Genomic DNA, 279,205 nt, shown 5'->3' with positions numbered 1-279,205 from the left:
TCAAAAAATGTTGGGCAAACCAGCAGTTGAGGCATGGTTACTTAGTTAAATTAGGGTAAAATATACGTCTAAGGTGGAGTCGACCTCCACAGGGCAAGGACATAGAAAGATAAACTTGTACGTATGTGCTGTCATCTGTCATAAAAACCTTTAAACCTCTACTCAGGGTTTACCAAGGGCAGACTTCTCAGTCCACCTGTTTTAGCTCAGTTTTTTTAACCATTGATCCCTAAGGACGTGATTTTAATCCATAATCTTGTGTTTTGTTGACTGTGCTTTGTCTCTTTTTGAGCTTCCTGTCTTTAACTTTGTGTTTTTACTGCTGTCTGTCTTGGCCAGGTCTCCCTTAGAAAAGAGGTTTTTAATATCAATAGGATCATCCTGGTTAAATAAAGGTTAAATTAATATTCTAATAGATGTTATGGGGTAACTATTATAATTTTTTTTGCAGAAATGTATAATCTGCATTACTTATGACTAAAGAGACACAGGGACTGGGGCCCAACTGATATATAAATTGGCTTATTTTGGGGTTTAGATGCATGGATGTGTGAGTTTTGGAGTAAACGTTTTCGAATATGTACCAATGGTAATTTTCTTGTGTCATCATAGACTTGTTTTGCCCAGTAAACTATTATGTGAAGGCTATTCTACAGAAGTATTATCTATAACCAAAGGATAGATAACAACACATGCTTTGAAGAAGAAAATTTAAAAAGTTTATTGAAAGTTTTTGACTGTTATGTCTCATTTTTATGTTTCTTTGTTAAAGCAAAGCTGAGCCATGGCCACTATCCAGATCCGAAAGTACCAGGAGGATGATGCTGAGGTAGTGAAGGAGATTTTCACCCTGGGGATGAGCGAGCACGTACCTTCGACCTTCGTGCACATCCTCAAACAGCCGCCGACCCAGATGGTGCTCATGTGCACGTTCTGCGCTCTCATTGCCAGCTCCAAGTCCATCCTGCTGCCTGTCCTTGCCGTCACCCTCCTCCTGGCTGGTGCCCGGCAGTTCGTCGTCTACTCCTTCAACAAATACATAGAAGCCTCCCTTAAACTGGACCTTAACAACATCACTGAGACCTATATGAAGCACAAGGACGCTTGTTTTTGGGTGGCCGAGTGCGACGGTCGAGTAGTCGGCATGGTGGCTTGCCTCCCTAATAAGGAAACCCCGGGATGTTTAGAGCTGAAACGTGCATCTGTACGCCGCAGTCATCGCAGGATGGGCATCGCCAAAGCTCTGTGTCAGACAGTCGCTGATTTTACCCGTGAGAGGGGGTATGCAGCAGTGCTTCTGACCACCTCAGTGGTGCAGACAGATGCTCAGAAACTGTACGAACAAATGGGCTACGAGAAGATCAGAGAGTTTCTCGTACCTGAGCTTGTCGCCAAAATCATGAACTTCACTGCAATAGAATACAGACTGGATGTACAGAAAGACAGAAACTAGGACTGATTGTGGTTAAAATGACACACAAAGACTCTTTAGAATTTCAGGGCAACAGTTACCGTCCATTTAGACAGTTTTTTAGCCCTCTGTTTACCCAGCATGCATTGCAGTTTAGAAAGAACACTCAGGACAGGTCAAGTGACATCCACATGAGACGATGTTTACTCAAAATACTTGCAGTGAAGGCCAAACTGGTGGCTGCTGTAACACATTTACACACACACACGCACACACGCACATGTCCATGCTCATATAAAAGCAAGCTTTTGATCGACCAAATCTACATGGACTGCATTAACACACTTACAGTCTATTACTGTTTTTCAAATGGTGAATTTATTTTCCATTTAGGAACTAATAAAAAAATCTCATAATCAGCCCAACATTCTTTTTTTTCACTACTTGAATACTTGGTATGACTAAGCATGTTTTTGTTTACATGTATAAACCCTATGTAACAGATGCCTTTGCTTAATCAAACAGTTTGAGTGCCTAAGTCTCCTCTCGTATAATTTAGTTTAATGGATTTTATGCAAGGTGCCCAAAAGACATCTTCAGTTCCTTTTTTGTCTTATTTATGTTCAAGAGATTTCCTCCCAGAAAGTGTTAGTGTTAGTTATTTTTCATAACAGAACTTTTATATTTTCATCCTTTTTCTTGATCATCATTGTACAGCTGGTGCACGGCCCAAAAGACAAATAAACACACACTCATACAGGAAGAACGAGTCTACTGTGACAGGAAGGTTGTGGTTACAGGGAGGAGATCCTGCTGGGAACTAAATCTGGTGTTTGTGTTACACTGAGGTTTCCCCTCTGGGGTTTGTCTGGATTTCAGATTTCAGATGCTGACTTTAGGTTAACAGTATTAGGTTGTTTTTTTTTTTTTTTTACCTCAAGCCAACTAGGATTTATCCGTGTTTGTAGAATCTTATTTTCTAAGAGATAAAGACAATAAGAACACATAATTCTAAAAACCATAAATTAAATGCATGAAAATTGTCAGTAAAGTATGAAAATTTGCTCTAATGACAAATAATACTTGAGAATAGCTGGAATATAAAAATTAAACCATTTTTCATAATAAGAATTTGGCAAGAAAACACCTTCACCTGGTCGTTTTTGACCCATTTATGCATCTCAGGGGTCGGATACACTCTCCTTGATATCACCAGGCCCCTGTGTCCGCGTGAGGCGGGCCGAGTCAGGCAGCAGCCCGGACACCTCAGAGTGTCTCATCCCGGTCAGAGCTCCATGGATGGATGTAGCCTGTCAGGACGAAGCTGAGCCGTTAGCCGGATTTTAGGACACTAACAGGTAAGATTCAGGATGTTTTGTGCTTTGTTCAAATGAATATACATTCATTTCACATAAACACAACTGTGTGAATACAAATATGCTTAGAATTTAATCGTTAAAAACGTTTGTTAACAGAAACCGAACCGAAGCTAACAGCTAACTGTGCTAGCAGCTGGTCAGGGAGTGTCCCAGTCCTACTGACAGTTGACAGCTCCAAATACCAGCTCCAGAAGTGAGGGTTTTAATCACATTTACAGCCATAAAAATGCAAATCTTTACACTTAAAATGACAAAAAATAAGTCAGAATCATTCGACATGTTTATTTCTCTTTGTGTAGCGACAATAAAAGCGATGTGGATCCAAATATCCATCTGTAATGGGATGACGAGGCGAATTATTCTCCTTTTAATAAATTAAGCTCAAATCCACATCAACCCTTTCTCATGGTGTATCTCATTTTGTTAATTTATTGAAAGAAAATGTCATGTCAAACGGCAGCCACACCCATGCTGTGATTATAATTCTTCACACAGCTATATCAAGCAAAACATTGATAAAAATCCACCTTAATTCATAAATTCAGCCCCTAATGTAAAATAAACGACTATCAAATTACATTATTCCTGCCAATGAGGCACTTGGACCTTTTTGGTCAGTGGTCTCTGGTTTTTGAACTCACTAGATGGCACCAAATTACAGATAAAGCTTGTATATGTAGCAGTAAAGATATAATCAAGATTTTATAATGCAGTTCCTGTGAGATCTGTGTTTTTTTGTGCACATTTGTCCCACATTTGATTTGATGCACAGTGAAGTGAGCTATATTAATGAACATAATTTGTCCCAGTTTTCTATGGATGACCTATTTTCCAGGATGAGATCAGACTGAATATCATTAACATGCGTAGAGAGAAGAGAAAGAACCAACAGAGAGAGCAAACATAAAGTAATGTAGACAGAAGGATTCTTGACTATGGGCTCATCTTATGATGACTTTCACTTCATGATTGTGAAAAAAATGAATTGTTGGTCCTCATATGTATCTATATTTAATGATTCGTCTAAGTCTAAGAGGTTAAAATCAGTGAGTAGCTTCTGAAAGAATATCTGATCACACTAGTATTGCGCAATAGTTTTCTAATTAGTTATCAAAATTAATGTTATTTTCAAGAAACAAGTTCATTTTTTAGGCTGTGCTTAATACTTGTGCATAAACAATAAATTAATTGACCGAAATGTTAAGGTATTCATAATCTAAATGATTTTTTTTTAACAAAAAAAACCCCTGAAATACAGTGTTTTCTGGCTGTGTTATCCAGACTCTATATCCTGTGTCTTAGCTTGTTGGATAGAGTTGTTGGAAAGCGGCCGATTTCTTTGCCTTCTAGACAGAATTTTTAATTTAAAGTAGTTTAGAAAACACTCAGAAAATAGTCAAAACTGAGCTCAATTGATTTAATTTAACTGAACATTGGATCACAAGTCCATGGGTAAATTTTGCACAGTGGCTATGGATAGCAGAGCTAGCATCCCCCTTTTCATCAGCCCTTGACTTTCTTTATTTTTGCATTTAAGCCACAACTCAGACACAAGATACATGGTTGGCATTTCAGACTTAAAATGATCAACATATTACCAATATAATTAGGGATGGGTACCTTTCACATTTTGCAAGATATGGTACCAATACCCGGTACCTGGCAATTGGTACTGGTACTCAACAGTACCAATTTTCAGTACATTTTTGTTTTCATGTGGTAAAAAATATCAATTTGTTTGATAAAAAATATACATATTTTTTAATTTAACACATTTATCACCCAATATATAACCATTCAATGCTGTGTTCATGTCCAGCATGGAAAATTTCCCACTCTCCCTCACAGGTACAAGGATGCATTTAGGCACCTAAACATGGTACCTTTTGATTTTATGTGAAATGGTACCCAATACTTTTGACAGAATTCGGTGGGACTCAGTACTTGTAAAAATACCTCACTCGGTACCCATCCCTAAATATAATAGACCATCAGTATTAGGGATGGGTACCGAATTAGGTACTTTTATAGGTACCGAGTCTGACAGAATTCTGTCCAAAGTATCGGGTGCCGATTCACGTAAAACCAAAAGGTACCATGATTAGGTACCTAAATGCATCCTTGTGACTGTCAGAGAGTGGAAGAGTAGGTGATTTTCCACACTGGACATAAACATGGCATTACAAGGTTGTATATTGAAGAATAAATATGCTCAGTTGAACAATTTTTATGTTTTATTATTAAACAAATTAATATTTTTTACCACATAAACACAAAAAAGTACCGAAAATTGGTAGCCTTGAGTACCGGTACCGATTGCCAGGTACCGCGCATTGGAACCGTATCGTTTCACATGTGAAAGGTACCCATCCCTAATCAGTATTATCTGTTTTGATGTTTTTGCTTGGTTTATAAGGTCATCAAAACACTTTAACTCCTCACAGAAGCTTCAACAATGTTCAAAAGCTGCTTGTTTTCTAGTATATCAATTCCTCATCCTGAAACATGACATTTCAATCAATTTTTGGTTAAAATGCACTATTATCCAACATGGTGAGCTTTATTAAAAGAAAATTAACCCTATGGACAGATTAATTTTTAATGACCCTGTGTTATTTCTGACCCTAACTGAAGCTCTCTGCTTCTTGTGACGTATCTCTGATTCCTGTACTCCTGACGCAGCAGTTTCTGCCCATGACTCATCTATTTATAAACTTTTTCCTATCAAACCTGGCTGAATGCAAGTGTTAAGAACAAAGAGGTGTTCGTCTTTACCTTAGACGTGCTGTAGTTTGCCCTTCCTCGTCCTGCAGACCGGCTGAGGTGTAGGCAGCGTGGTCGAACCTCTCCGTGTGTCACCTCTGCGTTGAAGTGCTCCTGTGCTCTCGCAGCAGCAGACAGTGTTTAGTCGAGCTGGTGGTGACGCCTCTTTTTCTCCCATTGTTCCCATTTGCTGTACGCAGACAGCTCTTTGATTATATTGTGGCTGTCTGCTGGCTGTCTCCTCACTGTATTTTTCGGAGAGATAAGGGCTCCCTCTTTCTTTTTTTCTTAAAGCACCCCCTCTTTTGCTTCTGCGCTTGTCATTTGCATAAAAGACTCCAGAAGACTGCAGAGGTTTATTTTGTGTCTCTGGCGATCCTCAGCTATGTTCAGCTTTCTCATGTCGGCTGTTTTATGAACTGAAAGTGCAGCCTGGGTGTTTTGTGTCCTGGTTTTTGTTTGTTTCCTGAAGTTTTCTGAGTGATTAATTATTTGGTAGAGGAGAATATATACCTCCCTGTCCTGAGGCCGAGTTTCTTTTGTTGCAGATGCTGAAATGCACACTCTAACAGCATCTCTGAAAGCTACTGAAGGCTTTTCCACAGAAGCCCTGCAGCATTTGCTCCCATTGCAAAAAGATGACAACACAGAAATAGAGTGAGAGTTAGAAAAAAAGGCCCAGCCATGCAGTTAGCTGATAAAAGCTGATAAAGGAGGGTTAATCCTTGCTCTGTGATGGGACACAGCATCAGGCTGGGCTCAAATTCAATCTGCTGGCTCCTGCTTACAGTGCGTACTGCATTATCGAGCATCACCTGGGCCTTTTGTGTTCACTAACAATGACACAGATTGGGTTGAACTGGCTCTCCACCCCCTCTGGTTCAGAAAAAGCTTTCTGCCTGTGCTTTCTGTTTTAATTTTGAGGCTGAATAGATTGTTTTTCTCACTTCTTTCAAGCTTTTTTTGGCACAAGGACCAAGTTGAATTCGTCAGATTTCTGACACAGACTGCAGCATTCAGGACACCTCAGGACTTTCGTTTGTATTTTTCTTTGCCACATGAGAAAATTATCTTTACAACAGTTAAATTCAAAGCAGTATCTGGAGAGAAGTACTGAAGATTGTGTTGATATGGATGTTTAACTTAACAATCTGGTTGCAATTCTGACAGAGATGTTTTTTTTACTTACTCTCTAGTCATTCTTTGTGTCTGTTTTCAAAACAAAACATGAGATTCAATGCCAGATTTATGTGGCTTAAGCTTAATTTTAAAATTTTAAGATTTATTCAACCTGCTATTTCACTTTCGAAGTAGGGTTGTCAAAATTAAAGCATTAATCAGATTAATCCCATCATCATGATTAATCTGATTAAAAATTTTAGAAAAGCACTCAGGGAGCACAGACCTTTACCAAGCATATTGTGATTGTCACCAACACTTTAGTCCTACTTTAATGTTATACTCCCTTTCAGCAGACTGTCTGCTACAATTTGGTGTTAGTTGCAGGTTTGTACAATAATTTGTTTCCTGACAGTGTTGAAAATTATGATGACCCAGGACATATTTCATATTCAGGATCTTAGTATCCAGAATATTGCCAGGATCTGGATTGTACTTTTACATCTGTCAGAAATTATGGTGACCTTGTTTTGTATGGTTTTACAAAGCAATCTGACCATTTATTGTGGAGTTATATACACATATGGTGAAAACGGCCCTATCTTACAATGATAAAGAATCCTTAAAAAAATCCTAGCTCCAGACGGTGATCAGGATCACCTCCAAAATTGAATCACTTCTTCCTTATCCCAATTTGATCATTTCCTGAAAATTTCATCCAGATCCGTTCATTAGTTTTTGAGTTATGTTGTTCACAGACAAACAGACAAACTCTCCCAAAAACATAACCTCTTTGGCGGAGGTAAAAAAAAAAAAAAAGAAGAGTAGTCAACCAACAGGAAGGGGTTTTCTTTTCTGCTTTGGCTTCAGTTAGTCTGCCTTGGACAAACTGACACAATTACAAAGAGGATTGCAACAAACTCAAGACCCATAAATATCCTCAAGGACGTGGTTTTTATAAAGGTTTTGCAAGTTGCTTCTCAAGATGCACTGTACAAGGCTGCATCAAGAAGTACAAAGGTTTTTTTGTGAGCATGCACTGTTAAAGGTGTTAAAGTACACGTTAAGTGCAAAAACATTTCCTTTTTCTTGAGTCTGTTTGCTCCTGCAAAATTTAACTTGATTAATATCCACAGCACCTGTAAGTAATCTGATTCAATATTTTATTCGTTTGACAGCACCACTAAAACTTAGTTCAAGTTAAAATCAGGATTCTTTATCAATTTTTTTTTTCTAATTCAAATACTTCATTTCAGTCTTTTTTTATAAACTGGGTTGGAAAAAAGTTACCACTTTTCTCCAGTAGAGGGCGAAATGTTTCTCTCTGACTACCGTGATGTGCATTTTATGGGAGAATATGGCTCCTGATGTAGTCTGTAGGCATTATCATTTAACTTTTTCACATGGTCTGGTGTTAAAAAAGCAAACTAAAAATAAAAAAAGTCATAAATATTGAAGAATCGGAATTTAAATCAAATTGGCACCCCAAAAATCGTAAAACAATTGAATCACAAGAATAGCATATTATCACAGCTCTGATAGATTGTATCTAGAGACTTTTGGGAAATGGGTGATTAATCATGATTAATCACAGAATAGACGTGATTAATCATGATTGATTTTTTTTGAATCGCCTGAACAGTAATATTTTAAAGCCATGAAACGACAGTGCTTTTCAAGAAACATTGGCTCATGAGAGGCAGAAGCAAAGCTGCTGTTAACACGAACTTAGCCGCCTGTCAACATAATCCTCACTTTGAAGAACAGGATTTTATTTCCTCATCCCTTTGGTGTTCCTTTCCTCTGCTTATTTCCCGTAACTCAATAGGCATTAACTTTGAAGTGCAGCAGAAACAGCAGACTATCTGGCTCTAATTATTTATTTTTCTTTAATTCAATAGGCTGTTATGTTAGTGCATACCAATTAAAATGTTTTTATTATAGATATCATCCTGTTTTTGCTATCTTTTAGCCCTGGTGGTTATGAAAACTGGATTGTTGTGCTTTATTTGTCTTATGTGGACCTAAACAAGCCCTGAAGCAGTTTCTCGATGAAGCCAAAACCAACTCTTGAAATCTCCATGAGGTCTAAAGTTGTAGACATGCATGGGAACCATGAGTGTGAAGCTGAGTTTGTGCAGAGCTGTATATTTGCAGGCTTTAGGACCCAGCACCTCAGTGAGTCAGGGCCTAGACCTCCCTCCTTCCTGCAGGATCCAGCTCAGACTCTCACTCTGCAGCAGCCTGGCAGCGCCGCCGCTCAGCTGATGCACTCGCAGCAGAGCGAGCGAACCTTCTCCTCCTGAGCTCCTCTGTTTGCTTTATCATTCAGAGGACTCCGATCAGGAATATCTGCGTCTCAAACTTTTTCTTTGAACCAAAAATCAGTTTGTCGGCTCCTGTTTGGGAGCAGCGTCAGAGAGGAGGGACGGGGAGTTTGTCGGAGCTGGAGCCCTGTTCGTAGGACCAGGAGAGGGATGGTGTGATTCAGTGAGGAGACAGAGAGGAAGAGGGAGACGCTCCAGCAGCATCACTGTCCTCCCCCGCCTCCTCACCTCTCTTTTAAACCCTCTTCTGTCTGGCCAACGCTCTCTCCATTATAACACACTCCTTCGCTGAAACATGTCACAGACCAGGAGGAGCACATACACCAGGGTGAGTGTGCACAAGGTGTTTACATCCTGGGTGGTGTTTTCAATGGGCCAGACTGTGGGGCTTAAGTTAGTCCTGATCTCTGCGCTATTGTTCCTCCTCCTCTGTCTGATCGATTGGTTTCACTCTGTCATCTTCTCCTTGTTGAATTTACTTTGAAGAGAGGGGTTTCAAATCCTTTTCCTGCTGCATTGCTCGGTCTGAGTTTTCGTCTCTTTGTTTGCCTCATTTGCCCCTCAGGGTTGAATTATCCTGCTCTGATGTTCAGGTTCAGACCCCTGAGAAGATGACTCAACTCGACTACAGATAACCCACAGTTTATCTCTGGGAAAACTGTTTTATTTACATCTTGATTTTATTCACATCACTTTGGTTTTATTGCGTTTATAAATTAATGATACTGTGGAGGCAGCTGAATGTGCAGCACTTGAATCCAGCACAGTTTCCCCCAAGGAAGCAAAAACTTGGATTGTGTCGTGTTGCGTGGTATCACTTTGTATTGAACCAAACATATTGAACCATGTTGTATCATATTGTACTAAATCCTGCCATGTTGTGTCATGTCGTGGTATGGTGAAACATGACATGTCAGTGTTCTCAAATAGGGGTACATGAACCCCTGGGGCTACGCAAGGGCTCTCCAAGATTCAGAAATGTATATTCAAAAAATAGCTGAGCAAAACTCCTTCACAACTATGTATTCAATCAATATTTGAATCCAATATAAGTTTAAGTTCACAAACTGAATATTACATCCAATAGTAGAGTTTTACGTCTTTTTTTCATCCAAAACTACTTTGTGCTTGTCCAGACACGTTATACCTCATATTGTTGTGTCATGTAATTTGCATCGACTCTCATGTCTTGTACATAGACTGTAAAAAAAAATGGACGTCCGCTTACTTGGCTCGAAGTGAGGTCTCCACAATAACTGCTCCCCCTGGTGGCTGGCTGCAGTATAGGTAAAAAAAATCCATCTCCCCAGTCTTTCCAAATGGGCTGTTATCAAACTTTAAAAAATTAATACTCCTCGTAGAAATGTTTCTCACATCTGATTGTTGTGGTGGTTTGAAGATTTCATTTGGCTGCCTTGTATTCAAGTCCCCTTTTTTCTGAAAAGTTTCTTTTTTATTAGTTATAAGAGGTTAAAAACGAGGCTTTGTGTAATGTTTAACGATGACTGACAGCTGCCGTTCTCCTGTATTTTTTTTCGGGGATTGTAAAATATGTCGGGAGGTAGAGTCAAGAAATGTTAGACTCTCTAAAGAAAAAAAAAAATTATTACTTTTGTCACCCAACTCCACTCAGATTCTCCCAGAATCCCTCACAGTCTCTACTGCGCAGACTCTGGCTGCACAATTGCTGCTAATGGCTGCGCCTGTGACGGGGGTATTTTGGCTTCAAAACCATACAATGATAAATGGCAAAGCCACACTGTCCACTATACAGTCTATGGTATATTGTTTCTTAGAAGCCTGTGTAGTACCATATTTTGTTTTTCGTTTGTGGTATCGTATCCTATTGTATCCTGTCATGTCATGTCCTGTTCTGTTGTATCCTGTGGTGATTAGGGATGGGAATCGAAAAAAAGGTTCCTGTTAAGAATTGATAAAAAAAAAAATGTTCAAATCCATCGATATTGTTAGCCTTTGTGCTTATCAATTCCCTTATTGATTCAGGATTTTCAGCTTGAAGTTTTACTGAAGAACTGACATCATAAAGAAATGTACATCACTCTCTCTCAGGAGATTCATATTCAGTACATTCCAAATGGTATAAATCACCTTATTTACCAAAACAACAAAATAGCGCAAGCTTGATGCTAACCTATATGGGGAACTGCATTGATATGCTAGCAGTTAGCATACATCAGTATAACTTCAGCTTCAGAATAGAATTTCAACCTTCATCACAGAAACATATCACATCAACTCTTTGTAAAAAATACTGAGAATTTTAAATGTCAAAAGCTAACAGGCTAATGAAAGGCTCATGGCTGACTTCATAACTACGGAAAGCTTCCAAACAACTTAAACCATTGCTATAACCACTTCGAGACACTAGATGGCATACTTGAATTATTAATATATTACAACACAGTACATCAACGTCACATTGTGTGCAATTTTTTTACCTGTTTCTGTATAATTATGCCCAGAAATATCCAGACTCAGGGACCAATTCCTTTTTTTTCACTTGCAGTATAAACTCAATTAAATGTTGTTGACACAGAAAACCTGTAAAGCTACTTTTTGTACAACAGGAATCGATAAAGGTATTCAAGGTATCGTTGAAGGATGCAGATACCAGCAGCAGATACTCTGGGCAAGTCCTCCTCACCACTAGTTGGTGCCAATTTCTATGGTTTAACACCACAGCAAATGTGCGCCAGGTCCTGTTCAGACAACATGAATGAACCAGGGAGGGTTAACAGTTAAACTGTTTAATTTTGCACTTTAGTTTACTTAAAAAGATACTTAACTTCCAACAGTTGCTAGTTTTATTGTGCACGTTAATTTTTTTTTTTTATTAATACATATGAATAAAATATTAAACTCAGAGTTGTTTTTGTTTTATTTGGACTTAATGGCAGAGCGACTGTGCTGTCTTTGATCAAAATGATCTGTCACTGTTAATTCAAATTTTATGTATCAGAAGTACTAGTAGTATCAGTACTCAGTATCGATGAGTACTTGTACTGGTATCAGTCTGCATAAAAAGTGGTATTGAACATCCCTAGTCGTGGTGATTGTATCATACAGTGTCGTACAACATCACAACATATGACATCATGCAGCATAGTATGATGTTGTGTTGTATCATATTGTGTAATGTAGTGTCGTATTGTGTCATGTCGTTTTATTTTGGTAGTCTCATGTCGTGTTTTGTGTTGTATCCAAGAGGAAACGTCCAGTTTAGAAACATGAAGTTCAGAAAGCTGCAGTTCATTGTACCCTTTGCTGTCATATCATATCTTATTTTGACCTAATGTATTGAATTGTGTAGATTGTAATATGTATTGTGTGGTAAGTATTTTGTTATCTGGGCACATGAGACCTGATGTTCATGGTCTGACTCTGAGTCAGTTAGCTTCCCGCTCAGCAGGACGGATGACATCACCGTTTCCAGCTTTTCCTTTCTTTTCCTCTGATAACTACATCTGCTGCTCCTCCAGCGCCTCCATCCATGCATCACGGTGCAGTAAATGAGGCCATATCACTGTTTATATCTTCTTCTAGTTTTGTCGTCTGCGTGAGCCCGCGTGTGTGTTAAGAGTAGAGTGGCACTGAATAATTCAACACGTCCTCCTCGGGTCCACTGTCTGCAGCACATGGCAAACAGGTCGGAGCAGCAGTAACCCAACAACTGAGCAGACTCTGTGTACAGTCTGTTTGCTGGAGTGAAGCGGCTTTTAATGACTGTGTAAGCTTTGACGAAGATACAACCAGGAGGTGATGGTAGAAAGTTGACAGGTGCATCTGAGCCGAGTGCTTCAGCTTCTGCATGAAATCAAAGTGATTCGAGGGCTTTAAATAGACTTAAAGGCTCCAAAACAAGATATGAGGAGGTGATTTTGTTGAAGAGAAAAAAACTTTGCAAAGAGACAAAAAGACTCAAGGCATTTACTGCACATTAGCAGTTAAAGATGTCCTCTGTCTACGACGATCATGAATTATAAGGGAGGTTAATTAGATTTTAAGTAATCAGGGGAATTCAGAGATGGCATTGCAGCTGCTATGTTCTGAATATCTCATCAGGGATGTTCACAAAAGAGCATCGTCTGAAGTCATTTTAATGCTGTCTGGTTTTTAATGTGAGCAGTAAGAAAGTGGAGATGAATGCCTCCATCTTCATCTGCTCACTCTGATATTTTTATGGCACTGCAGTAGAGTGAAATACTGAAGGAAAGTTGATGCTTTCTTCTGCAAACACATGGAGAGTCTACCTCCTCAAACTGCGTTGGGTTTTTTTTTCGTTGTGTAAACCGCTCAAAGCGCCCCTTAAGAAGTCACAGCATCTTTAAGCTTAAGTTTTTCCACAGCGTGCGTGGATCTCTCGCCGTTAAGATTCTTGAAGTGATTTTGCACGGGGCCGTGATGACACGAGAGTGGGTCGGGAAACAAAACAGTCTTTATAGAAACACATTCCAACCTGTACTATGCTTTAAGCCCTGGAGAAGCTGACAGTTGAGACCTCTAGGAAACCTGTAGGAAATCTGTTTCTCTAAGATGTGTTATCTCACTAAAGCATGAAGACTTTACAGACAGGGCATTCATTAGGAACATGTGATGTTTCCTTACGGCTTCTTCTTTAGGTTCATTTTGTGAAGCTGGGGGCTGACATGGACTTCTTGCAGATCTGTGTGTTAAGTTTCTCGGGGGTTGTATCGTAGTATCAGGATTTTTTGTTTCACAATTTTTTTTTACTTTATTTTTATTGAGTTTTGCAAAAATTTTTTGAAAACAGACGAACAAAGACAAAGGTCTGTAAAAGAAAAATAACAAGGTCAATAGACTGTGTTTACATTAGTTATATAAGTGGAGAGATGCCTAACACAGGACTGGTATCAACAGATTGAATAGCAACAGAAATAGTGATTCACAAGTCACCAGCCAACATACTTTGCAATCACTAGGGGGAGCTATTACACTTTAAGGGCACAAGTGTTCAATTTTTATTACACATACATTCACACACATATAGATTATATATATATGTACATACACACACATTCATGAACACACACGTGCACACTATGTAATCACCAAAAGACTTTTTTTTTCCTTAGAAGTTTTTCTGTTTGGAGGTAGATGTAAGTTTAACAATTTGAAATTGTTATTTTTGGTTCAAAAGAAAATTGTTTTTGTTTTTCAAATTTAAGTCATTCATTTTAGTCTTTGTTTATAAGCTGGGTAGGAAAAAGTTGAGATATCAGATCCCCTAAACCAGGGATTTCCAAAGTGTGAGCTGCCACTAGGGGGTACGTGACGTTAGTGTGATGGCGGCTAAGCACTTAATATTTGATATTGATATTGTTTCAATAAATAAATAAATAAATAAATAAATAATTTAACACTTTTTAATGGTGGTTAACAGTTTAAATATTAAAATGTTGAATTTTTTATATATAGTAATGGCTGCTATTCATAGCATGGTGACCATACATGACTTTCAAATATTATTATTGTCATAATTTTATTGTTACTTACTGTTATTCTCCAAACTGTTTCTAAAGTCAGGGATGATTACATGACAGTAGCCTATTTTAATAAGCTTGATAGCGTATGTGGCTATAGAGACCACGCTTTTTTCATGTTTTGGGGAATTGGGGGTGCGTCAGCTAAGTCCGGAGGTAAAATGGGATGGGTGGTCTGAAAAGTTGCACCTGATGTGCATTTTTTGGGAAATATGATATAGTCTGAAGACATCGTCATCATTAGTCAACTTTTTCACATGATCTGGTGGCAAATCGCAAATCTCGGGTATATCGAAGGATTGCAATTTAAACTGGATTGGCATGCCAAAAAACGTGAAATAATTAAATGAGGAGAAAAGCATATTGTCCCAGCGCCAATAGTCTCCTAAGTTACGGCTGAAAAAACTTTTGTCTACATATCATTATACAGAAATTCACAGAAGTACAGTTTACATTGCAAACAAGATTACAATAAGAATAAAATGAAGTGTAAACTGGGACGATATTATCTACTAAAGGTAATATGCACAATCAAAATAAACTATGTGCACAAACTGATGACACAACAGAGGTAAAAACTTTATTCAGAGCAATAACACAAGTTGACATTGCACTAATTAGAAATGGGTACCAGTAACACAAACAGGTTAATGCAAATTTTTAAGATAGGTTTTCAGTATCAACAGGACTGAAAGTATTACTGGTGATCATACCATCTGTGTAACATAACAAAATATTTATTAAAATTATTATTATTTATTAAAACTTTTAGGACAGCTTGCCCTTGAAATTTTAGATACATGAGGCTAGAGATTTCCTGACACAGATTTTTTTACTTCTAATCGATTTTTTCATGATATGTTTTGCCGATACCGATCTGATACTGATCCCTTTCTCTCTCGATCCTGTTGCGAATGACAAATAATATTTGTTGTAGGAAAGTGAGCCCTGTTGGTACGCTGTTTTACTATCACTGATTTCCAAAGAGAAGTAGTCCCACTCAGTGAACATGTTTGCAACGTGGTTTGATTTACAGCAGCCGTAAAGCGTGATGATGCTAAAAACACATAAAAACTGTATTGTGTCTCAATCACGTGACGAAATCTGATGCTGTCCAACCCTCCAAAAATAGTCATATTGGGTGCCGATATGGATCAGTGGATCCGATCGGGACATCCTTACATGGGGCGTCTACTCACCTGTTTTTATTGTGGGGTTTCATATAAGAGCAGCTGTTTAAATTTGCACAGTCATTCCTGTTTGTCCTTTGATTAATTACCTAAATTACAGAATTGATTTGCGAAGCAGGCTGAAGTGTCCCTGGGGGAATGTTTGTGTGTTTATCTAGTTTTAAAACTCAAAGATCAAAACAAAGATATTCAAAAGTGGACTCTGTGAAGTCTATTTTAGGAGTTTATTTTTAGCAGTCCTGAGTTTGAGTCTGAGTCGACAGGTTTACTTCCAGAGATCCAGAAATAAAGGACTTGGATCTTTATTGTTAGCGTGTTTGCAGAGCCCTGCAGTCGTAGGAGGATGGATACACACTCTTTATGTTGCCTTTACGTTGCTGCTGTGCATCTGTTTGGGCTCTGCGGAGGTTTTCAGTGTTGTTGAACTTAAACAGCAGCTCATCCACGCTGTGTGTTTACAGTGAGCTGAAGGAGAGTCAGGGAGCTCTCTCCCAGCGTAATAATACCTGCCCTCTCCCTCCCTCTCTGCTCGTCTGCTGAGTCACCATCAGTTCTAGGACATCACACTGTAAATTGGGTTATGCAGGATTATTTGATTATGAAATATTGCAGCTTCACTGTGCTACTGGACCATTTCATTCTCCCCACATCACATCAGTCGTTTCAAATCTCAGCTGATTGTTGTTGCTGAGGAATCACAAACATTTGACTGCTGCTCATTGACATTTAGAGGGAGCCGGACCGGGCCTTTCTTTCTTACTTTGTGTGGTCCTGCACAGCTCAGCGGGTCAGAAAGCCGACTCTGGCAACGAGTCTCCAACATCTATCAATGCAGACGGTCAAACTCTTCTACACTGCAAAATATCAAGTTGTTTTGTCCCATTTTCAGTGGAAAATATTTTCTCAGACTAAATGAGTGATTCTATAATTAGGGGTACATTTCATGTCCATGGGGTATACTTATTCATTTTACTTAATATTAATTTCAAGCAATGACCATTTTTACAGTGGGCCATATGGCTGAAATTTCACTTCCATTCGTTCCATCATTTATTTAGCTAAAAATGCAAATCGTGTGTTGGGATTTGCAGTTTTTGTGCTGTCCAATTTCTCAAATGTCATGTTTGCTCTTCAGAATTAAACGTCACATATTTTGCTCCTTTTCTGCAGTTTAAAATGTTGAATAACTCTAAATTCAGTATAATTTGGATTAATGTTAAAAAAGTAGTCACAACTTCTGTCCATAATACAGCTGATAAAGTTATGCTCCAATTTTTATTGTTACTAAAATATTTAGAAAAATGTAAAGCTTGGGCTTGCCATCTTACAAAATGAATAACAAAAAGCACTTTAAAAAAAAACTTTTTTGTGTACCTGAAATGTTTCCTTAATTGTAGAATCACTCAAATAAGAGCCACATTCACCTGACCAGTTCAGAAAAAATGTCCTGTTTCAAGTTATTTATAAACAAAAATGAGGTCTGAATTGCTTTTAACAAGTAAAAAAAATCTGCCAATGTAACTAGAAAAAAGTTACTTGTATTAAGAAAGTATTCTAGTTTCAAGCAAATTTTCAAGTAATTTTTCTCTTTTTCCTTTGGCAGATTTTTTTAACTTGTTACAAGCAATTCAGACCTCATTTTTGTCTTTACACTCCTTGACATAAGAAATTTTTCTGGACTTGTCATGTGAATGTGGCTCATTTCCAGCATAATAAGACAAGTTTTACTTAGAATAAGACAGAAACACTTGATAAGATTTCAGTTTTTTGAAGTGTAGAGGAGATTAAAAACCAATTTATTGGAAAAGTGTTGTGTTGAATTTTCTACCACAGAGTCCAAAGCGTAGTTTATGTCCACAGAAAGCATTTAACAGCTGTTTCAGTAGCAGCACATGAACTCCTTACATCTGGTTTGTTTTTAACACCGACTCTCCTCCGTTTCCTCAGACCACCAGCAGCGGCAGCAGCAGGATGAGCTCAGACGGGGGCGGGCGGCCCGTCAAAGTGGGCTCCCTGGTGGAGGTGATCGGGAAAGGTCAGAAAGGCACGGTCGCCTACATCGGGAACACGCTGTTTGCCTCGGGGAAATGGGTGGGAGTCATCCTGGACGAGGCCAAGGGAAAGAACGATGGCACCGTGCAGGGCAAGCGCTACTTCACCTGCGAGGAGAACCATGGGATATTTGTGAGACAGTCACAGGTGAGTATTTATTAAACATGCGCTTTGACGTCCTGTCCTGTACAAATACAGCACGATGCTTCAACATCCCCCATCTTTCTGTTCTTTGGTTTCTGGTTTTATAAGATGTTTGAGGTTTATGTGACGCTTGTGTGGGGGCTGATATTTTCCTCTGCTGTCCTCTGGGTGCCAGACTCTTTCTGCCTCAGGCTGCATTCTGGGTTGTTTTCTGATAAAACAAGAAAAAAAAACAGCAGCTTTATTCTTTCTTCACAGAAATAACACTGCAAAGCGCCTCACACTGCTGCAACCACAGATACTTAAAAGTACGGTGGCCTTGAGGGGAAAGTCAAACACTTCTTAGTCATTTCCTCTTAATGCTAGAGCTTATTTCATGGTTGTTTCATAAATGTTGATTAGCTCTGCTTGAAATAGCAAAGACCTACAATGGATGACAGGAAATCTTCTTTAGGGCAAACATGCTGCACATCAACAATAATGCAAATCCAAAAACAAAAGCAAAAAAGTGTTGCAGGAACGCTAACGACTGTTGTTGGACCACAATAACTGATTCTTGTTAGTACAACACTATTTTGAGTCACATTATTTATCATGCAATTTGCTGAGTCATCTGTTTAATTATTTGAAATTTAGAGGAAGGATAAATAATATCAGCATGTATCACCATGGTTTGGTTTACACAGGTTGAATTTTACGAGTGTGCACTTCAAAGCCACTGATGTTAAGTCCAAATTAGGTTAAACCACAAAATAAAAGATAGTTATTTAACATTAAAAGTTATCATTTGTTGCCACTGTAGCGGTCCAGAGTTTCTGTCATAAGTGCAATGTGACAGCCTCATTCTGTGAATAGTTATCCTGATCAAGTAATGCTAAATAGTCATTAAATGAAAAAAATATTAATCAAAAAAGATTAATCCAAAAGTAGTTGTTATTTTGAACAGTTCTCGTGAGGATTTCTTCTGTTAAATGGGAGGTGGAAACTCTGACTCACTTGTAGAGTGCTGTATCTAAATAAATAATCTAGTTTTGTTGTCTTCCTTTAATGCATGTGTCTTCCTCTTATCCAGCTCTGTTAGTGGAAAGATGTTTGTGATATTCTGGCAGACACGATGACTAACTGTCTCCCTCTGTCTCAGATCCAGCTGGTTGATGATGGGGCTGACACAACGTCTCCAGAAACACCTGAGCCCGGCACCGGCAAAGTCCCCAAACGAGGTAAAGTCACGATCACATCAGTTTCAGTGCCCTGTGAATGTTTTGCCAGTGAAAATATGTTTCTTCCTAATACTGTGTTGATCCTGACCTTTATTTAAAACACAAGTCATCCAGTCAACATGTAATCACAGGGCGTTAAGCATTCAGTGGTGTTGTGAAGTCTGCCGTGTGGAGACAAGCTGGTGAATGAATCATGAACTGGAGTGATTCACAAAGGTCCAGCAGACACTAACTGCCAGGTAGGGAAACCTGTCCTCACCCAGCGCCAGGACGAACCAGTTATAAGGCCTAACTGAGTTGTTCATGTTTAAAGCAGCCACAACCCTGATGATAATCATTAAAAACAGTGAGGAGAAGGGCCTGTCTCTTAAAACCAGCTAACTCAAACACAGCCAGGCCAAGTTAAGGGTTTCTTCTGTCAGTGTCAGCTTCAGAGCTCCAAAACAACATATTGGTTCGATTATACAGTCTGAGGTAAGGGCCACGCAGAGTGCTAGACAGAGACCAGTTAAGGGCCACACAGCAGACCAGAAAGAGGGCCACATAGAGGGGCACATGGAGGGACATGGAGGGGCACATGGAGGGGCACATGGAGGGGCACATGAAGGGCCACATAGAGGGGCACATGAAGGGCCACATAGAGGGGTCCATGGAGGGCCACATTAAGGGACACATAGAGGGGCACATAGAGGGACACATAGGCTGCCATGTAGAGGGGCACCTAGAGGGGCACATGGAGGGGCACATAAAGGGCCACATAGAGGGGTCCATGGAGGGCCACATGAAGCGACACATAGAGGGACACATAGGCTGTCATATAGAGGGACACATAGAGGGGCACATGGAGGGCCACATAGAGCGGCACATAGACTGCCACATAGAGGGACACATTGAGGGGCACATGGAGGGACACAAAGAGGGGCACATGGAGGGGCACATAGAGAGGCACATAGAGGGACACATATACTGCAACATAAAGGGACACATGGAGGGACACATAGAGAGGAAAATAGACTGCCACATAGAGGGACACAGAGAGTGTCACATAGACTGCCACATAGAGGGACACATTGAGGGGCACATGGAGGGCCACATAGAGCGGCACATAGACTGCCACATAGAGGGACACATTGAGGGGCACATGGAGGGACACAAAGAGGGACACATGGAGGGACACATAGAAAGGAAAATAGGCTGCCACATAGAGGGACACAGAGAGTGTCACATAGACTGCCACATTGAGGGACACATAGAGGGGCACATAGAGGGACACATAAAGGGGCACATGGAGGGCCACGTAGAGGGGCACATGGAGAGGCACATAGACTGCCGCAGAGAGGGACACAAAGATGGGAACATAGACTGCCACATTGAGGGACACATAGAGGGCCACATAGACTGCCACATAGAGGGGCACATGGAGGGCCACATAGACTGCCGCAGAGAGGGACACAAAGAGGGGAACATAGACTGCCACATGGAGGGCCACATAGAGCGGCACATGGAGGGGCACATGGAGGGGCACATGGAGGGGCACATGGAGGGGCACATAGAGAGGCACATAGACTGCCACATAGAGGGACACATATACTGCCACATAAAGGGACACATGGAGGGACACATAGAGAGGAAAATAGACTGCCACATAGAGGGACACATAGAGAGGCACATAGACTGCCACATAGAGGGCCACATGGAGGGGCACATAGAGGGCCACACAGTGGGCCACATAGAGGAACATGTAGAGTGCCACACAGAGGGCCAGATCGAGGTCTACACAGAGGGCTTCTAGCACCCGACCTTGGAGTTGCTGTCTGTGCTTATGAATTATTGGCTGCATACACAACATCGCTTTCGGGGTGAAACACAAAAGTATTGTTGCAGCCTTGCGTCTACACAGAAACAGCGTTTGAGCCAATCTAAAACGCAAACATTAAGCTGGCGTTTTCAGCTAAAACACTGACATCACAGCTCTGTGCATACAACAGTCCAACAGTACTTTTGTCACAAATGTCTAATTTTGTCACTTCTTAACAAATCAGTCATAGCGCCAACTACAGGCCTGGCATGCCCACAGTAGCTTTTACAGTCTCTCAGTGTTTCCTTGCAAACACAGATTTTTTTATTGCATTTTAGTGTTTTTAGATTAAACATTATCATGAACAGGGCTGAACTGGTCTCTGGGTGCTTCTGGGCTGTTTTCATGGGAACCACTGGTCTGGGTATTAACGTTAATACTCCAGACCAGTGGTTCTCTAAGTGGGGGTCAGGACTGAATGAGGCCAAATCAGCTTAAAAGTGATGTTGGTCTTTCACATGTTGACAACCAACCTCCGTCTACAAATGCTCCTCTAAATCCTTTGCCTAATTTTGACCAAATTAAAACCTTCCCACAGAGTTTCTACCCCACAGTGACTCAAATGTTTTACCACTGTCTTCTTGTTCTTCCCACTCCTGCAGGGTTTCTCATTAGTTTTCCCTGCAATCCAACACTGGGAACTTGGATTTTCTTGTATAGTAGATGAAAATGTACATGATTCAATGTTTCTTTGTTGTTTCCTGTTGTTGCCTCTCTTATTTCATATCTGAGAACTGAGTGGTATTAAACCATAAAGTTTAGGGAGGTGTTTGTTGTCTTTCTGCCTCTGACTGAGTCTCTGCTCAGCGTCCACCATCTGCTGAAAGCACATAAATCATGTTGCTCTGCTCCAGGATCTGTGTTGGACTTTCTACCTTGTAAAAAAAAGAGTAAACATTAATGATCATATAAAAGTTTGAGTCTCACTTTCTTTATTTGTCTTTTTTATCTGCAGAGATCCTGGAGACGTCCAAGTCATCTAAACTGGTGAGTCAGAAACACGGTGATAACAAAGTTCCTCTGCAGGAAACCAGGAGCTGATATGAAGACACACTCCTGAGCTTTTACACACTCCACAACCAAACACACACAAAGGCACACACACAGACATCAGAAGTAAACTATCGCTACACCTCATCTTCCTGTCTCCAACAGTAGCACTCTTACAGGAGCATTTAGTCTTTATGAATTGGAGTTATTTTTTTCCATCAGTAGCATGTTGAACATCAGTCCCCCAAAAAACTGGTATATTTACCTTTAAATGAATATAAATGAATAACTGTTTTATGCCTGCCTGTAAAATTTCTAATGAGTAATATAAAATAATCCCTGAGTTTGGGATTGTCTTCTGAATCATTTTTATATTAAACCAGCAGAGGGCGATGTTCACCATTAAAAACACAGACAGCTGCATGTGATGATGCACCATTAAATATCTAAAGTCCAAATGAGTTTAACCTCAAAACCAAAGTAATGGCCACAATTTTTGTTTCCAAGAAGTTTTTAATCTATGGATAAGGATATGTAGAAGCGATTTCTTTGACCACAGAGTTTAACCACTGCAGCAGAAAAGAGTGTTAAACGTAACAGTGTGAGAAGCCCAAATAATAAAACTATTAACAGGTTAACTATTTAGTATTTGAATTGATTGTTCAACTGATATTTAGTGGAGCCAAATGGTCGACACATCTAGGGGTGACCAAAGTTATTCAAACACTTTGCATATTTAAGAGAAGGGTCTGCAACCTTTACTTTCAAAGGAGCCATTTTACCTCAGCTCATCTGGATTAAAGTCATTCTAGAGCCACGAAATCTACTTTATCTTCTCAATAAAGACAAAAAAAAGTTGATAAAATTCTATGCATAATTAATTAATGATAATTGTCTAAATCAGATTGTTTTTATTCATAAAATCATACATGTTGTCTCTTTTTTTTTTAATTTTCCCAAAATTTCTCAAAAAAAAATTGTACTGAAAAAATGTTTCAAAAGATGCAAAAATTTCAAAAAATAAATGTAATTCAAAGAATATGAAAAAATAAAAAAGTGAAGTTTAAAAAAATTTCAACAATTTAAAAAATAAAATTGTGAAAGCAGTTGAAAAAATTTGAAAAATGAATGGAAGTTCAAGAATTTGCAATAAAAAAAAAATAAAAGCAATTATGTTATGAAGAAAATTTACATTTATTAATATTTTTATTGTGATGCCAAAATAAAAAAAAAAAGAATTCACAAAAAGGCTTTTTTTAAAACCTGCCAAAATATATTGATTTTTTGTATTTAAAAAAAACATTAAAAAATGAAAAAAAAAAAAAAAAAAATCAAAAATCTTTGAAAATGTTAAGCATTTCAAAAAATTGTTAAATTCAAAAAATTTGCCAAAATTGCTTGAAATTTTGGGGGATTTCAAAATTTGACTTCTAAAAGAAACTGAAATATCAAATTTTGCAAAAATTATAAATAATTTTGAAAGTCACTTTACTTTACTCTTACCAAGGTGTTAAACTCGAGCTCAGCTACAGCCACATGGAAAGTTGGTGGGCTGTTGATGTAAAAGGAGGTGAAGTAGAGCAGTGGCAGGCTTTATAGACAGATGGGATGAAGATTTAGTTAAACGAAATGTTTAAGAGTGATTTTATTTAGTGTCAGTGTCTTTAATCATCGATACCCTCTGTAAGAAAAATACAAATTCTTTATTTCAATATTTTTTAAAGCTTCAAGGAGCCACTGCAAATGAGTCAAAGAGCTGCAGGTTGCAGACCCTTGTCTTAGATATGGCCCCCGTCTGTGGAACAGCCTGCCAGAGGACCTCAGGGCTGCAGAGAATGTTCATATTTTTAAAAGTAGACTCAAGACCCACCTTTTTAATTTAGCATTTAATTAATCCCATAATTTTATCTGTTATTATTTATTTTTTTTTATTTTATTTATTTATATAATCTCGCCTTTTTACTTGTTACTCTTATTCTATTACTATTTATTTCATTTACTAGTGTTTTATTTATTTATTTATTTTATTCATTTTATGATTCTTAGCATATGTAGTTTTATGTTTCTACTCCATATCTCCAGTGTTTCCTCAGCAGGGGGCTGCCTGCACTGGGGGCCGCTGTTGGCTCTGGCTGGGATGTCTCTGTCTGTGGCGGGCGTCGTCTTGGCCAGGTGGGGGTCTGCAGCAGCGTGTTGCTGCAGTGGGCCCCTTGCTGGTCCTGTAGCGAGGCATGCCCGGGTGGAGGCGTCCTGGCTTTAGACTGTGGACGCCGCCCGGTGCAGTCGGCCTCCTGGCGTTTCCTGACCTGGCTCCTCTGTACTCAGCCACACGATTTTTTATCTACACATTTAAAATCATGTATTGTGTGTGCATATGTATGTGTGTGTGTGTGTGTGTGTGTGTGTGTGTGTGTGTGTGTGTGTGTGTGTGTATATGTGTGTGTGTGGGTGGGTGGGTGGGTGGTGCTCTGGGGTGGAGTTTGAATGGGGGGGCGGGGACTGTTTTTAACATGTATAGCACTTTGTGCTGCATTTCTTTTAATGTATGAAAAGTGCTTTATAAATAAACTTGATTTGATTTGATTTGATTTAGAGCAAACATCTATGTTTCATCATCAGGATTTAGAGACAAAAATGTTAAATACTTTCAGATCTGCCTGGTGTTTGGCCACCACTGTATGTGACAATAGGAAAACAGATACAGAGAGTGGGTGAAACAGAAAAAAATTCAAACTAAATTTAATCTGAATAAGCAATGAATCTGGCCTGAGCAGCTGCATAAATCTACACTACAATAATTAGTTCTTTACACAGCTTTGATATCGTTCCTCTTCAGTAAATATTTCATTGCAGACGAGTGGTTTGTATGTTTTATTCATAAGAGCTCAGTCTGCATGCTAACTAGATGATCCTGTAGGTGTAAAACCCCATTATTCAGCTTTTTTAATGAGATCACATCCATGAAATCAGAGGCTGAGAGGCTGTAACGTCATGTTCTCCTGGAAAATATTGAAATAACACATTGAACACATTTCAATGAGGTGTAAAACCCGCAGTGTGTGTGAAGATGAACAGAGTGAGAGTGAAGACGTGTGTGAAATGTATGCAGTGTGCAGTTTATTTGACTGAAGTCTTCAATCCCCGAAACGAAGACCGGCACAGTCCCCGTCACTTCCAGCACGCCTCTGTCAAACTCGACCTTTAACCTCCACCCTCCCTTCCCTCCTCTCCCTCCTCACCTCCTCCCCTTCTTTCCTCCGACCACGCAGCGAGGAGTGAAGCCTAAAAAGGTGTTGCATGTTTCTCTAAGCTCGGTACAGTGGTAATGTTCTGTTGATGACCGTAGTAACTGTGGTAACTCTGAATGGCCTCGCTGCTGCATGGCAACCGGGCCCTCATCCCCCTCATGTTCCCATGATTCCCTGCTCCTCACCTCATCGCCATCATTGAAACTGAAGGAACTGTACTGAAGCAGGTTAAAGAGGGAGAGGTGCCTTCTGTCTGTCATGAAGCCACGCCCACTTCTTGTCTGTCACATGACCTCGCCATGCTCTGTGCTCTGGTCTTGTCTCTGCTCTGTGGCTCATGATATATGTGTGTGTGTTTGTCTTCTCTCTAAAGCATGTTAGAGTCGCATTGAAACCATGTGTGATATCTGTCTCTGCCAGGAAACGAAAAGATTTAAAGATTTTAGGAGAGTGTCTAGGGCAAGAAAATGCAGGAAGTGCACTTCATGGTCAGATGCTCCTCGGCTGAGTCATACATTCAGATGTTTCTCTGCCGCTTTTCTAAATGTCAGACTGTGACTTTGAGGTGAAACTGACCTCCCTCCTGCAGAGATCAAACCTGCAGAGTATGGATTTCCTGTCAGCTCGGGTCTTCTTTATCGTCTCCTGTTCTGCTTCTACTGCTCAGCAGGTGGACTTCAAGGATCAGGAGCTCAGTTCGCTTTCAAGCCAGGCATCTCTGTTTATCCTCCAAACTTTTTCAAAGAGGGCCAGGATTTTGTTTTTTGACCCTGAAAGCATTTGTTAACTATTTCTTGAAGGGATTTCTCTGAAGATTCAGTCACTAATGCGGGTGATACATCAGATGCGTCTCCGGTCCAGCTCCACTTTGTTGCGTGGTCACTGCGTGCTCCCTCAACCAGCAACACGCAACGGCTGCATGTTCAGTCTGTCATACGTCAAGACCTCCAGCGCCAACTTGCCAGTGCGGGCCCACTGTGAGTTGACACACTGACTTGAGTAGAAACCTGTCTGTTCTGGGGCAGAGCCGGACCGGAGACGCATCTGGTGTGTTGTGGCCGTAAGTGTGCTCAAATACCCTTGGTCCATCATCACACTGCAAAAAAAAAAAATCTTATCAAATGTTTTTACCTTAATTCAAGTAAAAATTGTCTTTTTATTCTTGATATGAGTCACATTCACCTGACCAGTCCAGAAAATGTCTTATTTTAAGTTATTTAAAGATAAAAATGAGGTCTGAATTGCTTGAAAAAAATTGCCTGAAACTAGAATAATGTCTTAATACAAGTAGATTTTCTCTTGTTCTGTTGGCAGAAGTTTTCTTCTTGTCTCAAGCGACTCAGACCTCATTTTTGTCTATAAATAATATGAAACAAGACATTTTTCTGGACTGGTCAGGTGAATGTGGCTCATACTAAGTCTAAAAAGACATTTTCTTTTGAAAATAAGACAAAAACACTTGATAAGATTTTAGTTTTTCGCAGTGTTACAGACTGATGAAATCACAGCTCACCTGTCCCTCAGGTGTCTCTGATCCCAGTCGATCAGTGGTCAGTTTTCTGCAGTGCTACGTGCTGCGTAAACATCAGTAAACTCTGCTTCTGACCAAAGAACATATTCTCCATTAGGGGGCGATATGGGGAAAATATGTCAGGATGTTTTTATGGCAGGATCTGGATTTTATCAGGATTTTATTTTTTATATCAAGACTTTTTATATATATATTTATTATTTGCAACTTTTTTGCAGTAAAGACCATGGACTGTATATAGAGTGGACAGCGTGGCTCTGCCATTTATCATTGTACGGTTTTAAAGCCAAAATTCCCCTGTCACAGGCGCAGCCATTGGTAGCAATTACAGCCAGACTCTGCGCAGTAGAGACGATGAGGGATTCTGGGAGAATCTGAGTGGAGCTGGGTGACAAAAATAATATATATTTTTTTTCTTTTGAGAGTCTAATCACTGCTTGACTCTACCTCCTGACATATTTTACAATCCCTGGAAAAATAACACAAGAATGGCAGCTGTCAGTCATCGTTAAAGGTGACGTTAAGCCTCATTTTTAACCTCCTTTGACTACTGAAAATGAAACTTATCAGAAAAAAAAGACTTGAATACAAGACAGCCAAATGATATCTCCAAATCACCACAACAATCGGACGTGAGAAACATTTCTACGAGGAGTATACATTTTTTAAAGTTTGACCACAGCCCATCTGGAATGGCTGGAAAGCCGGATTTCTTAACCTATGCTGCAGCCAGCCACCAGGGGGAGCAGTTTTTGTGGAGACCTCACTCTGAGCCGAGCAACGTCAATTTTTTTTACAGTGTATGGTAAAGACATGCAAGAAACACAAAAACACTCAGCAGTGTCACACAAATTGATAAAGAAAGAAGCAAGCATTAATTCAAAAACAAAAAGTGCCCATCTTTTTCCTTTTTTTGGAACACCCTTATTAGTCCAAAAAAACTAATAAAACACACACACACACACACACACACACACACACACACACACACACACACACACACACACACACACACACACACACACACACACAAAGAAAATAAATTAAAAAAAACACATGGAAGGGTGTCCATCATTCTCATCACAGTTTTGCAGGTAGGATAGACATATCATAGCAGCTCAGACGACAATGTGTATATTAGGCTTTATCAAACAGTATCAGAAAATTTTTCTACACCTTAGTGAAAAGACCATCCTAGAGCTGAAAAGCATTTCATTGAGCCACCCTCAAAAACACGGAGGAGTTGTAGACCTCCAGTTTAGCAGCATCAGTTTTTAGCTGCAAACACGCCTGAATTGAGAGCGTGTTTTTGGTGGGAGGGAAGCGGCCTCGTCTGGTCTGAGCTGCCAAAGATTGCCAGGTTGAAGTCTGGGTAAATATTTCTTACATATTGTTTGGAAAACCAGTGGAAAGTTTCACTCCAGAAGTTATTTAACACTGAACAATACCAAAACAAGTGTGATAATGTGCCTTCTGCAATATTGACACTTTTTATGGCCTGCAAACAACATTTTTAGCCCCAGGAGGCTTGAGCTTGTTTTTGGCACTACAAGTTAAAATCAGGACGGATTCAAGATTCCTTCCAGGGATCATAAACTCCTAAGCTGGTCATAGCTACATGTCTTGAATTATTTTGTGTGATTTGGGGGTTTTTCCTGCCGTGCCATGCGATGAAGCCCCTCCACCGATCACAGTGACACTGCAGTACAAGCCTGGTGTGTTGTGTTCTGCTGTGTTAACGCTTCTCGGACAGTAATTTTATCCCCCATCTCTCTGCTGGAGGCTGCACAGACAGCAAACCTCCTCTTACGGGAGTGCTGCTGGAAGCAGGAACTTGATACGTCTCCTCCCATCCCATCATCCTCCCTGTCTGTCTGTCTCTGTCTTTCTCTCTGTCTCTCTGCTCTTACTTCAGCGGTGGATGTCCTCTCAGAGCAGCAGCTGCACTTACTCGTGTGTGCGGTGGGAAAATGAAGGCTTTACAGAAAGAGATATTTAATATTTTAAAAGGACAGATTTCCCTCGGCTGCTCTGTAATGGATACACTTAAACAGATTTTCTCTCTGCTCCACAAACCCAGACTCACAAGACCTTTTATCTCTTTGTCATAACACACTTTTTCACCAACAATCAAACCCTCACGACCATTCCCTCCTACAAATCGACGGTAAACAGCTTCTATTTACTGCAGCCATGTTGTTTTTTCCTCGACTGTCTCTGCCAGTTCTCGTGCCCACAATGTGGAAGTATTTCAGGTTAAAGCTCGCAGCTAATCACAGTGTATCCCCATTGAATTAATCCTCTTACACTCCTCTCTCCTCCTGCTGAGCTGATGGTGCAGAGAGAAAGATTAGTGAAGCTGAGGAAGATACCACCATTCCCCCTGAAAAGGCTCGAGGCTGTTATAGGAGGAATCAACCCACTGAATCACTTTTTACTCTAAAAACCTTTTTTTAAAACCAGCAGAATTACATCTTTTTTGTTTTGATTCTCAAGACTTGCTGTAGGATATTTTTAACACATTTTGTGAGGATTTGTCTCTGCTCGTGCTTTCCTTTAACAGAACAGTGGAGCAGCAAAAACCTTGACTGTAGTTAAAAGGAGAAATTAGGCTTTTTGAGCCACATATCAGAGAATTTTAGACCCTTTATGTCAACATTAGCTTAAACTGCTGCCTGTGTGTAGATTATTTTTCCAGTAAAGTGAAATAAAGCAGTACTCTATCCTGATAATCAGGCCAAAACCAGGCGAGTGATACCTGAAGTTCCCCTGGTTGTAATCCCCATCAGTGCTTCATGCCAGTATTGGCTTTAAAGGGGCATGCCACTGATTAACAAGGAGTGAAACAGTTATATCATGCTGTTTGGCCCTGTTATTCCCTGAGTCTTTTCCAGGAACAGATCGTCTGCTCACCTCCTGAACACTGAACTACAAAGTGACTTATAAAGTTGCTTGTCGTTACGTTTCAAAGAGTAGCGCTACGTAACTACAAATAAATTCATTACACTGTGGCTTTGGGTTAACAAGAAGATCTGCTCTCCATTTATTTGCTTCCAAAACAAATGTATGCCTTGGCAAGAGTCACATCTTTACAACAATAGATGATAGGGCTCATGGGAAGTGGAGTCTTTAGCCGCGTTTCCAGCAAGCAGACCGGTTCGTCTCGGTACGGCGCGCATTTTGTGGCGTTTCCACAAGGGATGTCCCGATATTACATTTTCACTTCCGATATGATACTGCAGCATTGAGTATTGGCCGATACAGATATTAATCCAATACGATATCAGCATTAAACATGCATACTTTTATCACTTATTTTGTAGTATGTCTGTCATGTTAGAAAAGGCTTGACTAAGTGATATTATTCAAACAAAGAACAGTAGTCAAAAACAGTAGGTATGAGGAAAAACTGACCCATTTATTATTAACCAATGGGTAACAGAAATTTTATCATTAAACATAAGTATATACTAGTAATTGAATAAAATAAAGAATGTCCATGTCATTTTATCACAACATTACACCCATTTTAGTGAAAAAAAATCCCAACATATTTAAGTTAAATAACTCTACTAACAAACAACAAATAGAGATCAAACTTTGTGTACAATGACCAAATTTAGTTATTATACTTATTAGGTCTTACTTATCCCAAGCAACAAAAGGTGAATTACAAAAAGCACACCAGACAAAAGCTCAGGTATTAAGCTTTTTATCAATTCATGCACTGTCCTTGGATTTTTTGCACCGGAGTCTGAAAAAAAATCTTCTCATTTATCTGAGGAGCACATGAAGGCATCATGAGACCAAACTGGGTTTATTTTTGATCTGGTTTTGCTGCAGCCATCCATTCACAGTCTTCACTAGAGACACCCACACAGTTATCACAACACTTACTGCAAAATCTGGAATAGAAATCACACCAATATGTTCTGAAGACTCGGAAAAAAAGGCAACTGGGCTGTGTAGGGTTGGCAAGATGTTTCGCTTCTTCAGTTTCATCAGATGAGCAGTGAAATATTTTCCCATATGCCACATGGACACAACAGTATAGTCATTTTAAGGAAGCTTCTAGAGGAAAAAAATGATTCAACTAAAATCCTGCATGAAGACTTTCGTCGTGTTCAGCAATGTGGAGTTTCTGTGCAGATGTGTAGCACGATGCAAAACCCTAGCTGCTATCCAGACAGCTACTTTCACAGTCGGTGAGCTAGTTGTTGGGTAGAATAGACAAAACTGTCACCAGAAACCCAATGCAGCTTTCACAGCCCAACTTATCCCATCATCCTTTGCAAGGTGGTGGACTCTTCCAATACTCAAATAACCTGTTGAATGATAATAGGTAGACACCTTGAAACACAAAATTCATTCATTCATTCATTTTCTGAACCGCTTATCTTGTTCAGGGTCACGGGTGGCTGGAGCCCATCCCAGCTGTCATTGGGCGAAGGGCGGGGTACACCCTGGACTGGTCGCCAGCCAATCACAGGGCTGACACAGAGACAGACAACCATTCACTGACACACTCACATCTACGGACAGTTTAGAGTGCTCAATTTTTTTGGACTGTGGGAGGAAGTCAAAGGACCCGGAGAGAACGTGGTGCTAGCTTTGTTAGCTAGTAAGCCAGTTAGCTATCCATGTGGATGGGAACAGTTGGTTAAAAAAAATAGGAAGCTTTTTGGTGACTGCACTGTCTCATTTTCTTTAAAAGTCGGACTGGGACGATATGTTTTTCTTGCATTTTGATGTAATTACGATTTTTGGGGTGCAATTTAAATTGCGATTCTTTGATGTCAACGATTTTTTGCTAATTTTGGGTTTGTTTTTTTAACACCATACCATGTGAAAAAAGTTAAATGACTTTAAACATGTCTACAAACTATATCAGTAGCTGTCTTTTCCCATGAAATGCACGTCACGTGAGTCAGAGAGAAACATTTCACCCTCTGCTGGAGAAAAGTGGAAACTTTTTTCCAATCCAGTTTATAAACAAAGACTGAGATCCCTTCTTGAAAGGATCTGGCTTCTGAACATGGGATGCAGTCTGTGGCATGTTGCATGAGCACCTGCAAGATTAGATTATAGGAAACACTTGTCCTTCAAAAGAAAGATGGTGCAAAGATTTCCCTGAGGAACAGATGTACTCGTGGTGTTTCCTGGGGGGACAAAGGAAGTGACAGTCACATGAATCTTGAATCTTAAATCTCACAAACACCTGAAAAAGACTGAAAAAGATCAGTGTGTGATGCATTGATGTGTAATTCTTGTTAGAGTTTAGAAAATACTCAACATTTAGCAGCAAAGATCTTCCTCTAAAGGAACATTTCTTCTGTTTTTTTTGTCTGGGACAAAGAGAAAGCAGCTCTGAATAATCTAGGTATAAAAACATCAGGATTGACACAATATCTTTAATTTGCGATGCAGATCAGGTGCAGGTCTCCTCTCTCCTCTCACTGTTATTGTCTCCTTTCTAATGAGCCCATATGATGGCTTAGGGAGTGTTGCTAGGAGACAAGAGAGGCTGCATCAATGCCGCTGCTGCTCATTTTCCCCTCTCACCTCCGTTTACGCCTCCCCTCTGTCTCCACACCCACAGTCTCCCTCCCCTCCCCTCCCTGGTTGCCTGTCTGTCTGTGGTGGAGGTGCTGATGAGTGGGTGGGCAGCATGGGGAGGACAGGAGAGGGATGGAGAGATGGAGGGAGGGAGGAGGGTTGCACAGTGATGTAATGCAGGAGCAGGGCATTGGCTGGGCTGACAAAACAGTGAGACAGAGGAAAGGGGGAAATGGGAGGGAGAGGGAGGAGACGAAGGTTAGAGGAGGCGAGGCGTCTCCTCTGAGCAGTAGCAGGTTGGAGGCTGGCGGCAGCAGGATGTCAGAGCGCTAATCCAAGCAGAACGGGAAAGGGAGGCACCGACAGAGAGGGGCTCTGGGACGAATGGATTATGAGAGGAGCTGAGAAGGAGGACATAAAGGAGGACATAAAGGAGGACAGAGGCGGGGAGGGGGGAGAAAATATCGCTGCGGCCATTTGCACCACTGCGGCTTCCCGGCCTGAGCAGCTGCTTGTCTGACTGTTTGTCCTGCTGTACCCGGCGTCTGTGAATCCGGCACCTCCGCCTGTTTTACCACCTCCTGTGTGTGTTTGTGTGTTTCTTTGTGACTGTGTTGTGTGTCTTCTTCTCTTGCAAATATGATGAGACAGACTCCTGCACCCCGGAAGGTACAGAACTCCACATGATCGTCTTTACCTGTTGGGATTTTGTTGCTGTTGTTGTTGTCTCCATGCTTTTGTTGTTGTTTTTCAGCTGCTTGAAGTTTCCTCCTTTTGCTTTCCTGGGAATCGCCCTATTTTTCCCTCTCAAGTGATATCGATATTCCCAGAGTGGAAGTATGAGCGTACCTGCAGCTTGTTTGATCCTTTTGCAGTTGATTTCACTTCAGTAACATGTTTTTTTTTTTCTTTTTTGCAAACTCACAGTGCCTTCTGTTTTTTGCAGATTTGTTTGATTCCTTTATTTTTGTGCAGAAGCTTTGGTTGGATTTCTCTGCCATCATTTAATTTGGCTTCATTGCGCTGAAACATTTATACTAGATCAATTATTGGTTTCTATCAGGGGAGGTTAAAATGATTTCACTCCCGGTTGTGGAGGGTAGTGATTCCAGTACAGCTTGTTCTGTTACCTCCAGCACGACACGGTGGCTTAAGGAGGCTGTCAGCTCTTATTTTGGTACAGCTGTTAGCTCGGGCTAATTTCTGCTGAATGGTCCGGCTTTAATCCAATAAAGGAACGATAACTAGCCAAAGCTATGGCAGTGCTAAAGCTGAGGCAGAGAGGAAGAGACAGTTAGTAATGGATAGAAGGAGGCAGAGGGAGTGACAGATTTATATTTTAGTAATTATAGTATGAAAATAAATGTCAGGTTTTTTTTTATTTCCATGCTTAAAGAGGCTGTGAGGAGTTAGAAAGTGATCTTGAAAAAGTCTCCCTTCTAGATATATGTCTGATCGTAATCCACACTTTAAAATGAGATTATCAGCGCCAATGTAGGTTATTTCGAAATGTTACTTTAGGAGTTAGTTAGTTTAGTAGTGAGTAAAGAGATCTAATTTTTCTCTGCTAAAAATAATTTCTGTGATTAATTTTGTAGTGATGGTGGACACTGGAGCCTAACTGTCAGACAGAAAAAGGACAGAAGAGCAGAAGAAAGATAAATGAGAGAGGGATAGACCACAAGCTAAAGGCTAAAACACGAGCTAAGCTGTTAGCGACAATGTTGATTCCAACCCACAGTCAGCAGTTATTCTGCAGTGGTCTGTTCAAACTTGAGAGTCTATCAAGAAAATGAAGAGTGAGGTTACGTTAGCTTAGCTTGGTAGATGACTAGCAGGACATAACCAAGATTAACCAACGTTACACATTACAGACACGTCTCAGAGCACCGGGCTGCCAGTGTTATGTATAGGCGGCTACTCAACTACTGTAGGAACTGTCAGTTTGCTTTTTGACTCGTTAGCCTACATATATGTCATAGCATCGGACTGCTATCAGCGCTAGCCTGCTACTGACGTACATTTTCTTGTTGTCAAACAACAGCGCTACGTAACTGTACTGATAAATACCTTACCTCGTATCTGGTAAAAAGTTGACTTGAAAAAGAGAAAAATTTGTTCCAAAACAAACACGCCTGGTTAAAAGTCACATCTTTACAACAGTGTGCGTGAGACTCCAGGCCAGAAGGTGGCGATGCAATCCAGTTAAAATAGATCCTCCTCATAGCATCTTGAATGTTGCTCCAAAAAGTGTTATCTTTACTTGAAGCGCTGTTTTGAAGGGTCTGAGTCATCTTAAACTAACCCTTAATTTTCAATAAGAGACAAAGTTATCACACCAAAAATCAAAAGAAAATAATGAAGACTGGTTGATGTTAAATACTGGACTTTTGTTTCTTAGTAAAACTTGCGAACAATAAGGAATATCTGAGTGAGTTGTGTTAGAGATAATGTATAGGGAGTGGGTGTCAATGTGCTGTTGAGATTCTGTTTCTTTCATTTTTTGCCAAAGTGCTGTTCATAGTCCACATTTAAAATTAGATTATCAACACCAAAATCAGTTTTTCTCTCAGTATTCAGGAATCCATTTACAGCTCAAAGGCTGGCAAAGTTTAGCAGTGAGAAGAAGGAAGTATCCTTGTTCTCTGCTGAAAATGATTTCTATGATTTATTCTGTAGTGATGGTGGATACTGGAGCTGGACTGTGAAAAAGGAAACTGTCAGAGCAGAAGAAAGCTAAAGAGGAGAGTGATAGAACACGAGCTAAAGGCCAAAACATGGGTCAATTTGTTTGTGTTTAGTTTGTTTTTTTAACTCTAGACCATGTGAAAAAGTTAAATGATAATGATATTGTCTACATTATCCAGTCTTTAAATAACCTGGAAAAAAATCTCTTTTTTTTTGACAAAGAATCTGAATTTTGATATTGTCAAACAAAAAAGTCCTAATATATCGTTTTTCGATTTTTTTTCACCCACCCCTTTACTCTACGTTGTCGCTTTGCATCTTGGGAAAAGTTGTTTTAAACAAAGAAAAGAAAAACAAAATTTCGCTGCAAAGGGGGGCATGTCTTTATGACAGTAGGTGATGGTGCTCATGGGAAACAGAGTCGTTATCGCAGAAAAACGTTACCCAATCAGAATAGTCCTCACAGCGCCTTTAAATCTAAATATGAGCTAACATAAACACAGAAACAGGACATCAGCTAAAGTCTAAACATAATCCAAAGTCTTCAACTAAAAATATCAGCAACTGATTTCTAACGTTAACAACAATGTCTCCTCTAGTTGATCAATCAGGATCAGGTGTTTAAGACAGTCAGGTGATAAGAATCTTCAAAACATGAAGCGTAACAAGTGAACGCATGTTATCAGAGAGCCAGTCAGCCTGCAGGGTCATCGCCCAGTTTTTAGGACATGGTTGCAGCAAAGCCACACGCTCTGCTGGTCAGTCTATAGAAATGAGATCAGAACTAAGCGAGGATGTTTCTCAGCCCTCCTCACTGGATATCCTGTCATCCGTCCAGCTGTGCCGCACGTCCAAAGCACTCTATGTATCCAGATAACAAGCTATTATTCCTGAGCTGTGCAGAGAGCGACGGAGCGGTGCAACAGCACCGGGCTCCTGTTCGTCCCCTGAGACACAATGCAGTCATTCAGGCCACAGCGGCCGTACCAGCCACAGTGTCTGAGGCTTTCACCATCACGTGTGTGGGAGAGATGAGGCCCCTGAGAGTGGGTAGGACAGGAGGGAGCAGAAAGGAAACACCGAGCTGGAGCTGAGAAACTTTTCAGATCAGAAAAACTTTCCTCAGAGCAGCTGAAATCACACCATCCTCCAGTTTTTCCTTTTGTCTGTGATTTCCTGATAAATGTGCCTTGAATCTGACTAACCCTGCCTGTTTGTTTCCTTCTTCCTTCCTTCCTCTCCCTCTGTCTTCCCTCTTCCTCTCCTCCTCTTCCTCAGACCACGGCCAGAAGGCCCAAGGTGAGCCCACTCCTCGAAGTCTTAAGGGCTTCACATTTCTGTCACATGGACTCACTAAGTGTGTGTGTGTGTGTTTGTGAGTGTGTGTGCAGACAGTAGAGACCAAACATCACCACACATGATTCACGTCTCATTTTGCTTTTTTTTTTATTAGAGTTTATTTTCACCTTCTTCACATTTAAAGCACAACTGTTCACGTGGTGTCTTCACTGTTTCCAGCTTCATGTGTTTTTTCTGCTCGGGCGGTGTCAGTTCATGCTTCTGCTTTTAAGTTTCACAGCTTTTCAAATCATATTGATTGTTTAATGATTTTAATCGGTACTTCATCGTAGGCTGCACTTTTCTTATGTCATCATGGAGGTCCTCTTAAAAACATCCAAGTCACAAAATACTTCGCTTATAGTCTCAGATCTACGTTTTATGAGTCGAACGACAGTTTGACCTGACAGATATGTGGGCGTGGCTTTCTAATCCCTCCTAATGAATCTGTTTAGCAGCAGTTTAAGGAGATTTGGAGCGTCAAATTGCATCAAAAATGGAGCCGGTGCAAACAACGTAAAACTCAAAACAGGCTCCTAAGCAGCTCCAGGTTTTTTTTTTTTTCAGTTCTCTAAATCTTGACAGTCAAATCCTCACTTTCCAATTCTTCAAGCTGTTGAATTAAATGTGGAAACACAGGAGGTAAAACTAAAATAGTATTTAATCAATTAAAAATAAATGAATAGATAAAAAAAAAAAAAAAAAAAACTTGAAAATACTAGAGGGTAAGATAAGTAAATGTGTAAATACATAAATAAATCAAATTATATATATATATATATCTATATATATATATATATATATATATATATATATATATATATATATATATATATATATATATGTTTATATATATATATATATATATATATATATATATATATAGTATATATATATCTATATATATATATATATATATATATATATATAGTATATATATATATATATATATATATATATATATATATATATATATATATATATATATAGATATATAGATATAGATATAGATATATATATAAACTATATATAGTATAAAATAAAAGTTGCATAAATAACATAAAATGAGAAAGTGTATAGTAAAATAGGTGAATAGTAAAATAAGCTAAAATAGGATAATAAAAAGGAAAGCATTAAACAAAGAATAAAATTCCAATTAAAAAAATATTTCTGAACTGAAATGTACAAATAAAACAAAATAAAAAGGTTAAAATAAGTTTAAAAAATAACATGGAATAATACTAAACGCATTTAGCTAAAAGCCAGATTAAAAAGCTAGGTCTTGAGTTTTTGTTCAATCATAGAATAAATGAAATTAACTCAACAATTTTTCTGGCCTCAACATATCGCTGTGTGCACGCATGTTTGTTTTCGTCGTCTCTCACCCCCAAACCGGCTGGCTGTAGTAAAAAAGATGATTGTCAAGCCAAATGCCACAGCCCAAGCGTAGAAATATCTCAGCTTCAAAAAGAATGAGCAAGGTGAGCCCATCAACACTGACGAGCCAGTGTGCAGCAACAAAAAAAGGCAACACAACAAGCTTGCATGCCCAACTCCACTGCAAAAAACTGAAATCTTATCAAGTGTTTTTGTCTTATTTTCAGTAGAAAATGTCTTTTTAGACTCAATATGAGCCACATTCACCTGTCTAGTTCAGATAAATGTCTTGTTTCAAGTTATTTAAAGACAGAAATGAGGTCTGAAGTGCTTGTAACAAGTAAAAAAAATCTGCTAATGGAACAAGAGAAAAATAACTTGTATCAAGACATTTTTCTAGTTTCAAGCAAATTTTTGAGCTTTTTTTTCTGTTCCATTAGCAGATTTTTTTAACTTGTTACAAGTAATTCAGACCTCATCTTTAAAAAACTTGAAACTAGAAATGTTTCTGGGCTGGTCAGGTGAATGTGGCTCATTTCAAGTATAACAAGACAATTTTTACTTAAAATCAGACAAAAACACTTGATGAGATTTCAGTTTTTTGCCGTGTAAAGCCCAACCACCTGACCCAGTTTCCCCAGCTGGAGAAGTAACAGCAGATGCAGATGCAGAAAAGTTTGGGATGAAGCTGATGAAGCCTCGTGGATGAGGGGAGAAACTTCTTAAATATTTAAACTTCTATAAAACGTATGTAAATATTTATACAAGTAGTTAATTTGGTCTAAAAAATAATATTATCAATAATATTGTTTACTGTCAATAATAGTGGGACAATATAGCGTCCTGCAAAATTGTGAAGGTGTGAAGAGGTCAGTCAGACTTTGTCAAAACAATTTGTGAACTATTATGAAAATTTAAAAAAACAAAACAGAAAAAGATAAATGAGCGCCAATATCAGTGAGTTAAAAAAACAACAATTTTTCAGCATTTCTGCCTTTTTTTCCACTAACCAAGCCACAGCAGCTTCACCCCAATCACTGGAAATATGACGCTCTTAAAACCAGAACCTGTTGATCTTTGGGACCTCCATTTTGGCCGCTGTCACAGCTTCAGTCAGACTTTGAACAGACTTGTTTGATTGTTTTCCTCACTTCCTTTTCCTCACGGTTTCAACAGCAGCCAAGCCGAACTGCAGGCACAGGAGGAAAGGGGGCCGCGTCCGGCTCAGCCTCAGCTTCTGCCGGCGAGATGAGCAGCAGCGAGCCCAGCACGCCAGCCCAGACCCCTCTGGCTGCTCCGGTCATCCCAACCCTCCACTCCCCTGGAAATCTCCCAGCCCCAGGCCCCACAAAGGTCGGTGCACGTCTGCATTCCCATACGTTTAATTTCAAAGAGACATTTCATTGGTTTTACATCATGGAAAACGTGGCTAACACGAGGGGGAGTCATTGTTTTATTCCTCTTTGCTGGGTTAGCTTGGATGGCACACGACTTCTGTAAAACAGTGGATGACGTGCCAACAAGATTAAAGCCATCTCACGGCCCTTTAAGGCGCTTTAAGCCCTCACAGCAGAAGTGTGGGAGGGAAACCAGATGTGACATTTTCTCCTATAAATATACAGATCTTTTCACACTGCTGTCACTTTGTGTCACTGTCATATTCATCCTGGAGCTACAGAGATGAAACTCAGAAGAATCAAAGGCCCAAACTGTGATTTTACACCAAATATCAGAGCATCATCTGCATAAGTGTGGATATGTATATTTCTTAGCCTTTGCAGCAGGTTGACTGCGGGGTTTTACAAAGTATTGAAAAGTTGATAAATAAATTGTTGAAAAATTAAGGCCCTTAAAAAGTCTTTAAAAGTCTTAATTGTGGTTTTATAAGGTGTTAATTTTTATTGCTATTCAAGCTTTGACTGTCCCCTGATTGGGCTGTTAAGCATCCTTCAGTTTCATTTATTGTTTCCTCATTTCTGTTAAAATGCAACAGCTTAAAGTTACAATGAGGTCTTAAAACTTTTTGAAAAGGTTTTTTTAAAAGTCTTAAAAGGATTTTAGCATATCTGTGTAAACCTAACCTGTAATGAAACAGAAGAGGATCCAGGATCGAGCCCTGAGGGACGCCACACTCAAAATCAGATGTACTCACGTGTTACTAGGGATACACAATATTATCGGCACGTTATCGGTAGATATTGGCTTAAAATTAAAATATCAGATATCAGCCAACACACCAAATTCCCTCAGTATAATAAATCGGTAAAATAATGGGATGAAGTTGCGGATATTTTCTGCACTTTTTGTGATTTTGTTTGCACGGTGAAGATTGAGTAGTCCCATATTTGGCTCCGATTTTAAGTTAAAGTTGAATTTGAGCAGCATTCTGCAAGGAACATGTATCTGACTCATTTAGGTACATCAGTTATAAAATTGGCCAAACTTGCCCTGGTTGTGGGTAATGTTAGGATTTTTCAGGGAGGGCATCATCCAGCTTTCAATTAGGATTTATCTTTTGGTATTTTTTTGTGTGAAAGCAACTGTCATAAATAAATCTACAGTTTCAAGTAGGGGTGAGTAAAAATATTGATGAATCAATGCATCAAAATATTGCCTCACCCGATTCAATATCAGGAGTGTGCATGTTATTCCCGTCGTGTAGATGAGGGCCACGAGAGACCAAACAACAAAAAATGGCAGCCAAAGCAGCAGCAGAAGCATAAAACCGGATCCTTCAGCTTTAAAGTGTGACGTTTGGGTTGTTTTATTGCTCCATAAGGTGAGGTGACATACCACATATGTTCACATGGGGCGTAAGATCAATAATCGAAGCATTTAAATTGGTATCCATCGAATCGCAACCCAAAGAATCAAAATTGGATCGAATCGAATCGTGAGGTTCTTAGCAATACCAAACCCTAGTTTCAAGTCAATATTTTTATTGTTTTGCCAAGAAATGAACATTGCAAAACAAATGTGATGGGAGTATGCACCAAAATACAAAATGCTACTTCCAATACAGACGAGAGATGATGATCTGCGCAGTTAGCTGCACAGAAAAAGTAGTGGTATCTGCTAAATTAGTTTTTTTTATGTTTGTGTGTTTTTGTTTTTTTTGTATTTTTTTTTCTCATACACATTCAGCACATTTCAGCAAGGCAATTAAAAGTGTTTTACAGAGAAAAATATTAAAAGAAAACAATTTAAATTTAAATAAAAAGTTGATAAAAACAATAAGATAAAAAAAATCAATCAATCAAAAAAGAAAAAAGTTAAGACAGATTTTGAGATATAAGCATACAAGTTGCAGTGCAGACTTGCAGAGTTGTGTGGTTAAAAAGATATGAAAATGATTATTAAAAATTCTCTAATAGTTGTTAAATATAAGATATCGGCAAAAAATCTAATATCGTGCATTCTTATGTGTTACACATTTTCACTAATCATACACTGCAAAAAAACCCCAAAATCTTATCAAGTGTTTTTGTCTCGTTTTGAGTAAAAATTGTCTTATTATATTAGACTGGATATGAGCAATGTTCACTTGACCAGTCCAGAAAAAACTCTTATTTCAAGTTATTTTAAGTCAAAAATGAGGTCTGACCTGCTTGTAAAAAGTAAAAAAACAATCTGCCCATGGAACAAGAAATTTCTTTTACTTTTTCAATTTTTTTACATGTAATCGAAACCTCATTTTTGTCTTTAAATAATTTGAAATACTAAATGTTTCTGAACTTGTCAGGGGAATGTGGCTCATATTAAGTATAAGAAGACATTTTGTACTGAAAATAAGACAAAAACACTGGATAAGAATTAAGTTTTTTGCAGCGTAGAGTCCTATACAGTTAAATCTCAGCAAATAAATAAGAGATCTGGAGCATATGGTTGAAGTGATGATTGTTTTGAATCTCGTCTTGGAGCGCCTCTCAAACCGTGGACTTGGTAAAGGTTAAATCTCTTTTTTCATTTGACTCAGAGATAAAAAGCAGCAACAAGTGTTTAATCGGTTTGTAAAGGTAAATGTCAGGAGTGTTACCTTTAACATTTTGAAAAAGTCAGCAGCCATCTGATCGTTCTCCATCCCCTCAGGAGGACGCGGCTCTGGAAGCACAGGTGCAGTAGCGTGGCTTGGTTTGATGTGATGGTTTCTGGCTCTTTCTCTGAAGTGTTGCCTGTCTCTCACTAACACGTTGACGAGCTGTCAGAGGTGTGAGTGTTCGTCTTTAATTAGTGATGGAGGAGGCTCTGCTCGGAGATCCTGTGCTGTGCAGTGACGTGTGTTCAGATACAAACTGTACCATAAACACATGTTGAGGTGATGAGGCATGAGAGCGTCTCGACCTTCTTCTCTCCACGGGGAGGAGTCACTGCATGACGAGTGAGCCTTAAAGCTGCCACCTCAGAGAGAAATCTTACACCTGATGCTTTGCTGAATGATTCACTGAAAATAAAACAAATGAATGATGCCAGTGATAGAGAGGAGTGTAGCAGTATGAAACAAATTTCTGTTTTAACTTCTTCTTTCCAGGAGGAGGAGGCTCTGCGCGCTCAGCTGAAGGACCTGGAGGAGAAGCTGGAGACGTTGAAGATGAAGCGGACGGAGGACAAGGCCAAACTGAAGGAGCTGGAGAAGCACAAGATCCAGCTGGAGCAGCTCCAGGAGTGGAAGACGAAGATGCAGGAGCAGCAGGCCGAGATCCAGAAGCAGCTAAAGGAGGCCAAGAGGGTGAGGAGCAGCTAAGTGGCTCAGTTTGTCAAGATACTTCCATAGATTCTTCAATTTAGGGAGTTTTTCTGTCCCCAGGGTAGATTTCCAAGAAGAAAAACACATTTTGTTAGAGTTAGGTTGAAGAAGTTATGAAAAAAGTAACTGTGTCTCAATATTTAAATAATTTTTCTGTGCTTTGAAAATTCAAATGTGAAAGATTGTCACTGTTTTGGGCTGTTAACTGTGTGATGCTAATGACTAATTTCACTTTTCACAGAAAATGATGGTTAATTTTAGACTTGCTAAGCTAACAGGCTACAGCAGAACTTTATTAGTCTGTAAAATATTGATTGTGATGGTAATGACAGAAGTATAAGGGACAGCAAAATTTAACTACACATACCGGCCACTTTATTAGGCACACCTGTCCAACTGCTGGTTAGAACAAATTTCTAATCAGCCAATCACATGGCAGCAACTCAATGCATTTAAGCATGTAGACATGGTCAAGACGATCTGCTGCAGTTCAAACAGAGCATCAGGATGGAGAAGAAAGGTGATTTAAGTGACTTTAAACATGGCATGGTTGTTGGTCTGAGTATTTCATAAACTGCTGATCTACTGGGATTTTAACCCACAACCATCTCTAGGGTTTACAGAGAATGGTCCCTAAAAGAGAAAATATCCAGTGAGCAGCAGTTCTGTGGGACAAAATGCCTCGTTGATGCCAGAGGTCAGAGGAGAATGGACAGACTGGTTGGAGCTGATAGAAAGGCAACAGTAACTCAAATAACCACTGGTTACAACCGAGGTCTGCAGAAGAGCATCTCTGAACACACAACACATCCAACCTTGAGGCAGATGGGCTACAGCAGCAGAAGACCACACCGGGTGACCCTCCTGTCAGCTAAGAACAGGAAACTGAGGCTACAATTCACACAGCAACACCAAAACTGGACAATAGAAGATTGGAAAAACGTTGCCTGGTCTGATGAGTCTGGATTTCTGCTCCACATTCAGATGGTAGGGTCAGAATTTGGCCTCAACAACATGAAAGCATGGATCCATCCTGCCTTGTATCAACGGTTCAGGCTGCTGCTGGTGTAATGGTGTGGGGGATATTTTCTTGGCTCACTTTGGGCCCCTTAGTACCAACTGAACATGGTTTAAAGTCCACAGCCTTCCTGAGTATTGTTGCTGACCATGTCCATCCCTTTATGAGCACAGTGTACCCATCTTCTGATGGCTACTTCCAGCAGGATAACGCTCCATGTCATAGAGCTGGAATCATCTCAGACTGCTTTCTTCAACATGACAATGAGTTCCCTGTACTCAAATGTCCTCCACAGTCCCCAGATCTCAATCCAATAGAGCTCCTTTGGGATGTGGTGGAACGGGAGATTCTCATCATGGATGTTCAGCCGACAAATCTGTAGCAACTGTGTGATGCTATCATGTCAACATGGACCAAGCTAACTGAGGAATGTTTCCAGTAAAGGGGGTCCAACCTGGTTCTAGCAAGGTGTACTTAATAAAGTGGCCGGTGGGTGTATACATATATTGAAAATTGAACAAATATAAACTACATGATTTTAAAAATTGTCTTTTTAAGTTGTGATGAGGAAATTTACAGTGAAGATTTGAATTAATTTAGCATTTTTATTGCTTTATTATAAAAAGGATGTTAAAATACCTGGAATGGGAACAAGCACAAAACATTGAAAACCTTGCTTGATAAGTATCATCATTGAGACCGTTATTTTTTTCATAGCTTCTTCAACCTAACTTCCAAAAGTTGTTTTTTGTAAAAAACATTTTTTTCTTGAAATTCTACCCTGGTGACAGAAAGAATCACCCTTTCATTTAAATTCTTTGAAGTGATTTTAAACCTTGATTTTATGTCGTGTAGGAGGCGAAGGAAGCCCTGGAGGCAAAGGAGCGATACATGGAGGAGATGTCGGACACGGCGGACGCGATAGAGATGGCCACACTGGATAAGGAGATGGCCGAGGAGAGGGCGGAGTCTCTGCAGCTGGAGGTCGACTCCCTGAAGGAGAAGGTGGACGAGCTCACCATGGACCTGGAGATCCTGAAGCACGAGATCGAGGAGAAAGGTAAGCTACCTTATTTTAAAGACCTCAAGACAAAATCCTCCAAAAATACCAGAATTAATCACTCAGGCTTTTAGGAAACTGGTGGTGGAAATTCATTTTACCAGCTGCAGACAACAAGGTCACATAAACATAAATGAGTTTCTGGCCGGAGAAGCTCAGGAGCAGAAATAACAAGCGCTGGCTGAAACTGAGTCCATCAGTGACCTCTGGATGGATGCAGACTGATTCATCCAGCGTCTTCTTTTCCTTAATCCTGGAAAGTTTCTTTTAACGACCGAAGAAAGCGAAGCTCCCAGAGATCAGAGCCAGCTCTAAAGGAAATTGAAACTCTTCTGGCAAACACATGCAGCAGCAAAATGAATCACCTTGAAGTGTTGAAATTAAAAGTAAAGTCTGTGTCCTCTCACAGGTTCGGATGGTGCCGCCTCCAGTTATCACGTGAAGCAGCTGGAGGAGCAGAACGGCAGACTGAAGGAAGCTCTGGTGAGGTGAGCTGACACAGATGTAGAAAGGTTGTTTCTCAGATCCTTGTGAACTGAAATGACCCACATCCTGGGTCCAGGTCAGAAAAGGTTAAAAGAAAAGGGAAAGAAATCCAACTAAGCTCTTGATCCATTTGGTTAATTTGGTCTTTTTTTATGTTGTGTCAGGATGCGTGACCTGTCGGCGTCAGAGAAGCAGGAACACGTGAAGTTGCAGAAACAGATGGAGAAGAAGAACGTGGAGCTGGACGCTCTGAGGGGTCAGAAGGAAAAACTGCAGGAGGAGATGTCTGTGGCTGAGAAGACCATCGACGAGCTGAAGGAGCAGGTCAGAGCCTCTTTATTCTAAACGATGACGCCTTCTGTGATTATTTTTACAACACTGATGTAAAGGATGTGGATTGTTTCAGGTGGATGCAGCTTTGGGAGCAGAGGAGATGGTGGAGACTCTGACGGAGAGGAACCTGGACCTGGAGGAGAAAGTCCGCGAGCTGAGAGAGACGGTCACCGACCTGGTGAGTGAAACATTAGATCAGACTGAGGACTTCATGCTCTGCTCCTCCGTGGTGGAAATGAAGGCGTCACACTTTGCTGACTCACTTCATGATATACATGCTTCATTAATGTCTCTGTGCTACCCTCTAGTGGTTGGTGTCTCTGCAGCTATTAATCTGTCAAAGTCGATCTCTATGAAGTTTAATCTTCATGCAGATAAATGAGCCTCAGTCGCTGGTCTTTGTTTCTGGTTTATTGGATTTGAACATTATTTTTTCAGGTTTAATGTGTCTTTGAATCTTTCCTGCTTTCACAAAATCCAGGACAGTTGATGTGACAGATAGGATGGCCTCAATCTGCTTAGCCTCACCATGACTTAGGGCTAGAGTAAACTTTTACCAAAGTCGAAGAGCGTATCTTCACATCTTTACATGAGTTATTTTCTGCATTAAACTTTTGCTTCACATCGATACGACCCTTAATTCCAAACTTTAATAAAATGCATAGACTTATCTCCAGATTTATGGAGGTCCAAAACAAAGGGGAAACAAAGTGAAAATGAAAACAAATATAAAAAATAAACCTCAAAATTTAAATATAAAAAGATTAATAGAAATAGAAATAAAAACAAAAATAGAAAATATCCATCAATAAATAAATACAAGTAAAAATAAATACAAAAATAAAAAAAAGTGTGGGGATAAATACAAAAATAAATCTTTAAATATAATTAAATATCAAAAATAAATAAAAACACTCTGCCTTTTTATTTTTTATTTTTATATTTATGGTCTGCTGCAGACTCTGTCTGCATGAAATACAGAAGGAAATGTAATTCAAATGGGGGGAGGCCCTAAGTGTATCACAAGTTGAACTGTTTGCCTATTGGTTGATTCGCATGTGAGTGCAGAATTGTACCAGACGAGAAAATCACCACACTACTATCATTAGCTGCGTCTCCATTACAACTTTTTCTAAAATCAAAGCAATATTTCTAAAGTTTTGATAAAGTATAATTGCACCTTGCCGGTGTTTTAGTTACAACTAGAATTGTGGACAACTTGTGTAAAATGAAACGTAACATCTGCCCGGACACTGCACTGATGATGATGCTGATTCATGAACATTAGTGTTTTTTATTCCCTGGTGAAACTGTCAGCTGTGATCGTGCTAACTCAAAACAGGCAGGAACAAAACAAACAAAAAAAAATCTGTATTTCATGCTTAAAGTGTCCACAACATAAGATAAATAAATATGAGAGCAGAGCACTTCTATTTACTTTTTTTTTGTTTTTAAATTAATTTTGTTTCCACATTAATTTTTGCTTTTATTTTTACCTTCATTTATTTATTTATTCACTTATGGATACATATTTTTATTTTTGTATTTATTTAATAATGGATATATATTTTCATTTTTGTATTTATTTACTTACGGATATTTATTTTGATTTTTTGTATTTTTTTACGTATGGATATATATTTTTATTTTTGTATTTTTTTGCTTTTATTTTTACTTTCATTTATTTATTTATTCACTTATTGATACATATTTTTATTTTTGTATTTATTTTCTAATGGATATATATTTCTATTTTTGTATTTATTTACTTACGGATATTTATTTTGATTTTTTGTATTTTTTTACGTATGGATATATGTTTGTATTTTGTTTTTAGTTTTTGCTTTACCATTTTTTTTATTTAATTTTGGCAGTTTTAGTCCTCCATACAGATTAACTAAATAAATCACTGAGAAAAAAATGCAATAAATGGTGAAAAAGGAAAAATGTACACATTTTTTTTCTAACTACAGATTTGTCACAACTATTTCTCTCAAAAATATAATTTAAAAAAAACAGATGACATGTATTTAACTTAGGAAGTGATGTGAACAGCCACGGTCTGGATCGTAATGTTGTTGTTTTGCCTTTATCCTGGATTTCTGCAAACACATCAGTGGAAGTAAACAGCTCTGAGACATGTTGGAAACACAACATGAAAGTGTGACTCCCCAGATTTTATACTACTATATCTAAAGGGTTAAAACTTATCATTCTCTACTCTCAGAAGTTTTTAATGATGATGAACTGAATTTAGAGAAAGTTCGGTCTGGTTTCCTAAAAACTTGTCATCATTTTCATTATTTTCTGAAATTTTGAGATGAAAAAGTTTGTGATTCTTGCAGAAAGTAATCGACAGATCTCCAGTAAAAAAAAGTCAATAGTTGCATTTTGAGCTTTTAGATTTTTTTGTATTTTCTCTCTTCTTTGGTAAACATACCTGACCTGGAATATGAGACATGAGCAATATTAGAGTTTGGTTTTCAGAGAGACTCTACCTACAGCCAAAAATAAAACCTGATAGGAAAAGTTTTTCTGAGTTTCTCCGTCCGTCTACAGGAAGCCATAAATGAGATGAACGACGAGCTGCAGGAGAACGCCAGAGAGACGGAGCTGGAGCTGAGGGAGATGCTGGATCTGGGTGGAGCTAAAGTCAGAGAGTCTGAGAAACGTGTTGAAGCGGCTCAGGAGACAGTGGCTGATTACCAGCAGACCATTCAGAAGTACAGAGAGCTGACGGCTCACCTGCAGGTCGGCTCGGACTGGATGAAGCTCTGATCGTGTCTGTATCTGTGTTTGAACGTGTTCCTGAGTTTCTCCTCTCCTCTTTCTGGTGCAGGAGGTGAACAGGGAGCTGACCAGCCAGCAGGAAGCCTCAGCAGAGCAGCAGCAGCAGCCTGCAGCTGAGATGTTTGACTTCAAGATCAAATTTGCAGAGACAAAAGCCTACGCTAAGGTCAGAAACTCTGGATATGCTCTTTTTTTTGGATGCTCTCAGACTCTTTCAGCGTGAAGCTTCAGCTGTAGACGCCTGTCGAATGATGTCTTATCTGTATCCAGGCAATCGAGATGGAGCTGAGGAAGATGGAGGTGAATCAGGCCAACAGACACGTGTCTCTCCTGACCTCCTTCATGCCTGAGTCTTTCCTGCGTCACGGTGGAGATCATGACTGCATCCTGGTTCTTCTGCTCATCCCCAGACTCATATGCAAGGTAAACAAAAAAATCATTCTTCCTTCTATCGATGGACGAACACAGGCACAGTTTGTTTCATAATCATCTGTCTGTCTGCCTGTCTGACCCTCTGTCTGCCTGTTTGTCTGTCTGTCTGTCTGTCCGTCCCTCTATCTGCCTGTCTGTCTGTCTGTCTGTCTGTCTGTCCGTTTCTCTGTCTATCTCTGTGTTCCTCCATCTGTCTGCCTTTCTGTCTGTCTGTCCGTCCCTCTATCTGCCTGTCTGTCTGTCTCTATCCCTTTATCTGTCTACCTGTCTCTCTGCCGATGTGTCTGCCTGTCTGTCTGCCTGTCTGTCTGTCTGTCCGTCCGTCCCACCATCTGTCTGTCTGTCTGCATCTTTCCCTCCATCTGTCTACCTCTCTCTGTCTCTCTATCTGTCTGCCTGTCCCTCCATCTGTCTACCTGTCTGTCCATCCATCTGTCTCTGTGTCCCTCTATATGTCTGCCTGTCTGTCAGTCCCACCATCCGTCTGTCTGTCTGCATCTTTCCCTCCATCTGTCTACCTCTCCCTGTCCCTCCATCTGTCTGCCTTTTTGTCCATCTAACCCTGTCTGTCTGTCCCTCCGTCTGTCTATCTATTCCTCCATTATCTGTCTGCCTGTCTGTCCATCTGTCTACTTGTCTGTCTGTCGATGTGTCTGCCTGTCTTTCTGTCTGTCCCACCACCCGTCTGCCTGTCTGCATCTTTCCCTCCATCTGTCTACCTCTCTCTGTCCCTCTATCTGTCTGCCTGTATGTCCACCTATCCCTATGTCTGTCTCTCTATCCCTCCATCTGCTGTTGTTTCGTCTGTCCATCACTCTGTCCGTCTGTCTGACTCTCTCTGTCTGTCTCTCTGTCCACCTGTCTGTCTGCAGGCGGAGCTGATCAGCAAACAGGCTCAGGAGAAGTTTGACCTGAATGAGAGCTGCGTGGAGCGAGCAGGGCTGAGGGGAGGGGTCGGGGAGCAGCTGAGCTTCGCCGGCGGTTTGGTTTACTCCCTGAGTCTGCTGCAGGCCACGCTGCACAAATACGAGCAGTGAGTGAAACACGGACTCAGCTACGACCAGAAAACTTAATGGTCTATCTGTTTATAACTCTGTGTGTGTGTGTGTGTGTGTGTGTGTGTGTGTGTGTGTGTGTGTGTGTGTGTGTCAGGGCTCTGTCTCAGTGCAGCGTTGAGGTCTATAAGAAGATCGGCTCTCTGTACCCGGAGATGAGCGTTCACGAGCGATCTCTGGATTTCCTCATCGACCTGCTGCACAAAGACCAGCTGGACGAGACGGTCAACGTGGAGCCGCTCACCAAGGCCATCAAATATTATCAGGTACCGAGAAAAACATTTGAAGTTTCAATGTTTTCAGAGACAGAGCTGAACTCCTTCTCACGGATGCTCTGACTCTCTCTGCAGCACCTGTACAGCATCCACCTGTCGGACCAGAGCGAAGACTGCACCATGCAGCTCGCCGACCACATCAGAGTGAGTGAGGAGTTTAAACCCTGTGAAAAAACATTCAGCCGTTGTTAAAGATCAGAGCTCACCTGTTGTGTGTCCTCGTGCAGTTTACCCAGAGTGCCTTGGACTGCATGGCGGTGGAGGTCGGTCGCTTGCGGGCGTTCCTGCACGCCGGTCAGGAGAAAGCCGACCTGGCCGTGCTGCTGAAGGACCTGGAGACGTCCTGCAGCGACATCCGCCAGTTCTGCAAGAAGATCCGACGCAGGATGCCGGGGACTGACGCGCCGGGGATCCCAGCGGCGCTCAACTTTGGACCACAGGTAAAAAACGCTGCTGGAGGTTTGGTCGGGACTTCCCTTGAGAAATGGCTCTAAAGACTCGTCTTTGTGCCCGCAGGTGTCCGACACGCTCTCTGACTGCAGGAAACACCTGACCTGGGTGGTAGCCGTGCTGCAGGAGGTGGCGGCGGCTGGAGCTCAGATGATGTCGCCTCTGGGGGAGCAGGAGGGTCTGTCCGCCGTCAAACTGGAGGATGTGGCGTTTAAGGCAGGAGAGCAGGTAAAAACCATGAAACTGAATTTAAATTCTAAAAAACTTCATGATTTCAGCATTTGATTTATCAGTTTCTTTCTGTCATTCTCAGATTTATGGATCCCAGGGAGCAAACCCGTATGAGTATCTGCGTCAGTCATGTGGCATTGTCATAGCAACAATGAACAAGATGGCCACCGCCATGCAGGAGGGAGAATACGACTCAGAGAAGCCGCTGAACAAGGTGAAGCAAAACTCCAGATCACTTTGACATGGTTTTACCTCTGAATGTTCGACCTTTCTAGTTTTTACTGACGTTAAACTGTTGAAATCTTTCTTTCAGAACCCTCCACCCGTGGACGTTCAGTCAGCGGCTCTGCGCGCCGAAATCACAGACGCTGAGGGTCTGGGTTTGAAGCTGGAGGACAGAGAGACGGTCATCAAAGAGCTGAAGAAGTCGCTCAAGATCAAAGTGAGTCCACTCTCCTACAGAGGCTCAGAGGAAGTGCTCCAACGTGAGAAAGTGTCGGTTTATTCGTCTTCTTCGTGTGTTTTCAGGGAGAGGAACTGAGCGAGGCCAACGTGCGTCTCAGCCTCCTGGAGAAGAAGCTGGACAGTTCGTCCAAAGACGCAGACGAGCGTGTTGAAAAGATTCAGACCCGCCTGGACGAGGCGCAGACGCTCCTGAAGAAGAAAGAGAAGTAAGAGCGTCTCCGGCTCCAGGTGTTTAGATCGTACCCTCAGTTTCAGGCGTCTTACAGCTGTGTGCGCTGTTCTCCTCTCTGCAGGGAGTTCGAGGAGACGATGGACGCCCTGCAGGCCGACATCGACCAGCTGGAGTCGGAGAAAGCAGAGCTGAAGCAGAGAATCAACAGCTCGTCCAAGATGACCATCGACGGGCTGAGAGGAAGCGGACAGTCAGGAATCGCTTCCATTGTGACGGGGATGTCAGGAGGTGAGGGGCAGAAACAGGACAGACCTGCTTCATCTCTGAGGCAGTTTGATTTAAATCCACTGATACGAGCTTCTTAACTCCTCACATAAACTGGTTCCTGCTTCATCTCTGCACTCTCTAATAACCCTCTCTGTCCGATCTCTCACTCCTGCAGAGGAACAGAAAGGTATCCGTCTGCTCGCTTTGTTCATCCTGCATGCTGGATTCGTTGTTAGTGTGAAAACATAAAACATTATCATGATGCATGGTTTGACTACAGGGATGAATTTGCCCAAGAGAGTCTGACACCTCAACCCTTCAGCTCCTCATAGCTTTCAAGTCTCCCGGTTAGGCTGGAGAAATATCTCACTTTGCTTTTTTATACCTCTGGGGACAGGTCACAGCAGGTGCCAGAAAATTCCTCTTATTTTCAAATCCAGATCCTGTTCTTAAGACCTAAACCTCCACCATAAGACCAGAATAATTTCAAAATAAAATCACTTTCCAATCTCAGTTTATAATTTCTGTTATAACTTTACGTTGGTCACATGGTCACATTCTGAGCAGCAGAGGTGTGTTTGAAAAGAAAATCAGGAAGTCTTTTCTAGTTCAGAGTTTGAGTCACCCACGTTACTCATTCAGGTCCAAACGTAGAATTAACAACAACATTTCTGGGGTTGACAGAGGTTGGGGTCTACAGGATCAGGGCTTGAGAGATGAGGTCTGCAGACAGACCTGTATCAGCTGAAGTCTCAAACTTTTCCTGATTTTCTTTTTAAACTTTACTTTTTATACTTCTTAAGGACTTGCATGTGGCACCCCAAAAGATTCATAAATAATTAAATAGATAAAAACATTTTGAAATAAATACCATTTTGATTAATAACAGACGAATAAATAATATGGCCATTAAATTGTAAAAAAAAGCAATATTATTGAGGAACATTTTCTAATATTTTTGAAATATTATTTATTATAATGAAATATTTCAAAATGATTATTTTAGCAATTTTCTTAATTTAAAAAAAAAAATATTTTTTTTTATTTTCCAAGCTTTTATGAAATAAAAATACTTTTTTTTTTTTTTTGGAAGAGTCAGTTTTTATTTTAAAAAATCATTTTCCACAATGGCTTTTTTTATTTTCATTATGTTGTGTCATTATGTTTTCAGCAGAAAGACTTGGTCTGTCAATCAAAGCTAGAGGGTGGGACCTCTGCTTGTTCCTTTAAGATTGATAAGTTTGGATCAGCCAATCACGTGACTCGCTTTTCATTCGACAGCCCAAGACATGCTGAAAAATGACATTATGAAATAAAAATTGACTTTTTTAAAAAATAAAAGCTTGGAAAATAAATAAAAAGTCATTACTTTAAAAAGAATGACATTTTTTAAAATAATTATTATGAGTTATTTAATGTTAATAATTTAATAGTAAAGAATTATAAATCATATTTAATAATAATATTCCCTTTTTTTCAATTCAATGGCTATATCTTATTTATTTGTCTGTTATTTATCAAAATGTTTTTTATTTCAAAATGTTTTTATTTATTTTATTTATGAGGGGGTTCCGTATTTACATACACAGGAAAGTTTGAATGCAGGTCATATTATCCACAGTAGATATTCTGGTTTGTGTGAGAATTCATTTGATTCTTTGTGAAATAAAGAATTCTGTCTCATCCTGGAAACTCTGCCCTGAAAGTTTGGATCTCTAACTCTAAGATTTGAACTTTTCTGAACGTGCACGCTCAGCCTGCATGGTTTGTTTTGTTGTTGTAATGTTGAAACTGTCAGGTAACTTTATCCAAACTAAATCCTTCCATTCATCGACTGTACGTTCTGTATTTAACTTGTTTCCTTCCTCTTTCTTTCTCAGCAGCCGTGATGTCCGGCGTGGGTTCAGGTTCGGGCGTCCAGGTGATCGACTCACCTCTGCTGACTCAGCAGATCGAAGCTCAGAGACTCTGCATCAAACACCTGAAGAACGAGAACAACAGACTGAAGGTACGTGCTCAGCGCTGACTTCTTACGCAGAGAAAAGAGTGAAAAGATGTGGAGATGATTAAAACATGATAAAGAGAAAACTGTGTAAGAGTGAAGAGTGAAGATGTGTTTCCTCCTCAGGCCGAGAAGATGCGCGCCCAGCTCGCCGCTCTGCCTCCTCTTCACGTCACCAAGCTGCCCTCCAAAGACGGCCGTCCTGAAGTGCTCTCCAGCGCCCTCTATCGCAAAACCGACCAGCTGCTGGAGACTCTGCTGCAGATGAGCGCCAACGTGAAGGTGGTGGATATCACGGGGAAATCTCCAGGTGTGACGCAGAGCTCTGCGATGGTTTCACCTCCTTCTTTCACAGTTTGAAGTCTGATGTAAAGCGTCTTCACTGCTTTCTGTTTGTCCTGCAGTCACACCCAGCGCTCAGCTCCTGGAGCAAACAGCCAGATTACAGTCGCTCAGTGACACTCTGGGCAGGCTGAAGGTACACACACACACACACACACACACACACTCCTTACAAAACTTTATGTCACATCTTCCAGGGTGATCCTCTAAAACTCCTTTCTTCTCTTCCTCTCCGTCAGGATGAAGTCGCAGAGCATGTGGTCAACCACCAGCCTGGAGCTCGAGCGCCGTCTGATTTTGCAACGTTTCCGTCAGCCTCATTTGTAAAGGTGTGAGAGGAAAACATTCATCAACTTTTAAACCTTTGAACTCTTTTAATTGTCTTTGTGGATGTTTATTTTTTTTCTGATGCTTTCAAATCTTTGGTTTTCATTTTGAACACTCTCATTTAGCAGACGCTTTTGTCCAAAGCAACGTACAACACAAGCAATAATTTAGACAGAAGGAAAACCTAGTTAGTTGTTTTTGTTTTTTCCCATGAAGAATAATCTAGCCAACTTACCACAATTAATCGCAGCAAAAATATACTTCAACCTTCAACAACATTCAGTAATTAGAGCTGAAAATTCACTAAGAGCTGAGTTTAAGACGTTCTGAGGACAAAGAGGAGAAAGGTCAGATTAAGTGCTTACGTGTTCCCTGAACAGATGAGTCTCAGACATCTCTTTAAGTAGAAAGGGACTCTGTGGATTGTATAAAGTAAGGTAATTCATTCCACCATCTGGGAACAACAGAGGAGAAGAGTCTGGCTAGAGATTTGGAGCCGCACTGGGCTGGGAGCACCAGGTGTCTTTGTGGGGGAGAAAGAGTGTAGACCTGGATGAGGGACCCCAGGTAGGGAGGAGCTGTTCTTGTAAATGTTTTGTAAGCCAGAAGAAGAGCTTTGAATTAGATTGGAGCTGCTGCTGGAAGCCAGTGAAGAGAGATTAACAGCGGGGTGATATTTCAAACTAAAGACTAGGGATGGGTACCTTACACATTTTAAACTGTACCGGTACCAATATTTGGTACTTTTTTGTTTTTATGTGGCAAAAAAAAATTGTTTAATAATAGAGTATATATTTATTTTAATTTAACATATTTATTCTTCAGTATATAACCTTGCAATGCTGTGTTCATGTCCAGCATGGAAAATCTCCTACTCTTCCTCTCCCTCACAGTCACAAGGATGAATTTAGGTTCCTAAACATGGTACCTTTTGATTTTACGTGAATTGGCACCTATTACATTTGACAGAATTTGGTTGGTACCAATAAAAGTACCTAATTCAGTACCCATCCCTACCAAAGACTGATGGTAACAGTCGTCAGACTGACTGCTTACCGCCCTTTCCTGATGTCTCCTGAGAGAGGGGATAAGAATTTGTCTTTATTGCTGTTGCACTTTTTTTATTTATGGTGAAAAGTAATGAAGTTTTATGACCAACGAGTGCAAAATCCTAAAATTTGCTGGAAAGGTTTTCATTTTTTCTGTAAATGTGAAATGCTTCAAAAATTCTCCCATCAGTGTAATGTAATACTAAAAACTAGCATCGATACCTGCCCTGAAAAACATCAACACCTGATCTTAACTGAAAGAGAAACATTTAGATCTGCTTTTAGGAGCAAACAGAAGGTTGATATTTTTTTTTATCTTCTAGTCGCGTGTTTGTTGATTCCACTTTAAGATGCTTTAGCGTCTCTGGTTTCTCAGGTGTCTCACAGGTTGCGAACTCACTTAAACTCAAACTCTGTGTCTTCAGGCGAAGGAGGAGAAGCAGGGCGACGCTGTGCTGGTGGGTCGGGTGATGGTGCCGTGTCCTCGCGGTCAGGAGCAGGTCCACCGTCTCGTCCTGTCACAGAGCCAGCTGCAGAGAGTCCACAGTCTGCTGAAGACCTAATGAAGACCTGCAGTCCTCCTCTTCGTCCTGCTGCCTGCTCTGCTGCACCGACAACAATAACCCCACCAACCACCATCACCATCACCACCATCATCAGCTTAGCAGTGACTTCAGGGCCAAACATGTCACACCATGAGGTATCCAGAACCAGAGTATCACAACCAGAATTAGATGTGTTTAGATTTTTAGGCTCAATAATGAGTCGCAATTTGATCTTAAATGAAATCGACAGAAACATTTGATCCAAACATTAATTCTTAAAGAAAGAACGACAGAAATGAAACTGTAGCTGCTGAAAGGGAAACAAACTCTGTCCTGACTTCAGTACCGATAACGGCATTTTTAAACTTTTCTCTTCAGGATTCAAATCGACTAAACTTGAATTTTCAAAGCAGCTCGGGTTCAAAGACAAACTCTGAGTCTGCTCTTCTCCGCTCCGGCCCTGTAATCTGTAACTTTGTGACTGGTTAAGACGATGATCACTCCAGATATTCGTCACACACTCCTGCATGCTCCACTGATCCATTTCATTCACCGTCAGAGTCTCTGAGCCGCTCTTTGGCTCGGCTGTGGAGTCTGCAGCGTGTTATACCCAGACACACCACCGTGTGTCGCTCTCTGTGTTTCAGGGTCATGGCTGTTATTTCATCAGGTGTTACTGTGTGTGCTACATTTTTATATCTCAACCATCTTAAAGGAAAAACACACATATCTGTGTACGGGATTGTTTATTCAGAGTGTGTGTGTGTGTGTGTAGCAGGTTTACTGTGGTTTGATCAAAGAGACGTTTTGCACATTGAAATGAGACGAGGAACCACAGAGGAGAACTCGTTCTGCACATGTGTTTTTTTTGCACGTTTCTTTCTTTACTGACACTAAAACAGCAGAGATACTCAACCAGCTCTGCCTGGAGTTTCTGAAGAGTCTCAGAGTTTGTGTTGGGCAGATTATTTCTCAGCCAGTGTTAGAATCAGCTGTTCAGCATCGGCAGAGGAGACTTTTTTTCATGGGTCCAACCATAGGCTGTATATAGAGTGGACAGTGTGGCTCCGTCATTTACCATTGTACGGTTTTGAAGCCAAAATTCCCCCATCACAGGCGCCGCCATTGTGCAGTTAGAGTCTGAGCAGTAGAGACTGTGAGGGACTCAGAGAATCTGAGTGGAGTCAGGTGACAAAAATAATATATATTTTTTCTTTCGAGAGTCTAATCACTTCTTGACTCTACCTCCTGACATATTTAACAATCCCCGAAAAAAATTCATGAGAAGGTCAGCTGTCAATCATTGTTTTAAACTAGGGATGCACAGATGCAACTTTTCTTGTACCGATACTGATCCGATACCATTGTTAAATAATAACCTGCACGCCCCACTGTGGGATAAGACTGGTAATGTTTTGGGTAAAAGGCGAAAATTGAGTGCGTGGAATTACTGATGTTAACATTTATTTAAACTATGAAATATTTAAATGTTTACCAGCAGTTTGGTAAAAAAAAAAACATGCTTCAGGATGTGCAGAAATTGATACTTAATTTTAATATTTTTTATCCTGTAGACTGGTTATTCATCGAAAAAGCAAAGAAAGTGCATCAGAGGAAAAATTCCAAATCTGGTATCCAAGGGTGTCAAAAACAAGATACCGAATGAGATACCGTTCCAGGTTTGACAGGCACCAATCCACCGATACCTGATACCAGGATCAGAATTTTTAGCCTCTTATAACTAATGAAAACAAAACTTTTAAGAAAAAAGAGGACTTGAATACAAGACAGCCAAATGATATCTTCAAATCACCACAACAATCGGACATTAGAAACATTTCTATGAGGTGTATTAATATTTGAAAGTTTGACCACAGCCCATCTGGAATGACTGGGGAGATAGATTTTTTGACCTGTACTGCAGCCAGCCACCAGGGGGAGCATTTTTTGTCACGACCTCACTTCGAGCCGAGCAAGATGACGTCCATTTTTTTTTACAGTCTATGGTTTACCCACATCTTCAGATCTGCATGATCCTTACAAATGTGGCTCCGTTAAAAGGGAAGTAACCAGGCTTTACTACACTAAAAGAAGCTTCGTTACAACAAAGAAGTAATCTACCAAACACATTTTTTTGCTCCTAACTTTATTTTTACAGTCTTGAAATTTTACTATTTTACTTTAAAAATGACTAACTTAAAAAATATTCATATTATGTACTAATTTCTACAAAGAGAAGCAGAAAAAAATCTCCTCTCCTTTCAGGTTAATGTCTGTTGTTTTTCCTCCGACCGGTGTGAGCTCAGTTGAGTATCTCTGCTGTTCCTCTGAAGTTTAATTTGTCGAAATGCACCGAACAAGAAGTTCATGAACCTTTAAAGATTTATTGTTGGATAAATTATTTTATTAGTGGTTCTTGTTTATTTACAAGCATCAGATGAAGGGTTTTATTGGTTTGAAGTTATTCTCCTCTCAGTAGAAATAAGTCGTATTGTAAAGTAATCTCAGCTGACTGTTGTAACCTGTCGTTCTGCCGTTTGTGTCCGAGCCTTAAACCTGCAGAGATCTTTGTGCTAAAGAGCGATCACCTGCCTTATTTTGATTTTTAGACCAAACTTTGTTCACAGCAGAATTTCATCTTTGCCAAAGACTCTGTTTCTGTTTGCCATGAGCTGAGTTTAAACTCTTTAGTTCACTTTTTATCCACATGACGGAGTAGTTTGAAGGGATTATTTAGACGTTTTGTTTGCACAGTTCTGTTTTATTTAACCTTTAATTTAATGAACGGGCATATTGTAGTTTAATGCAGGCATTTGGTATTTATTCACCGTGTTATTTATGTGTTTTTGGACTGACTCTGCAGCTCGTCTAACTTGTCTTAATGTTTTCCTGGTGTGGCTTTCTGCTGTTGCACAAACCATCACTGATCAATAAAGACATTTAAGCCAGTGGATTTCTGTCTCTGACTGCGTCGACTCCAAACCACGAAGCCTCTGCAGGAATCTGATTTATTTCACAATGAAACAACTTTAACCTTTAAAAACATGAAATCAGTCTGAGTAGAAAAAATTTATAAAAACAACCTCACACCCAAAGAGGGGGATCTTACTTTTAAACATTATTATAAAAGAATTTGATCTTAAATAAATAAAGATGGTTTTAGTTTAAAGGAAGTTTTGTTCTAAAGTTATTAAAAACATTTTCACATTTCTGATTCAGCGTGTATAAAAAACCTGCTGGTCACTGCCACGCCGTCCGTCTGCCGAGGACGCGGCTGGTGATTCTCTGAAAGACAGAAGAAAACAGGAACTTTAGGAAGGACGCTCATTAAAGGAACATTCTGGTGTTTTTTTAAAACTTTGGCACAAAAAAGTTGATGAAATCTTCTTTGGGTTGGCTTACACCGAAGGTTTGTTTGTTCAGGTTTCAGGCTCAGATTTGGGCTGGATGATATGGCATTTTATCCATCTGGGATCATACATCGCACCAGAATGGCAACATTCGATTTGTATATTGATATTTATTGTGATTATAAATTTTAATTGTAGATCCATTCTGATGTATGAACACATTTGATCTAAATTTGTAAAAAAAAAAATCAGAGAAGAAAAATGTTAAAACCACATACGACGCCAATTTATGTTTATAACTTAGAAGGCAGAAGAATAGTAAATTTTAAACGCTAATGTACAAAGTAAGCAAACTATACTGTTTACTATTTGCATTAAAATCGGAAATTGTCAGGCATTTTTTATAACTATTTACAAAACCATCGGGTGTTAATAAGATTTTACAGAATAATTACCATGAATCGCCTCATTGCTCTGACACACAAAACACAAAAACTATCGTACGCTTTCAACACTCTACTACACACTAACAATGTAATCCAAACACGTTGAAAGTCATAAATAGATTAAAACTTACTTTCACGCTTGTTGTAACTCCTAAAACTTCTCATCTCTCCTAGCAACCATATAATTTCGTGACTAGGAAAGGAGGAAAGGAGTGTTGTGTTTCTCTGTTGTTTTTTTTTAATTTTGCAGGCACTTTCGGCACTCTGCTCAGAAGCACACGCTATCACAGTTTCATCCTGCACCAAACACCTGACAGCACTCAAGAAACAGGTTTTCTACATTCTTTAACAGAAAACGTTTTGATGCTGTTCGTCTGACACACTGAATCCAAACCATCTTCAAATTATCGAGCCATCGTCTATCTTTGACTGACTAACTTTTTTTCGAGACTGAATCCGTCTCTGTGCTGTCGCAGAGTGATGTGAGGAGGAGGAGGGGTGTTTGTCATGTCACAGAGCTAGAGAGGTGGAGCAGAGACGCTCTGTGTGAGAGGTATGGTGATTAGGAAGGAAGAGGAGAAATAGGAACGAACTTGTGGCCCATGTGAAGAAATGAATTGCTAAATGATATGCAAAATTAACTATATTGATACAAACGATAGAGTCCTTTTTATATTCCGTAGGAGAAATATATTGATATAATTAAAGTATGAATATATCGCCCAGCCCTACTCTGATTGTATTAAAAGTGTATGACAACATGAAAACAAAGAAACCTTCAGTGACAGTCACCTCTTCATGGTTAAACAAGAGGCAAAGGTTTCTAGCTTTGTGATGACGCCTGAAACATGAAACACTTACGATCGTGTTTCAGCTTCTTCTGACACTTTTCATACCTTACAGTCAAACAGAAATTTGTTAAAGACATCAGACAGAGGAAGAAAAAAGCAGCAGGTTGTGTTGTACCTTATTGTAGAGCTGAGCGTTCAGTCTGTACGACCGATACTCTGCTTTCCTCCTCTCCTCCTCTCTCCTCTGCTGCACCTCCGGCAGACTCTGGTAGATCCTGAAAGAGAGACGATAGAAACTATAAAACCAGTTCCAGCTGATCCTCACAGTGAGAATGATCCAGAATCAGGTGCAGATCTTACTGTTTGGATCTCTGGATCATCTCCTTCCTGGGAACAGCTCTCCTGAGCAGAGCGGTCCCTTCAGAGAGACAGAAGCAGAGAGGTTTGTGTATATTTATTTTACAGAAAGACTCTGTCAGACAGATCAGCAGTAGCTCTTAAGTAAAGGATGTTGTACCTGCAGGCCTCGGCAGCCCCCCCAGTCCTCGGGGCTGTACAAAGAGTTCCTCTCTGTCTCTGCTGAAGTCTGCCTGAAGCCTCCTCTCCTCGGCCTGCAGAGCCAGACTCCTCATCCTCTGCCTGGACTGAGAGATGAAGTCAGGGCGCCGCATTTCCAGAGCGTCCTGGAGAATCACAGAGAAGTTTCAAATCATTTACACATCTCCGCCCCTCTTCCTTTGACTGATTCAATCTAAAAATTTCCTGTTAGAGTAACGATGAGAAGAAGAACCAACCTGGAGGGAGATCCGAGCTACACTAGAGGGCACCGCTTTGCTGCTGGGATCCAAATCCAGATCAGCGTGTTGTATCAGCCTGTGCTGCGTCTCTCTGTCCTCCTGAACCTGTCTCTGTCTGAGCGGTTCCCTCCAGGGTTTGGTTCTGCTGTACGGCTCAAACCAGGCGGTGCTCGGCCTCTGCGTCCACTCCTCTTCCTCCGGCTGGTTCTCCTTCCTCGCCTCTGACCTCAGCTCATCAGCAGAGATGAACCAGGAGAAACCTGGAGAGACCAAAGGAGTTGACTCAGTCTGTTCAGAAACACACACACAGCCTGCTCTCTCAGAGCTCTGAGTTACCATGAGGGAAGCTCTTCTTCTTCTTCTGTTTCTGTTTCTCTAACCCTCCTCTTCCTCTTTCTGAACCAGCAGAGGACGATGAAACCGGTCTGGCTGTCCTGGCTTCACGCGGTGAGGGGAATGTGGTTCCAACATCTCTGGTGTGACGGCGCGTGGCGTTACTGACAAGCTCCAGGTCGCCTGAGAGGAACCCAGAACAGCAGAGAGGAGAATTGTTTTGTCGTTTACTGTAACTAACAGTTCTTTATTTTACTGATTATCACATGTTTAGTGCATGAAAAACACACCGTCATCTGTTACACATTATGAGCACAGAAACATATTATGTTCACTTAAAGGGATAGTTCAGTTTTTTTGAAGTGGGGTTGTATGAGCTCTATGTGACCACAAAGGACATTAGATACAGTAGAAAGGTGTCTCCTCTCCCTCAGTAAGACACAGACTGTAATCGATGGTGATGAGGAAATAGACGCTAACAGGGAAAGACGGTACCAAATTCAAAGGCTATTTTCTCTGCCTACAAGAACTAAGATCAAAAAGTAATGCCACAGTTTAAGAGTACGCTACATAAAATATTTTTTAAGTGCATTAAGTCTTAGAAATATAAACATTTATCCAGATCTAACTAACTGGTCATGTGTCCTTCCGCGCAGCGCTAGTGCGCTCCGTCCCCCCTCCTTTCAGCTGTAGGGAATGTAAACAAGCTATGCTTCGGGCGCCGGTTGTAGCCTCGTGTAAGTTTGATCAAGTATCGTAATTCTTTTGTTTGTACTCTAAGGATTGTGAGGCAGCGTAGGAAATTCAAAATGAGTGACTATGACAGCGACGATGAAGTTCCATTCACTTTGGAACCAAAAGGATACCTGTATGAACCGGAGTACACAGAAGAAGAGCTGCTACAGATGGAGACTGAAAGGAATACAGAGGAAACATCCACGGATGTTAATAAATGTTTATATTTCTGAAGACTTAATAGACTTAAAAAATATTTCATGTAGCGTACTCTTAAACTGTGGTATTAATTTTTGATTTTAGTTCTTGTAGGCAGAGAAAATAGCCTTTGAATCTGGTTCGGTCTGTCCCTGTTAGCGCCTATTTCCTCGTCACCAGCGATTACAGTCTGTGTCTTACTGAGGGAGAGGAGACACCTTTCTACTGTATCTAATGTCCTTAGTGGTCACATAGAGCTCATACAACCCCACTTCAAAAAAACTGAACTATCCCTTAATTAGCTCTATGCTACAAGTTCACTAATCGCGTTCAGAAGTTTAATCTTTGCTTGAGGAACTGTCTACTCTCCGTTGTGGTTGTCATACATGAACAGCTGTGTGTAAATCTGAGTGAACGCTTCGACTTTTTCCTGAGGAGAGGTTTTCCCCTGGACGATGAGAGCAATAAAGACTCTTTACAGACACGTGATCATAAATGAACGTGTCTGTTGAAGTGTGAAATGTATTAGCTTATGCGTGGACACCAAATGGCTATAAAGATGTACACTCCTGATCCTCAGTGAGAGGAAGTTGCCTCAAGTAAAAGTTCAAGAATTTTCCTGACACGTTTCAACACTTTTAGTAGGTTAAAATGATTTTCCTGCTGAACCGACCTGCCTGGATGCTCTTGTTGACCAGTCTCACAGCCTTTTTAGCTTTCAGAGTCCTGGACGGGCCGTGCTGTGAGGGGACGGTGTAAGTGCTGGTTGATGAATCGGCTGTGATCTAAAGAGAGAAGCATCACGTTAAAGATCTGGAACAGTGCGACACCTGTGATCCAAAGTCCTGGACTCTTACCGTGGATTCATCTGTGAGGTTTGTCTCTGACGCTGCCTCTCTGAGTCCTCCTCTCCTCTGCTCCCTCCCTTCTTTCTGCCTGTTGATGGCGCCGTACAGTTTACTGAGACCTGAGCTGCTTTTCAGGTGCCGGACTCTGTGAGCACCAAAGGCTCGGATCAGTCGCGCTGTGTCGACAGTGGACATGGAGCCGGATGTAGTGGACATGGACTCAGACTCGTCTCTGTCAGCAGGAGTGAGGTGTGAACTGAGAGAGGAGTCACAGGAGGTGAGGGAGCCACGACTGTCCTCATGTTCTGCTTCAACCTCTCTGACGTCCCTTGCTCCTCCTCGTCCTGCAGCGTGGTCCACAGAAACGTCGCTCTTTGTGCTTCGAATAAGATGAGACAGCCGCTCCAGGCGCTCTAACAGCGACGCCTCTCTGTCCCTGGTTGGTCTGGACTTCTCTTGGTTCTGATAGTCACAGAACCTCTGCCACAGCTGGTCCAGAGCGCTGCTGCTGTGGGCAGGCAGATCAGAGTCCACAGTCTCCTGATCGGGCTCCTTTCCAGTCTGAGGGACGCGGCTTCGGTTCACTCTGCTGTAGTCTGGATCCACATGGACCGGCTGAAATCTTTCTCGGCTCAGCCCTGAGTGATCAGGGCTAAGGAAGTGCACGGGACTGGTCCCCTGGTCTCTCCTGGAGGTTTCTTGGTTGCTCGATAAGGGAACTCTGGTGAAGGCGACTGATACCTGAGAAGACGGCTTCGGAGCTGGAGAGGTTTCATCTGCTGATACAGAGTCAAGAAATAAAATTTGATCAACAACTTTTTGTCATTTGATAACTAGTGCTCACGGGCGATTAAAAAAATTTAAAAAATTAATTAATTACAGGATTTGTAATTAATTGATCTAATTAATCACATTTTAATCTCATATCTGCTTAAGGTCCCCAATGAAGAATTTAAATTCTAGGACATTAAAAAATTCTAGTGCACGGCTAATCAGATGAAAACACGATGAGGAGATGATTCGTAGATCCACATTTTTTTTCAATTCGATTGCAACCGTTTGCTGCGTCTATAGAAGTAAATAATGTTTTTCAGCAGGGGGAGGTGGGGTCTGGAGGAGCTTGTCAATCAAAATCCTGCTTGTAAACTACTGTGGATGAGAGCGGTGTGCTCTTTGGATGAGAGCTCAGCATGGATATGAGGAGAAGATGAGAGATGACAGAGACATAGTGAGACACTGCAAGTCAGAAAAGTTCAGGCAGCTCACGCTCCAACTGAGGATGTGTTGCGGTAGTTCAGAGAGAAAGAGCGGCGCCATCGTGAGAAAAGACGAAGGAGATCATGGAGAGGATCAAAGGATGGAGCGCCCCAGATGAATATGATCAAAAAACGTATGTTTTCTCTGTTTTTTTGATCAAAAACATGAAGAAAGACATGAAAAAAGAGAGTCTACTCTTCTTAGGTAGTTTCAGTGTTTACATAGTCAGAGAGAACATTATTTGGGTCTTAATAGATTGTTCAAGATGCTCTGAAAATGGCTGGCAGTCATTGACTTAGTCGTGTGAATTTTTTTGACACATTAATTTGACAGCCCTATTAATAACTGATCTACTCAGAGGTAAAGAAAAAAAAATCAAAATAAAGGTCAAATTCCACAATGAAAGAATGACCCAGAGCAAAGTCCTGCCTTAAATACTCTGATTTGTTCACAAACAGGAATTATTTTGGTAATTTGGATCCAAAAGTGAAATCTTTCCAGAAATAAATGATAAAATCTCCTGTAAAGCTTAAATAAAGACTTCTTCCACAGCCAAACATGCTGTTGGTGTGTGATGGTTTCGCTCACCTCTGTGTCCAGGCTCCTGCATCTTAAAGGTGGCTGTTTTTAACCTCTTGCTGTAGATCCCCTCTGTGTGTCTGATGGTGACTCCACGATCCAGCCCCGGGTCTTTGTGCCCGAGGACTTCACTGCTGAAGCTCGGCGGCACGGCGTCATCTGACCCTGATCAGAAGGTAAACATACTTCCTGTCACAGACTGAGGTATTAAATCATTTTTAAACAGCATGGATGAGAAAATATTCAGATGTAGTGTGTCTTCAGGTCCCCTCTGCCTCTGCCTCTCTGCGGGGCCCCTGCTCTGCCTTTGTCTCACTCAGCCCCTGAACATGAATAATTAATGCGCCGCTCGGTGTGTGTTACAATGGAGCAGCTGCTCCACAAACGGGCACAAGACACAGGAGAGCAGAGCCTCTTCAGCCAACTGACGGTCTGATTTTTCATTTCATTCTCTCATCACTTCAGCGTTATTCATTTACAGCTTCCATCAGAAGAAGAATTCACCCTGTCACTGAAATAAATCATGTTCTGAATCATTTCTACCCTTATATTTTCTGTCAAATACTCAAACCAAACCAAAGTCTATCACGTAATGTCTCCTTGAACCACATTGAGACTAAGCATAGGCTGCTAGCATGAAGCTACAGCTCTGTACATTCTGCAGAAACTCAACAGCTCTTCCAGCTGACATCTTTAAATGAATGTTTTTTTAAGATGAGAAAATGTGAGAGTTCAAAAGCACATTTTATAAGATTAAAGTAAAAATATAGAGCCTGAAAACAATTCGGAAAGCAGAATCAGAAATATTAGCTGCTAGACCCACATCCTGATTCTACCATAAAACCATCCTGTCCTATTTCCCCCACAGCACCCCCTAGTGGAGAACATGTTCCTTGATCAGAAGCAGAGTTTGCTGATGTTTATACAGCACGTACATGAAAGCAAATAAGAGACATGATAATTTTAATTTAAACAGCCACTAAATGTTAAATACTGAAACAAGAACACCACTGAATTTATGGCATTGAATCATTTTGCTATGTATCTGAATTTATTTGTTCTGAATTCGCCTATTGACAATTCAGATCAAAAAAAAAAAATCACATATTTAAAATTCAGATACAAAATTTTAAGTTTCATAACTCAACAACACAAAGATTCAGGTCGCTCAAATTCAATTTGTCAAATTCAGATCCAAAAATTTAAGTTGATAAATTCTGATCGCAACTTATGGGCTACCCAGAACAGGAAAGGTAATATACCGTACTGACATGAACATAAGAAATGTTTTTTTCTGTTGAAAATAACACGGAAAAACCGGGTCGTTATAATCAAGGTCTAACGATTGACGCATGCTGATAGTTGTCTAGGGTCACTACATGACGGCAACAGCAGAGGGCGCAAACTTTATGTAAAGCCAGTGACCTCAATGTGACTGAGGTCATCTGTCAATCACAGCAGAGACGCAGTGACATGAGCTATCAAAGCTATGGACAGGAGATGAGAGACAGGGACTGTCCGGAGCAAAGAGGACTAAACTGACAGTTGAGGCAGAGCTATGATGCTAGTTTTAGGATGATGATGGCCAATGCATTAAAGACCTTAAACAACTGTCAGGAGGACGAAAAATATGAGGTTACGTAGTGAAGTTTTTGAAGATCACATGTCTATAAAGACTGTCTGAAAAATGCAAACTGTAGAAGAAAAGTTCATTGTGGTCCTCGAAGAGACCGTCTCCAGAAGACTGACAGGAGGGTGCGTGAATTTACTGAGAAACTTAACGAAAGCATGACCGTTACCAGAGCTGTCATCAGAATAACATTTGAAACAGATCTTATTGTGAAGAATGAATTTAAAGAGAGAAAGAAAAAAAAAAGTCTTATATTTGAATTCGAATAACCCAAATCTTTTTGTTGTTGAGTTATGAAACTTAAATTTTTGGATCTGAATTTTTTTACAAATGAATTTTGGACGAATACTTTTAGATACATGGTTTTCAAGGCAAGATAACTCAACACCGTGAATTCAATGGTTTTTATTTCAGTATTTAACATTCAGTGGCTGTAAACATTTATACACTCATGTCTAGTATTTTCTTCCATACACGCAACACGGTAGAAAACTGACCATCTGGGATCAGAGACACCTGAGGGACAGGTGAGCTGTGATGTCATCAGTCTGTGATGACGGCACTAGGAGGTTTAAGCTCACAGAGGGGCTGATTTTTACAGAAATCACTAAAAGAATTACTTTAACAGGGACCATCAGATGTTTCTTTCAAAGTTGATAAATTTGTCAATAAGAGCTGATGGCCTCTGGTCCAGTTTAACTTCTTAAATTCTGATGTCTCTAAAAGAAACTGTTCAGAAAACCCCCTCCTCCAGATTGTGAAGGAGATGAAATCGGAGTTTACTCTTTCTAGATTAGACCCGAGATGCTGAGAAGAAGTGTCTGTACCTGTGTGGGAGCTCTCCACGGTGGTGTCAGAGGAGACGTCAGCTTTAGTCTGAGGGATGTAAAAGAGCTCCTCGCTGCCGTGAGGTTTGTACGGTAACAGAACAGGCACTGCTGTAACAGGAGAGACAAAAAAACACATCACCAGCTTCATCTGCACACACAGCACTGTTCAAATGAGAAAACATCATGTAGATTCTTCCTAATCTGACTCACAATCTGATTCTTCTTCATCCTGATCCTGCACTGCAGAGAACACAGACCTACCTGGTGTTTCTGAGGTTGGCGGTCTTGATACAGAAGATTGAGAGACTCTGGAGGGGATCTTCCCCTGAGGAGGTTTGAATCTTTCCCTCTCTCTGCTGTCGTACCAGTCTGGTGGACTGCTCAGACCAACACCTTCATCCAGACTGCTGGAGGCAGAGGAGGAGTGTCTCAGGGGGACAAAGTCTCTCCTGTGACCTGTAGGAGTGGGGTCAGTTTGGACAGCAGTGCTCGAGCTGCTGTCAGGTTTGGGGGACAGCGTGAGATGGACGTGTGACACGTGGCCTGTCCTGGCTGGTGGTTCAGGGCTGGTTGAAGCTGTGATCTGTTCAGCTTCAGGACAAACTCCAGACACAGATCCAGCCTGGACTGACGGCTCCTCATCTCGTCTGTCGTTCATATGGACTCCTCCTGAGCGCTGTGAGGACAGAGGAGCACCCTCTAGCTGACCTCCTACAGTGTCCTCTCTCTTCTTAGTGGCTGGCGCTGACGGTAAGATCAGGTTGTTTTCTTCTTCCACACGGGGAGGCTGAGTGTGAGCTGGAGGGACTGCTCCTGTGGAGAGCTCTGTCAGGTGAAGCAGCTCTGGGGCCGGACTGAGAGGAGGAGCGGGTGACGTAGAGGGAGAGGAGGAGGAAGAGCGCTTACGAGTGGCAATCGTGATGGATGTGAGAGCCACAGGGTTTGTCCTGGGGAGGGTCACCCCTTCTCTGGCGGCGATCTCTCGAACTTGAGCCTCTAGATTAGAGGGAGGAGGGTTTTGAGGCTGAGCGCTGGGGTCAGAGAGATCTGAGGGAAGGGAGGAGAAGTTCTGGGCTTTCGGAGGCAGATCCTGCCCTCCTCCTCTCGACACCCTGATGCTGGATGTACTGCTCTCTGTGTCTGTGCTGCCATGGCTCTGAAAGAGGAAACCAGGCAGGTCAGCGTCAAATGCTTTGATTAGGTCAAAAACAAATGATACAACAGCAAAATCCTTAAGAAAGTTAGTGTACACTGCAAAAATGTCAACAAACCAGAGAAACTGCATTTCCTTGCAGCAAATGCGTTGAAATGCTGAAGCTGAAGAAGGAAAATGTTAAAAAAAACGCTTAACAGAGCTAAAAATGTGGAATGGGGAAAAGGAGAAGCAGAAAAACAAAGTAAAAACTGTAGGAAATAGAAATTAAAGTAGCAGAAGAAGCAGAAGTTGAAGTAGTTTGAGCAGTAATTTTTGTGGAAAAGTTGTATACATAGTGGAGCAATTGAGAAAAAGTTTAAGAGGAAGTTATGGTAAGTAACTGAAGTAGTGATAGGACTATCAGTATTTTTTGATATGTTAGTGTAAACATCAGTGCGAGAATGTTTCCATGGTAACCTGCTCGTTGGGCTGTGAAGAGCTGCACCAGTTTAATAACTTCTGTCTGAGACAGAGGATGAACAAGATGAATTTAGGGTCCGAATCTCCTGCGACTGTGTGAAAATCGTAGGACTATCAGAAAAATGATAACATGGTAAAAATCTGGAGACTCTGATGGACACAGTGATATGTTTTTCATGTCTGTAGAGCCAGAAATGAGCACAGGACGGCGAGCTACAAATGTTGTCACAAATAGAGCTGAGGTGAAGAAGAAGGTTAGAAATAACATTGCAGCTGGTTATGGGAAAAAGAGGTTTTGTCTCGCATTTGGGCATTTTTTGGCCTAATAGTACAATCTTTTGCTAAGATACTCTTTTTCTTAGAAGCAGGAGAAGCCAGGAAATGTTTTGATGTATTTTCAATGTCTCTACAGTGAAGATTCTTGTAGCTATGACAGTTTGTTCGAGAAAGTTGTAACATATCAGCAGCAGCCTCCTTCACTCTGGCTGCTGATATCACGCACTGTAAGAGCAGCGGTTTTTGTAAAATGTTCTGTGTTTAATCAGTTAAACTCAAAAACTATAAAAGATATCCAAGAGTTACATCATACACAAATAGCCAAAAGATTTGTGAATATTTTAAAGCAAACATGAAGTCTGTAAGTGGAAGTATGCTGAAGTTTTAGCATCTCAAAGTTTGGACAGATATAGGCGAAGGAGCTGAAGTCCCCATTCATTTTTAATGGGGGGATTTTGTCAGAAAAAGCTGAATAAATCAAGAAGTTTAAAAGTTAGAAATGAGAAAAGTTATAGAAATCATCCCCTGAGGAAGCTTAGTAGGTTTTAAATTTGAACAGTGAAAATTGAAAAGGTACGCAAGAAGAAGAAGAAGAAATCCAAAAACAATATGTTGAAATACTTAATGAGCATTTCAACATAATAAACCTTCAGGCAGGCACACACTGAGCTTACAACAGTTACCTGAGGTGGGACACCTGTTCAGTCCAGAGGCAGGTGATAAATAACAAAAACACATTTTCATCCTTTGAAGGTTTTAAAGTTCTTGTTTCATTTCTGATGTGTGAAGCTTAAATGAATCAGTGTGTTTTACCTTTATGGGGTTTTTCAGCAGAAGCTCCCTCTTGATCTCTTCAATCCGTCTTCTGTCCTCCTGGTCCAGAACCAGAGGCTCACACTGCTGCCCCGATAACTTCAGTTTGATCCATTCTGTAACACAGCAGGCAGATATTTGTCTGATGGAGCTCGTTTTCATGTTGGGATCAGTCCTCTGTCGACAGTTTGGGCTCTGGGAAAGAAAAGATGTGAATCCTCTCACCTCTGGCTTTGGTCTCCTCCTGATCGGTGGTGCTGGCTCCCCTGGACACCATGGTGGATGGAGATTCGTTCTGCAGTAACTTGGCCACCCTGACAGCCAGCGAGCTCTCACTGCTCCCATCGCTCATGGCGCCCTGATCCTCGGGAATGGGTGAGGAGGAGCTGCTTTGTACGGGACTTTCAGGAGTTGTCTGGGTTTCCTCCTCGGTGACTCCTGCAGCATCTGAAGGAGCTGAGGGGAGCTGTGCTGCACCAGGAGGTGGGGAGGGTATGATGGCTGTTGGTTTAGGCTGGGCTGTGTTATCAGGAGGAGCAGCGCTGCAGCCTTCAGGCTCTGCTCGTCGGGCTGATTGGGACAGGACAAAGGACAGGCCTGCGTCTCCACTAACAATGTTATCTGGAAACCTTCTGTCAGCTGCTGCAGCGTGTGTGGCAGGATCGTTTGTCTGCCCTGCTGATGTCACACTCTCTTGACCAATGGAGCTTTCTCTTATTCTGTCAGAGGTCAGCATGGAATCAGATGAGGACCTGGCCCAAAGAAGAGAGGACTGGGTTCTTGGATCTCCAGCAGCAGAGGCAGAGAGTGAGGGCTCCTGGTCTCTGCTGGTTTTCTTCCTCAGAGACAGAAATATGTCGTTATCAGAGAGCAGACGGGGCACTGCAAGGGAGGCAACAGGAGACGCGACGGATGCTACGTTCTCTGCCTGAGAGAGCAGCTTACGGATCTCTGACAGGGCCTGAGAGCTAACGAAAGAATCTGCCACACTTCGCTCCAAACTTCTGCTCGTGTCCAACCTCTCTCCGGGCTGGATGGTTGTCTGACTGCTGGTTAAGCTGACGTCCCTCTGCTGCTGATGCAGGGGGGGCTGCAGTATGGAGGAGTAGGAGTCTTCGTCAGGCAGCGAGGACGCAGCCAGTCTTCGTTCACTCTGCTCAGCTTCTGTATCTGAGGAAGGAGAAGTTCGCCTCGGCTGCTCTGGGATGGAAACAGCTGGACCCAGACTGTCCAGGCTCAAAGTTACAGAGACACTGGAGTCCACTGACAGAACGCTGCACCTTGAGAACTCTCTTTTCTGGGGACTCCCACCTGTAAAATGACAAGCAAAGTTTATCACCTGATGCATTACGGTGTCTTATCTCTGTGCTGAGCTTGTCCTTAAAGTGATCCTCGGGGATGGAACAAGTTGGGTCCTATCACAAGGTTTAGGGCAGAAATTACCCCTACAGCAGTGTTTTTGTGCAGCAGCCCAGAGCGCTCGCACCAAACACCCCCTCCCTGCTCCTCTGCTGGTTTCCTCTGCACTCAGACGGGGCCATATTTTACTTGACCAAAAACACAAATAAACGGACTCCCACCGAAAAATTCTGATATCGGTCTGCATTCACGCTTTATTCAAAGTGAACGGCAGGTTGTCCTCGCTCTCATAATCACTCATCTTTACGTTGTTATTGCATAGTTTGTCCTGGCAGAGTACCTACGTTTGTTTATATCTGGCTACGAGGCGCATGCGGACTGATACACTAAGCGGCAAGCGCCTCGTAGCCAGCTGTGGCTCTGCAGCAGAGGTAGCGCCGTTTTACGACACGATGAGAACTAGAGCCTTATTTAGCGGTGTTTTTGTGTGAAAGTACAAGCAGAATTCTCTAAATAAAGCCTGAATGCAGACCCATATCAGATTTTTTTGGTGGGAGTCCGTTTATTTGTGTTTTTGGTCAAGTAAAATATGGCCCCGTCTGAGTGCAGAGGAAACCGGCAGAGGAGCAGGGAGGGGGTGTTTGGTGCGAGCGCTCTGGGCTTCTGCTGCACAAAAACACTGCTGTAGGGGTAATTTCTGCCCTAAACCTTGTGACAGGACCCAACTTGTTCCATCCCGGAGTATCCACTTTAAAGTTCTGTTTGATTTTCACTAGGGATGGAACGGTTTATGAATTGGGTGCACTTTAGATTCAGTGTGAGCTCAGATGACTGCGGTAAGAAAGTGGAGGATAAAACTAAGACTGAGTGTTGCCAATTTTAAGACTTTGTTGCTACATTTAACGACTTTTCAACCCTCTGGCCAGTTTTTTGAAGGTTGACAATTCTTGGGACTTTTCCAGAGTTTGGAGAATCTGAGGTTAAAGCGCGTTTTGATCTCCTCAGTAGTCAGCGTGCGTGAGTCCCTCCCCTATCCAAAACACAGACAGTCCTTACGCCCAGCAGATGAAATCACACATTGTGTGTGTCTCATTATGCTCACTTCTGCCAGTCCCCAGCCTAGATAAAGGAGGAGGGTTGATATTTAGACATTAAAAAACAAGAATGGACAGAAGAAAGTTAATTTGTAGTTCTAAACATATTTATGATGTTGTGTTTTACCTGTTTTCTGTCTCTCGCAAGTTATTTCTCTCTTCTACAGAGTCCACAACAGTAACATGCAAATGGATTAATATGAAAATTAGACAGCAGCGCCATTGAGTGACTTTTAGTGACTTCTGGGACAGCCATTAATGCTTTCCTTATGGAGGAGTTGGCATGTTGAAACTAGCAATGTTTCCCTCAGCTTTATTGATGTTTAAAATGGGAAACAACCTCAGTCTTTCAGGTTTTTTATGGCGTATACATGAGATAATTGCTAAAAAATAATCTGTTAATCGTGGATTATCAGAGTAAATGGTAATCTAGGGTGATAAAAATCCGATTTTTCTTGAACCGTTCCATTCCTAATTTTCACGCAGGTGTAAAGTACCTTCAGAGGGCTGTGCGCTCTTGGTCGGTGTTCCCACGGATCCTTTTATGGTGCAGAGGTCAGTGGGAGAGAATTCAGGCTCTCTGATTGGCCCTTTGGCTGCAAATGGAGTTAAAATGGTTGAGGGAGACTGGTGGATACCCAGGTTATGGAGATACAGCTGCAGGAGAAACAAAGCAAAACAGAGCGATTAGAAGTGAATCTGATCATATTTCAAAGTAATGCAACACTTCTTTGTGTTAAAGTTTTTAATACCGGGATCCTCTCCTCGATGTTGAGCTCTCGCGGTCTGGGTGGAGGTGCAGGTGTTGATGGTTTTGAAGTCCAGTACGGGGCGTAATTATCCACCTCCAGGCTGACAACAGATGAAGCTCCGACAGATGTTCCTAATTTCATTTCATAGTTGTGACTATCTCGGGAACTTGAGAGCGTGGATTCCTGATCGAGTGAGACGTCGCTGAAGTGACCGAGGCTCATGAGAGGAGAGGGTTGAACCGTGGCACTCTGCGGGTTAAAACGACTACTCTCTGATGTTTCTGTTTGCTGATCTTTCTTTGCCGACATGACCACGGTGCTGACAGAGGAGTGGGACTGTGACCTCCCGTAAGGTGAGGCAGAGGGTCTCACCACAGACCCAGTGTTATCTTTGTCACAGGGAGCGCTGCCCACGGCCTCCCCTCTTTGTGAAGACGAGGAGGTGGCGGAGGGAGCCGTGAAGGAGGTCTGTGTAGCATTCAGATTGGCAGCACTTGAAACAGGAGGCTGCTGTGAACTCCTGGTCTGCTGACTCAGGATGCGGTTCAGGGTGTCAGATACTGCATCGTAAGCTTTCTTCTTAGGGGAGACTCCAGAAAACCCCTGCAGTGCTAAAGAGTCAAACAAAGACGTTTTGCCTGAAGTCTGGTTTGCCCTCCAAGCATCAACCTTCTCCATAAAGTTAAGACTTGGGAGTGACTGAACTTCTGCAGAGGCAGCCTCTTCCTGGCTCTGTTTGGCTGTCTCTAGGGTTTGGGCAGTCGCTGTGGGAACAGCTGGATGTGAAAAGATCCCTGTGCTTGACTGGCGTGAGTTCTGACTGGATTCTATGTCAGACAGTTGTCCTAATCTAGCCTTGACACTGGACTTATGTGGGGCTTTAAAAGCACCAGGAGTAGACTGAGACTGTGGGAGGAAACCCAGGTAGGACCCATCAATCCCTGTCTGGTTCCCTGAAGACCAGAGGTCTTGGTCTCTGTGAGCACGTTCCACACCTGCTGAGAAGGGTCCCGTCCACGGCACAGATCCTGGATTTGTTTTGGCCACACTTGGCTTGCCTTCGTGCCTCTCTTTGGGGAAAGGTGTGGGAGAAGTACTTCTCTGCTCTCTGTTTCTGGATGCAGCTTCAGAGCTGTTGCTCCTTTCTGTTTCACTCAGCAGCTCTCTGTGCAAAGCCTCAGTGCTGTCATCAGGTTGGGTGCTACGACATCCTGATGTGATGTTACAGAGCTCAGATGACCGTGTTTGTGACTGTGCAGGAAATAAATCAGGTTTTTGTGTCTGCTGTGGAGGAGAGACTTCACCTGTAGGTCCTTCCCTCCCAAACATACTTTGGACCACACCTGGTTGGCAAACTTTAGTGCTTTTAGCCTCTTCTGCTAAAGAAGCAGCAGTCTTCACTGAGGTGTTAGAGATAGAGGAAACTGCACTACTGCTACTGCTCGGCATCCCAAAGTCTTTCTGAAGGAGGTCAAGGAGATGCTTAGCTGGAACGTCTTTATTGAGAAAGAAAGTCTCATCCTCAGCAGCCTCTCTCACGCTTTTGTCTGGAGGGTCTGTTAACATTTCCGAGTCCTTCTTTCCCATATTTGAGTCTTCACTGGATGACCCCCCTTGTCTATCAGTATCAGAGGGAATCAGTGAGCTCTGAACAGTTCCTTTTCCTGTGTTGTTGTCTCCTGGGGACAAATTGTGCTGGGAAAGAGAGCAGCGGCTGTACGTCCCTTCTTCAGACAGGATGGTTTCCTGGGCTAAAGGGTGCTGGGACAGAGATCCACATTCAGAGGCCTGGATGGTGCTATCCCGTGGTGGAGAGTGAGACCTCTCTGTTGCCATGGAAATGTCAGGGTATGCCCTAAAGAGCACATTTAAACATGAATTAACAGGTAAGTTCAAAGCATTCACAACACATCGATTTGGCCTTGGAATTAATTTTTAAATTTCTTTTAAAAGAATAAAATTATTTTTACCTCAAAGGGGCAAACTCTTGGTCACTTTGTTGAAATAAAGAATAATCAGTGAAGTTGTGTTCCCCCCCAGAGGTTACAGGCAACAGGAGAGCTGGAGACAGGTTACTGTCCTGAAATTCTGACGACAGATGAAACGCTTGAGATTATTCCCAACTCAGAACTGGCCCAAAAATTCATGAAAATGGATGTGTAAAATCAAAATCCATTAACCACAAGATCTTATTTTATTTTGTGAAAATAAGACAGAGAGTATTTCCTCTGTACCTACCTGGTTGAAAAGCATGACCCCATGGTTGCTGAAGCTCCAGACCAGCAGTCTCTGGCCTGTGCTGCCTTGGGTCCGGACTGGCAAGGCTTAGACTTTGAGCCCCCATGTGGTCTATGTTGCTTGGCCTGGTTGACTGACTCCCATTTTCACCTGTTGGCGTGTGAGGTGAAACTTCCAGCCTCTGTGAACCAATCACATACAGAAACATTATATCACTCTGGAATCTCACTGTTAAGTTTCTTTTGTGCCATTTGTTGCTGTTTGAAACTGAAAACATGAGATGACTGAGCAGTTGGCAACTCAAACCACCAGGTGCTGATGACAGCTCTGTAGTCTCCAAATTGGGTATGCAGTGTAGTGGACCACACAGTACAATCCATCCTGGTAGAAAGGTTTGCATCCTGTGTCTATGCTGGGAAATGGATCCCTTTTACAAATTGCAATGCCATTTAACATTATGGGAGTAAGTATGGTAAATAGAAAGGACTTACAGGACTGTAAATCTAGGCCTAGACCTCCCATATTCAATGTGCTTAACTATGATGATTGACAAAATGCACTGTATATATTTTTTTTCCACAGACAATGCATGAGTAACATGTTTGTATTACTGTTTGAATGTTGTGTAATTAATGGATTCCCCCTAGAAATAAATAAAATATTTCTGATTTTGATCCTGAAAACTGCATGTTCCTTTTTTAAGGTTAAAAACAAGTTATTTAATATTGGTGTTGTGAATCGAAATGTGAGGGATATATCGTTATTTCAGTGAATGAATTGATTTAAACGGTGGCTTTCAACTTCAACAAGAAACTCCTTAAAGTCTGTTTTGGTAGCTCGCCCCTTCCAAACAACATGCAACAGGTTATCGTTAGCTTGGTGAGAGATCGTAACCGGATTTAAGTTTAGTCCTCGTAAAACTGTCAATGCCATCTAGCACATTTGCTGTCAGTACTTACAAACTAAACGCAGCATGTAGTCTGAATGTGACGCAACTTGTGAGCAAAGTTCGGTTAACTGCTCGTCACTTCATAAATTAGCCACCTAGCACTGCCATTAGCATTCAACTAGCTCACTTGCAACGGTACGCATCGGTTAGAAATTAGGCAGTTTAAGTAAATCCTAATAAAAGGGAGAACCCTGTGAGACGAATACCGCAGGTTTTTATCGAAGGAATGGGGCTAGAATTGAACAAATTACCTGTAGAGGCTCCATGTTACAGTTGTTGTTGTCGGTCCGCCACAGTGGGCGCGCTTCCTCGAGCTCGTATCCAAGGAGCGTTGCTAGGAAATGAGGAGAAAAAACCCGGAAACAAGGGCGCGAGGGTGAAGGGCGCGAGAAAGATGATTTGAACGAAGCAGGAAAAAAGATCGTCTATTAAAAACATGTATCACTCTTTTTTTTATTTTAAACTAGAATTAGAATCTGATTTAAGACGGTGGTCACGATAAGTTTTTAACCAGTTCTGTTGGTTTTTGTTCTGTTTTACATAATAATCCTTAAATTCTGGCAACTACTGTTATAAAACAGACAAAGTCATTTTCGTCTCCCATGTCTCAGAAAAACAACAGAGTGAAAACTCTTCACTTATATCAAGGATTTTTACAGACTACGTTTATACATTTTACTGAAAAAAAGCATTATAAATAATAAACAAATGTAAATAACAGAGACTGTATGAAAAAAAAAAATATGTGACTTATTGTTAATAACACCTCTCACTCATACTTGTGTGTAAATGCTATATATACGCCCTTATATAAAATGTTTTATTTCATTCTTTAACTTGTATTTTTTGTAAAAAAAAAAAAAAAAAAAAGTACCATTCTAAATGAGTGTATTCTATTTATTTTTTCATTATTAGTGAATTTTATTTTTATTAAATCTAGTCCATTAATTGAATTTTTCAACAATATTTTATCTTTTTGTTTTCCATTTTCTAATGAACATACTGTAAAAGAACATTAAGAGATAAAAGCAAAAAAAAAAACTTATTCTGAAATTTTAATGTCACTGTCATAGATTAAAATTACATTCTCCAAAACTGATTTAGATTAAGAGAGGAGATAGTTTAAACTCAGTTAAACACTAGACTAAAATGTAAGATAAGAGGGCCTTGATTTATCTTTGTTTCTTTCAATTTTTTAGTCTTCGTAATATCATAAATACCTTACTCAAATGCATGAAATAAATTAAATTAATGTGTCTTTCCATTTTTTGGTTGTAATTGCATGATGACAGTGCAAATACGGCTGCAGAACTTCCCTCTACCACACAGATCGGACGCTGCGCTCTAAGCCCCGCCCAGTTGTATAATTGACAGAAACGACACCCAATCCTAGAGCAACACCAAAACAAAACACGAAAATAATCACTTTTGATTGGTGAAGCTTGCCAGAAGGCGGGAGATAGCCTGGGAGGTAAAAATCGGGGCCATAAACCATTCGTGTAAGTCCAAAGAGGAAGAGGGACGTAGTTATTCGATACTGTAAAATTTGCGCTTAATTTGCGACAGAGGCAGTAAGAACAGAAATTAACGCGGCAAAAGGGGAAAAGATTAAGTCTTCGACATGTCACGAAAAAAAATCGCTGTACGAGGTAGGTATGCAGCAGTTATTTGAGTCACTGACAGCGTCCACGTTGTTCAGTTTCATTTACAGAGAACTTATTTGTCGTCGAACATGAGTTCAGTGGGTATTAACTAACATCACCTTGTTGAATCAACGCACTGTTTGAGTGATTATCTTCAAGTTTGACGTGTTTTAACCCGACATTTATCTACCTTACAGGTGTGGCTCCTATGCCGAGGATTCGAGAGGGCTCCAGACTTATGCGCACACACGTGAGTGATTCACCAAACTTTTGTGTTACTGTCAATGTCGTACAACAGGGTATACCAGTTTTTTTTTTAATGAGCTACTGAGCAAAATGTCACCATGTCCACCTTTACTGGTGAAATATGAGCTGCAGTTGTTGTGAAATGGTCAGCAACGTCAAATACAATATGGTTGTAGATAGGGCTGCAGCTATCGAATATTTTAGTATTCGAGTATTCTACAGGAAATTCCATCGATTAATCGAGTAATCGGATAAAACACATTTTTGTTAAGTTAAAGAGAAGTTATTTTTCAAATGAAAATTTGTTTCAAACGTGTAAAATCAAGTGACTTTGGGTGATAAAACCCAAGTTCCGTGCGATCTGATGAGATATGAGATACAAGCAGCTGATGCAGATCAATACATGCTTTCATATCAGTCTCAAAACTCCAGAAAAGAAGATTAATTTGTTGCTAGTTGCTATTTTGAAGAAGAGGTAGCTTGAGGGGTCTGAAAACTCTCTAAATATGGCGTCAGCTCTATTTGAAATGCCACTCTTTGATCTTTTTAAAAATTAAACGATTCCTCGAGGCGAAGAAAATTCCTCGATCATTTTTTGTTATCGAGTACCTCGAATTATTAGAGGATTCGTTTCAGCTCTAGTAGTAGAGATGAAGCTGTTTGAACGGTACATTAGAGTTCGTAAACAACTGAAGCAGACATGTAGGCTCAAATTACAGCTCAATCAAAAGATACAGAGAAAACACAATTAGTAGAATTAAATGTAATGTATCCAAACAACACAAAGCAGTAAGGAAGCCAACTACAGTTAAAGCCTTTTTGAGGACTACATGTGTGGTAATGTAAGTGATAAAAGTAGATACTGATGCCTTTATGGCATAGAAACACAAACAAGATCATCAGTAATTAAACACTGAACATGTTTATTTTGTAATTTTATTTGCAGTTAACTTTATTTTCCTTTGGACTTTTTTGATCTTTTTGCTTGGACAGCTAAAGAGAGACAGGAAATGAGGGGAGTAGAGACTCTATGGGGTCCATGCTGAAACAATTAGACCAAGAGTTGGTCTAATTTGATGTTTCTTAATATAACTTTGCTTCATTTAGTAGAGCACACATGGTGGATGTAAAAGTAGTCAAATGTAAGCTTATATGATTGTCTAATGAAAGTAGTGTTTTTATGTGTTTTGTTTTGTTGAAAATCCTGAGACAATTAATTTATACTGATAAAAAAAAACACAAAAACTAGAACAATCTGGTCAGTAAAAGCAATCCACTCATTTTTTGGTTGTGTTTCAAAATTTTACAATCGTAAAAAGCACATTTAGACGTTTTGACGCTCTCTACCAGCTTTTGTTCACCTCTGCACTCAAGACAAGCCTTTTGTGTGAGTATAAATAGAAACAAACGTGTCACTTGTTTTTCCTCTTCTTTTCAGGAAACTATGGTAGATTTCATAAATGGACGTCATGCTCCAAGCTCCGTTCTTGACGTCTTTGCTCAAGGATTTTTTGGTAAGACACTTCTTCAACTGACTGTTGCTGGTTATTTCAAAGTGGATTTAAACCAGTAAGCTAGAAGGAGTACATAAGCATGTTTTTTTGTGTGTTTCTGGGTGTATCACCTCTGAGGTTTTGTTCTGTAGATTACATATCTATGAGAACATATGGCTCTTATAGTCAGGCAACACACAAGCTCCTGTAAGTGATTAACCTCTTATTCCTCTGGGTCAGCATCGGTTTATAGTTTCAACAGTTAGCCTACGATAGATTTGACTATTTTATTATATTTCAGAGGGAATGAATCATGTTTAGAGACCAATCATGAGGGCGTGTGGGACATGCTGTTTGCTGTCTTCAATAAAACTGCAGATTGCAGCCTAGTGTTGCTAACTGTTCAGTGTTTTTAAAGAGCTGTCACATGTAGACTTTGATGCCAAAAGCAGATACAGATAAGAGATGAACCAACCTGTTTGGAAAATGGGATAAAGTCAACATGGAGAAAGAGAAATAGGAGTCAGAGTATTTATTTTCAACCATTGTTGGTGTAAAGGAAGTGAAATTTGATTTTCCCCTAAATGTTGCGGGGCACCGCCAAGAAAAATATTAGCATCCTGGTTTCAAGCCACAGCCTCAGCACTGTGGCAAGATTAGAGGTTTAACAGGTCAGCACTTTTGAAATGTGGCCTCCAGTTTATACTCTAAATAATGTAACTTAATACTTTTTAAATCTACTTTATTACGTTGTATAATTTATCTAACCTAAACCCCAAATGTCTTTGAAATATAATGATGTTGAATCAGCTTCTCTTCAGATGTGTCAGAACTTGTTTAACAAGAATTGAACACCGTGAATAGAAAGTTGGATGTGAGTTTAAATTGATGGTGAGTTTAAGGTGTGTATCACAGTTGTTGTGATTCTTTGTTTTTGTTGCAGACCTGCAAATAATCGCCTTTTTTTATAACCAGTTGAGGCGCACTCTGCTGGCCATTAGAAAAATAGCACGTGAGAAGTGGTTTTATATTGGCTCTACCAACTAACAAAGGGATTCCTCTTTAAATACACTAACTCGCATGTTAGTGGTCATTTCTGTGCTAATTGAACTGTTTCTAATTTTTGTTTTCTTGCATGATGAAAGACTTTTTGTCCGTCATGATGAGAGCAAATGAATCGATATTTTTGTGTCTCTCTTCCTCCCTCAGGTTTAAACTTATTAAGGAACTTTGATGGGGACTTTGAAGATGACTTTATATATTCAGATGAAGATGATGACGATGATGATTACGACGATCACTCCACTTCACATAATTCTCCTTTCAGAGCTTTAGAGCCACACCCAAGAATAAGACAACTCACTGAGGAGGTATTTCACTGCAGTTTCTTTTCCGTGGAAGGGAAACCTGAAACATGATGTCTTTGGTACTGATAAGAGTCATTAACGGGGAAGTCTGAGTGACTGCTGTGCCAAGAATGTGCTAACGATTCCACAACTTTAATGATTGTTCATCTTCAAAGTGATTAAAACTGACGTTTGAGAATTGTGAATTAAGAGTCCAGAGTTCATTGTTCTTTGTTTTCACACAGGAGGCTGATAAACATGCAAAAGAATTGATAGCAGAAGAGGAACGGCGTAAGGAAAGGACTGAGAGAAACAAGCGTAAGAAATTGGTGAGTTTGGATTTTATGCATCGTGGAAATGTTGAAATCCTGCTCTGAGAAAGAGGAACCAGAAAAAAATCTGCCCAGAAAGCTGTGTTTAGGAACTACTCTGTCCTTTTGCTCAGTTTAAAAGTTCCCACAAGGTCGTTCACTCTGGAAAGCATGAGGGTATGCAAACAAAACGAGCTCAGGCACTCAGTGGTTTGATAGTCGGCCTCACACTTCCACATACAGGAAATCTCACGTCATACTGTTGGCAGTAGCAGCTTTATTGAGGCAGAATTTCATTGTAAGTTAAGTTATATCATTATCCACCAAGTAGACATGTTTTGGTTTAATCCCTTTCAAAGACTTTAGGCTGAACCACTTTTAAAAAAATCATTGGCAGATTTAGCAAACTGAACGCAAGATTTAAGGCCGTCACTGCTCACATACTTCTATACTTCCTTTACGTTGGCGTTGCAGTTAACCGATACATCCACCAGGGGGCGTCAGCCCAGAGTCAAAAGTCTATGACAACAAAACTCAAAAACAAGTGTGACACCTCCTCTGTAAAGGAGGTATTAATAATGTTCCGCTTGCACAAAAGACAAAAACGGAGACAGCGTTGTAGCCATAGACTGAAAAAAAATGGACGTCATCTCGCTCAGCTCAAGTGAGGTTGCCACTATAACTGCTCCCCCTGGTGGCTGGCTGCAGTATAGGTCAAAAAATCTGACTCGCCAGTCATTCCAGATGGGCTGTGGTCAAACTTTAAAAAATGAATACACCTTATAGAAATGTTTCTCACGTCCGTTTTTTGTGGTGATTTGAAGATATAATTTGGCTGTCTTGTATTCAGGTCCTCTTTTTTTCTGAAAAGTTTGGTTTTCATTAGTTATAAGAGGTTACAAATGAGGTTTAACGTAACGTTTAGCAACGATTGACAGCTGCTGTTTTTGTGTATTTTTTTCGGGGATTGTAAAATATGTCAAGAAGAGATTGGACTCTCGAAAAAATATATACATATTTTATTTTTGTCAGCCAGCTCCACTCAGATTCTCCCAGACGGGGGGAATTTTGGCTTCAAAACCATACAAATGGTAAATGGTGGAGCCACACTGTCCACTCTATGTACAGTCTTTGGTTGTAGCAGGCAGTGGTCGTTATGGCAGTTAAATACATTTGTTATTTCCTCTTCGTGTCTCACTAAAGCTTTGAATCGGGTAGTAACAGCAACACTGCCCCCATGGTTTCCAGTAGTACTGCTCAATTTGGTCCGTATCCATAAGCCTCATGGGAACGAGCAGAAACACGGAGAGAAGGCTCTGTCGTGCGTAACGTTGAGCATAAATGGGCCTTTAGTCATCACCAGTCGATGACTGTACTCAAAAGGGAAAATTTACCCTTTAAAAAATAGAAACACAACTTTGATGCATGGCAACAGTGGAGGAAGCTTCCAGAGTGCCAGACCAAAGCCCAAATTGATCAGCGGGAAAACATTTGTTTTTAACTTAGCGCACCGTTAAACCATTCATGAGCCTGTAGCTTATTTCTTTGAAGCAGAGTGTTGTGTGATACGAACGTCACAACTGTCCTCCTGGCCTGTTTGTAGCTGCTTCATTCCCAACCGTCCCAGTGTTAGGTACAGGTGTAAAAAATACTTCGACCTGTGATGAAAAAAATCAGTATTTTGACTCTTAATGATATTTTTGGTAAAAGAAAAATAAATATTTTAGGTGAGTTGGAAGAACAATACGTCTTTCACACCTCTACTGCCGTTTATGGCGCCGAAGAGCTACGCCACAATTAAATATAATCTCAAAGTATATTCAAAATATTTTATTCCTAAACTTGATGATGTGGGTTTTGACACCATAAACATCAATGTTTTCTCCCTGTTCTTGGGTCAGTTAGTTTAAAATCATTCTCTGTTTAATTTTTACAGTGTAGCAGACTGATAAAATAATAATCATAGTCACGTTTTGTGCAACAGTAGATATTTTTTTTTTTTATGAGTAACACTGGTTACACCAAGTGACATTTATCAGTTTCACCAACTGACCACATCTTTCACCCAATCATTTCTTTGCAACATTAGTTTGATGTCACAGTGGTTTAAGTGACAAACTTGAGGCACTTTATGTTTTCAAGTTTAGTGTCTGTATGAAACACTGCATCTGACTTGCTTTTGACACATTTTCTTCTTTTTGGTTGCAGCGTAAAAAAGAAAAGAAGCGGCTGGAAAAGGAGAATGCAGCCAAAAGCATTTTACCTGTAAGTCTTACAATACAACATTTTCATGGAAATACTCTTTCCAAAACTGCAGTAGTTGATAAAATAGTTTTCTTTTTCATTTCAGGAGGAAGAGCAAGGGAAATCAGACTCCTCAGAAAGTCAGGAAGAAAATCCTGAAGTCAAAAATACAGAAGTAAAAACTGAATCTGTAAAAACACAAAATGAACCGGGAGCAGCACGATGTGAGGAGAGACCGGCTGATGATTCAGAAAAAAATCTTTTGAAAATTGAAAAGAAAGAAGTAGTGGAACAAAAGGTAAAACTTGAGTGTTTGCTGGAAATACACAAAGTTACAGACACCACGGGTGTAAAACGTCTCCTGTTATGATTCGTTCCATCAGGAGTTAAAGGTTTTCAGTAAATAAATAACTGCACCTTTAAGCTCTTTTTCTAAAGCTTTTATTTTTGTGTTGTTTTCTCCCTGTTGTTGCTTCAAAGAAGAATCAACAAGTTGTCTTTGAATAATTTTCTACTAACCTTCACACGTTTTATTCTCCTCCACAGAATTTGGATTTAAAGAATTCAGAAGCTTCAACAGACAAACCACCGCCTGATGAGAAATCTAAACAAAAACCTGCAAAAGAAAAAAAAGACAAAAAGAAGTCAGCAGAGGTTCAGGAATCCAAGAAGAAAAAAACAAATGTTGTGGAGGAGCCTGAAGCTCAGAAGATTGAAGAGAAACAAGAGCCCGTCAAAGAGGTGAGGACACAGGAACTTCGTTTTTAGGCGTTGTTATGACAACAAATGTGTATTTATGTTTTTATTTCATGGTGTGCAACAAAATATTAACTTCAGTATAAAAACCCTGGTTCAAGACACAATTTTTTCTATTATTATCATTAGTATTTTTTCCCTTTTTTTTCTTTTTTTTTTTGCATTTTTCAAGATTTAAAGATTAAGCTAGTCAAAGCAGAGAAAAGATAAACAAATGGATAGATTATTCAAAAAGAAAAATAACAGAAAATGATAATGATCAAATATTTTTTTCCCCTTTTTTTTCTTTTCATTCTTTTTTTGCATTTTTCAAGATTTAAAGATAAGGTTAGTCATAGCAGAGAAAATAAAAAACGAATGAATAATTCAGATTGATTAGATAAAGGAATAAATTACAAACCAATTTAAAAAAATGATACAACAGAAAATGATAATGATCAAATCACTATTTTTTAAAATCTTTTTTCCACCATTTTTTTTCTTTTTTTTCTTTTTTCTTTGCATTCTTAAAGATTTAAAGATAAGGTTAGTCAAAGCAGAGAAAAAATAAACAAAAAGATAACTAATTTAGATGATTAAAAAAGTGTTAAATTACAACAGAACTAAAATAGGAAAAAACATAAAATGATAATGATCAAATTAATTTTAATATATGACAGTACATCTCAATAAATTCAACTTCGTTGTGTTCTTTGGTCTGCTGCTCACACATCTCGTTATATGAATAAATAATGATTATAATGATAACTGTGATTAGCAAACAGAGTCCAAGGGTCTTAATTTGTATGTTATTGAATGGAAACATCCTCAAGATTATACAATTCATGTGTAAAGAAAGGACTTGGAGGCAAGAGAAAAAATAACTAGAGATCCTGGGTAAATTGAACATTTCATAAAATAGAAGAAATTGAATTACTTATCCTTAGTTATTACTTTAAACCAGTGAATTATTTGGAGGTTTACTCAATGTCTGTCTTTCCCATTTCTCCCCCCTTTTCTCAAAAACAGAGAGCTGGTTTCTGATTTTTATAGTTATTTTTTCCATTTCATGTACGAGGTCCTTGACTCTGTATTTACCAAATTGTCATTTTTCAGCCAGTGCTTTGTAATGTCATTATTGCAGCTCTTAACATTGAGAACAAGTGGAGTCACACTCCTTTATCTCTGGTGATAACGTTCCTAAAAGAAGGACGTGTGGGTCAGAATTCAGAGAGATACACAACATAGTTGAGATTTCCTGAAGAGCGTTTACCCAGAATTCCCGTATTACTGAACATGATCAAGATATATATGACCATGATTTGCCGTTTGCTCTACATTCTTTCCAACATCTTCACGTAAAATTGCTTTTGTACTTACTCTGAATTTGGGGTGTCTTGAAACATTTGACACAGAGTCTTGTTTACATTTTACCAAAGGATTAATATCTTCGATCAGTCTCCTTTTCAACGAATCAAACATAAAACTTCTCACTTGAAAGTATCTAAAAAGATGAGTTTGGTAAACCAGTTTCAAATGATAACTGTCCAAGTGATTTTATTTCTTTTTCTCCAAACAAAGACGATTTCCTGTTTGTGAATGTGTTTTGTGTCTTTAACAGCCGGTTACAAATGACATGTCCCTCCAGAGCCTTTTGTTTCACGCCTCAGTGAATAACTTTCTAACTTTACTTCAACAGCAAACAATCGATCCTGCTGCTGAAGAGTTAGCCAGAAAAAGCAGAGAGCTTGCTAGTGAGTTACATTTTCATTCAAAGCCATAAAAAATAAACAGGATGAGGCTCTGAGGCAGAGACTAACTATCAGCGCTCTCCCATCCAGGTAATGGGAATCGCTTTGCTGCTGCTGGACAGTACGAGATGGCGGTGAAATACTTCACGTCCGCCATTAAATACAACCCAAAGGAATTCAGGTGAGAGCGGCGTCGAGTCGTCAAATCAGAGACCGTCCTGTGGAGCTCTGGAGTGACTGTGTGTTTGCTGTGTGTGTCTCAGATTATTTGGAAATCGCTCGCTCTGCTATGAGAGGCTGCAGCAGTATGAAAACGCTCTTCAGGATGCTGACTTAGCGCTCTGCCTGGAGCCGCGCTGGGTTAAAGGTTTATTTAGAAAAGGGAAAGCTCTCTGCGGACTCAAGGTGAGTCTTTCTGAATGAAATACCTTCAAGCTCAACACTCTCTGATCAGTTTTTACTAATGAGGCTCGTTGACTTTGATACTCTTTGACTCCTCCTTCACTCCTCCAGAGATACTACGACGCCTCTACGGTCTACAGAGAAATCCTGGAGCTGGATGAATCGAGTAATGAAGCCACGCTAGAGCTGAAACGAGTGCAGACGCTGCAGCTTATGGTGAGAGGAGTTTCCAGCCTTTAAAAGACGAGAGGAAGCACAGAGGACGGCACTTTTAAACACTGGTGGCTCCTGACGATAAACAGTTTCTTTTCTTTTTAACTGTAGGAAGCAGGATTCTCCTGGGCGCAGAGCTCTGAGGCCCTGAAAACTCACGACACCATAGAAGAAGCCATTGAAGCTCTGTTTGCTGGAAACACCAATCAAAGTCCTGGAGGTGAATATGGCGTGATCATTCACAGAGAATCAAAGATCCCAAACCGCTCTCCTGATGCTGATGACCTCTCTCCACAGACGCCACTGCTAGCAGAGATGTCACGAAGCAACCGTCGCTGCAGGTGCAAGAAGGCGAAGGCGAGTGGACCGTCCGTCGAAAAAGCCAACCCAGATCACAGCAGGTCAAAGAGTCTGAAGCTCCAGGTCACACCAGATCCAACTCCCAGTCGCCAACACCGATGTCCAGGAGTCCTGTGAAACCGTGAGTTCAACTTTTGGGGTTTCACCTGGACTGAGCCTCACAGATGTTTGTGAAATGTTTTTATTCAGAGCGCTGCATATTGATAACTCTTCTCTGTGTCCAAAGGGTTCTGTACTCGGTCTGGGTGGGATCCATCGCGCCGTCTGTCACCCACTCAGCTCTCCGCGAGGTCTTCAGCAGGTGAGGCACCATCCGAACTGAGCATTTCTTTTTCCCAGCCTCACAGACTCACTGTTAAACATTCATTACTTCCTGAAGGATCCATCTGCTCAGCCTCACTGTCTCATTTTAAAGCAAGACGAAACTACAAAATTTGACTAGTTCAGAAAGAGATGGGAGGATTTATCGACACAGGTGTAAATGTCAACTCTTTAAGTTGCTTTTTGCCCCTTGAAGACAAAATAACTTCTGGCTTAAGCATTATTTTTTGGTGCATGGTCACTATTCTAAACTAAATTGTGACTCAAAGCCAAACCTTTTTTGTTTTTAAATCAAAGTGCTCTGAGTTTAAGTATCACAGTAGAGACAGAAGGTTGTTGAGGATAAAACTTCAGTGCAAACAAAAAAGTTTCAGTGATGTTAAATGAGGATTAAATAATAAGAACAAAGGCTGGAAAAGTTTTTAGAGATTATACCTGAAGGGTTTTATTTCCCATAACTACTTGCTATCCTTACATGGTCCCACTTATTGCCCGTCTAATATCTCAAGAAAAAAAAGGAAGGCTGAAACATGACTTAAAATATTATTTTATTGATTAAAAATGATTAAAGACTTTAGTTTTTTTTTTTTTAAATAACATGCCAGGCAAACCTCTGGGAATCACAGTTTTTGGTAGGGCTGGGTATCACCACTGGGTGTCTAAATCAATTCACTATCTATTTATTTAGGAATAATACAGTTTCAATAATTATTCTCCTTTTGCCAGGGCTTAAAGTGAAAAAATCAGTGCCTGAAATCCATCTTTTTTCTAATAATTATGCAATATTTACTTTTGCATGGTTAATTCTCCCTGGTGGCTGGGGTGACACCCTGCCACCAGAGAAGATTCACAAAAAAATCACTTTTTTTTTTTCCCTGAAGCTTGTCCTTTCACTACTTCTTTAAAGATCTGGTTCTCATGACTTGCCAACATAACTGGTATATTTATCTATAAAACTAAGAAAAATAGGAGCAATATTAGGATTTATATTATATTTATTGTATTACAGTAAAATACATAATGTAGTTCTCTCCTTTGTTAAAACACCATCCCTCAAACAGGGCAGACTGGGAGAACAAATCAAACGCACCCTACCCAACACAGTGTGTGTTTATGAAGCAGCTGACAGCTTTCTATAGTTCTGATCAAACTCAACTATTGTTGAATAAAGTTTGTTACGCTAAGTCAGCTGTAAGCCAAAGTTATGATCTCCTAAAGTCTGCCATGCCCTGACGTAGCAGAGGAGAGAGTGAGGAGACACACTGATCTCTACTTCATATAACCTTGCAACAACTTGCTATGAGTTGTAAAGAGCCATCATATGAATATATATCCTACAGTGACCTGTAGGAACGAAATATTCTTTGCGGAGAACCTACAGTTCGGAACTGAAATCTGGTTGTGAAAGTGATTTTTATTTATTTATTTAAAAGATCGATCCAAGACTTTATGAATCGATATCAAGTTTTGAAAATGAGAATCAATTTTATTTTGAGAATCGAGTTTTTAACCCAGCCCTAGTCTTTGGTATTATAAAGCAGGAGCTTAACTCTGAACTCGTATCCGTGGATTGATCTGTCGTGATGTGATCAGTCTGACTCTGGCATTGCTCATGTTAGTGAGAGATGAAACCATGAGGTTGACAAAGATTTTGACCACTCAGAATCAGAAGATCAGTAAGAAGTCATGAAAATATTTGAGCTCTCATCTTGTGTCTGTGTTTCACAGAGTGGGGACGGTGTACAGCGTGAAGATGCTGCTGGAGCAGCAATGCGCCTTCATCAACTACACCAAGAAGGAGGAGTGTGACCGAGCCGTGCAGTGTCTTAATGTACGTACAGCTGAAATACCTGTTAAAGTTAAAAATGTGTGAATTTCTAAACCTAAACGATTGATTTTTCCAGGAAATACTTGTTAGTAAAAGTTTCTTTAGTGGTGTGTGCATAAATTGGAGAGTTTGATCTTAAAATGGTTTTAAAGTGCTTGAGTTTCACTCCTGAAAGCATGTTTGATGCTCTTTAGCAGAATTCAGACTCTCTTGATGGTCAAACTTAACTTCAATCTTAAAATATTCACTCTATCTTTTATGTTTTTTGCATTTTTGTGGCTGGTTTGAATTGTTTAATTTATTAAAATTGTTTAGAAATATTTGAGATTGCTTTGCAGAGATCCTGTCAGCTCTCAAAGAGAATCATGAAAATATCTGGGACTGTGAATTTAACCCGTTTGTCAGACACTGAAGGTCTTGTTTTGTCTACAGGGGATGGTCTTAGAAGGTTCTCCGCTGTCTGTGAGACATCCTGACAAATTCCACACCTCACTCAGGTAAAAAAAACAACCTTGTCTTTCTATTTTGATCAGATTAATTTGCTGCAGCGTTGAGTTTTGGTTTTGAACACCTCGAGTTTTAAAATGGGGAATGATTTCTTCTTGTAGCTCGTATAAGAAGGAGTGCTTCTTCTGGAGGACGTCTGGCTGCACCAGTCCGGACTGCAGCTTCAGACACGTCCCAGAAAACAAAGGCATCGACAAAGAGCGCTTCAAGAGCCGGCAGGGATACTCGAATGTGTAGTTTTTACTACATCAGTTGTTTTAAAAAAAGGTTAACGTTCCTGTGCTTTTAGCCACCACTAGATGGCACTGTTATCTTTTATCCCTACACTTTGGGGCTTTAATCTGTTCTCCTTTAATTTTTAAAGGCTGTAGGAGTTTGGTGAGCGACTCTTTTAACACGCCATGTTTCATTTGGAAACTATTCTCTGTAATCTGCTGCAAATTTGGAGCAAATCAGTGTTTGTGAACGCCTTGTTAAGACAGTGTGTGTCTGTGGAGATTCTGGCCCTGTTGTTGCCCTCTGGCTACAGTTTACTACAGGTGTGTGGAGGGAAATCAGTCTTAATCATTTGATCAATACAGTCATGAAAAAAGACCCAAAGATGTGATGTTGGATTTAACAGTTTCTCAGTCTTACACTCTTCTGTAATATCTTCTACATCCTGTACTTCCTGTTCAATGTAAAATTAACAATACTATAAAGTACCATGTTATGAATACAGTCTGGTTAATCAACCATGAGGTGAAATGTGAGCTTCATGCAGCTGCAGGTAATCTCATCCCAAAGTAAACAGAATAAAAAACATTGTTCCTCCTTCTGTTGTGTCTCTGGTTTCTTTTCACAGCAGCTTTGAATCAATTCTCCTGAGTTGTGTCTCTAATCAAAAATCAAACTTGTTTGAAAGAGCTGAAGCACAAAAGATGTTGATTTGATCCAGATTTCTGACTTTAGTTTTAGGACTCTGAATTTAAACTCAGAACAAACTAAAAATGTAAGTTTGTTTATTTTCTTGTATTTATCTGAGCTCCCTAAAAATCTTTTGAGGACCTTAACCTTTTTTTACCCTACCTACACAAACTCGTAACTTTTGAGGATTTTCTATTGGCTACAAACCATTAAAAAGGGAGACACCCTGTGGCCACGTCTGGTACTGCAATAATATTACGTCTACACCAGGGGTCTGCAACCTTTACTTTCACAGGAGCCATTTAACCTCAGCTGGTTTAAAGTAATTTCAGAGCCAGAAAATCTACTTCAACTTCATAATAAAGATTATAGAATAAATGAAATAATAAACAAAGTCAAAATGTAGTAAATAACTATCTGGTAAGGATGTTTTTTGATTTATGAAATTGTTCATTTAATGTGTCCATTATTTATTTTGAATAAATTTGTAAAAAAAAAAAAAAAAAAAAAACATTGAAATTTTAACATTTTGCCCAAATTTCCAAAAATTTTAAAATATGAAAAAATTGAAACAAAAAGGTTGCAAACATTTCTGGAAGAATTGAAATGTCAAAAATTTGCAAAACAAATAAATAGAAATAATTTTAAAAAATCTTTTTAAAACTCAATAAAAAATATAAATTTTAAAAAAGTTGAACCTTCAAAAACTTTGGAAAAAATCTTATTCCAAAAAAACTGTTAAGGTTTTCTTTTTTTTTCTTTAAAAAGAAATTTGATACATTTACCAAAATTGAAAGTCTCTGCAAGAGTACCTGAATTTGATAACGTAATATTGCTCAACTTATCAATTTTTGTTGTTTGCTAATATCTTTCTACATAACGAGCTTTGGCAATCAGATGAATTGATCCACACAGAATGAAAATCTGTATTTTCTTCCAGATTTGTCTTTTTGTAGATGTAGTTATCTTCCCAGGGCTGTAAAACTTGAGGTTAGCCACAGGTGCATGGAAAGTTAGTGGGCTGTTGATGTTGTAGGAGGTGAAGTAGAGCGGTGGCAGGATTTATTACAAGATGGGATGAAGATTTAGTAAATCAAACGTTAACGTATGATTTAATTAAGTGTCAGTGTCTTCAATCATCATTACCCTCTGAAAGAAAAATTTCTTTATTTCAATAATATTTTTTTAAAGCTACAAGGAGCAACTGCAAAGGAGTCAAAGAGCCATATGAGGCTCCAGAGCCTCAGGTTGAAGACCCTTGATCTATACTCTTCAGCAGGTAAGTCTCAAGACAGATTGGCCCAAAGTCCATTTTCATCCAATTGACACCTGGTTTAATACTGCTCTAAATTTTGCGTTTATTTACATTATTTCTGTAAAGGTCTCAACCCAAAGTCTATCTGTCTTATCAGGATGAGAAAATGTGAGAATTCAAGTGACACATTGGAGGGCAAGGGGGGAGGTCGAAGTTAAGAAGTGGATCAGAAAAGACAGAAAGTGGTGCAGAAAAACTGTTCTTTGATAATGCCTGATCAAGTCCAGATCTTGATCCTGCCAGAAAACTATCCTGACATGTTTTCCCCTACATCGCCCCCTAATGGAGAACATGTTCCTTGGTCAGAAGCAGAGTTTGCTGAGCAGCAATTTATGATTAATCCCTGCTGCTGTGTCCTTGAGTAAAAACCAGCTACATTTAGACTCGAGCGCCTCTTAAACGTCTGGAAAGTAACTATTGTCCCTGAGATTTTATCCAGAGCGAGGTTTGTCTAAGCCTAAAATACTCTTTTCAAATCTCCCGTCTGTCTCCGGTTAAAGTGGGAGGGATTTGTGAAGATCCCTCCTCGCTGAAAACCCAAGAAGCACAAGGTCACTTCACCGACCCCCCTGTGTTATGCAACGTTCGGGTGTGAGTTACAAAACCTTTCCAAAGAGCTGAATAATTAGATTTTAAAAACAAGGCCCGAGCAGTAGGAGAATAGAGAAGTTGAGGTGCTTAGAGTCGACCTTGCAGACAGGGCAGCTGTACTCGGGGGCATTAATTGGCTGATGGTGGCATACCTCACAAAGCCCTTTTGATCCCTGTGAGATTTGAGAGCATGAAAGGCCTGTAATACTAATAACATGAACTCTACATGAACCTTTACGCAGCAAAACGTGTCCATATCTCACTGAAAAGTTCACAAACAACCAAACGTCTACATCCTGCTGATCCTTTACTTTCCAAACACCTGGAGGAGTGAGATCGACGTGTTAAAAGCTGCAGCATTTGAGGAGATTTTAACTGATACCTCTCTGTCTTAATGTGAGGAAAAAGAAAGGGATGAAAGGGATGTTTGACAGTGGTGAAACAAACCTCTTACTACCTCCTGAAAGAAGCTCTGAGCTGCAGAAAGTGAACGCACTGCACAGAGAATCTAATTTTTATTCTAATTCTGTGGTTTCGCTCTCGCCTGGTAAATAAACTATTGATGTGACATGAGGGAGTAGCTGACTCACGCTGTGTATATCAACAGCATGATTTGCTTCAGGAAGCCAAAATAAATTCTCCTCTGCAGCTGGGTTTACAGGCTTCTGCTTGAACTTCATAACCCTCTCAGCACGGCGGCTGCTGTTTGTTTGTCCTCTTCTAAGGAGCGACACTTCAAACATATCAGTGTGTGTCATTTAGGGCACAGCAACAAAGTCAGCCTCTGCGTCTGTTTCGCTCCATACTCAACAAATTCCAGCAGGGACGTTTCTCCGCTCAGTGTCCTACAGCTCGGCTTGTTTCACAACAATTCTGCTGGGTTTTTTTTGTGTTTCTGCTTTGAAAAGAGGGAGAAGAAAATGTCTTCAGTTCAGTTTTAGAAGAGCTTGAATCGGTCTCAGTGTTCCCTCATGATGTTTGGGAAATGTGATGCCAAGAAGCGACGCAAAGACTTAAGACAAGTCGAGACTTTGTTGTTTCCAAACCTTAAAACTCCTTTGAGTAACTTTCAGTTTGTATCGATTCTGGCGCCCCCTGTGTGTTTTTTGACAAAACCAAAATAAATCGTTACCTTCACGGTTAATAAATTTGTCCTTAAATGATGCCAGGCCTCGGTCATTTTCACAAAAACACGTAGCCCTCTTTAAAAACAATTTGGATACCCTGTCATAGAGACAGACAAATTGATTTCTTTCAGAGTACTCGCCTCCTGTTGGTTTGTCTAAGGAAGTACGGCAGCGTTTAATGGTTTGTCAAGCTACGCAAGGAGGTTGAACACCAATATCACAGGTCACAGGTTATTTTAAAATACTAATTCTCAGCTTCCTGATAATTCTTTAGCCGCGTTTCCACCAAGCAGTCCAGTTCGGTTCAGTACGGTTTGGCACAGTTTGGTACAGTTAAGCTTGTTCCTGTTTGCATTTCCACAGCAAAACTGTGTCCTCTCATGGTAGGCGGCGTGTAAGCCAGATGCCCAAAGCCGCAGCTGTTAAACAATAGCGTGATGCCATAGCAGCGCGACACAGTTTAACCCGCTAATAAATCCAAAGAAGAAGAAAAACGTGACACAGTAAACAAAGAGCAACGATGGAAGACATGCAGCATTTCATCCTCTCTGTGATTGGCATGTAGCTATTTGATACAAAGTGCAATCAAGCTTTGTTTCAGAGAAGTCTGTGTGCCACCAGGAGAAATACAGCTGCTGTCGGGGTAAGTGACGATTCTTTCGACCAATCAACGGTCTGCAGTGTTGTAGCTCCACCTTTCGAGAGCGGATCAGTTCAGTCTGGCACCCATACTAAAGGGTCCCAAAAAGTGGGGCGGCTTATCTCGGTTATTTAGGGATCAGTCCCGGGATAAGTCAATGGAAACGTCACAAATTGCGCGCCGTACCGAGACAACCGAACCGGACTGCTTGGTGGAAACACATCTTATGACAACATCATGCTGGATGCTGAAAACAGTTTCTGTGATTAATTTTGTATTGATGGTGAACACAGGAGCTGAACTGTCGAACAGAAAAAGGACAGAGGAGCAGAAGAAAGATAATCAGGAGAGAGATAGAGCACGAGCTAAAGGGTGACACAGGGGCTAAACTGTCTGTGCTAACGTTCACTCCAACCCACAGTCAGCAGTTATTCTGCAGTGGTCTGTTCAAACTTGAGAGTCTATCAATAAAATGAAGAATGAGGTTACGTTAGCTCTGATTGGTAGATGACTGACAGGACATAGCTAACCAGGATTTACAAACGTTACACATTACAGACACGTCTTAGAGCACCTAACTGCCAACTGCGCTAAATATAAACAGCTACTAAACTACTTACAAACAAACAGTGTTAGCTTGTTGTCACGTTAGCCTACAGATACGTTGGAGCACCGATAGCGCTACATATAGCCGGCTTCTAAAACATTTGCTTGTTGCACTACGTATCTGTACTGATAAATACCTTAATTTGGCATGTTGAATCCAGTAAAAAGTTGTTTTGAACAAATAAAATTTGTTTCCACCCGATCTCCATTTCATACCAAAACAAACACACGCCTCACTTAAAGTGATTTACGACAGTGTGCGTGAGACTCCAGGCCAGAAGGTGGTGAGGGAATGTAATTACAACGGATTCTCTTCACAGCATCTTTAACAGTGGATACTCTAAACCCAGTTTTCATTTTGTGTAGTTGATAAAAAAGTTGATTTCAGGCCCAAGTTATGACCAAATGCAAGACTCAGGACTCCACGTGCAGAGTAAATAATGAGAGGAAGTTTAAACTGTGATTAAAGGTTGAAACAGGTTTCACAACGGTGTATTATAAAACTTCAAACCATTCTAATTATCAATCCTTGATAACAAAATCATCAAGTTTTCTGGCCTCTTTGTTTTGACTCAGGTCTCAGACTCAGCTGCTCTTTGGTTTCTGAGGATTTCTAATTTACTGACATATGTTTATTACTTGATATATGTCATAGCCTGTGGCAGCTGGGGGTTGTTTACCACCCATCAAAGTGATGTTACTTAGGTTAAAGTTTTATTTCTTGGTGGTTAACTGAGGATTACAATAGTGACAAACTGTTGTAGGATGATTTTTGTGTCGGAGAAACTTGAATTACTCTTCTAAAGCTTCAGATGATGTGTCTAATTGTGGTGAAATTAATCCATAAAGCAAATATTAATGTATGAAAAATATAAACTTTTACACCACGATACAAACTGCTGCATCTCTAACATGCAGATTTAAAGAGCGTCACATCTAAAATTAACACCATCCAGTGATGTGGAGCCACACAATGGGAGGGCTGTGGTTGGGTCTCTGCTGCTTTCTTTGTTGCTCAGTGAAAATGAACACAGTAATTGTCACAATGAGAAATTGACCTTCTCTTCAATCTAGACAGTGGCTCCCTTAACTCGTTGAAATAGTGCAAACCCAATTAGGGAATTGATTGCTTGCTTTCATTTGCCTCATTTGCATCAGGGTCATATAGAGAAGATGAATTAATGTCTGGCCTATTGTCCACACTGTCACTCCTGGCTGTGGAGCATCTATTTCTAAGAAATGAGCGCGAGGAAGCTCTTTTGTTTCCCTGGTGGAGAACTCATGTGTGATAATCTGCTGCTGTTACACACCTTCAGGAAGAAAGAGACGTATAGAGGAGGAGAAAGTCCTCACTCTTTCATGCTTCAATACAAACACATGCTAATGAGGCCAGTTATGGAAACATTTAAAGGGCAGTTTCACTGTTTATGAAGGTTTGAGCTCATTCAGGGAGCTGCATTTAGAAGATGACATTAACCTCCGCGGTAAAGGTTGAACTTTGCAGAAATAGAACAAAAGGTCTCACTAATCCATCTCTGTGTTTTTAAATGTGTCTGTGCTGCTTATTGAGGCTGATCTGTCACCACAATATTATTCACTACAAAGGCCCAACTTTGAGTGTGAAAGAGTCCTTTTCTGAACTAACCCACTTCCTCAAAGATCAATGATAATATGAAAATCTTTGTTGTTGACCTCATAATTTAGAGGTACGTAATAGTTCAGGTGATTAGTGATGTACAGGTGTTGGTGAAGGGACCCTGGAGTAAAATACAATCTCCTATGCAATATTCAAAGGCTCTGTGAAAACTTTACCAGTGATCTTGAAATGGTCTCTCTTTCATATGTATTTCCTGATCATAATCCAAAATTTAAAATGAGATTATCAGCACCAAATGTGTTTTTTTCTACATGCTATTTCTCAGTACCCATGGAAGATACAAACCAATCAATTCATGGCACAAATTCACTTTGAAAAAAATCACCCTGGCTGGCAAAGTTTATCAGTGAGAAGCAAGATCTGCTCTGATTCTCTGCTGAATAAGATTATTTTATTTCATAGTGGTGGTGGACACTGGAACTGGACTGTTGGACAGAATCAGGAGGTCAGAGCAGAAGAAAGAAAAAAAAAAGGAGCTAAAGGCTAATACAAGAGACTGTTGGAGCACAAGTTAGGAAATAAAACAGGAGACTGAATTGGGCACTAGCTAAAGGCTAAAACATAAGAGTGATAGAGCACAAGCAAAAGGCTAAAGCAGGAGAGTGGTAGAGCAAGAGCTAAAGACAAAAAGAGGAGAGTGGAAGCGCATGAGCTAAAGGCAAAAAGAGGAGAGTGGTAGAGAAAGAGCTAAAGGCAAAAAGAGGAGAGTGGTAGAGCAAGAGCTAAAGGCTAAAAGAGGAGAGTGGTAGAGCAAGAGCTAAAGGCTAAAACAGAAGAATGGTAGAGCAAGAGCTAAAGGCTAAAAGAGGAGAGTGGTAGAGCAAGAGCTAAAGGCTAAAACAGAAGCATGGTAGAGCAAGAGCTAAAGGCAAAAAGAGGAGAGTGGTAGAGCATGAGCTAAAGGCTAAAACAGAAGCATGGTAGAGCACGAGTTAAAGGCAAAAAGAGGAGAGTGGTAGAGCATGAGCTAAAGGCTAAAACAGAAGCATGGTAGAGCACGAGTTAAAGGCTAAAACAGGAGAGTGATAGAGGGAATTGCTTGAACAAAGAAAGTAGAGTGAAATAGAGGATGAACTCCCAGAAAAAAAATCAATGTATTGGCAAAATTTACATCTTTATGACGGTGAGTGATAGTGTTTAAGGTAAACAGAGTCTTTAACCTGCGCCTAGTCTCCACTGCGCCTTTAAGAGTGAGGGTGCATAGTATCATCAGCACAAGCTAAAAACTAAAACAGGAGCGATAGACCATGGGGCTCAAGCTAAAACAGGAGTAATAGAGTACAAGCTAAAGGCTAAAACAGGAGAGTAATAGAGTACAAGCTAAAGGCTTAAATGATAGTGTGATAGAGTACTGGGTAAAACACAAACTAAATTGTTTGTGATAATGTTCACTCCAACCCACAGTCAGCAGTTATTCTGCAGTGGTCTTTTCAAACTTGAGAGTCTATCAATAAAATGAAGAGTGAGGTTACGTTAGCTCTGATTGGTAGATGACTGGCAGGACATAGCTAACCAGGATTTACTAACATTACACGTTACAGACACGTCTCAGAGCACCGGGCTGTGAGGAACTCTTAACAGATAGCTTGGTACTAAACCAAGGTACAAATTAAGTTTATTGTCAAAAAAAAAAGCACTGCGTAACTACAAATTAATATATTTCCTTTTCGCTTTGCATCCTGGGAAAAATTGTCTTGATCAAAGAAAGTAGAGGAAAATAGAAACAAATCAATACCTTGGTAACATTAACGTCTTTATGACAGTAAGTGATAGTGCTCATGGGAAATGGAGTCATTAACCTGGATCCTGAAGAGTCCCCACAGCGCCTTTTACAGTATCATCAGCACAGTATCTGTTTTCACAGATTAAAGCTGAAAAATGTAGATAATGAAATCTGAAATGTGTGAATTAATTACGAGCACACAAAAAGTGTTTCTGTACAATTACAGCAAAGCTCCAGTAAACATGTCCGGTGACTGGGTCTAATTCAGTCATTCAGTGAAGCATCTTACATCAGCAACCATCCAAAGGTGAAGGTGCGTAAGAAAAACACGAACAAGATATTGGCAAAAATCCAGCATCATGCAGCGCTACAAAAACCAGAGCCATTAAAAGACACATAAGAGGGACGCATGATGCAGTGCAATAAATAAAAAAGGGACTGTAATAATAATAAAAAAAGAACAACAGCTGAAGAGGTGCTGAAGTCTGTGCAAATGTGCGATTATAGAGACAATTGCACCATGACTTAAGTCAGAGGAGACAGTTATGGGGTCATTTCGGGGACTGATTCAGAGCTGGTAATAGGACTATTCTTCAACCTGAATGTGCACGGGAAAAGGGCGATTATAAGTATTAGATTGTGATCATCAAGACTAAAACTGGTCGCTACATTTCACATGGTAAACGATGCAGATAGTGGAAATGGTGGGATATTTTGACGTATTTTTCCTTTAATGACTTGGTGTGACATGCTGTAGCAGAGATGATCACAGATGTGGGACCAGGACGATGTAAAGTGAGGGTCTGTCCTCTGAAAAACTGTATTTTGAGGATTTGTGTGATAAAGCTAGATCCATAATGTGCTCATTTATCTTTACGTTTAATGAATCATCGAAGTGATCTGGTTTTCTGTGCATGTTCATGTTCACACACTGACAGCGTGGATAATGGGCCTTTGTGGTCCCGGCTGATAAATGACAGTTTAAAGGTTGAATCTCACTTCTCTTTCATCTCCGTCAGACCTGCACAGACACAACTTCTGTGCGCTGTCACTTTATTTCAGCCTTTGTCTCTGTGATCGATTGAGGAACGACCTGTTCACCAGGCATCGTGTCATTACCATGATTAGAGGCTGTAAACAAAAAAAAAGGCTTTGGGTTTCCGAGCTGCGCGCACCCATGTAGAGCCGGGCATGCCTCAACTTGTGTTACCTTCAAGTATTTACTTAATGGGGTAGGAAATATGTGGTCTGTGTGTGTTGTAATCATTAAAACTCTCCTGTCAGGCTGTATTTCATCTGGCTATCGACCCACATATCTGAAGGTAACATGTTCAAGGGCATGAAAAATGTCGAGGCCTGTAAATCCTCCCATTGTTGCCTCGGGGAGTTTGACTTCCAATAATTGATGCCCGTTTCCATACGTCAGCTCCTGCAGAGGTCTGGAAGCTAAATCAGAGTGGTTAACACCTTGTCCAGAGGTCCGTTTTGTGTCATTCATTTTTGAGAGTGACCTCTACGACACCAAACCAAATATTGTCACCATTAATCTGCCGGTTATTCCTCAGACAGTGATTTATAACAGGAGACACTTGTAATAAAACTTTGCCCTGCAGGCTTTACCATCGGTGCTTCCTGTACAAATGAAACCTGCCTCCTCTGGTACAGATAATACTGAGTGGCATGTCAGCTCGGTCCACATCTTCCATTAGAAATATTGATGTTTGGGAGAAGAAATATGGAGGTGAAAAAAGGACAACCTTTTTACTAATCTGAGGTAAATTTGTTCAGAAAGACTGCTGAAGAATTATCAGTTATTACTCTGTTTTCTTGGTTAATCACATCTTTAAAATCCACTTTTAAACGGTCTTTAAGTCAATCTTGATACTGCAAAGAAAATTTTAGCAAGTGTCGTGATTTGGGGATCAAATGAAAAGATTATGATTTTTAGATTTACATTTCTAGACCTGTTCATGTTTTTAGAAAGTATCTTGAGATAACGTTTGTTAAGATTTGGCACTGTATAAACAAAGACTGATGATTGATTGATTGATTGCCAGAATGACTGATTGATTTCAAATATAGCTGAACTGCTACACCAGTGTTGTCTGAAACCGTCACATAGTGGCAGGAAACAGCTCCAAAGCTCTTCTTTTTGTGAAATTCAGAGTTTGTTTTTGAAGTTTAACTCTATAAACAAATACAACCCAGGCTCTATAAACTTTAAATGCTGAAGACTGAAGACTGCAGCGTTTACTCAGTCCTCTTTTACTGTTTTATAGCATGTTATTAGTTTTACGAAACAATTATTTTGGTATGTGCACCTTTGTTTTAATGATTTATTTACTTATTTATGCCTGCACCATCTTTTATTTACAGCACTTGTTTTTTTAAGTGCTTTATAAATAAAGTTGAGTTTTAAAGGTTGCTCCAAGAAACTGAGTGACAAACAGAAATTTTAACTAGTCTAAATTATACCTCTTCTGGTTTTTCTGTTTCAGTCAGCATCCGTCTGATTAGCTGCGCCAATATGCTTCACTCAAACATGAAACACTTTGAGAACGACTTTAAGTGTATACCAAAAAGGTTAGGGGCATCGTTTGAGAGCAAAGTAGAGTCTTTATTTCCATCAAGGTGGTGGCAGGAAGCAGGAAGACACTGTGGCAGATTATCTACAGTGTGCCAAAAAGGACAAAATGCCATGTGTTCTGAAAAAATTAAGTTTGCTTTTACACTTGAAGAAGTTCAGAGGACAGATTTTTGTGTTTCAACATGGGAAAAAAAAAACTCAATTGAAGCACAAACGTCCTGATTACATGAGCTTCTTTCACACACGCTCTTTCTACAGATTTTTACGTTGCTTGCTCACACGTCCTTCACAGGGAGAAAATCATGACATGACCCTCAAGCTGGAGAAGCTACAGTTACCATAATCAAGGATAGGGTGAAACGTGTGGTCGATTGGTGAAACTGATAACCTCAACTGGGGTAACCAGTGTTTTTCACAAAAAAAAAAATCTGAAATTATGCAAAAAAGTTACTATGAAAACGAATTTATCAGTCTACCTCATGGTAAAAATCAAAATAGTTTTGAAAGAAAACAGATGTCTGCAGCACATTGACTCCCTCAGTACAACAAAAAAACATTTGATCAAGTATAGAAATTAAGTACTTAAATATACCTCGAAACGAATAACTAATAAAACAAAACAAATAACTAATTTCATCAGTACACTGTCATAACTTCCAGAAAGGTGAATTATTTCGTACTACACTAGAAAAACTGAAATCTTTATCAAGTGTTTTTGTCTTATTTAAAAAAAATGTCTTGCTATACTTCATATGAGCCACATTCAACTTATCACTCCAGAAAAATGTCATGTTTCAAGTTATCTAAAAAAAAAATGAGGTCTGAATTGCTTGTAACAGGTTAAAAAAAATCTGCAACTGGAACAAGAAATAATTGCTAAAAAATTTGCCTGAAACTAGAACAATGTATTAATATAAGTAACTTTTCTCTTGTTGTGTTTTTGTGGTTACACCAATTGACACTCTAATGCGACTGCTTCTTTAGTTGGTTAAAAATGGAAGAAATGTCATAAAAAATATTATGACTCCAACAGAAATGCAAACTACATGTTGTTTTAACAAGTTTCAAGATGATTTTTGGTTACGACTCTTATTTGTCACTGACCCAATGACTTTTATTATGATCCCATCTTTTCAGTTCCTGTCTTTACTGTTTTCATTTATCCTGTTAAAAGTGCATTCTCACTTCTAACTCATTTTTAACCACAGCACTTTGAGGAAAGTAAAAAGTGGATAAAGTCAGATAGAAATGCCGTCTGTTTGCGTTTTCAGAAGCAGATTTTACAGGACTTCTGTGCAAAGCCTTGGAGTAACGACATACATGTGTTTTTCCTCCTACCTCTGAGGATTTACGATTCACAGCAGATTTCTCCTCCTTCACTCCTCAAAGCTCTCTGTTTAGTCACATTTTATCTCCACTACTTAACCAGCTTGCTCCACATTAAGCTTTATTGTTCAAACACCCTGTGTGTGAGAGACAAGTCAAACAATTCAGTCTGCTGTGTAATGTTTACCACCCATTTAAGCCGCACCGAGGAGAAGCTGTTTATCTCTCTTCTGGTTTAAGAGGCTGTGTAGCAACCAGGATGTCTGTGACGATTTAAGACTTCCTCCTGCTCGGCCTGTTTGAAAATGCTGCAGAGGATCCATCTATTCCTCCCGCTGTAATGAACCTCCCCGGGGGCCTGGGCGCACCATGTGAAGACGCCTTAGTACCAGAGCGATTCATTACCTGGGAAATGTGAGCTTTTGTTCCGTTTTCAGCAGAGCCCCATTAATCTTGGGCTGCCTCCTGGCATGCAGGGCCAGGTACTGCTTTGGTAATTACAGTTAATCATCATTCAGACGTGCACAAGGACCGCAGGCTCCTCTCTGGCTTCCACGCGGGAGCAAATCTACCCCCCCTACCCTGCTGTTTACCCCCTCTCTGACTCAAACTGGGTCCCAGTCGTACCATAGAGATGCACCATTTTTTCTTGTTGTCGTATTCGAACCAGAAAAGTTGGTGTAATTGTGTCCGGTAAGATTTGGCTCAAGATGTGCAGCAGCCTCCTTCAACACAAACAAGTAAACAGCCCAGCTCCGCCCCCAGGGCCCCCCTCCAAACATTTACACTATCCAGCTGTCAGCGGTGCAGTTACTGAAGCCTACTGTTCACCTGCCGTTTATGATTGAGATTAATGGATGGATTACAGGGTGGATCATTTTCAGGAGCAACAAGCAGAAAGAGACCATCTGTATCAGTGCATCCAGCAGCGGAGGAACATGAGGAGACGGATAACTTCATCACCCGGGGTTTCTACTGTCGTTTAAAAACACCAGGAGCTGTGGTAGACACCAAGCTAGAAAAATACACACTGACAACATTTGTATTTTGAGAGTGAAACAAACAAGTTTTTATTTTGGCAGTGAGGAGAGAAACTTAAGGTCTGAAACCGTGTCTGAAACTTTAAAATCCTCCAGCACTTTGATTTTATGGTCATCAGTCTAAGCTTTGCTTTGTGTTAAAGGCTAGTTAGCAAATACTGCGGCTGTAAAATTGTGTTAAACCAACACAGGTTTGTTCCCAGTGAGTGAGCAGTGTTTTTTTTTTTTTAGGCACCAGCAGCTCGTTCTTCTTTGTCTGTTTCTTGTAATTTTTTCGTCTCTTTTTCAACATCTTTGCATTTGTATGGTTCATTTGTTGGTCACAGACACCAAACTGGTTTTGTCTTCAGTGATATTTTTACTTTTTTTGCTCCTGTGTTTGTCTGGAGATCCTACATGTAACCATGGCTGCATTGTTTACATATGAGATAATCTATTAGCAGCATGCTAACTGGTGCAAGGCCGGATATTTCCCCACAAGGTGAGGAGAAGAAGGCGAAGACGATGTGCTGGTTTCTCAAGTGTGAGCTAAGAAGTGACGACATGGACCTGTCCTTCCATCCATCGTTATTGGGAACGTAAGATCTATCTCCAATAAGATGGATGAGCTAGCCGTGCTAACCCAGCAGCTGAGGGAATACCAGAAGGTAGAGTAGCTAATAGAGTATGCTATTCACAGACTTGGCTAGCAGAGCTAACACCAGACATGAATTCCATATTGGATGATGATGGCCTTTTTGCACTTTCTATACACTTTCTTACTTTTGTTTTCTCGGGATAAATAAAGTACATTCTATTCTATTCTATTCCGCTTTAGAAACACAGTTTGACAAACATGTTTCTACTACGCAGGCAGTGCAGAGTCTTAGTTTTAGTAGAATAAGGTGTTTGCAGTCTAAATTGTATTGACCAAACATATATTTGCAGGTTTTGGTGAGCAGACAGAGCAGAAAGAGCAGAAGCAGGAGTAAATCTTCCTGTGAAATGCAATCTATACCAGTTTCCATTAGCGGTGATCTGACGATGATTCATTTATCTCTGTAAACAGATATCTGTTGCAAGTGCCGATAACAGTCTTTATTTGAAATGTAAGATTAATTTTTAGCCTTTTTGCCTTTATAAGACAGACAGCTGAAGACAGGGAAAAGATGGTGTGCCCAAAAAGGGAACAAATGACACTCAAACATACAAGCATTTAAAAGATTTTGACCATAAAAAAGGTTTATATTTTCTTTTTACAATTTTGCACCATAATGTTTAGATAATATTCAAATTAACTTAGAAACTCTACATATGAATAAACTACAAAAAATAAACCAAAGACTGACAAAAAATAGCAGCAATTACTTTGAAGACATATCTTGAAAAACTAATGTTGCTTTTGATTTGACCTGGGGACAAGGCTGCTACTCATTGCTAACTGCAGAATCTGAAAAGTTGACTATCTCATCCACTTCATGTTTGCATTACACCAAAGAAAAGAAGAAACTGCAGGTAGATTTTGTGAAAAACTGCACAATTACACTAACAGCCTTTGCACACCAGCGGCGACGGGAATAAACAGCACAAAATAGCAAAAAATTTGGAGGCGTCATATTCCATCTCGGCAGCTATTCTCCTTCAAACAATGTCTTTAAAATCGTTTTCTTTGTAGTTTTGATGTCTTTTGTCGTCAAGAACCAGGTGCTGGGACACAAATCCAACCAATGTTGAATGTTTTGGTGTGTGACTTTTCAACAACGAGCGTTTTGATTGGTCGGATGTGTACTCGTCGCAAGCGAAACTTTAGAAAAATCCACCTTGGTCTGAAAAAAGAAAAATAGTAATTTCGCTCAGTGAAAGAATATTGCTGGTGCAAAAGCTTGCATTGAAAAACAGCAAAAATATTCGCGCCGAAAATACGCGTCTGGTTTGCAAAGGGCTTTAGATGGGAGATGATAAGGAACGACCAAATGTTTGTTTTTTGAGGTTAGGTCGGTTAAAGATCAGAGTTAGCACGACAAAAGGTCAGAATAGTGACATTAATGTCAAAATGCAGATTTCTTTTTTACTAAGAAATCCTGCCATCTATCCCAGAATTTGACTTTAGAATTAGAATATGTAACAAAATGTCTGATTTCTACTTTTATTTTTTAAATTTTTATAAGTCTGACTTGTAGAAGTCCCTTTCCTTCTCTGTATACTTAATTCAATGCAAAAAAGGAAAAGGAAACTAATAAACTTTTTACTTTTATTATCAAAGTTTAGATTTTAAAGGAGGATTTACCCGTTTATTTGTCATAATCTAAGCATAGGATGAGAAATTAAGAGTATAAAGCTATCAGAAGGAGGTAAAACTACATTTTTCGTGATAATCTTTGTTCTTCTTTGTGCCACTGTCTACAATAAAAACCTCCAGCTCTGAAATCCCCAGCAGACCATCCAGTCAGTCGTCTGTTCATCAGATTATAGACTCACAGGTGTCTGGGGAACGGGTGAAGGCTGCTGATCAGCTCACTGTTGCACATTCCTCTAAAGAGCGGCTCTCAGGGTATTGATTAACATTTTAGAAATGAGCTAAGCGGAGGATCAATGCTCGCTGTTCTATTAGCGAAACGTGCCCTTAGCGGTGTGTTGTTTGTTATTTGAACAGTGATAAATCCAGAGCTTAAAGGCTGCGGCAGAAAACCACAGGACACTTTGAGTCTGCTTGAAGGGAAAAGCAAACAGGATTGTGCTTTTGTTTGCTGCGCTTGATAGAAAAACACACAAAAAAGAAAGAATCAGAAATGAGTGGGGGATAAAGTGTCTGAGTCATGAAGAAAAACAAGAAGCTGCTTTCAGCTGAGTCTCACACCTATACAGAAAAAAGGAAGAAGGTAAGAGGGGATTAATTAGTATTAAAGGATTGGTGTTTAAGAATGGAATGCCCAAACTGCAGTTCCTTTACCGTCCACTTGGGGCTCCCATCAAAATCCATTTTTACAAGCTAATTTTACAGCAGAATCAAAATGTTTGCAGCCTGCTTTAAAGGTCCCATATTATGCAAAAATCACTTTATTAAGTCTTTTAGTGAAATTTGTGGGTTTTTGGCTTTTCTCCCAGCCCACAAAATGTGATATTTAATGACAAAACCTGTACTTAGTAGTGCTTGTGAATATAAAATCCTGACCTAAAACAAGCTGTTTGGCCATCACTGCTCTTTTTTTGGCTGTTAACAGCCACATAGTTCCATGCACAAGCTTCCCATCTCAGAAGAAGACAAAGTGGCTAGAGTTCATTTATCAAGGAAATGTGCCAGCTACACTCAGTAAAACCGTGCATGTGTGTGCTAGTCACTTCACGGCCGACTGCTTTTCCAACTTTGGACAGTCCAACAGAGGGCTAGTGAATAGACTGGTCCTGAATCCAGGTGCATTACCAACCATCCTCCAACAAACCTGGGACCCTGGAAATGTGAGTATTTTAAATGCTGTGTGCTGTGGAGCAGATGGAAGAGCTTTTCCTCAGTGTCACCCCTGTCTCTGTGTTAGCTTCAGGATGCTAACTTTAGCTGCAGTTAGCCTGTTGTTTTAGCCTGTAATGTTACGGTAAATGAGCTTCACTGTTTTCTAAACATTGTGCACTTGGAGCTCGTGGTGCCGCTCTCAGTGACGCTGAAGAGCGGGGCGGTATCAGCGGTGGCTCATTTACATATGAAGGCCACGCCCACTAAATCAGAGCGTTCTGAACAGAGGGGCTATGAGAGCCTGGAAACAATGCTGCTGTGCTTGATTTATTGGCTTTTTGGACCAAAACATGTTACTACCATTTCATGGAGACATCAATGATCCATATTAAACTGCAGAAAAGGAGCAGAATATGGGACCTTTAAAAAGGTTTACATCATCAAGTATGCGTCTTTGCTGTCATATGAAAACGTTCTGGGGCCTCAACAGTTTTTTTAGAAATGAAAAACACATGAGTGTAAAGAAAACATCCAAAACCAGCATGAAACGACTGAGACTCAACCTTTACACTTGTATTTATGAGGAGGAACAACAAAGGGAGTCTCTCTGGTGTCCTCTCCGTCACCCTGCAGTGTGTGTGAGAACATGAACATAGTATAAACCTGAAAGCTGCACATCTGAATAATTCATTCTTTGGAAAACATACACAGGGTCATGCATTATGGATGCAGATGGACAGTTTTACTGATCAGACTTCATCTGCAGAAACAAACATACCAGTGTCATATGGAGCACAGCAAGGTTGGCGTCTCGGCAACATAAACTACTGCAATATTCATGTAGCTGCTGGTGACGACTCTTTCAGTGTGTTTTCTTTTTATTTCAGGTTAAGAAAAAAGGAAATAAACTTATAGGACAAGTCTGTGTTTTTTTTTCCAAATGTGCTCTGAGAAAGGGATTGGTTTTTACTCTTTAACACAATTTCACAAAGAACTAAATAGGGAAAATGTGAATATAAAAGAGCACGAGCAACAGGCAACAAATGGATAAAATTTAGGTAATAGTTTTGAGATTGCTTATGTCTCATAGTTGTACAAATAAGGGAAATTTTGCAAATAATCAACCTTATTTCTTTTTTCTGAGTCACAAAATGAATTTTCAGTCCTGCTTTTCCTTTTTTTAAAAAAAGTTATTCAAATATCTCTGAGAATATCACACAATATTATTATTCAGCTATGTTCAAATTAAAGCCAAAGAGCAGCAAAGAAGCTCAGCCGAGGCTGCTCATGCACACAATGCATCCTGGTTATTGTAGGCACCACGCTGGTTCAGGTGTTACAAACTAAATCAGGACAGCTGTTGCATCAACAAAAGAGATGTCGCTCAATCTTGTGCGCTTTTCCTCTTCCAAGCAGACATTTTTGTTTGATGTCAGCTAAGACTTCCTCCCACTGAGAGCAAACAAGCACGAGGGCACAAGCTCACCAAAGCTTTGTGGTATTACTACTTTGCGACGCAAAACCTTTTACTACCAAGATGAGAAAGCTACGGCAGAAAGCCTGACGTTACTACACCAGACACAACAAAAACATGTGACAGATTTTATTCTGAATGCTTTAAGAAAAGGTTTAAACTACCCACCAGAAACTGAATAAAATTTCATTTAGTGTGAGCACTATCACCCACTGTCTCCTCCCACAGTAAAAGAATGGATTAATAAAGTAAATAATATTTATGTTATAGAAAGAATGACTTTCTGTTTAAGATTGCAAAAAGATGTATTTATTACACTCTTGACTAAATGAATTAACTATGTAAAATCCCTACAAGAAGACTTTGTGGAAGTTGTTTTTTTGCCTTATTTATTCATTTCTGTGTGTATCTGTGTTTTTTTTATACTAGTCTTTGTATTTTCATACTAAGTCATGTATCTTTCTCTGAGTTGCTTTCATTGACTGTAAAAAAGGTTGCCACAAACACTGCTCCCCCTGGTGGCTGGCTGCAGTGTAGGTCAAAAAAATCCATCTCCCCAGTCATTCCAGATGGGCTGTGGTCAAACTTTAAAAAATGTATACACCTCGTAGAAATGTTTCTCATGTCCGATTGTTGTGGTGTATATAATATGGCTGTCTTGTATTCAAGTCCTCTTTTTTTCTAAAGTTTCGTTTTCATTAGTTTTAAGGGGCTAAAAATGAGGCTGTAGGCCACGTTAAACGGTGACTGACAGCTGCCGTTCTTGTGTATTTTTTTCGGGGATCGTAAAATATGTCAGGAGGTAGAGTTAAGAAGTGATTAGACTCTTGAAAGAAAAAAAAATTATATTATTTTTGTCACCCGGCTCCACTCAGATTCTCCCAGAATCCCTCACAGTCTCTACTGCGCAGACTCTGGCTGCACAACTGCTACCAATGGCGGCACCTGTGACGGGAGAATTTTAGCTTCAAAACCGCACAATTTTAAATGGCAAATGTTTTTAAAGGTGAGACTCTTTGAAGATCAGATTTGTTTGGGGAAATACTCAGCAGATTAAAAAAAAAAGTCCCTCTGAAGGTGCAGTGTGTAGAAACATTCAGGAGTCCAGATTAAAAAAGCTCCCTTAGTTTCCCTGTACGTGAAATGACGGTGGCCTTTAAGGACAAAAAGCTCCTGTGATACTCAAGAATCACCCATCAAGATTTTAGAACCAAAACATCCATCACAACAACAACCACTCTTCTTCCTCTTCTTCTGTCGACAAACTAATCTTTTTTTTCAAGGCCACTAACCAAACAGAAAAAAGCACAAGTTGGTAGTTTGTCTGTTTGAGGCTTCTGTAGAAACATGGCAGTGAAAGATAGCAGCTGCTATGGGAATGGACCCACTCCTCATGTGGTTATAAAGACTCATTCTGGGTTCATAAAAACACAAAGAGGAACTGCAGGTTTATTTTGAAGTTCCTCACAGGCTTCATTTTACACTCCTGGCGCTTTCCCCTCGGTAGAAACATAAATATGTAACATAAAGACCTTTTAGTGCAGATGACGCATTCAGCTGGTTATTAATCAGATGGCCCGTGAAGGAATAATAATGAGAAAATGAGCTGAACTGTTTGTAATGCTGCTGTGAAGACACAGGTTTCAGATTCTTCCACAGACGTCAGGTTTAAACGTTGGAGGAGGAACAGGTTAAGGAGCATTGTTTGCTTTTACCTCAACACGGCCACCTTAACCAACACACACCTGTCCCTTTGTGTGACACTTTCTTCAAACACACACACACAGCCATTAGAAAAAAAAAACCTCTGGGGGTTTTCTGCCCAGTCATTTGGCACATTTTTGATGTTGAATCAAAAAAGACAAAATGAGAGAGCAGAGAGGAGGAGGAGGAGGAGGAGGAGGAGGAGGCAGAGGAGGGTGGGGGGCAATCTAGGCTTTCCACTCCAGTGAAAGGCACTCTTTGTTGAGCACTCCTCCACACACACACACACACACACACCACCTCCAACCCTCCCTTCATATCCACCCTTCATCCCCCCTCCTCTCCCTCCTCTCCAAAGCCCGGTGGATTTTTCATTAAATGCTATCAGAAAAGTGACTGGTCCTATTCATGGGCAGATGGAGGACTGGCTGTGCGGCTGGAGACCAATACCGTCAGTGGAGAATGACAGGAATCTGGGCTGTAGGTGAAGGTCCGGGTGGAGAGACCAGGCCGACTTAAGAGGAGCTGATAGAGAAGAGAAAATGAGCTTTTATGAGGCCATTTTCCCTCGTCTACAGCATTTGATTTATTCCTCTGGACAAATGTGTTCTCGCTGTGATTCCCTCTGCTTCACCCTCCTTTGTTTGTGTTTTCTCTTTGTGCTCCAAAGTAAGACCTCCAACTCCTCGTTTTTTTAAAAGCTACTTAAAGAGTTAAGAGCACTCCGCCTAAACAAAACAACATATTGAGCCCCTGTTTCCCCAGACAAACAAGGTGACCAGATCCATCCGCTGTTCATTTCTCACCAAAGGGAAGAGATGAACCTCTCATATTGTCAGAGCGCGCTCGATTATGTCACAGGACAATGGGAGGCAGCGGATTGGAAGAAAACACAAACAATGATTTCCGCAACAGCAATTTAATCCTCTGGCGTTAAAACCTGACACAAAGTGGACAAAGGGGAGTAGGCTGGCACGAATAAACCTCCAAATCTGAAGATTAGGCACAAAAAAAAGGGAAAAAAGGAGGATCCTTTGTGTTAAAAGGGCCTTTATCTGCTTTTGAAGTCTGTGAGACCTGCCAGCCGTCCTCAGCCTCTCTTTGTAACCGGCCCCCATGTCCCACAGCAAACCACCACCTCACTTTCATCTGCCCGTCATCTTAGGGGGCAATTAATGCCATTCAGGTCTACACACACACACACACACTTACACACACATAGAGGGAGTAAAGGAGAGTGGGAAGCTCTTCTACTTGTTGAAACAGGGGCTTGACAACAGTTTAGTGGAGCCTAATTTGGTGCATATGAGGCAAGTGCCATCTCTGGATCTGATCAAATCCAGCGGCGCCCTCCTCTCCGTCTCTCCTGTTATTATCTATATTTGATTGGGCTGGTGTTTACAGGCAGCTCAGCGTGGAAACCAGCCAGGCTGTTGCTTAATGAATATTTCACTGCCTGCACACAATAAGCCTCCCATGATAACCGACGTGAGCAACGTCCCGCTCTGCAATTCTGCCGCTCGGCGTGCAATATCTCAGACTCATACTTGATAGAGCTGCATGTGAGGAGGAGCCCCCGGGTTTTATAGTTGACCTTTTACGCTCTCTGCTGTAGTTCTGCTTTACCCAGGGGACTCCCTACTGTTTCTGCTCTGCTGTTCTAATACAGTGGCCCCGGCCCCGGCGTCTGCAGAGAGGCAGGGGAAATAAAGCCTCCATTTGCATTACGTAATTTCATGCATTATTCAGAGCTTCAGAGAATCATTTCACCTAGACAACTCCTCAGAGGGCAGTGAGGAGATAACTGTTAGTGACAGGGCCGGCTCATGAAATGCAGAGTGACTTAACCACCCAATCTGCAGATATTATCCCGGCCTGAATTGGAAATAGAAACCGGCGCACTCACACAGATGTGCTCTTACAAAAAAAGTACACACACGCTGTTATTTTCAGTTTTCTTCTCTATCTCTGAGCAGGAACAAGAGATATCAGATGCACATTTTTAGGGTATATCTGTTTTATGATGCATCTGATATCCAGAGGATTTCAAAAGACTGTGAAGAAGTACAGCAGAGATGAATAGAGCTGTGCGGGTAGGAGTTGATGTTTGAGGCTTTTTTTATTCCTCACACACAAAAGAGACAAGACTTTGAATCAGATACTGTTAGATAATGATGTTCATTCTTTGCCGGTGCTTGTTTGTCTCCTCTGCAGCCTGTTCTTCTGTCAGAACAGGGACTATGTTAAGATTTCAGAGCCAGAAATAGGTCTGCATTATACATGTTTCGTTGTTGAAAAAGAAAGATACTTTATTATCCCGAAATAATGATATGTGGTGTCCAAGCTAGTGCAGCAGACCACCATAAGGTGGGGCTGCAGTTCTGGTTAATGGCTACTTACATAGTGCTTTGACGCTTTACTACATGGATGTAAACAAGCACAGATGACAGAAAACAACTTGTATGGTGGTGACATCAAAGCCTTTATACACAGCTACCAAGAGCAGCGTGTCGTCATCTTTAAGGCTGTATTCAGACCAGAAAAGTCCTTTGGTCCACTTGTTTGGTCCGGACCAAAAGCGGATTTTATTTTTTTCGTTTGGTGCGGTTCGTATTCAGATTGTACTTTTTGCAAGTGGACTATATTCTGTAAACATATCCACGAGTGTGACGATCAGTGCTCTCATTGGACAGCACTGACAAAGGGCGGCACACAGAATACAGACCTGGTAATGGAGGTAAACGTGTGTTTGTGCTCTTATTAGAGCTGCTAAATCATTTTCAGTTTCAAGAGCAGCTCCTTCAAAGCAGGAACAGCGAAGACGAATGCCCGCAGCAAGGAGCCGCTATGCTCTGCGTGTCCTGACCCACAACATGCTAGCAACAGCGTGGCTAAACAGAAGACGGAGGATCAAGTATGAACTAAAGAACAAAATTCACCAAGCGAGTGAAATACGTGAGGATTAGTGCACAATGCTTGGCTACGGTGGCTTTATAGGCCCAAAAGGCGCATGTATCTTGTAGTTAGTTCAGATGGACCTTGGTTTGTATTCAGACCTGCACATAAGAACCACGAACCGCACCAGAGTTCGTTTGGAAGCGGACCGTGACCACCTGAAAAAGCGGGTTTTGGTCCGGTTGTTTGGTCCACACCAGGGTTTGTTTGGGTCTATTCACACCTGCATGGAAAGTCCGGATCAGTGTAGGAAACGAACCCTGGTCCGTTTAAAGTGGACCAAACAGTCCAGGTCTGAATACCACCTTAGAGTCACTTGTTTAACTCCTTTAAATCAAAGGTAGCAGTCCATCATCGTTCATTTATCTATCATCAAACCGGCTTCATCTACGCTCTCCTGACAGAGAAGATACAACTTCTGGGTCGGGCGATCTGAGAAGTTAAATAATAAAATCAAAATCAACCCCATGGCCTATAGTTCAACTTCCTTTTATTTGATCTGTACAATCAAACATAATGTTGAAAAATGAACAGATTTTCTGTTGTTTTCTTTTCAACAAGGAAAGAATGGAAAACAAACCGTTTCTTAATATTTTGTGTTTTGATTCATAATTGATTATCGACTTGTTGTTCAACAATCATAAGCTGAATAACTTGTTTCACACCAGAGAACACTGTGTTGCTCTCTTCTTCGACTTACTTCAGGCCTTGGACAGGAAGTGGATCCCTCAGTTCTTTTACAGGTTACAACATTGTTTTTATTGCGAGAAACTTTTTAGTGGTCCAAAAGCCGTCCTCAGGGTTGATGGCTTATCCTTTACTTTCTGAACATAAAAATGGAGTCCCACAAGGGTCCATACCGGGCCCCTTTCTTTTTTGTTTGTATCAGTAATTTGTGTAAAAGTGACAAAGTTTCATTTCTACGCAAATGACACCATTCAACACGACCTTTCTTCAAGCTGCTTTTAATGCTGTGCAAAGACATCTTCCTTACCTAATGCTGGGAATAACTGTCAACAAAACTGAAGTCATGTACTTCTCTGAGTCTAAGAGGTCAGTGTAAGATGAGTATCAGATTCTCACTTTACATAATGAGCTGACTGACTCTGTTCCAACTTTTTTTTAGATACCTAGCTTTCTCCGGGATGATTCTTTCAGTCATCACATTCTGATCCAAACAAGCTTGATTTATGGCTGAATGTTGCTAATTGATTGATTAATGTAACATTTACATGATGTTGTTGTCTAACTTTTAAGCTGCTATCTCATAGATTTTACCTCTCAACAGAAGTATCTCGGGGTAAAATACAGGTTAAATATTTTTTCTACCAGACTGCAAATATGTGTATTTGTGCTTTTTTTGAATGGTGTGTATGTGGTTTCTGATGCTTTTGGAGTCAGCCTCTAGTGGACACTTCGGGAACTACAGTTTTAAACTTCTGAATTGGCTTCACATTTTGTTTGTGTACTCAGTGATGAAAGTTAATATTCTGCTGGAAAAAATTTTATCTATGTATGCTAAACGCTAGCATATTAATGGAATTCTTGATGTACGTTAGCAAGAAGCTAGCACCAAGTGCTCTATATCGTTTTTGGTAGATTATATAACATGTTGAATGGGTTAAAAATAACTCTCTTGTGCGAGACTATTACACTTTTTTGCGTGTTCAGAGATGAAAGTTGATATTTTGCTGGAAAAACAACGTTTTATCGATGTATGCTAACCGCTAGCATAGCAAACACATGAAGTGAGAGGTATACAGATGATTAAACTTACTTCAAAGTATGACTGACTTGAAGCTCTCAACTTTAAACATGAAATGAAGTTTTCTAGCTTAGGCTAGCTAGTGTTAGCAAATTACTTTCAAAGCTCCAAGCAAATAAAAGCACATACATTTTAAGGCGTTTATACAACTTGCTACTAGATACCTGGATGATTCTCTGTATATCATTAACAAAAACTTTGAGCAACTGTGGTAAACACCTTATTTATTTAATCTCTGCCATCATAACACTGTCTACTGTCACTTTCTAAAGTTTCTTTTCAGTAACCAGAAAGGCCCATGGCACCGCACGCTAATGCGGAAGCTATCTGAGCATGGAGCCGATTAAGTGTTTGGAAAAAATATTGGTGTCAGTAATCAGCTCGAAACACGATATCGTCCATCGCCAGTTTTTACAAATTAACTGTTTTCCGAGTGTTTTTAAGTGTTTAAGGAGTCTGTTAGCCAGAATTTAGATTTTTGTTCAAATGACTTGGAAATGAGGACCATCCCTATTCAGAATGGCCTGAAAGCATGGCTATTATACCCAGAGGCCTCTGTTCAGCAGGAAGGGTGAACACATGCTGAGTGAGGCAGCATCGCCTCTTCGTACAGAATAATTTTCCCATTTGTTGCAATGAATTCAGACTTCAGTGATATATTGTGATATCTAATGAAACTGCAAGTTATTGTGCAACCTTATTCATTATCTGTCTCTTTTTAATGGGCTGCATCAGCTTGGAAGCAGAGGCAGCGGCGTCCATCATGAGGGAAGGAGTGTGCAGACGGCCAATTAGTGCAATCAAACAGCCACTGTAGCACATAAGCGGCATAGCAGGGCTGCTCACAGCAACTAGACGTGTGTTTCTGTTATTGTTCGAGGCTCACAACAGACCAGGAGACTCTGAAAGAGCCCACAGCCCCAGTGCGGGTGCCGTTAGTTATTATCACAGCCAGGAAACACACTGCAACACCGTGGAGAAATAAAGCTTTCTCCTCCTTCTAATCACAGACAATGGAGTGTATTTCATTAAGCCAGATAATGGTGTGTGCATTTCATTACCATAGATAACTAGGAATATTTAGATGAGGGATGAGGTGCTCATAAAGCGCCAGTTGGTAGCCATGGTAACCTGGATCTTGGCAAACAAAAGAGACGGGGAGAAATGTTTGCTAGGGGATGGAAAGAAAGAAAAGAGGGGAAACGAGGGGAAGGAGGCAGACTGAGAGGGACCACAGAGCTAAACACAGTCCCAGGCCAAAGCAACCAGGCCGAACGCCTCCATGTTGTTTTTCTTCCTGCTCCCAGAAAGAGGCTCAGGTGACCACTGCGCTCCTCCTTTGTTCTCCAAAGTTAAATATGCTCCCCTCTGCAGGATACCCCGGGATAATCACATGCTAATGCAGCCGCGGGGCCAAATGATAAACTTAATCATCCAAATTGTGGAAATCAACGCTCAGTAAGAATACCCAGCCATCCGTCGTGCTGCACTCCCGTGAATACCACAACCCCCATGTGTTCCCCTCATGCTGCCACTCAAACCTGACTTCATGTTGACTGAATTTTAAATGAAGACGCTTCCCTGACATTAAGAAAGGCCTCGGAGCCTAAATCAGCCCTTGACCTTGTGGGATGGTTCTCATTCATCGTGTTGGAGCGCTGTCAGTTTGAGGACAAAAACCAGGACGGGTTATATTACCACAAGCAAAGGAAATCCATTTCTTTTTGTCAGCGTGCAGCATTAAGCGCCCTGCTCCTCAGATATAAGGCTGTCGTTATTAATGTAGCAACACCATTTGCTGTGTGGAAAATCAACCATTAGACTGAATGACAACTCAATGCAGCTGATTTGGCGTTTGTAAATTATAACATTGATTTAAGCTGCTTGCATTTTTCATCATAAATTGGCCAGTCAAGCTTCAATACGCTGTAATTACAAGTCTCAACACTGTCATCTCATTACACTGATTCAAACACCAGCCTGTCGTTCCAGCTGGATCCATATTTTTCTGCAGATAACGACTGAAAAGACACAAAGCAAACAATACTTTTTATCTGCTTTCTTTCAATTCGCCTCAAAAGTTTTTTTTCTATGTAAACATTACCAATTTTCATACCTCTCCTTTCTTTGCAATATTTTCCAACGTGTTTGAACTTAGGGGGCGCCGATCTTAAAGTTGTATTCACTACAAATAACAACAACAATTCTCTACATTTAGCTCTAAAACAAAGCAAAGATTTCTAGCAAAGATATTAGCTAAATATATAGAAATCATACCTCAAGATTAAGACATTTTTGCTGAAGATTTAAAAATCTCGACTTAATATTTAGAAATCTATTAATATTGTTAATAAATAAATATATAATTATATATATATATATATATATATATATATATATATATATATATATATATATATATATATATATATATATATATATATTTTTTTATATATTTTTTTCTATATATTAATAAATTAATCATAGCTAATTATTTGCAATTTTTGTTGTACTTGTTGCAATGACAAATAAAGTTTTATTCTACTCTAAATATTAAGAATTTTAGATAAATAGCAACTGTTTAGAAACGTAGCTTAATATTTAGAATCAGGACATTTATTTATGAAATTTTTTACATAACATTTAACATCAAGATAAAAAATATCCAACAAATGTATTTCACTAATATTTTCTCTAAATCTGCATAAAAAGTGATTAATAGAAGTACAGTGAAGATCCACTATTCTTCTTCTGCATACTCTTACACATTTGTAGTTATTTTACCCATCTTTTATATAATTTTTTATTTTCTTATACTCTTTTATTACTCCACTGTAACTTGCCAAATGCTGCAAAGGTCTGTACTCATGGTGGGTTAAGATGAGATCAGACTCCTCTTGTCTTGATGTTTCTGTTGATAAAATAAAAATGTTATCACTGTTAATAGGTGAAGACCCATTAATGTTTTTTTTTTGTTTTTTTTTTCTATCTATCTTTGTTTATTTAACCTTTATTTAACCAGGTTATAGACAGGAAGCACAAAAAGACAAAGCACAGTCAATAAAACACAAGATAATGGATTAAAATCATGTTCTAGGAAACAACTGAGCTTAAAGACTGACTTCTTATTGAACCAGCCTCCATGTCTTTCATTTTAGATTAAAAACAGTTAAAGGCACCAGCTCTTTGAGCTTTTCTGCAACTGGTTCCAAGCTGAGGGTGCCGAGCACCCAAAGGCCCTTTTCCCAGTTTCTGTCTGAGCGTCTGGGACAGAGAGCACAATGAGGTCCTGGGAACACGGAGACTACTGTTTGGTACTTCTCTGCATGTTACAAACAAACAAATGGTGGGGAAGCAGTAAAGTGTCTTGAAATAACGGTTATGACTTGGCACGATACAAAGAGATTTATTGATTGTTGTTCTGTGACTCTGTTATCACCTCCGCCAAGGAGGTTATGTTTTCTGGAGAGTTGGTCTGTTTGTCTGTGAACAACATAACTCAAAAACTAACAAACGGATCTTGATAAAATTTTCAGGAAATATTCAAAATGGAATAAGGAGGTAGCTATTAAATTTTGGAGGTGATCCAGATCACCGTCTGGATCCAGGACTTTTTTAAGGATTCTTTATCATTGTGAGATAGAGCCGTTTTCACCATATGTGTATATAACTCCACCATAAATTGTCTGATTGCTTTGCAAAACAATACAAGACAAGGTCACCATAATTTCTGACAGATGTAAAAGTACGATCCAGATCCTGGTAATATTCTGGATACTAAGATCTGGAATATGAAATATGAACTGGGTCATCATAATTTTAAACACTGTCAGGAAACAAATTATCGTACAAACCTGCAACCAACACCAAATTGTAGCAGACAGTCTGCTGAAAGGGAGTATAACATTAAAGTAGGACTAAAGTGTTGGTGACGATCACAATATGCTCGGTGGAGGTCTGCGCTCTCTGAGTGCTTCAAGTTAAACTTTGAATACTGTGAAGCCCTTTAAGTAAAAGCGCTCTAAAATAAGAACAGTGTTAATAACTGACTTTCCCAATGATCTGTTAACATTTGGCATCACACACTTTGGTTTTCACCATCTCTTCTTGGCATTCTTTCACTACAACAGACGACAGACATCAGAAAATACCAACACTGACCCGCATATCGAGTTCAGTCATTAGGAGAAAGCAGATAGGACCCCATATGGACGACTCTCCTCTGTAACGCCTGATGCTCCACTTTAAGAGGAATGCAGCGCTGCTGTCAAACCTCTGATCCTCTTGAAACTTGTGTTTACCCTGGGAACTGTTTCAAAGAGCACACAGGGTGTATGCTCACTTACATGCTGCCTCACGTTCAGCAGCATTTGTCCATATTTGGGTTATCAAATTCTCAAGCTGCAGCTGCAACAAGAGAAGCTGCTGGAAGAAGTCGGTGAAAATGTTCCAGCAGGATTTTGCAACTTCCTCAAATGTACACAAGAAAACAATGTGGAAATAATAAATTAATTAATATTTTGAAGGGGAAATATCAAATATTGATCTCTGCAGCTAAGAGGACACATGTTCCTCTGTGAAAATATACCAGGAAGCGATGCAGCATGGGCGATTTCATGATCCAGCGCTGGCGTTCAAACACGGTTAGGTTTTACATCCAGAGTTTCTCCACCCAGAGAAACCCGAGAGGAACCACTTCCTGGGATGAGAGTCTCGTTTTTGTTATCTAAACATGTGAAAACCGCATGGAACCTGATTTTTCCGGTTTGAACAGCAACAAAAACATCTGACAAGCCACACAGGTGACACACACACACACACACACACACACACACACACACACACACACACACACACACACACACACAAGGCTGGATCCAGCCTGCGACAGTCAGGCATGATAATGTAGATTCCCCTGATGATGTGCGTGTGTGTGTGTGTGTGTGTGTGTGTGTGTGTGTGTGTGTGTCACCTGTGTGTGTGTGTGTGTGGAACCAGACTCCAGTCTTGGCCCACAGTAATAAGATCAGCCTGTTTGGGTCTGACAGGCTGAGCCCCTCTCAGGGTGGCCCATCTGGCCAGCGCCCAGACCCCGGCGCCAGCCACCGGCTCCTCTGTGCGGGGACCCATCTGTGGTCCTGTGTGGTATCGACCATTACACTGCCAGGCCTGTCCCGGGCTGCACATGGGTCCAACGGGCTGTGTGTGTTCTGCAGATGGGATATTGGGTCAACTAATCGCAGCAAATCGCTCAAAGTGATGTTTTGAACTTGCCTGAGGTGCACAGATGGCTGCAGAGAGATGATTTGCTGAGACAGAATCAGGTAAGGTCTGAGGCGAGCTGGAACACCTGGCCAGTTTGGTAATTTTGGACGATTGCACCAAATTAACATTATTTCAAAAGACAAGTCGAGCCCTTTGACTGTTTATGAAGACGGACTGTGTGTGTCCTTCTCTGTCAGAGGTACAACAGAGGTGCACAGCCAAAGGCTGAACAGTGGAGCTCGGCTGAAGCTATGGAGTCGATGTCCCAGCTCTAACCGAAACACACATTTCACCCAACAATAAAACTCAAACACACCCAAGGCCGACACAGTCCACAGCAGAACAAACTCTTGCAGTCACACAGAAAATCAAACAAAGATTTTATTTCTGTTTCTCTGTTCGTTATGATGCTATTTCAGTTTCCATCGACTCAAACAACTACGAATAAAAACTAACAGATAAAAAAAAGTGAGAACATTTTTGACCCATGTCACATCTATTAAGACTGAGGGGTCCAGTACTGCAGGCAGCCAGTAGGGGGAGCTCTAACTGTTATGGCTTTTGGAAATAATGGAATAGAATAGAATAGAATAGAATAGAATAGAATAGAATACAATAGAATACAATAGAACAGAATAGAATATTTTTTGTTGATCTACCTTGGGGATTTTTTGTCACAGCAAAAGTGCAACAATGCAATAACAATAAAATAGACAAATGATAATAAGGGTATGAAATTAGAAATTTAAAGATAAATAGAAAAATAGAAAAATTGATAAATCTTACTATTTACATATTTACATAGAAGCAAGATATGAACAAAGTTTAGTTCTTGACAATAAAAAAAACTTGCCAATAAAAATTACAGTGAGTCTCTTATCAAAGTCTAAATTTTGAAAGTTTCTTTCTTTTAAGTTAGTATCTCTTAAATTTCAGGTAATGAAGAATTATGAAGGTATGGAAGGTATTTGAAAACCTATCTTTTTTTTTTAATATATCTGAAATATAAATGTTTAGAAATAAAAAATATATATATATTTTTTTTTTTTTCAAATTTCTGGGCGTTCGTGCTTTTATTCTGAAAGGATTGGGCAGTGGATCAGATAAGAAACTAGGAAAAAGTAAGGGAAAGTACAGGAAAGTATGGGAACAGGTTAGCATCTAACCTTGGCAGCTCACTGTCACTCTAAAGCCTCGGCACACGGGTCCCTGTTATGGGGCAAGATTTTAATTGTTATACTAAATTTAAAAAGCATGATCTGAAATCGAATGTATTGTTTTAAAACTGAATTCATTTATCTGAAATTACATATAATCTACTTTAAAATTAAACTCTCTATACTCCTTTTATTCAAAAGTACGAACCTAACATCAGTTCAAGAATTCAAGCACAGATCTACAGAAATCCTCTTCAGGTCCATGAAAACTCCTTTACAGTTTGTGGCTTTACTCTTCATCTGAGCGGAGTATGCTTGGATTTCTCAGATGTCTGAAAATCAGGGGCTGAATAAACAGGGTTATGTCAAACTGAGACATTAATTTTTTCCTTTACACATTGCAAAAAATGATCTTATCAAGTGTTTTTCTCTTTTTTTCAATAGAAAGTCTCTTTTAGACTTGATATGAGCCACATTCACCTTTTAAAAAATACTGCCAATGGAACAAGAGAAAAGTTACTTGTATTGAGACATTATTCTGGTGTAAAACAAATTTTTATCTTGTTCCATTCGCAGATATTTTTACTCGTTACAAACACTTCAGACCTCATTTTAGTCTTTAAATAACTTGAAAAAGACTTTTTTCTTGACTAATAAGTTGAATGTGGCTCATATCAAGTATAGCAAGACAATTTTCACCTAAAATTAGACAAAAACACTTGATATGGTATCAGATTTTTGCAATGTATGAAGGTAAATATTAATAATTTTGAGCCCTTAGTCAGTTTTTAACCACGAGGCCAAACCTGCGCCACACAAATGATGTAAAATCTGATCATATGACGCTTCTATAGCTCATATTTTGAGGCTTTTCCACCATGTTTCCTTCAGAAGATGTCTAACACTACATCACAAATCTCCATTTTCAGCAATAAAAGAGGACTTTTGTCCCTTTGAGTTTAAGTTGAATGATGTTTCAATCAATTTTATCATGAGGAAGAAAAAGATCTTTTGTGAATGATCGTTTTGTCTCAGTGGACTGGAGAGACGTGCGAGTGGTTGGTTTGATTGACAGCAGCTGGCGGGCTGAGTGTCAGAGCCGCACTGAGGGGACAGAGACAGAAAACACACCAGTGCTGCTGCTACATATCATGAGCCGACAGCGTGTTGTGAGTTATACTGAAGAGGAAGAACAACATCAGAGTGCCAACACACTGACATGACAGTTATATGTTGTATGGACATCTGCTCGCACACAAACCAGCAGGATGAGAAGCAGAATTCGATTTAAAGGTGAAAGTATCACAGGACGTGTACAAACAGAGGACTGGATTGTAGATCAGCCTCATAAGCCACTTATCCCTGAATGTAATGTCGTCTGTAAGCGAATGCTTTCTTCATAATTCAGTTTCAGGAAAACCGAGAGCGAGATGAGAGAATGCAGAGACGACAGCAGCTGCATGGAAGATCACAAGAGACAGCTGAGTTAATATGAGAGAAGACACATCTGCCTGTGAGCTCTAATGGAGCACACAGAGTTTACAGCTATTAGCAGCAGAGCAGAAACGAGACGATGTGCCTCTGACTTCTTCATGAATTACTGTAAAAAAAACCCTGAACATCTTATCTGAAGTTGGCTTTTTCTTTTTAAACAACGAGCAGTAACTTCACTTTTTGTCGATCTTGCTGCTAAACAACATTTTAAAGTAACTCTTCATTCATTATTCAAGCTGCAGCACCGGGACACTTTTATTTCACCGGGGAGCAGTGCAGGAGCACTTGGACGGGTCTGATCAAACCTATTACCTTTCTTATACACATTCACTTCTTTACAGTGCCGTCATAACCCATTAAGTTCTGCACTGCTGCATATATTTCAGACATGGGTGGCCACAGCGGCAGTTAAAGCCCCGGCAGTGCTGGTGTTAGCATTACGATGCATCTATAAAGAAGATCCTCATATCAGCATTGTTTCAGCAGAGGTTATTGCCACCGGACGAGCAGACTTGGAGTAGACTTCAAACACTTTGGCGTGCACTCGCCTGGCTGCACAGTTTAAAAGCTCGACATGGTGTGTGGGACAATGGGGGCTCTCCAAAAGCAGTGCGGTAATCAGGGCCGATGGAATTTTCCCTGCATCATTAAAAAGGGATTGGTCCGTTCACTGCGTCCATGGGAAGTGCCGTTAGTTAACCCAACAAAGGTGCCCCGGCTGCGGACCCCCAGAGATGAAGGGCATCACAGGGGCTCAGCGAATCCACCTCTAATCCTCCAGGCCCCATTGTACCGATACACTCCAAACCCTTTGACCACTTCCCGCTTTAATCTCTGCAGATTTGAGCGAGTTAAACAAGTTTCTGATCCTTAGGCCCACAACTTCCCACCTCCACCTCCTCTCCTCTGCTTCCTCCTTCCAGTTTAGCAACAGTAACTTCAAGAGTTTCTGATTCCTCAGCCAAATGTTCAAAAAATGCTAAAACAGTCAAACCAAAGGTGGGTTTGTTTAATGAAAGCTAAACCTAAGACTTTCCTGGATAAATTAATATTCTTACAAACATTTCAGCATAATTTTCTGCTTTCATTTTTTTCTTATGTAACTTGGTTGCGAGTAAAGATTTTGACCTTTGGCTGTGTGGGACAGAAGAAAACTTTAAAGATGAGATTGTGCTTTAAAGGCGATGTGAGTAGTTTTTATATTGTGTTGATTCTGGGGCATCTTTACCAGGATGAAGACTACATTTCCCATGAGCACTAGTAACATAAATATGCACACGGTTTAACTCTTCACAGCTGAAGTACACCAGATGTGTCTGTAGTCCGTCTCTGTTCCATCATGGCAACAGATTCAGTTTCTATTCAGATCAATGGGTCAACTTTGGTCATGAGCTTTGGGTAGTGACCGCAAGAACAAGATCGCAGGTACAAGCGGCCGAAATGAGCTTCTTTCGTAGGGTGGCCGGGCTCTCCCTTAGAGATAGGGTGAGAAGCTCGGGAGAGGAGCCAGATGAGGTGGCTCGGGCATCTGATGAGGATGCCTCCTGGGCGCCTCCCTGGTGAGGTGTTCAGGGCACGTCCCACCAGAAGGAGACCCCGGGGCGGACCCAGGACACGCTGGGGAGACTACATCTCTCGGCTGGCCTGGGAATGTCTCGGGATCCCCCGAGAAGAGCTGGAAGAAGTAGCTAGGGAGAAGGAAGTCTGGGCTTCCCGGCTTAGGCTGCTGCCCCCGCAACCCGACCCCGGATAAGCGGAAGAAGATGGATGGATGGGTCAACTTACACTGGACCCGTTCTGTTGCAGTCCGTCTGCGTGGAGTCACAAGTAATACACAGTCATCCTATTTTTGCCAGACACAGAGCTTTAATGCAATAATTTAGTGTAGGAAAGATCGAGCGGGACAGAAAGTCTTGGCTAGAAACTACTTAAAAACACCCAGTGACTTTCAAAATAAAACAAAATGTGTCAAAATCAGTTCATATTTAGCTTGAGGACGATGATAAATTGACATAATAAGCAGAGCCAGACCAGGAGTCAGCAGGTTTGAGGTTTTACAGCCCAACATGGATAAAGAGAGTGTTATCAATGGACTGAACACGCAGCGGGTGGGAGTTGACAAACGCAGTCAAGACGCAACAGAATTGAGTCAGACTGCAGATGTATCTGTGTAGTTGAGGTGTTTGACCTTTAAGAGCAATGAAGCTATCACACGCCTGCACAACGCTACATTCAGCTCAATAAGTTTGCAAAGCAATGCTTGTAGAGTTTATCTGTTTGGAATAAAACTTCGACAGAAAACATACATCTGTTAGCTAAGAAAGGATATTGCCAATTTGACAAACTGAAACATTTCAGGTTAAACTGTAGGCATCATTTCAGCTTTTTTTCATGTAAGAATATTATAAAGGTATAACCAATCTGATCCTTCATAATCAAGTTTTTCTCTGTAGGTCATGAAGAAGCATCAGAATAAGAGTGAGACCTGTGACAGGAGTTAACACAATTTAAGGAAGTGACAAAACTCAAACATCTCATGTGACTTGCATATTCATTTTTGATTGGCAGTAGATTTGAAACCAGATTAAATAGAGTTATCAGTCTTTTTGCAAATAAAATCTGGGGAATTACATTAAGATTTACTTTCACCATGTCTCAGAGCGCTTTTTTGTTGCAGTATTGGGTTTATAGAAATATACAATAAAGCAAACACATCAAAAATCTTTAGAAACAAGACCTCTGGGATTTGCAGCACTTAGTGCATTTAAATAAATGTTTTTATGCTGTCGTTTGTGTTCCTCTATTCTGAAGTTTTACAACTTTAAAGGAATAAGTAAATACTAGCAGGTTTTCTTTTTTTCTTATTTTTTACATGAAATGCATTCATTACTATCTTACACACATAGAAATTTGATTTTACTACTGTAAATAGTTTGTTTTGATGTTGATGTTCTCGTTGCAAATTTTCACCATTATCTTTTCTTTTCTTTATAGGTTATGAAATTGAGCATATCTCAAAAAGAAAGTTATGTACATACCACAAATACATTTACTGTGGTTTCAAAGAGTACTGTTCAACTTTTTTTACATTTTATAATTTGAGTGATAAAACTGCAATTTCTGTATTTTGAAAAACAAATCTCTTTTTCTGTTTTTTTGTTTTTTTTAGGTTGTTTCTTTCTTTTTTTTAGGTTTATTGCATCTTTGAGCAATTTATTGTTGTAGATAAGACATGAATCAATACATAATTTTAAAACTTTGAATATAATTTTTATAATTTTTAAAGTCATGTCAAGCAAATAAAAATACAAAGTAAAAATTGTAAAAAAAAAATCAGATTATGTCCTCGCAGGCTTGCACATTGGTAGGTCTTAAAGGGTTTAAAAAACTCCTAATAGCGCTTTTAATTAACTTTTTATGATTTTTTTTTCTTAACTTTGAGGGGATTCACTGAGCAAAACATTATTAAAAGATGAACAGATATTTCAGTCATTAACTTAAGAAAAAAATCCCTGAGAAACAGGCCGGTTAATTTGTTTGAAGATTATTTAGTGGCAATCACAATGATTCAATTCCTACTCCTCTATTAACTAATATTTACTTTACTTTCATATGAAACAAAGAAAAAATTGGAAATTCTTTGACAGACGAAGAACTTTGACAGTTTTTGGAGTTACTGGAGAACTGTAAAGGCTCAAGATCAAAATAGTTTCTCATTAATGTCTGTGATTAAATATTTATGATTTTCTTTCTGGCATTTTTCCTTTAATGGAAACGACAGCTAATGAGAAAGAAGAAGAAGGAGGAGAGTGGGTGAAGACCACTTCAGAGTTTGTTTTGATCCTTAGTTGTAAGGAATTTGATTATTTTTTTCTAAATTCAGAAGAAAAACATTCAAATAAACGTCAATATTTAGTTGCATATTTAGATTTTTTTTGCAGCTCCTCTCTGCAGACATTGATCTTCCATCCATCCACCACGTCAAGCGGGTCTTGTGTTTTTGTGTGTGAATGAGGAGCTGCTGGGAGGAGGGGCGGGAGTTTAAGTAATAGCAGAGAGCCGCTGGTCGTGACAAAGCTCTTGACAGGCAGAGAGACTCCCCCTAATTCCTGCTTGACCTTGGCTGGTTTTGCATTCTCAGATGCTGCTGGTGACGGCGACACGTGTCTGGGGTTGGGTCGACTCTAGGAGCCGGGGTCTTGGAAGGAAGGGGGGTGGCAGAAAGTGTGTGTGTGTGCAGATGGACGGACCGTTAGGGATGCGGTCTCGTATTCCCCTGAGAGGAGGCAGAGGTCAGGGATCAAAGCCTGACGTACTCCCCTCCCTGCTCTGTGTCTGGGGACGGACGGGGATCCAGGGTGAAGCTCAGCTCGGCTGAATTATGCAGTTTGTGCAATTAATGCAGCAGAGGAGGGACGGGTGTATCAGGATTGGTGGGCTGTTTGTGTGTGTGTGTGTGTGTGTGTGTGTGTGTGTGTGTGTGTGTGTGTGCCTCTTGCCAGGCCGTTGCTGCTTCTACAATGTAGCAGTGCAGCTGGCACGTGCCACACACACAAACACAAACACACACACACGCAGCAGAGTCTGGAGAGAGGTCTTTTAATTAAGGGATTTGTTAATTTTCTATTCAAGCTGACAGTGATGAATGGGGGAGCGGGGCCTGCCCGGCTCAGCCTCGGCTGCTCGGCACGCGCAGCTTTCTCGGAGGCCTCTGGGTGCCATCATCACCCTCTGAAACTGTGTTCACACTCGAAGATTATTAACCCTTTGGAAGTTAGGGCCATTTCCAAGAAAACACACACACACACACACAAACACTCTGCAGCAGCTTGTGTGGTGGGCTGATAGGGCTGAGAAGTAAACAGAGCTAAACAAAGGCCCCTCTTTGTGTGAATGAAGCAAGATTTGTTGCTGCAATCTTACAACAGCGGAAGTTGCTTTCAGAGGGTTTGTTGTTATCTCGAGTCGCCAGTTAGAGCTGTTTTTAAGTGACTACATAATTTATGTTGAACTTTTTGTTTTTGATGATTCGGGGGGGAAAACATTCATTGCTTTAAAAAAGGGAATTATTCTTGAAAAAAAAAGAAGAAATTAGAGTTAAGATGAGCTTAATTCAATTTAAAAGCTTGCGTTTTTAGACATTGTTTTCTTGTAATTCAACATCCAACAATAGTTTGTTTCTTATTGGGTACATTTCTATGGAATCAGCCTCTAAGAGTCTGTGGTTTTACATGAATAAATTTAACATTGAATACACTGCAAAAAAATGAATTCTTATCAAATGTTTTTGTCTTGTTTTCAGTAGAAAAGTTTTTTTTAGACCAACATCTGGTTATTAAAAATGAAGCCTATGTGGAAGTGCTTAAAGTCGCTGTTCATCAAGAATCTACTTGAGGCTGGCTGCAGATAGACCAGAAGTCACGTAAATACCCAGCCATAAAAAACAGACTTTTACAGAAATAAAAGCATATTTGCAGTCTGGTTCTGGGTCTGAAACGCTGACATACGGGTGACATTGCAGAGGCTACGTCCATGTTTTATAGTCTATGTTTTAGACTTAAAAGATACTATAAGGAGGATCTGTTTTAATTGCTCTCCCTCGCCACCTTGTGGCCCGGAGTCTTAGCACACTGTCGTAAATTACTTTTTAGCGAGGCTTGGGTTTGTTTTGGAATTAAATGGAGATTGGATTGAAACAATTTTTCTTTGTTTAAGACAACTTTTAACTGGATACAACATGCTGAGGTAAGGTATTTATCAGTACAGTTACGTAGGGCTATGCTTTGAAACGTGACATCAGGCAAACGTTGTAGCAGCTGGCTATATGTTAGCCTGGTGCTCCGACGTATCTGTAGGCTAACGTGACAACAAGCTAACACTGTCAGTTTGTAAGTAGTTTAGTAGCCGTTTATATTTAGCACAACTGGCAGCCCCGTGCTCTAAGACATGTCTGTAAAGTGTAACGTTAGTGAATCCTGGTTATGTCCTGCCAGTCATCTACCAATCAGAGCTAACGTAACCTCACTCTTCATTTTATTGATAGACTCTCAAGTTTGAACAGAGCACTGCAGAATAACTGCTGACTGTGGGTTGGAGTGAACATTAGCACAAACAGCTTAGCCACTGTGTTATAGAGTGATACAGCCTGAGCTAACGGCTAATTAGCCTTTAGCCCGGGCTGTATTACTCTCCCGTTTATCTTTCTTCTGCTCTTCTGTCCTTTTTCTGTCTGACAGTTAGGCTCCTGTGTCCACCATCACTACAAAATTAATCATAAAAATTGCTTCAGAAGAGATAGCTAAGAAGCTAAGAAGTAGCAATTTAAAATAACCTGTAACCTGCAATACTGGAGCTGATAATCTCATTTTAAGTGTGGATTAGGATCAGACATATATCTAGAAGGGAGACTTTTTCCAGATCACTTTCAAACTCCTCACAGCCTCTTTAATATGAGCCACAAGACTAAAAGACAAAAGAGACAAGATAAGGTCTGAATTGCTTGAAACAAGAAGAAAATAATCCGCCAATGGAACAAGAGAAAAGTTTCTTGTTTTAAGTCATTATTCTAGTTTCAGGCAAATTTTTCTTCCATTGGCAGATTTTTTGTACTTGTTACAAGCTATTCAGACCTCATTTTTGTCTTTGAATAACTTGAAACAAGACATTTTTCTAGACTGATGAGATAAAAGTGGCTCATATCAAGTATAATAAAACATTTGTTACTTAAAATAAGACAAAAACATTTAATAAGATTTCGCCTACACATTTCAACCTCTCTTTCTGGAGCACAGCGGCTCATCTATTGTTTTGGCGAAGCAAGAAGAAGCTTTGTGTTGTTATTATCATAAATGTATTGTTTCTCTCTTTGACAGATTAATTCTCTCTAATGCACTTAATTTTTTAACAAACTTAGCATGATTTATTGCTGCTTATCTCCCCCACTGGTTATCTGCAGTGTTTTAAAACCTTTCTTTGAGTTTCTCTGTTTTTGTAGAAGCGTGTTTTCATACTCTATCTACTTCAGGTGCATGTACTCCAAACAAAAGCCTTGAAACATAACCTGAATGTATTTTATATTCATTGTCAATACTTTCTTTGTTACAAGCCAAACACGCTTTGCATTTAGAAACAGGAATATATGCACCCCGGAGCAGCAGGAGCCACATGTCATATTGTTCCCTCTGCGATTTATCTATTGTGATTTGGCAGCCATTCATCTTTTAAATGCTCTCTCATGATTTCCTTTGTGCACGCAGAGCCGGAGGTGACCTTGAAAATGGACCATGTGGTGTATTCTGATTATAATTTATTCTCATATACAAGAAAACTGTCTGGCTAACATGATTTTCTTCATGCTCTGCGCCTCCTGCACGCGCTGGGAACTTTTACAGCAGCAGCAGCAGCTTTTTCACAGAATACATCTCAGGATTTATGCCGTCATGCTCATTTTGTATGCACATTTTTTGCAGATATTTAATTTCAGAGTCAATCCTTTTGTCACACCGAAAACTGGCCTCTTGTGTCTGCATTTATATGGAATAAAAATGAACACAAAGTGGTTAAAGTGGTTTGAAAACATCCTGAATCTCATGTTTTGAAGATACTACCACAGATTAAAGTCCTTGGATTCCTTTTTTTGATCATATATTTTTTTCAGCAGGACTACAAAGACTTGTTTTCATTTATTTCTTCAATAAAACCTATAACGCAGCTAAAGAAGCAGATCTAAACTTCAATTGTAAAATACAGGACGTGCAAATGACTTTCATGTCAACTTTGTCTCTCCCTAATATTTCACTCCAGCGTCTGATAAAAATAGTAACACAGTCATTGTCTCAGCAGTCAGGTCAGTCATCAAGCGCTTTTTTGGGAGCCTGTCTCACTGAGCTTTGACTGACACACACACACTCTCACACACACACACACATACACACTGATTTAATGCATATTAATGAAGTTAAACGGCCCACTGTAGGGAGGAGACAATGGAGCAGAGGAGGGCTGCTCGTGAGCACAAAGCCGAGGATCCGGGAGAAGGAGAACAGGTGCAAGGATGAAGATGAAGCTTGACAAACACGATAAACTGTATGTTCACTGGTGCAAGAAAGATCTGTTGATGTATTCAGATGCATCACCCTGGTTTTCTGTACGTCGTCTCTCTTTGTGCCAAAGTGTTGTTGTTGTTGTGCTGCTGCACATTTTGTCCTTGGTATCTCAAACACAGAGCGCTGCACGTCAGGATTTTTTTGCATTAGTTTTTAATTATTCTTTGTTTGTCTCACGCTACCTTGGGATCTCTGATTTATGGCTCAACACAATGGAAGCAGAGACTGTGAGGCGTTCAGGAAAGCTCTGTTTATGTGGTACTACAGCTGGGTGTGAAATGGACACTTCCTGAAAAATGTGAGCAGTATCCATCACCCAGCAGTGGTCAGAGTGTCAAAGAGTAAGGTGCAACAAAGGACAAGACAACACAGAAGATTAGACCCAATAGAAAGTGCAAATTGCAAGAAAAAGACAAATATTCAGCATCCAGATGAAGACAGAGGAGTGAGGTCACAAAGCAGTCCTGAGGTTACAGCTCATTTCCATGTTGACTGTCAAAAACAACACCTTGAACTCAGACGTGTATTTTTCACAGGAATATTTTGCATGTTATTTATTTATTTCAATGCAAGTTTCCACACCAGCAACGTTCTTTCGTTGAGCGAAACTGCAGCTTTTATTTTTTCGGACCAAGGTTGAGTTTTCCAAAGTTTCGCTTGCAACGTGTTCGCATCCGACCAATCAAAACGCTTGTTGTTGACACGTCACATATCAAAACATTCAACATTGTGTTCATGCCCGGGCACCTGGTTCTTCTCAACAAAAGACATAAAAACTACAAAGACAACAATTACAAAGACATTGTTTGAAGGGGGATGGCTGCGGAGATTGAATATGATGCCTCAAAATTCTTTGATTATTTGCATCGCCTTTGGTGTGCAAAGGCTTTTAGGTGTTAACAGTTAAAACTGTATAATTAGCACTTTCTTTTGTCTTCTGACTTCTTGAAGAGCTTTAGTCGAGAATTTGGGAGCTGTAAACAAAACTATAACCTCCCAGTGGAGAGACAATTAAACAACAACTCAACCACTGAACCACAGCCACACACACAAAAAAATATGGACAAGCTCAACAGGAGTCACCAAAAGGAGTAGAAGAAAGAAGTGTAAATTTAAAGAAAAAAATAGTTTGCACAAAAAAACAACAAAAAAAAGGGAAAAACAAACAGTTTGACACTGCAAAATCCAAAACTGTCAGAAAAAAGTTCGATTTGGAAAAATAAAACAGAACAAACCCTTCATCAATAATCTGACCTGTTCTTTGAAAACACTTGGCTTCAATTAATCAATTAATATTTACTTATATATAGTAGTAATTCACTAAAAGTGTTATCTCAGGACACTTGACAAAAGAGCAGCTCTGCACCATCATCTGTTATAACATCAACAAAGACACAACAACAAGACAGGATAAGATCTGGTCTCATCTTAAAGTCGGGAGTCAGTCTTTTCTCATCTGAACCCACCATGAGCAGAGAACTCTGAAGAATTTAGCCCAGGAAATACATTTTAGAGGAAGAAACCCTGAGCAGAACCAGACTTATGTCAGACAGACATCTGCCGAGACCATGTTGGTGTCAAAGACAGAAGAAAACAACAACAACTCAGCTCACACAGACTGAAAATTAATACTAAGACAGTGATCTTCAGTCTTCAGCTCAAATGTCAGCATTCATAAACGATGTTGACATTAGAGGTTGGATTGAAACTACTGGTTCTGCACACTCGACTATAACCATCAATTCAAAATGGGAGAAGAGAGGACGGAGGGATTGTCATATCAGAGGGAGATTTTCAGACATTATGTGTCTTTAGAAAGTAAGAACTTGTTTTTTTTTTTTTGTCAGCCGTGATAACTATGGGGAACAAACCAGGGGCGGCTTCATTGGGTGGGCCCAACAGTCCCAGGCCCACCTCAAGCTTTTCTTTAAAAAGATATTTTTTCTTTCTTTTTTTTTGATTGGTTTTAAAGAGGAATATTATCAAATTTTGTCATTTTATCTCGATTTATTATTGGTAGATGTCCTGTCTTTATAAAATGAGCCAAGTTTGCCTGTTTGTAAAAAGTTATGACTCATTCAGCCTTGTGTGATACCTGCAGGACCAAAAAATGATTTTGGGAAATATTATAGATTTTTGTCTTTTATTTAACTGTGCTTAATGTTGCTGCTCTTACAGCCTATAACACATGGAAAGTTGAGGTGGCGCAGCCCACTGGTGTGTTAGATCGCTACTTTTTGGTTTATATCATAAAGAGCCATTGAATTTTATCAAATATTAAAGGATCAAAAAGCAACCAAATTTGCTTTAAAACAAACACAGTGACAGTAATATATCTATATCTAGATAGTAATAGTTATTTACTAACTTGTGTAACTTAGGGCCCACCCAAAATTGAAAACCTTGCTCAGTCCCTGCTGCAAACCCATAAGAGAAGATGGAAAAGACAAACACTAAAGTCAGTTTTCTATCCAAGTCAAGATGAAAAAGATAAAACCATCCAATCATTAAGTAAAGAAGAAAAATCAGTCCCTCTCAGAATAAATGTTTCTTCAGTAAGACAAAGACTCTTTCCGTGATCATTGTCACATCCGGATTCTCCCTGCTCCGCTACGCTCCACTGGGCTCTGTGGACCCTCCCCTCAGTCCAGAGACATAATCAACATGAACCAAGCCACGCCCCCCTGCTTTATTCCGGGGATTTTATCAGCGCCTACATGTGGAGCTCTCTGCACACCAGTCTCTGACAGAGAAGAGAGAACATCGCCTCCACTGACTCCTCATGCTGACAGATACTCCGTCCCAGACCTCCTTTCGCTTCTGTGGACCGTAAAACTCTGCTGCGCGCTGACAGGATGGATTTTTTGGACCGCGGGTACCTGGAAGCGCGGTCTCCCTATGATTACACCTTCAATTTCTGGAACGACTACCTCGGCCTGTCCACACTTGTGGCCAAAAACAAAATCCACAGCCCGTCCTGCAGCCCCAACTCCATCACGGAGTCTCTGAAAGCGACGCTGGGCTTGGAGGATGATTCCTCGGATTGCTCGTGCGTAATTGGACACAGTGACGGACACTTGGAGTGCTGCTGCGCGGCCCCGGGCTCCCCTCCGATCTCCATCTATGATCTCAAGGAGCGCATGTCGCTGCTCAGGCCCTATGAGCACCTTGCAAGTGACTCACCACTTGGGGACAGAGATTCACCGTCTTACAGGGGGAGCTACACCGGGCTCGATCTGCTCTCCATGGAGAGGAGGCGCAAACAGACTCAGAGAGGCAAACCGGAGCCCAAAGTGTGCGTCTTCTGTCGGAATAACGGCGCGCCGGAGGAAGTTTACGGCACCCACATCCTGAAGACAGCGGACGGCAGAGTCCTGTGCCCCATCCTGAGAGCGTACACCTGCCCCCTCTGCAGCGCCAACGGCGACAACGCGCACACCATCAAGTACTGCCCGCTCTCCAAAGACCAGGCGAACCAGAGAGTGGCGAAGGGGGGCAGAGCGGTCGGGAAACGGCTGAAAATCTTCTGAGTGAATGGAGTTACACTGTAAATCTGTCAATCTGTCCCATTTCATGCACAAGACAAGTCCAGGGGGAGAGACTTAATTTGAGTCACTGCTTCGTTTGTTTCCGTCTTTCGTGTCATTCTGTGGGCACATAGTTTCCACTCGGACGCATTGCGCGCAGTATCTTCGCCCCCTCTTTGCCTCCTTCGCTTCCTCCTCCAGCACTCTGTGATCAAAATGAACCAAAGTCCTGTACAGATCGACCTGTGAATGAACACCTTCATGCTGTAATCAGAAGTTGCTGTGTTTCCAGGAGCACAGCGCAAACAGCCCTGGCTTCGTGAGATGCCAACACAAACGCTCTGCAGCACTCCTGATATGAGATGAATGTTTGGTCCCTTTGGCCCAGTGGATGTCTGAGCAGTCAGGCCATGCCAGATGCAAACTTCTTTATATATCGAGCACATTTTTTTGTCCTGAGATGTTTTCTACCAAAGGATCACACTTTTTGTATTGAAAGGTAATTTCTGTATTGGTTTATATGTTGGATGTCTTATATTCTTTGTGTGACTTTATGTGCGTTGTATTTTGCAGATTTCAACTGAATGTAAAACAAAAGGTAAACCTGACATGCAGTTCACCTACATGCTCTTAAAGCAGCTCTTCTTCTTAAAACACAATTCTTGTAAATGTTTGAAGAGGTGAAATGATTTTAGCAATGAAAGCCTGACATTCCAAAGTCTTTATGTGTTAATAGAAATGTTTTAAGTACTTATTTTTACCTTATGTATCACTGGGAAATATATTCACTGTAAATGATCTCTGAATAAACATGTAATTTGCATTTTTCTTTGACTTCATGAGACGAAAACTGATTATCTTAAGCAGTAAAACCAGACTGGTAATTTTCCTTTCAGCTAAGATTTTCTGAATGAGCATTTTTACAACCAAGCTTGCAATATATATGATGCTAAGGCGCCACCTAGTGTTCAAATCCAAACATGACAACATCCACTTGCAGTGTCAACTAAAAAAAACAATCATCCAGGTTAAAAAAAAATGTTTCTCAATCAGCTAAGCGAGCACTAAACATGGTTAGCGACTTTTTGTTTACAAGTTTTTGACTTGCATAAATCCTCCAGTATCAGAGGATTAAAACACTTCAGCTGTTCCTTCTCTATTTGTGTTAAACTACTCATACATTGGTTTGAAAAACAAGTGTGTTTAACCAAACAATGTGTCAACTACAGTTTATAATCAAGCAGCAGTTTACAGAGATCACAAAAAAAAGCTTTTTCCGTCCAATAACTCAAATGTAATAAGCATCAGAGCTGCAGACAGGAGTTCATCAGATGATTCAAGCTCTTAAAGCTCCAGTAAAAAAAGTTTGGTGTTATACAGACTTTGGCGCCCCCTGTGGACACAGCTTAGCCCATTCAAAAAAAAAAAAACCCTCTAATGTTGCTATCATTACAAAGGGGAAAATTGAGTTTTAGTATGCTGTCAGACTTGCGACGTACATGACGTACACACTCAGCAACCTCAAACATTAAATTTCTGCTTTCAGCGACAGCCCTCTGTCTTTGTGTCTGGACTTTTTGGCTCACATTGCTTTATTATTGCCAACCTTAGAGGAGTTTAAACACTTCACATTCAGGGTGTGAGGAGTCTGGGGGGATGTTGGCTGCCCGTTTCCTGACCTTGGACTGGTGTTATTCCTGGATGGAGCTGAGGCCAGTTCTGACACTTTTCTCTACAGATCTGATTGATCTGTTTTGTGATGGAACCGAAATAACAGCTTCAAATTCATTTTTTAGTGAAAATAAAGGCCTCTCCAACTCCATTTAGTACTATAATGAAAATAAATCTGTGTTACACTTGAGAGCATTTCTAGAAAAAAACAGACTTATCTAAGGGCGAACAGAAGACGGTTAATCCATTTACAGCACATTGACCAAAAGTCTCAGATTGCAGTTTAGTCTGGCTCCCTAAGGAAGGGTCTGAAAAAGTGGGACGGCTCATCTTGGTTATTTGGGGATCTGTCCCGGGATTAGTCAGTGAAAACGCCGTAAAATGTGTGCCATGTCGAGAACAACAGAACTGAACCGCTTGGTGGAAACAGGGCTCTAGATGATGCTACACCAGCCAACTGAGTTTAGCTGTGAGACGTAAGACGTGTCCTTTTTCTCTGCTGAAAAAAAGCACACAGAGTCAGCTCTCGTCTTGATCGGCTTTGCTCTGGTTCACATGACATTACACGCTGTAACAGCTCGGCTCCTCTTGGGGCACCCCACACGCTACAGGATTTTTAGTCGCAAATATTCAACATGTTCATTATCTACGATCTCTTAATCCGAGGCCTTCGGAGCAGCTCTGACCAGACAATTAACTCTCAACACACCACACACCACAGAAAAAATCACACATGATGTCATTTGCAGACATCAGACAAACAGGCCTTTGCTGGCTTTGATTGGAAGGAGATTGGGATTAAAAAAATATCCTGTAGTGTGTACCCGCCTTGAGGTACAAATCAAGTTTTTTGTCACTTTTCCAACAGTGGTGCTCCATAACTACAAATAAATACATTACATCATTGCTTTGCATCCTGGGAAAAGTCTTGAACAACGAAGTCTTAAAACAGATTAATGCATGCCAGTGGGTGATGGTGTTCATGGGATATGGAGTCTGTGCCCGGAAAAACACAACAGATTCTGACTAGTCCTCACCGCCCCTTTCAGGAGGATGAAGAGAAGAAAAGAGAATCTATTCCAAGAAAAAGTCAGACTGGAGTGAATCTCAGAGGTTTCTGAGCTGCCTGTCAAGGAGAGGGACTGGCACGACCGCCAAGTCCCAGGAAGTACAAGCTATTGCATAACATCACTTTAAATAGTTGATGGGACAGACCGAGAGCAATGTATGAAATAGAATAGAATAGAAAATGCTTTATTCATCCCCGAGGGGAAATTCAGGAGGAGTCACAATCAAGAAAACAAAAGTAAGAAAGTGTATAGAAAATGCAAAAAGGTCCATAAGAAAATAGATGATGACAGCTTGTCCATCATTGTCCAGTTCAGCCAGCCTTCACCTCCACAGGGTCCAGGACTGAGCTTCTTCAGCAGTCTGTTCAGTCTCTGTCTCCTGGATCCTGTCTGCTCACAGCAGGTGAAGCTCTTCCAATGTGGCATTGGTGTCTGGTGTTAGCTCCGTTAGCCATGTCTGTAAATAGCATGATGCTACTCTGCCTTCTGGTATTCCCTCTGTTGCTGGGTTAGCACGGCTAGCTTGTCCATCTTATTGGAGATAGATCTTACGTTCCCAATAATGATGGATTGGAGGACAGGTCCATGTCGTCACTTCTTAGCTCACACATGAGAACCAGCACGTCATCCCCACTTCTTTCTCCTCACTTTGTGGGGAACATCAGGCCTTGCGCCAGTTAGCATTGATATGCTACAGGCTGCCAACAGCTGATTTCACATGTAAACAATGCAGCCATGTTTACATATAGGATCTCCAGACAAACACAGGAGATAAAATAGTGAAAATATCACTGAAGACAAAACCAGTTTGGTATCCACGACCAACAAATGAACCATACAAAGAAATGATCCACTCCAAATGCAAAAATGACGAAAAAGAGACCCAAAAGTTATTATAAATGTTAGAATAAAGACATAATCTTGAAACTCAAGAATTTATCCTGGATTAAAAACAGCTTGATACCTCTTTTACTAGAAATAGTGAGGATGATGAGCAGGAACCATCTGACTCATTCTGACTGAATGATAGCAGCAGGAGAGTTTCTCCATGTCAGCACATACAGCCAAGACTTGCGCCTCTCAGTGGTGTCACCCACACACTCCAACACACACTCCAACACACACACACACGACCAGAACATCCGTGACTCATCAGTTTGTAATCTAAATAGATCAGACAGATGAGTCTAAAGATACCCCAGGATCGATACTGTCTTTAGGTCATCACAAAGGGCTGTCTGTCTGTCTGTGAAAGGACATCTATGAACAGCAACAAGAGCACGGACAAAGACAGGAGGTGAAAAGGAAAGGGAGATAATTGCTTTTTAAACAAATGATTGGCAGGAAATGCTGTGTATGTGGGAAGAAGTTGAATCAAGTTCTGCACAATAAAACTCAAAAACTATGAAAGCAACTCAGTGAAACAAATTCAAAGGCAACTGGACTGAAAGTAAAACAGTTTGGTGTTGAAAGGGGAAAGAGTAACAGTTGTATCTCTCATGCAGAGCCAAGAGCCAAGGAGAGAAGTGCCTTTTATGTACCAAGTATTGATTCTCACTTGCTTAGTTGTGGAAAATATTTTGTTTAAAGTCACTTCCACGACAATATTAAGCTTTTCTTGTCCTATTTATTCCAGATTATTACTTCATAGACTGAGAAATGTAACCAAGCCCACGTTGGAGGCGTTAGGTAGTCGTAGTGAATCATTCCTCCTGAAGAGCTTGTAGTAAAGAGCACAGTAAATTTGGCCCATTTGTAGGTGAGACGTGCTCTACCACATCAGCTCAGCCTGCTGTGGCTCGGACAGAGAGTCTGAAAACCAACCTCCTCTCTCCTCACTGCAGCAGTCTGCGATTGGTCTGCGAATGCTGACAGTGCTGATGCCTCCGTGCTGGAGGAGGGAGGGGGGCAGCTGCTCTCTATAAAAGCCGGGGATCTGCAGCATCACTGAGCTGGTGCAGTGCAAAAACGCTCGCTCATCCTCACCGATGGTGTGCAGAACAAGGGGGACATAAAGAAACCTTCTGAAACTTTAAACATCCATTTCCTTTTCTACAAACAAAAAACCCACCACAAAAAAATTCATCATGAGCTACGATTCCTTCTACTCCTACCGCCGTCCCTGGGACAGCTACAGAGGCTCCCAAACCACCACCAAGTCCTCCCTGTCTTCCTCCCTCTTTTCATCTTCTCGAGCTCCTCCGTCCGGGAAGAGGATCCTCAGGCTGGCCTCCTCGTCGCTGCCTGATGGGTCAGAGCGGATGGACCTGGCTCAAGCCAGCTCCCTCAACACAGAGCTCCTGGGGCTACGCACTCAGGAGAGAGAGCAGCTGGTGGACCTGAATGACCGCTTCGCGACCTACATTGAGAAAGTCAGGCACCTGGAGCTGCAGAATCGAGCCCTGCAAGCTGAGCTGGAGGCGCTGAGGAGGCGGCAGAACGATCCATCCCGTCTGCAGATGCTCTACGAGGGGCAGGCGCGAAGTTTGAGGGCCATGATAGACTCAGAGAACGGGGACAAGATGCGGATGGAGGCGGAGAGAGACTACCTGCGCGACGTGTATGAGCAGATGAAGGAGCGCTTTGAGGAGGAGGCCAGGAGACGGATGGATGCTGAGGAGGCGCTGCAGAGGGCCAGAGAGGAGGCCAGCCGGACCGTGCTCTCCAACTGTGACGCCGAGGCCTCGGTGGTGTCTCTGTGCGATGAGCTGATGTTCCTGAAGAAGGTGTTTGCAGAGGAGCAGGCAGAGCTGCAGGCCCAGCTGCAGGTGGCTAACATCAGCGTGGACGTGGAGGTGTCCCGGCCTGACCTCTCCACCGCCCTGCGAGATATACGGACGCAGTACGAGCGGCTGGCCAACAAGAACATGCAGGCCGCGGAGGACTGGTACAAGAGCAAGTTCGCGAGTGTGGTGGAGATGGCCAGCAAGAACAACGAGGCCGTGCACGCCATCCGAGAGGAGACCATGGAGTACCGGAGGCTGCTTCAGTCCCGCTCCTCGGAGATCGAAGCTCTTCGGAACGTCATCGACTCCCTGAACAAACAGCTGGAGGATCTGGAGGAGACGCAGGCCAAAGAGGTGGCAAAGTACCAGGTGAATTCAGACTTTTAACCATGGGGGGTTTAGTATCTCAAAAAGACTCTTCAAAGTATTAGAAAAAGCACAGGAAAAGGTCAAGAAGGTCAAAGAAAGTCAGGAAGATGATGCTTCTTGGTTTTTAGGGTACATACAGTCTCGTTTCTTGTTTTTTCATGTTGCATGTAGCACATCTTACTTAGTTATCAGAGACTGATCAGTTCTGCTTTGCTCTGCTTTCCTAGGTGAGGATAAGTGAGCTGGAGCGAGACATCACCGACGCCAAGCAGGAGATGGCGCGCTACCTCAGAGAGTACCAGGACCTTCTCAACGTGAAGATGGCGCTGGACATCGAGATAGCTGCGTACAGGTGAGACAGCCTCAAAGTCAGCTGAGGTCACACTGTTGTAACATTTCACCAGGGCTGTACATCACACTCCTTTGCACATTATAAACATTAGGCAAACATCTGTGTTTTTATTGGATTTTACTTTGAATATATGGATCTACACAGGAAATATAACGGTTAATGAACCACTTCTGATCTCACTCTCTCTTGAGACAAACTCATATTTTTATTTTTTCCTCTTTTTCTTTCAGGAAACTTCTGGAGGGTGAAGAAATCCGACTGGCTTACCCTTCCCTTCCAGCCCTAAACTAAAAATGCCACCAGTCTGGCATTAACCTGAATTCTTCATACCCTGATCTGAACATCCCCCCTTCATTTCTTTCACCTCCTCTGTCATCTCTTCCCTCCCTCCCTCCCTCAGATACCATCTCCTCCCCCTCGACCCAAAACCAAACATCAAACCAAAGCTCATCCTCCTCAAGACAGATGCGCCCTTGTACTAAACAAGAGGTCCAACAGAAGTCCCCCTTCTTCTACACACGCTCTGACACCACATCATGAAGACAGAGTGGCTGCACTGCATTAGTCGCATAGCTACGTCGGACAGCAGTATTGTCTTGGTTGAGTTCCTCACGGTTGAACATGTTAAAACCCAAGCAGCAGAGTTACTATTAGACCTGTCCTGACCCTCACTGTGCAAACATTTGACCAAGTGTTTGTGAAGGAGGACAAATAGTCCTTTATCCCTCCCTGCTTGGACTTTATCTGCTCAAACTGATTCAACAAACCTGCAGGAACTCTACCAATCAATTATGCATTGTCCTGCACCCCTGGTTCTGCAGTAGCAGTCAGTGAACCAGTAACCTTAAAATTTTCTTTTTACTATATTAAATTAGAGATTCATTTTTTGTCTTTTTCAGTTGTTCTTCCTCTGCATTTACATCAACACAAACACAGCAAGCTTTTACAACAGAATCTGTTTGTGTCTTTCTGATAATTGGCAGATTATTTAAAAATCAACCTTATCGTTTCCTTCAAAACTGTTGGGACATGTAAATGCTGTGGAAGACTACTTGTTACTGGGTTCTCCTTACATTTAAGCAGTGTGTCTCACAGCCTATCTGCGTTAGTTGTTTCGTTTCTGTTCTGTGATTTCATTCAAGCTAAAAGACGAAACTGAAAGAATTGTGCAGGAGCTCCTTGTTGTCTGTCAGCTGATGTTAGGACTAAGAGAAACTACTACAAAGTCTGCACCATCACTAGGTGTCCCTGTAACAGCCGGCAACAAGCTGAATAAACATATAACTGACCTGCAAATCACATCACATCTCCTGTTTTGATTGTGTTTGGTGATTTTACTAACAATTGCTAAACATACCTATGTTTGTTTTGTTTCCACTGAAGCTCTTGTGTACAAATTAATTCTGAAAAATCAGCCATAGAGCAGGCTACTTTTAGCCTTAACTCTCTGTTCACCACCTGGCATATCACCAAAATACATTCATAAATTTAGGGAGGCAAGTTTTCACTCATTATCAAACTCTTTGTATTCATTATACTGGGTGTGGAACATATTTGCCTTAAAAAGTAGCTTTAATTAGTCAAATCAACAATTACTGAGCCACGAAAGTCTGATTTTGTGGCTAACTTAATCTGTTTTGATGAATTAACACCTTCAAAAAAGTGACACCTTTTACAATATGAAGAGTGTGATTAAAAATACCTTACTGTAGCTTGAAGTGAGATAAACTCCAAATTTATGATAAGAATAAAAGTGATAGAAGTGATGGGAATTTTATAGCTGCAATAGTAAGGGCTCAATCTGCAGCTGATGTTAAATATTTTTCACCTGTGTTGTTTAAAATTAAGAGGCTGCTAAAGTTTTCATCTCCCCCCAAAAAATGCATCCCGCTTAGATTTCCCCTTACTTACAGCCCTCAATGTCACAGGAACAACACAAACAGCGGCACTGCACCATTTCCCATCATTCCATGTTCCTGGCAAGCTGACTGTAGCTGTAAGGTGTTGGTGCCCAGCCTCAGCAGGACTATCCATCATCAGGCTCACAGCAGATATCACACAGGAGCCTGGAGAAACAAAGAGTTTGTGTCAACATTAAGTAAAAAACAACAGCTCAGCAAAGATAACAATCACTAATACATTCATGCAAAGACTTCAGAGGATAGAGTCACACTGTGTATGGTATTATCAAGTTAGTTGCAGTGGTGAAAACAGTAGCAGTACCACAATGTAAAGCACCTTAATATCAAGAATAGAAGTCATGTATCCTCACATTTCTTTATATGTTTGCTATATAAATATTTCAAGATATGGAATAAATTTTAACCAATTTGGCTGCACCTGACTTAACAACCTAGCATCCCACTTTATGAGTGTAGCTTAACGGTAGATAGCCAAGCTTAGCTTAGCTATCTACCGTTGAAGTTAGCTAGATTTCAGGCTTAGCTTCTCTATGCTTAGCTACCGTCTCATGTGAAAAAGAGGAACATTTGAAGGGAGGCAGTTAACTGTGACCATTCTTATTAGTCCATAAATGTCCTCAAACTGTCTTTTCTCCTCCCTACAGATGGCAGTAGAGGCTAACTCCGTGTTAGCTCTGTGTCAATCACTTCCCGCGGTCAGAGGACACAAACATGGCGGCTGCCTTGCGTCGATAACATTTCTGTCTCAAAGTGAACTCTCAAACCTGGAATAAGATTAAGAGTTACATCGAGAATCAGACACTCTGCGTTTTGTACCACACCTCAACGCCGACATGTTTCAGGTAATCGGCGGGAGGACCGTCCAAGCGGCCCGGCTCCTCACCCCCAGGAGCGCCGTGCTCGTGGAGGCTGTCCGGGGCAGAAAGTCCCGCACAGACCCGGTGGCGAAATCCAAAGAGGGGCGAATCAAGGTACCCCCACCCGTCGACCCGGTGGAGATGGTGGTGCTAAAGGAGAGATACTCGGAGTACCAGCTGATAATGAGGGCTCTACGGTACGTTTCACTCAAGTTAGCTGTTAATGACATGTTAAATGAAACCTTGGAGGGCCTACTGGTGTTGTGGTTAATTCTGTGTACCGTTAAAATCTGTGTCCATCTTCGTGTCCTGTGCCTACCTGCTACTCGATTTATAACTATTGTGATAAATTACAATTATTTGGTGAAATTCATACAGAGTCACTCAGCGCATTGAATTTATTTGCTTTAAATGGGTAAAAAAAAATATTTTCCCTAATATTAATTGTAATTTAAATTAAAGTACTAGCAAGTAATGCTAAAAAAATGATTTATGAGCTGTTTTTTTTTCTACGGCAAACAACTTTGGAAAATTCTCGCATAAAGAAACAATGTTGATAAAAATGTAAGATCCCACAAATGACTACAGCCAGCAAATGTATTTTCCTTCTTCCAAAACCTCATATTCTGTAATTTAAATATTAATAATAATGATAAGAGTACCTTGTTTAATTTAAAAGAATAATAAAATACATTCAAAAACAAAAAATGTCAAACAAAAAATGAGTGAAAGGGCATATTTCATAAAGGACATATAGTGAAAAGAATGTAGACCTGACAGAAATATTGATGAATAAAAATAAATAAATAAATTGCACTCACTTTTGCACAAGTGCTAGCTAGTGCGGTTGTCATGCATCACCAAATGTATTGAATGTATTAGAACTGGTTTGCGCCCATGTTTGAGATCAATAGAGTTGATTTTTTATTTTTTGTTCCTCTTTCTGATGATATTTTATGTATGAATGTGATCTTTTTTTCCAGTAATCTTTTATTTAATCAGTGCTTTTGGCCACTTTGCTTTTAAGCCACTAGTCAGAAATATTGAGGACACGCCACTCTGTAATCCATAAGTTTCCACAGATCGAAAAGAGCCATATGTTTGATTGGAATGAGTGAAATGGATCCATTTTTAAATTCAGTGTCTCGTGTGTGTGTGTCAGTCTGGAGTTTAAGGAGGAGGTGCTCAGGAAGAAATATGAGGAGGAGACAGGCTCCCTTGCCGCAGAGAGAGCAAGGCAGGAGGAGGAAGAGCATCTGGCCCTGATGGCCTGGAATGACCAGGAGAACCAACGCCTTCTCCAAATTAGGTATGAAACCTATTATAAATAATGGAGTATGACCAATTTTTGTTGTTAGTCTTGTTTCCTCTCCTGTATTTACTTTCTCTGGTGTATCTTTCAGGATTCAGCGGCTCCAGAAGGAAAAGGAGGAAGCAGATCGCAAATACATCGAAGCTGCCATCAAGCGAGAACAAGAACAGCAAGAGTTTATTAAAGAGAAAGAGATGGAGATTTTACAGTTACAGGTGTGTATTTCTCAGAATTTAATAATCTATTCTTGGCTTTTTCTCTTTAAATCAGGAATCAAACCATGTTATTTGACTTTTAAATTCATGGTTTATCTTTTGTGTCTTCCAGGAGGATGCAAAGAATTTCATCACCTTGGAGAACTTGGATCAGCGAATAGAAGAAGCTCTGGACAATCCAAAGAATTACAACTTTGCTATTGACAAAAAAGGGCGGGTTGTCAAAAAGACAGTACTGCAGTGACACAAAGGACACACCTGGATATGTCTCACATAAGGACACACAGCGTCCTGTCAGTCTGAGCCTCTCTGGGAGGGGATGCTCGTCAAACTCATCATAACTGTGACAGGAGGATAAAATATCTGGGATGTGACGAGCTTTAAGGCAGCTGCTCCTTTCTGCTCCTAAGGTGTTTGATTGTTAACTGTCAGATAAAGTTTGTAACATAAACTCAAATATGTGATGTTCCATTAAAATACTATATATCTCTTTGAGACTTAAAAGATAATACCTTTAGTTTTTTCACTCAAATTTTCTGGTGGTTTGGGAGGTCCAATTTGTTTTTTCACATCTTTATCATACCCTCAAATCCTGCACTTGAAGTCTTTGTGCCCTAGGGGGCGCCATGTATTTAATCCTCTTTGATGTTTGTGTTTTGAAGAGGCTCATGTGAGCCAACGTGCAGCTGAAGCAGGTCAATCCTCCTCTGAGGGGTCAAGCGTGCAGGTTAGAGGGATGATGGTGGTCAGAGAAGGAAATCTGAAGAGGAGGAAATAAACAAGTTTAATTCTGTGACTTTGAAACTAACTTGATTTGATGAACAAGACTTTTAAAATGGAAATTTATTGAAGTAGCAAAGCAGTTTTTTTGTAAAAGTGACACAACTCTTATGTCAAATGTTACTAAACGACACCATTACACTTTGGTTGAGCATTAAAACAGGAAGTGTGTTGTTATGTTAATCTTCAGCCATGATCGTTGAGGACTATAGCATGTTGGAGCTGCAGATGTTCACAGGCTCCAGGGTTAAGTCACCGTAAAGCGGTGCACAGAGTTAATGCGATCGGTATCTGAGGTTAATGGGATTGTTCAAACACGACAGCAGAGGTCAGGATTAGAGGAAACACGACCGCAGATGTAGATGAACTCTGAGCCAAGCATCAGGACGGCAGCCTGCTGACTCCTTAACGCAGTGTCACAGTCAGTTCAAGAGACTTCTACTGAACTGTTCAAGCTCTTACATATCCAAAATGACTGATTTACATCCCTTTAGATTCTGTGCTCATCACCTCTGACATTTTCATCACAGACTGAACAGTTATTTCCCAAACGACTCACACACAAGTTTTCATTCCTGTCTTTTTATTTGGTGCAGCGGGTGTGATTATATCAGCATACTCGAACATACAGCAACTTTTGAAGGTTATTGTAGTTTTTCCGTGACATGTTCCTAAATATACTCTATACACATGAATATACATAAAAACAAACAGACTATAGCTACAAATGGCTTTAAAGTGGATTCAAAACCACAAAGCAAATGGACAAAAACGCTTATGAAAAAAGTGTCTTTAAAGCACCTCTCCTCATTTTTGGCAATAAATACATTCACAAAGTAGGTGTGGATGGAGGCAGGTGTGTTACGACTCAGAGCTTCAAAAGATGGTGAAAAACTGCAGGAACCAATATTTATTTCTTCTTTTATCTTGAGCAGATGTTTGTATTTAATGGATAACACTGGAGAACAATTTTGAAATAAAAATTCTAGTGAGTTAGTTTTTATGCTGATTGTGACTAAAGTTGGCATGCTGATTCCAAAACTGCAGTCAGTTTTTTTCTAGCACGTCAAGTTTTTTCTCCACAGCTTACCCCCTACTGATCAACTGCAGGAAGGGGCTGTTAACACGACAACGGTTTTAGGGTGAAACGCAAACGTTTTGTTGCGTTTCAGCCTCGCGTTTAACCCGGAAACGGCGTTTCAGCCGACCTAAAACGCAAACTTTCGAAAACGGCCTCCAGAGTGGGATTTTCTGAAACGCTGCCGACACCGTTGCCGTGGTAACAGTAAACCGGCGGTTAGAGTGGAAACGATGACGTCACACTCCGTTTCGCGCTTCATGCATACGACAGGATAACAGTACTGTTGTTACAATTGTCGCGAGCTACCGTGTTCTGCTTGTGCTGCTCAATCTGCTGACTGTCTTTCAATAAAGTGTGCATCCTTTGCTCCACTCTTGACCAGCTCAACTCTACTTTGGTGGAGAGCTCCCAAAAGCGGCTTCTGGACAAGACAGTTATAGCGCCACCTACAGGCCTCGTATGCTTACTACAGTGCTTTTTTTTTCACTGCGTTTTAGCGTTTTCAGATGAAACGTTGTCGTGTAAACGGGCCCAAGACTTGCCAGCTTGTTTGTTTAGTCACAGTTGAGACAGTGTAGTGAGCAGGGATGGGTACAAATTCTGTCAAAAGTACCGGGTACCTGGAAATTGTGTCCAAGATGGGCCCACAACATCCCAGCTCGTGCTGTAGGAACTGTGGAGCCCCTATAGCCAATCACACCCACATATTTTGGTTATGTCCTAGGTTAAGTGTGGTTTGGAGGTAGATTTTTAAACTGAAAATCTTGCAAATCGTTACAGTGCCAATATTGGGAGTAATACCCAAAGGTATCAGATGGTTGAAACCAGAACCTCCCTCGTACAATACATGGATTCAAAAGGTGTGAGATGTTTATCAAAAAGAGCACATCACATTCTCACTAAGGTTACAGAGAGCTACCTTTATTAAAAGATGGGAACCTATGCTACCATTATAAATGCAAAAATAATACTTATTGGTGATGTAAAATCCTCTGGTTGTACATCATTGTAAATGCTGTCATCTTGTATCTGACTTGGATTTGTGCATTTAACGTATACTCCAGGGTGGACATTGTCTTTTCATCTACTGTCTGTTATTGTTTTCTTGAAATTTTATCCTATATATGGAGGTTTGTAAAAATATACATCTGGAAAAAAAGGAAAAGAAAATTATTTAGTTGATCTAATTAAAAATAAGTAAAAAAAAAAAAAAAAAAGGTTTCAGATACAGATTCATGTAAAATCAAAAGGTACCATGTTTAGGTACCTAAATGCATCCTTGTAACTCTGAGGGAGAGGAAGAGTAGGGGATTTTCCATGCTGGACATGGACACAGCATTGCAAGCTTATATACTGAAGAATGAATATGTTAAATTGAAAAAAATATACATTTTATTATTAAACAAATTGGTATTTTTTACCACACAAACACAAAAAGTACCAAGAATTGGCACTGTTAAGTACCCACCAATTGCCAGGTACCAGGCATTGGTACTGTAATGTTTCAAATGTGAAAGGTTTCTTTCATATTTCATTGTATGTCATTATTTGAAGATTTTATAAGACATATCTGTGAAGTATTTTTTATATTTTCTAAGAAAACTTGGATCCTAATGTTTAAAAACTTGACATGATAGAGAAAAACTGAGACCAGTTTTGGATTCCGCACCCCAAAATTAGTTACAAACAGCTGTCAGACCTACCTCAACAAAAACTGTGTTCCCCACAGTTATCAAGGTAGTAATTTAGGGATGAATTTAAGGTAAATTCGGAAACAGGACATTGCATCTTTTATGTCCCTAACACTCAATGAACCTGTGAGACGAGTCAAACATCCACAGAGCTGCATTTGTTCTTGTTCATGCTTCAGTAAAAAATTATAATCTCATTCATTAATGATCTCCAAACCAAACACAGATTGTACTACTGGCTTTAAAAATCCCTTCTCGTGATTTAAAAAAAAAAAAGCTCACATGAGAATTAAAAAAATAGAAAAATAAGCACTTGAATATTCAAGTATAAAAAGTCACAAACAACACATTCACTGCTGGAACAACACTGCTGGTTTCTTCTGTGAGATATGAGGGAGAATCCATTTCCAAAGGAGAATCTGTGAGTCTCTGAATCTGATTGAGCTTATCGTCGATTAGGAAACCTGATTATTGAGTTGTCCGGGGTATTTTTCAAACCTCCTCTCCGCCTCCTCGCTGAACGCATCACCTGAAAGAAGAATAAAAAACAGTCACAATCTGATCAGGAGTGGCGTGACTTTAACTCTGTGAGGCAGCGGTTTGTCTGGCGGCTCACCGATGTGGCAGTTATGGAGCCAGATCCGATGTCCGTCATATTTGCAGTTGCATTTCATGGCGTTGTTTGTGAAGTCGCTTTCGGCCACCTCGTGGTTTGGATTTATCACAATCTGGAGAGGAGAGAAATTCAATAAAGGTATTAGAGAAAGTGGTGCAAAGGAGCAAGTTATATCTATTTATTTCTATGTTTTCTACACACTCACCTGCAGGATGTAGTTTCCAGGTTTGACATCAGAGATGTCGATCCACTGGCAGTCGATGTCGTGGCGGTACAAATCCCAGCAGCCCACGGTGATGCCCTGATCGCCAAAGTTTGCACACTCGTACCGCTTTGACACACCTGGAGGGAATGAAATTAGGATGAGACAACATTCAATAAAAAACAGACAGAATTTCAATCTCTGACCCCGATTTATGAACTAACTCATCAACTTTAGATTCAGACACACTGAGTTTTCCCCTGAACAGAAAGAATATGAAACCCAAAGCTTGAGACTCACCCTCCTGACAGTCGGTGTCCTCCAGACAGAAGCTGGCTTTGTGTCCTTCTGCCACTTTGGTGCCGTTGGAGTTCAGCAGGTCATAGTGGGTAAAAATATCCATGCTGTGGTAGTGGCTGTGTAACAAACACATGTTGTCAAAAGCTGATCATAAATATCCCAGAGCAAACATCGTCCTCTGACTGAGATTCTTACCCATGACAGGCGTGCCAGACCCAGGAGTGACGCCCAGCCTTTGGTTTGAAGTCAGCGCGGCCGATGTTGTGGATCTGTGAGGAGAAGCGGAGCAGGCGTCGGTGGCCGTAGGGCCAGTTGGCTTTGGCAGCGGATTTTGAGAGACAGTCCTCCTCTGCGGCGCAGTAGAGCATGTGAAGGGGGCGGTCCTCGATGTAGACTGTCTGCTGGACCAGAGGGGCGTTCAGGACCAGGTCAGAGGCAGCTGAGAGGAAGAGCAGGGGTAGGATTAATGTGAGAGAGTTATTGTAATAGATGCATTAGATTGCTCAATCAGGTTAAGGGTCATTTCTATCAGCTTCTTCATATGTCCAGTTCAGGGCAGGGTAAATAGCTCCCCGATGCACCTTGTCTGCAAGGCTGAATACTAGGGATGCAGGGTATTGGATTTTTTTGTCGATATCTAATATGCTGATATTTAACCACTCACATAGCCAATACCAATACCGATATTTTTTCAGTGCTTATACTGCAGCGATTATTAACTCTCTTCTGTATTGGAAGTATCATCTTGTATCATAGTGCATACTCTTATCACATTGTTTTTTATATTCATTTCTTGTGCAAAAGCAGAAAAATATATAATTTAAACTGTGTATTTGTTTATTTAGAAAGAAAACAAATTCCAAAAAGAAATCCTACTTGACAAATGTATGATGCTCTTCCTGGGAAAACCATAATGTTACCCACAACCAGGGAACATTTGTGCTAATTTCACAAATGACAGTCAGTAAACATAACCTCTGTTCATAGGGAACACAAGAGATGTGCAACTGTACAGCAATTAAACCCAAAATGAATAAAATGGTTTACTTTGGTAAATGGTAAATGTGCCTAAAGTAGTCAGAACATGTTTCTAACAGACTGCTGCTTAAATTCAAGTTTAACTTTAAACAGGAGCCGTGAACCGTGCCAACAAAATTGCAAAAAGTGTAAAAAATAATATCTATTTTCTTTATTTACTTGTTTATTTATTTGTATTTATTTATTTTATCATTGGAAACACAGTTATAGGAAATACAATGGTATAAATTCAAAATATACGATCTATAAATATACAACTTTTCTTTTTTTCACTTTAACAAAACCATAAACATTGTCTCTGCATTTAAAAAAAAAACTATAAAACATAAAATCAGGTTCACACAATAAAATAATTAAATAGATATTTCTCGACCAATCTAAATAAATAATAAATAAATAAACAAATAAATAAATAAAATTGATAAATAAATAAATACATAAATGAATAAAATTGATAGATAGATAAATTAATAAATTAATAAATAAACAAACAAATAAATAAATAAATAAATAAATAAATAAATAAATAAATAAAAAAGGGGGTTACCAAATAAGCAAGTGCTGAAAACAAAACAAAATGACAAAAAAAGGGGGAGGGACTGGCAATGACTGAAAATAGTCAAGATAACAATTCCATTATCTTAAAAAATATGCTAAAAAAGTTAGATTTACTTTCTCCATTTGATATTTTATTATAAGCTAAAATCGGCCAATACCAATCACATGCGGATCATATTGTCCCTACCAGATACTGTACTGCAATGTGAATCACAGACTGAGACAGTGCAGAGGTCAATGTGCATGTTTCTGTTGGACTTCATTACTGCACTGTTGCAGAAATGTCATGTGAAGCAGCTTGTTTTCTAAGATGTAAAATATTCCTCCAAAGGTCTGTGATCGTCTTCTGAGCCTCCCTCAACTCTGTAAGAGAGTTAAAAGTTGACCTGGCCTCAAAATCAGTCCTGCACTCAAAAATCAAATCAGTGTAAGCTCAGCGTTGGTTTGTTTGAAGTAAATCATTGTTTGTGTTTGTGTTCATACCTGAGGTAGAAACAGCCAAACATTTAATCATGCACTAAGAAGAGTCTGGTTGTTCACTCACTGTCAGAGCAGATGACCCCCGCTGCAAACTTGGCTGAAGACTTCTGACAGCTGACGGTTTTGTGATGCTGACACTGACTCAGAGACATCTCATTCCCCGTGCACTTCACTCCACTCATCACCATCTCTGTCACGTTGCTGCTGTCCCAGTACCAGGTCTCCTTAAAACGGGTCAGACAACAACAAACAAACATGCAAACAAAGTGCATCGATCAGGAAGGGCTTGGTGAAACGTGGAGCTGCAGAGTTTCACAGAAACAGATGTTCATGAGTCATGTTTGGCTGCTCGGTGAGGACACCGTGTGATGCTGAGTTTATGACCACTGGAGAAAAATAACTGCAGATACTGAGGGATTCAATGATGGGATTACAAACTGGAAGGCTTTACATTTTCACATCACTAACAATTTGCTGAGCTCTCACTTTCTTCAAATCAAAACTCCCAAAATACAATGAATTACAGCTGTACATGTTGTGCCCACTTTCTCTTTGCCTTCAATTTTCCTCCTCTTCACTCGGTAATTTACGACATTTTCAAGAAGCCGCGGAACAACAAAGTAAGTTTTACCCTCTAACTGTGGTCTGTTTGGTTCTGTGGGTGTCAATACAAGACAAATCTCTACTTCCCTCTCAGAGGGCTGCTCTGAAACTCGACATGAAGAGCTGAGCTTTAACAACCAGCCCAGACTGAATTAGGGGACGTGGAAGCATGTAAGCCTCTCAAACAACGGCAGCAGATGTATCATGCTGATCATGCCGTAAAAAGCTCTTAATGACAAAATAAAAAAATCAAAACAGTCCCATGAAGACCAGAGCTCCTGAAAGAAAAGATTGTCTTTGGGTTACAGCTATTTGTTACAATAATCTGAGATTCTGAAAATAAGGCCCTGATATGATGACACAACAAGACCAATTTATGAAGAAAAATGCTGTGATATCAAATACTAGATATTTTGAATTTATACATTTTAACAAGTTATGTCTTAGTTTTTTTTATTTTGAATAAATTTGCAAATATTGGGAAAAATTGAAATTTAAAAAAATTGCAAATATTTTTTTTAATTTCAAATAGTTGCAAAAAAATATATATTTGCAAAAATTGCCCAAAATATTTGAATCTTAAAAAAATTGCAAAAAATTGCAAAACTACACAAAATGAAACTTAAAAAATTGCAAAATAAATATCGTTAAATTATTTTAAAAATATAACTGTAAAAAATATAACAATTTTGAAATGTCTAGAAGTTGCAAATTTTTAAAAAATAACTGAAACTTCTAAAATTTGCCAAAATTTCTAATTTGTATTAATTTACATCTGTCTTCTTCTGAGTATGGTTATTTTAAATTCTTACTCATTGTTTTACCGGGCAGTGATATTCTTGTATGACAGTTTGAACTTTTTTGTTTTGTCTGTGTTCTTTCTATAAGGGTCAATTCATCAATGAGTGTTTCACCCTTCTGTAAATTGAAAAAAAAATATTGAAATTTGAAAAAATAATCGAAAAACTACAAAAGTGATAAATTTGCAAACAATTTTGAATTTCAAATAGCTGCAGAAAATAAAAAAAAGAAATGTAAATATTTGCAGAAATTACTAAAAATGTATGAAACTTTAAAAATCTGCAAAAAAAAATGCAAAATTAAAAAAAAAATCAAACTTCAAAGATTGCAAAAAAATTAAAGTTATTTTAAAAAATGAAAATGTAAAAAATACGCAAAATTATAAAACAATTTTGAAATGCTCAGAGGTAGAAAAATCCATAGAATTTGAAACTTCTACAAGTTGCAAACATTTTTAAATTGTATTCATTTACACCTGTGAGTGCTGTTTCTCCAAGTGTTTTTTGGGAACGAGTGTTTCAGCCTGCTGTAAATGTCATTAGTTGCGCTTTTTTTCTTTTTGACTGTGTTTTCCTTTGTCCTGTTCATCATGATCCCTGTCTTGTGTGTTTTAACTTGTGTTTCCTGTTTTATTTTGTGAAAACAGTCCAAAACTATCAAAATAATCCACTGGGTCCTTTTCTGGACAGTTTGTCCTGTCATGACAAAAAGGAGAACCCAAGAGCAGACTAATTAAGAACTTTTTGACAAGAACACAAAAATACAAAATTCTCTAACAATGGAGGATGTGTACAACGAGTTGTGACAGTAATGTGGATTTGGTTTACCTGCTTCATTCTTATCCTCGTAAATAAACACTTAATGAATAAAGAAATGTATGAAGCTCTTTTTGAAACAGTCTTTTAGTTTCTCTAAGCATTTCTGACCTGATTAAATGTAAATATCAATCTGTCCTGTGTCACTGCGGCCTAAATATCTTCAGGGAAAAACCTGAGTTACTTTTTAAAACCCAGCTTCTCCTTCCTTTTAAATCAAATTTTAAGAAAATATCACAACAATCAAAGTTTGAAACACTACTTTGTGTTTAGTTTCCCATATTTAAATCACATGAGTGTCTGTGAGTCTGATCTCTGCTCCTGTACTTACAGTGATGGCATGCATGGAGTAGCCCAGCCCTAGCTGCCTGCAAACCACCATGGCTTCCTTTGTGGTCCAGCCTGTGCTGCACACTGTGCCCCACTTGGACCCCACCTGAACCTCCACCCGGCCTTCATAATCGCTCCGGCCGCCCACTATCCGGATCTGCAGACAAGTCCTGCAGGGAGTCAGTGAAGGGACACACTTCCTGTCCTGTCTCTCAACTGTCTGGACTCAAACTGTCATGGTCCCTGTTCGGTGGTGGCGGCGGAGGAGGGGGTTGTGTCGTTAGACTTCTCTAGATGTGGAAAATGTTGACGTGGTTTCCAGATGAGGTCACCACTTGGCTTCAGTGGTGAGTATTTTTTTAGTTTGATTAGAAACTTCATGTGAGTTGGTTTGGTCTGCCCGCAGAAAAGACCAGAAGCAGTTTTGAGTTTCCCCGTGAAGAAAGAGAAACAGTGACGCCATATGAAGCTGTAATGAGCTGTCAGACGATAATACACACATGCTCCAAAGGTAAACACACCAAACTCTAGCATGGTGGAGAAGAAAAGCTGAGTTTACAGATTTTTTTAAGAGGAAAAACAACCTTCATGTTTCTGACAGTTCATTATATCTTCACATGTCACAAAATCCCAGACAGAGAGTAAGAGAAGAGCCCCCCCATCATGTTAATAACCTACTTTCAGGCCCTGGTTAGCGTAGTTCAAGCCCAGCTGCCTGCAGGCCACCATGGCCTCCTTGGTGGTCCAGGTCTCCCCACAGATCAGACCCCAGCTCTGCGTACCGTTGGAGTCTGTGTTCAGCACCTCCACACGGCCCTCGTAACGAGTGCGACCGCCTGTGATTCGGATCTGTGTGAGGCCGACGGGTTAGAGGGGAAAGCAGAGATACATGAAGACCAGGTGGGACAAAAACTCTGAAGAGAGGTCTAAAACTTTTAAAACCAGCAGAGTTTTTATCCCACAAAGCCTCTGCGTGTATCTAAGTGAAATAAGGAGTATGATCTGGTTCGACACGAATGCAGAACCAGAAATACTCTGAGTTAGAAGGAAATCACTGCTGTCAAAAAGAATTCAGGAAAAATTAAACTTTGGGTTTCTTTCCAGTGACTAAGCGCCGTCAGAGCACAAAAACTTGAGGAATCAAACGATAAAGCTGTTTTTTCTTCCTGACAGCAGTGAAAGAGGAGTGGGTGAGGAGTTCACAGTATCAGCTCTACATCTAAACACTTCAAGAGCAGCAAACAACATTTTCGTAAGCTATTTTCTTTGCTACATTCACATTTCTTCTCTCATTCTGATGAAGACAAAGGTTAAGACTTTCAGGAAGGAGGCTGAGCTCTGACCGAGTTCTCGAGGCCCAGGTAGGGCACGTTGCAGCGGACAGCGGCGTCCTCCATGTGCTGACAGTCCTCTGACGTGATGTTTTTAAACGGGCAGGTCCAGATGGACTTCTCCAGACCCTGGCACTTCACCTCATTCATGTAGATGGGACCCATACCTGCAGACACACACACAGGTGAAATTTAGAAAAAGAAACTGTGCACACTGTTGTCCTTAAAGATGCCATGAGGAGGATCTGTTTTGATTGTACTCCCTCGCCTCCTTGTGGCCCGGAGTCACCGCACACTGTCGTAAATTACCTTTAGCGAGGCGTGTATTTGTTTTGGAATTAAATAGAGATCGGACTGAAACAAATTTTCTTTGTTCAAGACAACTTTTTTACTGGATACAACTGGTGCTCTGACGTATCCGTAGGCTAACGAGACAACAAGTAAACACAATCAGTTTGTAAGTAGTTTATTAGCTGTTTATATTTAGTGCAGCTGGCAGCCCGGTGCTCTAAGACAGTGTTTCTCAATTTTTTTCAGACCAAGGACCACTTATTCCCCCAGAAAACTCTTGTGGACCACCACGAGCTAAATAGCCCCAGAACAAATCAAACATCCAATCATACATGTTACAACTTGCTAGGGCTGCAACTAACGATTATTTTGAAAATGGAAACGCCAATTATTTTTATGATTAAAATCATACATTTTATTTCTTTAATTCCCTTTATTCGGAGACTAGAGTAAAAAAGTGAACTCATTTCTCATAGTTTGGTGTTTTGTTTGTTGCTTTCTTTAAGAATGAGGGAGAAAATGGACCTCAGAATCTGAGTATAACTCCATTACTGATACACTATTCCAAAATACTTTAAATTTCTAGTATTTAAATACTTATGTACTTAGATTAAACTAAATTACTCCATGCTTTTATGAACCAGTTTTTATAGATTTTATCAATGTGCGTAGTAGCCGAACAACTTGCACCCCCACCCCCTCTTTTCTTGTGAATATGCCATTAAAAAAACACAATTTCCTCACGGTCTTTGCGGACCACTAGGGAGCACTGGCGGACCACTAGTGGTTCGCGGACCACAATTCGAGAAACACTGCTCTAAGACATGTCTGTAATGTGTAACGTTAGTAAATCCTGGTTAGCTATGTTTGTCAGCCAATCAGAGCTAACGTAACCTCACTCTTCATTTTATTGATAGACTCTCAAGTTTGAACAGACCACTGCAGAATAACTGCTGACTGTGGGTTGGAATCAACATTAGCACTAACAGATTAGCACCTGTGTTATAGAGTGATACAGCCTGAGCTAAAGGCTAATTAGCCTCTCCCGTTTAGCTTTCTTCTGCTCTTCTGTCTGCTGTTCTGACAGTTAGGCTCCTGTGTCCACCATCACTACAAAATTAGTCACAGAAATCATTTTAAGCAGAGAAAAACACAGATCTCTGTGTTTTATCTCCTCTCTCTACTAAACTTTGTCAGCCGGCGTGGTGTTGTCATAGAGACCAAGAAGTGCCGTAGATCAATTTAAAATAACCTGTAACCAGCAATATTGGCGCTGATAATCTCATTTTAAAGTCTGGATTACAATCAGGCATATATCTAGAAGAGACTTTTTCAAGATCACTTTCAAACTCCTCACAGCCCGCTCATTCTGATTGGTTGGCAATGGTTTTACATCTCTAAGACACTGACAAATATTGGCCTTCGCCTATGCCTCGAGCAGCACTTATCAGCAGATTTGCCCACTGCATGTTGGCGAAAGTATATTCAAAAGTGAATGAGGGCGGATATTCCTTTCTTAAAATGCCCGGCTACGTGTGTTCAAGGCCTCAGATACATGCCCTGTAACTGAACTTGAGCCTGAACTTCTTCAGATCGCACAAGGTGAGCTCGTTTAATCCAGTGCACACAATTGATCTCGTTTGGAGACAGCTGGATTAAACTCTTAAAGGGTGAATCCATCTAATGAGTCGAATCAATCAGATTATAATGATCCAGGTCTTTGTCGTCCTGCTGTCTGGACTTGGATCGGCTTTAAGAAATACTAACCTCTGATGCCAAATCACGTTTCATACTAGTCTGCTTGCTTTTAAACCTGCGACATATTTGCTGAGCGAGCATCGATCATCAACACCCTGCTTTACTTCCACCCTTCAAACTCCCGTCGTCACTCTGAGTCAGAGCACGAGGTGACTGGGATTTCTCCTTCAGCTTGTTTCAGGAATGTTTCTGGACTCTTTCAGCCGGGTCGTGTTTTTTTTTTCAGCTCCTGTACCTGAGCACAGAACAGATCTGCTGCTGCTGCCTCAAAGTCTCCTCCACCGACTTCCTCTGTGGTTGAAATCAAAATGTACACACACGAGAGCAGACATCCCCACCCAGAGCTTCTGAGCGCTGAGACTCAAAAGGCCGCTTGTTTCTCCTTCATTCGTGGAATCTCAGGGCCGTTACCCAAAAACTTGAACGGAAGAACTAACACGAAAACACACACAGTATAAAAAATGAATGCTGAAATGTGTATAAAGGAATCACTGCCAAAGACTCAGAGCTTACACGTGTTAAAAGCACATTCCTCACTCGATAAGATTTGTAGCAGTTTTATCTGAACATGAGCAGCACATTAGCGAGCTCTGGTCTGTGTCAGATGGTTTCTACAGAAAACTCTTCCTCCTCCTGTCTTAGTGTCACTTCTTTCGTCATGCCTGCATTCCTTTACTTATTAAAACAAGCGCTCACTGAGGGATCTGTGCAGGAATGTGGGTCTGTGTGTGCAGATTATCACTTCTCTGAGGTCAAAAGATGACCTGTGAGATAAAAACAGGCTGCAGATGGACAGCTGATGACTGGACTCCTGCTCTGAGGACTGAAACCAACAGATGATCATCCCTCTTCTTTACCTTGTCCCATGCGAGCTCCCGTCAGGGCCTCTTTGGCGCTGCCGAAGCCCAGCTCCCTGCAGACGACGCTGGCTGACTGCAGGTTCCAGCGGTCGTCACACACCGTCCCCCATTCGTTGTCTTTCAGCACCTCAACGCGACCCTCACCCAGCCTGGCTCCCCCTTTCAGCCTCACGTTGCTCTACGAATCAATCAGAGAGAAGAGCAAACAAAAGGTCAGATGACTAAATTAACTGTGTTTTCATCAGGTGATGTGCTGAGTTTTTTTTATTTTTTAATTCTCTTTTTACTGAAATACTGCATCATTATATCACTTATTGGATACATCTTAGATGCAATTTTTCCTGTATTTTTTTCTCTTTCTCTCTTCATTTTAAACAGTCATAACATGGGTTAATCACAAAACAATAAAATAAAATAAAATAAAATAAAATGAAAATAAATAATTCAAAATACATAAATAAATAAATAAAAATGTAAATAATATTTTTTTTTCTTTGTCAATTTCGGAGTCTATCATGTGGTTCCTCTAGAGCAAGGGTCTTTAACATGTGGCTCTAGAGACTCATGCGACTCTTTGACTCCTTTGCAGAGGCTCCTTGTAGCTTTAAAAAATATTTTTGAAAATAATAATAAATAAAATCATGAGTTAACATTTTGTTGAACTAAGTATTCATCACATCTTGTAACATAGCCTGCCACAACTCTACTTCACGTCCATGCACCTGTGACTAACCTCAAGTTTTACAGCCCTGGTAAGAAAACTAAATCTAAAAAAAGATAAATCTGGAAGAAAATAAAGATTTCAATTTTGTGGATGGGTTTTGTACAAGCTTAATATACAGGCTAGATATGTAGAAAGACATTAGCAAATAACAAAAAATGATGATTTGAGCAAAATTATGCTGTAAAATTCAGGTACTCTTTCAAAGACTGAAAAAAATTAGCAAAGTTTAGGAGTTAGATTTTTTTCCAAATTTTTTAAAGTTCAATTTTTAAAAGGTTTCTGAATTTTGAATTACTTTGAATGTTAAAAGATTTTTGAAATTTCCATTTTCTTAATGCTCCATTTTTTTTAGAAAAAATTGAAAGTTATTTGACTTCTTTTGCAGATTTTTTTAAAAAAATTCAATTCTTTCAAAAAAAATTTACATTTGTTTTTTTGGTTTCAAATTTTAGCAACATATTTTATTTTTTTTATTTAAAGCTTTGAAAAGTTGTACAACTTTTTTGAATTTAACAATTTTCACACATTAATCCAAAATTAAAAAAAAAAAAACATCGAATGTACAATTGTAAAAATAAAAAAAAACAACTTTCTTTTATATATTTATTTTCTAGATTTTAACTATGTTCCGAATTTCACTCACTCTACAATCTTAACCATAAAGTTAAAGTTAAAGTTAGTTTTGTGGCTCTGGAATGACTCTGATCCAGGTGCGCTGAGGATAAATGGCTCCCTAGAAAACAAAGGTTGCAGACCCCTGCTCTAGAGTCAAGACTTTCAGCTAAGTATCCTTTCGGTAAACATCTAAAATAAACTTTAAAGAGGGCTCAGAGGAAAAATAATAGACACATTAACAAGAATAAGTGAAGAAATAATAATAATAAATGTAGGAAAATAATAGTAATTGTTTAAAAATTGAAAATAAATACATTTTAAAAAACTTAAGAATCACAAATGAGAAAACTAATATACATATGCATATTTGTAGACATATGCACATGTCTTCCTAACATATATTTCTTTTCAAAATCTGCAATTTCCACGGACATTTTTCCAAGATGATGTGCTGAGATTTTAAAGCCGCTGCATGCAGATGTTTCTGCAGAAGACAGCTCTGTTGAAATAAAGCATTCTTAATTTGCTTCACTGCATTTTCAGGAAAAATAAACATTTCATGCATGAAAATGAAACAGGACCCCAATCAGAGTACCCTGGCCAGCCTCTTTTAGCAGCTGTAAACACATTTCTCTGCACATGGAAAAATCTGTAAGTGTTTAGACAGTCAGTAAATTACCGAGATCTTAAGTTTCTTTTTCAAGCCACTGTTCTGCATGAACTGCGGCCCCGGCATGCAGCTCACGACAGCCGGCATGCCCTGGCAGGTGGACGTCGCGTTGGGCTTGCTGAACTCCAGGGGACAGGCAGCCAGGTGGACCTCTGTGCCCGTGCACGCCACAGAGTGAACGTGGAAGTAATTCTTCTGTCGCTCCAAATACAACCTGGAGGGAGCAGAGACAGAAGAGGAAAGAGGTTATTCTTGTGAAATATCTGAAAATACTTGTAAAAATGTCTCAGGAAATACATTTTCCCAATAAAAGCATTTACATCAAGCATTAAAAGACTGATGCCAGACTTTTGTTCTTATATGTCTGCACATTCGTAACACCTGGTGTGAATCCCAACATGTGCAGGGCAGGACAGGACAGGCTGTACGTTTTTCAGAGAATAAACTATTTCTCTTCGTCTGCACATCCAAAACTATTCCAGAAACCCTTCAGATGTTTTTTTTTATCAGAGAACATTCAGTTTATCTTTTTGGATGCAGCATGTGTGTGGGTCTGTCTAAACAGATGAAACCAACCCACTGAATAGTTTATCCTCAGGTTACCTTTTGCCAGGGCTGCTCTGTTTAGGCTTAGAGTTAGCTTTAGCTTTGGGTGTCGGCCTGAAACGTAAACAAGGGTTAGACTGAACAGTGAGGAGAACAAAACGTGACAAAGTGAACGATGAGCAGTGGTGATGCTGTTTTAAAGGAGGTGACACATTTGAAACAAGAAACCACTCAGACTGTAAAAACTACAGAGCCAAACGTAAGTGGAACACATGGGTTGGTAGTTCAAATGCCCCTGTACCTTTGGCCGTGTAGTTTGTGAGATGTAAACATGATTATTTACATGTTTGTTAGTAAAACTTGAGCTACTTTCTGTTATTTTTCACAATGTGAACACAAAGTTACCACATTGACATTAACGATGATTAAAGATGCATGGCATTGCTTTGTGACCAAGAGAAGTCTAATGAATGATAAAGGCTGGTGTGTTGGCTTTAGCATAACTTTACATGGTGATATCACACACAGCAGTGTCTGAGTCAAACTGTTTTCTTTGCTCTGCTCAATTTATTTTCAGATTCTGCAAACAGCTGTCACCCCAAGAGCCTTAAAATTAACAAAATAATGTTGTACAATTGATCTAAAATAATTATTTAAGCAAAATTGAGTAAAAGCTTTCTTCCTTGTATAATTACGGGGTGCCGATGTAAAGTTGCTTTCACGACAAATAACAAGAACATTTTTCCACATTTAAATCTCAAACATCACTTTTTATGCAGATTTAGACAAATATAGGTGAAATATATTTGTCTGACTTAATATTTGGAAATTTTAGCAAAGCGACACATTCTCATTTTGTCTCATTTCCTCAGAAGCCTCAGACCATATTTTAAGGTAAAGATGCCAGAATGTAAAACTTCTAACCTCTTCCAAAAAGCATGCCATGTACAAAATGGAATTAGCTGGCAAGATTGAGAAAAAGAAAAACAAGGATAAAAACTTGGGTCATAGGCATAGAACAGACTGACAAAACCCACCAATCAAAAACAGATTAAAAAGTTTGATACTGAAGAAATTGATTGTATATAAGAGGATTAGGGCCACTGAAAAAAAATGTCCATTTTGTTGTTACTATTTTTTCCGAGAAAAAGTCAGAATTCTGAGAAAAAAAAAGTCAGAATTGTGAGAGAAAGACTGAATTTTAAGAAAAAAGTCAGAATTCTATGACTTAAGTTAGAATTTTGTAAAATAAATAAATAAATGAATAAATAAATTCTGAGAAAAAAAAGTCAGAATTCTGGGAATAAAGTCAGAATTTTGTAAAAATAATAACAATAATAAAAAAAGTAATAATAATAATAATAAATAAATTTTGAGAAAAAAAGTCACAATTATGACACTTAAGTCAGAACTCTGTGAAAACAGAATTCAGAAAAAAAATGTCAGAATTTTGAGACCAAAGTCAAAATCATGGGAAAAAAAGTCAGAGTTCTGAGAAAAAAAAAATAATTCCGAGAAATAAAGTCAGAATTCTGACTGTTATCTCAGAATTTTGCCTTTTTTTCCTCATAAATTCTGACGTTAGTCTCAATATTCTCACTTTTTTTTCTCAGAATTCTGATTTTTTTTTCAAAGAAAAAAAGGTAACAAAAAAATGTTGGAAGTAAATGTTTTTTTTTTTCTCTCTAGTGGCCCTAGTACTCTTCTGTATGATTATGTGTATGATAGGATGTTAACAATTTGGTTAAGTAGTGAGCCAGATTTAGGAGTTTGAATATCTAATGAGTGATTTTCCTCTTGATTAACTTTGTGTTGACAGTCTGTTTTATGTCAGAGGAAATGTGATGAGTAGGAATAAAACAGAACTTCCAACCAATGCAGCTACTGATACAGAGAAACATCTTAAACCCATCCACATGCTGCACATCCTAACGTGGTATGAAAGAGGAGATCTAGTCTACAAAAGGAGCTAAAAGGGTCTTTTTCTACTCCAGCAGGAAACCCACTGTCAGCCTACGCTCGTATCCTAGAGAGAAGCAGGAGGAGCTGGACGGTGGGTTTCTCTCGCTCAATACCTTCCACCAGCTGAAACATTAACCTTTGGCCTGGACACCTTCTCAGCCGCTCGCTTTTTCAGACGTCTGCAACCGTGAGACAGCCAGATTCCATCACACACAGGAGAGAGACTACATGTAAACACACACAGGCTGCATATATGTACTCACACTCACTCACACACTCGGCTCTCTGCTGCACACACACACATCTTTCAGGTAAAGCTCTGGAGGGTCAGTGGTGAATAACATTTTTGACATTCCTCAAGCATCCCCGATGTTATGTTACAGACTTCAGGTCACCGGTGTAGCAAGCAGAGGTGTTATCCAGAGCACAGCACAATGACTACCATAAGAGTAAGTTAGAGTTAATGTTTGTGTTTTGAGTGCGTAAAGAAAAGCTGATTGTCTGTCTCCAGCCCCTCCTTAACTCACACATTCTGACTGAAAGACTAAGAGAAAGAGACAACAAGAACCCCGGACTATTCCCCTGAGCCTCAGCCTTCACACACTCTTGAGAGAAAACACACATTTCCCCTCGAACTACTGGGAACCATCTGCAGGGGATGAATAAGACACTTCAAGCTGGAGTGCAGCCAGGAATGTGTGCAGTCATACTGGAGGAGCAAACTGGGAGAAGAGAGTCGACTGTACGAACAAACCACAGAAAGGTCTGTTACTGCTAGAGTCTGCGTGACTGTTAACAGACCTAAGATGATGAAACTCTGCCTTTAGTTGTTTGATTCTGCCCAGGTTTCAAAGAAGAAAGCATCATATCATGTAATAGCATAATGTGTTGTGTCACAAAGTATTATATCATATCATCTCATGTCACATCATAGCAAATCCTAATGTTTTACGTCATTACATAACCTAGCATAACTTTTTGTAAGTTGTCACATCATTATATCACATCATATTGTAACCTACTGTACTATAATATATTGTATCATATCATGTGTCCTATCATACAGCCTGCAGCCTGTAGCCTGTAGCATGTCAATGCTAACTAGTGCAAGGCCTGATGTTTCCCCACAAGGTGAAGAGAAGGAGGTGAGGACAACGTGCTGATTCTCAGGTGTGAGCTAAGAAGTGACGACATCGACCTGTCCCTCCATCCATCGATATTGGGAACATAAGCCGTGCTAACCAAGCAACAGAATATCTCAAAATGTTTTAGAATGTATCGTCTTTCTTGTACGTCTCTCTGGACTAAAGTCAATCAATCAATCAATCAATCAATCAATCTTTATTTGTATAGCGCCAAATCATAACAAACGTTATCTCGAGACACTTTACAAAAACATTTACAGGTCTAGACCCGTAAATGTTAATAAAATTTTATTAGCAGAAACCCAACATCAAGACAAGATAAGGAGTCTTGTCTTATCTTATCTTACCTTAATCCACCATGAGTACAGGACTTTGCAGCATTTAGCATGTTACAATGGCAAGGAAAAACTTCCCTTTAACGGGCAGAAACCTCGGACAGAACCAGACTCATGTTAGACAGACAGCAGACAGTGTCTCCTAAATTAAGTTCTAGAACTCTCCTGTAAAATATTGTATCATATTGCATCAAAATGTACTAGTTATTACATGTCATGCTATAGCCTAACGTCTAGTAATACATCACCATGTACTAGAACATAACCATAGACTGTAATGGATGTAGTCTCCCTGACGTCACCCATCTGTTTCTGAAACTGATTTTTGAAGCATATCGGCCATAGCAGCTATATTGGAAGTGATGGGGGCTTCTAGTACAGGTATAGGGCACACGTCAGTCACATGAGATGAGCTGTGCCTCTGATTGGGTGAGCTCACGATCTTGATATCCTCTAAACTGCTGAGTTAGAAAAAAGTTAACCCCATACAGTGTTTGTGGATGGTGAAATTAGCGACTCAGACAGGAGACGTTTTTTGAACCAGGCTGTAAATAGGTGACATTCTGCCGTATAAACAGCTTTTTGGCTTGGTGTGCATGTGACTTCCTGTATTCTCCCTCATATTGTTAGACTGGAGGTTGCTGCTTGATTGGAATAATGTATTGTGTCATAAGTTAATGTTGAGTTATATATCATGATGTATCATATCCTAATACATCATATCGTATTGTAATGCTGTTTCCTACTGTGTTGTTTCTCACAGTGTCATTTTGTGTGGTGTTGTATGATCCCAGGATGATTTAGTCCCAATTTCCCTTCCAGCAGACTGAAACTAAAACCAACTCAGCTCAAAGCTTCTGGCCAACTCATGTTCTTTGGATGATTATGTGTTAAAACACATAAGACAAAAGCTTTGGCTCTCACTTCTCTATTGCTGCCAGTGATAAACAATCACTTTAAACTTCCTTTGCAGATCACTGAGCAGAGACAGAGGACATGAAATATGTGACCCTGCTGGGACAAAAATCACAGCTGCTGTCATGTGGAGCCAAAAGACAAAACAAAAACAACTTCAGAGAGAAGAAATGAGGAACAGAGGAGGACAATCAGAGCCCCATCCAGATGCTTTAACTCCAATCATGCTCTGTTGTCGAGCCATGCTGTTGCTTTGATATCCACAGCAATCAGCTGAGATGCTTGTGAATCACTTGTGGTGTTGCCTCTTTGCTTTAAGACTGGAACCAGTCAAACTTCCCCTCACGACTGAATGACAAACTTTAAAGACACTTGTTGCTGGAGAAACAAAAGCTTGTTTCTGCAACACAAAACAGTAACTGCTGCTCGTGTCTTCAGCTCTCCACTTACTTGTAGAAGTTCTTGTTGACTTTCTTCTCATGTGGGAATCCCAGCATGCCGCAGACCACTCGTGTGTTTTTAATCGTCCAGCCCTGGTCGCAGATCTGTGCCCAGCCGTCTTTGTACTTCACCTCCACGACACCTTCTGTTATGGGCATCTTCTTTCTGGCCACGGCAACCACGGGCCGGAGCCGCACCTCCTCTATCCTGTTATCATCAACTCGAGCCTGTGACGAGACAATTAGCTTTCAAGACATGTTTCTGTTCTGAAATGAACAAATAACTGATGAATTTAATATGTATCATTAGCAGATATTTGAGGATTAAATCAATTAACTCTTTCTTATGAGAAGACATTCTCTGGAAAAATGACAAAAAACCATGAACCCTTAAACCCAAATATTTATGGAAACCCAATTATCCTTGTCAGTAGATCTTGCCTCCTTGTATGTTTTTCTCTCATCACTCTCATCATACTCATCTTACTATTTCACCCACATAGAAACATGTGCTCACTCACGCACGCACGTTTCCCAAAGAAGCCTGAATGGGAGAAACAGGCCGAACATTGAGTCACAGCTATTACGGGGTGTAATTTGGGTCAAACGCTCTCACTAACAGCTCATGAGTGGTAAACGTGACTGTCTGCGATCGCCAGCGCTCAAATGAGTCACTTCCGCTTGGTTTTATTTGGAAAAGAAACGGCTGTGGTCTTCAGGGAGTCTGATGGAGCCTGACTCTCAGCAGCAGGACGCAGACGGAGTGATAGTATCTGAGAGTCTGTGTCTCACTATAATGAAAACTGCTTTCCATAACATCTCTTTGTTTGTAGCAGAGCTGCTTTATCCACATACTGGAGGAGTCTACAGGAGTCAGTGGAGAAGAGCTCCCGGTCTGACCCTGTTCACCTCTCACCGCTCAGTCACACAAACACATCAAAGAGGACAGATGGAAAAATGACAACCAGCTACAACCGGGTAAACTGGCGTCTGGTCTTAGCTGAGCTTCCTCAGAGTTAAACTCAAAGTTTCCTTTAGTTTCAAGAATCTGTGTTGACACAGGAAAGGTTTAGTGAGCACACTGGATCTGCTTTATATCATTCCCACCTGTGAGTGTGTGGATACAAACTCTCCCTGAATGGTTTCACTAGAGTATGGGGGCCATACTTGTTCTATATACTCGTTAAACATGTGTACACATGAAATTTTCAGAGCATCTTGGACGATCTATTAAGACCCAAATAATCTTGTTTTCTATGACTATGTAAACACCAAAACTACCTAAGAAGAGTGGACTCTCCTCTTTTATGTCTCTCTTCCTGTTTTCAATCAAAAAAACAGACTAAACATACTTTTTTTGATCGCTTTCATCTCAGGTGCTCCATCCTCTTCATGATCTCCGTCGTCTTTTCTAGCTATTGTGCCGCTCTTTCACTCTTAACTAACATGACACATCCTCAGTTGGAGCGTGAGCTGCCTGAACTTTTCTGACTTGCAGCGTAGCGCTATGCCTCTGTCATCTCACATCTTCTCCTCATATCCATGCTGAGCTCTCATCCAAAGAGCACACCGCTCTCACCCACAGTAGTTTATGAGCAGGATTTTTATTGACAAGCACAGCCAGACCCTGCCTCCCCCTGCTGCAAAACATAGTTTACTTCTATAGACGCGGTAAACAGTTGCTCAACATCAATGGCAGCGAACACAGACATTTAAACCTTGGCCAATTGAAAAAATGTGGATTTACAAATCGTCCTTTTTTCATGTATTCATTTGATTAGTCATGAGCTACAATTTTTAATGTCCTAGAATTCAGATTCTTTTTTTGGGGACCTTAAGCAGATATGAGATTAGAATGTGATTAATTAGATCAATCAATTACAAATAACTGTACCTGTAATTAATTAGATTATTTTTTTAATCCCCTGACAGCACAAGTTGAATCTAAATACTAAATCTAAATGTGAAATCTAAGCACACATTTTTAATCTAAATACTAAATATAAATGTTAATCTAAATCTAATTGTTAAATCTAAACAAACAAAAAAAATATTTCTGCCTCTGTTTCATACGTTTCATTTTAGCAGCTGTCTCTTTAAGGCTCCCTACTCTAAAACCCCCCCTTCTCTCTGATTGGCCAGCGCTCTGAAATGAACCAGTTAGGTGATCCTCATGTGATGACCTCATCATTTCAGCAAAACTGAAGTGACGATCTCAAGCTTTCATCTATTTATTCATTTTAAAGTCCCATATTATGCCAAAGTTGAAGAGCCATCACTGCTCTGTTTTTGGCCGTAAACAACCACATTGTTCCATGCTCAAGCTTCCCATCTCAGAAGAAGACAAGACTAAGTGGCTAGAGTTCATTTATCAAGGAAATGTGCCAGCTACACTCAGTAAAACTGTGCATGTGTGTGCTAGTCACTTCACAGCTGGCTGCTTCTCCAACTTTGGACAGTCCAACAGAGGGCTAGCGAATAGACTGGTCCTGACTCCAGGCTCATTACCAACCATCCACCAACAAACCTGGGACCCTGGAAATGTGAGTATTTCAAATGCTGTGAGCTGTGGAGCAGATGTAAGAGCTTTTCCTCAGTGTCCCCCCAGTCTCTGTGTTAGCTTCAGGATGCTAACTTTAGCTGTGGTTAGCCTGTTGTTTCAGGCTGTAATGTTACGGTAAATGAGCTTCGCTGTTTTCTAAACATTGTGCACTCGGAGCTTGTGGCGCATATCCAGGGTTTTCCTCAACATCTGAATACCCAGAGTTTTGAAAATCTACTCACATTTAGTCTGAAAATCCAATATTGCCACTTTATATTCCTGTTTAAAAAATAAGAAAGTAGAATACCTCCTCTTTAAGAACTGCTCAAATAACTTTACCCTTGCTACGAGTTCTGTTAAGGGGGTAGAATTTCTCATCTGAAGCTGTGACCCTAAGTTCACGACCTTTCTCTTCTCCATGACCCCGCAGACAATGAGTCAAAGGGCCTCTGTTATGGAAGCTGTTGGGTTTACTACATCACCTCAGGACACTAAAGCTGGAAAGGCTGCTCTTTGTAACAGGCTCCAACACATGGTACAGGGCAGATCATCAGTACCATGTGTGTAGCAGCTACAGGTGGAGTTTGTCTGCTGTGTGGGTCTAATCATATAGTCTATAGGCTGTGAAGCCAACTTTACGGGCTTGTAACAGTTTTGTAATGAGCTCTGTGTGTAATTTTAGATGCAACAAAATAAACACTCTTTAAATGTGTTCCAGTGACTTACGTCAATAACGTTTGGGTCGACAAAGCCAGGAATCCTCTCGTCTTTGCACACCACTCCGGCGTCTTCGTCATGAGTGCAGTCACTGTTGCCCCACCCGCGGGACCTGCAGAACTCAATGCTCTTCTCGCCCCCGTTACACAGCACGTTGTCCAGCCAGATTTTCCCTGGACAGACAGCAGATTTAGGAAATGCTCAGTAATTTTTCTAGTTATGCTTAAACTTGTTTTTAAGTTTTAAAAAGTTTGGAGTTAGGCACTTCTTGTTTGAATCTCAGGAAGTAGCTGAGGTCACTCTTACCTTGCCCTTTGCCGTACTTGGCGCTGTGTGTCCACCCTGTGGCCGACACGAAGCCCAGCTGGCGACAGAGCACGTTGGCGTTTGTTATTGAGAAGTCGTCGTCACAGATCGTCCCCCACTCTCCCTTGTAGAAAAGCTCGACCCGCCCCTCGTTGTGTTTCCTTGGGTATCCAGACAGTCGAACCTTCAGCCGCTCCGTCTGGGGCTGGGAGGATGGGGATGGTGTGGGTGTGGGTGATGATGAGGCTGTGCTTGATGGTGTGGTCTGGGCTAAACAGAAGGGTAACCACAACCCAAACAGAAGGCTGAAGGCTAACCGGGGCCTGTGTCTCCACTGCACCATTGTTTCAGCTGTGGTGGAAAAAAGGATTTGATTCAATCAGGTAGATTTTGGTCAGATATTGTTATTCAGGAAAAGCTGAGTCTGCTAAGTCTCTCTCTTTTTAAAAAAGCATGAACAGCAGAGATGACAGATCTCAGGCTTTTATACAAAGATTTCCTTGTAGCATCATTCACTTAATCTTCAGCTGTCATCTTCTGAGAAAAGGCACCAAAAATAACTTTAAAACAAAGAATACATAAATGTAAACTCAACCAGAAGAGGTCTGTAAGCATCATTTTGTGCTGAGATAATACCAGAGGGAGGCAGCTAAAGTCAGTATAGCTGCCCCTTAAACCTCTCTGATCTGCAAAAACTGCAGTTTTTATCTCTATAAATAGTGGAGGAAAGCAGAGAGGGGCTGAAAATATGCTCAGCATATGGAGGAAGGATTGACGTGACCATGAGGAGCTGCCCCGACAGTTTGATTCAAACCATCTGCTCCGTGTTTACTCCGCTCTGATGTGGGGCAGAAGGATGACGGGGGACATTAAAAACGTACAGGCCTCACTGACCACACCATCCGACGCATTATTATTATTCATACCCAGTAAATTAACACCTTTGTTTCAGATTTTTACAAGCAGACGTCAGTGTTATTCAACCATAAGTCCTTTCTCTTCACACAGTGTTCACTCTGCTCTCGCAAACCTTCCTGCAAAGCTCCGGTCGACCCTGACTGCTAACATAAGCCTGCTATTGATACTCTGACAGCTTCACTCCCTCTTAGCTTTCAGAGAGCGAGGGGGGTTGTTCCTCTGGAGACACAAATACAGTAGTGTGATGTGTTTGTACAGAGACCGCAAACTTAAGGTGCACTTTCCAAAACATGTCTGAGACTGACTGCATGGTCTGAGCCCGGTTTCATGGTGTATGGATGGACACACACTACGCTTCAGTCAGAGAGGGCTTTTAAAAGCAAAGTACATGAGGTGCTGAGTATTGCATCTTTAAAACTCCTGTGAGGAGTCACTTAATGTGATGTGATGCACAAAAGACAAGGAGACAGTCAGGGTGTCACACCTATGGTATCTAGGGATGGGTACCGAATTAGGTACTTTTATAGGTACCATCCTAATCCTGTCAAAAGTAGCAGGTATCGATTCATGTAAAATCAAAAGGTGCCATGTTTAGGTACCTAAATGCATCCTTATGACTGTGAGGGAGTTGAAGAGTAGGTGATTTTCCACACTGGACATGAACACAGCATTGCAAGGTTATATATTGAAGAATAAATATGTCAAATTGAAAAAATATATACTTTATTATTAAATAAATTGATATATTTTACCACATAAACACAAAAAAAGTACCGGAAATTGGTACCATTGAGTTTCCAGGTACCGGGCATTGGTACCTCATCGGCTCAAATGTGAAAGGTACCCATCCCTAATGGTTTCCTTATGTTACACTGTGTTTTCGACCCCTGCTTTGATTCCTGATTCTGTCTTGGCTTAGCATTTGTTTTGGAAACCTTTGCCTGATGTTTGCCGACCTGCATACCAACTTTGGATTTGATTGAAAAGGCTTTAAACTCCAGAGTCCTGCAACTCAGATTCAGCTCTTAGAACAACATCACAAAGACAGAAGATGGGTTGTTAACTGTACACTTTAACTTCCTTTTTCACCTTTGCCAAGGAGGTTTTGTTTGGTTATGTTATGTTGTTTGTCTGTGAACAACATAACTCAAAAAGTAACAAAGGAATCTTGATTAAATTTTCAGAAAATGTTCAAAATGGGATATGAAAAAAGTGATTAAATTTTGGAGGTGATCCGGATCACCGTCTGGATCCAGGACTTCTTTAAAGGATTCTTTATCATTGTGAGATAGGGCCGTTTTCAGCACATGTGTATATAACTCCACGATAAATAGTCTGATTGCTTTGCTAAACAATACAAGACAAGGTCACCATAATTTCTCACAGATGTAAAAGTACGATCCAGATCCTGCCAATATTCTGGATACTTAGATCTGTAATATGAAATATGTCATAATTTTCAAAACTGTCAGGTAAAAAGTTATTGTAACACCAAAGTACAACATTAAAGTAGGACTTAAGTGTTGCGTGACAATCAGAATGTGCTCTCTGAGTGATTTTCTAGTTACAAATGTTTCAAGTTTTTGCAGGTAGACTGAAACTGTAAACAGCACAGCAGTCAGCCCTGTCCTGAGACTCTGCATGCATGCATGCACCAAAACACACTGAATCTGTTCGCTAATTACTACCAGAGCTCTGTACCTTGCTGTGATTTGGTTGATTGAACTAAGCTGCGAGTGAAAGCTCCCTGCGTGGGCAACAGGAAAAGATTTTCATGCCTTTCTGCAGCGTGTTGTTGACCTCAGAGGAACTTTGTGAAACCTTATCTGTAAACCAGTCAGAATTAGTGAGAGCCACATCTAAGGAGGTAGATACAAGATGGAAAAATCACAAAGAGAAAAGAAAGCCAGTGATATTTTTTAGAAATTCTAAGAAGAAGCCAGAGCTTGTTGCTTTTCTGGTCTGCCTAATTGTGAAGTAGAAGAGCCCAAACCACAATGCAGGGTTGTAATCTTCCCGAACTCAGTGATGAGGTTTAACAGCACCACTTTCTAATGAGCGACCTTTTAAAAGCATTTATAAGAAAAGCTTTGCTCTCTTTTTCATCATTTTATGTCCATCCTTTATTTTTTGTCTTTTTGACATCTTAAAACTAGCATTAATAAAGTCTTTTAGCAGTACCAGGACATCTGAATTACAGTTCATTTATAAACCAGCCACACAGATTCAAACACTAGATTGAAAAAATGAGGATTCACACTTCACTTTTGTTAGCAAAGAAAAAACATAACGGAAAGTACAAGAGATGCACAGTTTTAAATTTAAATGTGCTGATATCTTTTCAATCTGTGTCCCCCTCAAAAACTTTCTGTTTGTGGTGAATTTGGTGCCCTCTGTGGTCACAGTGATGCCTCATAAGCAGGTACTGATCTTTTCCTGCGCATTAATTTATGTAATTTACCCTTAGGGATCAAAAAAGTATTTCTGATTCTGATTGAAATTTGTGAAACTGAAATATTCAGTCTCTTTAATAGCTCAGAAAAGGCACAACTGTTCGCTTCAGTCTGTTTTTTAACCAGTAAAAACTCCTCACAGGAGCTTTAAGTAACTCCTTATCTGTGAACAAATACAGATCCAGCTTTTTGTACCTCCTTTGAAGAATTAAAGCTTTTCAGTTTTTTACATTGGGGGATTTCTTAAATGTAGACCAAGGTAGGTACATCTTATTTCACACTCTGAGCTATTTTTCAAGTGACTATTTGGCTTTGGGAGCTGATTTCCTTTCTTTTATTCATGTGGGATGTAGAGCATCCTTAAGGTAAAAAGGGTCTGTTTTATAGGTATTGCTGTACTGGAAAAGTTCAGTTTTGTAAGCAGTTTTTTTTTTTTTTTTTTTTTTTTTTTTGCCAGTTTCATAAAAGTAAGGCAGGGGTAAGAAGTTTGCTGTTTACATTTATACATTCTGGAAAAAAAAAACTTTACTGCATAAAAGAAACCAAAATTGTCAGGTTTAGAGTGAAAACAAGATCCCATTTGCATTTTTCTTCATATTGTTCAATACAGTCGAGCTATTATCAAACGTGCCTTACCTTATGTGTCCAGTATGAGGAGGTTATAACGGTTCCAGTGGAGAAAGGGGGATCTCACTCTAGGATTTTGGTGATCCAGAAGTTTGTAAACTGAATCCCGGGAGTCCAAACTTGAATAAATATCACAGTCCCTCAGCTAAATCATCTTCCTCATCAAATGAGTCCAATTTGCAGGACAGTGGTCCACCGAGCAGCCAATTACTCCTCACAGTCCGTAAATTGCCAGCTGTGCAGCCTTCACTGAGGAGGGAGAGCAAGAGGAGGAGGGTGCAGGACTGAAGTGGGCTGGATTTATTCCCTGGAAAGACACTAACTCTTTCATGGATCGTTCTGTAACAGGCAGATGTCCTCTTGCATAACGCCAAAAAACGTGATTTTCGCTTATTCTCGCTCATTGCCTACGTGTCTGATTAGGCGCAACGTGTCCCCAGATGGTTTCTAACCAGGGCTACAGATGTTTTTAATATATTACAAAATTTTGTTTCTTTATGAAGCAAAAATGCTTTTACCTGATCGTAGTTTAGGCCAGGTGCTTGAGTTAAAAAAAATCATAAGCTACATTTAGCCCCCTAACTGAAACGTGAATTTAAAGGTATCATTTCAGTTTTGTTGGAATTTAAAAAAAACATTGATTGGTTGAAAAAAAGAATTGCCCATGAATTAAAATAATTTGGATTTACCCCACAAAAATCTAACAGAAGCAAAAATTTACTCTAAATCCTCTAAAAAAAAGTCGTCCTGCTAACCGCGGCAGTCCTCGCTGAAGTAAGCTAACAGCTAGCTTCCGAATTAGCTATGTGAATCTGTAGTTTCCACTTTAACTCCAATGCCCGGTGTGGTTATTCCCTCCATCTCCAAAACTAACCTTTTTCTCAAATTTAATCAGATAAATCGGTAGTATTGTTAAAACAGCTTTCTTTTTCATAAAGTAATAGGTTAGCTTAGCTTAATTGGGGTGTTTCGGTATATTTAGCAACCCTGTCAACAAGCGACTTTCAGTATAGCCGTTGCTCTGTTGCTGTCCTCGTGCGTGCCTGTTTGTTTAGCTCTTGACGCAAAATTATAAGATCTGCCTTGAGTCTTGTTTGAGAAAACACGCCCAATAATAACACATTTCTTTTCATTTTCAACACAAAATTTGTCTGAAGATTGACTCTTTGCAGGATAACCAGTTCAATGAAAACACAAGTGGGAAAAAAAAGCTAAAAATGATTTTAAAAATCACTTCCCTACACATACTACTATGTAATCAACGGTAACCCTTTCCACACACCACAGTAAACCTAGAAAATAGAAAAAAGTTTGTTTTTATTAAGTAAAATGAAATAAGAAATGTGTCACCACCGTTTCACAAAAAGGTACAAAGTTTTCTTTGAAGTAACAGAAGAAACCTATAGAATTACAAATCCATTTGTATGTTTTATATTTCTGAACACGTTAATGTATTTGATACAAAAACATGGCAGGCACTTATTATGAAATTAACTTACTGAAACAGTAGCATTTCTTCGTTGTTTAAACAGCTAAAAGACTGTGCCTAAAACTCTAAAACCCCTTTATTCAGTAGTTTGTGATTCATTTTGTTCCCCTTTCATTCATCTTTGGACCGGTAACAGAACAAACAGATTACAGTAACGTAGGATGGATCAGTACTGGATGAACAAACTGTTGGTGAATGGTTCAGGTTCTTCTTTGCTAAGTTTCTGAATAAAGAGAGCCTCTAGGAGACAAACAAAGATAGGGATCACATTTAAATGTTCAAAATGCAATCAGACAGAAATGACTTAGAAATAAAGGACCTTTAACCTCCATTAGAAGGATGCTTCATGAATTACAGTCACATTCTTTTAAAAGATGTAATGCCCTGATGTCTACCTCTTTTGTAGCTTTACATAGCTGCTTTCTGTTGTCACTTAATCTGATGTCTACAATCAGAGTGATGCAGCTACTACGGACAGAAGGGGAAAAAAGAAATATTAAATGTGCCACTCCGGTTTTACAGTACAGTCTTATTAACAATAACACTGGTTACCTACTCTCCCTGATCCCAAGGCTTTTAGAAAAAAAAGTGAGTCCATGACCCTAAAGTCTTCATTTAGGAATGAACTTTGTAAAACAGTGACCTCTTGTGCATTTGTATGAATCAGGGTGTCATTTAAGTGACTGTTAGTCAACATTAAGTTAAGTAAGACCTGCATTTTTAGTCCAAAATTATGACATTAAGGAAATGCTCAGAGATAAGTAACCATAAATATTATTGTGCCATGAACAATTGCTGGCCATGATGGATGGGAATACTTTTAGTATCTGACGCTAAGGTACACAAAAATTGGTTCTGGCTTTAAGAAGACAACACTCCTTTGATATTCTGGTCTATTATGATAGTAGTTTTTGGGTGAATACTTTTGTGCTGATAAATAAAGGGTTTTCAATGATTAATCTTTGGCTCTGGTAGCAATAATGTGCATTTTTACAGTTTTTGTAACACTCTTTGATAACAAAATCCCCATAACACATATCTGGTAATTTAACATTGATTATCTTCAACAATAAAGAGTCCTTTCAATAAAATCGTACATTTAAGTCTCATTAAAAAAAAACCTGCCATCCCATCCACCTGGTACCATGGTGGAGATAAAACATAAAAGGAGAAAGGAAATATTTGGACTTGTAAAAGACAAAAGTTTTTGACCTAAAGTGTTTCAGGCAAATGTGGTGAAATTCCTTGAGACATCTCAGATCAAACCTGGCTCAGTCTTGCAAACAGAGACTGTGTCAACTTAGCTGCATGTAAGTTTGGACAGGCAGGACACAGACTTGAATCTTCTGTCCACCACAGGAGACATGAATCAACATTTGGAGGGTACATTCACTCTAAGGACACCCAAATGTTTGCCTGCAGCAGCCAAAAATCCACCAGTTAGTGACTGTAAGGATGAATCCCACATTGGGATGTTCAGCCACACACCAGTCTAAAGTGCGATTGGTCTTTGCAGCAGATTGGCAGCTTTGGATGTCATTAGGATGGATGCAGAAGCTCCAACAGTGCTCCGACTGCTCCAAAGTAGCCCTGAAAAATAAAACGTTCAGGTAAAAAAATTAAATAATATCAGAAAGGCACATATTTTGGTCTGAGGTGTTAAAAAATGAACATGATATTCACCTCGTGCCGGAGGAAGAGCGCCTTGAGCTGCCCTTTAGACCAGTAGTCCATGGCGTAGGCCAGAAGCTTCATGGAGAGGGTGTTCACTCGGAGGAAGTTTCCCACAAACACCACCCGCTCGATGTTCTTTGACATAAAAGATAAAATTACACAGTTCGTATTAAAGTAGGTGTTTTTAACTGTATAAGCACAAATAAAAAACATCTCATGGTGAAACATGATGCAGATTAGCTCCTCTACGCCTTCATAGCCCTGTACAATGCTGCTTGATCAAGACGCCACAAGGCAGCACCGTAAAGAGGCTGAACGCAAAGAGGAAAGAGCAGGAACACGAGGGGACCTGAGGAATCACTTTGATAGCAAAAACTGAATATTATCACACTTTTTTATGAATGCAGCTAAAGTATTTTTCATTTTAAGTGTCTATCGCTCAGTTTTTTATGTTTTTTGTTAGGCCTGGCGCTGCAATCCACTGTTCTTTTGTAATTAAGGGATAAAGATGAATGAATACATTTTTTCTGTCACATTAAGACGTCCCTTTATACACCTTGGGCACTATTTCCCAGTTGAACACAGATATACTGATAAAGGATTATCAGTGTACAGCGAAACCTCACAGCTCTGGCTCTTACTAACCTCATTAAGAGCACACATCCTGGTTATTGAGCCGATGTTGTTGGTGATGGTGACCAGTGTTGCCCTGGCCAGGTCCTCTTTGGACACAGACTCCCTCTTCTCTTTGGACATCATGTTGCCAAAACTATAAAATCAAAATGTGTTATATTAGATCAAATAATACCAGGGCTGGAAAATAAAAAAAATAAAATAAAGCTATGTGTACGAGATGTTGATGATGTGTGTACTGGAAAAAATAGGCATCAGTTCTCGTCTTAGGTTTGGAAAACGACTACGTTTAATTCTGGTTCCTCTTTTCACTAAAGCCGTGACCGACAAATAGAAACAGACGTGACCTCCTGTTAAAAAAAAAAAAAGCTGCTGTAAACCGCACCTTGAGGCTACAGCCCAGCCCGGAAGTCCAAACCTCTCATAGTCTCCTCCGTAGATGTCCCGGACCAGCTTGTCCACTCGGGTGCTCTCCCCCTGAGAAGCCATTTCTAGAGCTTCCTCGAAAGTAGAGCAGCCAGTCAGCAGGCAGCACAGGCCCAGGAAGGTCCCACCCCCGAGACTGGAAACACACACAAAGAGAATTTACACACCATTAATAATGGGTTATACTTAATGTACCAAGGAACAACGAGTCAGTGTGTGCTCTGCTACAATTTGTTACTATGTGTGCTCATACCTCACAGAAAGTACACAGTAAACTCCAGACCCTGATCCTTACCTGGTCCCTGTAACTCGTTTGTAGTTGTTCTCAGAGTAGACAGCCAGGATGCTGACCCCCGACCCGATGTTGACCAGCAGCAGAGGGTAGGGGTTCTCCAGTGTGTAAGGTCTCTGAACGCAGCGATCTGGATCAGTGGGATTCTCAAAGTAGTAGCACTCTGAGGGGCCGCTGGACACCACCGAGTCAATGTACAGCACCCCTCGAATCAAACAGTCCAGCTCGTCCAGCTTGTGGAGCTGCAGGTCTGCCATCTTTGTTTTTACGAGTGTTTGTGTAAGAGGAAAAAAAGAGGACATGGATAACATCACTGACGGGATGTGGTCAGGAGAACACAGGCAGGAAACTGGGGTAGGAGGGAGAGCGCAGGGGGGTAAGAAAACAGGAACTGTCATCATAATTTGAATGGAGTACGGCTCACTGAAAAAGAAATCTGTTGGGATGTAAATCAGCGACAAAACAGGTGTTTTCTTTGACAGGCTCATTCCTAGAGTCAGCGATTCAAAGGTAAAGAGTATGCATTTTAACAAAAACGTTTAAGGAACATTACATTTTTTAATTTTTGGAAATTTTGCAGGTATCCTACATTAAAAACAAGAGGCGTGTTGATGACAGCCTGTAAAAGCAACCAAAATGAGAACACCTGCAGACCTACCGTTCGGAAATCAGACTCAAACTTATACGCGCCCCCTCCTGTGGCGCAGAGGGTGGTGTGGAGGCTGGAGAAGTGCTTGTTGCGGCCCATTTGCAGGAAGGCCGGCAGGTCATGCGTAGGGAAGCGAATGAAGTGCAGGTTGCCTGTCCGGCCGCACAGCGTCAGGTCAGGCAGCTCCAGGTGCACATCCCGAATGCCTGTTTTCCCATAGGCGATGTTGGAGGTTAGGTAGCGCCGGATGCTCTTCAGGTTCTCCACCTCTTCCTGCTCCTCCTCTGCTGTGATGTCTTTGGGCTCAAAGTACACCAGTTTTACAAGAGTGCCTCCAATGTCCATTCCAAACCAGGGGAATGCTGAAAAATAAAAACAAAATGATTCATGCAAAAAAAATCACAAATTTGAAATATTAAATTTTATTTAAATACCTCATATTAACATGATTAATGACAGTACATACATGTAGACCTGATGTATTATTGTTGGCCGACACAATGACCAACAGCTTCATTCACAGCTGTTATAGTACAGTGTGTACCCGGAACGCCATTTTGTTGCAAAATAGATCCTGTCTATTTACTGCTACGACCACAGCTCACCCATATTACATTGTTATACCAATCCCAACATCATTTAACATACAAGCACCATGAAAAAATAAAGAAGAAATAATGTTATTTTTCATTAGAAAGATGTGTGCTAAAAAAGACATTCTCCTTTTATAAAGCTATTATATTGAGTGACTTGCTTTTAAGGGGAACGCCTTTGATATTTTCTACATCATGCAACGGAACCCTCCCAGTAAATACACTGAGCCCACGCTAGTAACGGAAACACCTACGCGGCCTTGTTTTCTTCACCGAGTCTCTCCGATGCCTCGCGGTCGAGTTGGAGGTTCGCCGGTCGGACGCTGACACCCCTGCGGACGAAGATGCTTCATTGTTGGACTCTTGTATGAAATAACCGGGCTTCTCCTTCTCGGACCGCGGCTGCTTCGTGGGCGTTTCGTCTTCGTCGATACCTCCATCGTCACGTTGGTGGCCATTGAACGCCATTGAAATGACTGATTTACTACATATATGCTGTAGTTTGTGGAAAATTAAACCATTGAATGTCAATGATTAGTGAGGACAATATAGTCCAAAGATCTCTGAGCCAGCTAATTAGCCAGCTAAGTAGCTGTGTCGGTGTACATGTCCTTTTTATGTTCGCTGTCAAGACAGAGGTGGGCGGGGCTATTTTTTGATTGACGGGCCCCAAAACCAATCAGAGTGCGCAGCAGCCAAGCGGAGAACAGTTTTAAAAGGAGGCTGATGTCGCAGTTTTTCCTGTAAAAACAAGTATGTATGATTTTGAGGGCAAAATTAAAGGGACACCAATACAAACTGTGAAAAGTACATGAAGAAATGATTGATTGTAAATGTAACAAAACCAGTTTTCAAATTTATAGTAGCATAATATAATAATAGAATATTCTGTATTAATTTCACATGCAGGAAATTTTGTTGATACAAAAGCAAGAAAAGTGCAAAGTGCAAAGAAATAGTAATAAGAACTAAACAGTTAGAAATAGATTTTTTTTTTACAAAAACAACAACAAAATAGGAAGTATTATGATGTATTACAGTGCCAATGTTGTGAAGTCTTATCACAGACAGGAGTAAAGACTGGCAGTATGGGTGGGCACTCCTTCCAGCATCCATCCTCCTCTCACCCACCTCCTTGAGGGACAGTGTCATAAATCTGATTCAAGATCAAATTGAACTTTTAAAGGTTATAAATAATTGAAAGACATTTTTTAAATAGCAGTATTAATCTAATAACCTGTTTGATTTTTTTTTAATCAGAACTTTTGTCAAAGCTTTCAAAGTTTTTTTCTTGATAAGCTATAACAGAGTGCATGTATGTCCATCATCCCTGCTCTGCATGATTAAAACAATCTGAAAGAGAAATGATCATGTCAGGTTCACATGAGTTTTTTTCAGTCAAAGGAACTCCACATACACATATAATTAGTGGTTTCTCGTTTCAGGTTTATTAATGAGATTTCTGAGTGCATAGCTATAGACAAGTGCATAAAACTTGAGCTAAGGCTTAATCTAACAGGACACATATTTTGATCTTTACAACATATTTGTCAACCAAATATTTTTTTAAATGTGCAAAAAGAATCTGATTGAACCCTTTGTCTGCCAAATATTTCAACACATTGCTATTTACACCATTATCTCATCTAAAAAAACAACAGTCAAGCTTGATTCTAGTTAAAGGAGACAAAAAAAAAACAATTGAAATATAAAATCTCATCTCAAACGTTTACACAGGACAGCAGCCAGAAAGCACAGCTGCTCGTTTGGACCAGTGATTTCCAAAAGGGGCTCTTCAACGACCTGCCAAGTGCAGCAACAGTGCCATTTCTATTTTCTATCTTATTGCATAAAATCTAGGACAATGTTTCCGCTGAATATATTATAAGACTTACTTTGCACATTTAAAGACAAATGGAATAAGAAATAATGTGCAAGTTATGGTTTGACGGCTCACATGAGAAATCAAAGAGGGGCGGAGTGGTTTTAAAAGGTTTGTCAACGACTAGGGATGCACCAATCAGATACCAACTTCTCTTCACTACAAGCAATATTTACAGTTTTTTTTTTCAGACATGGTGTTATGATGGATATAGGAAAGAAAAGCCTTTATTTTCCACAGGAAACTTGGTTTGGCTGATAACTTAGACTGAGAGTGTCTGATTGGTGCATCCTTACTATGACCTGGATCCAACTGCATCGCAGCGAGTTCACTGATTCTTCAAGTGCACAATTTCTGGATGCTCATAAATGCTTTGGAATGCTTTGACACATCAACCCTTATTAAAATACTACTTAAGATACACATACATGTTTCTCTTTATATACACAAATAAATACAAACAGTGCACTTGCATCACTAAAGCCTGATTTACCATTATGAAGAGGATACCCTCCAGCCTCTGGATGAATTAATCTTCACAGGATGAAAGCCAACAGTCTTATCTTGAAAGTGCGTATCAGACAAGTGCAAACATTTTCTCATTAACACACAGCTTTGCCTTCCCTTTACAAACCACATGATTGTTGCAAGTGCATAAATAAATAACCTGAGATCCCAACTCAGCTCTAGAAGTCCCTAAACTACAATGAGAAGGATAGATTTGGTTTTGTTCACTGTGGTCGACTTAATTCAACAGTTAACATGATAAAATCCAGTCCACCTTAACAAGAGATGAGTTATTAAAGACACGATCAAAGGTCCGGACAGTCAGCTGTTATTATTACTTTGGGTAATTATTAAACAGCTGCCCAACGCTATCCCAGCCTGTGACTACAATAAGGCACAGAACCCCTTAAGATCCTCTTTCCAAAGCCCTTCAAGCCTAATCTCCTCTTCCTTTAAAAAGCCATTAAATCCCTTTACTTCTTAAACTTCCACGCCATCAGCAGCGCACAGGCGCCCACTCCTGCAGCCACAATGTACTTTGTGTTCACAGGCAGAGCGCGAGAGGCCGTCCTCTCCTCTGAATCCTTCAGAGTCTGCGGCTGTGGAGAAACCTCCTCTGGAGCAGGCTCAGAGGGGTGGCAGTTCTCTTTTGAAGGGGATACAGTCTCAGTGGGATCAGTGGATCCTGGTGAAACAGGTTTCATCTCTTTGGATGCTTCACCGTTCACAATTTGAGCTTGTGGTGCTGGGTCTTGGACGGCGAGGTCAAGGATGGATGGCTCCCCAGACACGTGCACAACATGCTCCTGCACCTCCAAACTTGGAGCAGGAGACTCGTAGTGGTTTTCCTCTGGCTCATTGTGGGTAGTATCGATGCCGTTCTCCTGGCAGGGCAGAGCAGACACTGACTTCTCAGTGGAGGAGCTGACTGCAGAACATGCAGGAGTGTAGCTGGAGGTCACAGCGTCTTCTTCAGCTGTGCTTATCTGCAGACGGCCGCTATCACCTGAGTAAGGCTCAGCAGGTGGGCTGGGTGCACGGATGGTAGGGCTGTCGTGATTTTGTGGATGGACACTGATGAGTTCTCCAGGTTTGCTCAGACACACGCTGCTGTCAGCACAGAGGGGGGTGTCTGGCACAGCTGCAGCAGCAATGGCAGCAGCAGGAGTTGGGGAATTTGGAGCTGCAGCTTCTGCCTCTGGGATGCTTTCAACAGCCTGAAGGGGACAAAAAAGAGGAAACAAGTTAGTTTTTAGTGTTTTAACATCCTGTTTAAGTTTGTGCATATGAATAAACTAGGGAAACTGCCTCAAAGGGGGCAATAAGTATGAATGTAAAGCATGAAACTGGTCAAACTGTTGTTGGATATTCAGTTATTGTTATAAAAGTTTTCACATGTTACAGGCTTTTGCAGAGCTGCATGTTAAATGAACATATCTGGATATTCACCTGTTCAGTCACAGCTTCAGATGTCTCCTCAGGCTCCAGGGTTGCAGCAGAAGGGGGAGCGGTGTCCTGGATCGGAGGCTTCTCCGGAGTCGTCACAGAGACTGGAGCACCATCAGCCACATCAGAGTCCTTCTCTTTTGGGGAGGGACTCCGTGGTGGTGTAACCTCTGTGGTGGTTGCTGGAGTATCAGATTCACTCTGCTCCACAGGACAGGGTGGTTCAGGAGTCTCCACAGAGTCCACCTGCACCATTTCGTTTCCTGCACTCACAGCATTATCCTGGATGTCTGATTCAGAGTTTTCCTCCGGCTCCTGGTGAGAAATAATCTCTGTGTTTGGAGGAGGAGAAGCACTCCTCTGAATGTGAGGGGTTTCAGGAGAAGGAGGAGGTGTAGATGGAGGAGGAGCCACTTCAATCTGAGCTGCCTTTGGAGGATCAGCCACTGGCTCAGGTGGGGGAACATCCTCAGGAACCGGGGCTGTCGAGCTCTGGGGGTCCTGTGGCTGCACAGGGATTTCCACGGGGGGTGAGGGCTGTGCTGCTGGTCCAGGAGGAGCTGATGCTTCAGCTGGCGAAGCAACAGCAGCCTGGCTGTTCCCACCACTTTCTGGCACGGGAGGATGACTGACAGATGGCGCTGGATGGACGTGTGCCCGAACAACAGTCGTTGGAGGAGAACCGGGGGTGGAATCTGGGGCAAAGCAGACAATGTTGTCATTAATGTCTGTTCTGAATGCAAACTGCTAACGCTAACACTGAGCTACACAGAAATTCCTTCAGTCATCAGTTTCCCATTCATAAGGTTTTGATCTCTCATTGCACAACAGTGAAAGCTCAACAGGATCTGTCTTTGCAGATATGTAATCTAGCAAAAGTAAAGCTTTACTCAGCTCTACACAGTAGTAACTCCTTTACTATTGTACAGACCTGTGTCTAAAACCAAACTATAAATAAAGTGTGGTGCACAGTGATGAGTAACTGACTTGCTGACTCACTGCTGGCTCCTCTCAGAGTGTCGTACTCCGCTTTGATCTCAGCTGCGATGGTCGGATGCTCACACGCCTGGAGTGCTTGGATGAACTGCTCTGGCCAGCTCTCTCTTCTCTTCAGACAGTCCAGGAGCAGCATCATGCCGTCATAGTTCCCATACGTCTCTCTTTTTGCTTCAATGTTTTCCTAAATTCAGACAAGAAAAATCTTATATCAACATTGTGGACTCAAAACCCTGCAGATAAAGTCAAAAATATCAAACTTTCACACACAGAACACTAAAATTGAGTATTTTTGACCCTCAATCCTTATGCCCTCATTTTGTAAACCTCTGTTTTTAAAAAGTGCTCTACAAATAAAGCTATCATTATTATTAATCCAAAAGGCAGACGCTGCTATTTTTGAAAAATATGAAATCTGTGCTGCTCCAGAGTAAAGCTGAAACGATTCCTCGAATGATTCGAGGTACTCGATTACAAAAAATACTCGAGTAATTTTCTCCGCTTCGAGGAATCGTTTAATTTTAAAAAAGATCAAAGAGTGGTATTTCAAATAGAGCTGAGGCCTTATTTAGAGAGTTTTCAGACCCCTCAAGCTACCTCTTATACAAAATAGCAACTAGCAACAAATCTAGCTTCTTTTCTGGAGTTTTGGAGACTAATGGGTCATTCTACGAAACGGGTGCCATTTGGGTCCGCAGCTTTTGACGAGATGTACAAGGCACAAAAAAATGTGTCAAAGTGTGTTTACAAATTTTTTGAGCTACCAAAGCAAGTGCTCTTACTGACATGCTGCATCAGAAAATTCTATTTCTTAAAATGAAAATTTTTCATTTGAAAAATTTTCATTTGATAAATAACTGCTCTTTAACTAAACAAAAATGTATTTTATCCGATTACTCGATTAATCGATGGGATTTTCAGTGGAATACTCGAATACTAAAATATTCGATAGCTGCAGCCCTACTCCAGAGACTTCCTATACATGGATTATTCCACTTTTTTAAATAATCCCAACCCCACTTTAAGGACTTGAACCTAATGAAACCTACCCTGTCGTGATCCGTCAAGCAAGGCAGGTGAGGAATTATCTCCTTCACTTTCACACTGGACACGATCTTCGGCATGTTTCGCCGCAGGTATCCGTTGTAGAGTTTGTCCCTGGCGTGCGACATCTGTGAGACGACAGAGATGACAACATAAAAAAACACAATAAAGACTATTCACATTTTGCGCAGAAGCATTGGTCTAGTTTGCACAAACTCTGACTCTTTCCCTTGAACAATACGTGAAAATATGAGATGGGAAAGTACAATAAAATAACAGTTAATGTTAGACTGAGGGGATTTTTATTCAGTGAAAGTGAAAGTGAAAGTGAAGGTCAGCCTGTCTGCAGCAGACAGCTTTGGAAGAAAAGGAAAAATATTTGTCTCTTTCTGTTTTTTCCCTTATAGAAGTTATTGTTATTCCCTTTGTATTAATTATTGAGGCTTATATCTCACCAGGAAAGCAACAATATCATTACTGTAGCTTGTTATCAAGGGTGTTTTGGTCAAGATAGCAGCAACACAGTGTTTAATAAAGCCACAAGGTAAAAAATAAAAACACGAAAACAACACTAGGAGATATCTGCATGAAAAGCAGCAGAAGGTAATATAAAAATGTAAACAGAATTAGCCTGTAAAGCTCTCACTGCATCAATAACTATGTGACTCAACACAGCCTCAATCCTTTTGTCCTTTTTTTTTTAAAGTGAAGGACACGTCTCATATTTTATTTCAAGGTTGCAGCTGTCCTGAAGCAAGAAGAAACCCAGCAGGCCTAGACTGGCTAGTTACTGATTAATCCCCCTTTAGACTCTAGTTTTATATCTGAACTTTAAATATGCAGATAATAGTCCCACCTCCAACACACCTCTCATTCCTGGGGCTTCTCAGGGTCAAACAGAAAGCTCCTTGTTGTGTTGAACACACTTCAAATCCTTCCCTTTGTTTCTACCTAAACAGTCAGGTGCAGTAATCTGTTGTCAGATTAAGCCAGGGGGAACGTTTTTTTTTGTGGGATAATCTGTCATCATAGACAAACGGAGCGGTGCATTGTAGTGTGGTGTAAACGTGGTACAGAAGCGGCGTCTGAATATGGAATAAATGTCAAAGGCTGCAACCAAAGAGCAAAGTCTTCCTCACTGTATCATTAGCCCACATTGGGTGACGCACACGCGTAGCTGCTGGACAGGTACGTACTTCAACTGAGACTCCGGCCTGGATACATGAACTACAAAGGCTTATAAATTTTAATTTAATGAAAAGATTGCAGTTTGATTGGACTGACTTCTGAGTATCAGATGCATTATTACAATAATCTGACTTATCTATTTATTTCTTCTCTTTAGCTGATCTTTTTGACTTCTTCTTTCTTGTTTTACTCTTTTATAAATAACCTTTTTGTTGGTATATGAAGCACTTTGAGCTCCATGTTTTAATGTATAAATGATGCTTTATAAATTAGGTCAACTTAAGCACAGTTTAGATGCATAAAAAGCAACTCTGTGCCTTTTTTCAATAGAGTCTGAAACTTTTACATTTATTAAATCTATTTTTCTGAATGTTTTTGCTTGCTATTACAAACAGGCTCTACCTCTAACATCACAAAGTTTCAGAAAAATCATAATATCATAATCCAATTCTTATGTTGGTCTCCAAAGCTTACACTAAGGATGAACATTTTTCATGTCACAAAGCAAAAAATAAACTTAATCAAATGTAACCTTGTGTCTGCATGTCCTCTGGTGGTACTTAAGAGATAAAATGGGTGTCCTTGAGCTTGCTAAAACCATTTTTAATAACAACACCCTGCTGACAAATAAATACTTTCTTATTCACTAGAATATTTTTTTTTCCTCAGTGGGCCTTAAGCGTAGCATGTTTTAACATTATAGTGCAAGTTATTTTTAGATTTTACATTTATTATTGAACTTTGGTGCACATTAAGAAGCAGCAGAGATGAAAGTAGAAGTAATAGTAGCAAGTAGAAGTAGAAAAATAGTAAAAGGGAAACATACAAAGAGGTTTGTAGTTGAACTGTCAGCCACTGCGATTTCATTAAATATAGAGCCCTGGTGGTTTAAGCATGAATAGGAATGTTAAAAGTGTTTGTATTTGTGTGTTATATCAAGCATGTATCCAAGTGTAAAGCAATGATAGACAGCAGATTAACAAGAGAGAAAAAGCAGAGTGGGAGGGGAATAAGCAGCCTCAAAGGAGCCAAATGAATGACCTCTAAACTGCCAGGTCAAGGTAGTCCTTTTCTTGCAAGTCTCCTTGACTTACCAAGACTGTGGATCAAATTTCAGTCATATCAGATCATAAAAGCAACCAGGAAAAGCAGGATTGCAAAATTGTGATACAAGTGAAAGTATGAGAGAAATGAAGACTTGCATGTTGGAGTAAGGAAATGACTTCTGAGAGACATTATTTGATAGAGCTTACTGATCCAGAAAGGTCTTAACATCTTAAAAGGGACATGACACGTATAATGGAGATGTTTAAAACCAATATCTTTATGTGAATTACTAAAATGCATTGTTTAAACGACTTTAAGATCTGTTTGGTTTGCAAAATGTGAAGGATTTAGGCTGAATACAAGACTAATAGAGACTAAAATTGGTAAATATTACCAACAATTAATTTAAAATTACTTGTTTATGATAATTAAACCAAACTTGCAGTCAAATCACACGTCGAAGCTACTTTAATATCAAAATACGACACGACCCAACTAAATTCATCGCTCTCTCCTGGTCAAGCACACTGCAAACGTCAAAATAATTAAGTTAAACACATTAATTAATATAACTTCAAATTTGTGGTGCTTACCTTTCGTGTTTTTGTGCCCCACGAGTCGTGACTCCTTCTCAATCACTAAACTCCTCTGTCACTGAAAGCTGCGCCGTCGTCTTTCAGAACACATCTGCGCAGCGGTTACCCCCGGGTCCCCGTCCTCTAATCCCATTGGCCGATAGCGCCGTCAATCATCAAGTCGGCCAATCAGAGGGAGCTCAGACAGTAAAGAGGGTGGGCGTGCTTAATCTTGACCCCACTCGTGACATTTCCTTGACTGTGCGATTTCTGGTTGACATCTGTCCCTAATCCCTGATCCTAATCCGTTCACATGGACAGTGAGAGCTCGGGAGAGAGAGAGAGACCGAGGGAGATAGACAGATACAGAGAGAGAGTGGTGGAGAGGGAGTCAGGGTCAAGCTGTGTCACTCATACTTTGAGAATAGTCTATATTTAGCTCACATATGACTACTCCAACGTCATTTCTGCTGAAAATATAATTAATATTCCACATCAGATAATCCAGGAGCACCAAAACTAAAGTTCCTGCTATGAGGGAAAATTCTTCATCATAGCAACAACAAGGACAGCAAAAAAATAAAATAAAAATAAAATAAATTAAAATAAATAAAAACTCCTGCTTGGTCAGAAATTTAAAGAATAGTGATTCAATTTGAATTCTATAGTTTTGATACCTGTTAAAACCAGTATTCAAAAATTCTAGAGTAAGACTTAGAGGGGAAATGCGAGAAAATTCACATTTTCTGGACTAATATTCACACAGCTCTCTCTGAGCTACTGTGCTATGTGATGGCCATATCTTTTTTTGTTTTGTACCTTGGACACTTGGAAAGAAATTGTCATGCAGGTGACCAATAGCTGGTTGAAATCCTCCTCACAGCTGGAATGGAGGCCATTACCAGGAACTGGTTTAAGACTGAAGAACCAAGCTATAGCTGAAATAAAATAAATAAATAAAAATAAATAAATAAAAAATAAAATAAAATGTTTTTTTGAAAAATTAAAGAAAAAACTGGGGACTTTTGTTTATATACAAAACAAAGAAAATTACAAAGAGCTTTAAAAGTGATGTAGCGTAATCCCCCACAGGCCCTGTTTACTCAACTGCTATGTTAACCTCCCAACACACTCTACTTTACTTTAATTTATACATCTCTATTTTCTCTTTCTTATAATTGTACTTTAATGATTTAATTTAAATGTCTTAGTAATACAGCTCTCATTCATTTTTAGTTTGTCCCTTATTCTTGGAAAGCTGTAACAACATTTTTTCTGACATTGGTGTTTTTAATTTAGGACAAAATAAAATAAAATAAAAACAATAGTGTTACAAAGAAACCTCAGAGGGAAAGTTTACCTTAGCAGAAAAATGAAGGAAACATGTTTTTTTTCTGTTTTATATCAATGCCCTTTACTATCATAGTTTGCAATGGTATAAATCATTGCTGTCACATTATGGGTTTTATACACTAATATGTGCTTAAATTAATCTATTGTGGGGTTAAATAGAGTGGTGTGATCAGAAGTGCTGGATTTTGAGGATACTAAGGGCCCACAATTAACAAGGGCTTATTAGAAATGTGAAAAGTAAACAACCATACTATCATTATCATGGAACTATTATTTTTCACTTATCATGGGACCCAAAGTTATTTGCAGGACCCATTAGCGTGACAAAATTTCTCTCAAACCTTATTTACCCTTGAGCAAAACATAAGAAAAGATAACAGTACTGATTTGAAATGCTCTAATACAACACAATCATCCCAATCTGTGTGCAACAGTTATTTACAACCACTGTATCTACGTAACTATTTTTTTATGTATATTTATTATGTCCTAGAAGTGGACTCAGAACCACTGCACAGCTTGAAGTCAATGTAATGTGGAATGTAGTGACACCAAGGGGTGAGGTCATAGAATGCAGCTAGGCAAAAACTGCTTATTGACCCTTCTTTTTTGAGAAGTATGAATTTAAAAATAATTATCAGTATCTGTGTAAATATGACTTTTAAGATATTAATATTAAAATCAAGTTTTTTTTATGTATTTTTGTTGATTGTCACAAATATTTTGGATCATGAATGGCACTAAAAACCCAACTACTACCATTTAAAAACTTATTTATAGGTATAAATAAACTGTGTCACTATCCTTTTACCTCCTAGGTTAGTTTGTTTGTTTGTTTTGCTGATATGTGGTGAAGATACCACACTCATAATAGATTCACTCTAGTGAACTCTGAGGTGATTAGCAAATTGAATGATTAAATTTTAATTCTAAGAATTATTATATATATATATTAAGAAAATTAATAAATATGCCTGATTATTATCCACCACAGTCAGTTTTTGTGCTCCTGTGTTATTTGATGTGGAATAGTAATTATATTTTCAGCAAAAAATGGCGTTGGACTAGTCATATGTGAGCTACACAAAGTCTATTCTCAAAGTATGAGTGACACAGCTTGACCCTGACCCTCTGTCGACCCCTCTCCTTTTCTGTCAACCAGAAATCGCACAGCTAAGGAAATGTAATAAGTGGGGTCAGGATTTCCCACTCCCACCCGCTTTACTGCATAACCTCCCTCTGATTGGCCGACTTGGTGATTGACGGCGCTATTGTCCAATGGGAATAAAGAACGGGAACTCGGGGTGACAGCTGCGCAGATGTGTTCCGGAAGACAACGGACGGCGCGGCGTTCAGTGACAGAAGAGTTTACCTATTGTACAGAAGTCATAACTCGTGGGGCATAAAAACACGAAAGGTAAGCACCACGAATCTAAAGTTGTATCGATAAATGTGTGTTTCCATTTCAAATTTTAACGTTTGCAGTGTGCTTGACCTGGAGAGAGCGATGACTTTAGTTGGGTTGTGTCTTATTTTGATATTGAAGTAGCTTGGACGTAGGTTGTAACCGCTAGCTTGGTGTAATCATAAAGGCTGTGTTGAGTCACATAGTTTTTGATGTAATGAGAGCTTTATATCGCTTTCATTTGTTTTTGTATCTGTATTTTTTAACCTTTGGGCTTTTTTAAACACTATGTTGCTGCTATCTTGGCCAAAGCCTCCGTGATAACAAGCTAATGTAATATTATCGTTGCTTACCTGGTGAGATAAAAGCTCAAATTTAAAGGGGGTAACGATAACTTCCATCAGGAAAATAAAACAGAAAGAGCAAAAAACGTCCTTTTCCTGCTAAGCTATCTATGCTGCAGGCAGACTGACCTTCACTTTCATTTTCACTTTCATTGTATAAAAAAAAATCCCCGCGTGTCAGTGATGGCTGTGAACAATAAAAGTGTTTTTGGTGTTTTTTTCCTCTCACATGTAGATAAAAATGGTTATATTAGAAAAGGAAAGAGTTAGAGTTTATAAAAACTAAACAAACTACAATCTGTGCAAAATGTAAATAAGTCTTCATTATTTTTATGTTCTCATCTGCTCTGTCCTCTCACAGATGTCATATGCCAGGGACAAACTGTACAACGGATACCTGCGGCATAATAGGAAGAGGATCGTGTCCAGTGTGGATGTGAGGGAGATAATCCCTCACCTGCCTTGTTTGACAGATCATGACAGGGTAGGTTTTATTTGGTTCAAAGACCCTAAAGTGAGGTTGGGATTATTTGAAAAATATGGGAAAAATCTATGTATTGGAAGGCTCTGGAGCAGCACAGATTTGATATTTATCAGCTTCTGCTCAGGCAGGGGCACATTGGAGCACATCCTGCTGTCCAGGAGCTCTTGGGCAGGGTTAGAACCTGGCGTCACAACCAGGTTCTGAAATCCATTGTGGAGGCCATCAGCATGGGAATCAGCAGCAGCAGACGGTCCCGCCCCACCACACAGGTAATCACCTCCGTGGAGGCTGGAGAGCAGCTGCAAAGAGACACAGGAGCCAGGAACCCACCAGGTCTCTTGCCAACATCACAGGACTGGCAGCTGCCTGTCAACCTGGAGAAGCAGCTTCCCCCAGCACATTACTGCAACCTCCCTGAGGCCACACGTCCTGCTGGTTTTAGAGGAGAGGAAGAGCATCATCTTGTTGGAGCTTACAAAACAGTGGGAGGACCGTCTGGATGAGGCCAGAGAAAGAGGAGGTGGTCTGACTTCCGCAAGCAGGGCTGGTGGGCTAAGCGTATGACCATTGTGACTGGCTGCAGAGGGTTTGCTGTGCAATCACTCTACAAAACAATGAGTGCACTGGGCATCACTGGACTGGAGAGGAGAAGACCCATCAAGAGCATCACGGAGGAAGCAGAAAAAGCCTCGAGATGGCTCTGGATGAAGAAAGGAGATCCATTAGCAAATGCCACCTAAACACAAGTAGGGACTGATCAACCATGGCGGGGTCACCTGGGTGAGAGTATCTGATGTTAAAAAACCCAAAACATTGGGCTTCCATTTGTGCTAAATATATGTCTTCATGTGCATTATGTCTACTTTGCATGTGACATGACATTTGTCTATGTCTATTGAATGTTGAACTGTTCTTGTGGTTTGACTTTGTTACTACATTGTTTCGTCATAATGTGTCATTTGACAGCTTTATGACCATGTGTCATTACTATGTGTCGTTTGACAATGTTGTTGCTATGCACTTACAATATAGAAGCTAATACTTTAATAAAATTATTATAAAAGTAATCTAAGTTTTGTATTGTTTGGGTCGTAAAGCATAACAAAGTTGTCAGACGACACAAGGTAACGATGCATAGCAACGACATTGTCAAACGATGCATAGTAACGGCACTTTGTCAAATGACACATCATGAGGACACGATGTAATGACAAATTCAAATGACACGACAGTTCAACATTCAATAGACATTAACAAAGGTCATGTCACGTGCACAGTAGACACAGACGGTACAAATGACATGTTTTTGACATAAATAGTACGTCTTAAAAGTCATCGACATATTTTTGGCACTAATGGAACCTCTCAAGAAACACTCAAGGACCCCGGGTTACTTCACTGATGATGTGTTCAGGAACATCCAAGAGATCTATTCTGTCAATCAATGAGCGGATAATATTTCAGTAGACTGCATAATTTTCAAGTAATGCAGGAACAAAACCTGAGTGTCTCATACACATGAAATTTTAAAAGTTTAATGACAATAATTTCAGATGTGAACTTGTTTAATGATTTCATTTAGTGTTAAAATGTTTAGGTTTGGTAATTGTTTGTGTAAAAGTTTGGTATTTTTGTCTTAATCTGCAGGGTTTTAAGTCCACCATGTTGATGTAAGATTTTTCCTGTCTGAATTTAGGAAAACATTGAGGCAAGAAGGGAGACTTGTGGGAACCAAGACAGCATGATGCTGCTCCTGGACTGTCTGAAGAGAAGAGAGAGCTGGCCAGAGCAGCTCATCCAAGCACTCGAGGCGTGTGAGCAATGGACCATCGCAGCTGAGATGAAAGCCGAGTACTATCCTCTGATAGGAGCCAGCAGTGAGTCAAAAGTCAGCAAGTCAGTTACTTATCACTGTGGACTGTTTTACTTCATTTATAGTTTAGCTTTAGACACGTGAGTCCATATAATAGTAAAGAAAATATTACTTTGTAGAGTTGAATAAAGCTTAAATTACACATCTGCAAAGACTTCTGGGTAGTCCTGTTGAGCTTTTGCTGTTATGCAATGACAGAGATCAAAACCTTATGAATGGGAAACTGATGACTGAAGGAATTTCTGTGTAGCTCAGTGTTAGCGTTAGCAGTTTGCATTCAGAACAGACATTAATGACAACATTGTCTGCTTTGCCCCAGATTCCACCCCCGGTTCTCCTCCAACGACTGTTGTTCGGGCACACGTCCATCCAGCGCCATCTGTCAGTCATCCTCCCGTGCCAGAAAGTGGTGGGAACAGCCAGGCTGCTGCTGCTTCACCAGCTGAAGCATCAGCTCCTCCTGGACCAGCAGCACAGCCCTCACCCCCCGTGGAAATCCCTGTGCAGCCACAGGCCCCCCAGAGCTCGGCAGCCCCGGCTCCTGAGGATGTTCCCCCACCTGAGCCAGTGGCTGATCCTCCAAAGGCAGCTCAGATTGATGTGGCTCCTCCTCCATCTACACCTCCTCCTTCTCCTGAAACCCCTCATATTCAGAGGAGTGCTTCTCCTCCAAACACAGAGATTATTTCTCACCAGGAGCCGGAGGAAAACTCTGAATCAGACATCCAGAATATCTGCCAGGATAATAATGTGAGAACACCAACTGTTGGTGCTCCAGTCTCTGTGACGACTCCAGAGAAGCCTCCGATCCAGGACACCACTCCCCCTTCTGCTGCAACCCTGGAGCCTGAGGAGACATCTGAAGCTCTGACTGAACAGGTGAATATCCAAATATGTTCATTTAACATGCAGCTCTGCAAAAACCTGTAACATGTGAAAACTTTTATAACAATAACTGAATATCCAACAACAGTTTGACCAGTTTCATGCTTTACATTCATACCTATTGCCCCCTTTGAGGCAGTTTCCCTAGTTTATTCATATGCACAAATTTAAACAGGATGTCAAAACACTAAAAACTAACTTGTTTCCTCTTTTTTGTCCCTTTCAGGCTGTTGAAAGCATCCCAAAGGCAGAAGCTGCTGCTCCAAATTCCCCAACTCCTGCTGCTGCCATTGCTGCTGCAGCTGTGCCAGACACCCCCCTCTGTGCCGACAGCAGCGTGTGTCTGAGCAAACCTGGAGAACTCATCAGTGTCCATCCACAAAACCACGACAGCCCTACCATCCGTGCACCCAGCCCACCTGCTGAGCCTTACTCAGGTGATAGCGGCCGTCTGCAGATAAGCACAGCTGAAGAAGACGCCTTGACCTCCAGCTACACTCCTGCATGTTCTGCAGTCAGCTCCTCCACTGAGAAGTCAGAGTCTGCTCTGCCCTGCCAGGAGAACGGCATCGATACTACCCACAATGAGCCAGAGGAAAACCACTACGAGTCTCCTGCTCCGAGTTTGGGATCGCAGGAGGTGCTGGAGCACGTTGTGCACGTGTCCGGGGAGCCATCCATCCTTGACCTCGCCGTCCAAGATCCAGCACAAATTGTGAATGGTGAAGCATCCAAAGAGATGAAACCTGTTTCACCAGAGGAGAGGACGGCCTCTCGCGCTCTGCCTGTGAACACAAAGTACATTGTGGCTGCAGGAGTGGGCGCCTGTGCGCTGCTGATGGCGTGGAAGTTCAGATTCAGATTCAGACGACTTTATTAATCTCTCATGGGGCAATTGATGTGTTTGAGAAGAAAAAGGTTTTAATGGCTTTTTAATGGAAGAGGAGATTAGGCTTGAAGGGCTCTGGAAAGAGGATCTTAAGGGGTTCTGTGCCTTATTGTAGTCACAGGCTGTTTAATAATTACCCTATGTAATTTTCCCTTCCATCTAAATTCTTGCTTGTGTTGTACGCTGCTTTGGACAAAAGCATCTGCTGAATGAAAGCTGTATAATAACAGCTGACTGTCCAGACCTTTGATCGCGTCGATCATGTGAGATGCATCAAAACGCCGTAAAATAATGAACTGTCCAGTCCGCCCTGCAAGGGATAGTGCACCTTTATAGACTGCAGGTTGCAGTTCTGCAGTTCATTTTGCACTGATGCTTTACAGGCCTCTGTTCGTCTGTCTGTCCAGGCAGGTGAAAAGCCCTCACTGTGAGGTTATGTCCAATCACTCTTGTGCCTCCCTCCACACTGTTGTACCCAAAGACTGTAAAAAAAATGAACGTCATCTTGCTTGAAGTAAGGTCGCCACATAAACTGCTCCCCCTGGTGGCCGGCTGCAGTATAGGTTAAAAAATCCAGCTCTCCAGTCATTCCAGATGGGCTGTGGTCAAACTTAAAAATATTAATACACCTCGTAGAATTGTTTCTCACATCCAGTTGTTGTGGTGATTTGAAGATATCATTTGGCTGACTTGTATTCAGGTCCTCTTTTATCTGAAATGTTCTGTTTTTATTAGTTATAACGGGTTAAAAATCGAATTTACATCTCATGTAACGATGATTGCCAGATGCCAATCGTGTGTATTTTTTTCAGGGATTGTAAAATATTTCAGGAGATAAAGTCAAGAAATGATTAGACTCACAAAAGAAAAAATGATTATTATTTTTTTCACCTAACTCCGCTCAGATTCTCCCAGAATCCCTCACAGTCTTTACTGTGCAGACTCTGGCTGCACAACTGCTACCAATGGCGGCGCCTTTGGCTTCAAAACTGTACAATGGTAAATGGAGGCGCCACACTGTCCACTCTATCAAGAGGCATATCCAGCCAGTATTGCTAACTTAGTGATTTTTTTGCTACATTTAGCAACTTTTCAGACCCCTCTAGTGACTCTTTTTCAAAAAAAGCGCCTAGGGATAAATCAAGCGACTTTTTTGAAGTTCGGAGACTCTGATGTGAAATCTCGTACTGATCTGATGGTGCCTTCCATTTGTAGTTCTGAGTGGGAAATTTCAACTGGAAAGCCCCCTGAAGTCGGATTTTCTCACTTGGAAGTTAGTGGATCCACACCACCCCTGAGTTTACAATCAAAGATGGCTGCCCCAGTTGTAAACAGTATTAAGCTCCTGTTATATTCTGTTTATTTCAGAATTTCTGACTAGTGTCCCCAGCCTGGATAAAAGAGGAGAGTCGATGTTTCGAGAAAAAAAACAAAAAACAAGAATCAACAGAAGAAAGTTCATGTTGAATAAACACATTGAAAGTGTTTTTCCATACTTTCTGTCTCTTTCTGTCTTTCTGTCGAACCCTTTCAAGAACTTTACCTTTTGGGTAGCTAAAGTAGAACTGAGCATATTTTTTTATGATTTTGCTGAATCTTGTCAGAAATGAAGTTGAGGGTTGCTACTATTTCTTAGATTAAAAAAACAGTTAAAATATTTTTTAATCTTACAAAAAAAATAAAAAACCCACAAAAAATAATTCATAAATAAATGACACAAAATTTTGAGTTGATATTCACTGATTATTACTCTGACAATAAACCAAAGTACAAGAATAGTCTGAGATTTGCACCACTACAAATTAAACTAACTGTATTAAAGCTGTAATTCTGATGAGTTTATTATAATAATTGTAATTATTATTATTATCATTATTATTATTATTATTTTTATTATTATTATTTGAGAAATATAGGGAGTTAAATGTTCAAATAAAATCAATTTGAGTTACTTGATTGAGCATATTACAAAAGGATTAGGGCCACTGAAAAAAAATCCAAATACCTTTTTTGCTTACTATTTTTTTCTGAGAAGAAAAAAATGGTATTCTGAGATTAAAATCTGAATTTTGAATTTATTCTCAGAACTCTGTTTTTTCTCAGAATTTCAATTTTAATCTTAGATTTCTGAATTGAATCTCAGATTTCAACTGTTTTCTCAGAAAAAAATAGTACTTAAACATTCAGATTTTTTCTGATTGTAATTTCAGTATTTTGGCTTTTTTCACTGAAAAAAAAGTAGTAATAAAATAAAAATAGAAATATGTTTATGGACTTTTTTCAGTGACCCTGATCCTCTTCCGTACAAAATTCTGACTTTTTCCTAAAAAAAAATGTGATAATAAATATTTTGGACGCTTTTTTTGTTTTGTTTCTTTTTTTAGCGTCCCTGATCCTATTCCACAAACAACCTATTTAAAAATGAGGCAAACACATGACAGATATATTTGTGAGTTCTGTCGCCCTCTGGTGGATGGAGCAGGCGTTGTGTCCAGCAGCGCTCTGGACACCGGAACTGGAGGCGGATACGAGGCTGACAAGAACTACTGTAGATGCTCAAACCATGATGCCAGGTAAACAGATGGATAGGTCATGTTTGCTGCTTTTAGCGCTAGTTTTCCGCCTCGGGACTGCGGCAGAGGTCTCCACATGGACGGTCGACATCAACTCGGTGAGTGTCACACACTGAAAACACACATCCAGCCTCATACTGAGCCTGACGCCGTGGTACTGTAAATCATCTGTTAGCAGCTGTTAGCCGGGAAGCTAACTAGCCTGTAGCATCACACTTAATGATACATGTTCTCATAAACACCCAGCGCAGGTCAGGTTTATCCGGTCTGTGTACTAAGATGTGTAATAAGAACTGCGCTGAATTATTGCATTGGCATTTAAAACCGTAATAATCGTTGTTAAAATGTGAATAAACCTGTGAATACAGCTGCACAGATGTATGATACCACTCACTGTAATACAGGACATTTTCACACAAAGGGAATTCACCTCTGCAGACAAAAAACAGTGTTATCTTTATGAATTTGTGTTATTTTCCTGCTTTAATTATAGAGTTTTTCGTGGCTTGTTAAATAGTAAAAATATAAAAGAGCTGTAAGGGTTGTAAAAGGGAAAACTCAGCCTAATGTTTAACAAATAAACCCCTGAAAGTGGTTTATCTTTATGTTTATAAGCAGCTTACATGATTATTGATATAGGATTAATATGTAGCTAATGTTGCTTTTTACTGAATTATTTTATGCACAGAACTTTTACATACACCCAGTGATGCTATCTTTCGGAGAATAACATCCTCCTGAAAATGTGTACAAATAAATTGGTGATAGCTATGTGTCACTTATATTTTACCCCCATGCTCGAGTTGCAAAACATCTCTGACTTGTCATTGTTGTTGTGCTGTTTTTCAGACACAGGATGCGGTGTTTCGAAAGACGCTGTACGCCAACACCACCATCTTCATGAAGTGTAAGCAATCTGAGCCCTTCTTCTAATATTTGCTTTAGGGATGCACTTTATTGGTATGTGCGAACAGATAAAAGCTTAAAAAGTCCATTTTTGGTGGCAGCAGAAATGAAAAGTAATGTAAGTGTGTGAAGCAACAAGGGGAGACATGGCAAAAGATGACAAAGATTAACGATTACAAACAACACAGGCTCTCATAGCCCCTCTGTTCAGAACGCTCTGATTTAGTGGGCGTGGCCTTCATATGTAAACGAGCCACCGCTGATACCGCCCCGCTCTTCCACATCACTGAGAGCGGCGCCACGAGCTCCGAGTGCACAATGTTTAGAAAACAGCGAAGCTCGTTTACCGTAACATTACAGGCTAAAACAACAGGCTAACTGCAGCTACAGTTAGCATCCTGAAGCTAACACAGAGACAGGGGGTACACTGAGGAAAAGCTCTTACATCTGCTCCACAGCACACAGCATTTAAAATACTCACATTTCCAGGGTCTGAGGTTTGTTGGTGGATGGTTGGTAATGCGCCTGGATTCAGGACCAGTCTATTTGCTAGCTCTCTGTTGTACTGTCCAAAGTTGGAAAAGCAGTCGGCTGTGAAGTGACTAGCACACACATGCACAGTTTTACTGAGTGTAGCTGGAACATTTCCACGATAAATGAACTTTATCCACTTAGTCTTGTCTTCTTCAGAGATGGGAAGCTTGTGCATGGAACTATGTGGCCGTTTACAGCCAAAAACAGAGCAGTGATGGCTCTTCAACTTTGGCATTCTCCTTCCGGGGAGGGGATTCGGGCGTATCTGCTCCAGTGGACCAATCAGGTCAGACTTGCTCCTGATTGGTCAAAAAAGGGAATCGCTGACGTCGGCAAAGACTTAATAAAGTGATTTTTGCATAATTTGGGACCTTTAAACCAGAGGGATTTGAACCAGCAGCTCCTCTACAGGCCTGAGGTGTTTTAGCCTCTTGTGGACGTGTTATCAGTTTCAGGATGTTGATAAGGTCTGCCTGCTTATAAAACTAACTGCTATTCAAACTCATTTATCATTTCTGCAGATAGATTCTAAAATGACCTGTATTTGTTTGAGACTATGTTTCATATCTTTGCTCTCATGTATGACTCACTGTTGTCCTCATGCCTTCGTGTTTGACTGCTGCTTTTAAGGATTGTAAAGTTGTTTGACCTGAATCCCAGGAGTGTCACACTCAGGCACATCACGCCTGTGTTTCTGTAAAGGTCAAATAAGGTTTTTAAAAGTGCTTCAGAGAAAAGGACCTGTGTCATTCCCTCCCTCCCTTTTTCTCTGAAAATTAGTCAGCGACATAAGATGATTTCAAACTGTATGATTCACACTCAAGCTGTTTAAAAAAAATAATGATAACAAGAAAAAAGAAGAAGAAGTAATAAAAAGCGTTGACTCGAGCCCCAGCTACGCTGACTCATTCTTTTGGACTTGGTTGGACATGAGGCAAATTTTGGATTACTTCTTCAAATGATTCAGGAAATGTGCAGCAAGGTCACAGATCCACAGACATGAAGATCTGAGGCCTTGTCCGCGCGTAGCTGGGTATTTTCAAACACCCTCATTTGATTTTCAAAATACTTTTGTCCACACGCACCGGGCAGATCAGCTGGTGAGTGCAGTTTGAAGCATGCCAAACCCATTTTTGGCAGTGTTTTTGAGACGTGAAACCCATGCCATCCAATCAGGATGAAACCCCGTTACTCAGCTGTGACACTAGAGAACCAAAAACTCACTTTCCCCTGCGTCTTAACAAAACCAGTTGTCCAAAATCTTCTCTTTGGCCATAGTTTTCAATAACCTAAAACTGGTTTCGTGTGGATGACAGGCGTCGACTTATAAAAACATATCTTTCATACTTGCAAACATACTTTATCTCTCAAGCCCAGCCAAAACCTGTGCTGCCTTGTTGTCGAGCAAGGTGTCTCATCTTTATCATTCCTCAGAAAACATAATGAGTCAGAGCCCTCTTTGAGAAATAAATAAAGGAAGTGTGAGAAAGTTAGAGAAAAGTCTCATGACTGTTTCTTTAACCACCTGGAACCATTTGCACATTAAACCAGAGAGTTATAACATGTTTAAGCAGACTTAAAAAAAAAAAAACTCAGCAAGTATCTCAGAAGAAACTTTGAAAACACAGCTCCAGTAATCTGTTCTTCATCCAAATTGTCGTGTTTTATCTCTCTGCAGTCCAGGGCGACACTGCGTCATGTGACAGAAACGTGGCCTTCAACATCAGCTGGTACCTGCGCTCCTCTGTCTGCTACAACGAGGTCTTCAACACGCCTGTGAGTGTTTACTTTTGGCTGACATAGCTCATCTGTTTGTGTTGACACCGAGAAGGAGAGTGTGATTTTAGTCACATCACGTGGATGCTGAGGAGTTTTTAAACAAATCCTTTATTTACTTTAGATACTTCACCCACCCTGGGGGCAGGGATTGGGTTTCTCCTGCAAAATGAATTTTATGGTGGATCAAAATGTCTGCGTATTAAATCTGTCTCTTTCTACTCTGTGCAGGATAACAAAGCCATGAACATGTTTGGGATGGACCACATGCTGAAAGACGGCTGGACCGGTTTCTACAGTCAGGGATACATGTACTTTGAGAACTGCTCGTCACTTTTCTCACCCAAGGTTTGTTTCTAACACAGTGAGCACAAAGACAAAGGATGATACCACAATAAAAAACGGTTTCTTTCTCTTCCTCTTATTCATCCGACAATCATTTCTTTCTTGGCTCTGTTGTAGGTGTATTATCCTGACTTCAACCCGTACCAGCCCCTCAGCAGCCCAAAGGTGAGTCAACGTGACAAGAGCTTAATCATGATGTTAAAAAAGCTGTTCAATGTGTGTATACCTGGTTGTCTCTCACACTTCCTGTCTGTTGTTTGTTCAGAGTGAACCGTCCAATCAGAGTGCCGTGTGGCCCGACAAGCCGGTAAGACACACCTAGGATCCCAAATCAACACAAGGGCTGTTATCCAAACCGCTTACTACATACTTCATGTGAATGTAATATGAAGGCACTGCGTACTGCTTATTGCTTTTGTATGTAGTATATTGTATGACTGGTCTGTTGGGTCTGTTTTGCAGTATACTACTCTGGTTTTCAGTTTGGGAAAATGCCTTTATTATAAATGTACAACACAACGTTTTGGTAAATATTGGCATTTTAGTCATTTTTTTTAATCATATCATAGTAGAATCATCATATTTGATTTAAATCCTACACCAAAGGTTATATTGTTTACTGGTTAAGGACAAGCTCCATGAGGTTTACCCTCAAGTGGTCTAGGGTTCCTGCTCTATCCACTATCCTCTCTACTATCTAATTAAAGGCACAAAAGCCCAAAAAACAACTTTTAAAAAAAGTGATATCCTTTATTGAAAATAAATCTGGAATTGATTTTTTACTTTTACAGCTGATGGTAAACCACTTCTCTATATTCTACATATGGTTTAAAAAGTGAATCAGTAGTTTACTTGGGCTGTGATGAAGAGGTAAAGAGGCTTCTTTTATAACTGGAAGTAACAAGATTTGTGTATCTTTTGCATCACTTCACGTCTATCTCACAGACCATCTAAAGCAGGGGTGGCCAAACTGCGGCTTATATTGTGGGTCTTTGTCTTTCAGTGTGCGGCTCTTCGATCCATTCATAAGAAATATATATTTATATATTGTTATGAGTAGTGGTGTGCTGATCAATCTAAAATATTGATATATTGATGCCTACGTTGGGATCAGTATTGATCAATACTTGGGTGATGAGATTCATACTTAAGTTTCAGTTTCCCTTCTCTACCTATGCTCCTCTCAATCTCATGTGCTCATAGAAAGATAAATGGAACTTTGTCTCTTCTGCAGTAAAAACAGAAATTTGTCTTTGAAATGGCTCCAAATACAAATTTAAACACACAAACACAACAAATCTCGCTTTGAAAATCGGAAATCTATGGATTTCTTATTTATGCCATTTCGTTTATGTGAGAGGAAGTGCTTTTGTAAGACCACGTGTATGATGTGGCTTTTTGTAGTACCACAGTAATTTTTGAGGTTCTTGGTCTCTGACTGGTTGGCCACCCATTGTCTAAGGTTAGTGTTGTTGTATTGTAGTTGTAATGCCGACTCATTCCAGTAGGTGGCGGTAATTCGCCAAAACCTACCACCTGCATAGACAAACAGCACAAGAGTCATCCATTCTGGGAAACAGTATGCGGGGTAGACTGGTCTGTCGCATACTGAGAAATTTTCCAGGATCAGTTCGACATCCTGGGATTTTTGACATACTGCAGATTTTGCAAGTTTTACCAAAGGATGTATTGCGATATTGTGCACAGTAAAGTAAGAAAAAATAGTGATGATGTTTATGTACATCAGAATTTTTCTCAAAATTAAAAGAACTAAGGAATGTCTATGGCATACTCACTTGCTCAGTGCAACAAAACCCCACATTATCAAGTTTAGAAATCAAATAATAACTTTTTATAATAACAATAATAAGAGGAAGTTAAATATTCTAAATATACTTTGAGATGATATTTAATATACAATCTACTTGCAACATACAGGGTAGTAGCTCTATGGCGCCATCTACTGCAGTCGAAGTGCAGAAGTCGTATTTTACTTCCAACTCAGCTAAAATATGATTTTTTATTTTTATGACAATGTTGATATTAAGAGTTGTATCAAAGGCTAAAGTATCACTATAAATTTCCATATCAGTATTTTTTTCACACCTCTTCCTACTACAGACTGAATTTTGGCCAAAATAGTCGGCACTGCTAGTGTAGTAGGCGGTTTGGGAAACAGCCAAGGCCTCATGAGTCAAAAGAGAAAATGTTTGTTAGCACTTTATTCACGTTAACCTTTTTTAACCGTTTCTCATAAACGTGTTTCTTTACAGGATATCGGCGCCGTGGCCAAAGCCTGGGAGGACAGCCCGTATCTGTTCATCGTGAAGGTTCAGCCGCTGTTCAGAGGAATGGAGGATGTAGACCCAGACGCAGAGCAGCTGGGCTTTGCCTTCTCAAGTAAGAAACATCCCTCTTTGTTTCTCTGGGTTACAGAAATGTGAAAGGAATAAGCAGAAGTCACTTTGTTGTTTCTCTGTCCTCAGTGAAGGTGGAGATGAAGGGACCACATGACTTCTCCTCTCCAGCAGACTGGCCTCTCATGATGGTGTGTATGCTCCAAGTGAAGCTTTGTAGAATCAGATGGATTCATATTTCAGCTCTACACCTTTCTCTCCTCCTTCGTCTCAGTTCTTCATGATCATGTGCATCGTCTACGTGTTTTTCGGGGCCCTCTGGCTCTTCTGGTGCGCCTGCTACTGGAGAGATCTGCTGCGGATCCAGTTCTGGATCGGCGCTGTCATCATCCTGGGCATGCTGGAGAAAGCCGTGTTTTACTCCGAGTATCAGAGCATCCGCTACAAAGGAGACTACGGTTGGTTGATTTATGAGTCTGTCATGAATCACGCAGCTCCTGCCTTTTTGCAGCTTCACCCAAATTCAGCATTTTAAGATTTGATTCCTGACCTTTGCTTTTTTCTGTGTTCCTCTTTACTTCAGTTTGTTTTAATGAAACATTTGTGCTTCTCTGCTCCACAGTTCAAGGTGCTGTCATTTTTGCTGAGCTGCTCTCTGCTCTCAAAAGATCTCTGGCCCGTATCCTGGTCCTCATTGTCAGCCTCGGTTATGGCATAGTCAGGTGAGGTCTCTCTTCATCACTGACTTTCACAACAGAGTAACTTGCTGTTGCTAAATTTTGGCAGACTAAAGAGTGGTTACTCTTGAAAAATGTAAACTTTAATTTTAATCCTCTGACTTCTTTCTCTCGTCAGGCCCAGGTTGGGCACCACGGTGCACCGGTTAGTCGCTGTGGGACTTCTCTACCTGATTTTCTCCTCTGTGGAAGGAGTTTTAAGAGTGACAGGTGTAAGTATCGCCCCATAAATTAGCCTTAGCTTTATACACTCACTGGTCCCTTTATTAGGTACACCTTGCTAGTACTGGGTTGGACCCCTTTTGCCCTTAGAGCTGCCTCAATCCTTGGTGGCATAGATTCAACAAGGTACTGGAAACATTCCTCAGAGAGTTTGGTCCATATTGACATGATAGCATCACACAGTTGCTGCAGATTTGTCGTCTGAACATCCATGATGAGAATCTCCCGTTCCACCACATCCCAAAGGTGCTCTATTGGATTGAGATCTGGGGACTGTGGAGGACATTTGAGTACAGGGAACTCATTGTCATGTTGAAGAAAGCAGTCTGAGATGATTCCAGCTTTATGACATGGAGCGTTATCCTGCTGGAAGTAGCCATCAGAAGATGGGTACACTGTGCTCATAAAGGGATGGACATGGTCAGCAACAATACTCAGGTAGGCTGTGGACTTTAAACCATGCTCAGTTGGTACTAAGGGGCCCAAAGTGAGCCAAGAAAATATCCCCCACACCATTACACCAGCAGCAGCAGCCTGAACCGTTGATACAAGGCAGGATGGATCCATGCTTTCATGTTGTTGAGGCCAAATTCTGACCCTACCATCTGAATGTGGAGCAGAAATCCAGACTCATCAGACCAGGCAACGTTTTTCCAATCTTCTATTGTCCAGTTTTGGTGTTGCTGTGTGAATTGTAGCCTCAGTTTCCTGTTCTTAGCTGACAGGAGGGTCACCCGGTGTGGTCTTCTGCTGCTGTAGCCCATCTGCCTCAAGGTTGGACGTGTTGTGCGTTCAGAGATGCTCTTCTGCAGACCTCGGTTGTAACCAGTGGTTATTTGAGTTACTGTTGCCTTTCTATCAGCTCCAACCAGTCTGTCCATTCTCCTCTGACCTCTGGCATCAACAAGGCATTTTGTCCCACAGAACTGCTGCTCACTGGATATTTTCTCTTTTTGGGACCATTCTCTTTAAACCCTAGAGATGGTTGTGGGTTAAAATCCAAGTAGATCAGCAGTTTCTGAAATACTCAGACCAACAACCATGCCACGTTCAAAGTCCCTTAAATCACCTTTCTTCTCCATAATGATGCTCGGTTTGAACTGATTAGAAATTTGTGTTAACAAGCAGTTGGACTGGTGTGCCTAACAAAGTGGCCGGTGAGTGTATATCTGCCTGTTCATAATCTATGACGAGTTAGATCTGAGAGTGATTTTCAGGTGTAGCACAGAGTTATGCAGTAACATATGGAAGAGGAATCAGGAGACAGAATTGAGCTGTATCTTGTTTCAAAGATCTGACTTTTCTCTTTTTTACCCAGGGTTTCTACGGGACGGTGGCCCTGGTGGCTAATCTCAGCCTCTCCCTCATCGACTCCTGCGTCATGTGGTGGATATCCTTTACCAGCCAGCAAACACACTCCTCACCTATCAGGGTTTGCGTTTTCACACTCAAGCCTCCAATTGAATGTCTTTTTGCCTTAATTTCCGCCCACATCTTCATCAGTCTGTCCCAAACGACTCGTCTCTTGAAGCTGCGCAGGAACGTGGTGAAACTCTCCTTGTACCAGCACTTCACCAACACGCTCATCTTCTCTGTTCTCGGTGAGTCTGCTGCGGCTGCTAAAAGGAGTAAAATCAAGCTTTAAGTAACTTCAAAAGGCTTTAAAAGAATAAAATAACAGTGCTAATGTGGAGGGTGATGTAATACATGGATATACTGTGGGGTGAAGTGGTAAATAAAACCAGGAAAACTTACAAATATGCAAGACGAGAACTCAAAATATGGTATCAGTTTCAACAAAGCAGGAAAAAAAGCTTTGTGTTTTTTATTTTTTGATTGTCACTGAATTAAGTTCATTTTCTCTGAGAACAGATCTGTTTCACCAGATAAATTTGACTATAAAACGTTTCCTCTTCTCTCTGCATCCTGCTGAAAGTTTCCCGTAAACAAAGACAAAGTAGGGTTAGGGTAAAAAAAATCTGTGTTGATGTATTTCCTACATCCACAAACACAAGCTTGAAAGATACCCACATCTTAACCACGGAGGATGATGGTGCTCATGGGTAATGCAGTCTTCATCCCAAAGTGCACTACCAGTTTCAACCAAAGGGGGCACCAGAACTTAACACAACATGAAGACTCCTCATGATTCTTTTAAAACTCTCCTCCGTTTTCGGCCACTTCTACCTCCGGCGGGATAAACTCAAAACCTCATTTTTAACCTCTTATAACTAATGAAAACAAAACTTTTCAGATTAACACTAGAAGTCCCAGGGTTTTCTTACCCCTGCTGCAATGCCTAGAGGACAGCCAAAAGGCTGCTCAGTTAGAATGTACAACTGAACGGCCTTCAATTAGCCACCATTGTTTTGCAAATGCAGCCCTTACCTGACAGATTGGCAGTCCATAGATGTGATACATGATCAGGGGGGAGGGGTGTGCCTGAAAAGAGCCTGGAAGCTTCCAACATCTACTGAAACTTTTTGCATCGGGCTGCCGGAGTGTGAGGCAAGTAGAGCTGTAAGTATCTCTGATATAATTAGAAAAAAATATTTCTTCCATAACCCGTATTAGAGTGCCCTTGTCCAAAACAGCTGTTGACTGTTTAGTTTAAGTTTACTATATTTATTTTGAAGTTGTTTTTTTTTTATAGCTATACTATCTCTATATTCTTCTTCTTGATAGAACTTTGTTTATGTGTGTACACCCTTTTGTGCGACTGTGAACATTGTAAGCTGCTACATAAAAGAAACCTAAACTGAACTGACTGCCTCCGTCACAAGCTCCCGTCAGGTTCACTGTTTTCATGGCTGCTATTTTTTTGACAATATATCTGCTTGTATAACTATTGGTTCACATTTTACAAATGCACACACACACACACACACACACACACACACACACACACACACACACACACACACACACACACACACACACACACACACACACACACACGCACGCACGCACGCACACTGGTGCCACCCAAAGATCTAACTTTAAAGACATGAATATTAAAAGAAAAAGATCCGGTGTTTTTTTCACCATAAGAGAGCGTTGAGTCTCAAGCATGCAAAGTTGACATGGGGTGCTTTGAGTAGCCTGGATAAAGTTTATCTTCATCTACCCATATTTGACATTAACTCCTGAGAAACACAGACAATCCTGGTAAAAACAATAGAATAAGAAAAGAAATAGTTAGAAAGATGGATGGAATATGTAAAAGCAGGCCAACTGGATGTAAGGGGGAAGGGTGGATGTGGCTGTGACCGATGGCTAAACTAGGGACCCATGTGGATAAAAAGCTCACTTACGGCCCATGATAGTTCATTTACTCAACCTGTGCATCAGTAATAAATCTCAGCAAGAAATAAAATTCATAAACTGTGTTGACCTCATACTGAGAAGGGAGGGGAAAATAACTTTCTGTCGTGATCACAAAAGTGGACTAATTATAGCCTGTTGAACATAAAATGAAGTCATTAACATTTTATACTAGTTCTAAACCTCTACCTCTCTCTCATAACATTACAACACATTGGTTTTTTCAGGTGAAGGCACAGCAACATCTTTTCCTTTTTCAGTAGTTCAGGAGAAAGTAATTGCCTCATTTACAAAACAATGGTGATCAGATGGCTGTTCACACCTAAAGTAGAGATGTTGATTCTAGACTAATCCAGCCACTTGGCTGCCCCTTGGGCATGGAAGGTAGAAAAGCCAAATGGCTGGGCTGTGGGACTTCTAGTGTTAAAGAGGACTTGAATACAAGACAGCCAAATAATATCTTCAAATCACCACAACAATTGGCTTTGGGAATTTTTGAGAGGTGTATTAATTTCTAAAAGTTTGACCACAGCCCATCTGGAATGACTGGGGAGATAGATTCTTTGACCTATACTGCAGACAGCCACCAGGGGGAGCAGTTTTTGTGGCGACCACACTCCGAGCCCAACAAGATGACGTCCATTTTTTTTACACTCTATGAAGATAAGCTTGATTCAAACCAGAAAATCAAATTCCGTTTACCAAAGATTTCTTTCACCCATTTTTATTGTGCCGTCCATGTAAAACACTTTATTGTCTACCTTTCTAAAAAGTGCTTTAAAAATAAAGGTTGTAATTAATTTTGAATTTATCAGCAGACATACAGAGGGATTATCAGTCTACATCATCGTAAAGATGAGCACACATCTCGGCCGCAGAAGCAGCATTTAGCTCCATTCATTAAGACAAGTTAGCGTTTTTTAAACACTAAATTCAACCTGTTAGTAGCATCAAAATATACAGTTTTTCTGTGGACAGCTGTCAAAAACAATTCTACACAATAGAAGCAACTTCTGTCAAGTTTCGACCGTTACAGCGCAACCGGTGTTTCGGCGTTAATAGCGACCATGCTGAGTGGTGACTTTCACTGACGGCCGAGAGCCACCAGTTAACAGGGTCACACTTTACACTGAAACACCAGCGACGTCTGCGTGTGTGTAATTAAACGTGTATTCTTTATCCAACCTCAGTTAACCAGGTTTGACTGCAAACAAACAATAATAACTGCTGATACTCAAAATCCAGATTTAACTTTGTTTATTTAATGAAAAAGTTGGTTTGGGGCTGAGGTTCTGACCAAACATGGACTCAATATGGACAGTAAATAATGAGTGAAGCTATAAATTATGATTAACAGAAACAAATTTTATTACCAAAGTAAAATTAGGGAATATTATGAAACGATGTTTACATCCTGGTCTGTCACAGTCTGATAAGTGTCCACGGATAATGCAGTCATGAGCATCGAGTGAGAGTTGTGTTTCCTCTCTCACCTAATATCTGTCCACTTGCTGATCTCTTCTGTCCACTCACCGCTATTTCACAAACCTGGGAGCATTTTACCGTCCGTCAAATTGATGAAATTAAGTTAAAAAATGTGTTTTTTGGTGGTTAACTCCTCCACATCCGTTGACAAACCATTATACTCCGCAGTGCTTCTGTGCACCCAAGTTGTGCGCACATCCGCCGTTGTTGATATACAAATAATCCCTCTATAATATTCAGTAGAGGTTTTTCGTGTTTCAAACACTTTGCTTATCATGTATTTACATTCTCGCCTGCTGGGATTACCTTTTGATAAGCATCTGTTTACAAAAACCGAAGTGACGCTGTTTACTTTGTGTCCTCAGCTTCCATCATCTTCATCATCTGGACCACCAAAGTCTTCAAGCTGGTGGACTGTCAGAGGGTCAGTTTGTCACACATAGATCTGTATGTTGTGTTTCAGCTCTGTTTCTTTATTCACTCTGATCTACTTTTATCCGCCCTCAGGGTTGGAGGGACTTGTGGGTAGATGATGCCTTCTGGCGCCTGCTCTTCTCCACTATCCTGCTGGTGATCATGGTGCTGCTGCGGCCCTCCGCTAACAGCCAGAGGTCAGGGGGTATTTGGAGGCGTGTACCAAGTCTGTCCCTTTGATTTTCCAGAGGCTGTTTTAATATCATGTGTTGTTTCCTCCCAGATTCTCCCATTCTCCTCTGATTGATGAGGACGATGAAGAAGAAGAGGCCAAGGAGCCCATGCTGAACGAGGCATTTGGTAAAACTTTTGCTTGTGCTTTCTGCTGCAAAATCAGTCAAATTAGACACTTTGAGGGAAAATATCATGGATTTTCAATGACTGACAGTCCACCACAATCATCATCATCATCACTTACAAAGCAGAGTAATATCCATCAGAGTTTAATGTCCATAAAATATTGTGGCCTGGCTTTGTCTTCATGGAGAAAAATAGTTGTTGGTGAACATTTATCATCTCTTTTTTTAGTCAGCACTGCTCCTCATTGTACAAATGGGTCAGTTTGCCTCTCTTATTGTTTTTAGGGTATAAAGGCAGGGTTCCCACGTGTCCTGGAAAATCTGGGAAGTTAAAGACCAATTTTTCAGTTATGGAAAATTATCTGGAAAATAAGAAAGGAGGTCTAATGTCCTGGAAATGGTTAAATTATGCAGAAAAATTATGACGGATACGGCACAGCGCTTCTCTACTTCTAGGCAGCACATGAAAAACTTCAGTTTGTCAAGAAAATAGAATAGAATAGAATAGAATAGAAGAGAATAGAATAGAATAGAATAGAATAGAATAGAATAGAATAGAATATACTTTATTTATCCCCAAGTGGAAATTCAGGAGTCACAGCAGCAATCAATAAGATAAAAGTATGAAAATGTATAGAAAGTGCTAAAAGCTCCATAAGAAAATAGATGCTGACAGCTTGTCCATCATTGTCCAGTTCAGCCAGCCTCCACCTCCACAGGGTCCAGGACTGAGCTTCTTCAGCAGTCTGTTCAGTCTCTGTCTCCTGGATCCTGTCTGCTCACAGCAGGTGAAGCTCTTCCAATGTGGCGTTGGTGTCTGATGTTAGCTCCGATAGCCATGTCTGTGATGCTACTCTGCCCTCTGGTGTTCCCTCTGTTGCTGGGTTAGCACAGCTAGCTCGTCCATCTTATTGGAGCTAGATCTTATGTTCCCAATAACGATGGATGGAAGGACAGGTCCATGTTGTCACTTCTTGGCTCACACCTGAGAACCAGCACATTGCCCTCATTTCCTTCTCCTCACCTTGTGGGGAAACATCTGGCCTTGCACCAGTTAGCATTGACATGCTACAGGCTGCTAACAGCTGATTTCACATGTAAACAATGCAGCCATGGTTACATGTAGGATCAAACACAGGAGCAAAAATAGTAAAAATATCTCTGGAGACAAAACCAGTTTGGTGTCCACGACCAACAAATGAGCCATACAAAGGAATGGTCCACTCCAAATGCAGAGATGACAAAAGAGATGAAAAAATTAAAGAAACAGACAAAGAAGAGAGAGCTGCTGTAACAGGCAGCCACTTGGGCGCCTATCAACAAGATTAGATTAGATTAACAGGATTATTTTCATAGATAAACTACAGCTATGGATTGCACATTAAGTTACAGCTGTGGAACAAAGCACTTCCAAAGAATGAGGGCGACAGGGGAATGTATTTGTGTATGGCAGGATAAGTTGTCGATATAGTGGCTGAAAATGTCCTAGAAAATGATTCCAGGGAAAGAGCGGACACCTTGATGGGATATTACTTCAGATCTCTTCTCATGAATATAAGCTCATTTGTACCATGCGGTCAATTAAAACCATTTACGTGAAAGGGAATCCAACTTGATGAGATAAAATCATTGAGTTTTAAGTCCATCCAGGCTGAAAATGCTCAAACTTTTCTGATTAATCTACAAAAAGTTAGATTTCTCCGTCATTTGAGTTTGTGTACTCTGTAGCGCTCCTTTACAGATGATCGTGAAAACAACCTCGTCAACCTACGCATCATGGGTTTTTGTGTCGTTTTAAGACTTTTCATTTCAGAGGGGCAGGTTGACGTCTCTTATCTGCTCATACGGATAAGTTCAGAGCAGATTTATCCAAAAACTTTCATCCCATCATACAATTTAATAAAGGAGTTCTGGCTTAATCTGGTTATTGGATGAGCGACTTCTTTCTGATTCCTGTTTCTTTTTCACAGAGGGCATGAAGATGAGGGGCTCAAAGCCCGACACGAATGGTTCCCAGAAGCTGCTGAGCAAAGAGGTGAGGTTATAACCCTCTTCTTTCTTTACATTTATTTAATTCCTTTCACAAAATGTCTTTATTTTTACTTCAAACTCTGCTTTTGCCAGGATGAAGACCTGAAATGGGTGGAGGAGAACATTCCTACAACTGTTGCTGATGTGTAAGTTAAACATTAAGCCGACACACTAAGCGAGGACGGTGCCTGTAAGCTTAAAAAAATACACTTTAACTGTTTTACATACCTGGAATTTTTGAGAGCAAGGTTTCGGCTTAAAAAGTTAATCCGTCTTAGAAAGTCATATTATCGTGGCTTATGTAAGTGCATTACAGCGCTGGCTGAAAAGATATACTTTCAGCGTACAACTAACTACATCTCTAAAGCAAAAAGAAGCAGGAGAGAATATTTTAAATGTTTGACCCGTGCTTGAACTGCTGCTGCACTCACTGCCTCCTTCTGTGTTTTCTCCCCATACAGAGCGCTCCCTGTGATGCTGGATGAAGAAGAGGTGAGGACTGTTTTGAGCTCCCCCATGCTAGTCCCATGATCCCATTTCCTCTGTTTGTGGTAGGATAGCGCCACAGTCACATGGCTGAACAAAATATGTGTCCTCTTTTTGCAGGAAATCCTTAAAACCAAGATGGAGAGATCCAAAATGGAGTAGGAGTGAATGTGAGGAGGAGATGTGAGAATGACGAGGAGGATATTTTACTGAGGCAGCGATGAATGAGTGACCTGATTACCAAAAAAATGTGGGCAAAGCCAACCGTTCTCTCCAGACTCTTTACATCTTAAGTTTCATTTCACAGGTATTGTGTAACACTGTAATAAGCTCAAAGAAGCATGAATGATGGGCGAATGAAAAGGCAATACTGTGCAACTCAGAGTGTGATGGGTTGGCTGTTGATGTCGAGTTTCTGGGAGAAAGATGAAACTGAGGAGTGGAGCACTTTCATAGATATTCTGTGTTTCAAAGATGTTTCTTTAGCGTCAAAAACTGGGCCAAAACTAAACAGAGAGTGTACATTTTATTTGTCATTTCTATCAGCAAAATAACCATTCAAATCCTCTCCCTGATAGATATTTATGATGAAGAGATTTTGCGACATAACCAGCTTAGAGGGCTTCTGAAATGTAAGATTCTTAAAGCTGTCACATACAGTGGGGAAAATAAGTATTGAGCGCGTCAACTTTTTTCTCATCACATTTATTTCCAAAGATGCAGTTCAAACAAAATTTCTACCAGACATTGGTATTAACTCAAATAATCCACACATGAAAAGAAATCACAATCTTCAGGTCCATAAATAATGATTATGTGGAATTAAGTCGATAACACAGGAAAAAAGTATTGAACAAACCATGGAAAGGCTGTATACTTTGGCAAGGAAATGCACCATACCACCTGAAATCTGTCAGTAATTATTACTTGAACTTCCAATTAGAGCAAACCAACATCAGCTGGGCTAGAGCAAATTGATGGTCCTATAAAAAGGTCGATTTTTTCACCAAGCAGTTAAATACAACACACCTCATGATGGGTAAAGGCAAAGAGCTCTCTGAAGACATTCACAACCTGATTGTTGCTCAGCATCAGAATGGAACTGGTTACAGACTTATATCAAAGCACCTGAATATTCCAGTCAGCACCGTTGGGGCCATTATTCACAAGTGGAAGAAGCACCACCTTACCATCAACAGGCCACACACAGGAGCTCCTTGAAGATTTCTGACCAGGGAGTCAGAAAGATAGTCAGAAGAGTACTCAACGAGCCAAGGACCACCCTGAAAGTGCTCCAGAAAGACTTGGAGGCAGCAGGTACAATTGTTACAGAGAAAACAAGAGGCAATGCACTCCACCGCCATGGCCTCTGTGGACGCTCAGCCCGCAAGACTCCATTCCTCCAGAAAAGGCATGTTGAAGCTGGTTTAAAGTTTGCTAAACAGCATCTTGACAAGCCTGTAGAATACTGGGAGAATGTTGTCTGGTCAGATGAGACCAAAATTGAACTTTTGGGCTGTCATACTACAGACCATGTTTGGAGGAGAAATGGCTCTGCACATCAGCCAAAAAACACTACACCAACAGTGAAGTTTGGAGGTGAAGCATCATGGCATGGGGTTGTTTCTCATCTCATGGTGTTGGCAAACTTCATATAATTGACAGAGCAATGAATGGAGCCATGTATGGGGAAATTCTTGATATGAATCTGCTGCCATCCACCAGGATTATGAAGATGAAACGTGGCTGGACCTTCCAGCAGGACAACGATCCAAATCACAGGGCAAAGTTGACTCTCAAATGGTTTCAAAAAAAGAAAATCAATCTGTTAGAATGGCCTTGTCAATCACCTGACTTTAATCCAATTGAACATTTGTGGAAAGAACTAAAGAAAAGGGTTCACCAGAGGGCACCATAGAATATTCAAGATTTAAAGACAATCTGTGCAGAGGAATGGGCCAAAATCACACCTGAGCAGTGTGGTCCATTAGTTCAAACATACAAGAAGCGTCTGGAAGCTGTCATTGCAAACAAAGGCTTCTCCACTAAGTATTAGATGAGTCTCAGTTAGCGTGCTCAATACTTTTTTTCCTGTGTTATCGTACTTAATTCCACATAATCATTATTTAGGGACCTAAACGTTGTAATTTCTTTCCATGTGTGGATTATTTGAGTTAATACCAATGTCTGGTAGAAATTTTGTTTGCATTGCAGCTTTGGAAATAAATGTGATGAGAAAAAAGTTGAAGCGTTCAATACTTATTTTACCCACTGTATGAGCTCAATAGTGTGTTGTGTCATAAACTACTTAAAAAGGAGAGAAATAACTTTTATTTATCCTTTACAATCTCTGACAGGTCAAATAACAGATTCATTTAATGTTTCAGTGAGCAAACAACTGAATGGTGTAACAACTTAAAGCCAGATAACTTGAAATCTTTGTTTTGATGTGTTTTTTCCTGTTGGGTAAGGATTTCTCATCTCATTCTTGTAGCTGAACCAATAAACTATTTATGTAGGTCTTCTCGTGGACACCCAAGAAAAAACTTGTCATTAGGAATATAAAAACAAATAGAGTAATGATAAGTTATGTAAAAACAGCTGCACCAGTGAATTTTAACTTGAAAGATAACAGTTTTCAGGGTTAAACATGCTTCATCTCTTCTGTTTTGTTTAGTGTTGACTAAAGACCACTGGTTTTAATATCCTTAATATAAGCTAAATAATTCAGAGCCAGGTCTTTCCCTTAACACTGCATCTTGAGGAGAACCCATTTAGTGGACGCACGGGTTACATCAGGTCAGAAATTAGCAGTTCAGGTGTTTGGTTTTCTCTGATTACTGCTGAAGACAAACTTTCCAGACCTGGCAGAAGTAGTCGTGAGTCTGAAAATGTTTATGTTCATCACTTTTTCACACAACTGCAGAGTGAGTATGACCCACTTCATGTTGCACCAAAGTGGAAATTTTGATTTAGTCACTGGACCACAGAAACCATTGATGAACCTCACAGATGTGGATTGAGCCTGGATTATATTCATGTCATTTGTTGTACTGTTTGTTATGCTATCACACGTGCCCTCCACAAACTGGGCCACAGCTATGTTGAAGTGTCACTCTAAACCAGTAACACGGAGTAGTTTTAATAATATTTAATAAGAAATAAAGTCACAGAATAGATTCCTTTGAGCCTCTCTAACTCACATTTAAAACTAAATTTGCCTTCACTGGCAGCATTATATCTCCGTCCTCGTGCAATCTACTACAGAATGTGTGGATATTCTAAATTCCTTAATTTATAGTTTTTATATATATATTTGTCCACGTCTTATTGAGGGTATTTAATTTTAGAGAGAATCTAATGCCCAGATTTCTGGATGTGTCTGCTTTGTAATGTGAAGCTGATGATGTTGTATGGCTTTTTGCGTATGTCCTGCAAATAAAATTTATATTAAAACATGATTACATGGTCTGTTTTTCTTTATGGTTGTAGAACTTTACTTAATAAGTTGGTGATAACTTTCATGCATTTTGTCTTATCTAGATAAGGATTTTTTTTCTTTAATTTTACTTTAGTTTTCTAAGATATACAACATGCTAAAATTTTATATTTATTAAAAAATAGGTTTTAATGTGAATTACATTTCAATACAATTAACCTCTGATAAGTTATGGCAGTACATTACAGGATCATTTGTTTTTTATGAACAGCATGAAGGGTTTACAATGCAAGTTTAATATTAAAACAGTTTTTGTGTTTCAGTTACTTAGGAAAAAAAAAAGAAAACAGGAGAATAAAGTTATTAATAGTGTGTATTTTTAAAACCGGACTGCTTTCTTTAAATAAAAGCCAAACCAAATAGGTTTTCATCTAATAAACATTATCTATCTTTGTATATTTAAAAGAAGTAATAGTACAATAACCCCCCCTCCCCCAAATAAAAATAAATAGATAAATAAAATAAGATAAAAATAAATAAATAAATGAATGAATGAAATTATATATATATATATATATATATATATATATATATATATATATATATATATATATATATATATATATGTTGAAATAAATAAATAAACAAGTATTTAAATTAAAAAATAAATAAATAAATAAATTTGAAATGAATAAAATAAAATGAATAAATAAATACAGAAATAAGAATTGAAAATAATAATAATAATAATAATAATAATAATAATAATAATAATAATAATAATAAATAAAATAGAATAAAAAAAAATATTCACCGAGCTTAGAAACAGTTTACTGCAAGTATATTTCAATCTCATAAATAAAATAGGGTCTCGCGATAATGCTCTGGTTTCATTGAGCACAAATTTAGTCACTGCACCTTTAATGCGTTCCTCGTGAGTCTGCTGACTTCTGTCACGTGCCTGTCAAACCTCAGCGCAGCCGCCGTCAACACGACCAAGGCTAACTGAGCTACCACGGAAACTAACCGCTGCGGCCGACTCAGTGTGTGTTGTTCGGGATTTGACAACCAAAGGTTGAACTTTTGTTCATCAATAAAGGGACAACCCGCCTTTGTTCAGGGTTCGGTTTCCATGGAGTGAGCGGGAACAATGTTTAGAAGTGGTAGCTGCTGCTTGCTAACTTCTCAGCTAGCAGGCTAACGATCAGCTGTTGTTTTGGTTGTAGAGGAAGCTAACTAACAAGCTGAGGCACAAAGCGTTACAGACGTCTGCGTTACCAAGCCCCGTAAAGTTGAAACAGTGAGCGGCTCGGTCGGTTGATGGAGACACAAAGAGGTGTACCACCCTGACAGACTCATCAGCGGTCAGCCAGTCAGCTGTTGTCCGGGCTGCGCCTCTTCACAGCGGGATCGATCCTCCAGAGCTGCCCGTGATTTAACCTGCTTCAAGATGCACGACGCCTATGAACCTGTGCCTATTTTGGAGAAGCTTCCGCTCCAGATCGACTGTCTTGCGGCCTGGGGTGAGTTGTTGACACTTTGCGCATCCCTGTCTCAGGTGCTCCAAAGATCTTATAGTCAGATTAATTACCAAGTAGTTTTAACATTTATGAGACCTGCTGGAAGAAACTGTTTCTGTAGGAGAGGTTTTGGTCCTGATGGAGGGGAGCCTTTGAAAGAATTTGTATCTGGGGGTAAAGGGTCAGCCACAATCCCCCCAGGAGGTTTAATACACTGCTGCATTTAAAAGTGTAGATTGTTTAGTATTGCTTGCTTTTATTAAGTATGTCCGATAAAAACACACCTGACATCTTACATTTTTCTATCCTCAGAGGACTGGCTGCTTGTGGGAACAAAGCCAGGACATCTCCTCCTCTACAGAATAAAGAAAGATGCAGGTATGAGGAATCCAACATCAGATACTTTTCATAATTGCTACCCCTCTCAACTCGTGTGTTTACCACTTCACTAAAAATCTGCTGATGAGTTTTTGTGTGTTTTCTCCTCAGGCACAAACCGCTTTGAGGTGACACTGGAGAAATCCAATAAGAACTTCTCAAAGAAGATCCAGCAGGTAAACGAAAGACTGCAGGATGAGATTTAGAATTACCACAAGCTGAATTCAAAGCCATTTCCTGTTAATGAACGTCTATTTGTTCTCAAATTCCCAAACCTAACTGTTGTCTTTCTACTTTCTGCAGCTCTATGTCGTCTCACAGTACAAAATCCTTGTCAGCCTTCTTGGTAAGTTTTTCCTCCCTGTTCATGGACATTTGAATTTAATGCATTAGTCTGTTTTTTTGAATAACTTGCCTAGAGAGCTGGAAACTTCAGATTTTACCCTCACTAAATCAGCATTCATCATCAGAACTGTCTGCTTCCTCCTGCAGAGAACAACATCCACGTCCATGACCTCCTGACCTTCCAGCAGATCACTGTCCTGTCCAAAGCTAAAGGAGCCACGCTCTTTGCCTGTGACCTGCAGGTCAGTAACAGCTTAACACTTCAAGCTTTATTCTTCATATATGCATATTCCTTCCGATTACCAGTTTTCTATTGAGTTCCAGTCACACAGTTACAGTGTAGAGGACTTATTGGCTGGAAAGGCAGATGAATCAGTGTCTGACTGGTTTCCAGTCCAGGAAGCTGTGAGTGAGCTGTTTTAGGAAACCATCATGTTAGGGATTAAATAGTTCATAACCAGGAGTTTTTACAAGTCTAATTTCACCTTGAAATCATGTTTGTCTGTCAGACTTTTGAACATGTGTTATTTGTTTACTGGATTCATTTATGCAATTCAGAGTGGTGAAAAAAAAACTAAATTCATAGGATATCAAAAAAATATTTGGTGATTTCTTCTTATTATTGTAGAAATGATATAAAGAGCAGGAAACATTGAGTGAAAAGTGCCTGATTGTTGTTTTTATCAATACTTAGTCAGCTCATCTTTCAGGCTTCCCCCTAAAATAATTAACAGATTAATTTCAGGGATTTAAAAAACACTTTCTCCGGGGTTGTGCAGAGTTGAAAATAAAACTGTGACACCATCTTTAGTTTTTACATTTAGAAGAGCACTGGGCTGCATCTGATTCTTCTTTATTGCTGCAACTACTCCACCCTTTGTTCCATTTTTCTTCACATTTGCCAGTTTTTTTTATCTTTGTTTTTGCTGCGTTATCTTTATTCATTGTGCCAAAAGATTTCTCAACTGCATTGCGTTGTTTTGACTTAAGAATTATGTTTTGATATTTAAATGGATGAAAACAGTGGCTGCTGTAATTACATGGAAGTACATTTAGACTTCTATACAGCAGTAATGTAAGAAAAACACAGTTTGCAGTTAATGAGACTAAAACAAACTAGCAACTTTCTCATGTTTCTCATGTTTTTTAGGGACACAAACAGCCTGTGCAATGAGTTTTTTTCTTTACACTGCAAAAAATTCAATCTAAGCTAGAATTTTTCTCTTTTATTTAGTAAAATTTGTCTTATTATATTTAATACAAGCAGTATTCACCTGACTAGTACAGAAAAATGTCTTATTTCAAGCTATTTAAAGAAAAAAATAAGGTCTAAATTGCTTTTAACAAGTAAAAATATCTGCCCGTGGGGTAAAAAATGTGTTCTTTAAGTTTCTTTAAGTTAGGATTATTACCTCAATACATGTTACTTTTCTGTTACCAGACTGGCAGATTTTTTTTTACTTGTTACCAGCAATTAAGACCTCATTTTTGTTTTTAAGTAACTTGAAATAACAGATTTTCCTGGACTGGTCAGGTGAATGCCGCTCATATTAAGTCTAAAAAAGTATTTTTTTTACTGAAATAAGACAATAACAGTTGATAAGATTTCAGTTTTTTGCAGTGTAATTTCTGCATGTTTTGCACTTTGCTGTTTCCAGTAAAGACTTGTACATTTTGTCCTCAGCAAACCAGCTCAGGTGAGGAGAGGCTGAGAATGTGTGTCGCCGTGAAAAAGAAGCTCCAGCTGTATTACTGGAAGGACAGAGAGTTCCACGAGCTGCAGGTGAAATAAAACATATTTATGACTCGTGGTTGTGTGAAGGTTTCAGTCCTTTTCCTCTGTTTAAAAATCTTAATGTTTGTTTTTGTCTGACAGGGGGACTTTGGTGCTCCAGATATTCCAAAGTCCATGGCTTGGTGTGAAAACTCCATATGTGTTGGTTTCAAACGAGACTATTACCTCATTCGGGTAAGAGCTGCAGGAAAGAATACCACACAGCTCTGCTGAAAGTGATACTCCACCCATAGTTTATCCTCTAAATGTGTAAACCACAAGCATGAAGACGTTTATAGAAACCATCCAAACCACTCTGCAGCTTAACTTGCTTCTCCTCTTTGTGTTTTTATCCTCTTTTTTTCCAAATCATCATATTTTTCCCACATTTGAGAAATTAAGCAGCAAAATCTCTCACTCTTAAATGCTTTTTGTGTATCCCACCCTGCAAAAAAACTTTATCAAGTGTTTTTGTCTTTTTTCCAGTAGAAAATTCTTTTAAGACTTAATATGAGCCACATTCACCTGACCAGTCCAGAAAAATGTCTTGTTTCAAGTTATTTAAAGAATAAAATGAAGCCTGAATTGCTTGTAAGAAGTAAACATGAAATATACCAATAGAACAAGAGAAAAGTCACTTGTATAAAGACCTTTTTCTAGTTTCAAGCATTTTTTTCTTGTTTCATGGGCAGATTTTTTTACTTGTTACAAGCAATTCAGACGTCATTTTTGTCTCTAAATAACTTGAAACAAGACGTTTTTGTTACTGACCAATTGAATGTGGCTCATATCAAGTATAAAAAGACAGTTTTTACTTAAAATAAGACAAAAACACTTGATAAGATTTCAGTTTTTTGCAGTGCATGCAGTCAGTGACTTTCAGCTTGAATTTTCTTTTCTCTCTTTGGAGAAAAACTACAGACATCTTCAAGGTGCTTTTCAAGTCTGCAGAGTATTTCAAAGAAGTCTCTTGAGAAGAATATCTCTTCAAGATCTTTTCTTTGAGCTTCTTGTGAACGGTTTAGAAGCCTCACGCTGCATAGTGTTTATCTGTCCCTGAAATCTGTTTTTCTGTCTCCTGAAGAAGTTTGTCTGCACCTTGTTTTTTCTACTCTTACAGATGAAATTTATAGCGTGATATAACTCTTCCCCATCTTGCTCATTTCTTTTCTTTCCTTTTTGTCTCAGATGGACGGTCGTGGCTCCATCAAGGAGCTCTTTCCCACTGGCAAACAGCTGGAGCCTCTGGTTGCCCCACTGGCTGATGGGAAGGTGGCGGTCGGTCAGGATGATCTCACTGTCGTGCTTAACGAAGAAGGTGTTTGTACCCAAAAGTGTGCCCTGAACTGGACGGACATCCCGATCGCAATGGGTGAGAAACAAGCACGATGATGTTTTCAAACTTTATTTATAGAGCAGATTTAAAACAACCGGAGTTACTAAGATACATAAAGATAGAGCAAATAAAAACGAAATGAAATAGAATAAAATAAAATTAATTAAAATTTACACCAGATGTTCAGTCAACTTTGGTTAAAAGCCAGGGAGAAGATTTAAAAACCTCAGTTGACCTCCTTAGAGCGGACATGTGGCTGACACAAAAGCTGTCACCTTTGGTTTAATGTCAGGTTTTAATGAAAGCAGTTTCTAGCGACTGAGCTAACCTGGCAGTCAAATTTCAGCCTGTCGCCAAAAATTACTTCAAGATTCCTTTCAGAGGACGATGGTGTGAGCGGGCCCAGAAAACCAGTTGGAAAATCTGCTGGAACCACAACCAAACATTAAAACTTCAATCTTTTCTTCATGCGAGTGAGGAAATTTTGCATTCATCCAGGACTTCACATCCTTTAGGCAGTCGAACTGCCAAAACACGGCACCAAATACAGCAGAGGAAAAGAGAAAACAGAATCAAAAAATCCAAAAAGACAAGTTCACCAATTTCCAAAGACCAAAATGTCAAAAAGTAATCCGAAGTGAAGTATATGTAATGTGTAGGCTTTTTTTCAATTACTGAGTGTCTTTACGTTGATGTATTGCTCCCTCATTGTAAATGTTACATGTCTGGGAAGCTTTTTCTTTCGATACAGAAAATGTTTTTCTGAACGTGTTGCTCTTTCCTGCCATTTATCAGTTATACCAACTCTTACATAAGCTGTGCAAAGCTAGAAATAGTAATTCTTCAGTTTTTTAAAAGTCAGTATCTGATGCTGGCTCAGTGGTTTGTCCTCAGAGCAGCAGCCTCATCTTGTCGTCTTGTTTCTTACTCTCCACACTCCTGATCTCTCAGTAAAGCTACGAAGAAGCCAAGAATAATTACTTTACTCAAACTAAGCTTTCTTAAATTTGATTTAGAAAGGAATTTTTCCACTATAACAACCTCATGCTAGAGAGTTTGTTCATAACAACTTTCTTTGGCATTTACACTTCCAACTGAAAGAGGGAAGCAGTATGGAGAGAAACAGGTTTTCTGCATTTTGCTGAATCGAAAAGCTTCGCTGAAGGCAGCAGCTGTGACAGCTGGTTTCAGTAAAAGACGTGATATGTTTAATTCTTTGATCATAAAGCCTCGTGAGTGTTGAATTCTTTCAGCACAAGTGTGATCAAAATCAAAATGAGGCTTCTTCCTCTTCCCGTGTTTAATCAGATTGTATCAGATCCTGTTTGGTGAAATGCAGTTTGTTCACACAGCAGTGACTTGTTATTGAAACCAACGCCTGATGAATCTATTTGCTGTAAATCTGCCGGTTGTTGTCACCCAGCTGTCTGTGTTTCACCTCTCTTCCTTAAAGCTTTTAGTCTCCTGTGCTCAGGTTTCCACCCGTCAGAGTGGGAAATATAATTTTAGATCTGCTTTTTTACCCCATGACAAAGACTCAGCCTGTCTGGGTTACTTGTGACAGAGGTGAAGCTTGAAGTCTCATCACTGGAGAACTGGACAGAGGGGAAGTGAAGCCTCAGGTTGCAGTTTCGTATGATTTGCACTTCCTCATTTTGATATAATTGGCTCTGTGGTTTTGGCGAGCATGAGCGGACGATGAGTGCTGGTTGAAATAAATTCATCCTCGCTGTTCTTTGATTCAGAGAAAGGTGTGTCCACCAGTGTTGCTACAGTTGCCTTGGAAAAGAAATCCAACCACTGATTACGGCTTTAAAAAGTTACTTAGTTACTTTACTGATTACTCAATTTTAAAACCAACTGAGTGAGATTACAAGTTACTTTGTTAGTTACATTCAGCAGCTGTCGACAACAACTGCAGCTGCGTGATTTGGCAAGATTGTGCAGGTGTTTAAAAAGAATAATAATATGAGTCTTCATGTTTTGTTTTAAGGAACATGCAGAGATTATTGGTGGTTGTTTAATGTGAACTTTACAATTAAAAATATATATATATTCATTTTATACATTTTGGATTTTAAAAAACCACTAAAGAAAGCGTTTACAGGACTATTTTTGGTGCACTACAGCAAAGGTTTACAAACTTTACTATGCTGAGGCCCCTTCTGGCTGGGAAACCAACAGACTATGCTTCAAAATATGTAACAAAATGTCAACTTTAAGAGTGTTTTTCTATCTTTTATTCACTTTTCAATAATTATCAAATTTGTTTAGAACTGGGAACGATTAATAAACAAAAGCCAGAGCCGCACCAGTAGGTTGTAGCAAAGGGGAGAAAGCATTTCAGGGCTCTGTCAGCCAAGGGGGGGGTACCTCTTTTTCACATGTAGTCAGTAATTAGACAGGGAAAGAGCCTCTAAGTTGCGGTTTTTTTTATTTTGGCGGCTTATTACCAGGCTCAAACCACCATATCGACACGAATAATGGCATCATCATGCTGAAGTTGCAGCTGTCACACAAAGTGTGGTTGGGAACAATCAGAAACTTGAGAATCTGACGATTATGGCACTTTACATGTTACGTGTTCAAGACTAACTGATAATAAAAAATAAAAAAAAAAGGATTCTATTTTTTTCCCTTCCCACCAATTTTGGAGGCCCCCTAGTGCCTCCTGGTGGCCCCCACTTTGAAAACCACTACACTACTGCACTGTTCAGTTCAATTTTAGATGTAAAATTATCATTCTTTGAACACTTTGTTTTAGTCTAGTTAGGTTTTTTATCAGTTTTTTTTTTTTAAAGGTCCCATATTCTCCTCCTGTTCTGCAGTTATCTGCTCCATTGGACCAATCAGGTCAGACTTGCTCCTGATTGGTCAAAAAAGGGAATCGCTGACGTTGGCAAATCCCCAAAATCCAATTAATAAAGTGTTTTTTGCATAATATGGGAACTTTAAACACTTTGTTTTAGTCTAGTTTGGTTTTTATCAGTTTCATTTTTTTGTTAAAGCTGTAGTCTGTTGATCCTGTGTTTGTAATACAATAAGCAAAAATAAATGTTGCTGGACTGGGGCTCACATAATCCTCAGTACCCTGCTCGGGGCACCTCAGTCTATAATGTCTGGACACACCCCTGCTTGCCATCGGGTGCCTCTTTGTATATAGCTTACGTTATGTTGCTTTGCTTCTCAACAGATGGATTTTTGCTAAAATAAGGGTTCAGGTCATGGAGTAGATGGAATACACAACTCCTGTTACTCCCCGAGACACTAGAAAAAAAGCAGGTATATTTTTTTTACAGGGAACATGAAAAGAATAGTAATGCACAGCGACTTGGATAAGTTACTTTAATCTGATTACTCTTTCTGAAAAAAGTGGTCAAATCAGAGTAACCAGAGTAATCACAGCTGAAAACACCCTCTCTAAAGACACTGAACTAAAGGTTTTTAGGTGGTTTATGCTGAAACAGTTAAGTCTGTCCGTTCTGGTTCACCTTTCACACTGATTTCACTCTCTTCTCTTTCCAACATCCTCAGAGCACCAGCCTCCGTACATCATCGCCGTTCTGCCTCGGTATGTTGAGATCCGGACTGTTGAGCCGCGGCTGCTGGTGCAGAGCGTGGAGCTGCAGAGACCGCGCTTCATCACCTCGGCAGGGTGAGCCCAAAACTTTCCACTACAAAGTTCCTCTTAGAAAGGAAAACACTCCTGCTTCACTGTGTTTGTCTAATCTTCTCCTCTCTTCTCTCTCAGGCCAAATATTGTGTACGTTGCTAGCAACCATTTCGTGTGGCGCCTGGTGCCCGTCTCGATAGCCAGCCAGATCCGGCAGCTCCTCCAGGACAAGCAGTTTGAGCTAGCTCTTCAGCTGGCGGTGAGCAGAACAACCCCTCCATCCACTGTCAGACCCCGTTATTGAATCCCTCAGGATTCGATTAGAGCTTCGATCACTTTTCTTTATCAGCACGATGAAACAGAAACTCTATCCCTAATCTGATTTTCCTGCAGTGTGATGGATTCTCTTTGTATTTTTTTCTGCCAGAAGATGAAGGACGATTCAGATGGAGATAAGAAGCAGCAGATCCATCACATCCAGAATCTCTACGCCTTCAATTTGTTCTGCCAGAAGAGGTTTGATGACTCCATGCAGGTGTTCGCCAAACTTGGCACAGGTAGATCCCCCTCTCTGTGTGTCAGGCTCATTTTGGTCACTTTAAACCACAAACGACATGTCTGTTTGTCCGTGAACAACATAACTCAAAAAGTAATGAACAAAACTTGATGAAATTTTCAGGAAATATTCAAAATGGGATAAGGAAGAAGTGATTAAGTTTTGGAGGTGATCCGCATCACCGTCTAGATCCAGGAGTTTTTTTTAAGGATTCTTAATCATTGTGAGATAGGGCTGTTTTCACCATATGTGTATATAACTCCACCATAAATGGTCGGATTGCTTTGCAAAACAATACAAGACAAGGTCACCATAATTTCTGACAGATGTTAAAGTACGATCCAGATCCTGGAAATATTCTGGATACTAAGCACCAGGATCATCATTTTCAACACTGTCAGGAAACAAATTATGGTACAAACCTGCAACTAACACCAACTTGTAGCAGACAGTCTGCTGAAAGGGAGTATAACATTAAAGTAGGACTAAAGTGTGGGGGACAATCACAATATGCTTGGTAGAGGTCTGAGCTCTCCGAGTGCTTTTCTAGTTGCCTTTAAAATCTTGCGTTGCCAAGGTAACCGGCTTGGCCACACAACCTGCAGCTCGGTTTCTGCCCATTTAGAGTTTTCAGAGCTGTTGTGTCCTCGCCTCGTGTTCTGCAGATCCCACCCACGTGATCGGCCTGTACCCAGACCTGCTCCCATCAGACTACCGCAAACAGCTTCACTACCCCAACCCTCTGCCCACTCTGTCCGGGGCCGAGCTGGAGAAGGCTCACCTGGCTCTCATTGATTACCTCACCCAGGTACGTGCGTGTGTTTGTGTGTGTCGGAGAAAAAAAAAGATTCAGTGAGAGAAGGAAAAGTCATCGAGGATATTTTTCATGTGCTCAACAGAAACGCAGCCACCTTGTGAAGCAGCTGAATGACTCTGATCCTTCGACGACGTCTCCACTCATGGAGGGCACGCCGACCATAAAGAGCCGCAAAAAACTTCTGCAGATCATCGACACCACACTGCTCAAGTGTTACCTGCACGTAAGGCCCAAACTATCAATTCAAGCTCATTTTTTAGCTCATCATAGCTGCGTAAACATCAGCAAACTCTGCTTCTGACCAAGGAGCATGTTCTCCATTAGGGGGCTTCTTGAACCTGGGACTGACTCAGGATCCTCAAAGACTAATCTTTGAGTGTGAAGTCTCTTTTCCCCAGATTTAGAAAATGTTGAGAGTTTGTCTTTAGTAATCTGCTCTTTTCCTCTCCGTATTCAGACCAACGTTGCTCTGGTGTCCCCGCTCCTCCGCCTGGAAAACAACCACTGCCATATCGAGGAAAGCGAGTACGTCCTGAAGAAGGCTCACAAGTACAGCGAGCTCATTATTCTCTATGAGAAGAAGGGTCTGCACCAGAAGGGTAAGAGTCTGTTGTGACCTGATTCATAAGATAATGAGGGATAACAGAGCTCAGTGTAAATTGTTTTTAGAAACTGAAAACAAAACACACATCAAAAACTTGACATGAGACGTCGTTTGTTGTAGTGTCTGTAAAGAGCCGTACTCTGGGCTCAGGCTTGATGAGTGCTGTCATCTGTCGAAGATTTCCTGGGTGTGCCTCCTCATCCTTACTAAACCTCTGCTGTCTGAATGTCTGATTGTGGCGAGATTTACGCAGCAGATTCTGGACTTCTCTCTCTTATTTTATGCTGCACACCTCTGCCTCTTGTTTAGTGTGATGGTTGAAACCAGCTGTTGCTGCTGACCAGTTCACAGCACCAGCTTCTCCTCCTGTTAAGGCGGTTACTCACTACAGGATAATGGGTCTGATTTTTGTCCTATTGTCCTTTATCTCCTCCTTACAATCAAAGCCAGCAAAGGCCTGATTCTCGGGTATCTGCAAATGACACTGTGTGTGCTTTTCCTGTGGTGTGGGGTGTGTTAAGAGTGATTTTGTCTGGGAAGAGCCGCTCGTAAGTCCTCACGTGTCTCTTCATCCTGGCAGACTACCTGCGTTTGTTTATATCTGGCACGTCGCGCGTGCGGACTGATACACTAAGCGGCGAGCACCACGTAGCCAGCTGTGGCTCTGCAGCGGAGGTAGCGCCGTTTTACGACACGATGAGAACTAGAGCCTTATTTAGAGGTGTTTTGTGTGAAAGTAACGCGCTGAAAATTCTCTAAATAAAGCGTGAATGCAGACCAATATCAGATTTTTTCGGTGGGAGTCCGTTTACTTGTGTTTTTGGTCAAGTAAAATATGGCCCCGTCTGAGTGCAGAGGAAACCAGCAGAGGAGCAGGGAGGGGGTGTTTAGTGTGTGTGCTCTGGGCTTCTGCTGCATAAAAACACTGCTGTAGGGGTAATTTCTGCCCAAAACCTTGTGATAGGACCCAACTTGTTCCATCCCAGAGTTTCACTTTAAGCGTTTACTTTACACAGAATCTGTCAGCTTGCTACTCTCCATTAACACTCCTGCTCTCCTCTCGCTCCTCCTCATCCTGTTTCTCCTCTCACAGCTCTGCAGGTCCTGCTGGATCAGTCCACCAAAGCCAACTCTCCTCTGAAGGGCCACGAGCGAACGGTGCAGTACCTCCAAAGACTGGGTGAGGAAAAATCTCCACCTGCAGACCGTTGAATCTTTAATTATTCATTTCTGCTCAGAGGGCTCGATTTTTAGGGTGATGTTTAGAAGAAAACTTTCCCCCTGGTTGATTGAAGATGTGGGATGAAATGTTTAGTCTATCTTCTTTCATATGTTCTTGTTTTTCATACTCTTTACTCTTTTCGGACTGTTTCCTCTTCAGGAGTGGAGAATCTGGGCATAATCTTCGAGTTCTCACCCTGGGTGCTGAAAATCTGTCCTGAGGACGGTCTGAAGGTGAGAGACACCATTTTTCTTTTTATCCAATCTGCTCACATGAATCTTTACACTGCTTCCTGTTTTGTTCAGTTGTTGCTCATATGACCTCCTCCCTCCCTATTTAAAGATCTTCACAGAGGACCTGACGGAGGTGGAGACTTTACCCAGAGAGAAGGTGCTGAATTTCCTGAAGGAGGGCTTCAAGGAGCTCGCCATCCCGTATTTGGAGCACATCATTTACATCTGGGACGATAAGGGCCCCGAGTTTCACAACGTGCTGATCCAGCTCTACCTGGAGCGGGTTCAGGGCCTCATGAAACAGTACCTCAACTCACTGCCCGAAGGTAAGGCACGAGAAACGTTTTAGACAACACTTTTAGGGGCAAAAAAGACGCAATATAGTGTAGGAAATGTGTAAAAAAAATCCTCCACAAACACCCTGACTTCACCATTTTTAAAAATCAACCTTAAGCCACGAGATCATATCGCTAAATCCAGTTTGCCTCAGCTGCTCGACCCCTCAGATAAAGCCCTCGTCAGTAACGATCATGAAATGTGTCCCCTCTCGGTCTCTGTTTGTCCCTTTAACGATTCTCCAGGATCATCAGCCAACATTTATACTTTACAGAAAGCTCATTAAGTCTGATAAATGAACCAAATGAACCAATAAAAGCCTCCAGTAAAGAAAGGAGTCGGTCAGGACGCGTTATAAAAATTAAATCAAGATTAACTCATTGGCTCCCAGCCATTTTCAGAGCATCTTGAACGATCTTTTAAGACCCAAATAATCTTGTTTTCTCTGACTATGTAAACACCAAAACTCCCTTAGAAGAGTGGACTCTCTTCTTTTATGTCTCTTTTCCTGTTTTTGATCCAAAAAACAGACAAAATATACTTTTTTTGATTGCGTTCATCTCAGGCGCTCCATCTTTTGATCCTCTCTATGATCTCCGTCGTTCTTTTTAAAGATGGCGCCGCTCTTTCTCTCTGAACTACCGCGACACATCCTCAGTTGGAGCGTGAGCTGCCTGAACTTTTCTGACTTGCAGCATCTCGCTATGTCTCTGTCATCTCACATCTTCTCCACATATCCATGCTGAGCTCTCATCCAAAGAGCACACCGCTCTCACCCACAGTAGTTAATGAGCAGGATTTTGATTGACAAGCTCTGCCAGACCTCGCCTCTCCCTGCAGAAAAACATGATTTACTTCTGTCCTAGAATTCAGATTCTTTATTTAGGGAATTTAAGCAGATACAAAATTAAAATTATTATTATTTTTTTTAATCTACTTGCAGCACTAGTTTTTAGGGATTCCTGCTATGTTGATCAGTAAATTGATTATTTGACTGATCTTTTATCTCATTAAACTTCATATTATTTCACAGGAGTTCCAGCTGTTGCTGCGGGGAAGGAGGAAGGTGACCTTGGCGAGTTCAGGAACAAGCTGCTGTCATTTCTGGATATTTCCACCAGCTATGAGCCCGCCAGACTCATCAGTGATTTTCCTTTTGATGGTAAGAGCGGTCACACAGCAAACAACCAATTTAAGATTTTATTACTTATATTTATTATCAAAATGTACAAGTTCTGAGTATTGAAGATATAAGGGTTGTGTCAGGAGAGGTTGGACTCACACTTTCTGTCCTTGTTTTCTGTCTTGAAGGTCTGCTGGAGGAACGAGCTCTGCTCCTGGGTCGGATGGGGAAACACGAGCAGGCGCTCTTCATCTACGTTCACATCCTGAAAGACACTCGCATGGCTGAAGAGTGAGTGACCTTAACAACAAAACCAGAGAGAAGCCAAATGTTTACAGATTAAAACATACAGATTTATTGATGAAGAGCAAACCAAACATTTTTTATCAGAGACTGAAGTCATGTATTATAACGCCATGAGTTACTAACACTTTTTTTCTGCTCTGAAAACATATTGACAAATGCAAATTTGATCCATAACGTAAACTTGATGAGGGAAAAGCAAAATTTGCAAGTTGTATATTTGTTCATTATTCCTTCTTCTCTCTGCAGATACTGCCACCGGCACTACAGCAGCTCAGTGGAAGGGAACAAGGACGTAAGCAGCTCTCATTTTCTCATCAAACAGCTCTTGAGTTTTCATATTTTCTGAATACAAAGGTTTTTTTTTTAATTGTCTTGTCCTTTATAATTTTTTTTGTAAACTTTCTGTTGTATTTCTTGTTCTTCAGTGACCTCTTCATTCATTTCTGGTGCTCTGCTGCCTTCTCTTAGCGCCTTTATGTTTACAGGATGTGCCCTACATATTTAATAGATCACCTCAATCAATAAATATTTATTTGTATAGCGCCAAATCACAACAAATGCTATCTTAAGACACTTTCCAAAGAACATTAACAGGTGTAGACCCATTAATGTTGATAAAACAACTTCCTTTTTTTTTTTTTCTTTTTTTGTCCTTTGTTAAGCATCTTGAATGAAATGGATTGAGAATTAGTCCGGTATAAATAACAACACTGAAAAAAGTCAAAACAAAGACATACGTTTTCTAAATTTCTTAGATAAAGCTGTATTCACCTGCCAAATACAGACTTATTTTTAAGAAAATTAACTCAATTTTTTTTTCTCACTTACTTTTTTATTCGCTTTTTGACATATAAAATATAAACATGTAAATTATATATTTACATTTACAAAATATAAACATATAAAAGGCAGATTAATGCTGGTTTAGTGCGTAAATTTACTATTTGTAAAAATAAAATTCAATGAAATTAGACAAAAGACTCGATCTGCAGCGTTCCTAATAGACCTATGGCTTACAGGAGACATGCAGTGCAAAAACATGTTTTATATTTCCAGAATAAACAATAATATATATCAGAAGTGATGTTGTCAGGTATTTGTAGTGACAGACTCTGAGACCTGAAACTAGTATCTAAAAACACCTGGAGAAGAAAAAGATTCCTGTTTGGACACTGAATGTTTGATATCCATGTTTCAAATCTAGCATCAGTGTCTTTTGTTTGATAGTGCTCATGGGAAATGGAGTCTTGATGTATTAAGAATGATCCAGATCACGGCACCAAAATTTAATAAAAAAATATAAAAATCTATTCAGTTTTTTTGGCCAAATATCCTCTGAAGATCACAAGGAGAGTATTTATTTCTCAGTTCAGCATTTATTCTGGTCATAGGTTAAGTTTACATCAACCCTGAGACTGTACAGGAACATAAGACTAGATAAAACGCTGATTATTGAGCCTTTAAGAAGACTTTTTCATTGTGTTCAAAGAGATTTAGCATCAACACCTGTTCCTCCACGCTGCAGGTGTATCTGTCTCTGCTGCGGATGTACCTGTCGCCTCCTGACGTCCACTGCCTGGGCCCCATAAAGATGGAGCTGTCCGAGCCTCAGGCCAACCTCCAGGCGGCGCTGCACGTCCTGGAGCTGCACCACAGCAAACTCAACACCACCAAGGTGAATGAAAAAACACTCGAGAGACGTTTCCTCCACTCACGCCTCAAAATAAAAGAGTTTCATGTGTTTTCTTTTTTTTTCATTAAAGCCCGGTCAACCGTCTTGAAATGCCCTTTTTGCTTTGCTCTTTTCCAGGCCATTAATCTGCTTCCAGCCAACACTCAGATCAGAGAGATCCGGGTCTTCCTGGAGAGCGTGCTGGAGGAGAAGGCTCAGAGGAAACGCTGCAACCAGGTGTTGAAGAGTCTGCTGCAGGCCGAGTTCCTCAGGGTGAGTCCTGGTGAGACTTTGGTAACAGGCAGTGGACACAGCGGGGAAACTGTTTATCGCTTATCTGATTATCTGTTCAGCTGCAAACAGCTCACAGTCTGACCATCTCTGTGCTGGTTTGGTTTTTCCTCTGTGGTTTTCTGAAGGACTTTGAACGTCTTAAATTTGCCATGTTGTGTTTTTCAGGTGCAGGAGGAGCGAATCTTCCACCAGCAGGTGAAATGTGTCATCACGGAGGAGAAAACTTGCAGAGTCTGCAAGAAGAAAATCGGAAACAGGTAATCAAAGCTTTGACTCAGACACTTTTACAGTCTTTGTTTTAAGAATACGATGCAGTTATAATCTTCAGGTTTTAATAAAATCAGGATGTGGTAGAAGCTAAAATCGTTTTTAAAACATCAGTGTGATCAGAGTAATCACACTGAATCAGATATCAAACATTTTCTGTTCCCTCGTGTGTTTTTAATCAGTGAATCCTCCTCTCTTTGTCTTCCAGTGCGTTCGCCAGGTATCCAAACGGCGTGGTGGTGCATTACTTCTGCTGCAAAGACCGCACCGTGTGTCCCACCGAGCAGTAAGCGCTCCACCTGACTCTGTTTACTAACAAGTAACCCCGCCCCCTCTCTGTGGACGTTGGCGCTCGGACTGGAAAAGCCTCTGAACATTAGCAGAGCGAGTCAAACAGCAGACTGTGGAGTTAGATGCTGGTTTCTGGGACTGGTGGACCTACTTCTGTTGTGCTGCGACTTTTCTTTCTCTCTGTGCATAAAGTCGCAGCGGGAATGTCCGGAGGAGTAAACAGAGAGGGAAGCAGAGTCTGACTTTTTGACAGAAGGGATCCTCTGCCCTGCACGTCGCCTTGAAGGAGAACAGGAGCTGTGGTTGAAGGTTTTCATTTGATGGTTCGCACTCTTCCACTCCTCCTGTCGAACACTGTGTCAGCCTCAAACACTGCTTAACATGCCATATATACGCTCTGCAGGAGTGCTGTTAGCTGCCTTTAGAGACTCTGAAGATTGTACTCACGCTGAGGTCAGAAGTCCGCCATGATTCTCTGTTAGCATGTGCTGCTACTCACTTAGCTCTACAGCGTCTCTCTAACTGTGTGTGTTTATCGTTTTTTATTCAAGCAGAAAAGTCGCCTTCTGCTTCCAACCTCACACACACATTTTCTTTTTCATCACTGAGTGTCTTTGAGTGTGTGAAGGGTTTCTAGCAGTTAGCATCCAACCTGTAACGTCATTTTAAGAGTCTTTGTGGTACGATGTTTGGGTCTTTTTTTGTTCCTCAGTCGTTAAAAGTTCATGAAGAGTTTAGTTAAAGTCTTACTTTGTAATATTTAAACAGCAGGATTACTTTATTCAGAAATATAACTCAGCTAAAATTAATAATAAGACTTAAACTCAAAATATCTAAAAATCGAACACTCTTTTTTCTTAAGGCTTCTTTTAACCTGAGTTTGTTTGAAGACTAAAAGGAGCAGTCGTAATCCAGTGATGATTAAAAATAACGACATAAAAAAACAGAACACATTAAACACCCTGATGTAAACAAGCACAGATAACAGATGTTGTCTTCTCAGTATTTTGAACACGTAAACAGAGAGAAAGTTTGACGCCAAACTCACATTTAACCTCTCGAAAAGAGCAACGAGGAACCTGCAACAAGGACTTAAGACCAGGGGTGCTCGCTCTCCGCGTGTTGGCTGCACACAGCATCTTTTTCCAGCAGACTCTGATCAAATAAATCCTGATTTATTCAACCAACTCAACATGAGAGCACAGTTTTCTCAGCCTTAGATTGGTTTGTTAAAAGAAATAAGAAAATGGTGCTTTAGAGCGGTGTTCGAAAAATTCAAGGAGAGAAAAAAAAATCCTGTGCTTTTATTTTGAAGGGGGATTCTTTGTGCAGAACAACTTCCTTATATGGATATGGACTTTCTTAAAGTGAGGATAAAAATCTCAAATTATTTGTTGAGCAAGCTGTTGGTACATACAAGAATGAAACTGTCAAATCTGGATTCTGTGATTCACTCTCTCAGCTTCAGCTTCATGTTTTCATTATCATTTAAAATTATTTAAACACTTGTTATCTCCAAACAAAGGTCACAGCGTAAATAAAAACAGATTTGGAATGAAAATAGATAAACAAATGCTACAAAACACATATCTTTAGAAGGAAAGAGGAAATCACAGAAGCAGCACTTTACACTGAAAGGGTGTCGTCATTAATTCTCGTCTCTTCGATCATTCATGAAAACTTTGAAAAACTGGAAGGTGTGATCAAACTGTTTTTAAGGTGATGCTGAAAGAAAGTTTGTTTTCTGTCTGGGAGGTCACTGAAGAAGCAGAAGTGTTTCCTACAAGTTGTAGCATCATCTTCATCTCCTTCCTCCTCTTCCTCCTGCTCTCGAAGGTTTGCACTCATTCTCTGCTAAGACTGTTTCTGACTGCACTTCAGTGGGAGTGTTTGTTCCTCTGTGTGTGCGTGTGTGAATGTGTGTGTTGTGTATAAAGTCTGAGAGTGCACATGAAGATTTGATCCTGAGGGTTTGTCTGTTCGGCTTTAATCAGTAATAAAGAAGCATTTCCACTCATGTATGAGTCTCTGTGATGATTTCAAACCCCACATCTGCCTCAGTTTCACACTGAAGCTGCTAAAATTTGACATCTTCAGATTTCAGTGTCTTATTTCTGTCACGAACAAAAGGAAAATAGACAAAAATGTGAATTTTCCAACTATTTTCATATTTTCTTCTCAGCCATATCGTCCTGCTTTTATTACATAACTATCTCATAAAAACATTTATTTATTTATTTTAGAGTTTCCTGTTTTTATGAGATACTATCTCATAAAAACACAATTTCCCAGAATGCTCTGCTCTATATTTTTGCTGCTAGGCTTTTTTAATGTGTTTTACTTAACATTTACATGTTTCATGTTTATTGATCGAGATGACAATTAAAGATTTTCAGGAATTTCTTCACTTTTCAGTTTCTCGTTTTTATGAGATAGTATCTCATAAAATCAGGAAGATCTTTCTTTTTTAGTGTAAAACCAGAAGTAACCCAATGTGACAAGACTGTATGATCAGTGCAACTCCCTGTAATTTGAGTTTGAGATCCCTGACTTATGCTGCGCCCCAAGTTATAGTTTTGTACTTACTCTGAGTGTATTTGACACTTAACACACTCAGTGAAAAAAAATGGAGGTCCTCTTGCTCGGGCACCACAAAAACTGCTCCCCCTGGTGGCTGGCTGCAGTATAGGTAAAAAAATATGTCTCTCCAGTCATTCCAGATGGGCTGTGGTCAAGCTTTAAAAAATTTATACTCCTCGTAGAAATGTTTCTCACGTCTGATTGTTGTGGTGATTTGAAGATATCATTTGGCTGCCTTGTGTCCAAGTCCTCTTTTTTTCTGAAAAGTTTCGTTTTCATTAGTTATAAGAGGTTGAAAACAAGGTTTTACGTAACGTTTAACGATGATTGACAGCTGCTGTTCTCGTGTTTTTTGTCTTTTCAGGGATTGTAAAATATGTTGTGAGGTAGAGACAAGAAGTGATTAGACTCTTGAAAGAAAAAAGTAAATATTTTTGTTAGCTCCACTCAGATTCTCCCAGAATCCCTCACAAGTCTCTACTGCGCAGACTCTGGCTGCACAACTGCTTCAATGGCTACGCCTGTGACGGGGGTATATTGGCTTCAAAACCGTACATTGATAAATGGCAGAGCCACGCTGTCCACTCTATATACAGTCTATGGTCTACGCAGAGGAAGGGTTGGGTGGATGGATGTAATCAATGAAAAGCAGAAGAACACCTGTGTAGGTTGTGAAATGCAATCACAGTTTCTGGTCAGCATAAAGTCACAGTGTTTGGTTTGGGACAAATCTACCCAGTATGGTTTCATACACTGTTCCAGTAGGTGCTGAGTGTGCACCGTGCGCTTCCTATAAGTGTACTTACGGGAGTACATTAGTTTAAACACACATTACCAAACGTATTGTATTTGATGCATAAGTTTCCGGTACCTCTTTCTAATTGGCTTAATAAACATTTTCTAAAAAACCTGTTTAAAAAAAAATGTATTTGGGCCCCATGATTATTCCACTACAGGCAGCTGAAGTTGTAGCTTGGCTTTTTTGAAAAAGGTTGCTCTCATGAAGTCATCCACATATTTATTCAGGAAAATCACGGTTTATGTTCAAGAAGTTGCAGTAATATAACATCTTATTTCTCTTTTTAAAATGAGTATTTTCTGAATTGAAAGAATGCATACTTATAAAGAACTTAACAGAAAAAGTTGCCAAAACCATCCACCCTTAAGGTTTATCCAAACCAGCTGCCTTCTTAAGCACAGCTGTTGATACCATTGATGATAATTTCACACTATACTAAGTTTCCCTCAAAAAAATCCTCCACTTTTCACTAAAATTCAGAAGTGCAACCACCTTTTGTGAGTTAGGCTGAAACTTAAGTATTTAAGGTGATCAGTGGTCCGGCTGCAAACTTTCACAGCATGTGGGACGATCTCAGCCTCTAAATGATCAGATAGAAACCTGAGTCATCGTTACAGAAAACAAAACATTTATTTTAAAATTACAAACAGGATCTGAGTTGATATTTACAGTTTGAAAAAGAAAAATATATAAAAAGAAAAACTTTCTTCTCCTTTCTTGAGTTCATCAAGTCCATCGATAACATCCCACAATGCTTTTGCTCTCAGAACAAAAGCTCCTAATGGGCGGAGTCACAGTCTTTGATCCTACATCACTCTGATGCATCACTTTCTTTTTGTTTCTTCTTCTTTTTCTTCTTTTTGGCGCTGTCTGTCACCTGCAGGAAGGAAAACACATTCAGTATGTTTACGTTTACGCAGGCTACAAACTCATAACTGCATCATTTCCTGCAGTGTTTCTGTATTCACTGTAAACATGACACAAACTCACCTCGACCTCAGGCTCCGCCTCCTCCTTCACCACCACCTCCTCTGGCTCTGCCTCCTCAGCCTCTGCTTCCTCCAACTTTGCCTTCTTGTCTTTCTTTTTCTTCTTCTTCTCTTTCTTTAACTCCTCTGCAGAGGGCGTGTTGGGCGCCGTCGTCACCTCTCCGTCGCTTTCTGTCGCATCTCTCTTTCTCTGCAATAGACAGGGGTCAAAGGTCAGAGGAACATTCTTCTACCAGTTTTCCCTTTTGGCTTAGTAAGTATATGAACACTGCAGCTGATCATTAAACATTTAGTCCCACTGACGTTTCCTGAAAAGGCTTTTTACACTATGGATCACAGCATCTGGAGTTATCTTTCATTACAGATGACTTTTCTCAGCGACCAAACTGACTGATCAGAAAAGGTGAGCTTACCTTTGCTGAGCCATCACCTGGCTCCTCTGTCACCTTGGAGATGCTGTAGAAAGAGGAAAAACAAAGTTGCTGATTGGGACTGAATGCATGATTGACCACACAGGGATTAAAGCAAATAAAATATTTGACTGATTTTTCTATTTCCTACTGTGCAATTGTTTCCCAAAGCTTTAAGTAAGAAGTTAATTGCTGCATTCACCCTTCAGATTATCTAATACGGCATCAAAGTTGTAGGAAAACTCAAACCTACACTATTTAAACATTCAAGACCATTAGCATTGAATAGGATTGAGGTGATTTTGACCTTTTTGTTTTCAATTTAAAGGTTTTGATCTACTAAATAAAACAATGTTTTTGCAGGGCTTTAGCCTCTCTTCATGATCAGAAGGTTCAAGTTGGCAAATGGTAAATACCATGAAAACGCTGCGTGCAACAGGCACGAAGCGGGGATGAGCATGCATGTCAGGGGCTGCTGTTGCTATGGCGACTGTGGCATGGGGTAGCAGACAGCAAGTTCAAGGAGTTTCTCACTAAAGCTGCCGCTGTCTAGGGGCCAGAGAGGTACAGAGTGGGTGGCATGGGCCAGCCCAGAGCGCCCTCTAGCCACCGCATCATGACCAAGCAGCAACATCCAGTTGGTAAAAATGAAGCCATGGGGAAGTGCTAAAAGTTGCTGTTCATCAAGAATCTGCTAAAGTCTGGCTGCAGAAAGACCAGAAATCACAAACACAACCAGCCATAAAAACAGACTTTTACAGCATTGAAAACATATTTACAGCCTGGTTCAAAAAAAAGTGTGGGTCTGAAACACTGATTTCACTTTTGACACACTGCACAGTGATTTTTTTTTCTATCTCTGTGGTTTAGAAAAAATTAAGATTGTTTGATTGTCCAATCAGAGACACAGCTCAGGTCAGGTGACTGCTGGCTTCATTTCACAGTATCAGGAACAGACAGGTGGCGTTACTGAGGCTATGTCCATCAGGGTTCCTACAGCTCACGGCAAGTGAAATTTAAGACTTTATTCAATGACGTTAGATATCAAATTTAAAAACAAGTCAACAACAAACCACAATTGAAACAAACAAACACATGAATTACCTGGGTTAGAGGAAACTTAAACCCTATGTTTATTTTACATAAAACATCACTTTTTACCTTTTTTTAACCCTTTTTTTTTTTTACAACTTTATGCCTATTTTGCCCCCATCCATTTTTTTTCGCCACTGTCATAACCACTTTTAGAAGTTTTACGAGGTTTTTGAAATGTAATTTCAAATTTATGTCCCAATTTTGCTGCCAACATCAGTTTGCCTAAGCCACTTTTGGATTTTTTTGCCATACTTTCCTCATTTTTTTCTCTCTCCAGGCACCCAAGGTAAGACCAAGACATGCATCTGCTTTTAAAAGTTCCTGGTGCAACCACATAACTGTTTTGTTAGTTCCGCTATTGTGATGATGTAATGACAGTAAATCAGGAAATTAATTAGAAAAATAAACAAATGTTACTTTATATTTTTTTCAACTTCAAACTAACACAAATCTTACCAATGTGTTCAAATTTTTAAGACTTTTGAAATTTGGATTCAAGACTTTTTAATGCCAATTCAGGCCTTATTTTTAGAATTATGAATTCAATGCCTTTTAAGACTTTTCAAGGATTCGCAGGAACCCTGGTCCATGTTTTATACAGTCTGTGGTCAAGACGCGAGGGGATGTTTCTTCACTCATCTTTGCTTTTACAGCAAGAGGCACCCAAACCCCACTTCCCGAAAACCGGCTGAGCAGGGGGTGCTTTTTCATTTTCCAGATAAACTGTCACCTCATACCAGTGGACCTGTTCATACTGTTTTTTATATCTAAAACACCGGAGCAGAGAAACTGAGGGAATCTCCAGCGCACTGCTGACGCTCATGTTGGAGATCACGCCTGCGCCAGCGGAGGTCCGTTACTTCAGATCTTTCCCTGGGGGGGCAGTGGTGAATCCAACCTCTTCTGTTTCTGATTGGCTAGTAGCAAGGCTCTGGTTGGCTTTACAGAACTTTAACCCCAAGTTTTTTTTTTTTTTAACAAATTTAAACCAAGAAAAAAGATTCAAGTATTTGTTTTACTTTACCGCCACATCACAACAACTAGAGTCAAGCAGATGGCGCCCTCATGTGTTTAAGAAGAGGATCATGATTCTGTCCCTTCCCTGTTATGACCTCACTTCTTTACTGGACGTGACCAGCAGATGGCGGTGTCCTCAGGTGAGCCGAAGCTCAGCAGAAAAGCAGAGCCCAGAAGCTCACAGCTGAGACTTTCTGTAGCAGACTGACTCCCTCAGAGAGCACGGCAGCACAATGAGGGATAACTGTCTGCGTCACACTTAGTGCATTTACCCCATCTCCAGGTGAGACGTACCTGTAGTCTACATATTCCTCCTTCCATTCTCCAGGTGTGCTGCCGTTTGGTTTCCCGTGTTTGTCGAGGAGTCCTTTCTGAATCATCATCTTCTTCTGAGTCGCCTGTTCAGACAAACGTTCAATAACTTTAATCAACGTTCAGAGTTTGGGATCTCAGCACGCTCTCTGATCGTTACACCTGAAGCTCACCTTTGGTCCCAGACCCCACTTCCGTGGATATGTGTCCCTCTCCATGATCACCCTCTTTATTTTGGCCACCACGCCGTGATCACAGGTGGAGATGACCGCCGTCGTCATCAGAGCCACGGCTGCAGAAGAGGAAAGACTCGTCAACATGTGTTTGATCTCAGGACGACTGAGACAGGCGTGCTAATGTGGAGTGAAGCCATCAGGAAAGGGTGATAGATAGCAGGTCATCATAGCCCGTAAGCTGCTGACGCATCTAAAGTCATCATGTGGCTTCACCTGTCCAAACGCACCTGAACACACCACACCACTCACCTATGCAGATTCCCTCGCCCTTTGTGGTTATGACCACGATGTCCTGGTTCATCTCGATGCCGTCTTCATACCGGAGGACACCTGGAAGCATGATTTTTGCCCCGTAGCAGATGGCGTTCACCTGTCAATATAACAGCAGGGAGATGCTTAGGTGTGTTATGGGTTCAGGATAAACGGGTTATCTAAAGCCCATCGCATAATTTAACCCTCGGGATCCCAAACACACTTTTTAAAAAAAGATTGACATTTACAAACAGTTTGTCCTATTCAAAAGCTGTTTTTTCTTTTTTTTGCAACAAAGTTAGTCCTTTATTTGCAATGCACTGTACCCTCATCTTTTCAGTTTCCGATGCAAAAAGGAGAGAATTCATTATTTCTGAAAAATTAAACTAAAGAAAAAAAGTTAATTGTTACATATTAACAGGACGCCCCTGAAATAAGTTTCTGTCATCAGAGAAACTTATTTCCTCTGCAGCAGAAGAAAGACTCAACATGTGTTTGATCTTAGAACGACAGGCATGCTAATGTGAAGTGAAGTGAAGCCATCAGAAAAGGGTGATAGATAGCAGGTCATCATAGCCCGTAAGCTGCTGACGCATCTCATGTCATCATGTGGCTTCACCTGTCCATACACACCAGACCCCCTCCCCACCTAATAATCAATGGATGATCCAAAGCACCTCTCTGCATCCAGACAACTGTGGCTTCAGTTGGAACAGGACACAGCAATTACATTAGCAAGTCATCATTTCTGAAAAATAAAACTAAAGAAAAAATTATTTTAATTGTTATATATTAACAGAAAACTCCTGAAATCAGAATCTTTTATTGTTTTTATTTATTTAATAAGTTTCCACTTAGCGTATAAAAGCTTTTCAGATCATTTCTGTGATTTTTTGCTTTTGTTTATATATTTCATCAAGTCAAGAGTCAGTGTGGTTTACTGCTAGGGATAAAGAGGATGGTTATCGTCAGATTCTGTAGTTTCCGACGGTACCTGAATGTATCACACGTGATGTAAACAACATGCTGAAAGTAGCGGGAAAGAACGATGACTTTGTAAGACGGCCGTTAGCATCTCGTTTATTCACACATCCTCTTTGCAAATCCGCAGAAAATAAACCGTTTGCTCTAGCTTAATTCTGTAAAAAAAACAAATAATTCTACACTTTTTAAAGCTTTTAACAAGCCCTGAATGATTGATGTATGTCCTGTATTTACATCTAAAGAATTCTTTGAAATTTGTCTTACATTTTCCTGTTGTCATGTTTTAGCTTTGGGCTTCTCTGCACTCAATAAGCAATTTATTTGTAAAGGGTTTGTGTTTTCAGAGCTTGTAAAAGTGAAAATACTTTTTTTTTTCTTTGATACAAGACTTTGAATATTTTTTATATAGTAATTCACAATTTTCATTGTTATAAAAGTAAATATTTAGAAAATGTCTATACCCGTTTTTCTTTATCAAATAGTATCTTGCATTATGGTTCTGCCATATTGCTGAGCCACTGTTGAGTTACATCTGGCTTCAGCTCTTGTTTTCCTAACCTCATAGAGGCGTAGAAATTCATATTGCAGTGAAAAATGAATCCACGATGAGTCAAAATGTGGCAGAAGCAAAAACCAGCCTAAAAATCCAATCAACTTATTTTAGGTCTCAGAATTTGTAGATTCTATAAAAGGTAGAATGTTATGTTTGAGGGTACCTGAAAATCAGTGTTATATACCAATCTCCTATTCCTTTAGTTTCCATAAATGAGAAAAATCCAATTACGTTTTTTTTTTCTAATGATTTATAGCTTTTATATGCGCATAATTGAATTAAAGCAGCCTATAGCCATGGTTTTCCTGAACATTATGAGCTTCTGGACTTCACTTTTCAGAGAAAAATGAGGCCACATTGAGTGAGACACTGCTTGGGATCCTGAGGGTTAAAGATAAATGTTTGTTACTGCAGGGTTTAGAGGATGCAGACTCACAGCGCTGTCCTTCATCACAATCCGTTTGTATGACACGAGCAGCTTCTCCAGGGGGAAAATGACTCTCCTCAGGTACGACTCGTCTTTGTTGTGATCCAGCTGCCACTGAGCGTCCAGCACATCGTGCATTGTCACCATGTGATCCTGAAAATAAACAAACCAGACTGAGAAGGTGTAACAAAAGTGACATCAGCAAAGAGTGATGTTAGGACAATGTCAGCAGCATCGAGGCTCCACGGTCTGACAGACTGTGGATTCTGAGTCTCTGCTGCTGCTTTCTGTGCCAAAGTTCAATTAGCAGACCTGCACCGAGCAGCAGGCCTGAACTCAACACTTTGAGCTCACGTTGGTGAGGAGGTCAACAGGAAGACGCGCTCACCTTTTCTCCAAGCACACCTGATCGCACTCTCCGGAGCTCCTGCATCTGGCCTCCAACCCCGAGCATCAGACCCAGGTGGACACACAGAGTCCTGATGTAGGTTCCTGCTTCACAGCTCACCCAGAAGATACCTGCAGAAGAGAATCATGTGACCTCAGACTTCACCTGCTCCCACACATGGCGTGATGGTGTTTAACTTTATCAGTGAAGAAAAGTGGTCTTACCCAGCCGCCTTTCTGGGTCGTACTCGATGAGTTTGCTTTCATAGATTGTTCGGACTCTCAGCTGGCGTTTTACGGCAGCTATCAATGGGGGTCGCTGGAACAGAGCGCCAGTCAGCGTCTCCAACGCCTGCAGACAAGAGGGTCATGTCACAAAACTGACACTCTACAAGAAGCAGCTCGCCACAAAAATGTCAACATCTAGTGCGCCCCCTCCTGTTTGTCTGCAGTATTAATCTACTGTCAGCATTCTCTATCAGCAGGAAGCGCTCAGACTTACCCGAGCCAGCGTGTGCTCGCTTTCTATCGCATTGTGCAGCCGAACAATCCCCACATACTCTTTACCTGCAACACACACAGAGAGTAGTGAGGGAGGCCGCTTGTTTTACTGTGCGCTCACACCTGCAAGCTGTGAGGACATGCTCGGTGTGACTGGGTTATAATCCTAAGAGTGCTTTAAGTTTACCGGCGCTCTGCTGGGACTTGACCAACCGCGTGGCTCGATCGATGCAGACAATCAGACAGCCTGTGACCTTCGGGTCGAGCGTCCCGCTGTGACCCGTCTTGTCCACCCGCAGGATCCTCCTGATCCAAGCCACCACCTCATGAGACGATGGGTTTGCTGGTTTGTCCAGGTTTATAAAACCCGACCTGAGAGGAAGTAAAACGACTTAGCACTCTGCCATCACATGAGCATCAATGGTGGTAGTTAGCCAGAGTAACGCCACTGCTAACTAATAAAAATACATATCTAAAAGTTATTGTGGGACCATGTTGGCATAACATTTTCAGGTTCATCAAAAAACTTTCTCATTTTAGTGAAATATCAACTTAAATTTAACCATTACGAATCCAGGTGTTGGCTTTCAGTAGTGGAGATGCTAACCATTAAAGATGAAAATTAAACATAGCACTTTCTAGCTTGTCTATGGAACTTTTTTCCTAGCATATTAGCTTAGCAATAGCTGCATCTTGTCTTCATTGTTGATGTTACATACAAGAACGACTCAGAAACAGTCTAATCACTTCTAGCCCTGTTTGAAAATGTTAGCCTAGCATTAACTTTAAGACCAAGAAATTTGCACTACATAAAATTATGTTGACATTTTGTTGAATAAAAATGTCACAGGTCTTGCAAAAAAGTATTTTTTTGAATTGTAAAGAAATGATATTTAATTTAGATAAAACTTTTTTTTCTAATTTAACATTTTTTCACTTGTTTTTGGTGATAAAGCAAATTTGACTTTTTTTAATACATTTTTTGCAAATATTTAATTTTTACCTTTTTTTTCATTGTCAACATTTCTGCACATTTTTTATTTTTGCAAATATTTGGAACATTTTGCAACAGATTTCATTAATCTCACAAATTTATTAAATTTTTGATAAGAAATTTCTCTTTTTAGGTTTTTGAAAATGTCTTAAAAATATACAATATTACATGTACAATTCTACTCACACTAAAAAAAAATATGTTCACATAATTCACTAGATTTTTACTATGTTTTGAATTTTATACACTTTATGGTTAAAAGCAGATTTTGTGGCTCCAAATGACTTTGATCCAGGTGAGCTGAGGTAAAATGGCTCCTTTGAATGTTAAGTTTTTCTTGTGTTTTCAGAATATAGTGCGACATTTCAATTTGAAAATCTTACATTATTAGCGTATTAGCTTAGCACTGGTTATAACTTACCTGACATAGTCATTGATGTTTCTCTTAAGGGGATTACAGCCATTGGGTAGAGGAGTGTAGTGAGCTGTCCGGATGTTCAGTTTATCAAAATTCTGCATGAAAACAGAAGTTTGGCTTAATAACCCATGTTTAGGATAACTTCTTAGCAGTATTATAATCACATATCATCTGTTCACAGTTATTTTGGCCTTTGAATCTCTGGGTCTCAGCATCTTGTGATCAGAACATTAAATCGTCTTGGCAGCCATCGAGTCACGTCAATCTCTCCGCGTAGTTTCAGGTCACCATTGGTAAAACACCAGAGCAACACCTCCACCACAAAGGAGAGGCCCTGCCCACAGAACGAGGGCTGGGCTACAGACATAGACCTAATGGCCCCTCAGAGAATGGATAAACTGGTTCATCATCTCACACGCTGAAGACTGTTCCTACAATATCAGTCCCTTTAACAAAAGTTTATTCAGTAGGTAGAGAGTGTTGTACCTTCAGTAACAGAGGCCACTGTGACGTGTCCAGAGAAGCAGCTTTACTCTCTGGCTTGATGAGAAAGTCTCCGCTCTCCTGGATCTCCTGTGGCACAAAAACAAAACGTCACATCTCCACCCAGAGGAAAGAAAACACCTTCATCTTCATTACTCTCACACTCACCCCAACTTCTTCATCACTGATTTTCTTTGCCTTCTTCTTCTTCTTCACGGACACTGCTGAAAAACAATTTGAAAAAACTTTATCAACAGCATCTTGGAGTGAGGTTAAATCTGCAGGGACAGTGCTCAAATAAGTTAAATCAATGAGGAAGTTCTACTTTTCTAGTTTGATTCTTATTTGATGCCTGAAATGAGTAAATTCAACTTCTGCAGGTCTTTTTCTAATCTTTGAAGAAAATTCGCTGCATGAGAAAATCCCTTTAACAAAAGCACAGTGTCACATGCCAACATTAAGTTTGTAATGTAAAATAAAACTATCAAGACTTGTATTGAGTTGGCGTTCTCAGATTAAAACAAATGATTATTTTTCTTAAAGAATCTTCATTTTCTTCACTCTTCAAAGTTTCTTTTCCACTCCGTACTCCCACGGTGCAGTTTTCTCAAGTTATTAACCAAGTTAGAGCAAAGCTTGTCGGGAACGTGGTACAGGGAGCAGCCCACGTGGCCTCTCCAACATGTGGTTGTTAGCATCGGTAAGCTAACGTATAGCGAAAAGGCCTCCTTTAACACATGAAACACGTTATTACAGATAATAAAGTAACACGTGTGGAATTTGCAGAGATCAATACATGCTGTTGATCACTTTATAATCAATAACTGAAGCTGAGCTGAGGCGTAAACTCAGATTTTGGCTTCAATCAGCAACGTGTTCTGTCATCTCACATGTTAAAGCCTCTTGTCTCTGCAACACCAACTTTGATTTGAAACGGGGCTGTTTGAATGTCAGAATAAAGTGTCTTAATAGGTAATTTAAATGAACTTTTCGTGCATTTAGTGCTTTCGGTTGCACCGGCTCACGTGGCTCAAGTCTGCGTGTTCTGACATCAGGCCCACGAGCGCAGAAACACATCGTTCCTGCACGAGACACGCACAGGTTTTTCCCACAGTGTGCACAGAAATTAAAACAGGATTTTCCACAGACAACAGGCTACATCACCGATTAATTAACTGAATTTACTGTAAAGGAACTTTCTCTCCACGAGGCCCTGGGCCAACACGTAAACAGTCCAGGTGTAAAGCTCACACCTGGGCTCACGTGTTCAGGTTGTGCACTTAAACCGTGTTAGCTGTACATTTTCAAAATAAGACAACACATTTATTTTGAGTTTCCATGTTTTCAGACAAACGTGCAAGACACTCACCTTCTATCTCCGCCATCTTGAAGTGAGAGAACTACGCAGCCACCGCGTTTTTCTACTTCCGTCTCCGCCATAGGTCTCCGCCCACTGCCTGCTACATTACCGACGGAGTACGGCCCCCTACTGTACCGGTGTATGTGTGTAACACCAGGGCACAAGGTCCAGGAAAACAGTAAATGAACCACATACATTTATAACAATAGTAGAGGCTGTTATATTATATTTTTGCCCATAATTGCAGCTTATCACCATAAAAATACAGCTTTATCATTCAGGGGCGTATTTAGTAGTTTGGGGGCCCAATGCAAACCCAGTCAATGGGGCCCTCCATGTCCTCTTAATAGACTTGTAGTCAAGGCCACCTTAACCGAGACCAACAGTGTGTCCCAAAGTGCATACTTCCATACTCAAATACTCAAAATTTTGAGTATACTGCGTCAAAATGAAAAACAGTATGCATAGAACGCGAAAAATGAGTATCCAAAAGTACCAGGATGATGTACTCAAATCGTCCCGGATTTTGAGTATGCAGCTGTGGACACTTAACGCACTCATTTCCTCCTCTGGCAGCAATGTATAAATGTAAGTTATTGATGTTGTTTTTTTACACATGTTGTTTCCACCAAGCACCATCAGCTGTTGACGTTGTGTATGTGGTGTAACATGTTTTTGTTTGTTTTTTTCCGGGAATGATAGGCTATGTCAGTGTTTCTCAAATCTGGTCCTAGGGCCCCCCCCCTGCCCTGCATCTTTTAGATGTTACCCGACTCCAACACACCTGATTCAAATGATCAGCTCGTTATCAAGCTCTGCTCGAGCCTGATAACGAGCCATTCATTTGAATCAGGTGTGCTGGAGTGGGGTAACATCTAAAACATGCTTAGCTCTCTCGGTAGCCTCAGTCAGCTGCACTGACCCCCGTTAATAAACTCTACACCGCTGATCATGTTATTAGCTGTGTTTAATATACTACTGAAAAGACTTTGAAAATTTGTTGGCAAATGGTGGCGGTATTTGGCGGAAACGCGCTGTAAGCCGGTCACAATTAGATGTAGAAGAAGAAGAGGTCGACATCATGTCGTCATTCCTGGTGAGTACCGCGCTCGTCAGTGTGCAATTTGAGACAGCACTACACCCTCAAAATTTGCGCACTAAGCCGGTGAGTGTGTAGTATGCTTAGTACACTCAATTGGAAAATTTTGAGTGTACAGTATGCAAGTATGCGATTTGGGACACACTACAAGACACTACCAAGACCAAAGGGTATCAAGACCGGGGCTGTTTTCGAATTCGCCTACTACATACTGCTTATGAAAGTAGTATGTAGTAGGCACTGCCTACTACATACTACTTTCATAAGCAGTATGTAGTATGACTGTTCAGTTGGGTTAATTTTTGTAGTATGCTACGCTGGTCTTCAGTTCGAAGAAAACGGAAGTTGGCTACGGCTGACTTTTTTCCCCAAAAATACTTCATTGAAAATGTACAAAATAAACAAACCATGAGTAACTTATCTGCAAATATATAGCCAGAGAGAGCATTGTATATTAACTTTCAGTGGTGGAGATGGGGAGGATTCAACGATAAAATAAAAATGGCTCTTGCATTTATATTCCTCTGCTACTCTGGTTGTTGTTGCTCTGCTCTCTGCCATTTTCACTTCTGATATGGGACCAGGCACGTTGCATTGTGGGTAACAGTAGGCGAAGCAGACTGGTCCGATGCATACTGTGAAATTTTTCCTTATTCAGTACGTCATCCGGGTGTTTTTCTCATACTAAAACTCTGACATTTGTTCGCATACTGCATACTGCATACTGCATACTGCATACTACATTTTGGTCAATAGGCACTGCTAGTATAGTATGCAAATTCGAAAACGGCTCAAGACAAGACCAATACCGAGACCAAGACAGACCAAGTCAAGACCAAGACATAATCAGATTGAGACCAAGACCGAAACCGAGACCGAAAAAAAAAAGGACTTTTGTTGGAGTTAACACTAACCACAATTTGCACGAGTTGTAGAAAAGAAGGACTGTACTGGGTTCCGCAGCTCAATATAAATACTATATCTTATAATTTCAACTACAGGCAAAACAATACAAAGACTGTGCATGTCTTCTGTGATACATACATTTTGTACAAGATGTTAGTTTACAAGATGTGCAGTCTATGGCTGTTATCATACATTTCAAATAATCTCTTACATTCATAGAAATTATGACAAATTTATAGTAGAATAGGGCAATCACACCCATAGCTTCCAGTGACACATAAACAACTTAAGTTACAATTTTGGTTTAAGCAATTCTCACCTCAGCTTTTCATTTTCTCCCCCCTCCTTTCCTGTACTTTCTCTACAGAATATGTTTGTTTTTTAATGATTACCAAAAACTGTTTCCTTTTTTTTCATCTCTGTTTAATGTAGTTGCTTTTGAACATCTTATACCAGCATTTCCAAGCATAAAAAAAACATTGCCAAGTTGCCTTCAAGTAATTATGGCCAAAATACTTTAATATGAACTTGCAATGTAAAAATGTTAACATAAAAAAAACCAATGCAATAAAAAAAAAAATCCTCCAAAAAAAGTTCAGTTGTTGAATCTGTTTCAGACTCTCCTGCAGGTTTTCCAATGTTTTTGCTAGAGTTTGCAGCTCTTCCTTTTTCTCAGTCACACTTCTGCAAAATGCATTTGATTTAGTCAATAACGCAAAGTCCTGTTTTTTTCTGCATTCACTGCCATTTCACCTGCCTCTTTTGGCAGCTTTTGTGTAGTGTGTAACTATTATAAATGTATGCTTTAGAGTTATAGTATTTTTTTAATCTTACTGTAATCTGATTTTTTATATCTAGATTGTTTGATTTACTGTTTAAGTAGCCTGGATTGTATTTTGCTATTTTTTTTATTTTATCACCATTTTATTGAGTATCTATCTATCTATCTATCTATCTATCTATCTATCTATCTATCTATCTATCTATCTATCTATCTATCTATCTATCTTTCTATCTTTCTTTCTATCTATCTTTCTATCTACCTTTCTTTCTTTCTATCGATCTATCCATCTACTATTCTTTCTTTCTATCTATCGATTTATCTACCTTTCTTTATTTCTTTTTTATCCATCTATCTTTCTATCTCCCTTTCTTTCTTTCTTTCTTTCTATCTATCTATAGATAGATAGATAGATAGATAGATAGATAGATAGATAGATAGATAGATAGATAGATAAAAATTTTGAATTAATTAATTCAAAATTTTTGAATTTTTAGGATGAAATATGTGACCTGGGCAACTTAACAAGCTTTCATGATGGCAGCTCACTGTCATTAAAGCTAGGGTATAATGTTATGTAGTAACTGGGTCTAAATTTCGTAAGTTATAGTTTAACTACAGATTTAGCTACTTCTAGCTACCTATTTCTGGCTAGCCCACTTATGCTCTCTATTTGGTTAAAATTTGGGGGTTTTCCCAAAAGCTTGAAAAAATGACGTAGGCCATTATTTTACTGATATTTTTTTTTTTTCACAGAGCATTTAGGCTGGTAGAGACCTTCAGGTTGTGAAAGCTTTCAAGTTTGTGGAAAAACAAACAAAAAACTTGACCTTCGACCCTGTTTGCTGGCCGTACTCATTAAGGTATAAAAATTCCTTTGTTAACTTTTCATCCTCAGTTGGCCTACAACAGACTGAAGATGGACTTAAAACAACGGAGGATAGTTTTATTTTTAACCATGACTAAATTTATGTGAAGTTTGGTGAGTTTTCAGACACATTCAGCCCCCAACAACACATTAAATATTGCCCACATAAGAATAATTAAATAAATGATCTATGTAAATTACACATTTTTTATTATCTTTCAAAAAACAAAGATTGTTGACATATGTGGTATAATCAAATACAGTCAATATATGCTAAGGCACCAACACACAGTAACCTCATTCCTGAGTGGGTCTGAAAAAAACACCACGTGTGTTTTTCCAGCCTGTCCACTGATCGTTAGGCACACTGTGATGAAGCTGAAGAGCATCCAGGACAATCATTTAGGTTTCCAGCGTAGATTCTTAACTTTGCTTGAACAAATTTCCCATGTCCACCAACGCGTCTTCCAAGGCCTGGATCAGCTTTGCTGAATCCTTCACTCTGTTGGTCTCAGAATACTCGAAACAGGACACCACAAACTCCATGTGATCGCTCATTATACCATAGTTTATGTCGTACAGTTCCACAGTCTCAGGACTGGAGCATGGGTAATTTGAAGAGGTGGTTGTTATCTTTTGGACAAAACAAAGAGACGTCATAGTTGTGAAATGTTTTGTTGACATTTTCATGACAATAAAAAAGGGACCGTCATATGTTGATAAAGATTTCCCTTCATGCCAAAGTATAATTCCTGTCCTTACCTGACCAGCTAATACTTGACATGCGAAACATTTTTCGTAGTTTGCATCTTTGAAAATTTCAGGAGTTGGTATATTTTCCTCAGCAGCCTGCATCTCCAGTCCAAAAAGATGTAGGTCTGTGACCTGTCCCTGTATTGCCTGAAACAATGAGGCAACCACTTCAACCACATGCACCGATTTCAGACACATTTCTCAAGTTTTCTTGAGTAACAAACCACATTCTGCAGGATTACAACAGCATGTCTGTAGTAGAAGTGCATCTTATTGAAAACAAGCAGATCTGGTTTAAGGCAAAACCTTTTTCTGTTTAAATTTCAATAAGCTGTTTTTGCTTCATTTTTAATTGAATGCAGGCTCAAAATGTTTATCTAATTATCAAATTCTGTTTTTATCAATGTTTTACATAATAAACCAAAGCAGTTACTGTTGCTGTAAATAGCACTCACCCTGATAATGTTGCGACTTTGTACTTTGAGAGCTTTCTTGAGCAGATCTACCTTCTCTGAGCTCTGTTGAAACAGAAAAAAGGTTGAACCAAGGCAAATTTTCAGGGGAGGGTCCAAAGCGATTCCCATGACATCCTTGAAGGAACCCAGAACTAAACTCCTGGAAAGAGGCTGGACTCTCTTCTATTTGGGCCAGGGGGGATAGGGAAGGTGTGGGAATACTCACAAGTCATCAGCTAAGCGGCTCAGGGCGCTGTCACACAGGCCATCTGCACCGTGCCCAAGCACTCTCCATCCTAAATTCCAGTTCCTTTGGCCAGTGTGACTGCAAGTGTACCGTACTCGGGCAAGGTACGGGTGTCCTGTGTGAGCGCGCCCTTACTGTACTGCCCAGAAAACAAGAGGGTAGCCTCTTTGCCACTCAGGGTAACTTTGGATTTATGTCATCAAAGATAAGCTTAAATGAAGGTAAAGCTCCTCCCATCACACCTGGATGCTGGGGTCATCGAAGGCTTTAATGAAAGCCACAGATTCATTTGTGGTAGTGTTGATGACTCCTAGACGTCCGTTTTTGAACATCCTCAGGGTTACTGGTTCCACTGTGACAGGCAGCTGCTTATGCACCCTGAAGAAAACATAGAAATTTTTTGAACAAACAAATCAACCCATCAGAGTAATAGTACCATCGTTGCAAAGGGTCGTTTAAGATTAAGGTTAAGATGTAGAAATTCTGTTTTCTCTGATTTAACTTTACGAAGCAGCAACAAAAGCAACCCCTCGCCAACCTGAACTTCATTATCGAGAACAAGGGTCTGCAACCTGCGGCTCTTTGACTCATTTACAGTGATTCCCTGGGGGCTTAAAAAATATTATTAAAATAAAGAATTTTTATTTTTCCCTAAGTGGGTATTGATGATCATAGACATTGACACTAAATAAAATACACTAAATACACTAAATGTGCATCACATCTTGCAATAAAGCCTGCGACTGCTCTACTTCACCTTCTACAACATCAACAGCCCACCAACTTTCCATGCACCTGTGGCTAACCTCAAGTTTTACAGCACAGGTAAGATAACCTAATCTACAAAAAAAAAAAAAAAAATCTGGAAGAAAATACAACTTTTAGTTCTGTTGTAAGTTGAAAATTATCACCAAAATATAGTAGCAAATTGAGGTATCCTTTGAGAAAATTTTATTAAATTTTTGCAGTTTTTTAAAAATTCACATTTTTTTAAAAACAATTAAATTTAAATTTTTTTGCAAATTTTTGAAATTTCAAATGTAATATTTTTGCATTTTTTTGATGTTTCTTTTTTAATTTTTGCAAATTTGAAAAAGCTTGATTTTTTTTTTCAAATTTTTCAAATTTCCATTTTTTTAAATATCTTAACACATTTTTGAAATTTAAAATTTTTCAAAGTTTTTTTTTTAACAAGTTTGTAATTTTTGATTTTTTTTAAACTGCAAATGTATTAAATTTTATTAAATATTTGCAGATTGTAAAATTTCTTCTTTTCCCAAAATATCTGAACATTTTTTAATTCAAAGTTCAATATTTTTAACTCAAGCATAGAGGCGTCTGACGCCCCAGATGCCGTGCAAACGCCTCCAACACGCCGTCTGGGGCGAATTGGCGTCTAAATGCATCTTTGCATTGACTTTGTATGTAATCTCACCGTAAATTTGCTTCCAGTGTGGCCGTACCATAACACAGTAACATTAAATACAAAATCAGTCCGTGTGTGACTTCTCTATGACTCACCTGAAGTAGGCCAGCTGTGTTGCCATCTGCACGAAACTATCGGGACTCATCTTTAAGGACTTCAGAAAGTTTTTACCAAAGTGGCTGAAATCTTTTAGCTTCAGATCAAAGCCTTTAGCCAACCTGTGAGAATGAGAAACAGTTTACAGTGAGATTTTCTTCTTAACACAGATAGTGTCAGTTTTTATCAGCACATATGTGTGCCAAATTTTTTAGATGAAATTGGTGAAACTTTCAAAAAGACTTTTATCATACAAACAGGTGACTACGTTAGCCCTGGGCATGTGTTGCTTACTTGTCTGCATGCTGCTTGGCCTCCTGGATGTCCTCCTTGACCTCAGCTGTGATGTTGAACTTCAGTTTCTGCGGAGGACATAAATCCTCCCTGGGGGATGTTGGTGGTTTCTCTAGTTTCCTACACACCAGAGAAACGAAAAGATTTATGGACTGGAAGAGTCATGTCTTGTTATGTCTCATCTAATATATTAAGATCACCTTTTGTTTTATCAGTTTTGTCTTTCGTGTTTAGCTTATCAGGTTTAGTTTCTTAAAGATGCTATGAGGAGGATCTGTTTTGATTGCACTCCCTCGCCACCTTGTGGCCTCGGAGTCTCTGCACACTGTTGTAAATTACTTTTAGTGAGGCATGTGTTTGTTTTGGAATTAAATGGAGGTCAGATCAAAACAAATTTTCTTTGTTCAAGACATTTTTTTTACTGGATACAACGCGCTGAGGTAAGGTATTTATCAGTACAGTTGTGTAGCGCTACGGTTTGAAATGTGACATCAAGCAAACGTTGCGGCGGGCTATACATTAGCAACATCAGCAGCGTGTTGCTCCGACATATCTGTAGGCTAACTTTGCAAGAAGTAAACACTGAGAGTCTATCACTTTATTGATAGACTCTCAAGTTTGAGCAGACCACAGACCAAAAGACCAGAAGTTATTAACGGTATGGTCACTTACATGTGTTCACGTGTTATATCCATCAATTCCATAGCAACTATTCCATCAGCCACTGAATGAGACATCTGAAGTCCACACAGCCCATTTCTCCCAACAACAACCTGTAGAAAGAAAAAGAAATAAAGAATAAAAGAGTACTGTCAGTGTTCAAACAATTAAATCTTTATAGTAATTATAAAAATTATGCTTCAAAGAAGATCAGAGCAGCTTGGTAAGGCCTAATATATAACACACTCAACAAAAATATAAACACAACACTTTTGTTTTTGCTCCCATTTTTCACGAGATGCACTCAAAAGGCTCTAATTTCGTAGACCAGGTCTAAGCGCAGGCGCACCTGCCCTGCACCGGCCTTCGCCGCGCGGACAGGATGTGACCGGCTCAATTTGCAAGTATTCTGCAGTGCCAAGAGAGGCGCACTCAAGGCGCAGAGAGGTGCAGAGCTGCGCGTCCACGCCTCCCTCCCCACAAATGGCAGAGAGGGAGGAGAAAAGCCGTGAGTGGGTTTAACACAGCCAAGCGCTGTCTTCACCAATCAAATGAGCGCCTCTCCTTGCCTTCAAATGCCCTGCGGTCGAGGCACAGCGCCTAATTGGTCTGACTGTTCCCGGAAAGTGTGCTGGAAAGACTCGGTAGCGGAGACGGTCAGAGCCGCTGTCCCTACAGGAGGAGAATGGACAGCGGTGGCGCATCGGAGGACACGAAGCGCGTCACCGTGTAGGCCAGCTCCCCAGGACAGATTTAATCTGTTCCTTTGTCATTAATAGGAGTACAAAATTAAGAGGCAGTTAAACAGCTGGCTTATCCATTCAGAATACTTTTGATCCACCTGCACTCCTGGTTTGTCATCGCCAAGCAGAGCCTTTGGTGATATACTATATACTCTCCCAGTGTCTCCACCTCATCCTCCTTACAATAATGTCCTCCATCTTTTTAGATCACGTTAAAAATAAAGACTAAAACAGAGAAATTTGGGAAATCACAGGTAAATCCTGAGTGACATACATTTATTTTGTCTCTTTTTTCTTCGTCTTTTCTCTCCCTCTTTTCTTTGAATTAAATGAAATGAGAGAAGCCAGATATATACTCAGTATCAGATGTTAAGGGTGTTTTTTGCATAATTGTAAGATGTGCATCAAACTTCCAGCTCCTGTCAGGTTAACTTTCCATTATGACAAACGGCTTTAATCTGACATCAGATGTGACAGAACAGTTAAGGGTGCGCTCCACTTTGCACGGAGAATAGACCAGGTTGGAGCTGGCGAGCTTTCAGCGCACTGAAAAACAGCGCTGTTTTTGGCACGAAATTGTCACTGCGCCCACATGACTCTGCCAACACCTCCCCTGACGCGCCGTCACACCCATTTCTGCGCAGACAGTCTACCAAATCGTCAAACTGGCAGCGCACGGTGCGCCGAACGAAATTAACACTGCGTGGGTTGCGCCAGGCTTGTGCCCCCTGCGCTGCGCCACTAAATTAGAGCCCAAAGATCTGAAATTCATTCCAGATACACAATATAACCATTTCTCTCAAACATTGTTCACAAATCTGTCTAAATGTGTGATAGTGATCACTTCTGCTTTGCTGGGATAATCCATCCCACCTCACAGGTGTGCCACATCAAGATGCTCATCAGACACCATGATTAGTGCACAGGTGTGCCCTAGACTGTCCACAATAAAAGGCCACCCTGAAATGTGCTTTTTTTTTGCTTTATTGGGGGTCTGGGGACTCAAAACCAGTCAGTATCTGGTGTGACCACCATTTGCCTCATGCAGTGCAACACATCTTCTTTGCAGAGTGGCCTTTTATTGTGGGTAGTCTAAGGCACACCTGTCCACTAGTCATGATGTCAGATCAGCATCTTGATGTGGCACACCTGTAAGGTGGGATGGATTATCTCAGTGAAGCAGAAGTGCTCACTATCAAACATTTAGACAGATTTGTGAACAACATTTGAAAGAAATGGTAATATTGTTTATCTGGAATGAATTTTAGATCTTTGAGTCCATTTCATGATAAATGGGAGCAAAAACAAAAGTGTTGCATTTATGTTTTTGTTGAGTGTATTTCTCTTGCTTACTCAGCAACTGATGTAACATTGGAAATAGTTTAGCTTTGGAGATATGTGTGTGTGTATGGATACGTGTGTGCTGTTTGACCTGCAGTCCTTTGTCATACCAGCGGTTGGTACCGTTACAGCTGCTTCCTTCTCCGGTCAACATCTGATGCATCCCTATGCGGCGCTGAGAGGGGTCTATCTTGGCAGGGGATGGTCCATCCAGACAGACGCTAAAAATGCTGCTCTGGATGGTCAGCAGTGACTGTCTGTTGGTTTCATCTGGACAAAAAATAACACCACGTTTAAAGATCAGACCCCAGCCAAATTACATGTATTTTTCAACTCATTAGGCAAGATTCAACTTCTTTTTACTGGGTGTTAAATTGTATTTTGGGCAAATCTTCTAACAACATACTTTACAACTCTCTTTTTTGTCTTCAGTGTTGCTCTGTGGCTGATGATTTTTTATTTATTTAGTCTCACTTTAATCTCCTTTAGTCGATAGGCAGCGAGCAGGGTTAGAGCCATGTGTTTTAGGGTCTTGTTACAACATATGTTCTTCTGTGTCAAAAAAAAATATTCTTCTGGTTCTTCTTCTTCTGCCCATTTTCTTGGCCCGCTACTCCTTCTACAAACTTCAACCGATTTTCACCGTTCACACTTTAAAACGTGTGTCTCATTCAGGACATTTAAACTATGACTTTTCAGGCCCTTTTTGCAAATACTTTCAGAGATATTTCACATTTTTTGTATTTTTGGTCTCATAGAGATGAATGCAGAATTTTCAAAATTTTCTCCCTTCAGGACATTTTTTCAGCCTGCTCCAAACCCTTCTCATTCAGTCATACATTCAGCTACAAACTCCATTTAAACTTCAAAATATTCAGCTATCTTTGGCTCTATTTGGCAGGTTTCAAAGTCTTCTTAGCATTCATAGTTTATTCACAATGACCCTTCAAAGGTCATGATGCATTTCAGCTTTTCAAGCCATTTAACATTGGTGTGTATTGGACGGAATGTTTCAGCTTAGAGTGGGGAGAGGGGGAAACAAAACTTGGAAACTTTCTGGGGAAACTGCTCTCTTGGCCATAATTTTTGCCCTACATAGGCATATAAGCCCTCAAAACACAGGTTATCTTGTCCTGCTTCCGACAAAGTTTAAAGCAAAGCATTTAATCACAAAACAGCCAGCTGTTAGGTAAAGTCAGCACCAGCACACCATGTACTTCTATGTTAAGTCCTGAGGGGTTTTCTCAGAGATCAGTCAAATTTCACTAATTTGTCTCTCGCTGACACAGGCACATTTCTGGGTCTACAGACATGAAACTAACACAGACCAATTCCTCTGGGTCTCGGGATTCCTACAGTGTGATTTTTTTCTGATCGGCCCTTTGGTTTAGTTACAGTTGCAGGCAGTTTGACACCATGATTTTGGTGGGGAGGTCTTGAGAATCGATAGACTCCACCAGCTCTCTTGGTGGACAATGATCACCACGGCAACATCTGGCTTCAGATGAGCCTCAGCTGACAGGCTTACATGATTAAAAACTCACACACAGGACAAACAAGATTACATTTAACAGTGTTTCAGATATCAGACTTTAATTTTCCCTCAGTCAGGTCATTATTTCCATAAATGTTCTTTAAAATTTAATTCATTCCTTTCATTTTTCAGTAGTTGCAACCATTTCAACTTTAAACTCATTTATCCATTCAATTGATTCATCCATTCATTTCCCATCATCCAAGAGTTCATGGCAGGCTAATTCAGCATTCTGCATTAGCAGTTGCTTTTCAGGACTTCATTCAGCCATTTTCAGACATACCTTCAGTCATTCATGTTCAGCATTCTGAATCACTACGATGTCTACAATGGACAGTGATTTTAAAGTGGACCGGCAAATTAGCTCTGTGGTTAAGTTCAGTTTCTTTCATATTAGGCTACTGACAACAACTAAGTCATGGATATTAAGTGTGTTTGTTGTGTTATTTTTATTTGGGTATTGTTCTTTCTCACCAGTGATGAGCTTCTCATAAACTCTTCCCCAGATGTCTCGGCGTTGACTTGTCATGACGCCAACAGGTTCCTGATCGGCCTCCTGAGACGGGTCACAGATTCTCTGCAGCTGGATGTGGACTTCCTCCTTACTCAGTTGAGTACCATCACTGTGGTACACATTCATCATAAACAACTGAAACACACACACACACACACACACACACACACACACACACACACACACACACACACACACACACACACACACACACACACACACAGAATCAAAATCTCATGATTTGATGATGCACGGTACACTTCAGTCTTCTCAAAGAATCTCTGAGTTAGGTACCAAGAAGTGTCACAGGAAACAAAGACCACATGCTCAGTCATACTCTGGTAGGAGTTCATTTTAGAGATTACAAGATAAAAACTTGATTAACAAAGAGCTGACTTGTTCTCTTTTCTTTGTGATGTAATAGAGCGCTATAGAAGAACTGTAGGACAAATCTTTGAATATGAGTTGGGTGTCTCTTACCTGACCATTGTGAATCAAGGTGATGTGTTTGGGGGGGTTGGGGGTTTTGTCAAAAAACACAAATGAATCGGCTTCTGGATGTGGGATTCTGCAGGATGAGATGAAGTTCTCGTGCTGCATATTACACATGGGAAATCCTTGGACGTATTGGACAGGAAGTGTACCACTGCAAAAATATTTAATCCATCAATCAATATCCTTCTGATCAATAACATTTATCCCACTATATCCGTACAAAAAGGGCTTTAATCTAAAGCCAGAACAACTGAGGAGGAAAAGGGATCAAAGATTACTGATTTCAGCTGTTCATAAAATTACCAAGATGGAAAAACAAAACAAAACAAAACTTACGTATCAATCAACAGTTTATAATGAAGCACAGCAACAATTGCATCAGCAGCAACCCTGAAAACAGACAGCATGGAAGATTATAATATCTGAATTATTACCAACAGAAAAACTCAATCAGCCATGATCATCATTATGAAGAGTGCTGGTAGAAGCTTGAGGAATCAGATGTGCAATATATTTTACAAAGCATAGGCACAGGAACAGCCAAAACACTTGACACATCTACCTCTCAGGCAGGTGGGTCAGACAAAGACAGGTAACCTTACTAGAAAGCTTAAAGTTCTTCTTTCTGGAAGTTGGCTAGTGTGCAGGTGTGTGTGTGTGTATGTGTGTGTGTGAGTGTGTGTGCATACAAGTGTGCATTACCTGAGCTGTCCAGCAATATCTGTGCAGTCTGGTGCACGGATGACTCCAGCCATATTGGAAAAAATAGGCAAAGGCTTTCTTTGTTTCAGGAAAAGGTACTTCATGTAAGTTTCTGTTGACTGGTGCAAAAAAAAAATAAAAAAATAAATAAAAAAAACACACACAAACACACACACACACACACACAAAGTATTAAAGGATGCACTGAGTTTTCTCAAAACGTTAAAATGTTGCAATAAACCGCAGTTCCCTGAGTGTCCACTAGAGTCTTTCTCCAGCAGTCAGTTGGTCCCATAGACTATAAGAAAAAAATTGGACATCATCTTGCTCAGCTCGGAGTGAGGTCACCACAAAACTGCACCCCCTGGTGGCTGGCTGCCGTATATGTCAAAAAATCCATCTCCCATTCTAGACAGGCTGTGGTCAAATTTGAAAAAATGAATACACCTTGTGAAAAATTAGCTCAGATCCGATTGTCATGGTGATATCAGGATGTTATTTGGCTGCTTTGTATTCAAGTTCTTTTGTCTCTGAAAAGTTTTGTTTTCATTAGTTAGAAGAAATTACAAACAAGGCTTCATGTCACATTTACAGTGACTGACAGTTGACATATTTTTTCAGGGATCGTTAAACATGTCAGAAAGGAGAGTCAAGAAGACTCTTGAAACATGAAAAAATAATTATTTTTGTCACCCAGCTCCGCTCAGATTCTTTCTATGAGTCCCTCATAGCCTGTACAGAGCAGAATCTGGCTGCCAAGTTCCTTAAAACAGTTCCTGGTCCAGTTACAGCTCCATATCCGCTTATAGAGTTGTGATGTTCATGAACGAACCAAATCTTTTGAACGGCTCATTAACATGAGCGATTGGTTGGGAACTGTTCTTTTTTTCTCTCTCCTCCATAGTTTGTAAAAAAATGGACACCTGCTTGAGCGGCTCGAAGTGAGGTCTCCTCAAAAACTGCTCCCCCTGGTGGCTGGCTGCAGTATAGGTTGAGAAATCCGGCTTTCCAGCCATTCCAGATGGGCTGTGGTCAATCTTGAAAAAATGAATATACCTCGTAGAAATGTTTCTCATGTCCGATTGTTGTGATTTAAAGATATCATTTGGCTGTCTTGTATTGAAATCCTCTTTTTTCTGAAAAGTTTTGTTTTCATTAGTTATACGAGGTAAAAAAAAAATGAGGCTTTACAATGATTTAAAAGTGAATAAATATAAAAATAGGCCAATTGAGTCAGTCTCTTGAATGGCTCTTTGAAACGAACGGATCCCAAAGAGCCATAAATCCTATCTCTATCCTCTGAGCTGCATGACTAATTCATCCTTCACAGTCCCAAAAATCCGTAAAGAAATTGGTCGCAGGTAATTCACATTCAAAGATCCATCTGATTGGAATAATCTTCCTTTCTCTTCACAGTCCATCACCTCTTTTTTAATCTTGAGATCAAATTTATTTTCGGACTTACACACAAGCCATTGATGTTTTTGTGTTTTGTTTTTTTACTTTATTTAGACTTTTTGTGGTTCTTCAGACTCACCCAGTTGTCTGTGCTCTCTGCCTTTCTCTGCAGACCTCTCTGCAGCTTCTCTCCCACTCCTCCTGGTTTCTGAAACTCTTCCACCAGCTGTTTGGTTCTCTGCAGATCATCAGGCTCTACCACAGGCTCCAGGGCGCTCAGGTACTGGTCACAGGTCTGCTTCAGAGGGGGCACCGGCATTTTGGGCAGATCCTTTTGCTGACTCATGTTTCGACATAAGTGCAGAGCAGCAGGTCTCAGCTGGGGACATGGTTTCAACATGCCCACCTTTACCTGATAAAAACAACACATCATTTTTAATCACTGTACAACATGACTGAGAAGTTCTTTGACATGGGCACTCAGAAACAGAACAATATAAGCAGGTTGTGTGATGGTTTCCTCCTTATATCATTGTTTGTGCTCTTATTGGATGTTTATCACAATTTCTATCCACTGATAACCAGTGGGTGGTTCCTTACAAAGCCACTGCCTTGTTACGGCCTTGTTATGGAGGTGTCTGTGGCGTCGGCGCCCTCTAGTGGCTCTAGTGACCATAGACTGTAAAAAAAAAAAAAAAAAAAAAAAAAAAAAAAAAAGGACGTCCGCTTGCATGGCAACACAAAACTGCTCCCCCTGGTGGCTGGCTGCAGTATATACATTCCAGATGAGCTGTGGTCAAACTTTAAAAAAAAATAATACTCCTCGTAGAAATGTTTCTGACATCCGATTGTTGTGGTGATTTGAAGATATCATTTGGCTGTCTTGTATTGAAGTCCTCTTTTTTTCCGGAAAAGTTTTGTTTAGAGGTTAAAAAAGAGGCTTTAAGTCACGTTTAACAATGATTGACAGCTGCCTTTCTCGTGTATTTTTTTCGGGGACTGTAAAATACGTCGGGAGGTAGAGTCAAGAAGTAATTAGACTCTCGAAAGAAAAATAAAATATTATTTTGTTACCCAGCTCCACTCAGATTCTTCCAGAATCCCTCATCGTCTCTACTGCGCAGACTCTGCTGCACAACTGCTACAATGGCTGCGGCTGTGACGGAGCCACGCTGCCCACTCTGTATACAGTCTATGGTGCAGACTTGGGTGGTGCAGCCTGTGTTTCCCTGCCAGTCTGTATGTAGCCGTCCCCGTGGTAAGTTGCTAAATTATTAGCTCTGCTTAATGTCTTTTACATGTTTGTTTTCTTAAGTATTTTCCGTCTTGAATATAGACGAACTCTGTGGTGTAGCAATAAGCCGTTAGCTTCCACTTTTTTTTGTTTTAGCTGTTAATGCTGAAACCCGCCAGAGACGCTGTGAGACACCGCTGCCCTTTAAATCTATGTTTCCCAAATAAAAGTCAGAAAGAGGAAACAAAAACATTCCCAAAACATTGCTGGTAACCCCCCCCCCCCCCCCCCCCCCAAAAAAAAATAAAAAAAAAATAATAATAATAATAATAATAATAATAATAATAAAAATAAATAAATAAATAAATAAATTAAATACATAAATAAATAAAAAAAATTTTAAAAAAATGGTTTAATAGCTGAACACGCCCAGAATATGTGTGTGGTCTGCCAAGTTGTTGTGCTCTTGTGGTGAAAATGTAGAATCCAATCCAGTTGTTCAAAGGTAATCCAATCAGTTTTTGGCTACTGGATTAGGTTAAATTCTGAAAATGTGCTGTTCAAACTGGAAAGAAGGATTTCCAAATCGAATTAGATGACGTTATCTAACCCTTGTTTTGATCAAACCTTCAGTTTGTGTTGTTCAGAACTTTTCAGTTGGATTTGGATCCCTTTGATGCGAAAATACAAGATTATCCTGATGCCAACAGGGGGGCAGGATTTCAGGAAGAAAATGTGGGAAAACTTTAAAATTGGTCAAATAATACATCATTTGTACAGTTTAGTGTTGATACTTTTATTTGTATTTAGCGCTTGACTCTTAACTATTTTAGTGAAAAAGCAGATTAAGTTATCTTAGGCTATCAATGAAGCCTTTCGGTATAGTAAATTAAAAAAAAAATGAAAGAGCAGAAGCAGAGATACTCCTGGCAGAGGAACAAATCAAGCTGAACAAACTGCAGCAAACCAGAGAAAGACTTCAGATCCGCCTTGTGAAAACAGAGCTTAAAATGCTGGATGCAGATGAAGCCCTAACATTGTTTTTTTTCTAATTTTTATTTTGATAACTTTTGGTTGTTTTCAGAACATCCTCTTTTTATTTTTTTATGTATATTTGTTATTCAGCTGTTGTGGCTCAGATGAGAGCTTATAAAAGAAATTAAAAATAAAACACAGACAATGACCCATGTTAGCTCTTCTACTTTTTGTTCTTTACAGAGCTGGTAGCCCACATTATATGTTGTCCCATTTAGAGCACTGGTAATCCGGATTTGGTAATCTTGAAAACTGTATCTGGATCAGGGTGATCCAATCCAATGCTGCTTTGAAAAACCGGCATAAAACTGAGGTGGATTATGTGATCCTAGATAGCAAGAAATGGGATTTCTAAATCTGATTAGATTCTTTGAACACCTGGCCCTCAGTGATCCGGGTTATAGTGTTACATTTGTTGTAAATCAAGGATGAGACAGAAAGGATGAAGTAAAGTCTGTGACTCACCAAACTCCTGCTGCAGATCCTCAACATTTTTCTTCCAGAAAGTCTTCCTCACAGTTTTTACCAGTGTTTTAGGATTTGGATGTGAAACGTCCCCTGTCAGTGAGACGACTGAACCTGATTTCAGAATAACCTGCAGCCTGCTCCCTCTGAAATTATATAGAGCCACAAGCTGTTTGATTTTCCTAACAGTTTGACCCTCTGAACTTTATTTGTCTGCTTATCTTAAACAAGCTGGAGTCTTCATAAACCAGCCGGTGGGGTCAACTTTATTTATACCCGAGGGTAGATTTGTCTTGCAGACAGAGTGATCACATATCAGGACACAAACGAACACATCAAGCCTTGGTCAGAGTGACAAGACATCAAGTGCTCAATGAAAACCTCAAGGAGATAACTAAAAGTAATAAAAAGTCATGATAAAAGATTATGAAAAAGAGACAAAAAAGTTACAAGAATCGGACAAAGAGGAGAGAGCTGCTGCAAAAGGCAGCCGCAACCAACAGGGCGGGGCCTAGCAACCTATTCATATGTTGTTTACATCATGCTATTCCCAACTCCTAATATTACGTAACAGCTACACTACCACCAAGTGGTTATTCACTGTAACTGCACCTATCATTACACACAGCAGTCCCCGAAGTCCCTCTGGTTCGTCCATCTTGTTCCTCAGGGACTGGATGTTTCCCAGGATGACAGAGGGCAGAGGGGTCCGGCTGAGCTGCCGTCTCCTCAGGCGTAGTTTGACTCCTCTGCGTCTCCCTCTTTCCTCTCCCTCATGTCCCTTATTTTGTTAAAATCTCTCACTATAAAATCCGGTAACTGTGAGGTAACTGTGAGGTGAGTTCTGTACCACCACCTGGTAAGTTAAGTTGAATAAGCTCCTCACGGGTGTCAACAGTTTTCAGCTGGCCCACAGCTCCACTCTCCTCATGGGTGACAAGCCAGCACGATACAAGGCCAAACACGATGAAATGAAAGTAATCCATGGCATTATCTTTCTGTTACTGGAACTTAGAGCACTAAAAGTCGTCACCCGACCAAGGAATATAAAACCTAGGAACGTCTAAAATACAGCTCTCACTCACTGCCAGTCGCTGCGTGCACTTAGGCCCAGGTCCACAGACCTTGAGTGAGGGCCGGTGGACAGTTTAAAAATTTTACTTTGATCTGCTTAGAGGGACTCTGCAGGGCTACCCTCTGAGTCCACTCCTTTTTTGCTATTGCCATAGAGCCACTTGCAATAGCTATTCGTGGCAATAAAAATATTGAGAGTATAAGTAGAGGAGATATAGAACACAAGATCTCTCTATATGCCGACGACTTACTCCTCTTTGTTTCAAATCCTGCTTCTTCCGTTCCTGAAGCCCTTTCTGCATTTGAGACTTTTAGTCTTTTTTCAGGATATTAAATTAATTTAAACAAAAGCAAACTTTTCCCAATAAATAAGGTAGCTCTTGAATCAAATTATTCAAATTTCCCATTTAAAGTGGTGACTAGCCATTTTTATTACCTGGGGATCTGTGTCACGAGAGAATTTAAACAGCTTTTTAAACACAATTTTCTTAGTCTGTTTGACCAAGCCAAGACAATTCTGTCAAAGTGGTCCCCTTTGTCACTGTCTCTTATTGGAAGAATAAACTCAATCAAAATGACACTACTCCCAAAGTTTTTGTACCTTTTCCAGTGCCTCCCTGTCTTTATCCCAAAATCTTTTTTCAATGCTCTTGATTCTCTAATCACATCCTACATTTGGAATTGTAATCCTCCTAGACTGCGCAAAGCATTTCTCCAAAGATCTAAACAGGCTGGGGGTATGGCTTTACCCAACTTTCAATATTATTATTGGGCTGCGAATATTTGTTGTTTGCTGCATTGTGTGGATTTTCATCTTGATGCTTCGTCACCTGTTTGGGTTTCAATGGAGGTTGTTATTGTTATTTCATGACCAACTTTCTTATTTTCCTTAATACTGATATCAATAAAAAGACTGTTGAAAGAAAAAAAAGAAAAGTTTAACTTTTAGAGTTACAGAGGATAACTTAAGTACGACCAGTACACATGGACTGATGGTTTGAGGGTTTTAACCTTCTCACACAGAAACTTCCTGCTGCCAGAGATAAAGACCTGATACATCCTAAAGTCTTCAGAAGTCAGATTTGAAGCAGTTCTGACGAGTCTCTGTCCTTCTCTAAAAGTCTTTTTACTTACCTGTTAACTGCTTTAGCATTGCCTCAGGCTTCAGAGCCCCCAGAGGATCCAGAGTTTTGTCTCTCATCAGCAGTTACCGATTGTCCTGTTTTTAAAACAACAGACCCTTCAACCCCCACAGCTAAACACAGCCCCCGACTCCTCCTTCAGTAAATATATACTCCTCTACTTTACTGCTGGTATGTTTTCGCATCAACTGACTAACACTTGCTTAAGGCTATAGTGTTTGTTTTCAAGAAATGTGTGAGTGTGTGTGTGTGTGTTCCTGGTTTTGGTGCTGTGGCTCAGAGCTGGATAGAGACAGAGCAGCGATGGTATTAAGAGTGCGATCTCTGCGAGGTGACAGGGAAAACTTCTTCTAACCAGATATTCAGCTCCTTTAAGGACACATCACTAAAAATACTGTCCTCTTCCTCACACACACACACACACACACACACACACAGGCGCTACCTGGAGACAAGGCAGGAGAGTCATTGGACTGTGTGGCCAAGAGTGGGGCCCGACTGACTTTCTTACCCTGCTTTCAATGGAGCAAGTGCTAGTGCTAGCTCCTGGCTAGTGCCTGGGTTAGCACAGGTTCTTTGTGCAGTTTTGCAGCCAGAGTCTGCACAGTAGAGACTGCTAGGGATTCTGGGAGAATCTGAGTGGAGCCGGGTGACAAAAATATTTTTTTTTTCTTTCGAGAGTACAATCTCTTCTTGACTCCAACGTGTCAAACGTGATGTAAAACCTCGTTTTCAACCTCTAATAACTTATAAAAATGAAACTTCTTAGAAAAAGAGGACTTGAATACAAAGCAGCCAAATGATATCTTCAAATCATCACAACAATAAGACGTGAGAGACATTTCTACAAGGTGTATTTAATTTTTAAAGTTTGACCACAGCCCATCTGGAATGGCTGGAGAGACAGATTTTTTGGCTTATAGTGCAGCCAGCCACCAGGGGGAGCAGTTTGATGGTGACTTCACTTTGAGTAGAGCAAGACGACGTCCATTTCTTCAAGTCCAGGTGCTCAAAATAGTGCTTAGCTAGAGCGAAACACCAACTACATCAGGGGCCAGGGGCAGGGTTATCCTGACGAACAATCAGCATTGAAAAACTATGAGTAAAGTCATAAATTTAAGGAATTATTTCATCTTTTGGCACATCAGTATAACACTCGCACAAGTATAAAGGGGCAACGTATGAGACAATGCAGAAGTGCTAAAATCTGCTGTTTCTCGAGTGTTCCCTTGAGGCTGGCTCCGGAAGTCACATACACTCCAAGCCCAAATATAAAATATATCAAATAACTTCACGCAGGACAAAGGTAGCAACATCAAAATCATGTTATACATAGGTGATAACGCATTTTTATACTACATTTCTTAGTTCTGCTGATGGCCTATAGATATAGACTAAGATTATGAGTTTATACTTGTAAATTTGTGACATTTTTCTCCTAAATTTCTGCCTTTTTTCCCCTCATACATTAATGAGATTAATCTTGTGAATTAACAGTTTTTTTCTTTAACATGGCCCAATTCTCCCAAAACTTGAAATGGAGGTGACAGTACATGGGTACAATCAACAGTTGATTGCAACTCAGCTTTGGTTACTGTTGGCCTGACTCTGCCACAAAAAACAGCAACTCTTGTTTGTGAAACTCTTGTGCAAACGTTTCCCATTACTCCAAGAACAAAACACACACAACACAACACACAAACACTGGCTGCTGAAATGCCCATCACGAGGGATACATTTACTACTATTTACTATTTACTAAGCCTTGTAATTCTTAAGCACACAATAACTCATCTTAAAGGTAACACAACCATCAACCCCTGAGCAAAGTGTTGACCTTAACAGGCCCTGATATACTGGTAAAAGGGAGATCATAGGAGTACTGAATGCTGGTTTTGGGAAATTAAAAATGGTGGGAGGGACTTCCTGAGGAGGTTTAATCCCTAAACAGGGATGGCCTGATGCAAGGCCTGATGTTTCCCCACAAGGTGAGGAGAAGGAGGTGAGGATGACGTGCTGGATCTCAGGTGTGAGCTAAGAAGTGCGACATCGACCTGTCCTTCCATCCATCGTTATTGGGAACGTAAGATCTATCTCTTATAAGATGGACTAGCTAGCTGTGCTAACCCAGCAACAGAGGGAATACCAGAAGGCAGAGTAGTCTTTTCCTGTTGAGGAGTGTGTGTATAGCCGTGTCCTGATTCAGGATCTGCAGCCTGTCCCATTTCAAAGGCACCTCCAAATGCAGCCTCCTTTTCGGGTACCACGAGGAACGGATTCAGTGAATCCTTCGTAGCCTCATGCATCCCAAGATCCGTGATGATGCGTGTGAACGCCTAAGATGACGGACATGGCCCAACTCCAGAAGGAGTTCTGTTTTATCCAGATGTGAAGGATTTCTGGCAACAACCATGCTATTGTATTTCTAAAACATTAAAAAAGACTTTTGTTTTACTGTGAAAAAATGTGTTGTTTGGGCTCTTTTTAAATATACTGAGGAAAAAAGTTCTTATTAAAAGTTCCTATTCTTATAGTTCTAATCTCATTATTAAAAGGAAAAAATATGTTCATAAATGTAAATTCTCTGGGCAAAAACAAACAAACTTGGAATATATATATATATATATATATATATATATATATATATATATATATATATATATATATATATATATATATATATATATATATATATCAGGGAAATCAAAAATTACATTTAATCATTTCAGCAGCTTGTATTTTAGTATTTTATACCTTTCATTATCTACCATCTCCCCTAGCACTTGCTTAACTTTTGAAAAAGTACGTTGTTGCTTAACTCTCATGTAAATGGTGGTTCTATACTCTATCAATAAAGAAAATAATAACAATATTATTATCAATGATAGAAATAATAAAAGTAATAACTATGATTATCATGATGATGATGATGATGATTATTATTATAAGCAGCAGCCCCATTAATTGAGACACAGTCTATGTGTGTGACAGGTGACTTTTCAGAGAGCTATGCCACCAATGGCGCCTCTGTTTGTTTCATGGTTTACGTGTTAAATTTATTCTTAATAACTCCAACTAATTTTACAGTTTATGATGGATATGTAGTGACAAAGGAGAGGACTGGAGAGGCCTGCTGGTTTTAATCTCCTGGAAAGTTTTGAAGCCCTTTCTGAAGACAGAGCATGAGCGCCCTCTTGTGGCCAAAGCTGAGAACAGTATTTTAGTCTCTTGTTGGAAATCGTCTTTGTCTCTGCAGGTCCTGTGAAACCTCAGCAGAAAAAGCGTTTCGAGGATAAATTATGTTCAGAGCTAATGCAGAGAAATTTTTAATGTTTAGTGCGACGTTAGAAAAGTGTTCTGTGTGGAACAAATGAGACGGTGAGGCGTTTGCGGACACAGCAATTTGAGTTCCCTTTTCCGACTGCATTGAAAGCAGCATTATCTGCAGCGCTGCGGTCAGACAGACAGACAGGCAGACAGACAGATACATCTCACAGTGCAGGTCAGTGATTCACACGACAGTCGTGAGAAATATTCGGTGTATTTCCGGTAACCTAAGGGATAATCTTCGGTATGGACACGGAGGAGACTCAGGTGGAGCTGCAGGATGCTGGGACCAGAGATGCTGAAGATGCGGGGGCTCCAGCTCAGATCCCCGCGGATGCTGACCCGACCGAGGCCGATGTAAGCGAGGCCGACCTGGATCAGGAGGAGCAAGAAAAGCTGCCGATGACGGGAGCAGAAAACCGGGAGGAGGAGACTCAGTCTCCCCGAGATGGGGCGATGGCGGTGGCGGAGAAAAACGGCTCCTTGAAGCTGAAGATGCCCGAGGACGAGGAGGAGGAGGTGAAATTCACCGGGCTGAGCAAGGAGGAGCTGCTGAGGGTGGCCGGGACCCCTGGGTGAGGAGCACAGGCCCTCAGACACACGAAAGACACACATATACATTTATGATACACACAGTATCACCCACAATGAGTGATATTCCTCACCCAGGGTTAGCTCAACCTGACAGGGTGGGGCTCTCCGCATTTGTCCTGCAGGGGGCGACTCCTCAGTCATTAAGATTTCTCCTCAGCTGATTTATTCACTTCCTTTTCCCTGATGTATTTAAAGCTTCTTTGATGGGCTTCATCAATTAATTAGACTCTGGGAGACTGAAGACTTATGAGGCGCTGAGATTTTGTGTCAAAATAGTTTATACAGCAGCTGTGCCCCAGCCTGGAAAATAAAAGCCTGGTTTGAGCTTAGTCTGTAAGAAAGACCTTGAGCACCCATAACAACCTGATCTAACTTATCGCCCAGCTGCTCTGCAAACACTGTGAGAATGAATTTTCATTCTTACTCTGACCTTCAGTGTGATCTGACACCATGCATGTATCTTGCGCTTTTTGACTGCAGGAAATGTCACCAGGAACTAGGAACTATCTAAAGAAATTTGTGCTTTTTAATTGCAGACACTAGGGTGTACATTTCTGTTCATAAAAACAAGGTGGCAGGTCAGCAAACCAGGGTGGGGCATCATGTCAGTTACTTCACAGTTAAAGGATAAGTTTGGTTATTACAGCTTTTACATTGTTTATAGAATGAAGTAGAGCAAAATACTCACCCAGAAGGCTTTCCTGATCCAAGCAGTGCTTCGGGAGATATTTAGATCCAAAATCGTGCAGCAGGCGTCTGTATAATGGGATCCATCAGGGGAAAGACAGCGCCGCTCCTAACACTGCATTAATCGTCCAAAAACTCATGTTTTTCACCAATATTCCATCATGGTCCGCTCCGGGTTAGTCCTCTGCTGCAGTCTGTGTCACTCCAGACAGCGCTGTGTGGCTGCACTGACCTCTGAACTGACGAAGACTTTGTTTACGTTTGCCCCTCAAAGAAAGGAGGAAGTGGAGTCAGCTCTCCAGAGAGTACTGCGCATGTGCGGAGGGGCAAACGTAAACAAAGTCTTCGTCAGTTCAGAGGTTAGTACAGCCACACAGCGCTGTCTGGAGTGACACAGACTGCAGCAGAGGACTAACCCGGAGCGGACCATGATGGAATATTGGTGAAAAATATGAGTTTTTGGACGATTAATGCAGTTTTAGGAGCGGCGCTGTCTATGGATCCCATTATACGGACGACTGCTGCACGATTTTGGATCTAAATATCTCCCGAAGCACTGCTTGGATCAGGAAAGCCTTCTGGGTGAGTATTTTGTTCTACTTCATTCTATAAACAATGTAAAAGCTGTATAAACCAAACTTATCCTTTAACCCCTTCATGTGTTGTCAGGTGGGTGCGGACCCGCTGGGCGCTGCTGGTGGTGTTCTGGCTCGGCTGGTTGGGGATGCTCGCTGGAGCGGTTCTCATCATCTTGCAGGCTCCTCGCTGCAGAGATCTGCCCAACACCAACTGGTGGAACGATGGTCCGCTGTACCAGATTGGGAACATCCAGGCCTTCACCGAGAGTCGTAACCTGAAGGGTGAGAACAATAGTATTAGTGATGCTAACACTTACCTTTTTAGCCTTTATAGCTAATAATATTCATATTTGCTAATTTTGTGTTAGCAGCCTTAGCTTGGAGTTTGTTGCATGCTAAAACATGTTGTGGTTTATTTATTAGATAATAGTGTTGTGTCTTTTTCTGGAGGTTCAGGCTGAGGCAGATCTTTAGTCCTGAGGCTCCATCTTATCTGACTTCTAAACTCCAAACTTCTCTAAACAAAAGTTTGGAGTGTCAAATCAAATCAAGAATCAGAAGTCAGAGTTACAGACTGAAATAGGCGTTGTTTTTCTAGTAAATCAGAAATGGCTTGTCTGTTTGCTTGTATACGGCAAATAACATGGTGGAAAATACACAAGAATGGAAAGCCCCTTAAAGTTCCTGACAATTTTAATCAACAGAAAGAAAATATTAGAGCTAGGCTTGGACAATTAGAAATGGTTAATGTAGAAAAAATATCACAACTTGGCTTTAGTGTGCTGACGCAGTTTGCAGGTGTTTTCAAGGCCCATCAGACGTGCAATCATTTCCTTGTGGAGTGAAACATGAAACATTCCTCTGCGGGACAGAAACATCAGCGGCCTTTGCAGACACAGAGACTTCTTAGACTCCTGCCGACAAACTACTATCAGACCATTTTTAATATAATACATGTATGTAATGTTTGTATCATGTAGTGAATGTGTGAAATCACATAAAACATTATAGTTGTGTAATATGTGCAAAAAGAGTGCGGTTCAGCTTTGTGGTTTCTCTGTCAGGCCTCAGTCTGTTCTACTTTTCTTTTGTTGTTTCCATTCACTGCCCATTTTTCTACACACACAGGAGAAAACAAATTTGCAGATACATTTCAGAAGGGCTTCTTTCATTTAACCTTTTTTATCACTTCAAAACCCTTCAAAAACTTCCACTTCCTTCTTCTATCACTTACTATGAACTTTTAACCACTTACGACAACTATAACACTCAAGAGCTTCAACAGTAGCACCATAGAAAACCAGGCCAACATAACGAGGTTACATATCAATTCACTGGAGTTTAACATTTTAGCTAAGACAGAGAAAAGCTAACACTTGCAGTTGAACAGCAACACAAGTTATCAACTAGCCTAGCTAATCATGTTAGCGTACAGCAACATTAGCTAAGATTTTATCGAATGCTATCTCTTGCTGCAGTGACACACTTTCTGTGATGAACTAGCAGCTAATGTTAGCACACAACCTCTTAACCTCAAACATTAAGTTCTGTATATCCATATTGTTCAGCTACATCTGAATTCCGAGTAAGCTTTAAAATGTGTTGAGTGCTAATACTATTGGTATTGTTTTCACATTTTACTTCTGAGCCAGCTACAGCATTTTAAGAGCTGAATTGATGTAAGTTCCTTATTTCCTTTTTTCAAAATTAGCTGTGGGAAAATTAGCTCAAACACTTACTATAGTGACTCATTTCCAGAGGTGTGAAAAAATATCGATACGGCAGTATACCACAATACTTTGACCAGGGATAAAATATGGATAATTCAACTCTTAATATCGATATTTTGCTAAAATAGAAATTTGTTTAGTCAATCTAAAATCATTTCAAGTTACATTTTTTTACAGTGTTGTAGACTGATGAAATAATAATGAAAGTCATGTTTGATTATTATTTCAATATTAGATTTTTATGAGTAACATTGGTTACACCAAGTGACATTTAGCAGTTTCACCAACTGACCACGTCTTTCATCCTTAATTTATTTTTGCAACATTAGTTTAATGTCACAGTTGTTTAAGTGACAACCATTACACATTTTATATTTTCAAGTTAAGTGCATGTATAAAACTCATCTGACGCATCTGACTTTCTTGATATCAACCACAGTAGAATAAAAAAGCTGTTTTCAATCAATCAAATAGTTAACTATAAGGAATATCTCATATATTAGTGTTTTGATATTGTGATATTATAGTATCGTGACCCAAGTCTTGTGATGCATACTGTATCGCAAGGTTCTAGCCAATACTCACCCCTACTTATTTCCATACATATTAGAAAGAGCTAAAACTAGTAAACGCCTCCTAACAAGTCCTGTGAGTTTGTTAATTTTAAAGTTATGAAATATTTAGCTACAGAAACATCAGCTCAGAATTTACTAAATACTCCAAGAAGCTATCAGCCACAGTTGAGCAACAACCAATGCATTTCAAGCTGACATCACTGTAGCAAAGACTATAACTGGCATCCAGACTTACAGTTTAGCTGAGGGGTGGATTAATAACACAGTCCATCTCTGCTGACTGTGTGTCTGTTGGTGAAGCAGAACTGAAACTCAAGACTCAAGAGAAGCAGAAGTCAGACAGCTGATGCAGATATTTTTCTGTCACAGCATGCAGGACCTAACACACTTACAAAGAGCAGAGGTCAAATCTAGGAAATTAACACACATATGTATCTATTTTTGACTGATTCATCCATATAAATGGCCAAAACAAAGATATGAAGTTTCACTCCTCTCCACCTTCTCCTCCTCAGGTGTGGAGCAGAGGATTGGCAGTCTGTCTGAGCTGAAGGTGAAGGGTCTTGTTATCGGTCCCATCCATGTTGCGCCTGCCGATGAAGCGATAAATCTGAGGTTTGAGGAGGTTTCCTCAGAGAACGGAAACCTGGAGCAGTTCAAAGGTCTCGTCCAGGCTGCTCACAAGAAGGGTGAGAAAGACGTGGAAATAACTGAGGGATGCTCTGAACTTAATCAGAGCGTTAGCATGTTATTAATGTAAAGAGATAAGTTATTGTTTGGTGTGCCTGCAGGTATTTCTGTTGTTCTGGATCTGACACCAAACTACCAGGGAACATCTGGATCCTGGTTCTCCAACACCAGCGTGACCAGCGTGGCTGAGAGGCTGAAGGTGAGCGCTCAGATACTGGAGACGTAACTCAGACAAATCTGTACTCAGACATGAGGCTCAGTTTTAGATTGATGTGATGTGCATCTATCATAAAATAATCAAAAAAATCTAAAACCACGTTGTTGACTTCCTCTCTTTCTGTAATCAGTCTGCTCTGGTGTTCTGGCTGGATCAAGGCGTGGATGGCGTGCAGCTGTCGGGTGTGGAGCGTGTTGCTGCCACGGTGCCCTCTCTGTGGATGGATATCCGAGCCATCGTCCAGAACGTGACGGACGAGAAGTCCAACAAGAGGTCAGAAGACCAGATATTTTGCTGTGTGGGCTCCGAGATTTGGAGAATAAAACTGAACACAGCTTCTTATGTTTGGTTCTGACTCTGAGGTCAGAAACCAGATCTTTCCCAGACCATCATTGATATATTTTGGTCCCTAATCACTCAGAGCTTTATAAACTAACAGCAGTATTCTAAAATCTATTTTCTGACAGACATGGGGCCAGAGTGAAGACCTCAGGCCGCGACTGATGTGATCCATGTTCTTGGTTTTAGTGAGGACTTAGGCTGCTATGAATCAGCTAAGAAATAGAAAATTAAGCTACTCATTGGTTTGTTACAGAACATGTGACATCATAATGTATAACAGTGTGTTGTTGGCATATTAATGGTAACTTAGTTTGCTGTTTCCTGTAATCTTTTTTTGTTTAAGTTACTCTTTGGGCTTTTTATGCCTTTAATAGGACAGAGGACAGCACCTAGAGTAGGAAAGGGTGGGTACGGTTTGGTACGGTGGGCTTGGTCATGTAGGCTTAAGCTTGAATTATAATGACACACCAGCTTGTTAAAATATGCAACTATGGGGTTATAGTGCTCTGAAAACACAGTTTCATGTGGAGTCCCTCAAGGTTCCATCCTGGGGCCTCTTCTGTTTGACATCTATAGCCCCGTTTCCACCAAGCAGTCCGGCTTAGATCAGTACGGTTTGGCTTGGTTAAGCTTGGTTCAGTTTGTGTTTCCTCAGCCAACCATGCCCCCTTGTGGTAGGCGGCATGTAAGCTTGATGCTAACAGCCGCATCAGTAACATAATATTGAAACGCCATAGCAGTGCGACACAGTGTATCCCGCTAATAAAATGAAGAAGAAAAACATGACACAGTAAACAAAGAGCAACAATGGAAGACATGCTGCAATTTGTCTTCTTTTTGATTGGCATGTGGCTCTTTGTTACAAAGAGCAATCAAGCTGTGTGTTGCATGGTAAGTGACAATTCTTTCGACCGATCCGTGGTCTGCAGTGTTGTAGCTCCACTTTTAGAGAGCGGGTCAATTTAGTCTGGCACCCCTACAAAAGGGTCCCAAAAAGTGGAATGGCTCGTCTCAGTTATTTGGGGATCTGGCCCGGGATTAGTCAGTGAACCAAACTGAACCACTTGGTAGAAATGGGGCTTCCGACCACTAGGCTATCTGTGCTGGGCTGTCTCTGAAAATCTGAGCCAGTGGGGACATATATGTCATCCCACTTATTTGCAACCTTCTGTTTGGGGTACCAGACATACTGCTGTGATCCCAAAGGTGGAGCTACAACACTGCAGACTGTTGATTCGTCAAACGAATCGTCACTTACCATGAAACACACAGTCTTCTCTGAAACAAAGCTTGATTGCACTTTGTAACAAAGAGACACATACCAATCAAAAACAAACGGATCACTAGCTGTCTTCCATTGTTGCTCTTTGTTAACTGTGTTACAGTTTTCTTCTACGTTGGATTTATGAGCAGGGTACATTGCGTTGCGCTGCTATGGCTTCATGCTATTATTTAACTGATGCAGCTATCGGCATCCGGCTAACATGTCGCCTACCACGAAGGGGCACAGTTGGGCTGTGGAAGCACAAATAGGACCAGATATAACCGAGCCAAACTGTACTGATCTAAACCGAACTGCTTGGTGGAAAAAGGGCTATAGTGGTCAAACAGAAGAGGCCCCAGGATGGAGCCTTGGGGGACTCCACATTAAAACTATGTTTTCAAAGAACTTAAACCACATAGTTATGTATTCTAACTAGCTGCTGTGTCATCATAATCTAAGTTTAAGGCTACATATCAGCTTTTTGTATTTGCACATAGTCTTGAATTTGTGTCAGATATCGTTTTCAAATATTATCATATTACACATAAGTCCTAAGAAAAGTTCTAAAAAATGAAAGAAAAAACGCACAGTCCCCCAGCTCTTGTTTCCCAAATGTTTCCCAAACATTCGGATCTGGCAAACCTCACAATTATTTTGGCTTCACTTTATGGGATCTGCTGGTCATCCATCTTTCATGCAGTTTTTTTTTTTTTTTTTTTCAGAGTCCTGATCGGCGTCACTGAGCGCTCTGCCGCTGAAGACGTCTCTGCCCTCCTCTCCTCCACCGGTGTCGACCTGCTGATCTCCAGGGTCCTCCGCCCTGGCAGCACTGATGCCACTGAGCACGCTCAGTCTGTCCAGCTGCTGTACTCATCCCACAGTCAGAGTCAGCTGGCCTGGAGTATAGGGGGGCAGGGTCTGGGTCACATGGCATCACTGGTTGGCCCCGCTCTTGTCAAACTGAACTTACTGTTGCTTCTCACGCTGCCTGGGACGCCCGTGGTCAACTACGGAGACGAGATCGGACTGATGGACGAGGTGAGACCAGATACGTGTGACGGTTTCATAACAAGTTTGAGTTCTCAGTCATTATCGTTGATGATCACTGATTTAAGCCCCGCCTTTTGAGTGATCCTGTAACCATTTCTGTTAAAGGGCACTGTGTTTCCCAGAATGCTTTGGGACTCTGACGAGAAGCTGAATGAGACTCTGGAGGTAAACAAGACATACACTTGACACTGAGTCCAGAATTATTTAAAGCAGCTGTGAAACTAAAGTGTTATTCTCTCTATGTGTGTTCAGAGAGAGCGCGATGAGCGTCTGACCTCTCGTCGGTTATTCAGCGCTCTGAGTGAGCTGCGGCGTAAAGAGCGCTCCCTGATGTTTGGGGACTTCCTGCTCCTCTCTAACTCCACCTCCTCACTGGCGTACCTGCGTGTCTGGGATCAAAGCCCACGCTTCCTGGCGGCATTCAACTGGGCGGAGGAAGCGGCAGTGCTGCAGCTGAGCGGCGCCTTGCTGCCTCAGGAGGCCGAGGTCATCCTCAGCACCGACAGCACGGCCCTGCCTGCTGACACCAAAGTGGACCTGAGGGTCCTCAAGCTTGGCCCTGGTCAGTCTGCACTCCTCAAGTTCCCCTACACTGGGTAGAGTTTGAGTTAAAGAAGCTGTTGACTCAAGCTTCAGTCAGATAATGATGTTAAAAGTTGTGGTGAATTAAATGTTAAAATTAAACTTTGTGACATCACAGCTGCTTCCTGTTCCATTCCCAAGCTGATATTTGTGATGATTTTTGAGTTTTAAAGCTTTTCACACAGAAAACAGGAAAGGTTTTAGAAAGAAAACTTCTGGAGTTTTGTGTAGTGAGTCTAAACTCATCAGAATGAGTTTGTTTACACTTGTAGTTACACACCTCGCTGTTTACAGACCTCAAAAACACATTTGAAATAATTTAAATTTTTGTTACTTTTAACATTTTTTGAAGACTTTGTGCAGATGTCTTCGACTTCCTTGGGTTTAATTATGAGAAAGTGCCACAATTTGTTCTTAACCCTTGTTTTTTTATCATGAAAATAAAGTTAAATGTGAAGCAATGGTCTGCTGTTTTTTATTCATGTTCCGGGGCGGACACTAGAGCACTGATTTTTAATTTTTGTGATGTAGCAGGAAACATTTGCTTGTACGTAAACTGTGTAAATTCAGGGGCTTCAGCCTTTGGAGGACCCAGCGTTTAAGCTTTGGCTTCTGAACAGACAAATATGTAAAACAAGACAATATTAGGATTACTTAAAAAGTCCTTACACAAAATTAAAATGAGGAAAATATCTGAAGTTTCAGTTTAGCTGAACTCATCTGAATGCCAGCAATATGAAGATGAACTGAGGTTTAATAGGGCTGAGTTTGATTCACTTCAGATACTGTCCTGCAGGGGGCAGCAGGAGCACATCAAACCTCACTGTGCACCTGAACTTTGCTTTTAACTGTATGAACAGTGTTTCTGCTAACATGCTGGAGTTCTGCTGCTTAATAAAATCACAATCCTGCTGCTGACATTTGAGACATAAATCTTTAAATCTCCAAAAATTTTAAAACAATCTGTTGTGTTTGCAGACGTGGAGGCTCCAGGGATCAGTCTCAGAGGAACAGGAAGGAGAAGGGAAAACACTGTTGAGATGTCTCACTTTGTCAGATTTTCAAAGGCTGAATTTTTTCCCTCCTTTTTCCTCTGTGCTGATCGAACAGAATGCTCCGAATATAATTTCTCTGAAGCTTTATATTTCCATCATCTCCAAAGTGATCTCAGGGGTTTCTTCCTTTTATTATTGAGAGTCATCTTCTTATTCCCTGCACCTGCTTACCTGAGCAGCATCAAACATTCAATCAACAGAGAGAACGACATCGATCTGGCGCATACAAGCAGCGCTCTTCGTGCTCCTCCTGAGGGAGCTGCAGAGCCGCTCACGGGCGATGAATTAAAGATGTTTTATTCTGAAGGAGCTCAGAGACGTCTCGGCCTCCTCATGAATAACGCACGAGCCCCCAGGTGGCCGACAGGTAATCAGAGTCTGCTGGTTTTTAATCTATAATTCAGATTTTACATTTAATTTTTACACCTGATCATAAATCTCCTGCGGGTGGCAGTAAGCCTGAGAGAAGGAGCGTTAAAACATACAGGTGTGCAGAGAGTGATGTAATGTGTATTTGTGGTTAAGAATCCTCCTCTGTAACAAAAAGCTTTCATTTCGTCATGTTGTTGGATACTTAGAGTAGCAACATGAGCCTGTCGAAGACAAAATCAATAAATTTTTTAGTCAAAAGAAGTAGAAAAATATTGCTTTTTATTGCAGTAAACAAAGTGAGATAATATTTAAATTAGAGGGCAAATAAAAGACATTAATATAGGGACAAAGTC

At 40.3% G+C, this 279,205-nt stretch overlaps 16 protein-coding genes and 2 non-coding genes across 30 annotated transcripts; 10 read left to right on the top strand and 8 right to left on the bottom strand.

Moving 5' to 3' along the window:
• Positions 1-784: 784 nt before the first annotated feature.
• LOC141806255 (putative N-acetyltransferase camello) lies at positions 785-1,653 on the top strand. The gene has a single exon (XM_074691656.1). The coding sequence runs from the start codon at positions 785-787 to the stop codon at positions 1,451-1,453; it is 669 nt and encodes a 222-aa protein (XP_074547757.1). The 3' UTR covers positions 1,454-1,653.
• A 1,001-nt stretch (positions 1,654-2,654) lies between these two features.
• dctn1b (dynactin 1b) lies at positions 2,655-57,646 on the top strand. 5 transcript variants are annotated; one of them, XM_074691654.1, is made up of 30 exons: positions 2,655-2,769; positions 17,659-17,910; positions 19,049-19,127; positions 21,941-21,972; positions 25,245-25,265; positions 32,962-32,979; positions 36,277-36,297; positions 38,890-39,066; positions 42,242-42,439; positions 44,331-44,535; positions 44,945-45,023; positions 45,186-45,345; positions 45,428-45,532; positions 47,914-48,105; positions 48,194-48,310; positions 48,415-48,567; positions 49,449-49,609; positions 49,729-49,897; positions 49,982-50,050; positions 50,134-50,346; positions 50,423-50,584; positions 50,670-50,801; positions 50,901-51,029; positions 51,116-51,258; positions 51,346-51,512; positions 53,372-53,499; positions 53,620-53,803; positions 53,898-53,971; positions 54,075-54,164; positions 55,637-57,646. In XM_074691654.1, the coding sequence occupies exons 2-30, from the start codon at positions 17,683-17,685 to the stop codon at positions 55,772-55,774; spliced, it is 3,744 nt and encodes a 1,247-aa protein (XP_074547755.1). In that variant the 5' UTR covers positions 2,655-2,769; positions 17,659-17,682; the 3' UTR covers positions 55,775-57,646. The 5 variants fall into 5 exon arrangements, with proteins under 5 accessions (XP_074547755.1, XP_074547752.1, XP_074547751.1 ...); XM_074691651.1 differs by lacking the exon at positions 2,655-2,769 and adding an exon at positions 8,967-9,327 and having other exon boundaries at positions 53,375-53,499; XM_074691650.1 differs by lacking the exon at positions 2,655-2,769 and adding an exon at positions 8,967-9,327.
• A 1,169-nt stretch (positions 57,647-58,815) lies between these two features.
• Positions 58,816-77,004, bottom strand: alms1 (ALMS1 centrosome and basal body associated protein). 2 transcript variants are annotated; one of them, XM_074691648.1, is made up of 18 exons: positions 76,898-77,004; positions 75,698-75,878; positions 75,430-75,547; positions 73,460-75,314; positions 73,205-73,364; positions 70,480-71,565; positions 70,255-70,370; positions 67,812-68,706; positions 67,548-67,658; positions 65,100-65,255; positions 63,264-64,033; positions 63,080-63,191; positions 61,477-61,656; positions 61,138-61,400; positions 60,861-61,026; positions 60,704-60,761; positions 60,519-60,618; positions 58,816-59,041 (listed from the first exon to the last, which is right to left on the bottom strand). In XM_074691648.1, the coding sequence occupies exons 1-18, from the start codon at positions 76,910-76,912 to the stop codon at positions 58,997-58,999; spliced, it is 6,387 nt and encodes a 2,128-aa protein (XP_074547749.1). In that variant the 5' UTR covers positions 76,913-77,004; the 3' UTR covers positions 58,816-58,996. The 2 variants fall into 2 exon arrangements, with proteins under 2 accessions (XP_074547749.1, XP_074547750.1); XM_074691649.1 differs by having other exon boundaries at positions 63,264-64,030.
• A 1,096-nt stretch (positions 77,005-78,100) lies between these two features.
• On the top strand, positions 78,101-90,852 carry LOC141806039 (uncharacterized). The gene is made up of 18 exons (XM_074691265.1): positions 78,101-78,295; positions 78,487-78,539; positions 79,974-80,049; positions 81,238-81,398; positions 81,620-81,703; positions 83,894-83,950; positions 84,036-84,227; positions 84,476-84,670; positions 86,364-86,418; positions 86,506-86,596; positions 86,679-86,820; positions 86,929-87,033; positions 87,142-87,250; positions 87,328-87,511; positions 87,617-87,691; positions 89,440-89,542; positions 89,972-90,036; positions 90,148-90,852. The coding sequence occupies exons 1-18, from the start codon at positions 78,268-78,270 to the stop codon at positions 90,281-90,283; spliced, it is 1,911 nt and encodes a 636-aa protein (XP_074547366.1). The 5' UTR covers positions 78,101-78,267; the 3' UTR covers positions 90,284-90,852.
• A 42,761-nt stretch (positions 90,853-133,613) lies between these two features.
• LOC141806653 (nanos homolog 1-like) lies at positions 133,614-135,255 on the top strand. The gene has a single exon (XM_074692277.1). It carries the CDS (start codon positions 133,766-133,768, stop codon positions 134,438-134,440), a length of 675 nt encoding a protein of 224 aa, XP_074548378.1. The 5' UTR covers positions 133,614-133,765; the 3' UTR covers positions 134,441-135,255.
• Positions 135,256-139,119: 3,864 nt separating this feature from the next.
• neff2 (neuronal intermediate filament family member 2) lies at positions 139,120-141,924 on the top strand. The gene is made up of 3 exons (XM_074692719.1): positions 139,120-140,273; positions 140,501-140,625; positions 140,856-141,924. Exons 1-3 carry the CDS (start codon positions 139,266-139,268, stop codon positions 140,914-140,916), a joined length of 1,194 nt encoding a protein of 397 aa, XP_074548820.1. The 5' UTR covers positions 139,120-139,265; the 3' UTR covers positions 140,917-141,924.
• Positions 141,925-143,178: 1,254 nt separating this feature from the next.
• mrps26 (mitochondrial ribosomal protein S26) lies at positions 143,179-145,421 on the top strand. The gene is made up of 4 exons (XM_074691480.1): positions 143,179-143,601; positions 144,567-144,713; positions 144,808-144,931; positions 145,044-145,421. The coding sequence occupies exons 1-4, from the start codon at positions 143,381-143,383 to the stop codon at positions 145,173-145,175; spliced, it is 624 nt and encodes a 207-aa protein (XP_074547581.1). The 5' UTR covers positions 143,179-143,380; the 3' UTR covers positions 145,176-145,421.
• Positions 145,422-146,268: 847 nt separating this feature from the next.
• loxl3b (lysyl oxidase-like 3b) lies at positions 146,269-173,640 on the bottom strand. Of its 4 annotated transcripts, XM_074691477.1 has the most exons (17): positions 173,391-173,640; positions 169,384-169,734; positions 169,087-169,250; positions 165,829-166,046; positions 163,097-163,162; positions 161,079-161,135; positions 160,485-160,689; positions 158,464-158,644; positions 155,570-155,724; positions 154,905-155,075; positions 154,228-154,383; positions 151,742-151,901; positions 149,797-150,040; positions 149,602-149,717; positions 149,305-149,441; positions 149,100-149,211; positions 146,269-149,012 (listed from the first exon to the last, which is right to left on the bottom strand). In XM_074691477.1, exons 2-17 carry the CDS (start codon positions 169,724-169,726, stop codon positions 148,939-148,941), a joined length of 2,559 nt encoding a protein of 852 aa, XP_074547578.1. In that variant the 5' UTR covers positions 169,727-169,734; positions 173,391-173,640; the 3' UTR covers positions 146,269-148,938. The 4 variants fall into 4 exon arrangements, with proteins under 4 accessions (XP_074547578.1, XP_074547575.1, XP_074547576.1 ...); XM_074691474.1 differs by lacking the exon at positions 154,228-154,383; XM_074691475.1 differs by lacking the exon at positions 154,905-155,075.
• A 2,616-nt stretch (positions 173,641-176,256) lies between these two features.
• On the bottom strand, positions 176,257-179,773 carry pank2 (pantothenate kinase 2). 2 transcript variants are annotated; one of them, XM_074691478.1, is made up of 7 exons: positions 179,392-179,773; positions 178,554-178,906; positions 177,899-178,152; positions 177,563-177,739; positions 177,190-177,313; positions 176,554-176,679; positions 176,257-176,460 (listed from the first exon to the last, which is right to left on the bottom strand). In XM_074691478.1, exons 1-7 carry the CDS (start codon positions 179,603-179,605, stop codon positions 176,410-176,412), a joined length of 1,299 nt encoding a protein of 432 aa, XP_074547579.1. In that variant the 5' UTR covers positions 179,606-179,773; the 3' UTR covers positions 176,257-176,409. The 2 variants fall into 2 exon arrangements, with proteins under 2 accessions (XP_074547579.1, XP_074547580.1); XM_074691479.1 differs by having other exon boundaries at positions 177,596-177,739.
• An 890-nt stretch (positions 179,774-180,663) lies between these two features.
• Positions 180,664-187,954, bottom strand: mavs (mitochondrial antiviral signaling protein). Of its 2 annotated transcripts, none has more exons than XM_074692860.1 (5): positions 187,841-187,954; positions 185,018-185,140; positions 183,960-184,152; positions 182,976-183,667; positions 180,664-182,743 (listed from the first exon to the last, which is right to left on the bottom strand). In XM_074692860.1, exons 2-5 carry the CDS (start codon positions 185,138-185,140, stop codon positions 182,000-182,002), a joined length of 1,752 nt encoding a protein of 583 aa, XP_074548961.1. In that variant the 5' UTR covers positions 187,841-187,954; the 3' UTR covers positions 180,664-181,999. The 2 variants fall into 2 exon arrangements, with proteins under 2 accessions (XP_074548961.1, XP_074548962.1); XM_074692861.1 differs by having other exon boundaries at positions 183,972-184,152.
• Positions 187,955-190,504: 2,550 nt separating this feature from the next.
• LOC141806490 (uncharacterized) lies at positions 190,505-195,697 on the top strand. Of its 2 annotated transcripts, XM_074692053.1 has the most exons (5): positions 190,505-190,592; positions 191,286-191,408; positions 193,105-193,285; positions 193,601-194,160; positions 194,393-195,697. In XM_074692053.1, exons 2-5 carry the CDS (start codon positions 191,286-191,288, stop codon positions 195,044-195,046), a joined length of 1,518 nt encoding a protein of 505 aa, XP_074548154.1. In that variant the 5' UTR covers positions 190,505-190,592; the 3' UTR covers positions 195,047-195,697. The 2 variants fall into 2 exon arrangements, with proteins under 2 accessions (XP_074548154.1, XP_074548155.1); XM_074692054.1 differs by lacking the exons at positions 190,505-190,592; positions 191,286-191,408 and adding an exon at positions 191,463-192,188.
• Positions 195,698-197,565: 1,868 nt separating this feature from the next.
• On the top strand, positions 197,566-216,054 carry LOC141806861 (transmembrane protein 87A-like). Its single transcript, XM_074692549.1, has 20 exons — positions 197,566-197,726; positions 198,478-198,535; positions 200,747-200,844; positions 201,076-201,192; positions 201,307-201,354; positions 201,455-201,496; positions 203,463-203,589; positions 203,676-203,737; positions 203,821-204,004; positions 204,169-204,268; positions 204,402-204,495; positions 205,824-205,897; positions 206,000-206,106; positions 209,680-209,738; positions 209,822-209,925; positions 210,012-210,088; positions 212,058-212,122; positions 212,212-212,264; positions 212,580-212,610; positions 212,725-216,054. Exons 1-20 carry the CDS (start codon positions 197,619-197,621, stop codon positions 212,764-212,766), a joined length of 1,650 nt encoding a protein of 549 aa, XP_074548650.1. The 5' UTR covers positions 197,566-197,618; the 3' UTR covers positions 212,767-216,054.
• Positions 216,055-216,967: 913 nt separating this feature from the next.
• On the top strand, positions 216,968-234,754 carry vps39 (VPS39 subunit of HOPS complex). 2 transcript variants are annotated; one of them, XM_074692479.1, is made up of 24 exons: positions 216,968-217,566; positions 217,876-217,941; positions 218,053-218,117; positions 218,245-218,287; positions 218,434-218,528; positions 219,971-220,069; positions 220,163-220,255; positions 221,249-221,432; positions 224,931-225,051; positions 225,148-225,268; positions 225,440-225,566; positions 226,231-226,373; positions 226,465-226,605; positions 226,840-226,981; positions 228,080-228,166; positions 228,368-228,441; positions 228,551-228,767; positions 229,811-229,939; positions 230,089-230,191; positions 230,453-230,498; positions 231,732-231,881; positions 232,017-232,151; positions 232,338-232,429; positions 232,648-234,754. In XM_074692479.1, exons 1-24 carry the CDS (start codon positions 217,494-217,496, stop codon positions 232,727-232,729), a joined length of 2,628 nt encoding a protein of 875 aa, XP_074548580.1. In that variant the 5' UTR covers positions 216,968-217,493; the 3' UTR covers positions 232,730-234,754. The 2 variants fall into 2 exon arrangements, with proteins under 2 accessions (XP_074548580.1, XP_074548579.1); XM_074692478.1 differs by having other exon boundaries at positions 225,437-225,566.
• Positions 234,755-236,714: 1,960 nt separating this feature from the next.
• On the bottom strand, positions 236,715-246,620 carry dkc1 (dyskeratosis congenita 1, dyskerin). Its single transcript, XM_074692857.1, has 15 exons — positions 246,537-246,620; positions 245,336-245,391; positions 245,171-245,257; positions 244,688-244,779; positions 243,460-243,644; positions 243,274-243,338; positions 242,997-243,123; positions 242,773-242,903; positions 242,394-242,537; positions 240,418-240,538; positions 240,106-240,224; positions 239,915-240,018; positions 237,512-237,554; positions 237,100-237,288; positions 236,715-236,986 (listed from the first exon to the last, which is right to left on the bottom strand). Exons 1-15 carry the CDS (start codon positions 246,550-246,552, stop codon positions 236,921-236,923), a joined length of 1,545 nt encoding a protein of 514 aa, XP_074548958.1. The 5' UTR covers positions 246,553-246,620; the 3' UTR covers positions 236,715-236,920.
• On the bottom strand, positions 240,300-240,376 carry LOC141807123 (small nucleolar RNA SNORD83). The gene has a single exon (XR_012599822.1). It is a non-coding gene; the product is annotated as a small nucleolar RNA SNORD83 (small nucleolar RNA).
• On the bottom strand, positions 240,958-241,034 carry LOC141807110 (small nucleolar RNA SNORD83). The gene has a single exon (XR_012599811.1). It is a non-coding gene; the product is annotated as a small nucleolar RNA SNORD83 (small nucleolar RNA).
• A 3,973-nt stretch (positions 246,621-250,593) lies between the features above and the next one.
• LOC141806801 (carnitine O-acetyltransferase-like) lies at positions 250,594-261,185 on the bottom strand. The gene is made up of 13 exons (XM_074692480.1): positions 260,979-261,185; positions 259,442-259,560; positions 259,076-259,129; positions 258,725-258,890; positions 258,205-258,379; positions 256,288-256,466; positions 254,125-254,225; positions 253,453-253,572; positions 253,158-253,280; positions 251,879-252,014; positions 251,390-251,452; positions 250,944-251,081; positions 250,594-250,814 (listed from the first exon to the last, which is right to left on the bottom strand). Exons 1-13 carry the CDS (start codon positions 261,183-261,185, stop codon positions 250,605-250,607), a joined length of 1,791 nt encoding a protein of 596 aa, XP_074548581.1. The 3' UTR covers positions 250,594-250,604.
• Positions 261,186-269,047: 7,862 nt separating this feature from the next.
• On the top strand, positions 269,048-277,867 carry slc3a2b (solute carrier family 3 member 2b). Its single transcript, XM_074692760.1, has 8 exons — positions 269,048-269,691; positions 271,067-271,257; positions 273,796-273,969; positions 274,072-274,169; positions 274,318-274,460; positions 276,516-276,831; positions 276,949-277,008; positions 277,096-277,867. Exons 1-8 carry the CDS (start codon positions 269,363-269,365, stop codon positions 277,441-277,443), a joined length of 1,659 nt encoding a protein of 552 aa, XP_074548861.1. The 5' UTR covers positions 269,048-269,362; the 3' UTR covers positions 277,444-277,867.
• Positions 277,868-279,205: the final 1,338 nt, after the last annotated feature.

This window comes from Halichoeres trimaculatus, unplaced genomic scaffold, assembly GCF_033239565.1.
Source record: "Halichoeres trimaculatus isolate MK-OKI-2021-1 unplaced genomic scaffold, fHalTri1.1 fHalTri1_scaffold_17, whole genome shotgun sequence".
NCBI classification, from domain to species: domain Eukaryota; kingdom Metazoa; phylum Chordata; class Actinopteri; order Labriformes; family Labridae; genus Halichoeres; species Halichoeres trimaculatus.
Note: the sequence above shows the minus strand (reverse complement) of the source record. Positions and strands in the feature narration are given on the sequence as shown.

What these genes read in the sequence shown, in the direction of transcription:
- LOC141806255 (XM_074691656.1), top strand. Translation starts at nt 785, where the DNA reads ATGGCCACTATCCAGATCCGAAAGTACCAGGAGGATGATGCTGAGGTA.
- dctn1b (XM_074691650.1), top strand. Translation starts at nt 9,295, where the DNA reads ATGTCACAGACCAGGAGGAGCACATACACCAGG. An exon ending in CTGAAGGAAGCTCTGGTGAG is followed by an intron (nt 45,024 to 45,185) that starts GTGAGCTGACAC and finishes ATGTTGTGTCAG; the next exon opens with GATGCGTGACCTGTCGGCGT. An exon ending in TGTGACGGGGATGTCAGGAG is followed by an intron (nt 51,513 to 53,371) that starts GTGAGGGGCAGA and finishes TTTCTTTCTCAG; the next exon opens with CAGCCGTGATGTCCGGCGTG.
- alms1 (XM_074691648.1), bottom strand. An exon ending in CAAGAGTTTGCCCCTTTGAG is followed by an intron (nt 75,315 to 75,429) that starts GTAAAAATAATT and finishes TGTGCTCTTTAG; the next exon opens with GGCATACCCTGACATTTCCA. An exon ending in CGTGGAGAGCTCCCACACAG is followed by an intron (nt 65,256 to 67,547) that starts GTACAGACACTT and finishes CCTTCTGATCAG; the next exon opens with GGTCAGATGACGCCGTGCCG.
- LOC141806039 (XM_074691265.1), top strand. Translation starts at nt 78,268, where the DNA reads ATGTCACGAAAAAAAATCGCTGTACGAG. An exon ending in AACAAGAGCCCGTCAAAGAG is followed by an intron (nt 84,671 to 86,363) that starts GTGAGGACACAG and finishes TTACTTCAACAG; the next exon opens with CAAACAATCGATCCTGCTGC. An exon ending in AAATTCCACACCTCACTCAG is followed by an intron (nt 90,037 to 90,147) that starts GTAAAAAAAACA and finishes TTCTTCTTGTAG; the next exon opens with CTCGTATAAGAAGGAGTGCT.
- LOC141806653 (XM_074692277.1), top strand. Translation starts at nt 133,766, where the DNA reads ATGGATTTTTTGGACCGCGGGTACCTGGAAGCGCGGTCTCCCTATGAT.
- neff2 (XM_074692719.1), top strand. Translation starts at nt 139,266, where the DNA reads ATGAGCTACGATTCCTTCTACTCCTACCGCCGTCCCTGGGACAGCTAC. An exon ending in AAGAGGTGGCAAAGTACCAG is followed by an intron (nt 140,274 to 140,500) that starts GTGAATTCAGAC and finishes CTGCTTTCCTAG; the next exon opens with GTGAGGATAAGTGAGCTGGA. An exon ending in ATCGAGATAGCTGCGTACAG is followed by an intron (nt 140,626 to 140,855) that starts GTGAGACAGCCT and finishes TTTTTCTTTCAG; the next exon opens with GAAACTTCTGGAGGGTGAAG.
- mrps26 (XM_074691480.1), top strand. Translation starts at nt 143,381, where the DNA reads ATGTTTCAGGTAATCGGCGGGAGGACCGTCCAAGCGGCCCGGCTCCTC. An exon ending in CTGATAATGAGGGCTCTACG is followed by an intron (nt 143,602 to 144,566) that starts GTACGTTTCACT and finishes TGTGTGTGTCAG; the next exon opens with TCTGGAGTTTAAGGAGGAGG. An exon ending in TGGAGATTTTACAGTTACAG is followed by an intron (nt 144,932 to 145,043) that starts GTGTGTATTTCT and finishes TGTGTCTTCCAG; the next exon opens with GAGGATGCAAAGAATTTCAT.
- loxl3b (XM_074691477.1), bottom strand. Translation starts at nt 169,726, where the DNA reads ATGGTGCAGTGGAGACACAGGCCCCGGTTAGCCTTCAGCCTTCTGTTT. An exon ending in AAAAGAAACTTAAGATCTCG is followed by an intron (nt 158,645 to 160,484) that starts GTAATTTACTGA and finishes ATTGATTCGTAG; the next exon opens with AGCAACGTGAGGCTGAAAGG. An exon ending in GGGGGTCATCTGCTCTGACA is followed by an intron (nt 150,041 to 151,741) that starts GTGAGTGAACAA and finishes TCTTCCTCTCAG; the next exon opens with CTGCCTCTGACCTGGTCCTG.
- pank2 (XM_074691478.1), bottom strand. Translation starts at nt 179,605, where the DNA reads ATGGCGTTCAATGGCCACCAACGTGACGATGGAGGTATCGACGAAGAC. An exon ending in GGCTGGGCTGTAGCCTCAAG is followed by an intron (nt 177,314 to 177,562) that starts GTGCGGTTTACA and finishes TTGATTTTATAG; the next exon opens with TTTTGGCAACATGATGTCCA. An exon ending in GGATGTGTGCTCTTAATGAG is followed by an intron (nt 176,680 to 177,189) that starts GTTAGTAAGAGC and finishes TTTATGTCAAAG; the next exon opens with AACATCGAGCGGGTGGTGTT.
- mavs (XM_074692860.1), bottom strand. Translation starts at nt 185,140, where the DNA reads ATGTCGCACGCCAGGGACAAACTCTACAACGGATACCTGCGGCGAAAC. An exon ending in GCTTGACGGATCACGACAGG is followed by an intron (nt 184,153 to 185,017) that starts GTAGGTTTCATT and finishes GTCTGAATTTAG; the next exon opens with GAAAACATTGAAGCAAAAAG. An exon ending in AGCCAGCAGTGAGTCAGCAA is followed by an intron (nt 183,668 to 183,959) that starts GTCAGTTACTCA and finishes GCTTTGCCCCAG; the next exon opens with ATTCCACCCCCGGTTCTCCT.
- LOC141806490 (XM_074692053.1), top strand. Translation starts at nt 191,286, where the DNA reads ATGTCATATGCCAGGGACAAACTGTACAACGGATACCTGCGGCATAAT. An exon ending in GTTTGACAGATCATGACAGG is followed by an intron (nt 191,409 to 193,104) that starts GTAGGTTTTATT and finishes GTCTGAATTTAG; the next exon opens with GAAAACATTGAGGCAAGAAG. An exon ending in TCCTCTGATAGGAGCCAGCA is followed by an intron (nt 193,286 to 193,600) that starts GTGAGTCAAAAG and finishes GCTTTGCCCCAG; the next exon opens with ATTCCACCCCCGGTTCTCCT.
- LOC141806861 (XM_074692549.1), top strand. Translation starts at nt 197,619, where the DNA reads ATGATGCCAGGTAAACAGATGGATAGGTCATGTTTGCTGCTTTTAGCG. An exon ending in CGTCACTTTTCTCACCCAAG is followed by an intron (nt 201,193 to 201,306) that starts GTTTGTTTCTAA and finishes GCTCTGTTGTAG; the next exon opens with GTGTATTATCCTGACTTCAA. An exon ending in GAGTTTTAAGAGTGACAGGT is followed by an intron (nt 204,496 to 205,823) that starts GTAAGTATCGCC and finishes TTTTTTACCCAG; the next exon opens with GGTTTCTACGGGACGGTGGC.
- vps39 (XM_074692478.1), top strand. Translation starts at nt 217,494, where the DNA reads ATGCACGACGCCTATGAACCTGTGCCTATTTTGGAGAAGCTTCCGCTC. An exon ending in TGCTCAAGTGTTACCTGCAC is followed by an intron (nt 226,606 to 226,839) that starts GTAAGGCCCAAA and finishes CTCCGTATTCAG; the next exon opens with ACCAACGTTGCTCTGGTGTC. An exon ending in CAGTGGAAGGGAACAAGGAC is followed by an intron (nt 230,499 to 231,731) that starts GTAAGCAGCTCT and finishes TCCACGCTGCAG; the next exon opens with GTGTATCTGTCTCTGCTGCG.
- dkc1 (XM_074692857.1), bottom strand. An exon ending in CGACCCAGAAAGGCGGCTGG is followed by an intron (nt 242,904 to 242,996) that starts GTAAGACCACTT and finishes TCTCTTCTGCAG; the next exon opens with GTATCTTCTGGGTGAGCTGT. An exon ending in GAGGAATATGTAGACTACAG is followed by an intron (nt 237,555 to 239,914) that starts GTACGTCTCACC and finishes CTCTTTCTACAG; the next exon opens with CATCTCCAAGGTGACAGAGG.
- LOC141806801 (XM_074692480.1), bottom strand. Translation starts at nt 261,185, where the DNA reads ATGAGTCAGCAAAAGGATCTGCCCAAAATGCCGGTGCCCCCTCTGAAG. An exon ending in GCCAAGCAGCATGCAGACAA is followed by an intron (nt 253,281 to 253,452) that starts GTAAGCAACACA and finishes TCATTCTCACAG; the next exon opens with GTTGGCTAAAGGCTTTGATC. An exon ending in ACACAGCTGGCCTACTTCAG is followed by an intron (nt 252,015 to 253,157) that starts GTGAGTCATAGA and finishes TGTTTTCTTCAG; the next exon opens with GGTGCATAAGCAGCTGCCTG.
- slc3a2b (XM_074692760.1), top strand. Translation starts at nt 269,363, where the DNA reads ATGGACACGGAGGAGACTCAGGTGGAGCTGCAGGATGCTGGGACCAGA. An exon ending in GACGAGAAGTCCAACAAGAG is followed by an intron (nt 274,461 to 276,515) that starts GTCAGAAGACCA and finishes TTTTTTTTTCAG; the next exon opens with AGTCCTGATCGGCGTCACTG. An exon ending in AGATCGGACTGATGGACGAG is followed by an intron (nt 276,832 to 276,948) that starts GTGAGACCAGAT and finishes TTTCTGTTAAAG; the next exon opens with GGCACTGTGTTTCCCAGAAT.